General features: G+C 43.0%; 1 protein-coding gene across 2 annotated transcripts; it reads left to right on the top strand.

The window, feature by feature from the left end:
- Positions 1 to 79,290: 79,290 nt before the first annotated feature.
- MAN2A1 (mannosidase alpha class 2A member 1) lies at positions 79,291 to 254,765 on the top strand. 2 transcript variants are annotated; one of them, XM_054178004.1, is made up of 22 exons: positions 79,291 to 79,742; positions 102,908 to 103,168; positions 121,108 to 121,252; positions 126,446 to 126,617; positions 128,068 to 128,195; positions 131,803 to 131,976; positions 134,688 to 134,874; positions 149,330 to 149,507; positions 150,814 to 151,016; positions 159,843 to 160,028; positions 160,570 to 160,684; positions 166,844 to 166,911; positions 189,977 to 190,142; positions 192,906 to 193,136; positions 193,249 to 193,371; positions 194,870 to 194,984; positions 205,394 to 205,527; positions 206,179 to 206,320; positions 227,336 to 227,469; positions 242,094 to 242,288; positions 250,722 to 250,832; positions 251,757 to 254,765. In XM_054178004.1, exons 1-22 carry the CDS (start codon positions 79,608 to 79,610, stop codon positions 251,907 to 251,909), a joined length of 3,456 nt encoding a protein of 1,151 aa, XP_054033979.1. In that variant the 5' UTR covers positions 79,291 to 79,607; the 3' UTR covers positions 251,910 to 254,765. The 2 variants fall into 2 exon arrangements, with proteins under 2 accessions (XP_054033979.1, XP_054033980.1); XM_054178005.1 differs by lacking the exon at positions 79,291 to 79,742 and adding an exon at positions 84,436 to 84,459 and having other exon boundaries at positions 251,757 to 254,764.
- Positions 254,766 to 288,358: the final 33,593 nt, after the last annotated feature.

The raw sequence follows: 288,358 nt of genomic DNA, 5'->3' as shown, positions 1-288,358 counted from the left end.
TGAGCAAGGCAATAGCAAGGCACAGTCAATTAGAAATCAGCCTGTATATAAATCTTGCCCGAGACTTGATTGGGCCAATAGGGCAACTGAAGCCAGCACATAGGTAGCCAATGAGAAGGGTTTCTACCAGGCTGTGGCCAGTGCACAGGCGCTTAACATAGATACAGAGCTGCTTACCAGATACGCATGGTCTTGTCCCCTTTGTTCCTCTTCCCACGTTACTCTGACTTTCTGCAGGAAGGAGGGGGAAGATGGGGACCGTGTCTAGACACTTTAGGGTCTGTCTGGGTTCAAGCTGGGGTAGTTTGGCTCTACCATGACAGTCTGGCAAAGTTAATATTGTGGGGAAATTTCAACCTGCCACATTACACCAACTGAGATTTTTTTTTTAAACAAAGAAGTTTGCAAAACTCTCTACCATTTACTAACCAGTGCTGTGTGTTTGGGTGATTGTGATTCTTATTTAAACTCTAACGATGAAGATTCCAGTCACCAAGATCAAGGTGCCTTGATGGATTGTCAGAAGGGGACTTAACTTACAACAATCAAAAAGACCTCTCAAGTTCTACAGACTGGCACTTCTTGGAAAAAAATTTCTTTAGAGCATCATCAAATCCATGAAATCACAAAAGATAGCTTCCAAGGACTGTTGTTATCCTTGACCTCAGCAGAAATCAGATCCACAAGGAAGCTTTACCTAAGTTTACCTAAGTTTCAGTTCCAACCAAAGGACTGAGGGAACAGACCTGGGAGGGGTGGGATATGGACTTGATCTCCTGGATTCCACGAAGACCATGGGTAAAACTATTTTTTTTTCTATTTGTTATGTGGTTTGGCATTGTACTCTTTTTGCCCTGTATAATTCCTGGTTTTATACAATTGATTCAACATGTAGCATCCAGTATGCAATTTGTATCTACTGATGGTGTGAAACAGGTTCATGCCATTAGCCATTCAAAACCTATGTCTATTGTAAAAATTGTATAAAACTTCTTTATCTTCTTGAAACATTTTTCTTTCTTTCTTCTCTCTCTCTTGTCTTTGTTGAAGCTATGGAGTGGTGAGATAATCCTCTCTTGAACATGATGTGGTGATGGGCCAGGTGGAGCTATGGTGAATGAACCAGGAACAGTATAAAAGCCCTGAGCCATACCAGCTTGTGAAATGGGTAAAACATCACTGGGGACATCTCAGGATAGAGGCAGCAGTACATCCCTCCACCCTACCTCCCAACTGAAGAAGAACCATGGACTATCTCTCCTGCTCTTTCTCCATTCTCTCTCTCTCTCTCCATTCTCTTGCTTGCTTTCTATCTCTCTTCTTTCTTTCTCTGTTTTGTTTGCTCCATTCTCTGTCTCTTTAATAAATATATGACCTCAATTGTGCCATAATTGCACTCATAGGAATGTTCAAAAAGAACTGAATCTGCTTCCCAACCTTTGGATCAAGACAACATCCTAGAGACTCCTACTGACAGTTTCAGTGCTGATGGCTACCTGAGGTCTTATGTAAAAGAAAATCTGCAGGACACACAAAGCTTTTCTTGGTAGGTGGAAAGATGTTATGCACTAGTTTAGTTTTGGGGTTTTTTTATAACAATTAGTACAAGTCAGTTCAAGAGTGCTATTCAATTATGTTAAATTTGTACAAATTAACCTTTACTTCTCATTCTGCCAAGTGCTTGGTTCTCCATGAGAAGACTATCTCAGTCCCTCATTTTGGCTGGAGAGCTGACTGGGACCGGCACCGGTGTGCTTGAGCTGAGATCTTTCTCTTTTGGTTTCTTTTCGGGGCTTTGTGGGTCAGAAGGACCCCTGGCAGATGGTGAGGTCCAGCAGGGGTTTTAGTTCAGGAGTTTTAGTTCAGTTTGTGTTCTCAGTCAGTCGGTCTCTGTCTGTTTGGGGTCTGAGTCTGAACAGCTGCTGTTTCTCTCTCTGAGCTTGGTGCTGACCTCCAACTAACGAGATAAGAAACTATTTTCTTTTTTTTTTTACTCCATAGCATATGCTTTTAACTAACAGAATTTCTTCCGTAATAATTACTTCTCTCTCTCTAACCCTTTTTGGGAAAAAAGGGAGGAAAGGGGAGAGAGGGGTTTTGGGGGGACCCTCATCCAGTGGAGGAGGCAAGTTTTCTGTGTTAGATTCTTTGCTGTATATTTTTATATATACTGTAAATACTGTATATTGTGTATATATTAATTGTATTTCATCCTGTTTGTAAAATATAGCTCTTTTCCATTTTTGCTTCTTCTACTGAGTTAGCTGTAGTTTTTGTGTGTGTGTGAGAACTGAACTTTCTCTCACCATTACAAGGAGGAATATATATATATTTTTAACAACTAACAATAAAACCCCTGAACCATGGTACAAGCTTGGCCAAAGACTATTAGAAAATCAATTGGTGACCAGACAGAGTTGGTGCACAATCACACAGGTGTCCAGACTGCTAGCTGCAGAGAGTGCTGGAGCCTGGCACTTGGAATGGAGGGGGAAGGAGACAACACCTGTGTCAGGTGTGACCAGGTGAATTTTCTCCTCAACCTGGTGGCTTAAGGATGAAGTGGCTGAGCTAAAGGATGAAGTATCTAGGCTCAGGACTATATGGGAATGTGAAAGGGAGTTAGATATGTGGGAACAGGCTTTGCAAACCTCCCCTGTTGAGGGAGGTATCCCTGGAAACAAGGAGGGATGGATACAGGTCCCTGTTAAGGGGAAGCAAGGGGAATCCATCCCAGCCTTCTCCCCCTCCCCCATTGCCCTTGCATAATCAGTATGAGGCCCTGCAGGCTGAGGGCAATGTGCATGAGAGGGCTGAAGAGGAACCATCTAAGGAGATGCCTAAGGCAAAGCAGTCCCCACCAACTATAAGGACCAGCATTGTGAAGAAAAAGAGAAGGGTTATAGTTGTTGGTGACTCTCTCCTGAAGGGAACAGAGGGAGTTCAGGAGGCCAGTTATCCTGGACTCATCCTTCCTTATGGTTGAAAATTGAGGCAAAGAAGGTATTTAGAACCTCAGCCTTTTCTTCATCTTTAGTTACAATGTTTCCCTCCAGGTCCAATAATGGGTGGAGGTTCTTCTTGCCCCTCTTTTTCGCATTAACGTATTTATAAAAATGCTTTTTATTATCTTTCACAGAAGTGGCCAGCTTGAATTCCAATTGGGCTTTTGCCTCTCTAATTTTTCTGCTACATGTTCTGACATCATCCTTAGAGGTATCATGAGTTGCCTCCCCGCTTTCCAAAGGCAATACATCCTCTTTTTTTCCCTTAATTTGTTCAAGAGCTGCTTGCGCATCCAGGCTGGTCACCTTCCCCAGCAGCTTATCTTTCAACACGTAGGAACTGCCAGTTCCTGTGCCTTCAAGAGCTCCTCTTTGAAGTAGGTCCAACCGTCCTAGACTTCTTTGTTTTTAAGGGCTGCTGCCCAGGGTACTTTTTGAATAAGCTGCTTGAACAATTTGAAGTTTGCCCTCCAGAAGTCCAAAGTGAGGGTTCTGTTACTGCTCCTCCCTATTTCCTTGCATATTCAAAACTTCACTATCTCATGGTCGCTGAACCCTAGACAGCCTCCTACCATCACATCTCCCACCAGTCCTTCTTTATTTGAGAACAGCAGGTCAAGCAGAGCCTAACCCTTGGTAGGCTCACTCAACAGCTGCATCAGGAAGCTGTCCTCCATACACTCTAGGATCCTTCTGGACTGCCTCGTCTCTGCTGAATTAAGTTCCCAGCAGATGTCTGGCAGATTAAAATCACCCGCAAGGACAAGATCTGATGATCTTGAGACAGCCTCCAGTTGCCTTTAGAATACTTCATCTGCCTCCTCATCCTGGTTAGGTGGTCTATAACAGACTCCAATCAGGATGTCAGTTTTGTTAGGCCTCCTTCTGATTTTACCCCACAGGCACTCAATCCTTTCATCCACAACCTCAAGTTCTGCAGCATCAAGAGATTCCCTAATATACAGGGCCACCCCTCCTCTTCTCCCTCACCTGTCTCTCCTGAAGAGCTTGTAATGCCCCAATGCAATGCTCCAATTATGTGAATCATCCCACCATCTTTATGTATTAGCAATTATATTATAGTCCTCCTGGTGGACCCAGACTTCCAGTTCTTCTTGTTTGTTACTCATATTGCATGCATTGGTGTACATGCATTTCAGCTGGGCTGTTGATTTCTCAATTTACCCTAATTTATGTTCCACTCTCTCCTCTCCAGAGAGCCTGGTTTCCTTACCCACCCCCTTCAGACCTAGTTTAAAGCCCTCCCAATGAGCCCTGCCCACTCCAATGCTAGTACCTTCTTGCCCTTTCTAGATAATTTCATCCCATCAAGGTCTAGCAGGTCAGGTGCATTAAAAGTTGCCCCTTGATCAAACAACCCAAAATTCTGCTGCTGGCACCATCCCTTGAGCCAACTGTTGTTGGCATAGGTTCTCCTGTTCCTCTCAGTGTACACCCCTGCCACTGAGGGAACTGAGCAGAACACCACTTGCGCTCCTGCCCCAGCAACCAACTGTCCAAGGGCCTTGAATTTCTTTTTCATCATCCTGGTGCCCTTCTTATCAATTTCATCACTCCCAGCTTGTATTACCAGCAATTGGTAATAGCCAGAGGGCTGGATTAGCTTAGGGAGTCTCCTTGAGATGTCCCTTATCTGGGCCCCAGGCAGGCAGCACACTTCCCAGTGGAATGGGTCGGAACAACATATGGGCCACTCTCTTCCCCTCAGGAGAGAGTCACCAACAACTATAACCCTTCTCTTTTTCTTTACGGTGCTGGTCCTTATAGTTGGTCTCTTCTCTCAGGCAATCAGCACCAGAATGAGAGGACACAGTCTCAAGGTGCGCCAGAGAAAGTTTAGGCTCAAGGTGAAGAGAAAGTTCTTCACAGAGAGAGTTGTTAGCCATTGGAATGTGCTGCCCAGGGAGGTGGTGAAGTCACCATCCCTGGACGTGTTCAAGAGGGATTGGACATGGCACTTGGTGCCATGGTCTAGTAGGCATGAGGTCTTGGGTGACAGGGGTGACAGGTTGGACTTGATGATCTTTGAGGTCTTTTCCAACCTTGTTGATTCTACGATTCTATGATTCATAGGTCTTGCCTTTCTGACCTCAAAAGCACTGGAGGCAAGGATCAGTTCTGGGGAGTTAACATGGCAGTTGCCCTCTTTTTGTTTATGCCTTGACATCTACAACTAGGATGTAGGCTTGAGACAGGAGACTGGTTAAACAGGCAGGATACTTAGTCTGATTCATTATGACTGCTCCTTTAGTCTGTTTGAACTCAGCCCATAGAGCACATAGAACTTCAGGCAGACAGCTGCAGTTATTTACTCCATTTCACCTCATGCTGAGGAAAATCAGACTTGCTGAAGAAAGTTTTAATTTACATCACTGTAAGAAAAGGCAATAATCTCTTGTACTGTCATACCTTCTTAGTCTTCCTCAAAATTGCAAGCATTGTCATGTCCCAATAAGCCTGTGTCTTTTTGATAGGCTTTGTAGATCTGTATTAGAGAAATCTTTCTGCTGTTGATTTATCTTTAGTCTCATTCAGAAGAGTGTATCTAATCCCCCGAAGAGTCCAGCTGTGTATATGCTTCTAATTGCTGAAACTTGCAAAATACATACCTATGTTTCCTTATTGCATACTTGTAGATCCATAATTATACTTTTGAAAAAATTTTTCCTCATGCTAGCTATTATGATTACTTTTATTTGTTTACAATTGCTTTCAAAAGCTCCATCATGAATTCATTACTGTAGGCACAGTACAGCCTGTGGTATTTTTGCTTTGTTGGACTGAACTACATTGGATGGGAAACATCACTAAAGTCACTAGCTCTGCTTGTGTGTTTACAACTCATTGTGAAGAGAGCCACTAATCTGAGCGTACCATGGATATAAAAAGCAAGGTATGTAGATTTTTTAAAATATATTATTAAAATTACATAAAGATGCTATCTCTGATTTGCTTTCATAAATTGGCTGAAATGGTACTGCTGCTGCAGAAATTGTAAACACAAATTAAGGCTTTTGGCTTAACACAAATTAAAACTTTGGCTTTTGATAAGAAGATGGCTGGAGGGGAGTTGTTGTTCATATTCTTGAGCAGATACCAGAAATAAACCATTCTTAACTGTCAGGTAGAACTATGATTAAAGGTCTTGGTCAGTCTTGAGGTCTGTCAAGAAAAGATATATGTACAAAAGCACACCAATAACAGTTTCTGTAAAATAAATAGCTGAGGATGTCACATGCTAAGTAGGCATTTGGACACAAATGCCTACAAGATACATATTGATTTGTGTATTCAGGGCTATAATTCTTGTCCAGTTTTGGCATATATATCCAGATGTCTACCTGATAAAATTGTTTATTTAGGATTATTTCAGAAACAGAAATATTTTCCCATAAAAACATACATGTAGAGGTTGCTGAACTCTCTGCTTTCTACTTGTCTGTTTTGTGGAAATGTCTCATAATTACAAGATACAGTCTGGTGGCTTTCTAAAATTAACCTTGTAGTGCTGTAAAAAAGGGAAAGAAAAGTGCTGCTGGAGACAGAGGGACTGGTTCTAGGATTAAGTTTATGGCAGAGCAATATGATCCTTCTGATACAACCTGCAGTCCTATGGAGATAACATAAATGTTGTCATATCCATATGATGGACTGTGGTGGGTTAACGCCCTTTTCTGAAAACAAAAACCAAAGCAGGGTGGAGGGCTTGTGGGTACTTTACCCTCCCTGCAGGGCGTTTTCCCCTAGGAAGCTGAGTCTGTTCCACTCCCCCCTCCCTGCCCAGCTAGGGTATAAAACGCAGGACATTTTAGCTGTTGGTCTCCTTTTGGCTCCTGCCTTTGCTGGATGAGAGCTGCTGCAGCTGCCCTCCTGCTCCTCAGCCATGTGGCCAGACCTGAGCCTTCTCCCTGCCACCTCTGCACCTCCTCAGAGAAAGACTGGTTTTGTATTATTCTTTCTTGTCCCCCTCCCACCCATCCTTGTTCCTTGTCCCTTGTGAACCTTTCCTGTTATTGTGTTATATATATATTTTTTTTTTTTAAAGAAAATTCTTCACCTCTTTACTTCCAAGCTGACTCTAGATTATTGTTTAGTGAATTTGCTCCTTACCCCTTTTTTTCCCTCTCTGTTTGGGGGGAGGAGGGGGGAGTGGGGGAGAGATTCTCAGCCTTTCCCCCATCTGGGCTTATAACTCCCAGCTAAGGCTCAAACCACTACAATTTTTGGTGCCTAACATGGGGCTAGCTGTTGTGCCCACTCTGCAGATCTATTGCAAAAGATGGAGAGTTTAAATTTAGTTTGGTTTGGGTTTGGTAGTTGGGGCTCAAGTTTTGTTGCTGGGGTGATCATGTGAGTTCTTGTGGATTGCGGGGGGACACCTGGTGCACTCGGGGTACCGCTTGAGAACACGGAACCTGCCCTTCCACGGTGGAGAGTTGTGACCGTTTGACGCTGTGCCTTTAAGGAAGGGGCACACTGGCTAAATGTTTAAAAAATGTTTATAAAATATTTTGGTATTCTAAATGAATTGGTGGACATGTCATCTAAATGAATTCATTGGTGGTTGGACGAAATGCAAATTTAAGTTATCGGGCAGCTGGGACTTTCAGTCTTCCTTTCTTCGCTGTCCCTTTCGGCTGGGCTGCTTCTGGGCTTCTTGCCAAGAGATAAGAACTAACTAACTTCCTGTGCTTAGGCCTCTGCTGTGCTAACTCCCCTTTTTTCTCTTTTTCTACCTTTTTGGGGGAGAAAGGAGTTAGGGGGGTGAAGGGGGCACAGGGGGAAGCCCCCTCTGTTGGGGGGCTGGTTTCTGACTGTGTTTAATTGCTGTATATTTACAGTATCACAGTATCACAGTATCACAGTAACTAAGGTTGGAAGAGACCCCAAGGATCATCAAGTCCAACCTGTTCCAACAGACCTCACAACTAGATCATGGCACCAAGTGCCACGTCCAATCTCCCCATGAACACCTCCAGGGACGGTGACTCCACCACCTCCCTGGGCAGCCCATTCCAATGACGAATGACTCGCTCAGTGAAGAACTTTTTCCTCACCTCGAGTCTAAACCTCCCCTGGCACAACTTGAGACTGTGTCCCCTTGTTCTGGTGCTGGTTGCCTGGGAGAAGAGACCAACCCCTTCCTGTCTACAACCACCTTTCAGGTAGTTGTAGAGGGCAATGAGGTCACCTCTGATCCTTCTCTTCTCCAGGCTAAACAATCCCAGCTCCCTCAGCCTCTCCTCATAGGGCTTGTGCTCAAGGCCTCTCACCAGCCTTGTTGCCCTTCTCTGGACACGTTCAAGTGTCTCGATGTCCTTCCTAAACTGAGGGGCCCAGAACTGGACACAGTACTCAAGGTGTGGCCTAACCAATGCAGAGTACAGGGGCACAATGACCTCCCTGCTCCTGCTGGCCACACTATTCCTAATACAGGCCAGGATGCCATTGGCCTTCTTGGCCATATCATTTGATGATATGTTTGGGTGCAGGGATTATGGTATGAAATAAGCGGTGGCTCCTGTCATAGTTTGGGCTTGGTGCCCTCTGCTACAGGGGTGTTTCCTGTGTCCAGAAGTCCAACCCAGTGGGTGGGCACAGGAAATTATGTATTTCTACCATAACCCCTTGCACCATTATAAATTTTGCAGCGGGGTCTGGCACTTCCTCTTTCCTTTCCTCTCCAAGACTCGGTACCTGGGGGAGAGATCTCCTGGCCATGGACCTGATTTAGGCCCAGGGCCATGGGGGGATGGGCAGTCTCAGATCTGGCCAGCTGAGACCAGCCTAGCAGTAGGGGGGGGAAGGAGGAGCCCTGGGGGTTTTGGGTGCACCCTCAGGTGGGGTTGGGGTCTTTCTGGGTCTATTTTGGTCTCTTTCTTGTCACTATGTTTCTTTTTTTTTACACATTCACTGTTCTCTATTTAAACTTTCCACCACTTTTGCAATCTGTTTGTTTGAGTCATTGTTTCTGCCCGTGGTGGGGAGGGGGTTTGCCCCAACCTATTACATGGACATAAAGCGTAATGCATATTGGAGAATATGGTTAAATCCTTTTTACACACCTTTCATATGTCCTACTGGAACTCAAATAATATCAAGGAAAACATAGGTAAGAGACAAACTGTAAAACAGGTTGTTACAAAGTTGTAGATACGGAAAACTGTTTCCATGGGGTTTTTTCTTGCATTCCTTAATCAGGTTAGGACTGACCCTTACAAGCATGGTCCCTTGCAGATTTCACATACAGTCTACTGCAACACTATACTGGCATACAAAAATCTGATACAAGTACCTATTAAGAAGTAACTGTCATCTCTATGATTATAACTAGTTAGAACTACATGAAACACTTGTCTTAACACAGAAACTCCACCATGGAACAACAAATACATGACAGACTGTGACAGGTTGAGGCAGACCCCCTCCCTACCACGGGCAAGAATAATGACTCAGACAAGCAGATTGCAAAAGTGATGGAAAGTTTAAATGGAAAGCGGTGAATGTTCACAGAGAGCCAGAAGCGCAGTGACAAAAGAAATCCCAAAGCAGACCCAGAAACATCCCATCTTCACCTGAGGGTACACCCAAGACCCCCAAGGCTCCCTCTTCTCTCCCCTCTCACTCCACTGCTAGGCTAGTCTCAGCTGGCCAGACTGCTCATTCCCCCAGCCTTGGGCCTAGCCAGGCCCAAGGCTGGGAGAAACATCCCCCAAATTACCGGGTGGCAGCAAGGGAAGAAAAGAGAAAATGCCAGACCCCACGCTGGATCTTCTAGTGGTGCAGGGGGATGAAAATACCTGGTTTCCTGTGTCCACCCCTCTGGGCTGGACTTTTGGACACAGGAAATACACCTTGTATGAACACAGCAGAGTGCACCCAGCCCAAACTGCTACACAGTCAATTCCTGTATTGGGTTGGACTGAGCTGGAGTTAATTCTCCTCACAGAGTATTTCTAGTGCTGTGTTTTGAAGCAGTAGTTGATAACACAGCAGTGTTTTGGCTACTGTTGAATAAGTATCCAGGCTGTGTCCTCTCAACATTTCCCTGCCCCAGGAGTACATCAAGGGGTGGACAAGATCTGGGGAGGGGACATGGCTGAGCCAACTGACATACAGACTGTCCAAAGAGATATTTCTTACCATATGAACTCAGCTCAGATGTAAGAATGAAGTGAAAGAAGGAAGTGGGGAGATTCGTCCATGGCATCTATCCTCCCAAGTAACCACCAAGCTTAGAGAGCCCTGCTTCCCGAGACTGACCATCATCCTGCTGATGAGTAGAGACTAATATCTCTCTCTCTCTGCTTTTTTGCTTCTGCACAGTCTATTGCTGTTTGCTTATTATTGTTATTAAAATTGCTCCTATCCTATTACTGGCTTTTGTTATATTTTTTTACCCTCTCCCCATGTCCACTTAAGAGGGGGAGTGATAGAGCAGCTTTGATAAGCATCTGTCCTCCAGACCAGGGCCAAACCATCACAATTCCATAAGCAGAGAGGAAGAAAATGGTAACCCTGTTCCTATGCAAGTCTGAAGACTTCCACATCTCAAAGGTTATGCATTGCTACACTCAAATGGTAGCTAGTCAGTCAACTGTGAGTCTTATATTAACCAGTGAAGAGAAACTAGGCATATATGAGATACTTAATGTTTGGATCCTGCAACTTAAAAGGGCTATTGCCTCTCACCAAATATCTCTGTATTTCATTCACTGTAATGGAAATTTCAATTTTCTCCCACAAAGGCTTAATCTAGATTTGTGAAGAATGTATTTTCTACACAAAGAGACTTCTCCATTACATTTCTTCATGAAATGAATTGTTAAGCAGCATGCCACTTTCTGATGTACTTTTCCAGTAAACTTTTACAACAAATATGCTAAGAATAGGCTTGAGTCTTGCTATTGTTCATCTGTGAACCAACTGGAGGATACAAAAGCTGCAGTTCCCATGTTTGGGATATTTCTGATCCTGAAAGAGCAAATTTCTTTCAGCATGTTTACTTAGAAGAAATGATAGTGAACTGAAATTACTCAGGACAAAAGCCTCACTGAAATTCAAGTGAAACCACAGCAATGAGATCATATTTACATTTCAAATCAAGAAGGAGTCTACTAAGGACTATCAAAGCTTTGTGCTCTGTAGGTGGAAATATTTTATGCATGCAGATGGTCTATGATATTTGGCTTGCTATAACAGTGAAAACAGGTAGTTGCATAATGGTATCTTACTTAAACATGTTTCTTTTTGATCATTTACAGATATTTTCCTTGTTTTCTTTCACTTGTTTTCATTTGTTTTTCTTTCACTGTGCCAGGGGTGGTTTGGGCTGGATGTTAGGAAGAAGTTCTTCACAGAAAGAGTTATTGGCCATTGGAATGGGCTGTCCAGGGAGGTGATGGAGTCACCATCACTGGAGGTGTTTAAGAGGTGACTGGATGAGGCACTTGGTGCCATGGTTTAGATAGTGTTGGGTTGGACTTGATGATCTCGGAGGTCTTTTCCACCCTGGTTAATTCTATTCTATTCTATTGTTATGCATCAGTTGAAAAGTACATTTGAACAAATGGTCACTTAAGTCAAATAGTAAATTCTGCTCTACTCAATAAAGCATTTAGTACTCATGAAGTATTTTCTGAGGCTGTTTAAAAATTAAAAAGCTATCCCAGAGGTAGCTTATTACAGTTTCCTAAAAGGTATGTGGTTTCCTAAACCATAGTATAAATCATTCTGAAAACCAGTAAGTTTCAAGCTCTAGTTAGGCATATATACAAACTCCTTCCTGTAGCAGCTACCTATAATCCTGAAAATACTGTCCAGGGAGGGTATCTCCTGATGGTCACATATCCTTCCAGATTTACTGAATATTTAGCACACAAGTACAAATGCTAGTTATCCTAAACCAGGATTTTTGTTGCTTTCTCTCTCAGTAAGAGAGCACACAACAGTGAGATTAACTCAATTAGGAACTGCCTCAGCTAGATTTACTGGAGCCTTTGTGAAGTAATTGAGGAAAGAAGTGCATCATACTCCTAACTGACACAATTAAACAAATAATAGAATTGTTGCAAGATGGCTTTCAAGTCTCTGATCCTCGTTAGTGAGATTTTTAAATGAGTTCCTAGTGCCATTGTGTCTGCTAAAAAGGTTTTCCCCATTTCTTCTTATGCATGAATTACAGTGCACTCTGCAGCTCCAGTGCACAGTTGATATATAAGTTCAGAATTAGAAACTGAGAGCTTTTATTTTCTTTGCATGTTGCAGTCCCTGAAGATTGGAAGAAAAGGAATATCACACCCATTTTTTTTAAAGGGTAGAAAGGAGGACTCTGGGAACTACCACCCTGTCAGACTCACCGCCATGCCGGGGGAGATCATGGAACAGATCCTCCTAGATGCCATACTGAGGCACATGTTGGATAGGGAGGTAATTCAAGACATCCAGCATGGCTTTAGTAAGGGCAGGTCCTGCCTGACTAACCTTGTGGCTTTCTAGGAGAAAGTGATTATGTTAGTAGATAAGGGACGACATATGGATGTGATCTATCTGGACTTCTGCAAAGCCTTTGATGTGGTCGACCACAGCACCCTGCTTGCCAAGTTGGAGAGATATGGATTCAATGGTGTGACAGTTTTAACCTGTGTCTTTAAGAAAAGGACAGCTACAGAATTCTCTGGCTGAATGTTTAGGTGTAAAAAGGAAAACAAAGATAATTCTAAAATAATTTCATTGGTAGATCAGTAGAATGTATCTTTAAGAACTTAGAGTCTGTGTCCAGTTCTTCTTTCTGTTCCTGGCCAGCCTGCATGCAATGGACCTTGGACTGAAACTTATGAGATAAGAAAACTAACTTTCTTAACTGCTTTGAACTAACAATTTTCCCTTAATATCCATTTGTCTTTTTAATCCTTTTTCTGTCCAGTTAGCTTGGACAAGAAAGTCGGGGAAGAGAGGGGATTTCTCCTTGGGAGGGTTTCTCTGTGTTGTGTTCTTTCCTGTGAATTTTGTATATATTGTATATACTGTATATTTTGTATATATTCATTGCTTTTCATTATTGCTTGTAAAATACAGCTTTCCATTTGCTTCTCCTACTGAGTTTAGCTGTGCTTTGTGTGGTGGGAGGATTAAACCTTCACACTACCACAGATGGGTGGACTGTTCAGTGGATAATGAATTGGCTGGATGATTGCATACAGAGGGTGATGCTCAATGGCTTGAAATCTAGATGGAGAGCAGTGACAGGTGGTGTCCCTCAGGGGTCTGGACTGGGAAATTTGCTGTTTAATATTTTTATCAATGACATAGACAGTGGCATCAAGTGCACCATCAGCAACACCTCTCTGAATGGTAATGTCAATACACTAGAGGGACGACGCGTCATCCAGAGGGACCTGGACAAGCTGGAGAGCTGAGCCCAGGTGACCTCCATGAGGTTCAACAATAGCAAAGGCAAGGTTCTCCACCTGGGTCAGAACAATCCTCACTATCAACAGACTGGGGGATGAAGTGGCAGAAAGCAGCCCTATGGAGAAGGATTTGGGGGTGCTCATGGACAAGAAGCTGGACATGAGCAGGCAGTGCATGCTTGCAAATCACACCCTGGGCTGCATCGGAAGATGCATTGCCAGCAGATCCAGAGGCTATGCCTTTAAAATTTTGTTACAGACTTCAAGCAGAAAATTAGAAAAATTTAAATAAATCACTATTGGATGCAAAAAAGAAAACAGAGATAATTCTGAACAATTTCATTGGAGAGATATCTACCATAAGTCTGGTTGTACCAAAATAATTCCTGGGCTTCGCTTCTCTTCTCTCTTTTCCTCTCCTCTCCTCTCCTCTCTGAACCGAACTGAACCTCTCCTCTCCGAACCTCTCCTCTCCTCTCCGAACCTCTCCTCTCCTCTCCTCTCCGAACCTCTGCTCTCCTCTCCGAACCTCTCCTATCCTCTCCTCTCCGAACCTCTCCTCTCCTCTCCTCTCCGAACCTCTCCTCTCCGAACCGAACCTCTCCGAACCTCTCCTCTCCGAACCTCTCCGAACCTCTCCAAACCTCTCCTCTCTGAACCTCTCCTCCTCTCCCCAAACCTCTCCTCTTCTCACTTTGTTGCTCTGGAGAGAATACTAACCTGCTTCTGCTTGACCTTGGCTGCATTGTTTTGGTTAAGTCTAACAGCTACTTTCTCTGCTCCTTTCTCCCTTTTGTACAGGGAGTGGAGGGGCAGAGAGACAGCTTTCCTGGTCTCTTGACCAAGGGGGTTCTCATGTTCTTTATTAATTGTAGATATCTGTAAATATTGTAAATACTGTATATTTTGTATATATTCATTGCATTCCATTGTAGATTGTAGTTTTGTCTGTAAATACAGCTTTCATTTGCTTCCAAATGAGCTGGTCCGGCAAAGTTAATGTTAGGGGGGTAATTTCAACCCACCACAATTATCAATATATTAAATATTTGATTGTGTTTCCATTACATGTGCAACAGACCCATATTACAAGACTAAAAGCTGTTATAAAGCACATTATTCTAAATATGTTCAGCTGAGACGGCAGTACAGGAAGTCCTTAAATCTTACTGACACAAGTTCAGTTATCCATAACATTACATTAAATTAATGTTTAAATCCAGAAAGGTTATTTAGGTGGACAAGTGATGAGCAAGTACTTTAATTTCATTAAATCTGTACATTTAATTGAGAAAGATAACAGTGAGTATTAGTCTCAACTACATAATTGTGGTTTAGCTGATTTTGCTTTTTACAAAGGGTTGGTGAAGTAATAAAATGCTGTATGCAATATAAAGTATGACATACAACATAAAAGTGCATTGATTTCACAGGTTTACTTCACTATTTATGTTCTGAATTTCAATACTGTAATGCATTAAAAATAGAAACTGAAAAGTAGATAATTGCTTTATGTTACAATGTAACACCTTATATTCAGAAACAAGTACAACAATTAATATTTTCTTTGTAAAACCAGTGGGTAAGAGAGCATGACTGAAAACATTGTGGGTTTTATCTTGGTCTTTTGTCTAACTTTATTTACTTTCAGTTTTTCAGTTTCCTGGACCAATTTTCTGGATTAAAGGAGAAGTCTGCAAAGGGGAAATCTGATTTGACAATTTTGTCTTGAACTTTCTAAGGAAACTTATTTTTATGTTACATTTTAACTTGTAGTTCTTGATACCAGTATAGCAAACTGTTCTCAAATACTTTGCTTATAATTTATAGAACTATTTTGTAAACTTTCAAGATCTGAATACAGCATAATACCCATATGAGGAATGCTGAAAAAGATGTAAAAGCAATTCTCTATGTGAAAATTATTCAAGTATGGTTATTAAAAAGTAAGTCAAGACTCTTTACTAAGTGTGTCTGGTTACACGCATCCCTGGAGGGAGGCTGAAAAGAACCCAGCCCCCAGGTGGACAAAAGAAACCTGATCCATGGGGGCAGAGGAAGATTTGGGGTTCCCCCTCCCAGGGGGAGGATTTCCCTGGATCAAAGGTCTATTCCACTCCTGCTTCCTGTTCAGCAAAGCCTGTTTAAGGGGAGACATTTTCTTGGTTCTCTCTCTTTCCCCTGCACCTTGCCTGCTTGTCAGAGATCTTTTGCTGCTCCTGCTTCCTGAGTTACTACGTGGTCTGCTTCCCTGCTATTTTCAGACTTCTAAAAACTGCATCCAAACAGAATTTACATTACATCAAGGAATCTAATGACAGGTGGGCCTGGTTTTACATATTATTCTATTTACCCTTTTCCTTATACCTTCAAAACTTTCCCTGTTACTCAAATGCTATATGTATTTTGTTAAAAATTACCTTTTTACTTCCAAACCAATTCCAGGCCACTTCTTCTGTGAAAAGATTAAACCAACACAGTAAGAAATAAAATTTTTACTGTCTCATTAAAAATCAGTTATGAAACATGCACCTGCTCCCAAATAGATAAAAATTGTGGCATACTGAGGCTGTGGCATGCTGAAGCATGGACCCTCATGGCATATCTGAAGGAGAGGCTCAGAAAAGGCCAGGATCCATTTTATTGTGAGAACACATGGCTTATATATCTTTCTACCGCAGCACAGAGCAAGCATGATTCTAGCAGTACTTTTCCAATGTATCAAAAAAAAAAATTATCTAAATGGTCATTGGCTGAACATTTAGAAACTTCTTACACCACTGAAGAAAACGCCAGGTGTCCGTTATCTGTCTCCCTTCTACCCTAGAGCTTCCCAAGGCCTCTTCGTAATGAGAGTGTCTGTTTCTTTATCAGAGGACTGTATTTCAAGCTCAAAAGCGGTTAACTATTTTCTTTAATCCCCCCAAAAAAGTAATAATGAAAGAATCACAGTTAGACCCAAGCAGAGAGAAAATATGGAGTCTTAAGTTGAGATACTCATATAAATATCAGTGTTCAGTTCATTCACCCATTTGCCCTCCTTAAAATGTATTTGAACTTTGATAATGTACAGATCTGTGTACACAGATCTTATTTAAGGGTACAATAGCTAGTTAACAATGTAGTAGTTGATTATTGGTTTACTCTTTTTTTAAGAAACAAAAAGGCTAGATTTTCCTCTTCATTATATCTACACCTATATTTATATATCTGTATCTATCATCCATATCAATCTATAACATCTATATCTATGTCTGTATCTACATCTATACCCAACAAAGCAAGCTGCATATTTGATGGATTAATCAGATATTTTTATTAATGAATGTTGTTCACACTTCAATATACAGCAGCTACAGTAAAGAAAACTAAATTCTCATTCAGATTTCTATTTAGTGTAGCTGAATTTCAGTGCAAAATAAACAAACTAAATTTTAATTGAGTTAGACAAGTTATTCCATGCTTATTTTTCATTAGTAATTAAATATTTTTAAATTAGGCTTATTTTCAGCCTCTATTTTCTCTGTTCACTCATGACTTTGATCAGTATATGAAGGCAAAACCTGAAGCAGAGTTTACACACATTAATCAAATTAAATTACTAGATTTTAATCCAAAAAATACCACTATATATATATAAAAATGTATTATGTAAGTATTATTATATATGTATATATATATATATTTATATATAAAATAAGCAAATGATCCTGATTTCTTTATACATAGTAATCTAATAATGTTTTATAAAAGATGCATTGTGTGGTATGTTAAATACATAGAATTATAGAATACAAGGGATTGAAAGGGACCTCATTCTTACTCTGAATATCATAGAGCAAAAGATACTAAGGTGATTAACTAATTTACTGACTTGGTTACTTTTTCAGCCCTAGAAACTAGAAGAGGTCCTTTCTGAAATGGGCTGATGACCCTCTGTGAAGTGCAGCTTGGTTAGCCAACCATATATCACTTACGGAGGTTGCATGTGGTTCTAGCACTGCTGAAACTGCCCTCATGAGGTCCTTAAGGATTTTTAAAAACATGAACAGTGTAATACAAATTTACATGCATGTGTTTAGTCATGAAGTAGCCTCATGAAACTGCTAAAACAAAACTCATATACAAGAGGAAAAGTCACCATATGTACTCTTTAAAATAATAGTCTCAAGAGTACATGGTCAATCAAAATACCACATGAACATCTACTTGATAGTCTTGATTAGAAAAGTTACTCCTGTTCCATGCTATATAACCTTTATCAGATTCTTTTCTTTTCAAAGCAATATTTCTGACAACACTAACCAGTGGTAGGAAAACACCTACTGGCAGCCCCTGTTAAGCTGTGCCTAAGCTATCATCTATGCCACCAACAACATGGAATCAATCCATCTCATAGCATGTAAATAAAGTCATTATAATAATCTTGATAGGTGATTGACATCCCTTAATGCTTAATGAGGGAAACTCAATAGGAGAAGCAACACCTCAGCTGGTCCTGATGGCAAAACCTTGTTTGCAATATTACTGTAGAAAAGCCACATTGATCACAGAGCACTGCCACTGGGGATTATTTGCAGGATCAACAAAGACAAAATATATTATGTTTATTTCAAAGTTACATGAAAATGAGATTTCTTAAGAAAAAAACAGATGAAAAAAATCTTTGTGTTGTGAAATTATTAGTATTCAGGTGGAGATAGTATAAAAATATTATCAATTTATTATTTATTTTTTAAACGGAAAATTATTTATGAGTATATTTATAGGTATGAGTATTTGGTTATGGGTCCTGTATTTCACAAAGGAAACATGACACTTCAAGCAAAATTCAAACCTTACAAACAATGGTTCAAACTGGAAAAGAGGTACTGGCAAAATGCTGACTTTGCCCACAAGGGGAACTGTAGGTCTGCTCAGGGGAGTGGCTAGGAAGCAGAACCTTCAGAGACTTACAAAATTACATTAGCTAGTTTACTCATGGGTTGTTGATTTTGTCTATGATCTTTCTGGACACTGCTATTATAATCCAAGAAATATGGTACTCATTTGCACAAGTAAAGAAAGCAAAGATCAAAGCTCCTTCTCAGCAAGAAGGGGACTACTCATAGCTTACATTGCAGAGGTTTGTTCTGTGGTTCTCCAGTGCTTGGGTGAACAGCTCTCAGGTTCTTTGTCCCTCAGGTTGGGCTGCAGCAGCTCTCTGCTCAGACTGTAGCCAACATGAGGCTGGCAAGCAGCTTTGGCTCTCATGTCAACAACTGGTAACAGCTTTTCTGCACTCAAGCAACTTTCTTGGGCAGCAAGGCAGCTGATGCAGCTTGCATGGGGTTCTCCAGTGCTATGCACAGAAGTGCTTTGCAGTTGCAGTTCATAGGTTGCTTGATGGCTTGGCAAGGCTTATGGCATTCTAGGAGAGACAGCTTCTCTTGGGCTTGCACTGCAGCAGATTCTGGCCGCTGAGAGACATTTGTCCCCAAAGCAGCTCTTGGCTTGGCAACGCAGCTTGCTGCCTAGGAAATACCTTTTTTGGCTGTGACTTGCCAGCAGTACAGATCTTATTGCTTTCTGGATAGACAAGGCAAGTTGCTTACTATCTTGGTGTGAGAAATTGTGTTGCCTTTAATATTTGGCTTTCGCAAGGACCGTGGGGTTCAGTCGTTGGGCTGATTGGTTGGTGATGGTCTGTATTGTGCGGGGCACTGGGAGAGAAAGGTGAGGCGCCAACAGGTCTAAAGACTGGCCAGGTTAAAAGTGCAGGTTTTGTCTCAGTCCTGATGGAGAGGGGTGGGAGCGTGCTGGGGAAAAGATGAATATGTACGTTTTAATATATTAATATGTATGTCTGCCATCTATATAAGTTCAACTCGTGTTGTTAAGGTGCGCCTCTAGCAAACTCGCTATGCACCCAGCGCTGTGTTGCCTTTATTTTATAATAAACTGGTTATAAATTTCAGCAGTGAGTTCGTTTCTCACATTGGCTAGTGTTAACAATTTGGCAAAGATAATTAATGGCCAATGGCAAAAGAGATCTAAAGAGTGAAACATGATAGCTCAAGCTATAGAATAAAGTTTGTCCAAACATGGCCAGATGCACATGCTATCTATAGCCATGTCACAAGGTCAGGCACACATGCACGGCATGCTCTTCATTTACCTCAAGCACAGGACATGTCTAGGCAATACTGGGCATGTCCAGGTTTGCAGACTTACAGGTGTCTAGCTCCTAGTCTTGTGCTGAAAAGCCCAGCTCCACTGGAAGGGGGGGGCAAAAGGGGCCCTAGCTTAGGGCATGTTTGCGCTTGTCCCTCCAAAACAGTAAGTGACACAGACAATTAAAAACCACCCTGATGGAGGCACAGAGCAAACATTTACCCTTTATAAGAACCAACCAACCAACAAACAACCAAACTCCCTTCAGGAATTCGGCAATAAAGCCTATATGCTTGAACAGTAGATGTAATGAAATACTGAAATGCAGAAAAAGAAAAATGCAGAAAGAGTCATGAGATCTTTAGAGTTCAGTATAGGAATGTTAAGTCTAAAAACAATTTGAGAAACATGACAGGCTGAGGGCTGGTAAATGAGATTACAGTACGTATTGGTAGAATGAAATAAATGGAACAATAACAGATTTCTCAGACCAGATATTATCAACCTCTCATGTTCCATAGGGACACTAGGATGTGCCAGCCATGTCTTGTAATATCTTACTAAAAATGCCTGTGTACCAGATGACTGGAAAGTTATTAATATGATACAAATTTTCTAAAATGCTCCATTAGGCAGTTGTGGGGCCATAAATCTGAACTGTGTGGTCCATATGAGATACATGAGTAGAAATATTTTTAAAAAAGAAAATTAATTGGCACATGGATTTATCCAACATATTGAGAAAGAGTCAGCTTAACTTTCTAGAAGGAAGCCACACCTCACACAACATGGGGATTCTCTGAAGGAGAACCCAAGGTTTATAGAGATGATATAGTTCTGGCACTACAAGCATTTAAAGGAAGAAATCTGTCATAAAACAAGAAGGTGGGATTGCATGCAGTTAGAAGGCAGAAAACCAATAGTCAGAATATGTACTCAGCTTTCACAAATACAAAATCAATGTTTGGAAGTTCTCCTTCATGCAATATGAACATAGCCATACAGAATATTTTGCAGAACAGAAATTTGCATGAGTTCAAAAGAGATTGGAAAAATCTATAATACATGTACTTGTGGATTGAATTAAATCTTTCTTGTTTTCAGAAAGGAAAATAAAAGAGTCTGAAACAAAAATTACTCTCTTCATGTGGATAGGACATCTGAGTTTTGCATCTGTAACATGGGGCTATATAGCTCAGGGAAATGTGGAGTCTGAAGATCACTTACCTACTGTTTATACAGCACTGAGAGGATTTTAAATGCTCAGTTAGGAAAAAAAAAAAATAACAGGGTAAAAAAAGCTTATAATTATCTCTTACTAATAAGTTCATGAATTCTTTATAGGCTTCAAACAGTGCTCATCTTTACCTAACAGTCAAACTCAGGATACAACTGGGGAAAAGTCTTGTCTTTTTTCAGTCATCAAAGACATCAATTAGATTTTTACAAGCCTGTGGAATATTCAACTTTTCAAAATATTGTCTTTTTTTTTTGAGAATTCATACAAAACTACTTTTTAAGATCACTGATAATCCATACTCTTCACAGGAAGCAGAGAGGAAAAGTAAGAACTTATAAAAAAAACAAGTTAGAGGTCCAGACAACTGTCAGATTGTAGCCAAGCAGGATGAATCTGGTTAGACTGAATTCACTCCTGCTATCTCACTTCATGCAGTGAAGTATATAGGGGTCAGGGCTCAGTCTTACTGAATAGAGGAGAAATTTGCTATTGTAAATTGTGAGATGGATTCCATCTACAAAAGGCTCACAACTTTATTAAAAAAGGTGGGTTAGGCAATGTTGTCTACTCTTCCTGGACCAGCCAAGGATGATGTGGTCAAACTAGGCATCTTTACCTGTGTTGTAAAACCACCAAGTTGTTGTGGGACAGGAAGACAACTCGATTTACCACGCTTCAAGACCAAGGTCATTTACAATCAGCAGGGAATCGTCTCTTCGCACCACTGGGCTCGTGATCACTACGTCACCCCCGGCTGATTTAAACATGGTTTGCTGCCGCGCGCGAGGGTCCGTTCGTCGGGCAGCCCATATTAGCATGGTTTCGCTACTTTTTTTTTTTTTTTTTCCCCTCCCCTTTTTCTTTTTCTTTTTCTAGTGGGTGCTGTGGTCAGGGACAATCATGGTTGTAACTCGTAGCAAAAACTCCCTAAAAAAGTCAGTGTCAACCCAGACTGAGGAAGAACATAAGCAGGTAGCTGTCCAGGTATCTGGCTGCAGAGAGTGCTGGAGCCTGGCTCTTGAGATGCAGAGTAGTAGGGGTAACGCTTGCATAAGGTGTGAGCAGATTGACTACCTACTTAATCTGGTGACCAGAACGGCCTGGATGGGCAAGCAGCTCCTGGAGGAGTTAAGGGAAAAAAAGAGGCTGTATCACCTTTGGAAGGAGGGGAAGGCTTCTCGAGGTATGTTTAAGGAAGTGGTTAGATTATGTAGGAATAAAATTAGAGAGGCAAAGGCCCAGTTGGAACTGAAGCTGGCCACCTCTGTTAAAGATAATAAAAATCAATTTTACAAATATATCAATGCTAAAAAGAAGGGCAAGAAGAACCTCCACTCCTTACTGGACCTGGAGGGGAACATGGTGACCGAAGATGAGGAAAAGGCTGAGGTCCTGAACGCCTTCTTTGCCTCAATGTTTAACAGCAAGGTAGGAGTCCAGGATGAGTGGCCTCCTGAGCTGGGTAATAGGGTCGGGGAGCAGTGTAATGCCCCAGAAATCCATGAGGAATTAGTCCGGGACCTGCTGAGCCACTTGGACACCCACAAGTCCATGGGACCGGATGGGATCCATCCTAGGGTGCTAAGAGAGCTGGCAGATGAGCTGGCCAAGCCACTCTCCATCATTTTCCTCCAGTCCTGGCTCACTGGAGAGGTCCCAGATGACTGGAAACTGGCCAATGTGGTCCCCATCCACAAGAAGGGACGGATGGAGGAACCTGGAAACTACAGACCAGTCAGCCTGACCTCAGTGCCAGGCAAAGTGATGGAACAGATTATCCTGGTGGCAATAACTGCGCGCCTGAAGGATGGCCAAGGGCTCAGGTCCAGCCAACATGGATTTAGGAAGGGCAGGTCCTGCCTCTCCAACCTGATCTCCTTCTATGATCAGGTGACCCGTCTGGTGGATGTGGGGAGGCCTGTGGATGTAGTCTATCTGGATTTTAGCAAGGCCTTTGACACCGTCCCCCACAGTAAACTGCTGGCTAAGCTGTCAGCTCGTGGTTTGGACCGCAACACTCTGTGCTGGGTTAGGAACTAGCTGGAGGGCTGAGCCCAGAGAGTGGTGGTGAATGGTGCCACATCCAGCTGGCGGCCAGTCACCAGTGGCGTCCCCCAGGGATCAGTGCTGGGCCCCATCCTCTTTAACATCTTCATTGATGATCTGGATGAGGGGGTTGAGTCAGTCATCAGCAAGTTTGCAGATGACACCAAGTTGGGAACAGATGTTAGTCAGTTAGAGGGTAGAAAGGCTCTGCAGAAGGACCTTGACTGACTGGACAGATGGGCACAGTCCAGTGGGATGGCATTTAATAAGTCCAAGTGCCGGGTGCTGCACTTTGGCCACGGCAACCCCTTGCAGAGCTACAGGCTGGGGTCAGAGTGGCTGGAGAGCTGCCAAACAGAGAGGGACCTGGGGGTGCTGATTGACACCTGCCTAAACATGAGCCAGCAGTGTGCCCAGGTGGCCAAGAAGGCCAATGGCATCCTGGCCTGTATTAGGAATAGTGTGGCCAGCAGGAGCAGGGAGGTCATTGTGCCCCTGTACTCTGCACTGGTTAGGCCACACCTTGAGTAGTGTGTCCAGTTCTGGGCCCCTCAGTTTAGGAAGGACATCGAGACACTTGAACGTGTCCAGAGAAGGGCAACAAGACTGGTGAGAGGCCTTGAGTACAAGCCCTATGAGGAGAGGCTGAGGGAGCTGGGATTGTTTAGCCTGGAGAAGAGAGGGATCAGAGGTGACCTCATTGCCCTCTACAACTACCTGAAAGGTGGTTGTAGACAGGAGGGGGTTGGTCTCTTCTCCCAGGCAACCAGCACCAGAACAAGGGGACACAGTCTCAAGCTGTGCCAGGGGAGGTTTAGACTCGAGGTGAGGAAAAAGTTCTTCACTGAGTGAGTTATTCGTCATTGGAATGGGCTGCCCAGGGAGGTGGTGGAGTCGCCGTCCCTGGAGGTGTTCAAGGAGAGATTGGACGTGGCACTTGGTGCCATGGTCTAGTTGTCAGGTCTGTTGGAACAGGTTGGGCTTGATGATCCTTGGGGTCTCTTCCAACGTTAGTTACTGTGATACTGTGATACTGTGAAAGGATGAGGTTGCTAGTATTAAAAGTGTAAGGGAATGTAGGGAAGAGATGAACCAGAAGAGGAAAGAGATAAACCAGAGGGGGAAAGATATGAACAAGAGTAAGCAGGCTCTGCAGGCTCCCACAGCAGAGGCTGGTTACCCAAAAAGCAGAGGGGAATGGACACAGGTTCCTCTCAAAAGACACAAGGTTAAACCTCCTTGCCTTCCCACACCTTCCCCGCCGCTCTTGAAAAACAGGTATGGGGCACTGGAGATGGAGGGTGAGGTGGTCCTGTTGCCAGAGAACACATCATCTGGGGTTCTCCCTGAGGCTAAAGAGCCTAACGGTAAACAATCTCAGGTTAAATGGCCTAAGGCAAAACAGCCTAAGGTTAAACAACCCTCCCCTGGCATCACGACCAGCTCCCTCAAAAAAAAGAGGAGGGTAATTGTTATTGGCGATTCACTTCTGGGGGGAATGGAGGGCCCCATTTGTCGGCCAGACCCATCTCATAGGGAACTCTGTTGTCTCCCTGGAGCCCAAATTAATGATGTTTCCAGAAGGCTGCCCAGGCTGGTACAGCCTTCTGACTATTATCCTTTGCTACTTATGCAGTTAGGGAATGATGATGTAATCAGAACTCCCAGGGCTATCAAAAATGGTTTCAGGGCCCTGGGAGATCTGGTTGAGGGGTCAGGTGCTCAAATAATTTTTTCCTCAATACCCTTAGTTGCAGGAGGGAATACCACAAGGAACAGGACAGCAGCCATAATCAACAAGTGGCTTAGAGGCTGGTGCAGACAAAAGAATTTTGGGTTTTTTGATCTTGGTAAACTTTCTACTGCACCAGGCCAGCTGGCAACAGATGGAGTACATCTATCCCAAAGAAGGGGAAAGGTCACAGTATATGAGAATGGCCTGTCCCCCAAAGGTAAAAAGATTCTGGGGAGGGAACTGGCAGCTCTCATTGACAGGGCTTTAAACTAGTTTCAAAGGGGGAAGGGGCTGAAACTGGTCCCCTCAGGCAAGAGTCTGGGGGCAGTAAGCTAGAGTCAGAGGCCAAACCAGCAGCCCAGCTGAGGTACATGTACACTAATTCATGAAGCATGGGAAACAAACAAGAGGAGCTGGAAGCCTTGTTGCAGCAGGAAAGTTATGATGTAGTTGCCATCACAGAGACGTGGTGGGATAGCTCACATGACTGGAGTGCTGCAATTGATGGCTACAGGCTTTTCAGGAGAGATAGGCAAGGAAGAAGGGGTGGAGGGGTGGCCCTGTACATCAGGGAGGCACTAGATGCCATTGAGCTAGAGATTAGGGACGATCAGGTTGAATGCTTGTGGGCAAGAATTAGAGGGAAGACCGGTAGGGCAGACATCCTGGTTGGAGTCTGTTATAGACCACCCAACCAGGAGGATGATGTCGATGAAGCATTCTATAGACAGCTTAAGGCTGTCTCAAGATCTCCTGACCTTGTCCTCATGGGCAACTTCAACCTGCCTGACATCTGCTGGGATCTCAACACAGCAGAGAGGAGACAGTCTAGGAGGCTCTTAGACTGCATGGAGGACAGCTTCTTATCCCAGGTGCTGTGTGAGCCTACCAGAGGCAAGGCTATGCTTGACCTCCTCTTCACCAACAGGGAAGGGCTGGTGGGTGATGTGGTGGTCGGAGGCTGTTTAGGGGCCAGCGACCATGAGATAATTGAATTTTCGGTATTTGGTCAAACTAAGAGGGGCGGCAAGAAGACCTCCACTCTGGACTTCCGGAGGGCGGACTTCAGGTTGCTCAAGGAAATAATTCAGAGGGTTCCTTGGGAGAAAGCCCTTAAAAATAAAGGGGTCCAGGAGGGCTGGACCTGCTTCAAGAAAGAACTGATGAAGGCTCAGGAGCAGGCTGTGCCAATGTGCCGGAAGAGGAGCCGCCGGGGCAGATGGCCAGCCTGGTTGTGTAATGAACTGTTAATAGAACTAAGGGAAAAAAAGAGGGTGTATCATCTTTGGAAGAAAGGGGAGACAACCCATGGAATGTTTAAAGATGTTGCTAGGGCATGTAGGAGGAAAATTTGGGAGGCAAAAGCACATTTGGAACTTAAACTGGCCTCTGATGTGAAGGACAACAAAAAGTCCTTCTATAAATATATTAATAGCAAGAGGAAGGGCAGGGACAACCTCCACTCCTTGGTTGACATGGAGGGAAATGTTGTATCACAGGATGAGGAAAAGGCAGAGGTACTTAACACCTTCTTTACCTCAGTTTTTACTAGCTGGAAAGAACGTCTACCAGACAGCTGGCCTGCAGAGCTGGCAGAAGGAGCCAGGGAGCTGCATAGTTTCCCTGTGTTGCATGCACAAGTGATAGGAGCTCTCCTCAGCAGCTAAACCCCCACAAGTCCATGGGACCAGATGGGATCTATCCTAGGGTGCTGAGAGAGCTGGCAGATGAGCTGGCCAAGCCATTCTCCATGATTTTTCATCAGTCCTGGCTCACTGGAGAGATCCCAGATGACTGGAAGCTGGCCAACGTGGTACCCATCCACAAGAAGGGCCGGTTGGATGAGCCAGGGAATTACAGGCCTGTCAGCCTGACCTCAGTGCCAGGAAAGATCATGGAACAGGTCATCTTGAGTGCAATCACACAACACTTAGAGGATGGCCAAGGGATCAGGCCCAGCCAGCATGGGTTTAGAAAGGGCAGGTCCTGCCTGACCAACGTGATCTCCTTCTATGATCAGGTGACCCGCCCTGTGGATGTGGGGAGGCTTGTGGATGTAGTCTACCTGGACCTCAGCAAGGCCTTTGACACCGTCCCCCACAGCAAACTCCTGGCCAAGCTGTCAGCCGATGGCTTGGATGGGAGCACACTGCGTTGGGTTAGGAACTGGCTGGAGGGCCGAGCCCAGAGAGTGGTGGTGAATGGTGCCACATCCAGCTGGCAGCCAGTCATTAGTGGTGTGCCCCAGGGATCAGTACTGGGCCCCATGCTCTTTAACATCTTTATTGATGATCTGGACGAGGACATTGAGTCCATCATCAGTAAATTTGCTGACGACACCAAGCTGGGGGCAGGAGTTGATCTGCTGGAGGATAGAGAGGCTCTGCAGAGGGACCTCGACAGGCTGGACAGATGGGCAGAGTCCAACGGCATGAGATTTAACACATCCAAGTGCCGGGTTCTGCACATTGGCCACAGCAACGCCATGCAGAGCTACAAGCTGGGGTCAGAGTGGCTGGAGAGCAGTCAGGCGGAGAGGGACCTGGGGGTGCTGGTCGACGGTAGACTGAACATGAGCCTGCAGTGTGCCCAGGCAGCTCAGAGGGCCAATGGCATCCTGGCCTGCATCAGGAACAGTGTGGCCGGCAGGAGCAGGGAGGTCATTCTGCCCCTGTACACTGCACTGGTTAGGCCGCACCTCGAGTACTGTGTCCATTTCTGGGCCCCTCAGTTTAGGAAGGATGTTGACTTGCTGGAACGAGTCCAGAGAAGAGCAACAAAGTTGGTGAAGGTTTTGGAACATAAGCCCTACGAGGAGAGGCTGAGGGAGCTGGGGTTGCTTAGCCTGGAGAAGAGGAGACTCAGGGGTGACCTTATTACTCTCTACAACTACCTGAAGGGAGGTTGTAGACAGACGGATGTTGATCTCTTCTCCCAGGCGGCCAGTACCAGAACAAGAGGACACAGTCTCAGGCTGCACCAGGGGAGGTTTAGGTTGGATGTTAGGAAAAAGTTCTACACAGAGAGAGTGATTGCCCATTGGAATGGGCTGCCTGGGGAGGTGGTGGAGTCACCATCACTGGAGGTTTTTAGGAGAAGACTTGATGGGGTGCTTGGTGCCATGGGTTAGTTGTTTGGGTGGTGTTGGATTGGTTGATGGTTTGGACGCGATGATCTTGAAGGTCTCTTCCAACCTGGTTTATTCTATGTATTCTATGTATTTGCAAAGCTGGCCTACCAAAGAGATGAAAGAGGGAGTCTGATGAAGATGGCCTTGTTTTGGCTAAAACTGATAACATAAAGCTCAAATAACAACAAAAAAAAAGCAGTTTCAATGCATAAAATCATAGAATCATAGAATCAGTCAGGGTTGGAAGGGACCACAAGGATCACCTAGTTCCAACGCCCCTGCCATGGGCAGAGACACCCCACACTAGATCAGGCTGGCCAGAGCCTCATCCAGCCTGGTCTTAAACACCTTCAGGGACAGGGCCCCAACCACCTCCCTGGACAACCCATTCCAGGGCTTCATCACTCTCATGGGGAAGAACTTCCTCCTCACGTCCAGCCTGAATCTCCCTACCTCCAGCTTCATTCCATTCCCCCTAGTCCTATCACTACCTGATATCCTGAGAAGTCCCTCCCCAGCCTTCTTGTAGGCCCCCTTCAGATACTGGAAAGCCACAATTAGGTGTCCTGGTTGGACATGACTAGGAGATGGGGGAGATAGACAAAGGAAAACATGTACCAATAAAAGGCCAGCTAAACCTGTTTGGCCGATATCCTGACCACTCACTGCTGTGCTGATGCCCAGAAGGTGATTGGCGAAGTTTCAAATTACTTTTCTGCCAGTGGTCAGTCTAAACAATTTCATTGGTCGTTCCCACTGTCCCTACCTACTATCCAGCGAAACCACAGCCAAGGGAACGGGCTTGGCAGAATCAGCGGGGAAAGAAGACCCTGTTGAGCTTGACTCTAGTCTGGCGCTGTGAAGAGACATGAGAGGTGGACTGTGGCAGTTTGACACTGTGCCTTTAAGAAAGGGGCACACTGGCTAAATGTTTATAAAATATTTTGGTATTCTAAACGAATTTCATTGGCCATGTATTGTGGGAGGTGAGATTGGACCCAGGGGAGCTGGGAACTTTCTCTCAGTCTTCCTTTCTTCGCTGTCCCTTTTGGCTGGATCTGCTTCTGGGCTTCTTGCCAAGAGATAAGAACTAACTCACTCCCTGTGACAGGCCTGTCCGCTTCTTCCCCTGTCCTGCTAACCATCCTCGTCTCTTCTTCTACCTCTTTGGGGGAGAAGGGAGGTAGGGGGTGAAGGGGGGCACAGGGGGAAGTCCCCTCTGTGGGGGGTCTGGTTTCTGGTTGAGTTCATTTGCTGTATATTCCTGTATATATTGTAAAATACCTGTATTTGTTGTGTTACATATAATCTCTTTCCTTGTAAAATACACTCTCATTTCTCCGACTGGGTTTAGCCGTGGTCTCTTTCTCAGTGGGGGAGGGAAAGCAGAGCCTTTCCTTTCAAACCCTCCACTACCTTTGCAATCAGTTTGTCTGAGTCGTTATTTCTGCAAGTGGTGGGGAGAGGGTCTGCCCCAACCCATTACAGTCAGTTTTGTTTCAAAACAGCAGTTAAATAGAGGGGTTCTTGAGTAACCCGCCCCCTTTTTTCCTTCCTTTGGCTCTGGCTCATCTCCTTCTAGTGAGGGGTGTGCTACTCGCCCATCCTCCTCCACCAGCATCCACCATGTGAACTCCAGTTTCGCTTTCAGTGTTGGGCAATGTGCTTGAATCCTATTTTTTTTCTTTTTACTTTTCCTTGGCTTTACAAAATTATACCGAGAACAGAGTTCTGGATTACAAACTTCTCTAACCGCTGCTCTCAACATCACATCTTGGACTGATTCGGAATCTCCGGACTGAATATTGCTTCGTAAGTGATTCTGATTATTGAATTCATAAAGCATATTGGACATTATTTTCCCTCCTACCCTCTGCCTTTGCTCCACCAGGGAGCAAAGGAGACCAAGTTTGTTACTGGATCAAGAATTGCAGCTCCTTGCTCTCCCTTCAACTGTGAGTTTGATATCAGGAGTGTAGTTACTCTAGATCCAATTAAAGTGCTCACACCATTATAATTACCAGCATTTTGTGTAAGTGATTCCCCACCGGATACCCGAACCTAAACAAATTGTAAATAAGTTTATTAACATTTGGCGCAGAAAATAGTTATTAATAAATTAATCCCTTCTGTTAATTGATCATCCCACTTATCAAGCATTAGTAGCTTTATTTTTTGAATTAATTCAATTCATTAGGTCACCTTGGAGCCTTCTTTTCTCCAGACTGAACAGCCCCAACTCTTTCAGCCTGTCCTCACAGGAGAGGTGCTCCAGCCCTCTGACCATCCTCGTGGCCCTTCTCTGGACACCTTCCAGCACGTCCATATCCCTCTTGTAATAAGGGCTCCAGAACTGGATGCAGTATTCCAGGTGGGGTCTCACCAGAGCTGAGTAGAGGGGGAGAATCACCTCCCTCGACCTGATGGCCACACTTCTCTTGATGCAGTCCAGGATCTGATTGGCCTTCTGTGCTGCAAGTGCACATTGAGAGCTCATGTTGAGCTTCTCGTCCACCAGCACCCCCAAGTCTCTCTCCTCAGGGCTGCTTTACAGCCAGTCACTGCTGGATTTATGCCTGGGATTGCCTCGACCCAGATGCAGGACCCTGCACTTGGTCTTGTTGAAACTCGTGAGGTTGGCTTGTGCCCACCTCTCTAGCCTGTCAAGGTCCCTCTGGATGGCATCCCTTCCCTCCAGCGTGTCTGCTGCCCCACACAGCTTGGTGTCATCATCAAACTTGCTGAGGGTGCACTCAATGCCACTGTCCATGTCACCCACAAAGATGTTGAACAAGCCTGGTCCCAGGACTGATCCCTGAAGGACTCCGATTGTCAATGGCCTCCACTGGGACATGGACCCATTGGCAGCCACTCCTCAAGCCAGTTCTTTATCCATCCAGTGGTCCATCCATCAAACCCATGTTTCACCAGTTTGGAGACCAGGATGTGGTGTGGGGTGGTGTCAAAGGCTTTGCTCAGGTCCAGGTAAATGGCATCAGTTGCTCGCCCTCATTTATTAATGTTATCACCTGTTCATAGAAGGCCACCATGTTTGTCAGGCAGGATTTTCCCTTGGTGAAGCCATGCTGACTGTACCAAATCACCTCTTCACTATTCTTTTGAGCCTCTTTTGAGGGACAGGGTGTCTGAACAAAAACTTTTGCCTAAAAAATTTTGCTTAATTCTGCCCCTGTACTCAGCACTGGTTAGGCTACACCCTGAGTACTGTGTCCAGTTCTGGGCCCCTCAGTTAAGGAAAGATGTTGACTTGCTGGAACATGTCCAGAGAAGGGCAACAAAGCTGGTGAGGGGTTTGGAGCACAAGCCCTATGAGGAACGGCTGAGGGAGCTGGGGTTGCTTAGCCTGGAGAAGAGGAGACTCAGGGGAGACCTTATTGCTTTCTACAGCTGCCTGAAGGGAGGTTGTAGCCAGGAGGGGATTGGTCTTTTCTCCCAGGTAACCAGTACCAGAACAAGAGGACTCTGTCTCAAGCTGCACCAGGGGAGGTTTAGGCTGGATGTTAGGATGAAGTTCTTCATGGAAAAAGTTATTGGCCATTGGCTGTCCAGGGAGGTGGTGCAGTCACCATCACTGGAGATGTTTAGGAAGAGACTTGATGGGGTGTTTGGTGCCATGGTTTAGTTGATTACATAGTGTTGGATGATAGGTTGGACTCGATTATCTTGAAGGTCTCTTCCAACCTGGTTAATTCTATTCTATTCTATTCTATTCTATTCTATTCTATTCTATTCTATTCTATTCTATTCTATTTTTTTTTCTTAGTGAAGATTTTTTCAGTGTACAATTATTTTTTTCTTCAAAAGAAGTTGCACTCAATATGACATCTACAACTTAACCAGCCTATTCACTTAGGGAATGAAACATTACATCTGTTTCTCTGGACATCTGACCCCTGCCCAGAAACTTTCTTTTTCCATAGAAACATAGCTCAACTTAGGAACCATTATTCAAGGTGTTCCCTGCAAACGGCAGCACACCATGGAATAGGAAAAGATATCTATCTTTAATAACATTTATCTTGTCCAGTTTCCACTCCCTTCCCCTTTCAACTCCACCATGCAGGAAGAAGAATCGTACTGAGGAGGTAGAAACAGTATTTTTATTTTGAAAATCAAAGCTTTTGATGTCATTACACAAAACTTACAGAATCACATGTCCTTTTATGAAAAAATGGGATTCTTCCTTCAGCCAGGAAAGGATATTAATTTATTATTGCTTTACTAAACTAGGTTAAAGGTCATGAAAGATATCAATGAGAAAAAGAAAATCATAAACAGGACAGTACCATATATCTTTTTTAATTAACAAACACAAGGTATCACCTAAGCAACCTTTTAAAGTACTGTAGGACATAAAAGGAACATTTCACTTGTAAGTGAAATTCATTCATTTTATTCTATCTAATTTGTTGGGGTTTGTTTTTTGTTTTTCTAATATTATTGCAGTTTTCTTTGTGGACACAGATGGACTTCAAGAAAGTATGCAATTTCGAACATAACTAAGTTTGGTGATAATGTGAAATAGGACTGGACCAGTAAATAGAGAAGACAGCCAAATATTTGAAATTGTTATATGGGGTAAGCCTTAGAGGCTGGTAATGTATTAGCATGATGCCATGGATTGAATTGAACCTGCTGCTGTTATTCATACCATGCTGCAGTCATGCCAGATTCAAAAATTAAAGTGCTAACTGGAGCAAAGTATTATGATGCTTGAACTTCAGATTGCAACATGGCAAGATTCTGGGTTTTGTGTGTGATGAAAAAGTTATTAATTTATTAATATGTAATGCCGTGGTGTGGCTCAGTTGGTAGCACATAAGACCCTTAATGGGAAGCTTGTGAGTTCAAGCCTGCAGTGGGCACTATTGTCCTCCCTACTCTAGTCATGGGGTCTGTGGTGACAGGTTAGACTCGATGATCTTTGAGGTCTCTGCCAACCTTGGTGATACTGAATACTAATATGAATTATTTACATATTAATTGTATTAATTATTACAATTGCTAATAATCAACTAATGACTATTTTATGTTCATATTCTAGTGCATGATTGTGAAATACATTCCATAAGTGGTTTAATATTTATAATTTGGACCTAACTAGAATATTTACAGAATTAATTTCTATTAATATAATGAAGGGTGCAATTCCAACACTTGTCCACCGGGAGGCGACTCGACAGGACGTAGTGGCTTCTTAACTGTATACAGAGGTATTACAATGTGTCAGAGATTGAACTAGAAATGTTACGCTGCTAGATGCGGGTGCTTTGAACAGAATGTTAGTGAGTGGAAAGCACATGGAAGGTACAATGTGTCCTTTGTTTGTAGCAGGCTGCAGTCGCCGGGGCTGACTCCCAGGCTGGTCCAGACAGCAAAGGTGGAGGCAACCTCCTGCCTCCCGTGGCAGCGGAGAGTGGATGGAACGTAGGCTAGCTGGTAGGCAGGTTCCCTTCGCAGGACTTGGGCGGCTCCCTCCAGACAGCAGTGAGCGGTCCTGTGGGGTCAGCCCGGCAGGGCCGGTAGGGCTAGTCTGGAATGGGGTCAGCCCTTGTGGCAACAACCTTCGGGGCTGATGAGGACGGCCCTGGGGAAGAAGCGCAGCCACGGGTGCTTTCTCTAGAATGGCAAAGTGAGATCTGGTCTATGACTAGGACTCCTAAGGGTCACTATATGAATAATAACAACTAGTGGACTTAGTGGATTTCTTTCAACCCCACTGCCAAATATATTTATCTTGCAGAATCAGGAGCAGCTCAGAAATTCTGATGAACAAACTAAAAATATTCCTTCTATTTGCTAGACAGAGCTTTCAAAGCATCTCAAGGTATTCACTAGAAGAATCATAGAATCATAGAATTATAGAATCAGCAAGGTTGGAAAAGACCTCAATGATCATCAAGTCCAACCTGTCACCCAGTCACCCAACACCTCATGACTACTAGACCATGGCACCTAGTGCCACATCCAGTCCCCTCTTGAACACCTCCAGGGATGGTCACTGAGCCAAACTGAGCCAAAAGTTAAAAATGAAATTTAATTAATTTTTTAAAAAATATCTGAATTCAACCCTTACATATTTTGGTTAAATCAAGAAATAAAATTAAAGACATTCTAGTATATTTTTGTTTATTCAAAGGAAATGAAATATTTTTAAAAGAGTAAAGGAAGAATTTTTTTTAAAGAAATGTAGAAGTAAAACGAAATAACTCTTTTCTAGAAGGGAAAAAAAAAGAACAGAAGTTTTTCTTTGTTATCTTTGTGCTTTCTTTGTGCATTGTTGTGTTTGTGTGGCCAGACTACACCATTCTTCATATCATTGCATGATAATTAGGCCAAGACAAAAAAGTTTAATTTCAGCTATTGCTCCCTCCCTGCTGCAGAACATAATGGGTTATGTTAACGGACAAGTTACATCTAGGAAGGGTTAAAGAGACATTTTATAAAGTCCAAGCAAGTCCCATGTCCCAGCTGATACTACACCTGAAGCATAATTTCTCATAGAGATTTAATTAATTTATCTGGCTGCTTCAAAATTAGTGATTAAGGTAAGAATGTATCTGCCACATTCTACGTGTCGTGTTTCTGATGCTGGCCAGAAAACTGGAAATGAATGGCTTTTGGTGAATGCATATAGTGCTACTGCCTTCTCTGACTTGATCCTAAACTGACCCAGCACACCTGCTTTTAGTGAGGGAATTGGCCATAACTCTGTAGGGCAAGAATCCACTAAGCATTTAACTTTACTGCTTCAGACAGAAAATTCACAAAAATTGCTTTTCACTCTCAGAGCAGAGAGCAACATTTATAGTCCTAACAATTTGCCTGAAACTGTGCCATGATTAAGAGACAGGGCTCAGCCTGATTCAGGCCAGGTGTCCACTTTATTACGCAAAATCTTTTCTTTATAAAAGCTAACACAACACAGAATCAGTTTGTGATTGGTCACAGAAAATGCATCACACGGGTACCTATATCTTACCAGGGTTTTAACAAACATCAATGTAAAAGTAAGAAACCAGGGACTCTTATAACAATCTGATATGTGTGAAATCTTACACTTTCAGGTCATAATAACCATTCGTAATCAGGTATCTGCACTCCTCCAACTACACTGCTGCACCATGTTCCCATAGTTCACAAGCCATCTAGGCTAACACTGTCTCCTCTTATCAGCATAGCAGTGCTTGGAGCTTGGCTTTCCAAGTTTTAACCCTTCAAAACTGTGGTAGTCTTTGCAGCCCAAGCTGTGGGAGTTTCTGCACCCACGAAAGTGCCTGATGCCCTTGGCTGGGGGTGCTCTTGGCTGCCCTATGGCCTGCACTGCTCCCTGCCTGCCCTGGAGGGAGTATCCTCAGGCTTTCACAGTTTTAGGTATCTGGAGTGGGCTTCATGAATTGTCTACAAAAATATAACAAATAGGAAAATGTGTATATAATGGAACTGCAAGTATGTTCAGTGAGGAATGCATTGAGACGTAATTATTTGACCTTAAAGCACTGGCAACTTTATGTTTCCAAGGAAGTAAGAACAATGCTGAGAAAGTACCTTTACAGAATCATTAGAAGCGTTACTAAATGGCGGGGGGGAGGCATGGTGTACAACAGAGAGACATTTTTACATTAAAGCACTTTTAAAAAATTTAAAAATTTATACATTTCCAAGGGATAGCATAAGGTTTACTGTAACATTGAAAGAATTCAAACTGAATGTTTGGTACCACTTTCCCACAAACTAATGATTAAAAAACTTCAGTAAACAGAAACATCAGATATCATAGCAATATCATAGTATCATAGTATCAGTCAGGGTTGGAAGGGACCACAAGGATCACCTAGTTCCAACCCCCCTGCCATGGGCAGGGACACCCCACACTAGATCAGGCTGGCCAGAGCCTCATCCAGCCTGCTCTTAAACACCTTCAGGGACGGGGCCCCAACCACCTCCCTGGACAACCCATTCCAGGGCTTCACCACTCTCATGGTGAAGAACTTCCTTCTCACGTCCAGCCTGAATCTCCCTACCTCCAGCTTCATTCCATTCCCCCTAGTCCTATCACTACCTGATATCCTAAGAAGTTGTTGCAGTCTATAACAAGGATATTTTAATATTAAATAAGTGGAACGATTAATAAAAATTAATAATTTTATTAATCATAAAACCCCCATGAAAAATATTAAATAAAACCTATTTACATGTTTGGGATGTTCAGTCGTGGAAGAGATACCTCATCAGCAGGAACAAATAACTATTTAAACATTATATACAAAAATCCAGAAACAACAAACAGCACTTTAAACTGTAAAGAAAAGGAACCTCGGCAATGAAGCCAGCGACTGCCCACAAAGTGGGAGGAACTCCAGAATTCCCTAGGGCAACAGACCTTCAATGAATGCTTATAAAAATCAGGTATTGTAATTACTCACTGATCCTGATACCTCGTGGCACACATTAGGATTTAAACAAAACCAAAATGACGTCAACCACGTGGAAGCTGCAGGAGAACAGTTTCACTTTCTGTTGGTGCCTGCAGCTTATTGCTGAGGCAGGATTTTCTCCCGAAGGATTTGTAGCTGAAAGCTTTGTAGAGAGGAGGTTCCTCGGCTGTAATCCTTTTGCAGCAGCGCTTGCTCCTTGCTCCAGTCAAACGGAACTATCCCGGGGACTCAGCTCCTCTGGGGTTTCGCCTCTCGGCCCGGCAAGACACATGTCTGTTCTCTGGGCTTTACAACGCTGAAAACAGTGTTGGGTCTGGGTAAACTGAAACACCATTCGGCTTCCAAGTGAAGCTTATGGTTCCTTCCAGAGCGTGGACAATTGCAAGACAAAGGCTCTGGCTCTTTGGGCTGGTACTTATAGATTTCCCGAGACAATAATGGCCAATAGCAACACAGATCTAGAGATAAAACCCTGATATTGCAACCTATAGAAAGCCTTCTTTTCAACTGTGGCCAAAAGCACGGCCACCTGGCTCATTCTGGCTCTGAAACACGTTCAAGCAAGCCTAAAGAACCAGGTCTACTAGATTCTGCCTCATTGTCTGGTTCAGAGCAACTTTCAGGCTTTTTTGCCCATTCAGGACACAAGTCCCTCCCCAGCCTTCTTTTAGGTCCCCTTTCTGTCGGCGACAAAGACTGGAGTCAATATGGATGACCAATATGATCTAGTATTGTTCCAGTATTGTACAAATATAGTGCAAGTATAGTATAGTACAGTGATAATTTAGAGCTAATATAGAGAGTGCATATTAAGGGAACTTCTACAACTTATACAGTCTCAGAGAGCATCGTTGGCATAGCTTCGTTAGTTCCCCATGAGTGACCACACATCGTACTATTATAGATTATTGGTCAAACTGCTAATAACATCTGAGGTTGTTGATGCAGGTGTGTTATCCCCAGATAACGTGCTGTGTTAATAGCTACTAGTGCCTTGCTTTAGTTACATGGTGCAGGCACAGCACTGTTTTGCTAAGCTGCTAGTTACTTCTGTGCTTATGCTGAGCACGGCCTACCACCATGTCAGGCTCCAGGCCTACACTGCCAGATTGCTCACACTGCTCATCGCTGACACTGCCACACCCTTCAGATACTGGAAGGCCACAATTAGGTCACCTCAGAGCCTTCTCTTCTCCACACTGAACAGCCCCAACTCCTTCAATCTGTCCTCACAGGAGAGGTGCTCCAGCCCTCTGATCATCCTTGTGGCCCTTCTCTGGACACCTTCCAGCATGTCCATATCCCTCTTGTAATAGGGGCTCCAGAAGTGGAGGCAGTACTCCAGGTGGGGTCTCACCAGAGCTGAGTAGAGGGGGAGAATCACCTCCCTCGACCTGATGGCCACACTTCTCTTGATGCAGTCCAGGATCTGATTGGCCTTCTGTGCTGCAAGTGCACATTGAGAGCTCATGTTGAGCTTCTCGTCCACCAGCACCCCCAAGTCTCTCTCCTCAGGGCTGCTTTCCAGCCAGTCACTGCCCAGCATGTATTTGTGCCTGGGATTGCCTGTGGGGACTTCCCCAGACTGCCATGACTTTTGGAATATAATATAGAACGTTTTAACAACCTCATCTGCCAGTTCTCTCAGTACCCGTGGGTGTATCCCATCGGGTCCCATGAACTTGAACACTTTCAGGTTCTTCAGGTGATCACGAACTTGATCTTCACTTATGATGGGCAGTTCTTCCTTGCGGTCCCTAGTATTGTCTTCCATGACATCAGGAGTGTGGCTAGAGGCCCTTACAGTGAAGACTGAGGTAAAGAAGTTACTGAGTACCTCAGCCTTTTCCACATCACTTGTGACCATTCCACCATTTTCCATTCTGAGGGGGCCCACACCTTCCCTAGTCTTCTTCTTCCCATTAACATACCTGTAGAAGTTCTTAGTGTACCTTCTAACCTCCCTGGCTAGATTCAATTCAAATTATGCTTTGGCTTTCCTAACCAGGTCTCTTGCTGCTCAGGTAGCTTCCTTATATATCCCTTGTTCTAGCTGTCCTTCCCTCCACTTCTTGTAGAGTTTCTTTTTAAGTAATAGTGTGTCCAGTAGTTCCTTGCTCATCCAGGCAGGCCTCCTAGCATTCTTTCCTGCTTTTCTCTTTGTTGGTATACATAGCTCCTGGACATAGAGGAGGTGGTCCTTGAATAACGAACCAGCTGTCCTGGGTTCCTCTTCCCTCTAGGGCTTTGTCCCACGACACTTTGGCTAACAGATCCTTGAAGCGATCAAAGTCTGCACGCCTAAAGTCTAGGGTCGTAAGTTTAGAATACTTCCTCCTGATTCAACTGTTTCATTGTCACTGCAGCCAAGGCTGTCTCTGAGACTCACATTGGTTACCAACCCTTGTTGGTGAGAACAAGGTCCAGCATAGCACCTTTTCTTGTTGGTTCCTGTACCATTTGGAGGAGGAAGTTGTCTTCTATGCAGTTCTGGAACATCCTGGATTGATGGTGCCTTGCTGTGTTGTCCCTCCAGCAGATGTCAGGATGGTTGAAATCACCCATGAGGACCAGGGCCTGTGACTTGGAAGCTTCTTCTATTTGCCTGTGGAGGGTCTCATCCCTTATCCCTCATCCTTTCAGGGAGGTGATTCTCCCCTTGTATGCTGCACTGGTTAGGCCACACCTTGAGTATTGTGTCCAGTTCTGGGTTCCTCAGTTTAGGAAAGATGTTGACTTGCTGGAATGTATCCAGAGAAGGGCAACAAAGTTGGTGAGGGGCTTGGAACACAAGCCCTATGAGGAGAGGCTGAGGGAGCTATGTTTGCTTAGCCTGGAGAAGAGGAGCCTCAGGGGTGACCTTATTGCTCTCTACAACTACCTTAAGGGAGGCTGTAGACAGGCAGATGTTGGTCTCTTCTCCCAGACAGCCAGTACCAGAACAAGAGGACACAGTCTTAGGCTACGCCAAGGGAGGTTTAGGCTGGATGTTAGGAAGAAGTTCTATACAGAGAGAGAGATTGCCCATTGGAATGGGCTGCCTGGGGAGGTGGTGGAGTCACCATCATTGGAGGTGCTCAGGAGGAGATTTGATAGTGTGCTTGGCTGCATGGTTTAGTTGATTAGGTGGGTTGCATTAGCTGATAGGTTGGAGGCAATGATCTTGAAGGTCTCTTCCAACCTGGTCTATTCTATTCTATTCTATTCTATTCTATTCTATTCTATTCTATTCTATTCTATTCTATTCTATTCTATTCTATTCTATTCTATTCTATTCTAATCTGCTTGGTTCTGCTGGTCAGGTGGCCTGTAGGAGACCCCCACAGTAATATCTCCTTCTCCGGTCTTGCCTTTAATTTTGACCCATACACTCTCAACCAGCTCATTATCTCTCCCCAGGTGGGGCTCCACTGATTCCATCTGGTTATTGACATAGAGGGCAACACCTCCTTCTCTCCTTCCCTGTCTATCCTTCCTAAAGAGCTTATACCCATCTATTCCTACATTATACCCATCTATCCCTACATTCCAGTCATGGGAATCATCCCACCAAGTTTCAGTAATAGCCACTATGTCATGGCATCCCAGCAGCACAGTGGCCCTTAATTCATCCTATTTGTTGCCCAAGCTGCGTGCATTTGCATAGAGGCACTTCAGCTAGGCTGGCCCTGTCATCCTCTTGTGCCAATTCCCCTTGGTTTCCATGGAGTGTCTTGGTGCATCATTCATGGCTTGCCTCAGGACAGCAAGTTGAGAGCCCTTACCAGCTCTCCATCCCTCTGCCTCTGGTGAGCTACCCCTGTTTGTCACAGGCCAGCAGGAGACTACTAACCCCTTCCCCCTTCAAATCTAGTTTAAAGCCCTATCAATGAGACTTGCCAATTCCTTTCCTGGAATCTTTTTACCTTTGAGGGATAGGCCATTCTTGTATACTGTGACCTTTCCCCTCCTCTGAATTTGAAGATCAGTATGCTATTTGGCTGCTGAAATACAAAGTTTAATCCCAGTGGATATTCATTTTGAGGTGACTCATTTTACTCATTTACATTTTTATACTTCCCTAAAAATAATTTAGCCAGAGAATTCAAATAAATATTTGAAAATGCCAATTTATTTCAGAAGCAAATATTCAACGTATATGCTAATTTAAACCAGAAAATAAGCAGAAATGGTGCAAATTAATATTAGACTCAAAGAACAAAACTTCAATAATAAAGAATGAGTGATTTTTGATGGAATACTTGCAGGATATTTAGTCCCATGAACTGCTGCATACTGAGCCTCATCTTCATATATTTCCAATATTTGATAGTGTCATAGGTTGAGTTTTAGTCTGCTGCTAATTATACCATCCTGCCACATGCCAGCTTCAGAATGAAAGTGCTGTCTGGAGCGAAGTATTATGGGGCTTGAAGTTCAGATTGTAACATGAGAGGCTTCCAGTTCTGCTTGCTGCTTCTGGGTTCTGAGGTTTTGGGTGTTGGTTCTTTCCTGCAGGCATGGCAATGATATGGGTAGGAGTCAGGTAGCATGGTGTTTGGGTTTTAGTTTTTTGTTTTCTCTCTCATGCTGGGTTTTCCACACACACACATTTTACTGTGCTTTTCTGCAAGTAAGCTAGGCTAGGGTAATTGTGGTGCTATATGTTATATTTTCCTCTAAGTAGGCTAAGCTGACGTAATTACATATTATGATTATGTTATATTAAACTTCTATCTCTTTATATCAACCCTGAGTTTTGTGTGTTACTCTTACCTCATTTCTGTGTTGGAGGAACAGGCAGGGTAACCCATTGTTTTGATTTAAACTATTATAATAGTCCAGTTGAAACACATCCCTTAGAAATGTGCAGCAGCAGTGTCCATGATAAGAATGGGATGGTCCAAAGAAGATTATTACCCAGCAGAGGAGCTATTCTGGGCTGTGTCTCTTACATAATTATTAAGGCTGGAAAAGACCTTTAAGATCATTGACTCCAGCCATAATCTAACTACCATGACTATGTCCTAAAGGGCTACATCTACATGCTTCTTGAACACCTGCAGGGATGGCAACTCCACTACCTCCCTGGGCAGCCTGTTTCAATGCCTCACAACTCTCTCAGTAAATAATTTTTTTCCTAATGTTCAATCCCCTGGCACAACTTAAACCTATTTCCTCTCATCCAATTGCTAGTTACTTGAGAGAAGAGACCAACACCAGCCTCACTACAACCTCCTTCCAGGTAGTTGTAGAGAGCAATAAGATCTTCCCTTAGCCTTCTCTTTTCCTGACTAAACAACCCCAGCTGCCTCAGCTGGTCCTCATATGACAAAACTTCCAAACCCCTCACTGGGCTCTTAGCTCTTCTCTGGACACACTGCAGGACCTCAATGCCTTCCCTAATACTGTGGTGCCCAGAACTGAACACAGTGCTCAAGTTGTGGCTTGACCAGTGCTGAGTACAGGGGCAGAATCACTTCCCTACTCCTGCTGCATATACTGGTTTTGATAAAGGTCAGGATGCCATTGGCTTTCCCCAAATCTATAGCATTACTTGGGATTGTTGAGATCAAAATGCAGAACCCATGAACTTGGTCTTATTAAACCTCATTCTGTTGACCTCAGCCCACAGATTTAACCTGTCCAGAGGTTAATTTACTGCTTAATTTACTGTCATCTGCAAACTTTCTGATGGTGCCCTCATCCAAATAATTAATAAACTGGCCCAAATACCAAGCCCTGGGGGACACCACTTGTGACCAGCCACCAGGTGGATTTAACTCTGTTTTTCACAGCTGTCCAGCCATTTTTTAATCCAGCAAAGAGTCCATCTATCTATGCCATGGGCTGCAAGTTTCTCAAGGAGAATGCTGAGGAAGACAGTATCAAAAGCTTTACTATTGTAGTCCAGCTAGACAATGTATAAAGCCTTTTCCTCTCCCACTAGGTGGGTCACCTCATCATAGACAGAGATAAGGTTGGTCAGGCAGCACCTGCCTTTCATGAACCCATGCTGAATGGGCCTGATCCTTCTAATATCCTGCACTTGCCGTGTGAGGGCACCCAAGATGAACCACTTCATAATCTTACCCAGTACCAAGGTCAGGCTGACAGGCCTGTAGTCCTCCCTTTGGCCTTTTCTGTATATTAGTGTCATATTGGCAAGTCCCCAGCTTAAGCAGGACTGCTGATAGATAGTAAGCTCCTCTGCCAGCTCCTTCAGCACTTTTGGGTGAATCTCATCCAGCCTCATAGAATTCTGAGTGTCCAGGTGTCACTAGCTGCTTCCTCCTGAATTATGGGGAGTTGATGCTGCTTTTCTTTCCCATCAGTAGGCTGAATATTCTGAGGATAATGGCTTTGACTGTTCAAGACTGAGACCAAGAAGGCATTAAGTACCTGAGCCTTTTCCTTATCCTTGATAGCAATGTTCCCCCCTGTATCCAATAAAGGGTGGACATTCACCTTGGTTTTCTTTTTGTTGTTAATATATTTGTAAAAACCTTTTTAGTTATCCCTCATGGAAGCAGCCAGGTTGCGTTCTAACAGGGCTTTGCATTTTGGCTGCTGCCAAAACTTTTAGAAGAGAGGCAGAGAGCTGAGGGCAAAGGAAGTAGAGAAAGGATGGCTGGAGCCATGAGAGGTTCCCTATGTTCATTTGCCGAGACTGTTCAGTCACTCAAGCATCTAACTGGTGCTGCTAGGGGGTGTCTGGAAAGTAGAACGTCATTTTGAGAAAAGCCTAGGTATGCTAATTTATTAGCTGCATTTTACTTCAGTAAGCCATCTGAAGCTATGACATAGCACACAGGTGTTGCTCAGCAGATTCACGGAGGTTAGGCAGCACTTATTATATTGACTGCCTATGTGGATCCAGAGGATGAGGATGCACTAACCCAGCTATGGCTGCATTGCTCCAATATCTATTACTCTAGGCTGCTCCTGTTGCTGTCTTATCTGAGAGACTGCAATAATAAGCTAGCACCTCACTCAAGTTGTAGGGTGCCAGGGTAGCTACCATGAAGACTAGCAACTGAGAAAAGCCTTAACTGCAGTTACTGGAAGATGTCGTTACCAGAATGTGTGTGTCTGCTTCTCCTGCATCCCTATGTGAGGGGTTACCACATTGCTCTACAATACATGCCCTCCGTTGCTGGCATGTTGGGCAGTCATAGGCCTTCCCAGGCATGCCTAAGGTTGTCTGGAAGATGGGGCAGATTCTGGGAATATGGCAAGCAGCTTTGGGGTGAGAAAAGGAAGACTGAGAAAAAGACTTCATTTGTACATAGCCTCTTCAACCCTGAGCTAAGGAAAATGTGTTGAGCAGTGAAATGGAGTCACAGTGAAAACAAACTGTTGTATTGGATACATATCCATATGTCATATAAATCACATAAATTCTTGTGTTATGGATGGAGTATACAGTGTCATTTTCTAAGAGTGCTACCCTGTCATCTGTTAGGAGGGGGCAGAGTAAAGGAAGACTGGATCATTTAGCATGTGTGCACACACAAAGCCATATAAAAAGGCTTGCTAGGGTCATCCTTATTTGGAAGACGAGTATGCCTGGTTGTGTTTCCTTTAACTGTATCAGGTGAGATGTGGTGGCAGGACCCTGCAGTGTGGCCTAGCTGGCAGGTAAGGAGGTGTCTTTCAGAAGCTGGTATTTCTGTCTGCTGCAGTTACAGTGGTAGACAATGAACAGAAGAACTCCCAGAAAGACCCAGATTTCATTGATCAGAGGAGTCCCTGCATTGGAATTCACCATTGGGTCTGGTTGGCAGCAACAGATCCTCCACCAATTGCCAATGTGATCTCACTGGAAGGTGGTACCTTGGAGTATGAGAAAGACTCCTACAGTGCAGTCCTTTGATGTCCAGCCTTCTACTTATCATTTGGGAAACTCTGAAGTACCTCCCTCTGAGGATTCAGATCAGCAATAGTGATGGGCTGTCGTGAAGGGAGCCTATGCCCAGAATTATGCCCCAAATATTGCCAAAACTTGTCCCAACGTGTTTTGCTCACATCTCCCTTTCCCTCTCCTTTCTGGAGTAGGTGCTCAGCCCAGGGATGAGTAAACAAAGGGCCACGCATAACCATTCCAGGGTAAACAACCCAACCTGCCTTTTGTGAGGTAAACAAGATCATGCACCCACTGTATGGGATGCTTGTGCTTTGTCCAAGTTTGGGCATAATTCTAACCACATGATTTTCTATAGGCTAAAGGTGCTTACCAAGTTTGACTATTAGCCAAATCCAAGCCTTTGGCATACTATAAATATACCCCAAATTGTAAAGAAGTTACTCTTTGCTCTTTGCTTAAGCTCTTTTGCTACGAAGTGCTTCTGTGCGCTTCTGTTTCATCCATGCATACCAACTTTGTCTGCAGTATGGAGAGAAGCCTATTACCTGCAAAGTGCTGGTGTGCCTCAGTTTACCAAGAAGCCTGCAAAGAGTCCTTCACTTCGCTTCACTACAGCTTAGCATCGTATCCCTGTCTCACAGGTAGGAAGAAGTTGCTACCACGTCTTAAAGGGACTGAACCCCATTGGTAAGCTTTGCCATCACGTGGAGAACTAGCCTGAAAACCTTTTGGCAGTTCCAACGGCATCTGCTGTGAGCATAATCCACAGACCTGTGAGCCAAATCAGCCCTTTGTGTGCCCACTTGTAAAGCAAGAACCATGCTCAGCCACATCCCATGTGCCGGCCATTGAGTTGCAGAAGAAGCCACCATTGCTCCCTGTGATTCAGAGCACCATCTCTGCTGGGAACACCTGTGAGTGCCCCAGACAGCTACACAAAGGACTGCCTTGTAACCCTAGAAATGGGAAAGCAGTCACTGAGAGGAACTTGGCAGTGGTCATTTTGAGCTGAGCCAGGGGCAAAGGGATGCCACTCCACACTTGTGGTAGGTTGAGAGAGGGCCTAGCTCTCCCTCCCCCACAGAGAAAGAGACCACAGCTAACCCAGTCGGAGAAGCAAGCTATATTTACAAGCATATATAGAATGCAGGTTATATATAACACAATTTATACAGTATTTACAAAATATATACAGAAATATACAGCAAAGAAAAATAACACAACAAAATTCCCTCCTCGAGAGGAGGAGGGTTTTCTTCCCTGTAACCCTCTCTCTCCCCCCCTACCTCCCTTTTTTTCCAAAAAGGGATTAGAGAGAGAGAAAGGCAGTTATTAAGGAAAAGAGAGGTTATTAAGCTTCAAAAAGCACATGCAGGCATTAGTTTTGCTTATCTCAAGGTCAGCTCCGCTTAGTTTGCTGAGTAGCAGACAGGCTGAGAAGCAGAACAGGCAGGAATGGCAGAACAGGCTGAAACTCCGAAAAATTGCAACTGCCCTACAACTTAAAGTTGCATTCTGCCCATCTACTAATGAAATTTGTTTAGAATATAATGTTTTCATTTTGATACAAAAATGTTCAGCCAGAGTGTTCCCAACACTCTCTCTCTCTTTCTTAAAGGCACAGCCTCAAACAGTCACAGCACTGTGTCCCCCACACACACTCTGTAACAGACTCAGAAGGGGAACTGCTCTCCCACAGTGTCCTGAAACCCCAAGGTGTGGTAGGTTGAGAGAGGGCTTAGCTCTCCCTCCTCCACAGAGTAAGAAACCACAACTAGCCCAGCTGAAAGAGCAAGCTATATATTTACAAGCATATATGGAAAGCAGGTTATATAACACAATATATACAGGTATTTACAATATATACACAGAAATACACAGCAAAGAGAAATAACACAACAAAAATCCCTCCCCGAGGCAGGGGTCCACTCCTTGGAACCCCCTCTCTCCCCCCCCCTACCTCCCTTTTTCCTAAAAAAGGGGTTAGAGAGAGAGAAAGGTAAGTTACTAAGGAAAAGAGTTGTTAGTAAGCTTCAAAAGCCCATGCAGGATTAGTTTTTGCTTATCTGAAGGCCAACTCCAGCAGTTCGCAGAGAGAGCAGGCAGGGAGAACAGGCTGAAAACTCCAACTCCCCCAACTCCCCAAACTGAACTGAACTGAGGAAAAAAAAAAAATTCCAACTGCTTCACAATCTAAAGCTGCATTTTTTGTCTATCAACCAATGAAATTCGTTTAGAATATCAGAATGTTTTGGTTCTAGTACTGAAAACATTTAGCCAGTGTTTCAGCACTGTTTGTTCTTAAAGGCATAGCCTCAAATGGTCACACAAGGATAGCAGCACCAAGGGAGTCGCTCAAGAGATCCTGTCCAGGTGAACCTGCCTGATTGGCAGAAGTCCACACTCACCCCTGCGCAGCCGTGGGAGAAGACTTGTCTCTGCCCCCCCCAGAGCCAACCACTGTTGGATCCCCACAAGCCCCTTAGCTTTGGCAGTCAGCCAGCATAGCAGTAACTTTGCAACCAGCTTAGCATGTGAAACTGCATTTACCAGTGTTCACGTGTTTAACACCAGATTTGGTTCTGTTTAAAATCCTCACACTTTAGTCTGCATGGTATTATAACTTATAAAGCACCACCCTGGCAATGCCTGGAGCCATAATTTGTGACCATAATGTGACTTAAGTCTCTTTAAAGGTTCCTTTAAAATTATATGTGCCTGGTACCTAGCTGTTTAGCAGCTGCAAGCATCTTGTTGAGTCGCCATCTGGTGGACAAGAAGTGGAATTGCACCCATGGTTCTAATTGAATAACTTTTGTATTTTGCCAATTTGATTCAAACTGTACCAGTTTATGGGGTATGTCCACTAGACATACCCCATAGAATCTGCATACAAATATTGATAAAGTGCTATTAATTATTTTAATACTAATAAAAATTATATAATAATTTTTATTATTATATTAATAATTATAATTATATTAATAATTATATTATTAATATATTCTATTATATTAATAATATTATAATAATATATTATAATATAGTATATATTATATATTTTATATATATTATAATATAATATAATATAATATAATATAATATAATTATATTAATAATAATTATATTAATAATTTTTTTTATTATTAATTATATATAAAAATAATATATAGTTATAATTATTATTATTATTATTATTATTATTATTATTATTATTATTATTATTATTATTATTATTATTATTATTATTATTATTTAAAAAACCAACAACTTATTAATCCCATGGATGCACAGTCCTGATACTTGGACCTTGACATAGCCCATACTGAGTTTCTTTAGTATGTCTATGCATGCTCTGAAACTGCACTACTTCCATTCTTCTAGAAACTGCCCAGAAAACAGGGGGAATTAGACAAAGCTAAATAACCTTGTTCCTAGCCCAGCCACGATATTCCATAGTCTACAGCTCTTGACATATATGTATTTGTGAAAGTGACTGCTTAGCAGCGAACTATAAATACCAAGCTTCTAAAGCACAGCCTACATGTTGTTAAATGACAGAAGGAAAGTAGGAGACAGGAGACAGTGTACATAAAAAATGCAGAATGGTATGACCTCAACTAGATTCTGAAAGGAAAGATTCCTTGGAAGTTGCTGAACTATGCCAATTAATTATTTAGAAAGTGTGTTAATGCCAAATATGTGCCAGAAAAAAAAAACAGTAAGAATTTATTGCTGTAGACTATAGCATGCAGTTTCTGGGAAATGTTCCTAAAAAATAGTGGGCATATCTGGATGAAAAAGCAAGATAAATCCAATTTGATACTGAATGGTATCAAGGGATGTGAAACAGCTCCGTGAATAAACCAAAGGCTAGTAATGCAAGAGCCACAAACCAATAGGTTATTTCAGCATACTTATATTCTTACTAGATGTTTAGCCAGATATGGCGACGACGGAGGTTCTTGGAATCAATACGGCTGACCAATATGATCGGGTTTTGATCCTTTATTGTTCCAGTATTGCAGGCCTATGGCTCAGGCCTATGGTGAAAGCATGGCACAGTAAAGCATGGAAGGAGAGGAGACAGGACAGGCAGAAAAAGAAGTGCGTAGCAAGGAAACTGCTACAATTTATATAACCTTGGTGTGCCTTGTTGGCATGGACTCATTGGTCCCCTATGAGTGACCACACATCACACTATTATAGATTATTGGTCCAACTATGGATGACACGCGAGGTTTGTTGATGCGGGTGCATGTTCTGTTGTCCCGAGATAACTCACTATGTTTCTAGCTACCAGCATCTTGTTTTAGTTACAGTGCTGCAGGCACAGCACTGTTTTGACATACTGGTAGCTGGCTCTGCACTTACGCTGAGCATGGCCTACCACCATATCAGGCTCTTAGGCCTGCATTGCCAGATTGCTCACACCGCTCGTAACTGGTGTTCCCACATAGATATATGAATATATAGATTAGATTAAGGCCATTGTTATGGTTTAGAGCTGGTCAGATTGCTCTAATGCCCCAGGGTGAAAGAAAACCACTTCACACACAGGATTGGAGTATTAGAAAGTTTAAGTGGAAAATCTATTCACACGCTACAAGACAAGTTTGGAATGCATAGTGGTGAGCATAGCAAAACATATAAAATACAAATGAATGTGTGATCTGGGTTTAACATAGAAGTTCATTAAGCCAAAAAACTTCACACAAAAACTCCACCAAATCAGACCAAAACCCTAGTATTCCTTTTCTCCCCACCTGGGGTTTAACACACACCTCAGGGCTCTTTCTTTCCCCACCATTGCTAGGCTGGATTGAGGATGGCCATGCCTGAAAATGCCCCCCTTGACCCCTGGCATTAGGCCTAAATAGGCCAAGATTGTGCAGTAAAAAATTGGTCAGATAAGACTGGAACCATCCTACCTCCACACCAGATAAGGTAGCTCACTGTGTTCAGGGAGAAGAAAGGGACAAAAGATACCGCGATTGAGAGATGGAGACGAAGCTTGATGCAAGCAAAGTGTCTACTTTATTGTACAGTCATTTCTTTATATAGGCTAACATGTTCAGAAGGCTACTTGTGATTGGTAATTAGATGTGTCCGTGCAACAGTTACAGAATCGTGGCTGGCTGCCAAGGAAATGCCAGGGAACACACATCGCTGGGCAAGGCTCAGACAGGTGTCAAAGGCAAACTATCACAAGTCTCTTATCTAAGGCCAGAGAAAGAACGAAAGACTTTCTTGCAATATTTACCCACACTCATTAACATGTAGTTGTGTGCCATCCTGAATCACAATGGCCATTGGTAATTAGCTAAATGCTTTTTTCTCTTCTACGTAATTGCAGTTTGCTCACAGGGTTTGTGGCCCACAAGAGCAAAAAACCTTTCCTTCTATCAGCTGACCATTGATTCAGATTCTACTCCCTAAATTCAGTGCAACATTTCCCCTTTCTGTTGCACGACAAGAACGATCAAGCAAGCGTTGTAAGCATTGCAATATACAAGGTAACAGAAGTAATAAAAAGTAAAATAACAAAAGCATAAATGACTGTTTTAAGAAAGCTACATTATCACATAAAAGAGATGATGGGACTGGCCAGTTATCCAAAGGCTATCCCATAAGGCAAGTAGAAAAAGGATTATCAGGAGAGGCAGTAGCCAGACATAAAGCAAAACACGGCAAACCTGATCTTCAGCACTGTCTTTTACAATCTGCTCTAAAGGTATGTTACATCTTTACTTTTCTAAGATGGTCAAAAATCATCAATTGTTTGGTAGCAAGATTTCTTTAGTCTGTAAAGGTAGATCTGGCCAGGCTCTAGCTTCCCAGACAGAAAACTTTCAGGCAAACAGCAAGAGCAAAAGAGCTTCATTGCTTTGCCCAATATAAAATTACACATAATAGCGGTTTTTTTTCTGCTCATCCTAGTAATACTGATCTGTTGGTGCTTTGTTTTTGCTAAGGGGAGGTACTGAGTCCTAGTGATACTCACTTTAGCCTAATGCTGTTTCTTTTTCTTTCAAATTTCTCCTAGCTAAAACTTCCATAATTCTTATATCCTCTATAAATTTTGTTAAATCACATGTAAAATCACATATAAAATGAAAATTTGAGAATACAACATGCTTCAACCATTCTTTCTTGCAACATAATACCTGAATTCTCCTCTTTTGTTTTTATAACCTAAAATGAAAATGCATTTTGTGCTATAATGAATTTTGATTTTTAACTCTAGGTGTATAGAATTATATCAAACTGGTGGGATAACATATAAGTCCATATAAACATTTTCTCTAATCATACAATCATGAAGCAATTATGATATACAGCCCTAAGTTTTAAACAATCCTTTAAACTTAACCTTTATTATCAATCTGCAAATGTGTTACTCTCTATTCCCATTCTTGAATATGCTTATGCATTGAGACTGAATGATCTAACAGATTCATACAACACAATTAAAACCATCATATAGAACATAAACCCTTTTGCTAGTTATGGCCTTGATTTCAACATGGGTCACAGCATCGTGGCTGAACCATAGAGGGTTATAGCGCATGCGCGGGGCTGGAGTTGCGCATTCTCATACCCAAAACATGAGGTGTCACCTCTCAAGCTGGAAGAGATGGCCACCGCCAGAGAGGAGGAGACCACCCCGGATCCATTTCCAGAGCTTTCTGAGATGCCAGCCAGGCCACCAATGGTAATGTTTCTCTACAGTATTTAACAAAAGCCCAGAAAATATTTCCTAACTTGGCTGTAACACTGTAATGTTTTCTCACCATTAGGCTGTTAGGCTACTGTCATCCTCCAGGGAAGAGAGGCTCAGACGAGCAGTTTTTCGCCTTCCACAACAGTCAAAGAGGTTAGTTTTCTTAAGGCTTTGGTTGATTCAAGGATATTCCCTTTTTTATAATTGATAACTTCTTTTCTCAGAAGGAGAGCTGGCCCCACCTATCGTACCATGCTGCACCCAGATGTTGAGGTGGTTGGTCGAAGGCGGCTTAGGGTATTAGTTTATTCACTGTTTGGTATCTCAATCTGTGCTGTTACCCTTATTTTTGTTACTGCCATTCTTTGTTATCTCAATAATTGTTGTAAGTAAGTTGTTTCCACAGTTCCTGTTAACTACTAGTTATTGTTAATTGTTGACACACGTTATAATAAAGTTTATGTTTTTCTACAAAGTTTAACTCTATAACAAATAAAATCAAAAGGTAACAAAACTGTATTATTCTAACCTAACATCCTTTGCACACATAAAACAAGCAAGATAAAATTAACAATATAGTGAAAGCAATCAATAAAATCAACAACCCAATATTGATAAGAGACTGCATCCACCCTGGCAACAACACATCCCATCAAAGTCTCCAATTTACTTTGACTTTCCCTTTAACTATTTGACATTATTACTTACCTATGACATACTGTTAACATATAAATCCATGTGAACATTTTCTCAAACCACACAGTGAATAAGCAATCATAATATTCAGTCTTAATTCAGATGGTTTTTGGTACATTCTTTGCATTGTTGCTTTTGGTCTCAGGTTATTATTACAGTCATTGTGGTTGATGTTATGTATTTCTGGTGATTTCCAGCTTCATGGGAAATGCTGTTTTTTCCTCTTCTTGATTCTTGTGCTGTTGTTGAGATGGTTGCAGTACTGCATTGCTGGTATCACCAAAACCCTGGTTATAAACTATGCCTCTTTTTTCTTCCCCCCCTCCCCCCTTTTTTTTCTTTTTTTTTTTTTCTATGTATATAATCCTTAAAGCTATTATGAAGACAAAGTAAGACCCAAAAAAACACATTCTATAATGTACCTATAACAAACCCTTAACTTATGCTAATACCAAAAATCCTTACAAACTTAAACAACTATGTTAAAATTAATCCATCAAATCCATGTCTAAAATAAGAAAGTTGTTACATTAACTAAAGAACACTTTCTAAAATTAAAATCTGTTTACTACAATCCTTAACTAACTATATTACATGGAGCTCCTTTGAAATGCCTAGGTAGACACAAAAAACAAAGACAAGAAGGTTCGAACCAAAAGACAGACTTAAAATTTGAACTCATTACTAAATACCTATACCTTACTATAATTGCTAAATACTTATAATTACTAAATACTTACTATTCATTATGCTTACTGGTAAAACTTAACATCAAAATCTATAAAACACATTACAATCAGTAATAATGCAATTTGTACTGTTGCTTTAAATCAGAACACATCTTTCATTAACGAGAGTTTTATCAGAAAGACAAGGGGGCGGGGGGCGGGGAAGGGTGGCTGTCTCAGCAAAGCCACGGTAGGTTCAGAGACAGAGGTAGAAGGTGGCGTTGCCGCCGAATTCACAGCCAAAGGTAGCTTTCCCTCGAAGGCAGGGCTGTGTCATTAGGTAGTAACAGCAGTGATTTGAGCTTAATTGCTGTTTTGTCTCCTGCTGTCCTTTTTGTTCTCTTTCTGGGGCTTGTTTAGGCGGAGATAAAGTCACTGCCTTGTCACCTTGTCCAATCTTCATTTCCTTTCTTAACATAGTCTCAAAACTGAGTTGTGATCTTTTAACTTAGAATGTCCCTTTTGTCCACAATCAAAACTCGTTGGAGAACTTTCAGGAGAACTTTCAAGACTCAGCGGTGGGGGTTCCAGTAGCAGGCGGGTAGCAGGCTGCTGTTGCTGTTAGGCCTGGCATCTGCAGCTCCAAGGTTGCAGGAGGGCCTAGCAAAGTGCTGTTAATTACTGATGAAGTTGCCTTAGGCTCTTCTTGCGCTTTAAGCATCTCAAAACCGATCCGCCACCACGAGAGCATGCATTGTGCCTCAACCTTCCCTGTCGTAGCAGCATCCCATAACTGATCCCCCACCTGATCCCAAATTTTACACGTAAACACACTAGATGGTGTAACTGTCGGGATTTTCGCTTGTACCCACTTCAGCAGCACCTTAAGATCATGGCCATAAATAACTTTGCCATGCTTTTTAAGGAGTTCCTGCATGAGTTCATAAACATCTCTTTCTGAGGAAGATGCTTGATTCCCCAGTTTTCGTTTCCCATGGCTCACCTCTCGTCCAGCGGGAGGGATTGCTCTGGCCAGCCGGCTTTTCCTGCTTCCTTTCAGCAGCTGATTCCAAGTTCCATGGGATGTCGCTGCTTAGCAATTCTTCACCATCACGTCGGAGGTCACCATTTTACCGTGATTGAGAGATGGAGACGAAGCTTGATGCAAGCAAAGTGTCTACTTTATTGTACAAAGTCATTTCTTTATATAGGCTAACATGTTCAAAAGGCTACTTGTAATTGGTAATTAGATGTGTCCGTGCGACAGTTACAGAATCGTGGTTGGCTGCCGAGGAAATGCCAGGGAACACACATCGCCGGGCAAGGCTCAGACAGGTGTTAGACCAAAGGCAAACTATCACGAGTCTCTTATCTAAGGCCAGAGAAAGAACGAAAGACTTTCTTTCAATGTTTACCCGCACTCATTAACAGGTAGTTGTGTGCCATCCTGAGTCACAATGGCCATTGGTAATTAGCTAAATGCTTTTTTCTCTTCTACGTAATTGCAGTTTGCTCACAGGGTTTGTGGCCCACAAGAGCAAAAACCTATCCTTCTATCAGCTGACCATTGCTTCAGATTCTACTCCCTAAATTCAGTGCAACAAAAAGAGAAAAACAATAACTTTGCAGTCAGATTTACATAGATGCAGGATTTATGGGAGGAAATACAAAGACTACACCTTCTAGTACAGCTCCTGGACACTCTGCACCTTCTGGAGGTCTGGTTTGTGATTCCATTTTAAAGTCAAACAGCTCAAACTGGGACATTCCACACCTTATTTCATAACACAACAACTGCATCATACACACCATCAAATTAGAAACAGTTTCTAGTAGCAGTCCAAGTATCATCCTGGCATCCATCAGAACAGTTTCTTACTTAGGATCAGGAAAAAAGTCTTTCTCAGACCCGGTGAGACAGAACAGGACTTCTCTAGGGCAAAACAGTTTGCTCTCATGTGAGTTCTTGCAGACTCACTGGACATCCTGGTCATCTGGAGAAAAAAAAAAAAATCACACATTTTAACTAATGACAGGAACTCTATCTGCATCATTGACATCATACATCAAAACAATAGGTATCATGGATCAGGCATTGCCCATTCACACTCAAGCTGAGATCACTTTGCAGTTTGTACACCAGCCGAACCCAGGTCTCTCGCATAACAGGGGAGTATCTTATGACTAAATGTTGAATGCACAGACAACTGCTCACTGCAAGATCCCTCTGGAGCTCCACCTTTGCTCAGGGATCAGTTTTATCAGGCCATGATCAGTTCCAGTGGCGTGTTTCCACCCTTGTGGAAATTGAGTCAAAGCCATTAAATTCATCACACTGTGGCTTCATTCTGGTGCTTAACTTTCAGCACATGCAGGAGTAGAGATCCCTCTGCCAGGTCAGGAAAACAGACAAGATTCAGTACTTAAACCTGTCAAGCCACCACTTCCATACAGTTCAGGAACTCAGTTCTCCCTTTCTTACATCTGACTAGAGGTACACCACCTCTAATACACAGGGTCATTGACACATCCCTCTGCTGGACAAGCAGTATCACCCAGGGAAACTTGTGGCAACTACCCTCTGAGTCACACCACCCCTTGGGACTTCTGGAGCTTCAGACTCTCCAAATCCTGGGACTGACCACCCCTGCTGGGGCGGTGTAAGCTGTGGACCCACCACAGCTTTCAGACTTCTCTGCAGCTGTGGTGCTGCCCATGCTGCCTCATCTGTCATCTGACACTTCTAGTTTTTTGTAGTTGGAGATGTATAAAACATGCCACACTTGCTAGCTGGTGCAGGATTGGACTCACAAAAATGCTAGCTATTTTTATTTTCATCACAGGAATACCCGGGAAAAGAGAACGTATCTCTCCACCACTTTGCGTGGGCTCTCTACCAGAGTTTACAACCATGTGCACGTGCACCGTGTGTGCAGCTGACGCCTACACAGGCACACTGCATACACTGAAAGAAGTAAAGCTCTAAAGCCCTGACACCTCTGGCTATGTGACTAGCCCTTTGCCAAAAAAGGGAGTGGCTGCACCAAGAGCAGGCACTGCCCAGTGGATGTAAACCACTTGTAAATTTCAATCTGCCAAGAAGAAAGGCAGAGCTGCTGCAGAACAGAACAGAAACCACCACCACTCCTCAGGTCACAGAAGCTGCTTTGCTGCTAGAGCCACCTCTCATCTTTCCAGCCATGGCCAGCACCACCATCGGACAAGTGGAATTCATGCTGAAAAAGAGGGGGTGATTTTCCCGAGTGCCGCATTTTCAAACTTGTATTAACTAATGAAGAAGGAATTGTTGAGGACATTAAGGTTGGGAACAGCCTTGGTGACAGTGATCACAACCTGGTGGAGTTTAGTATTATACAGGGTAGAAGCAGACCAACAAATAGAATTACAACCCTGGACTTCTGCAGAGCCAACTTTGTACTCTTCAGAGACATACTTGCAGAAATCCCATGGGCTAAGACACTGGAGGGCAAAGGAGCCCAGGAAAGTCAGTTAATCTCTAAAGACCACTTCCTCCAAGCCCAAGCTAGATGTATTCCCTTGAGTAGAAAACTGGGTAGACATGCTAGGAGACCTGCATGACTGGGCAAGGAGCTCCTGAAGAAAATCTCAGGGAAGAAAGAAACTTACAATTGATGGAAGAAGGGAATTGTGACTTGGGAGAACTATAGAGAAGTTGTCAGGGCATGTAGGAAGGCAACAAGGAAGGCCAAAGCCCTCTTGGAACTGAAACTGGAAAGGGAAGTAAAAGAATAAGAAGGGCTTCTTCAAATATATCAGTAGGAAAAGGAAGAATAGGAATGGTGTGGGACCACTGCTGAATGATGAGGCAGCCCTGGTAGCTGAGGATGCAGAGAAAGCAGAGTTGCTGAATGCCTTTTTTGCTTCAGTCTTTACACCTAAGACTGAATTGCCCTATGCACTCCAGACCCTGGTTGAAGGAGACGAAGCCTGGAGGAGGGAATGCTCCCCACTGGTCAGTGAAGACTGAGTTAAGGATCACTTACACAAATTGAATATTCACAAGTCCATGAGTCCTGATGAGACTCATTTTTGCCAAATCCTGGCAGACAGGAGAAGTGCCTGAGGACTGGAGGACAACCAATGTCACTCCAGTCTTCAAAAAGGGCAAGAAAGAGATTCCTGGGAGCTATCAACCAGTCAGCCTCACCTCCATCCCTGGAAAAATGATGGACCAGCTCCTTCTGGAGGGCTTCTCAAGGCACTTGGAAGAGAAGAGGGTTATCAGGAGTAGTCAGCATGGATTCATCAAAGGGAAATCCTGCTTGACTAACCTGATAGCGTTCTATGATGCCATAACTGAATGGGTAAATTCAGGGAGATCAGTAGATGTGGTCTACCTTGACCTTAGCAAGGCCTTTGACACTGTCTCCCATGACATCCTAGTGAGAAAGCTCAGGAAGTGTGGAATTGTGGTGGTTTGAAAGGAAAGGCTCTGCCTTCCCTCCCCCACTGAGAAAGAGACCACGGCTAAACCCAGTCGGAGAAATGAGATTATATTTTACAAGGAAACAGATTATATGTAACACAACAAATACAGGTATTTTACAATGTATACAGGAATATACAGCAAATAAACTCAACCAGAAACCAGACCCCCCACAGAGGGGGCTTCCCCCTGTGCCCCCTTCACCCCCCTACCTCCCTTCTCCCCCAATAGAGGTAGAAAAGAGATGTGGACGGTTAACAGGGCAGGAAAGGAAGAAAGGCCTGGCACAGGGAGTTAGTATCTTATCTTAGTTGGCCAGAATCCCAGAAGCAGATCCAGCCGAGAGGGACAGCGAAGGAAGGAAGACTGAGAGAAAGTTCCAGCCGCGCTGGGTCTAACAATCTCACCTCCCACAATTCTACCAATGAAACTCGTTTAGAATACCAAAATATTTTACAAACATTTAGCCAGTGTGCCCCTTTCTTAAAGGCACAGTGTCAAACGGCCACAGGAATGGAAGAGCAGTGAGGTGGAACTGGCTACAAAAGAGTTCAAAGAGTAGTGATCAATGGTGCCAAGTCCAGCCGGAGAGCTGTAACTAGTGGAGTCCCCCAGGGATCAGTGCTGGGACTGGTGTTGTTCAACATTTTCATCAATGTCACTGATGAGGGAACAGTGTCTGCTCAGCAAGTTTGATGATGACACCAAATTGGGAGGCTTGGCTGATACAGCTGAAGGCTGTGCAGCCATCCAGTGAGACTTTGTGACAGTTTCAGGCTATGCCTTTAAAAGTTAGCTGCAGATTTTCAAGCAGAAGAGTGGAGAAATATAAACAAATTTGCAGTTGGGTGTAAAAAGGAAAACAAGGGATTGTTCTAAATAGATTTCATTGTTCAGATGTGTGGGATGTATTCTAACAATCTCACATTCTTCTTCATTCCTTTCTTCCCTCACTGGTATGCTGCTTTCTGCTCTGCTGGGCTAGGAGGATTTTAACGCTACTACCTGACCTTGCAGATAAGACTAACAGAACTGTGGCCATTTGACACTGTGCCTTTAAGAAAGGGGCACACTGGCTAAATGTTTATAAAATATTTTGGTATTCTAAACGAATTTCATTGGTAGGATTGTGGGAGGTGAGATTGTTAGTCCCAGCGCGGCTGGAACTTTCTCTCAGTCTTCCTTTCTTCGCTGTCTGTTTCAGCTGGACTGCTTCTGGGCTTCTCGCCAAGAGATAAGAACTAACTAACTCCCTGTGCTTAGGCCTCTGCTGTGCTAACTCCCCTCTTATCTCTTTTCTACCTCTTTTGGGGGAGAAGGGAGGTAGGGGGGTGAAGGGGGCACAGGGGGAAGCCCCCTCTGTGGGGGGTCTGGTTTCTGGTTGAGTTCATTTGCTGTATATTCCTGTATATATTGTAAAATACCTGTATTTATTGTGTTACATATAATCTGTTTCCTTGTAAAATATACTCTCATTTCTCTGACTGGGTTTTAGCCGTGGTCTCTTTCTCAGTGGGGGAGGGAAAGCAGAGCCTTTCCTCTCAACCACCACAAGAACTCTCTAACATTTCTTTCTCTTTTCTTCTAATTAAACAGAGAAAGGGGCAGCGGGGAAGTTAGAGGGGGAAGCGATGCAGTTTCCCCCATTCAGGGGGGTTTCCTTGCTGTTTTCCGATTGTAAATACCTGTGTAACATTGTAAATACTGTATATTTGTACATATTCATTGCATTCTATTGTAGAGTGTAGTTTTGATTGTAAATATAGCTTCCATTTGCTTTCCCAACTGAGTGAGCTCAGCTTCTGTGGGGTAGATTTTAAACCATTACAGACTTGGACAGACTGGAGAGTTGGGCAGAGAGGAACCAAATGAGGTTCAACAATGGTCAGTGCAGAGTCCTGCATCTGGGGAGGAATAATAAACTGCACCAGTACAGGCTGGGACGTGATCTGCTGGAGAGCAGACCTGTGGAGAGAGACCTGGGAGTCCTGGTGGATAACAAGTTATCCATGGGACAGCAATGTGCCCTGGTGGCCAAGAAGGCAAATGGGATCCTGGGGTGTATTAAGAAGAGTGTTTCCAGCAGATCTAGGGAGGTTCTCCTCCCCCTCTACTCTGCCCTGGTGAGACCTCATCTTGAGTACTGCGTTCGGTTTTGGGCTTGTGGTGGTTTAGGCTGGGTACTGGCCCAGATGCCACTGCACAGACCACACCTGGGAGGTCCCAAGGGGTGGGCCCAGTCCAGGGGGGTGGTCACAGGAAACCAGGTATTCCATTCTCATAATGCCCTGCTCCCCTATAAAACATCCATGTGGGGTCTTCACTTCCTCTTTTGTCCCCTACTGCTGCCTAGGTAAAATGGCGTGAGGCTGTGTTGGGGGGGGAGAAAGAGCCCTGGGGTGGGGGGTTGGGTGTACCCCCAGGTGCGGATGGAACGTTCTTGGGTATGTTCTGGGATCTCTCTCTTTTGTCACAGTGCTTGTGGTTCTCTGTAAAACTAGTTGTTTTTATTGTTTTCCCATTTAAACTTTCCATCGCTTTTGCAATCCATTTGTCTGAGTCGTTATTTCTGCCCGTGGTGGGGAGGGGGTTTGCCCCAACCCACTACAGGACTCCCCAGTTTAAGAGGGATCTGCTGGAAAGGGTTCAGCAGCAGGCAACAAGGATGAAGCACATGCCTTATGAGAGGCTGAGGGACCTGGGGCTTTTTAGTCTGGAGAAGAGAAGACTTAGAGTGGATTTAATAAATGTTTATAAATATCTGAGGGCTGGGTGTCAGAAGGGAGGGGACAGGCTCTTCTCATTTGCTCCCCGTGATAGGACAAGGAGCAATGGATGTAAGATGCAGCACAGGAGGTTCCACTTCAACACAAGGGGGAAATTCTTTACTGTAAGGGTTACAGACCACTGGAACAGGCTCCCCAGAGAGATTGTGGGATCTCCTTCGGTGGAGACTTTCAAGGCCCTTCTGGATGCGTTTCTCTGCAACCTGAGCTGGATTATATGGTCCTGCCCTGTCAGGGGCATTGGACTTAATGATTTTTTGGGTCCCTTCTAACCCCTTTGTGGTGGTTTGAGTCTTAACTGGGATTTAAAAGCTCAGATGGGGGGGCAAGACTGAGAATCCTTCTCCCACTTCCCCCTCCCCCTCCTCTGAAAAAAAAAAAAAAAAAAGAAAGAAAGGGGGATAAGAAAAAAAAGGAGGAGGTAAATCTACCAAGAAATAATGTGGAGTCAGTTTGGAGGTAGAGAGGTAAAAATTTTCTTTAAATTATATATATATATATGTATTTATAACAATAACAGGAAGGGTTCACAAGAATAAGGAACAAGGATAGATAGGGAGAATGTATATACAAAACCAACAGTCCTTTGAAGATGAAGCAGGGAGAAAAGATCAGGCCTGACCACATGGCAGAGAATTAGCAGCAACTCTCTTAGTCCTTTCGTCCCAGCGAGGCAGAAGTAAAAGAGCAAATGGCTGCAGTGTCTTCCTTTCTATAGGCTTGCTGGACAGGGAGGGAGAGTGGAACAGACTAACTCAGTTTCCCAGGGGGAAAACCCCATCACAGTCCACCCCTCTGTTCCACTTCCACTCTCTTGTCCTAGTCCCATCATCAAATCGTGACATGTGGTATTTGAATCCTTGATGCAAGTCCCTCTTTATCCTGGCTGTCTCTCTTTCAGTGCAGTCTCTCCCTCTCCGGTGCTGGTCAATATAGGTAGTGCTTGAATGGGGCAGGAATGTGGAGAAGAATCAGGAACCAGGAAAACAATCTGTCTTTGAAAGGGAAAGGAAAAAATCAGGAACAGTCCATTGCTGTAGGGAAACAGGAACAGTCTTTTGCTGCGGGGCATCAGGAACAGGTGCAGGTAAGATGATGCAGGAGCTCTCTGGATTGGTGTGTGGTGTGTTCATGTTGAGTCCCGGATGCTAGGCTGGTATTAAACTAGGAGAGAAAACACTTAGAACAACTTATAACTATCATACACTGACTATATTACATTGGTCTGTGCTGCCCCCTCTGAGTTCATCCCCTCTCAGCCAGAGTAACATTCTGCTGTGGGATACACTGAATATCCCCGGTTTCCAACATGACCCAGTAGGTGTGACCAGACCCCCCAGCCAAGATCACCCCTCGGGTTGGTTTGCCCCCACCAGCAGCAGGGAAAACCCACACTGACTTCCCCAGCAGGTTCTTCTCAGCAATCACAGGAACTCCATCTCCATCCACTGTTTGCAGCAGGGCAGACTGGGCAGGACCAGCTTGGTTCACAGATCCTCTGCTGTTTACTAACCAAGTGGCTTGAGCTAGGTGTTTTTCCCAGTTCTTAAAGGTTCCACCCCCCATGGCTTTTAGGGTGGTCTTTAGCAAGCCATTGTAGCGCTTGACCTTTCCCGCAGCTGGTGCATGGTATGGGATGTGTTAAATCCACTCAATCCCATGTTCCTTTGCCCAGTCCCTTATGAGATGGTTCTTTAAGTGGGTTCCATTGTCTGATTCAATTCTCGCGGGGGTGCTGTGTCTCTACAGGACGTCTCTCTAGGCCCAGGATGGTGTTGAGAGCAGTGGCATGAGGTACTGGGTAGGTTTCCAGCCACCCTGCACTTGCCTCCACCATGGTCCATACGTACTGCTTGCTGCTGTGAGACTGAGGAAGGGTGATGCAGTCGATCTGCCAGGCCTCTCCATACTTATTTTTCTACCATCTCCCCCCATACCACAGAGGCTTCATGTGCTTAGCCTGCTTGATGGCAGCACAGATGTCACATTCATGGATAACCTGTGAGATGGCCTCCATAGAGATGTCCAGTGGTCTGTCCTGAGCCCACCCGTATGTGGCATCTCTCCCTTGGTGGCCAGAAGTGTCATGGGCCCAGTGATCTAAGAATAGCTCAGCCTTGTGTTCCCAGTCCAAGTCTATTTGGGAGATTTTAGCAGCCAGATCTGCTTGGCGGTTGTGCTTGTGCTCCTCTGTGGCTCTGCTCTTGGGGATGTGTGCATCGATGTGTCGTACCTTTATTGGCAGCCTGGACAGGCTGCCAGCAATGTCTTGCCACAGGTCAGTGACCCAAACAGGCTTCATTTTTCTTTGCCACCCATTGTTCCTCCATTCCTTCAGCCACCCCACAAGGCATTGCATACCATCCAGGAGTTAGTGTAGAGGTAAAGCACTGGCCATTTCTCTCATTCTGCCACATCCAAGGACAGCTGGACAGCTTTTACCTCTGTGTACTGACTGGATTTGCCTTCTCCATCCCTTGCTTCCACCACTTGCCTTGTTGCTCTGGTGGCATTCCCAAGTCAGCACCCTCTGGCCAGTTGATGATCACTTCCACTATGCCAGAGCATTCAAAGCTCCCCATCTGAGCTCGCTGAGTTATCAGGGCCATCCACTTACTCCAGGTAGCATCTGTGGCATGATGTGGGGTTGAGCCTCTCCCTTTGAGCATCCAGGTCAGGACTGGAAGCCTTGGAGAAATAGTGGTGACTCAGTCCCAATTAACTCAGAGGCAGCCTGGACACCCTCATAGGCAGCTAGGATTTCCTTCTGTGTTGCGGTGTAGTTGGCCTCAGAGCCTTTGTACCCCTTACTCCAGAAACCTAGGAGCCTGCCCTTGGTTTCACCAGGAGCCTTCTGCCACAAGCTCCATTTAGGACCATTCTCACAGGCTGCAGTGTACAGCACATTCTTGATCTCTGGTCCAGTTTGAACAGGTCCCAGAGCTGTAGCATGGACCACCTCTTGTTTTATCTGGTTGAATGCTACCTGCTGCTCAGGTCCCCATATGAAATCATTTTTCTTCTGTGTTACATGGAAGGGAGGTCTTACAATTTGACTGTATTCAGGAATGTGCATTTTCCAGAAGCTCACAAGCCCCATGAAGGACTATGTCTCTTTCTTATTTGTGGGTTGCACCATAGTGGCTACTCTGTTCACCACCTCCTGAGGGATGTGGAGATGGCCATCTTGCCATTGAACACCCAGGAACTGGATCTCCCTGGCAGGTCCTTTTACCTTTCTTCTCTTTATGGCAAAGCCAGCTTCCAACAGGATATCAATTATCCTCTTACCCTTCTGGTAAACTTCCTCTGCTGTCTCACCCCATACAATGATGTCATCAATAAACTGCAGATGCTCAGGAGCTCCACCTTTCTTTAAGGCAGTCTGGATCACCTCATGGCAGACAAGTTATGAACCAAGCCCTGAGGCAACCGATTCCATTGGTACTGTACTCCCCTCCAAGTGAAAGCAAACTGTGGCCTGCATTCTTCTGCAATAGGAATGGAGAAAAAGGCATTAGCAATGTCAGTTGTGGCATACCACTTGGCCACCTTAATTTCCAGCTCATACTGGAGCTCCAACATGTCTGGCACGGCAGCACTGATCGGAGGAGTCACTTCATTCAGGCCATAGTAGTCCACACTCAGTCTCCATTCCCCATTTGCCTTCCACACTGGCACATATCAGGCTGTTGAAGGGTGAGTGAGCCTTGCTGATCACCTTCTGGCCCTCCAGTTGTCAAATCAGTTGGTGTATGGGGTGCAGAGAGTCTCTGTTGGTCCTGTATTGCCTGTGATGTACTATGCAAGAGTCACTAGGTAACTTCAAATCCTGCACCTTATGGCTGCCCACTACGGAGGGGTCATCCAACAGCATGGTAGACAGATGTCCTTTGCCTGCAGTGTCTACAGCTGCTACCCCAAATGCCCACTTGTGCCCACTAGGGTCCTTGAAACAACCCTCCTGCAGAAATTCGATGCTGAGAATACAAGGTGCATCTGGACCAGTCCCTATGTCGTGCTTTCCCCATTCATTCCCAGTCAGGCTTATCTCAGTCTGCAGTACAGTCAAATCTTGTGAGCCCCCTGTGACTCCCTGAATGCTTATGGGCTCAAGCCCTTTGTACCTCAATGGTATCCGGGTGTATTGGGCCCCTGTGTCCACCACAGGTTGGTATTTCAGGGCTTCTGAAGTGCCAGGCCATTTCACATAGACATCCCAGTACACTCTGTGTCCCTAGCCTCCACCTGGCTGGAGGTAGGGCACCTCTAATGCTGGCAGCGATGCCTGCACTTGTCACAGAGTCCTGTGTTGCTAGGAAAAGGGTCTCTTGAACGAGAGGGAACACTGGGAAACTGGGGCAGCCCTTCTGGATGAGTTATCCCCATTGTGGCCACCTTGCAGTTCCCAGAGGGCAGAGGTGGGTTGACCATGCCAGGTGTCCATGTCCTCTCCATAGTCACAGAGGATCCTCCACAGAGACCCCCTTGACATCCCCCAATTGCCTGGGGGTGATCTCCTAGGGGAAGGTCGCCTGTTCCTGACTGCTGAAACATGGACCCATTCTGAAGGAGCAGGGGAAAAAATAGGTACTGTTCCCCTTTTTCAGTTCAGACATGGAGAGGAGGCCTTAATCTCTTTGATGATGTCTTTAGTCATAGTTTCTATGGCTGAGATTAGGGGTTACTGATTTACGCTGTCCTCATTTTCCCTTAAATTACTGGCAAACTCACAGACAGTTTTAGGACTTCCATCCTAGTCAGGAGTATCCCTCCTAATGTGTGAGCATGCTTTTGAGGGGCACCCTCGGTGAGTTTCTTTACAGAGGGCTATCTCATGGGCACCACATCTGGGTCCAAAGGGAGCTGGCCATCTCCATAAATTATTTCCAGCAGGGCCATCTGTCTCAGATACCAAATGCCCTGTTCCACAGTTCCATCTAATTGGGGCCCAAGGCAGGCTGTCTTTTGAGTGGTACCAGCTCTTTATGGCATTGAGGATGCAGGCCCAGAGAGTGTGTGTTCCATCGAGTTTGGCTATTTCTTTGTCCAGGCTGGCATCATGAGTCAGGGAGCCTAAAATCATTGCCTTCCTCTTAACAAAGGTCCCCTGTGTCCATGCCCTCATCCCAACATGTCAGGGCCCAGCTTAGTATTGGCTCAGCCTCTTTCCATGCATAATCCAGATGAGTTTGCCTTAATTCCTTTCTGGGTAGAGATGTGACAGTTACTATTACCTGATCCGAATCATCTTCATCCATCACTTGGTTCTGCAAGGTGCTAGACTCTGACAACATGCCTTTCTCACCATCCGTGCTTGGCGATTTTTGCCTTCTTTTCCTGCATGTGGTGACAGGTGCTAGAGAAACTGCATGGTCAGGAGCACCAGGGGTTAAGTGTGGAACTGCTGGTGGTGAGGCAAACCCTTGTGCCTGGGGCTCAGGCTGAGATCTGAGGCACTCACTACAACCCAACCCCTTCCTCTTTGTGTATACCCAGTGCTTACAATGCTCACAGCACACACAAGCCGGGTTGTTAAAGCTTGCAAAAGACTGCCTTATCACTCTGCAAAGAGTTCTTAATGGGGTAGTGCTATGCCCACCCAGCATGGTCACAGCAAATGCCCGTATAAAGATTATGTTTAAGCATATAGAGCATATTGTAATGTAAGGGAATTTTCCTTCAGAGACATTTTTATCTACACTGTTGGTTTTGTAGCTTGCTTTAGAACGATTATGTATGTTACAGAAATTACCACTGCCAGTAAAATTCAAAGAATTCCAGAGCTGCATGCCCAACTGCATTGGTGAAGTTTTTATCCAGTTGAGCAGCATCTCGATCATTAATCACACCACATGGTAAGTTATTAATTTGTAGATATGTGTCCAAAAGATTCAGCCAAACACCCATGCAAAAGCATGGAACATCAGATTCTTCAAAATTAACATCTCTACTTCCAATTCTTTTCTTTCAAACAAAGTATTACTTTCCAAATAGAATATTAATTTCCAAGCCCCACGTTGGAGTACCAAAAATACTGAGGTGGTTTGAGCCTTAACTGGTACTTAATAGCTCAGATGGGGGCCGAGGCTGAGAATCCCTCCCCTGCTCCCCTCTCCTCTCTCCCGATCAAGAGAAAAAAAAAAAGGGAAAAAAAGGGAAGAGCAAATCTACCAAGAAATAATTTGGAGTTGGTTTGGAAGTAGAGAGGTAAAAATTTTCTTTAAACAATATATGCATATATAACAATAACAGGAAGGGTTCACAAGGGTAAGGAACAAGGATGGATGGGGAAAATATGATACAAAACCAGTCCTCTGGAGAGGTGTGGATGCAGCAGGGAGGAGGACCAGGCCTGACCATATGGCAGAGAAGCAGGAAGCCAACACCAGTCCTCTCATCCAGGCAAGGAGAGGCAAAAGAGCTGGTAACGCCTGAGTAAGACCCAATAGGGTTGGGGATGCAAAACTCCATGGTGGTGCTCATATATGGTAGTAACAGTAATGCTAGATGAGGTTGAGCTATGTGTGAAATGTGTAGTTCTTACTGGACGTTGTTCCTGTCTTGGAAGAAGGGGCACAGCCCTTTGACTATTCTCATCTCTGTTTAGTCTTCTGTGGATTTTGTTTGTTTGTTTTTCTGTCTTTTCTTTCTCTCTGTGTATTCTGCCCCAGTGGTCCCTGCTCTCTATTGCGATATTTAGCATGATTCGGTTGGAGGATGGAGTAGTCATGGATCATAGAGTCATAGAATTGTTAGGGTTGGAAAGGACCTCAAGGATCATGTAGTTCCAAGCCCTCTGCCATGGACAGGGACCCCTCATACTAGATCAGGTTGCCCAGAGCCACATCCAGCCTGACCTTAAAATCCTCCAGGGAGTCTCACCACTCACATGGTGAAGAACCTCTTCCTAACATCCAATCTGAACCTACTCACTTCTAATTTTGCTCCATTCCCCCTAGTCCTATCACTACCTGACACCCTAAAAGTTCCCTCACCAGCTTTCTTGCAGGCCCCATTCAAATACTGGAAGGCCACAATTAGGTCTCCTTGAAGCCTTATCTTCTCTAGACTGAACAGCCCCAAATCCCTCAGTCTGTCCTCATAGGAGAGGTGCTCCAGCCCTCTGATCATCCTTGTGGCCCTTCTCTGGACACATTCCAGCACCTCCACATCCTTCCTGTAATAGGGGCTCCAGAACTGGACACAGTAGTTCAGGTGGGGTCTCACCAGAGCAGTGTAGATGGGGAGAATTACCTCCCTCTACCTGCTGGCTCAGCTTCTCTTGATGCATCCCTGGATGTGATTGGCTTTCTGGGCTGCAAGTGCACACTGGTGGCTCACCAGCACCCTCAAGTACTTTTCTTCAGGGCCGCCCTCAAACCAGTCGCTTCTCAGCCTATATCAGTACCTGGGATTGCCCCAACCCAGATGCAGGACCTTGCATGTGGTCTTGTTGAACCTCATGAGGTTGTCATGGGTCCAGCTTGTCAAGGTCCCTCTGGATGGCATCCTTCCCTCCAGCATGTCTGCTGCACCACACTCAATGCCACTGTCCATGTCATCAACAATGTTGAACAAGATTGGTCCCGGTACTGATCCCTGAGGGACTCTACTTGTCACTTGCCTCCACCTGGACATGGACCCATTGACAGCAACCCTTCGGGTGCAGCCGTCAAGCCAGTTCTGTATCCAGTGAATGGTCCATCCATCAAACCCACACTGCACCAGTTTGGAGATCAGGATGTGGTGTGAGACAGTGTCAAAGGCTTTGCTCAGGTCCAGGTAAATGACACCAATTGCTTGGGTTTCATCTATTAACATTGTGACCTTGCCATAGAAGGTTTGTCAGGCAGGATTTGCCCTTGGTGAAACCCTGCTGATTGTGCCCAATCACTTCCTCATTAATCTTTTGCCTCAGCAGTGCCTCCAGGAGGATCTGCTCCATGATCTTACCAGGCACAGAGGTGAGACTGACTGGCCTATAGTTCCCTGGGTCATTGCTCTTTCCCTTCTTGAAAAAAAGGAGTTATGTTTATCCTTTTCCAGTCAGTGGAGACTTCCCTGGACTACCAGGACTTTTGGAATATGATGGAGAGCAGCCTAGACAACCTCATCTGCCAGTTCCCTCAGCACCTATGGGTGTATCCCATCAGGTCCCACAGACTTGAACACTTTCAGGTTCTTCAGATGCTCACAAACCTGACCTTCACTCACAATGGGCAGTTCCTTCTTCCAGTTCCTGCCATTATCTTCCATTATTCTGGGAGTACGGCTGGAGCCTTTGCCAGTGAAGAATGAGGTAAAGACATCATTGAGAACCTCACCTTCTCCATGTCACTCATCACCAGCTTACCTGTTTCCTTTCCGACATGTTTAGTATGCATGCTATTGGAGTCATTGTCACATTTAGAGATGTAAACTTTAGCATAATTTTTCAGTTAATTAGTCAAAGGTCTTTGCTCTGGCATTATAGCCTGCAAAATCTGTTTTGAAGCTGTGTGGGATTGCTGTTTTACCCTTGCTTCAGTAGTTTTAATTGCAACAGGGCTGCCTTTGACTGCTGGCAGATTCCCCCACCCTGTAGACAGAAAGAATTAAAATCCTCTGGTGAGGAAGGAACTCAATCTGTCAGTTCAGTATGTAGAAGAACTTGGGGACAAAAAAAAATGTATGATTCATGCCCCTCTCAGACAGGCTGTGGGACCAGAGAGGAAACTGGTGTATATGCACACATAGTACTTTAAAAACTGTAATTGTGACTCATAAACCTAACTGGGGAGATATACAGGCTCTGCCAGAATTTGTTTACTCCTGAGGAAAGATAAAAAATCTGGGATAAAGCAACAGAGAAAGTATCTCAGAAGCATGTACCCAACCTTAAATTTTACCTCTCCAGGGGGCATATGAAATGGAATCCTGATAAAGCTGGTGAATAGGAGAGTTTAAAGGAATACCAAGATGTAATCTGTATGGAATTTAACACATCCTAGGAAAAGGAAATGAAATAGTAAAATAAAATAAAATAAAATAAAATAAAATAAAATAAAATAAAATAAAATAAAATAAAATGCTGCTTAAGTTGTTTTAAGTAAGGCAAGGAGATTGTGTGAGGTAGCTTGAAAATAGATAGATTTGAATGCAGAGGATGCCAGCAGCACAAAACTGTTTAATATGTTGTTAATTGGTCAGTTGGCATCAGAAAGTAAAAAGAAACTGCAATATGTAGATGGGGCAGACCAGACGATGACTCACAATTAGATGTCACTTACATATAAGATAAAATAATAGAAAAATATTATTACACTGACAGGGACTGAAGGAATTATTTGAGGTCTCTCTAGCTGATTCTTGAGTTCCAGTTAAGCTGTGGAATGACTGATTGATAATAAATAGCTTTAAGAGACCAAGAGGGAAAAATAGAGTAAATGCTGTTGATGCCACAGGGGTAGAGACACTAGGACAGCCCATTAACTCTGATGGGAAGAGACTTACTAAACAAATTAGGAGCACAAATATCTTCTAGTTGGGATAAGGTTTAAGTACATATTCCAACTAATAATGTCTGGAGAGCACAAGTGTATATGTTAAAGGCATCATCTCAGAAAGGGAATATTGAAAAGGAAGCTTGTAGGGAGATGCCTCCTGAAATAATGAATGTGGTGATTCCTTCTGTATGGCCAAACCAGTTGAACCAGTAAAAGTGGAACTAGAATTAAAGGTGAAATCAGTAAGACACAAGAATATCCTTTAAAATGGGAAGCTTGTGTGGGATTGGAGCCCACAATCAACAATTTATGGAAATATGGATTATTACGAGAATACCAGTCAGAAAATAATACTCCAATTTTGCGCGTCGAGAAGGCACATTCTCAGGCATATAGACTGGTACAAGATCTAGAGCTATAAATCAGATTGTAATGAATGTACACCCAGTAGTAACATTGACGATAATTGATTCTAATCTCTATTTTAAAGTGTTAGCACTAGAAGATGGTTTCTTTTGTATTCCATTGAAGGAACAAAGTTTGGTTTTGAACAAATCCTCAGGGATTTAAAAAACAGCCTTAAAATCTTTGGTAATGTATTCACTAAATACTTGGACCAGTGGCAAGGTAAGAAAGCTATTACTGCCTTGTTGCAACACATAAATGGTGCTCTACTGAGATCAGACTTTGTTGAAGAATGTAACAAAATTACCACCAGCTTGCTGAACTTTCGGGGTTTAGCTGGGTATATTTTGGGTTTGAAATATGCCAAGGAGAAAGAAGGCTAGAAGTGGAAAGAAAAGAAGAAGTATGTAAAATATCCCCTAGCACTAAATCAAAGAGAACTAAGGGGATTTCTAGGGAAAACTGGGTGGTGTTGCCTATGGATACCTAATTTTAGACTAATGTCTAAAACTTTATATGATATATTAATGGAAGCAGCCTTGTAGTAAAAGGAGAATGAAATGTTTGATATGCTGTGGTCACTCTAGAGAACAAAATCAAGGTGAGACCATTACCAGCAAACACATTCACTCAGAAAGCAGAATTGATTGCTCTGACACAAGCCTTGGAGTAGTCAGAAGAGGACTAATATCTACACAGAACTCCAACTGGACCATGTAAAGAATTTATGGGAGCTGAAGCTTTAATGAAGACAATCAGAAGATATGCATTAAAAGTCGGGATTATGTCAGTTGCTAAAAATGTTAAATCTGTAATCCAGAATTCAAAAGAAACCTCCTGGAGAGGTAAAAAAGGGCTTCATACCAGGGGAATACTGGCATGCAAATATTGGCCATTATTCATATTTTTTCAGTATTGTCTGAAGTGTCTCCCTGTCACACCAAAATAGTATCAGAAGTATCAAAAGTCTAGTTGAAAGAAATAATACCCAGTTCTGGAGTTACACTGGGAATGTCAGGAGAAAGAAGACCTCTTTTTTATAGCAAATGTTGTGCGAAATTTATCAAAAAAAAAGGGAATCGAGTGCGACCTACATACCCCATGGAGACCGCAATCTACTGGGGTGTGTGAGAGACTAAAGCTTGTCTCTCCTGGTGTGACTCAACAAAGATAAAATCACCTTTGCTGCTTGCCCAGACAATAACTGATGTGCATTGGGCAGAGCCACTGGAAGGACTCTTGGGAAGGTACAAAGATAACATTGCTCACTGGACCACAGCTGGTCTTGACAACAATGGACCGAGGCCACCTTCGGGAATATGCGTAAAACAAGATAATCTCCATCCTTCAGGTACCCTGGAAAGGGAGTATGGTGAGACAATGGATTCACCACCTGGCCCCTGGTTTCCTGAGGGACAATACTTGGACACATACCTAAGGACTAAAAATTGTATAAAAGACTTGAGCAACTACTGGCTGAAGAGAAGAAAAACACAGAAGGAAAACACGATGAAGAAAAACACAGGAGAAAGACAATGCTGCTGAGAAGGAAACCACGAGAGAAGGAAAAGCCTGGGGTAATGCTGCTCTGAAGAAAAATGGAAAGGAAAATGACAGAGACATCACCATGGAGCCTGGAAGCAGCAGAACCCTCTCTCTGTGTCCTAAGTTCCACCTGCTGCAAATCATGTTGCTGAAGAGGCTGCCCAGAGGACTGCATCTCTTCTACAGCCAAAGCCTCAGCACCCTTTCTCTACAGACCCAACATCTTCTGTAGCACCTTTCCTCCACAGATTCAAACTGTCTTGGGGAGTGAGGGGTGTGGTAAAATAATTCCTTTCCTCTTCTCTCTCTCTCTTCTCTCTCTCACTCTCTACTCTCTCTCTCTCCCCTTCTGAGCCCTCCACTTTATTTATGTAATAAATAGTCTAGCTGTTGATATTTTAGCCTCGTTTGTGCCTCTGATTTCACAACATGGGAATATTCAAAAGAACCGAGTCTCTTTCCCTCTCTGGACCGAGACAGGGAGAAAACAAATAATCAGAGCCTAAAGAGACAAATTAGTAAAATTTGACAGGAAACTTCACTTCAGTAGATGATGGCTCTTCCCTTCACCTTATGAAGAATAATAATTTGACTAAATTCCAAACAGAAAGGAAGCCCCTATGAAATCCTATATAGAAGGCCCTATCAAATAACTGGTTTTCCAAGGGATAGTCATATGGTTTGATCAAAATAATAAACAGACAAAAAAAATAGATTTTTGTTTAATTTAAGCACAAATTAATTAGTTGAAAAGGAAAAATGTATATATCTGCAAAGTGATTACAGTGGAGTCTCCTCCTCTGGAGACTTTCAAGACCTGTCTGGATGCATTCCTAAGTGACCTGTACTAGATTATATGGTCCTGCGCTGGCGGGGAGGTTGGACTGGAAGATGCCCAGAGGTGCAGCAGATGCTGGAGGGAAGGGATGCCATCCAGAGGGACCTTGACAAGCTGGAGAGGTGGACCCATGACAACCTCATGAGGTTCAACAAGACCACATGCAAGGTCCTGCATCTGGGTTGGGGCAATCCCAGGTACTGATATAGGCTGAGAAGCGACTGGTTTGAAGGCGGCCCTGAAGAAAAGTACTTGAGGGTGCTGGTGAGCCACCAGTGTGCACTTGCAGCCCAGAAAGCCAATCACTTCCAGGGATGCATCAAGAGAAGCGGAGCCAGCAGGTAGAGGGAGGTAATTCTCCCCATCTACTCTGCTCTGGTGAGACCCCACCTGAAGTACTGTGTCCAGTTCTGGAGCCCTTATTACAGGAAGGATGTGGAGGTGCTGGAATGTGTCCAGAGAAGGGCCACAAGGATGATCAGAGGGCTGGAGCACCTCTCCTATGAGGACAGACTGAGGGACTTGGGGCTGTTCAGTCTAGAGAAGATAAGGCTTCAAGGAGACCTAATTGGGGGGGGGGGGGAAGAAAGAGCCCTGGGGGGGTTGGGTGTACCCCCAGGTGGGGATGGGATGTTTCTGGGTCTGTTTTGGGGTTTCTTTTGTCACTGTGTCTCTGGTTTTCTGCACACACTCACTGTTTTCTGTTTAAACTTTCCATCACTTTTGCAATCCGTTTGTCTGAGTCGTTATTTCTGCCCATGGTGGGGAGGGGGTTTGCCCCAACCCATTACATTTTGGCACCCAACGTGGGGCTAGTTGCTGTGGTGAACGGCAGATCAGATTGCAAAAGATGGAGAGTTTAAATTTAGTTCTGGGTGTCGGTTTGGAAGTTGGGGCTCAAATTTTCTTGTCGGGGTGACTGTGTGAACTCCTATGGACTGCAGAAGGACACCTGGTGCATGGCTGATGGCATGGAAGTCCCTCCTGTTGCTTGGGAACAGCGAGGGGTGGCTCCTTCTGTGACTTTCTGCTCAGGGTAGCTTAAGAACGCGCGGATAGCCTAAGAAGGCAAGACCCATCTTTTCCTCCTTGTTCTCTGCGGAGCGACAAGCAGCAGGGAGCGGAGGAGGGGCAGCAGCAAGCAGAGCGAGGTTGGCCCACTGCTGCTGCGGGGAACGGCCACCCGCGGTGAGTGGACAAGCGATGGTTTCTGAAACCCGAGGGCGAGAGGGGACTTCAGCTGAAAAGCCGTTCTCAAAGGCTCTGAGAATGAGATCGTGGCTTTGGCTGAAACAACCATTTGGATGCCCGAAGGGGTGGACGTGACTTTGACTCTGCATCGCGGCAACAGAGACGGCAGGGGCCGGGCCGGGCTGTGTTCAAGCAGCAGCGGCAGTGGCACCGCCCAGGCCGGGCTGCGTTCAGGCAGTGGCGGCAGCTGTAAATCTTTCCCTGGTGTTTTCAGACATGTTCCGAAAATGGCGCCGAGCACCTGGCTCTGCCATCTCTTCTCACAGCGAGTTGCGCTGCAGCTGCTCCCTCTTCTGGGGGAGGGCTGTGAACCGGATGCGGTGATGCCTCGGTATGCGAACGCCCAGTGCGGGGGCGATGACCTGTGATGTGCATTTGTGTAGCCTCGGACCACAGCTGGAAGCGGTCGGCTTCCATCCCTGGAGGGATGGAAAAAAAGCGGTTGTGGAGCCTGATTGCTCCGACTGGCTTGCCCCAGGGGTGGAAAAAAGCCACTGAGTAACTGTAAATGCAAATAAAGGCTCGGCTGAGAAGTTGGGCTCTTTCTCCCTGCCCCCCAACCCAGCCTTGGGCCTGGGCAGGCCCAAGGGAGGCAGCTCACGCCATTTTACCTAGGCAGCAGCAGGGGACGAAAGAGGAAGTGAAGGCCCCATGCTGATGTGTTATAGGGGAGCAGGGCATTATAGGAAATGGAATACCTGGCTTCCTGTGACCACCCCCCCTGGGCTGGGCCCACCCCTTGGGACCTCCCAGGTGTGGTCTGTGCAGTGGCATCTGGGCCAGCACCCAGTCTAAACCACCACACCAGTCTACCAGGTGCCCTTGCAAAATAGGTATGGTGTCCTGCAGGAAGAACCAACTAATAACACGGAAGATGGTTCACCCAGCAGTGACACCAAGGCTCAGTCACCTCAGACCACACATCAAAATCAATTCTGTAAATAAAATGATGGGTCATTGTTGTAGGAAGTTCCCTCCTGAGGGGTGTAGAAGACTGAGTATGCAGTCTGCAGCTGCTTCATCTGCTGCATTCCTGGGGCCTGGGTAAAGGACGTGACAAAAAAACTTGCCACCCTGGTGATGCCTTCAGATTATTATGAAACTTTTGGGTTTTCAGGTGGGGAGTGATGGTGTGGCCACAAGAAATCCAAACCAATTAAGAGACATCTCTCCAGCTGCAGCAACTGAGGGAGTTAACAGGAGGAGTCTACAGATAATTCTTGGCTCCAAGCCAGGTATTACTAGGCTTTGGCTATTTCTATCATGGGTTGATATACACAACACCAGGCCTGCTGGCAACAGATGGGATACACCTGCCTCAAAAGTGGAAAAGGATGTTGGGGCAAGAATTAGCAAGGCTCATTGAAAGAGCTTTAAAGCAGATTGGAAAGGAAAGGGGATATAATGGCCTGCTAGGGATAAGCTTGGGGAAAGCATGCCAGTGTCTGTAGAATGGTGTACTAGTGAATACTCTTGTTCTACCATCTCAGGAGGTAGAGACTGGAGACAACATGGGGCAGTAACTATGCAAGGGCTACTGATGGGTTAGAATCCACAGAAACACCAGAGAATTATCAGGTCAGAATTAATACTTCCTCCCACAAAAAGGTGTTAGGAACATTAGCCCAGCTGAAGTGCATCTACACTAATGCACATAGCAGGAGCAATAAACAGGAGGCTGAAAGCCATCCTGCATCAGGATAACTACAATATAGCATCACAGAAACATGGTGCAATGTCTCACACTACTGGGGTGCCACAATAAATGGCTACAAGGTCTTTAGAAGGGATAGACAAGGAAGGAGAGGTGATGGGGTGGCCCTATATGTTAGAGACTGTGACAGGTGTTTAAAATTTAATTATAGTGCTGATGTGGTTGAATATCTATGGGTCAGAATCAGGGGGAAGACCAAAATAGCTGATATTAAGGTAGGACCACCCAGTCAGGGTGGAGAGGCAGATGAAACCTTCTATAAGCAGCTGGGAGAAGTCTTGCGATTGCTTACTGTTGCTCTTGTGGGGGACTTCAGCTTCCCAGATGTCTGTTGAAAATAACACCACAGAGAGAGAACACTCCCAAAGGTTCCTAGAGTGTGTTGAAGATAATTTTCCTGTGCATCTGGCAAGTGAACCTGCTAGGGAAGGTGCCCTGCTGGACCAGTTTGGTTTTTTTTTAACGGAGAAGGACTGGTAGGTGGTGTAATAGTGGGAGGTCACTGAAGGCATAGAGATTGAATTCTCTGTTCTTAGAGAAGTAAGGAGGAGGGAGAGTGGAACTGCCATCTTAGAATGCCTAAGGGCGGACTTTGGTTTGTTTAAGAGACTGCTTGACAGAGACCCTTGGGAGGTAATCCTGAAGTACAAAGGAGTCCAGGAGGGCTGGACACTTAGTGAGAGTGAAGTCTTACAGGCACAAGAATGGGCTGTCCCCATGTGCGCTGTAAGATGAGCCTGCAGCAAAGAAGATTGGCCTGGCTGAACAGGGAGCTCTGGCTGCAACTCACGGGAAAAGGGAGAGATTACAGCCTTTAGAAGAAGGGGCAGGCCACACAGTGACTACAAGGGTGTTGTGAGGCTATGTAGGGAGAAAATTAGAAAGTCCAAAGCCTAGGTAGAAATAATCTGGAGTTGAACACGTTATTCCAGCATGCTGGCCACACTTCTGATGCATTCTAGGATGTGACTGGCTTTATGGGCTATGAGTGCACATTGCTACCTCATAGTCTTAATTTTTCATCCCCTAACAGCCCCAAGTCTTAGCACTTGGCCTTATTGAACTTCATAAGGTTCACATGATTTTATTTCTTCATCTTGTCCAGTTCCTTCTGAATCCAGTCTCTCTAGCATGTTGATTGAACCACAGAAATTGGTGTCATTGACAAACCCACAGTCCATGCCACCAGCAAAGACATTAAATAACTCTGGTCCCAGTATCAGTCTCTGAAGAATGCTGCTTGGCACTGGTCTCCACTCTGATATTGAGCAACAACTCTTTGAGTGCAACAATTCAGCCAATTCCTTATTCACCAACTGGTCTGTCTGTCAAATCATCATCTCCTCACTTTAGCCACAAGGATGTCACGCAGGACAGTATCAAATGCTTTCCACAAGACCAGGTAGATAGTGTGAGTTGCTCTTCCTGATCCCAGGAAAGTTGCATTTTTGGACTCACAAAGGTATCTGAACTCCACTAACAAAACCACAAGTGGAGCCCTCCAATGTTTTGGAATTTCATCCCTGAGCAATTGTAAAATCCTGACAAGCTGATGTAATGTTTGGAAGAAGTCTGTTGTCAGCCTGGAAGAGACACAGAAATTACTGCAGTGTTGGGGCTTGGCCTATGCCTATTCAGCACTTCACAGCACTGCTCAGAGTGTTTAGGGAAAAGAGAAGGTCTCTGGGCTTACAGACAGACCAGCAGGCATGGCAGATGCAGCAGAGAACCAGCCTGTGCCAGTAGCTGCCCCTGCATGGAAAAAGAAGCACACATGGAAAGGAGCTCATCCTGCAAAAGATAAGGATGAACCAGGGCCTTCACAGAACAAGAGCAAGGGCTGCTCATTCAGTTTTTGTCTCCGGTTTTGGAAGATGGCTAAGGACAAACAGTGGATGAAACAAACAAAAGGCCTCAGCAATGTGGGTAAAATCTCTCTTCCTCTGTACAGGCATGTGTTTCAGCTGTGAAGGAACTGTGCCAGGAGGTCCATCAACTCAAAAAGCACATGTTCTATTCCCCACCTGTAGTCTCATGTTTCAGCCATGAGGAGCAGGTGCTACCCTGTCTGAGGGAGAGAATCTGGGAGGCACATACCATGGTGTAACCTGTGGTTTTACTTGTGTGACCATGGGCAGGACATGAAGTGGGACAGAAAATCCACTCCAGTCCTAAGCTGCACAAGTATATGAATTACAAAGGTATTCTCCCTTGAAGAATGGTGCTTCAGTTTCCAGTGGAAAGTCACCCAAAACCGAGCAGACAAACTGATACTGCTTCTGATCCTTCTGAAGGGACTCCTAAAGCATCTTCACAAGATGCAAGTGATTCCATTCTGAATTAGAGGGGCCCTGCCTTCAAACGGAGGGACATCTGGGTTTATGGGACTATACAGAACTGACGGCATGGCAAGTTGAAGGGGTGGAACCCATTGGTACTTCTTGTGCGACAGGGATCTTCACTCTTGGATGTGTTGGAAGCTGAGCACTGGTATGTTAGCCATCATTTGCTTTCACTTGGAGTGGGAGGAGTCACTGGACTCAACTGCCCCAGGGGAGGAAACACAGCCCCACCATTTGGACTGGTTATAGACTGAATCAGTCTGATCTGGAACAGGGTTGAGCTCCAGAGCATCTGCAGTGTGAAGCCTTCTGTGTCCTGCAAAGTGATTTCAAGTGAGAATGGACAGTGGATGTATGATGTATATTGTTTGATGCTAATTGATGCTGGGCATGACACAGATGGTATAGAGTAAGGTGTGGAGAATATCATGGGTTAAGTTGAATCTGCTGATACTCAATTCTGTGCTGCTGTTATGCCAGCTTCAATGTGCTGGCTGGAGCAAAGTATTATGGGGCTTGAAGTTCAGATAGTAATATGAGAGGCTTCTGTGGCAGTGCACCCAAAACCCCTCCTCCCTTCACTTCCCTGCCCCTCACCCCCAACTCTCAAAGATGGGATGGGGGGAAACAGAGCAACTGAGATTAAGGGAGCCAGAGGAGTGATACCCCCACCTCCCAGGCCTGTGGACTGGAGGCAAAAAGAGGAATCCCCACATTGTAAGTAATTGATATATTCCTAAAGTCTCCAGGAAATTTCTGCCTTTTGTTAGTGAGGCAATTTACTGCTTTTGGATCTAGCTTTTCCAAATACTATTCTCAAACCCTACTGTAAAGATATTCTCAACCTTTATAATCTTCTGTAACTTTTGTATATATAGTTACATGGGAGGAGAAGCCTAATTAACAAATAATTTATCAACCTTTATTTGCAACAGCTTCCCATTCCAGTTGCTGCTTTTGCGTTCTGGGTTTTTGGGTGTTGTCTTTTTCCCATGGGAATGGCAGCAAGATGAGCAGGAGCTGCATAGTTTGCTGTATGCTTTTCTGCTTTATGCTGCACTTTTTCTGCATATAGGCTAATCTAAGGTAATTGTGCATCATGTTACCGCATTTAAACTAAACTCTTTAACTCAACTCTTTATCTCAATTGGAGGGGTTTTTTTTGGCATATATTACTTTCCCTGACACAACCATCCTCTCATTGGGTCGTCTAGGTATGTCTCAATGACAGTTCTTAAAAAACAAGCACCTACACAGTAGTAAAATGTATCTAGTCCTCAGTGGCAGTCAACACATTTTAAGCAAATAATTCCCCCAAATACTGGTCAGAAGCACTCATCAGACATGAAGGTTTTCAAACCTGAGCAGATTAACTGTGAAAATGAGAAGGAGCTGCAGAGGAATTGGGCAGTCTGAATGGCAGGCACTCAACCAGCCTGTTACAGCCGGGACCAATGCCCGTGGGCGCATTTCAAGATTTTCATGAAGCTTTCTACGTAGCTGTAGAAAACCGTGACTTGAGCTTGACGGTGGCCCTTGAATGCATCTAATATTGTCGTTACCAGAGGAACAGAACTGGGCCGGAGAACTGTAATGGGTCTGTTAAGTAATGCACCGATACCGGGGATCGCTGTGCGCCGACATTCGACTCCAGCTTCCTCTTACCGGCAACTGAGAGCACGGCAAGACTCGGGAAGGACGGCAGAGGCCTAAGACAGCTTGCTCACTCCCCTCTCCCAGCTCGCCGCTACCCATAGCGAAAGGTGCAACAAACCATTTGCCGTTAGCGGCGCCACCATCCCCCCACCGCTGGGTGGGAGGCAGCTCGGAGCCGACCGTGCAGTGGCCAACAAAGGAGGACGGAGAACGAGTTGTGTCATTCTCCTCCTCACGGCGGATGCGAGGAAGGGATGGCAGGCATTGCCTTCCCGCCACCCGCCGCTGAAAGGCGGCCTTATCCCCAGGTGCCGCTGGGCGCTCCCCCGGCAGTGCTGGGGTGGTACGGGCCGGTGGGGGCGGTGCTCTGCCCGTGACACGGGCGGCACTTCCCACCCTCCCGGGTGCGCGGGGGCGGAGCGCGGCGTTCTGGTGGCGGCGAGCGACGCTGGGTGGTGGGTGGGAGCTCTTTCGGTGCGGACCGTGTGCACGGTGGCCCGCGGTGCTACGTTGCCGGCAGCGCTGTAGCCAACGGGCGGGGAAGGGGGTGTCAGACTCCGTCGCCGCTTGCCGGCAGCGAAGAGGAACGCAGCGGTCAGTGAGGAAGCTGGAAGAGGAGGAGGAAGGAGGAGGAAGGAGGGAGGGGAGCGAGACCAGCGGCACCAGCGGCTGTCGGTCGGCCCCGCAGCGCTGCCGCCGCCACTTCGCTGTTCGGCGCTAGCCTGCCTGGGAACCTGATCCGCTCCCGGAAACTCAGCTTGGCTCTCGCGGCGGCAGGCTCTCCTCCCCGGCGCAGCGTGCTGGGGGTGGGGGGGCAAGTTCCAACACTTCTCCGAAGACTTGGGTCTGCCCAGCGCCGAGGGCGGAGGCGTCTGTGGTCCCCGCCGCCCGAGGCGGCGAGAGAACTTTACACTCCGAGCGCGGGGAGGCGAGTAGGGCCCGGGAGCAGCGGCCGCGGTGAGGCCAGGAGACAGCGGATATGAAGCTGAGCCGTCAGTTCACAGTATTTGGTAGTGCGGTCTTCTGCGTGGTGATTTTCTCCTTGTACCTGATGCTGGACCGCGGCCACTTCGACCATCCGAAGAGCCCTCGGCGGGAGGGCACCTTCCCCAAGGTGAGAGGGGTAGCAGGCGGGGCGCGGCGGGCGGGCTATCGTCTGGGCTGCCGGGGAGGCGCTGGAGGGCCGGGCGGCGGTGCTGCTGCTGGGCCCTCTCTATAGGGGGTGTCTGAACGCCGAGAGGGCGGGCAGGGCAGCTCGCCCGCTTCGGGCCGACCAAGGTGGCGGCTGAGCGTGCCGCCTGAGCGGCACGCCTGTGGGCGCCGCTGCTGTCGGTGCGGGGCTGCCGGCAGCAGCGGGCTCTGCCCACCCAGCCGAGACGGCGGCTGGGAGGGGCGGCTCACTGGGAGCTCGCCCCAGGCCGGTAGGTCCATGGCCTGCGTTGCGGCTTCACCCCGGAGGCCGTCCTCCATCGGAGCAGGGGCAACAGCAGAAGGGGTAGTACAGGGCTTCCTCCGCACTGTGTAAAGTGGTGCAAAGGATAGGTAGGCGCTAACAAGGGAAACAGACAACCGGAGGGTAGACCTCAGTTATGGCATCAACAGGTACGTTTAGAGAAATGCTGACACTCCTGCTCCCCCCCTCCCCTTTCCCCCCCTCCCCCCCTCCCCTTTGCCCCCCCTCCCCTTTGCCCCCCCCTCCCCCCCTCCCCTTTGCCCCCCCCTTTGCCCCCCCCTCCCCTTTGCCCCCCTCCCCTTTCCTCCCTCCCCCCTCCCCTTTCCTCCCTCCCCCCTCCCCTTTCCTCCCTCCCCCTCCCCTTTCCTCCCTCCCTCCCTCCCTCCCCTTTCCTCCCTCCCTCCCTCCCTCCCCTTTCCTCCCTCCCTCCCTCCCTCCCCTTTCCTCCCTCCCTCCCTCCTCCCCTTTCCTCCCTCCCTCCCTCCCTCCCCTTTCCTCCCTCCCTCCCTCCCTCCCCTTTCCTCCCTCCCTCCCTCCTCCCTCCCCTTTCCTCCCTCCCTCCCTCCCTCCCCTTTCCTCCCTCCCTCCCTCCCTCCCTCCCCTTTCCTCCCTCCCTCCCTCCCTCTCTCCCCTTTCCTCCCTCCCTCCCTGCCCTTTCCTCCCTCCTTTCCCTCCCCTTTCCTCCCTCCTTTCCCTCCCCTTTCCTCCCTCCTTTCCCTCCCCTTTCCTCCCTCCTTTCCCTCCCCTTTCCTCCCTCCCTCCCTCCCTCCCCTTTCCTCCCTCCCTCCCTCCCTCCCTCCCCTTTCCTCCCTCCCTCCCTCCCTCCCCTTTCCTCCCTCCCTCCTTCCCTCCCCTTTCCTCCCTCCCTCCCTCCCTCCCCTTTCCTCCCTCCCTCCCTCCCTCCCCTTTCCTCCCTCCCTCCCTCCCTCCCTCCCCTTTCCTCCCTCCCTCCCTCCCTCCCCTTTCCTCCCTCCCTCCCTCCCTCCCTCCCCTTTCCTCCCTCCCTCCCTCCCTCCCCTTTCCTCCCTCCCTCCCTCCCTCCCCTTTCCTCCCTCCCTCCCTCCCTCCCTCCCCTTTCCTCCCTCCCTCCCTCCCTCCCCTTTCCTCCCTCCCTCCCTCCCTCCCCTTTCCTCCCTCCCCTTTCCTCCCTCCCTCCCTCCCTCCCCTTTCCTCCCTCCTTCCTCTCTGTGCCTTGCTTTGGAGACAACTGGCTGATGCTGCATTATGTGGTTAAAGGAAGTAGTCTTTAGTTACTCACTTTTTGTGCTATCTCTGTGCAAGAGAAATTTCAAAGCTGTGTATTGTGGTAGTGTTCTAATAAAAACTGTGCAACCATGACAAGAAAATAGTGAGCATACTGTATGCCATGCAGGATGCTACTGTATATTCTACTTCATTTTCTTATAAAATACATATTAAAAAATGTAGAAAGTAAAGTTATAGTTTATTTATGCTTGTAACTTTTTTGGTACATGGCTGTTTTTTAGTATGTCACAGGCTTCAAGTGAATAGATGAATTAAAAAATCTTACTTAAAAAGATAAATTCTCTCTGATAGAATCACCTTTTTTTAATGCAAAAATAATAGTTGATACCATTTTGTTAACAGCAAAAATGAAAACCGTGACAAATAGAGTTCAGATCTGTTCTGCCTTTATTTCTTCAGGCTGCAGTTCAGAGGTCAGCCACTAGTTTTTGCAGGAACTATGAAACAAGCTTAGGAGAAGAAAGCAAGACAAGGCCGGCTACAGCAGCTGTGTCTGTTCAAGATATAACTCCAGCAGGAGAGTAATGCCACGTGTGACACTTGTAACAGTTAAGTAGAAGTGTTGCTTTAGTCGTATGATCAGCATCTTAAATGAGGAAATCTCTTCATGTGTTTGTATCACCAATTGAGTTTAATCCAGATGATGTATAGAACAGAAAAGCTCATATGTGTGTGGTGGTTTTTTTTGAATGTCAGATTTTGGATTGAAATAGTTGAGTGAGCGTGGAAGATTTATTAGACTGTTTTGTCTTCTACTGCCAAGTGTCTGGCAGTTGAAATTTCTGTCTTTGTCCTACAGTGTACTACTAGTCTGTAGCGTAATGTGGTCTTCTCTCTTGTGACCAAGGTTTTAGTACCTTTAATTTGTTACTACACCACCTCCTTCTGCATCGTCAAATCAGACACAGACAAACATTTCTTCTTCTGTCCTACTCCCCTTGCTGTTCTGGAACAATCTGTCAGTGTTACTCCTTGTGCCTTTTCAGAATTTTAAGTTTGAGGGCTGCTGATTCTCACTGTAGAATTATCTGTTTATCACTGTTTTGGACCTTCCTTTGGATAAACAATTACCTTTCCCTTTCTTACTGCATTATACTTTGAAAAAGTTACAGACAGAATTGATTCGATGTTCGATTTCCTTTTCCTGCCTGTAAGGTAGAAATTTTTTCACATTGCAAGTGAGAAACCTCTGCCACCTAGCACATGCTTTCAGAGCCATGTAACATCAGTTTGAAGTAAATGCAAAAGGTGAAGAGTGGAATTGAAGCCACCAAAGATATTTGAAAAGAATAGCTTTATTCCTACCTCTGTGGACAAAAAGTTGTTTGTGTCAGTGTGGTGTTGCCAGAGCTCAGTGCTCTGTGAGTGAAACTTCAAGGTGTTTTCATTTGTGAAAAAGCAGTAGATTATCTTGTCTGTAGATTGAAAAACACATCCTCTTTCCTAATGGACAAAGATCAGATTTTTAATTTTTGCTTTTAGAAAGGAACTGAGACTGTTTAATTTCTGCCAGGATTTGACTTGGAAATTTTTAGCTGGCAGTGACTGCCTCCAGTTACCTGAAGTGTTATGGTACCTAATACCAGTGTAATCAAAAGTTACCCTTCTGGATATTGCTTTCCACACTGGGATGCCCACTAGTTGTTCAAGGATGCCAGCAGATATGCCTTGCAGAAATAATTTTTGGATGACGTCTTCCAAGGTGGGTGAATGTCCACATGGAGATGCTTTTACATGCTCTGTAGCCAATTTTAGACGTCTTCCACTGCTGTGCTGACAGCACTTGCATGTTCAGGCTTGGGAGGCAGTGATGACAACATTTCTTTTCTGGTGTTTGTTTTGAAAAAGCTGGCATCAGCAGTCAGTTTTACAGTGAGTGTTATCTGCCTATTTATGCTAAGGTAGCAACTATGGTAAGGTTGAGCTAAAGTAATATATAACCTTGTTGTCATTGGTGTATTTAAATCATATCAGACAACCTGCCATAGAACTGGAGTTCCTGTTAATTTTGGGAAGACAAGGTACCTGTAATGCATGGAAATGAAGACTTACTGGACCTTTCTCTGTGATTTGTGCATCTATCTTTACAGATCCTACTTGGTTCTCTGATGTATGTTATTCGTACAATACCCAGATCACAAGCTCTGTCTTTCTGAGCCTCATCCTAGCCTTAGGACTTGAGATGTGTCTCTGGATATGTGTGTCCTGTCTCAGGCTATGAATAATGTTGCAACATAGTGCAAAAATGACTTTGAGGTGGAGCAGTAGCTTTAGGTTAACTTAAAAAGTTATTGTTGTACCAGGTGTCAAGTACAGATCATTACATATAGTGGAAAAATAGCTGAGTATATTGATTTTGTCTCAGAGAAATCTTGTGTGGCTGTGCAGTGGAGATGAATTCAGAGTGATGGTTAGTCCTGTGCCATCTCTTGTGCAGCCATTGCATTTGTAGGCTGCGTTAATAACTACTTATTAAAAACTGTATTCATATAAAGTCTAAAGTAAAATAAGTCCTTAGGCAATTTATCTTGGAGAACCTGTGACTGTGTACTTATGAATACCAAATACTGATAAGCCCATATGAATGTATTTTGGACTCAAAGAGAAAAAAATAAACCATTAGCCTAACATGGCTTGTTTTCTCAACTAGCTTTAACTTGGCTTAGAACAGATCCATAACTATTTGTTTACAGAAAACTGTAGATTTTTTTTTTATTCTAAATGTTGCTGTTTACATACCTCAGCATACAAGGCACACATTAAAAATTAGTTTGTGTCTTACTTCAGGTAGTCTTCACCCAAGGGTTTATTTTCAGTGACTTATGCCTGAGCAAGATGAAACAGCAACACTGCACAGTGTCCTCTCAGTACCACTTGGCCAAATACGTTATCACAGGAGGGTGGAGCAATAATAGGAAGAAGGACCAAATTCTTGTCAGAAACACAAGTGGTTCTCTGAATCTGTTTGCAAGGCCCTTGTTAACTACACTGAGGCAGTACTTCTGCTGTAAGGAAGCACTACCTTCAGTCAGTCTCTATTCCCTATTAAGTGGCTGTGACTACAGTGTATCCATGACCCAGTTCTGTGCAGCACAAACTTCCTCCAGTGTGGGTGAGTCTGTTTTGAAATAGCTCCTGATATGCTGTAAACACCTATTCCACCTAGTTTTTCTAGGTTCCTTTCCACAGTGAAGTAGCTGAAATCAATGTCTTTCATGGACTCTAAATACATGTTTTGTTGCTGTTCTTAGTAATCAGTGTATTTTAATGAGCTCATTTGCAAGCTTTCACACCTATGCTGTTATACAAGGACCCTGGCTTACGTATGCAGAAGTATTGGAAGCAGCATGATTTCAGGAAATTATTTAGGAAGTGTTTGTTTTACTGTGAGATATTAATAGTGGCAATTAAGGTTGTACACAATCTTGAAGTTGTAGTTTTTCTAGTTCTGACCGCTGAAAATTTGTGGACACTGTGACTTTTAGTAGTATTCTTAATGAGTTGCCCATTTGAGAATATCGAATATTGAATGAAGAAGTCTACAGGAGGAGTAATAAGTTTTCTGAATTTGAAACACCTTGAGTTATGTAAAAAAACAAACAAACAAAACCTTATTAATAACACTTAGTAAGTTCATGATCTAAAAGCCTTTGAGTGTCATGGACATGATCTTGAGTTTAAGATAACCAAGGATTTAATCTGCTGAATTTCTAGTATGTTGTAAAGATGGTGGAGCCTTCTTTGTGAACATAATTACAGGTCAGTAAAAATTCTTTATACTACTTAAGGTGTCATTTGTCTTTTTGTTTCAGGTTTTGTGTAAGGTTTTGCTTAGGCAGTAGTCAAGCAGAAGCTAATAGCCTTCTTCAGTTACAGTTTTTTAAATCTTGTGCACAATGTCAAGTGAACTGCATCTGTCCTAAAAGTGTAAAATACGTATATATATTTATATATACACACCTGTAAATGAGCACTTTGTTCTGCTACCCAGAGTCAGTGCCTAACTTACGCTGTATAAACGAAATGGAGAAAGTTTCCTATTTTGGTCTTGCCCTTTTATCTGTCTGAAGAAGTAGTTTAGTTATTTTAAGTTCTGGCTTGTTAAAATAAAAAAAAATGTTATTAAAAGGCTTATATGCTTAATGGCGCATAAACTGTTTCAGTTTTGTACTGCTGGCCATTGAAATAAAAACTTGGTGTAGTGCAGAGGGGGTAGAATCAAAAAGGAAACGAACCTGAAACATATCAGCCAATAGTGAATATCTTTCATATTACAGACTTTAAGTAGGGAATAGTTCTTTCTGCTATGTACAGTGTGTGGATAGGAGAAACTGTCTGTTGGGAGAAACTGTCCTCTACTTCAGAATAAAGTGGCTTGACTTCCCTGCTTGTGCTGGGTGGCAGCATGCTGCTTTCTGAAGGGAGTTCTTACTCAGATCATATTGGTGTCAGGAGAAAATGGAGGACAAGCAGAGGGCAGTGGGAAAGCAAACTGATTTGGAGTTTTGGGGGCATGAAAACTGTTGAAACTACTTACTAAAGACTAAGTAACTCTTTGTGTAGCTGGCTCATGGGGTAGTGGCTAGGTTGCTCAGTGCAGCTAGCAGGGGTGGACAGGTTTTGTTCCAAATGCGAGCAGGGTTTGCTGATCTGTGCTGTTCTTAAATGGTTAAATTTTGTTGGTTAAGTCCAGCTATGTATAACCATGGTGATAGTGAACAGATGCACTGCTCATGTGATGCTGTTTTTCTACTAATGCAGCTGTACCTACTTTTAGTACTGTTTGGTTTATTTGCCACTTCGCACTACTTGTAGAAATAGTTCTTTTGCTGTGGAGTGACAGCAGGGTTGACTTTCTTGCTTTTTAATTAGAACTTTATTCACACAGTCTTAATATATGAAGGCAGAAATAAAATAAATCATCATAAACTTCTTAACTGGTTGTGTGGGCCAGGTGATTCATGTAATTTTACATTGCATTTCCTTATGTTAAAACAAGTGTGTAGATTAACAGAGCACCATTTAATGATGTTCCTTTGGACTACATCTGTATGCAGTGTACCTCTGATTTTCTGTGCAATTAGGGCTCAAAGTGTTGGATCAGCAGTGGGGTTTTTTTGGAGAATACTTGATGCTGGAAAGTTAGAGGGAGATCTGGTGATGTTTGTGAATTGTTCAGCTAGCCAAATTTTCCTGTCCAGTATGTACAAAGCATGTAGGCTACAAAATGTCAGGCACAGCTGTTTAGGGTAAAATTGATATATCACTGTTGTGGTAGTTTCAGGCCCAGCTGCAGCAGAGCTTCATGTGGCAGCTTGCACAACTGCCCGACTTCCCACCCCTCACTCCTTCTCCAGCTAGGATGGGAAACAGAAACTGAGTGTAAAACGTAATACTCCTGGGCTGAGGTAAGAAGAGTTTAATAGAACGATACAGAGGAAAAATGAACAGCAGGAATGTCATCAAAAGTAAAGAAGTTATAAGAAGTTATAAAGAAGTTAAACCTCAGTAATATAAAATGCAACATGCTCACCCTAAGCCCATGATGGCCAGCACCTGCCATTTGTTTAGCGGACATGTTGAGCATGATGTTTATGGAACAGAATACCCCATTGGATGGTTCCTAACTCAGGACATGTACTAAAAAATGCAATAAATAACATCTACCCCTTCTCCCACCAAATATGTGAAAAACATTCAAACTTATTTTAAAACAAAATATTATTGGAATGTATTTTAGTAACAGGACTTATATATTTTATTTTTTAATTAGACCTCCTTAGTGGTGTTGTAACATGCCTCTAATCTTTTTTATTAGTATATCAACATCTGTTACTAACAATCAAGATAAAACACTTTTAGAATGACTTCACTGTTTTGTACTTCACGTTTGAGGTTGGGCAGTGTAAGCCTTCCTCTAAAAATGTTGAAATTTAATTTAGTTTATTTTTCTTCAAGAGTTAGAATTTTTTCTAAATTTAACTCGTATTTCAAAATGGTTTTGAGTATTACATTCTAGGCATTGCCTAGTATTAAGTTTAAGTTAACAAAAAAAGGAGTGCAATGAAAATAGACAAAAATTAGCTTTTTGCATAATTTAGAAAAACGTGAAAATTTCAACTTGAGAATGAATTACTGACATTTTTATGCAGAATTAAAACTGGGGTCCATTTCTAGTTTGTGATGCTGTTATTTAATAAAGTTAGCTTCATGGCTGAAGCATTTTGCAACAGAAGTTAAAGTCTTTAAAATCTCAAAAAGATTTGATTGCCTGTCGTTTTTAACTTGGGTACTGCGTGAGGTCATAGTTACACATTCTTAACTGTAGCATTTTATTTTGTGTTTTGCATTCAATTTGAGTTGGTACATGGTGTATTTAAATATTTAGAAGACAGATGTGATGCATCTCATAATCTTCAGAGAAGAAATAAGGATTGTCTTTATTAATGTTCTGTTAAGTTTCGTGATGGGAGGCCTTTGTAAGGATTTAGTTTTCCAGATAACATATTATGTATCTCCAAAGCTAAAGTAACGTAATTATAGAAATATCTGCTGTTCAAAGTCTTAAGTAGGCTTGAACCCTTTAGTTTAGAAGTAAATTTTTGCTGAAGTATATAGCAATGAATAATTTATTGTTGTTCAATGATAATTGAGAACAAATGGCAATTTCCTATGAGACTCCATTCCTGGAGACATTCAAGTTCAGGCTTGATGTGGCTCAGAGCAGCCTGATGTAGTTGGGGATGTATGATATAGGAAGGAAGGAAGGAAGTTAGTTTAGAAAGAGAAGTGTTTTGTCACATAATAAATAGTAACTTGGTTGTGGTGGTGAGAGACAGTTCAGTTCTCCCCCACACAAAAAGAAACCACAGCTAACTCAGTCGGAGGAGCAAAATGGAGAAGACCTATATTTACAAGCAGGCTGAGATGCAGGTGAATACATACATAATACACAGTATTTACAATATATACAGAAATATATAGCAAAGAACGTAACACAGAAACAGTATCACAGTATAACTGAGGTTGGAAGAGACCCCAAGGATCATCAAGTCCAGCCTGTCTTGACAGACCTCACGACTAGACCATGGCACCAAGTGCCACGTCCAATCTCCTCCTGAACACCTCCAGGGACGGTGACTCCACCACCTCCCTGGGCAGTCTATTCCAATGACAAATGACTCGCTCGGTGAAGAACTTTCTCCTCATTTTGAGTCTAAACCTCCCCTGGTGCAGCTTGAGACTGTGTCCCCTTGTTCTGGTGCTGGTTGCCTGGGAGAAGAGACCAACCCCTTCCTGGCTACAACCACCTTTCAGGTAGTTGTAGAGGGCTATGAGGTCACCTCTGATCCCTCTCTTCTCCAGGCTAAACAATCCCAGCTCCCTCAGCCTCTCCTCATAGGGCTTGTGCTCGAGACCTCTCACCAGCCTTGTTGCCCTTCTCTGGACACGTTCAAGTGTCTCGATGTCCTTCTTAAACTGAGGGGCCCAGAACTGGACACAGGACTCAAGGTGTGGCCTAATCAATGCACAGTACAGGGGCACAATGACCTCCCTGCTCCTGCTGGCCACACTATTCCTGATACAGGCCAGGATGCCATTGGCCTTCTTGGCCACCTGGGCACACTGCTGGCTCATGTTTAGACAGCTGTCAGTCAGCACCCCCAGGTCCCTCTCTGTTTGGGAGCTCTCCAGCCACTCCGACCCCAGCCTGTAGCTCTGCATGGGGTTGTTGTGGCCAATGTGCAGCACCCGGCACTTGGACTTGTTAAATGCCATGCCATTGGACTCTGCCCATCTGTCCAGTTAGTCGAGGTCCCTCTGCAGGGCCTTTCTACCCTCTAACTGACCAATATCTGTTCCTAACTAGATGTCATCTGCAAACTTGCTGATGACTGACTCAATCCCCTCACCCAGATCATCAGTGAAGATGTTAAAGAGGATGGGGCCCAGCACTGATCCCTGGGGGACGCCACTGGTGACTGGCCACCAGCTGGATGTGGCACCATTCACCACCACTCTCTGGGCTCGGCCCTCCAGCCAGTTCCTAACCCAGCACAGAGTGTTGCTGTCCAAGCCACGAGCTGACAGCTTAGCCAGCAGTTTACTGTGGGGGACGATGTCAAAGGCCTTGCTCAAGTCCAGGTAGACCACATCCACAGCCTTCCCCACAGTCGGGTCACCTGATCATAGAAGGATATCAGGTTGGTGAGGCAGGACCTGCTCTTCCTAAATCCATGATGGCTGGACCTGAGCCCTTGGCCATCCTTCAGGTGCGCAGTTATTGTCACCAAGATAATCTGTTCCATAGTTTTCCCTGGCACTGAGGTCAGGCTAACAGGCCTGTAGTTTCCAGGTTCCTCCATCTGACCCCTCTTGTGGATGGGGATCACACTGGCCAGTTTCCAGTCATGTGGGACCTCTCCAGTGAGCCAGGACTGTTGAAAAAAGATGAAGAGCGGCTTGGCCAGTTCATCTGCCAGCTCTCTCAGCACCCTAGGATGGATCCCATCTGGTCCCATGGACTTGTGAGTGTCCAAGTGGCTCAGCAGGTCCCGAACTAATTCCTCATGGATTTCCAGGGCATCACACTGCTCCCTGACCCCAGTCACCGAGCTCAGGAGGCCACACATCCTGGACTCCTACCTTGCTGTTAAATATTGAGGCAAAGAAGGTGTTCAGGACCTCAGCCTTTTCCTCATCTTCAGTCACTGTGTTCCCCTCCAGGTCCAGTAAGGAGTGGAGGTTCTTCTTGCCCTTCTTTTTAGTGTTGATATATTTGTAAAAATGCTTTTTATTGTCTTTAACAGAGGTGGACAGCTTCAGTTCTAACTGGGCCTTAGCCTCTCTAATTTTATTCCTACATAATCTAACCACTTCCTTGAACATACCTCGAGAAGCCTTCCCCTCCTTCCAAAGGTGATACAGCCTCTTTTTTCCCCTTAAATCCTCCAGGAGCTGCTTGCTCATCCAGGCCGGTCGCCTTCCCCGCCGGCTCAGCTTTCGGCACATGGGAACTGCCAGTTCCTGTGCCTTCAAGAGCTCCTGTTTGAAGTAGGTCCAACCCTCCTGGACCCCTCAGTTCATGAGGGTTGGTACCCAGGGAACTTCACAAATAAGTTTCTTAAACAGGCTGAAGTTTGCCCTCCGGAAGTCCAAGGTGAAGGTTCTGTTGGTACTCCTCCCTTATCTCCCTGCATACTGAAAACTTCACTATCTCGTGGTCACTGCACCCTAGGCAGCCTCCCACGATCACATCTCCCACCAGCCCTTCTCTATTGGAGAACAGCAGGTCAAGCAGAGCCTGTCCCCTGGTAGGCTCGCTTAACAGCTGCATCAGGAAGCAGTCCTCTGTTCGCTCCAGGAGTCTTCTGGACTGCCTCCTCTCTGCTGAATTAAGTTCCCAGCAGATATCTGGCAGGTTGAAGTCCCCCACGAGGACAAGATCTGATGATCTTGAAACAGCCTCCAGTTGTTTGTAGAATAATTCATCAGCCTCCTCATCCTGGTTGGGTGGTCTATAACAGACTCCAATCAGGATGTCAGATTTGTTGGGCTGCCCTCTGATTTTAACCCACAGGCTCTCAATTCCCTCATCTTCCACCTCATGTTCTGTTGCAGAAAGTATCTCCCTAATATACAAAGCCACCCCTCCTCCTCTTCTCCCTCGCCTATCCCTCCTAAAGAGCCTGTAACCCCCCAGTGTAGCACTCCAATTGTGCGTGTTGTCCCACCAAGTTTCTGAGATGGCAACTACATCGTAGTCGCCCTGGTGGACCCTTCCCTCCTCCTAGGAGGGTCCCCCCAAAGTACCCCCTTCTACCCCTTCCTCCCTTTTTTTTTACCAAAAAGGGTTAGAGAGATAAAAGGTAATTATTAAGGAGGAAATTCTGTTAGCTCAAAGCATAGGCAAGAATTAGTTTCTTACCTCGTTAGTTGAAGGTTAGCACCTGCCAGCACAGACAGAAGACAGCTGTTCAGAGAGACTGAGACAGACTGAACTGAGATTCAAACTGAACTAAAGCTAAAATTTAAAGTTGCATTCTACCAATCTACCAATGAAATTCACTTAGAATCATCTTTGTTTTCATTATTATGCCTAAACATTCAGCCAGAGGTTTCCAGTAACTGCCCCTTTCTTAAAGTCACAGCCTCAAACAGTCACAGTCCACCCCTTTCTAAACAATTTCATTGGCTGTTTGTACTGTCCATCCAATCTAAAACAATATTTACAGTTTTTAAGTAAAGTTCATAGTCCATTCTGGCTATCCTCAGATGTAGATGATTCAGAAGTCCAAGAAAATCAGGAAACAAGAAAATGGAAAACAGTTTGTCTCTTTGCAGACGAAGTGAAGAAAAGGGAAACAGGAACACAGGGACTCTCATTTGACTCGGGGCTCTCAGGGTTTGTGCACCATAGATTCCTCATGGATTCTTCCTTTGGGCGCGATGTAGCTGTACAACAGTCTGAAATTAAACTCTTTCAGCTAAAGTTAGATTTCTTTGTGGAATACACTGAATTTCACCATTCTCCTGCATCACCCAATAAGTGTGACCAGGACCTTCAGCTGAAACCACCCCTCGGACAGGTTTAGCCTCTCCTGAGGGCGAAAATACCCAAACAGTTTTACCTAACAGGTTCTTTTCTCTAACAACAGGAAGTCTATCACCTTCTACTTTCTGTAGCATACCTGAATGAGCTGATCCAGCTCGATTCACTGAACCTCTACTATTTACCAGCCAGGTTGCTTGTCCTAAATGTATTCCCAGTTTTTCAAAGATCCACCCCCCCATGGCTTTAAGAGTGGTCTTCAACAAACCGTTGTAGCGTTCAATCTTCCTGCAGCTGGTGCATAGTATGGAATGTGGAGAATCCACTCAATACCGTGCTCTTTTGCCCAGCTCTTTACAAGATTGTTTTTGAAATGAGTTCTGTTGTCTGACTCAATCCTCTCTGGAGGATTCTCCAGACCGAGAATGGTGTTGCATGCAGTTGCATGTGGAACTGCATGAATTTCCAACCATCCAGTGTTTGCCTCTACCATAGTAAGCACGTATTGCTTACCAGAACGAGAACATGGTAGAGTGATGTAGTCAATCTGCCAAGCTTCACCAAACATGTACTTGGACCATCTGTCACCATACAGTAAGGGCTTAATTTGCTTTGCCTGGTTAATAGCAGCACAAATGTCACAGTCATGGATGACTTGTGTGATAGCATCCATGGAAATGTCTATGGATCTGTCATGAGCCCACTCATTGGTTGCATCTCTGCCTTGATGTCCTGATGAATCGTGAGCCCACCGAGCTAAGAATATCTCACCTTGGTGTTTCCAGTCGAGATCAAGATCAGAGTCCTTGCCTACTTGAGAAACTCTTGCAGCTAAATCTGCCTGATGGTTGTGTTGCTGTTCCTCAGTAGCTTTGCTCTTAGGAATGTGAGCATCAATGTGTCTCACCTTCACTGGAATTCTCCCGATTCGATCAGCAATGTCCTGCCATAGGTCAGCTGCCCAAATAGGCTTTCCTTTTCTCTGCCAGCCATTCTTTTTCCAGTCCTTTAGCCAACCCCACAGAGCATTGGCTACCATCCCTGAGTTGGTGTAGAGATAAAGCTTTGGCCATCTCTCACGTTCAGCTACATCGAGAGCTAGTTGGACTGCTTTTACCTCTGCGAAAATCTCTGACTGGATTCTCCTTCTCCATCCTTTGCTTCTGCAACTCGGCGTGTTGGACTCCACACTGCAGACTTCCACCTTCACTTGCTCCTGACAAGATGACAGGAACCGTCTGTGAACAAAGCATATTTCTTTTCATCATCAGAAAGGTCATTATAAGGAGGAGCTTCCTCAGCATGAGTTACTCTCTCCTCTGGAGGTTTAGTACAGTTGGTATCTTCAGGCCAACTTGAGATCACCTCCACCAGACCAGGTCTTTCAAGATTTCCCATTCGAGCTCTCTGTGTTATCAGAGCCATCTACTTAGACCAGGTGGAAACTGTAGCATGATGTGGTGTGGAACCTTTGCCTTTGAACATCCAATTCAAAACTGGCAATCTGGGAGCTAAGAGAAGTTGTGATTCAGTTCCAATTACTTCAGAAGCTGCTTTCACTCCTTCATAGGCATCTAGAATCTCTCTCTCTGTTGGAGTATAATTAGCCTGTGAACCTCTGTAAGCTTCACTCCAGAAACCAAGAGGTTGTCCATGTGTCTCACCTGGAGCACTTTGCCACAAGCACCAGGTAGGACCTTTGTCACTTGCAGCCGTGTACAAAATGTTCTTTATGTCTGGACCATCTCGGACAGGTCCCAGACCCACTGCTTGAACTACCTCTTGTTTTATCTGGTCAAAGTGTGCTTGTTGTTCAGGTCCCCAGTGGAAACTGTTCCTCTTTCGAGTCACATCATACAGAGGTTTCACAATGTGACTGTATCCAGGAATGTGCAGTCTCCAAAATCCCACTATCCCCAAGAAACGTAGAGTTTCTCGCTTGTTCGTGGGATTTGCCATGGTAGAGACTCTATTTACCACATCCACTGGAATGTGTTGGCGTCCATCCTTCCACCACACTCCCAGAAACTGGATCTCTCTGGTAGGTCCTTTCACCTTAGAATACGTAGAATACATGGAATAAACCAGGTTGGAAGAGACCTTCAAGATCATCGTGTCCAACCCATCAACCAATCCAACCCACCTAAAAACTAACCCATGGCACCAAGCACCCCATCAAGTCTTCTCCTGAAAACCTCCAGTGATGGCGACTCCACCACCTCCCCCAGCAGCCCATTCCAATGGGCAATCACTCTGTGTAGAACTTTTTCCTAACATCCAACCTAAACCTCCCCTGGCACAGCCTGAGACTGTGTCCTCTTGTTCTGGTACTGGTTGCCTGGGAGAAGAGACCAATATCTGCCTGTCCACAACCTCCCTTCAGGTAGTTATAGAGAGTAATAAGGTCACCCCTGAGCCTCCTCTTCTCCAGGCTAAGCAACCCCAACTCCCTCAGCCTCTCTTCATAGGGCTTGTGCTCCAAGCCCCTCACCAACCTTGTCACCCTTCTCTGGACTCGTTCCAGCAAGTCAACATCCTTCCTAAACTGAGGGGCCCAGAACTGGACACAGTACTCAAGGTGCGGCCTGCCCAGCGCAGTGTACAGGGGCAGAATGACCTCCCTGCTCCTGCTGGCCACACTGTTCCTGATGCAGGCCAGGATGCCATTGGCCGCCTGGACACACTGCAGGCTCATGTTCAGCATACCATCCACCAGTACCCCAGGTCCCTCTCTGCCTGGCTGTTCTCCAGCCACTCTGACCCCAGCCTGTAGCTCTGCATGGGGTTGCTGTGGCCAATGTGCAGAACCCGGCACTTGGATGTGTTAAATCTCATGCCGTTGGACTCTGCCCATCTGTCCAGCCTGTCGAGGTCCCTCTGCAGAGCCTCTCTACCCTCCAGCAGATCAACTCCTGCCCCCAGCTTGGTGTCATCCATAAATTTACTGATGATGGACTCAATGCCCTCATCCAGATCATCAATAAAGATGTTAAAGAGCATGGGGCCCAGTACTGATCCCTGGGGCACACCACCTTGTCTCGCTTGATGACAAAAGCTGCATTCAGAAGAATGTCAATTGTTTTGTTACCTTTCCCGAAGACTTCTTCAGCAGTTTTACCCCAGATGATGATACCATTGATGAACTGGATGTGTTCTGGAGCACCACCTTTCCTCAGAGCATCATGGATCACCTTATGACAGATGCTGGAGCTGTGGATCCAGCCCATTGACAATCTGTTGAAAGTGTACTGGATTCCTCTTCTTGTGAAAGCAAACTGGGGCCTGCATTCCTCTGCTATGGGAATAGAGAAAAATGCATTAGCGATGTCTATGGTAGCATACCATTTGGCCTCTTTGGATTCCAGCTCATACTGGAGTTCCATCATGTCTGGTACTGCTGCACTCATAGGTGGTGTTACTTCGTTCAGAGCACAGAAGTCGACTGTCAGACACCAGTCTCCGTTCTGCTTTCGCACAGGCCACACTGGACTGTTGAAAGGTGACTCAGTTTTGCTGATGACTTTCTGACTCTCCAACTGACAAATCAGATTCTGAATGGGCAACAAAGAGTCATGGTTGGTTCTGTATTGTCTGTGATGCACAGTCTGAGAAGCAACTGGCAATTTAATGTCCTTTATCTTCCGTTGTCCCACAACTGCAGATTCATCAGAGAGCGCAGGTCTGACAGACAGCTTCAGTTTTTGTCCATCAGTTTCTACAGAAGCTACTACAAAAGCCCATTTGTAACCTTTAGGGTCTTTGAAACGCCCTTCTCTCAGAAAATCAATTCCCAAAATACAAGGTGCATCAGGTCCGGTCACAACTGTATGCTTCTTCCACTGTTTTCCAGTTAAACTTGCATCAGCCTCCACCTTACTTAACTCTTGAGATCCACCAGTGACTCCCAGAATAGTTATAGGCTCTGATCCCTGATAATTTGATGGCATGGTGCACTGAGCTCCTGTGTCAACCAAGGCCCTGTACTTCCGAAAGTGTGAAGTGCCAGGCCACTGGATGTACACATCCCAATAGATTCTGTTATCTCTGTTATCTTTTTCCTCCCCCTGGCGGGAGGCAGGGCACCCCTAGTTATGGGGAATATGCCTACATGTGCAGTGAGCACAGTGTGCAGTGTTAGAACTGGAGCCACTGTTGGAGCTATTAGAGTTTTCCTGGGGAACTGTGGAGGTAACAGCTACGCTTCTGGTATTGCTACCTTGGGTTCTGCCACTTTGCAGTTCCCTCAGTCTCCTGAAAAGATTAGGAGTTGGTTGACCATCCCATCCCATCCCATTCTGCCCCTGTACACTGCACTGGTTAGGCCGCACCTCGAGTACTGTGTCCAGTTCTGGGCCCCTCAGTTTAGGAAGGATGTTGACTTGCTGGAACGAGTCCAGAGAAGAGCAACAAAGTTGGTGAGGGGTTTGGAACATAAGCCCTACGAGGAGAGGCTGAGGGAGCTGGGGTTGCTTAGCCTGGAGAAGAGGAGACTGAGGGGTGACCTTATTACTCTCTACAACTACCTGAAGGGAGGTTGTAGACAGACGGATGTTGGTCTCTTCTCCCAGGCAAGCAGTACCAGAACAAGAGGACACAGTCTCAGGCTGCGCCAGGGGAGATACAGGCTGGATGTTAGAAAAAAGTTCTATACAGAAAGAGTGATTGCACATTGGAATGGGCTGCCTGGGGAGGTGGTGGAGTCGCCATCACTGGAGGTTTTTAGGAGAAGACTTGACGGGGTACTTGGTGCTGTGGTTTAGTTGCTTGGGCGGAGTTGGATTGGTTGATGGGTTGGACGCGATGATCTTGAAGGTCTCTTCCAACCTGGTTTATTCTATGTATTCTATGTATTCTATGTATCTGTTCATGTTCTCACCAAACTGATCATGCATTAGGGCAGACATCCTGGTTGGAGTATGTTATAGACCACCCAACCAGAAGGATGATGTCGACGAAGCATTCTATAGACAGCTTAAGGCTGTCTCAAGATCTCCTGACTTTGTCCTTATGGGCAACTTCAACCTGCCTGACATCTGCTGGGATCTCAACACAGCAGAGAGGAGACAGTCTAGGAGGTTCTTAGACTGCGTGGAGGACAGCTTCTTATCCCAGGTGCTGCGTGAGCCTACCAGGGGCAAGGCTATGCTTGACCTCCTCTTCACCAACAGGGAAGGGCTGGTGGGTGATGTGGTGGTCGGAGGCTGTTTAGGGGCCAGCGACCATGAGATAATTGAATTTTCGGTATTTGGTCAAACTAAGAGGGGCAGCAAGAAGACCTCCACTCAGGACTTCCGGAGGGTGGACTTCGGGTTGCTCAAGGAAATAATTCAGAGGTTTCCTTGGGAGAAAGCCCTTAAAAATAAAGGGGTCCAGGAGGGCTGGACCTGCTTCAAGAAAGAACTGATGAAGGCTCAGGAACAGGCTGTGCCAATGTGCCAGAAGAGGAGCTGCTGGGGCAGACGGCCAGCCTGGTTGTGTAATGAACTTCTACGAGAACTAAGGGAAAAAAAGAGGGTGTATCATCTTTGGAAGAAAAGTGAGGCAACTCATGGAATGTTTAAAGAGGTTGCTAGGTCATGTAGGAGGAAAATTAGAGAGGCAAAAGCACATTTGGAACTCAAACTGGCCTCTGATGTGAAGGACAACAAAAAGTCCTTCTATAAATATATTAATAGCAAGAGGAAGGGCAGGGACAACCTCCACTCCTTGGTTGACATGGAGGGAAATGTTGTATCACAGGATGAGGAAAAGGCAGAGGTACTTAACACCTTCATTACCTCAATTTTTACTAGCGGGAAAGAACGTCTACCAGACAGCTGGCCTGCAGAGCTGGCAGAAGGAGCTAGGGAGTTGCATAGTTTCCCTGTGTTCCAAGAGCAAGTGATAGGAGCTCTCCTCAGCAGCTTAGACCCCCACAAGTCCATGGGACCAGATGGGATCCATCCTAGGGTGCTGAGAGAGCTGGCAGATGAGCTGGCCAAGCCACTCTGCATGATTTTTCATCAGTCCTGGCTCACTGGAGAGATCCCAGCTGACTGGAAGCTGGCCAACATGGTACCCATCCACAAGAAGGGCCGGTTGGATGAGCCAGGGAATTACAGGCCTGTCAGCCTGACCTCAGTGCCAGGCAAGATTATGGAACAGGTCATCTTGAGTGCAATCACACAACACTTAGAGGATGGCCAAGGGATCAGGCCCAGCCAGCATGGGTTTAGGAAGGGCAGGTCCTGCCTGACCAACCTGATCTCCTTCTATGATCAGGTGACCCGCCTGGTGGATGTGGGGAGGCCTGTGGATGTAGTCTACCTGGACCTCAGCAAGGCCTTTGGCACCGTTCCCCATAGCAAACTCCTGGCCAAGCTGTCAGCCCATGGCTTGGATGGGAGCACACTGCGATGGGTTAGGAACTGGCTGGAGGGCCGAGCCCAGAGAGTGGTAGTGAATGGTGCCACATCCAGCTGGCAGCCAGTCACTAGTGGTGTGCCCCAAGGATCAGTGCTGGGCCCCATGCTCTTTAACATCTTTATTGATGATCTGGATGAGGACATTGAGTCCATCATCAGTAAATTTGCTGACAACACCAAGCTGGGGGCAGGAGTTGATCGGCTGGAGGGTAGAGAGGCTCTGCAGAGGGACCTCGACAGGCTGGACAGATGGGCAGAGTCCAACGGCATGAGATTTAACACATCCAAGTGCCGGGTTCTGCACATTGGCCACAACAACCCCATGCAGAGTTACAAGCTGGGGTCAGAGTGGCTAGAGAGCAGTCAGGCTGAGAGGGACCTGGGGGTGCTGGTTGATGGTAGACTAAACATGAGCCTGCAGTGTGCCCAGGCAGCTAAGAGGGCCAATGGCATCCTGGCCTGCATCAGGAACAGTGTGGCCAGCAGGAGCAGGGAGGTCATTGTGCCCCTGTACACTGCACTGGTTAGGCCGCACCTCGAGTACTGTGTCCAGTTCTGGGCCCCTCAGTTTAGGAAGGATGTTGACTTGCTGGAACGAGTCCAGAGAAGAGCAACAAAGTTGGTGAGGGGTTTGGAACATAAGCCCTACGAGGAGAGGCTGAGGGAGCTGGGGTTGCTTAGCCTGGAGAAGAGGAGACTGAGGGGTGACCTTATTACTCTCTACAACTACCTGAAGGGAGGTTGTAGAGAGACGGATGTTGGTCTCTTCTCCCAGGTGGCCAGTACCAGAACAAGAGGACACAGTCTCAGGCTGCGCCAGGGGAGGTTCAGGCTAGATGTTAGGAAAAAGTTCTATACAGAAAGAGTGATTACCCATTGGAATGGGCTGCCTGGGGAGGTGGTGGAGTTGCTATCAGTGGAGGTTTTCAGGAGGAGACTTGATGGGGTGCTTGGTGCCGTGGGTTAGTTGTTTGGGTGGTGTTGGATTGGTTGATGGGTTGGATGCAGTGATCTTGAAGGTCTCTTCCAACCTGGTTTATTCTATGTATTGTATGCAGAGTTATCCAAATAGTCCTACATGATTGCCTTGGTGGTCTGTTTTGGTTTGATCTGTTTTGGAATGAGCTCTTTGGAGGATGTCTGTTCCTCACAGCTGAAACTTGGATCCACCTGGAGGAAGAACTGGAATTATCTCTTTGTGTCAATTGGTATATGGAATCTTTCAGCTCTTTCATGCAATTCTCAGTTTTTCCAGACAGAGTTTCAATGGCTGAAAACAAAGAAACAGGTATCATAGTATAGTCTCAGTCAGGGTTGGAAGGGACCACAAGGATCATCTAGTTCCAACCCCCTTGCCATGGGCAGTGACACCCCACACTAGATCAGGCTGGCCAGAGCCTCATCCAGCCTGGTCTTAAACAACTTCAGGGACGGGGCCCCAACCACCTCCCTGGACAACCCATTCCAGGGCTTCATCACTCTCATGGTGAAGAACTTCCTCCTCACGTCCAGCCTGAATCTCCCTACCTCCAGCTTCATTCCATTGCCCCTAGTCCTATCACTACCTGATATCCTGAGAAGTCCCTCCCCAGCCTTCTTGTAGGCCCCCTTCAGATACTGGAAGGCCACAATTAGGTCACCTCAGAGCCTTCTCTTCTCCAGACTGAACAGCCCCAACTCCTTCAATCTGTGCTCATAGGAGAGGTGCTCCAGCCCTCTGATCATCCTCGTGGCCCTTCTCTGGACACCTTCCAGCACGTCCATATCCCTCTTGTAATAGGGGCTCAAGAACTGGATGCAGTATTCCAGGTGGGGTCTCACCAGAGCTGAGTAGAATCACCTCTCTTGACCTGCTGGCCACACTTCTCTTGATGCAGCCCAGGATCTGATTGGCTTTCTGGGCTGCAAGTGCACACTGAGAGCTCATGTTGAGCTTCTCATCCACCAGCACCCCCAAGTCTCTCTCCTCAGGGCTGCTTTCCAGCCAGTCACTGCCCAGCCTGTATTTGTGCGTGGGATTGCCTCGACCCAGATGCAGGACCCTGCACTTGGTCTTGTTGAACCTCATGAGGTTGGCTTGTGCCCACCTCTCCAGCCTGTCAAGGTCCCTCTGGATGGCATCCCTTCCCTCCAGCGTGTCTGCTGCCCCACACAGCTTGGTGTCATCAGCAAACTTGCTGAGGGTGCACTCAATGCCACTGTCCATGTCACCGACAAAGATGCTGAACAAGCCTGGTCCCAGGACTGATCCCTGAGGGACTCCGCTTGTCACTGGCCTCTACTGGGACATGGGCCCATTGGCAGCCACTCTTTGGGTGCAGCCCTCAAGCCAGTTCTTTATCCGTCTAGTGGTCCACCCATCAAACCCATGTGTCACCAGTTTGGAGACCAGGATGTTGTGCAGGACAGTGTTGAAGGCTTTGCTCAGGTCCAGGTAAACAACATCAGTTGCTCGCCCCTCATCTGTTAGTGTTGTGACCTGTTCATAGAAGGCCACCAGGTTGGCCAGGCAGGATTTTCCCTTGGTGAAGCCATGCTGACTGTTCCAAATCACCTCTTCACTCTTCTGAGTCAGTGGTGCCTCCAGGAGGATCTGCTCCATGATCTTTCCAGACACAGAGGTGAGACTTACAGGCCTGGAGTTCCCTGGTTCTTCCTTCTTACCCTTTTTGAAAATGGGGGTAATGTTTCCCCTTTTTTGCAGTCTGTGGGGACTTCCCCAGACTGCCATGACTTTTGGAATATAATAGAGAGGGGTTTAGCAACCTCATCTGCCAGTTCTCTCAGTACCTGTGGGTGTATCCCATCAGGTCCCATGGACTTGAACACTTTCAGGTTCTTAAGGTGATCATGAACCTGATCTTTAGTGTACGATGGGCAGTTCTTCCTCCCCATCCCTAGTATTGTCTTCCATGACATCAGGAGTGTGGCTGGAGGCCCACAGTAACTGTCCCTTTCTTAAAGACACAGCCTAAAACGGTCACAGTGGTAGAACTTCTTGTTGTCGATACTTGGAAGTTTAAAGTGCAGTAAGTTAAACGAAAGGTCTGTCCCAGCAGTATGAAATAAAACATGAACTCCAAACTGGAAGTTTTTATCTGACTGCTAAAGGTTGGCAATATATGCCACTGGAAGGATCACTCTGAACATGTATTTTATGCTTTGTTTAATGATAGTATTCTTTGATATGTGGTGGGGCTTATTGGTGTGTGGTTTTATGGTTTGGGGTTTGTGTTGTGGGTTGTTTTTTTATTTCCCTGGTCTGTTGGCTAGTGCTTCAGAAACTACAATTGGCTAGAAGACATGGGGCAGATTGGAGGGGTAATCTGGCCACAGTTGGCAGGTTATTAAGCAATACAAAACAGGTGTATTAGTAAGAATAGGTAAAATACTTCTAGGACATATATGAATTTAGAATATAAATGTTAAACAGTTGTCTGATTATGCAATTGTAGTGTAGGGGATATAGTAGCAGGAGACGCTGTGAACTGTGTTTTGGCTGCTTACACACTTGGTAACTTTGACCTGTTGTAGGTGCGTAATAATTTGTATAGATGGCAGCTGTATTTTGTCATGTTGGGAAACTAAAAAATAGAACCTGTGTTGGGCAGCATGTAAAACCCCAGTTGGTATTATTTTATATGTTGCTATTTGACTTTTCTGAGATGAGAAGCCATTCTCTTAAGATGTCACAGACGTTGAAGGGGAAAATACTAGCTTTATACACAACCATGTACTCAGCATGTTTATGTAGCATTTGCAAGATTTCCATCTGAGTGTTTCTTTTGGGCCACCAGAGGGCATGGGACTACAATGTTCTTTCTGGTATCCAGTCATCTGCATATTGATTTCCTGTTGCTTTCAATTAATTTGTTTTATCAGTTTCTAGTATTTGTTTTTAAACAAATACTGTTTCTAGTATATGTTTCTTTTTTGTGAGTTTTGTCTCTAAACTGTTTAGCTTCTAGGATGATGACCCTCCTTCTCTATTAGCTTAATGTGGATCTATTGTCAAAGTGTATTTTTGTCTTTTGGGATGCAATAACTATTTTCCTGTATTACACTTTAAAACCTGTTACCGATTTCTGAATATGTCAATCTAAGAAAAAGAAAAACAACAACAAAGCAAAGCAGTGCATCAGCACTTTAAACAGCGAAGAAAATTAAGGGGCAAATTACCAAGAGTTTAGAAAAACACTGCAGTTTATTTTCTGCAGAATTACAATGTACTCCATTTCCATAAAGATATGAAAAGATACAAAGGTCTGATTTTTGTAGATCTGCAAAAAGAAAAAGCTTGAAGTTGGAATAATTGGTGCTTGAAACAGTATGATTTTTAAGGATATCTTTGTGTTAGTGATGAAATCTTGTGCTGTCAATACAAGTTCATAGCAGAAAATGTAAGTTTTGCTCTTTTCCTGTATTCTTGAAAGAAGGTTCAATTGTTGGTTTGATTTCTCATTAGTTTGTTTCTACATCAAGTGTTTAAATTTTATTTGCCTGTGTGAGATCATATACTATTGTGAAGTTGATACTTTTTTTAAATTGCCAACATCTATTCTGAGAAATAATGAAACTTCACTACTTTCTGTTTTTTTCAACAGGGGCAGCTTTCAATATTGCAAGAAAAAATAGATCATTTAGAACGCCTTTTGGCAGAAAATAATGAGATTATTTCCAATATACGAGATTCTGTGATCAATCTGAGTGAATCAGTAAAGGATGGCCAAAAAAATCCAGAAGCTGTAAACTTCAGTCAAGGATCTGTCTCTGAGATGTTTCCTTCTGCTTCGGTTTTGCTTGCAATTGATTCTGAAGATTGTTTGTTTGCTTCAAAACATGGAAGTCATGGTTCAGGTGTACAGGTAAGCTGTATGTCTTTCTGTCTTATTCTGCTTATTCCCATGTGCTGAAAGATGAGCTGGTGGGGAAGGCGACTGGCCTGGATGAGCAAGCAGCTCCTGAAGGAATTAAAGGGAAAAAAGAGGGTGTATTGCCTTTGGAAGGAGGGGGAGGCTCCTTGTAATGTGTTTAAGGATGTTAGATTATGCAGGAGAAAAATTAGAGAGGCAAAGGCCCAGTTAGAACTTAAGCTGGCCACCTTCGTGAAAGATAATAAAAAGCATTTTTACAAATATATTACTGCTAAAATGAGGGGCAGGAAGACCCTCCACTACTTATTGGACCTGGAGAGGAACACTGTAACTAAAGCTGAGGAAAAGGCTGAGGTCCTGAATACCTTCTTTGCCTCCATCTTCAACAGTGAGGCAGGAGGAGTTCAGGACAAGTGGCCTTCTGAGCTGGGTGATTGGGGTCAGGGAGCAGTGTATTGCCCCGGAAATCCATGAGGAATTAGTTCGGGACCTGCTGAGCCACTTGGACACTCACAGGTCCATGGGACCAGATGGGATCCATCCTAGGGTGCTGAGAGGGCTGGCAGATGAGCTGGCAAAGCCACTTTCCATCATTTTCCACCAGTCCTGGCTCACCAGAGAGGTCCCACATGACTGGAAACCAGCAAATATGATCCCCATCCACAAGAAGGGACGGATGGAGGAACCTGGAAACTACAGGCCAGTCAGCCTGACCTCAGTGCCAGGGAAAATGATGGAGCAGATTATCTTGGTGGCAATAACTGCACACCTGAAGGATGAGCAAGGGCTCAGGTCCAGCCAACATGGATCTAGGAAGGGCAGATCCTGCCTCTCCAACCTGATCTCCTTCTATGATCAGGTGACCCGCCTGGTGGACGTGGGGAAGGCTGTGGATGTGGTCTACCTGGACTTGAGCAAGGCCTTTGACACCATCCCCCACAGCAAACTGCTGGCTAAGCTGTCAGCTTGTGTCTTGGACAGCAACACTCTGTGCTGGGTTAGGAACTGGCTGGAGGGCTGAGCCCAGGGAGTGGTGGCGAATGGTGCCACATCCAGCTGGCGGCCAGTCACTAGTGGTGTCCCCTAGGGATCAGTGCTGGGCCCCATCCTCTTTAATATTTTCATTGATGATCTGGGTGAAGGGATTGAGTCAGTCATCAGCAAATTTGCAGATGACACCAAGTTGGGAGCAGATGTTGATCTGTTAGAGGACAGAAGGGCTCTGCAGAGGGACCTCAACTGACTGGACAGATGGGCAGAGTCCAACAGGATGGTATTCAATCAATCCATGTGCTGGATGCTGCACTTTGGCCCCAACAACTCCATGCAGAGCTACAGGCTGGGGTCGGAGTGGCTGGAGAGAGCCAAAGAGAGAGGGACCTGGGGGTGATGATTGACACCCACCTAAACATGAGCCAGCAGTGTGCCCAGGTGGCCAAGAAGGCCAAGGACATCCTGGCCTATATCAAGAATAGTGTGGCCAGCAGGAGCAGGGAGGTCATTGTGCCCCTGTGCACTGCACTGGTTAGGCTGCACCTTGAGTACTGTGTCCAGTTCTGGGCCCCTCAGTTTAAGAAGGACATCGAAACACTTGAACATGACCGGAGAAGGGCAACAAGGCTGGTGAGAGGCCTTGAGCACAAGCCCTATGAGGAGAGGCTGAGGGAGCTGGGATTGTTTAGCCTGGAAAAGAGGAGGCTCAAGGGAGACCTTATTGTTGTCTACAACTACCTGAAGGGTGGTTGTAGCCAGGAGGGAGTTGGTCTCTTCTCTCAAGCAACCAGCACCAGAACGAGGACACAGTCTCAAGCTGTGCCGGGGAAGTTTAGGCTCAAGGTGAGAAGTAAGTTCTTCACAGAGAGAGTTGTTAGCCATTGGAATGCCCAGGGAGGTGGTGGAGTCACCATCCCTGGAGGTGTTCAAGAGGGGACTGGATGTGGCACTTGGTGCCATGGTTTAGTCATGAGGTCTGTGGTGTCAGGATGGACTTGATGATCTTTGAGGTCTCTTCCAACCTTGGTGATTCTGCTGGAGTCCTAGCTGTCATTACTTTTTAATTTTGAAAACTTTGGATTATTAGTAAAAGCTTGGTACTAAAAGCCTAATCTAAGGCAGAATAGAATTGTTCAACTGACTGTTGCGTTTAACAGGTGTTACAAAATATTTAATCTTTTTTTGACTGTATAGAAATCAAATAGTGATTATGAAAGGCCAACACTTCAGACGTTAAAATGTCCTGAAAAGCCAACAGATTTTACATTTTAGGCATATATGTGTAGGTGGGTCTTGATGGGGAGGTAAACAATATACTGGAAGTAATATTTTTCTTAAATCTCTTGTACTGTCTTAGGTTTTTAATGCCATTTCTGTATTCCAGCAGTCTTGTGTGTCTCCCAAACAGGGAAAATTTAAGTCAGGCACTTCAAGAAGAATTTATTTTTTATTCTGGCAATGCTTGTGAGTTCATAGACTCATGTATTCAGTTTTAATGGAGTGTTTGGGGAGTACTGAGAATACTGTGTGAAGTTTGTGATCTGTACTGGTTTTTGGGAGACTTGTAGGAGTGGTATAAATATTCTAGTACTCCAAAGACTGAACTTTCAAGTCCAGCTGTCTCATTCTAGAAGTGAAAGAATATCTGTTGTGGGAGAAAGATGATGGACTTAGAATGAATAGGTACATATATTAGAATAATTGTAGCTTCTGATTTATTTATAATGCCTTAAGGTCTTTAGGGATGGACACTGCCTTAACATGTCTTACAAAGGAAGCAAGTTTTTTTTAAAGGCAGTTTCTGACTGTTTGTGTTTCTAATATATATTAGGACTCCTGTGCAGGAAGGTAAAGAACATTGTGGTGGGTTGAAATTACAGAATCACAGAATCAACCCAGTTGGAAAGAGACCTCCAAGTTCAAGTCCAACCGATCACCCAATACTATTTCATTAACTAGACCATGGCACTAAGTGCCCCAACCCATTACACTCATCCACTTTCTCAAATACCTCCAAGGGTGTTGATCCCACCACCTCCCTGGGCAGCTCATTGCAATGGACAATCACTCTTTCTGTGAAGAACTTCTAAGATAAAGCCTAAACTTACACAGCTTGAGACTGTGTCCTCTTGTTCTGTTGCTGGTTGTCTGGGACAAGACACCAGTGTAAGAGGATAGAGTGTACCCTCAGCAAGTTCGATGATGATTGGAAACTGGGAGGGTTGGCTGGTACACTGGAAGGCTGTGCTGCCATCCAATGAGATCTGGACATGCTGGAGAACTGCGAGAGGGGGAATCTCCTGAAGTTCAATAAGGACAAGTGTAGAGTCCTGCATCTAGGGAGGAATAACACCAGGCATCAGTACAAACTAGGAATTGTCCTGCTGGAAAGCAGCTCCATGGAGAAAGACATCAGGGTCCTAGCAAACAATCAGTTATCCTGGGTGCCTTAAGAACCGTGTGTCCAGCTGGTCTAGGGAGGTTCGTCTTCTCCTCTACTCTGCCCTAGAATATTCTACCTGGAATACTGTATCCAGTTTTGGGCTGCCCAGTTCAAGAGAAAGGGATCTACTAGAGAGAGTACAATGGAGAACTCTGAGGGTGATTAAGGAACTCCAACATCTCTTCTCTGAAGAAAGAGCGTTTGGAGCAGTTAAGTCTTGAGAAGGCTGAGAATTCGTACCCTCCTTTGCATCTCCATCATCTATTGGTGGTTTTGCTGATTCAGCAAGACCTTTGAGACAAACTTTTTATTTTCCTCCTCCTCACTTTGATCACTATTGAGCACCTTGATCACCTTCCTTGGCTTTCTTACTTTGATTTCTTGTCTGCATTTGAGGATAAGTATCAAAGGGGTCATCTAAGACTGGTTTGTTTGTCTTTGCCTTTGCATTACATGGTATAAGAGTTGGAACTGGATCGGAAGTATCCTTTTCCACAGTAGCAACCAGCTTTACATACACTGGTGCTCCTTGGAAAACACAGCTAGATTGGCAGAAGCAGTTCACATAGGAACAGCGCACCAGATGCTCTTTGGGACCCTGCCACTGGCACCATTTGAGTTGGTGACTGTCCCACTTCACTGGCTTTTTGCTGGCACTGCTGTGGCTTGTCCCTGCCTGCACTGGGGGTTTATCCTGATGTCGTGTATCATGCACCAGGGGTACCCATATTGTGTCTTTATTTAATATTTCTGGGTCAGTGGGAAAAGGAGGATTTGGTCTTTTTCTCTTCCTTTCCAAAGGGATTTTTGGTGTGCATCTTTTTGCATGCCACTTCTGTCTTCTCCCTGCTCCCCCACTGTGATCTGAACCTACTTCTTTGTTGACTCTTAGCAGACAAGGTAAACACTTGTCTAGTTTTATGTTTTCCTCTCCACAAAGCTATAGCCAACCCTAATGTAGCAACTCCACAGCTCCATTTTGGCTTCCTTAATCTGAGCATCAATTAATCAATTGAACAATGCTCCATGACTGGATAAGCACCAATTAATTACAATATGGTAGGTTGAAATTATCCCCCAACATAAAATTGCTTGACCAGCTCAGATAGAAAGCCAGTGAAGTTGTATTTACAAGTAAACTGCAATCTAAATATGAAATGCAGTGAATATGTACAAAATATACAATATTTACATATATTTACAATTTATAAACAGCACAAGAATCCCCCTGGACAAACCAGGGGGCTACTAGTAGCTTCCCTCTCTCTGTACCAGACGAGAAAGAGCGGAGAGTTGCTGTTAGTTACTTAACCACAAGAAGAATGCATTCCAGTTCAGCAAAGCCAGCAGAAGCACAAGTTAGTATCTGCCAGAGTGGGGAAGCTGAAAATAAAAAAAGTTAGTTTAGCAAACTTTACCAGACTATTTTTTATGTTAGTAGTCTGTCCAATGGGATTATTTAGACCTTATCATTATTTTCCTTTTTATATTCAGTGATGATTTATTTACATTCTATCCCTTTCTGTTCAAGATTTGTGGAAATTTTTCTAGGCACAGGCTAGAAAAGCTACCCCAAAAGCCTAAATGGTTCCCATGTTTTGTTTTCCATTTGCAGAATGTCAGAACATATGCCTACTCTCAGCTAATGTACCTACCTACCTAATGGTAGGCTGTAGCAGATAACTGTTTTTTGATAGTTTTGTTTACTTTTTAGGTTTTGTGTATGTACTTAAACAGGAAAGTTCTTAATTCTGTTCCCCTACTCACACTTTCTTTCCTTGTCTGGCACAGGAAGGGAGAGCTCTGACATTCTTTGTATTACTGTGTTAAGTCACTTTAGTGCTACTTTAATACTGCTTCTTTATACAGTTTGTATGCTGTGTGACCCACATTTCAAGATGTAATCTGAGACCCTGACTTTTCAGAATTCCTCTAATATGACATTAATCACTGTAGAGTATGAAGGTAAAAGAGGCTTCACTGAATAAACTGAGGTCATTTAAGTCTTCCATAATTGAGGAAACTTCATGAGAATACATTAAAATATGGGTTAAAATCTTTGTAATATTTCAGGAAGAAATATTACCAGGACTTGTGACTCAGAGGTGTATTTTCTTGATATAAATTGGACAAAACAAGTGACTAATAACACAAAACCCCAAAGATTCTTGGGTAGTACATCTAAAGGATTTTTTTTATGTAAATCAAGAAATTGTATGCTTGTGTTTGTAATTAGGTAGCAAATTGTAATAGAACTGGCCACTGAATTAACACTGAACTGAGAATTGATATAATTTAAATTAAGTAGAAGATTAATGTATATATTTTTCAAAACATAAAAATGGAACTAGGTAATAACCAGAAAAACTAAGAATTCTGGATTAAATACATGTTTCACCTGATGCTTTTCAGTTCAAAAAGTATCTGGAATTTGTGCTAAAAAAAGACAGAATTCTCAACAGCCATTATGCCGAGATGGAAGGTCTTTTAAGTAATATGGTGAGGTGAGTCTCATTCAGCTACTGAAGCATCTAATATTGTGCTTAACTAGTGTTACTCTTTCTAAAAATGAATCATGGATCACTCCTTAAAAAGATGACCTAAAGATAGGCTAACTGTGCTTATATTTCCTCTGTGCAGTAGTTTATTGTTCACAGTAGTAGATATTGTCAGTTTGCCCAAGACTTGCATTATTTCATCTGTTTGAATATACAATAAGCCCAAACAGAATAAAAGACTAATTAAGTTTTCAAGTATTTTTATTGAAGAACGTGTAACGTGACTGTCTTCATTGAGTGCTTCAGAAAATAGGCAGCATCCTTTCTAAATTTTTATATGCCTACTGTTGTTAAAAAGTCCTTGCTTACTCTATCAGTATTTTTATACGTAGAAATTAAATTAAAATATGCTCAAGAGGTACTCACCTCTAACTTTCTGACTAGCTGCTTGGAACTTACTCTTCACTTGCAGTCATGTAACCTAGTCAAGTGAAGATGTAATATGCAATTAAAACTTACTGTGTTGTCGTCTCCCTAACATGCTGCATGGCAACAGGCTGAAGGCCCTTACTAGCCCCCATCCCTCCCATACTGCTTATGTTGTCTATCACATGAAGGACTGGTAATATCATTATCCCCCTTCTCTTTTGCATCTACTTGATAATTCCCAGGTTCTCCAGTGAGTCCTAACTCCTTGATAGCTCTTGCATCTTCCCCAACACGTGGCTCATGCCCTATGTCCCCTGAAGTACCAGTGGGGCTGGCATACCACCTCTCGAGCATTCCGGGCTTGTTCCCTCCAAGCCTGGTTTTTCCCCTTCCCCACTTCGAATCTAGTTAAAAGCTCGATTAATGAGCCCACCCAACCCCTGCAATACAAACCTTCTTCCCCTTTGAGAGACATGCACCCCGTCTGCTGCCAGCAGACCTGGCATCATGTGAGGTGACCCACGGTCAAAAAATCCAAAGTCCCATTGGAGGTACCAGGCTCAAAGCCAAGAATTGATCTGGTGAGTCCTTCTCAGTCTTTCTAGGTTGGTCCCTGCAACTGGGAGGATAGAAGAGAACACTACTTGCACTCGCATTTCCTTGACCAGTTGACCCAAGGCCCTGAAGTCTCTTTTGATAGCCCTCAGCTTTCTTCTTTCAAGGGTGTCATTACTTATCTGGAAGGTTAATAATGGGTAATGATCTGTGGGCTGTACCAGGGTAGGAAGCCTTCTTACCACAAGAAGACTAGTGATCAGCTTTAGTTTTCCCTGAAAAATACTCCTCTACAAGTAAATACTGATATCAGTGCTGTGGTTTATATCTTACTTTGTACATACTCATTTTTATTCATCTCTCAATTACGGTAGGCAAGCAAGTATAGCTGTTTTTCTCACAACAGGATGGACTGCACACTTACTTTAGGATATTTGTGAATGCTTAATTTTAAAGTCGTTAAAAGATACAGTGATGATAATCCATTTTCTTCTGTGTTCCAATGTTTTTTTCAACATACGTAAAACTCTGTGACACTTCAAGTATAACTTGCCTGCATTTTAAAATCCATCCCTGGCTAGGAAAAAAGGAATATTTCATTGCAAAATTTTGCAGTTCAGCATTGAAATGGGCTGCACAAGAAGGTGGTGGAGTCACTGTCCCTAGAGATGTTCAAAAAAGGATTGGACGTGGCACTTGAGATGTTGGGTGATCGGTTGGACTTGATGATCTCTGAGGTCTTTTCCAACCTTATTGATTCTATGTTTCTATGTTTCTAATCCTTTGCATGAATCATACTGAGGATGGTGAAATGTGAAAGACAAAAATGAGTTAAGATGTATTCTGGATGTTTTGGTATAAGTGCAGTGATTTCAGCCTCATTTGGCTTCAGTTTATTCCAGTGAAAGTTTCTGATATTTTTTTCTTGGCTGTTTTTAACTGCTTCTGGTTAACATTTGAAATGCAGAATGACTGAACCATGAGGTTGGGAGGGACCTCTGGAGGTGATCTGGTCCAACTCCCTGCTCAAGCAGGATCATCTAGATTGGCCAGGACCATGTCCAGATCTCCATGGATGGAGACTATACAGCCTCTGGGTAACACATGCTCAGTGGTGAGTTGAAATTACCTCCCAAAATAAAATTGCCAGACCGGCTCTGTTGGAAGCAAATGAAGCTGTATTTACGTCTACCAGACAGCTGGCCTGCAGAGCTGGCAGAGGGAGCCAGGGAGCTGCATGGTTTCCCTGTGTTCCATGAGCAAGTGATAGGAGCTCTCCTCAGCAGCTTGGACCCCCACAAGTCCATGGGACCAGATGGGATCCATCCTAGGGTGCTGAGAGAGCTGGCAGATGAGCTGGCCAAGCCACTCTCCATTATTTTTCATCAGTCCTGGCTCACTGGAGAGATCCCAGATGACTGGAAGCTGGCCAACGTGGTACCCATCCACAAGAAGGGCCGGTTGGATGAGCCAGGGAATTACAGGCCTGTCAGCCTGACCTCAGTGCCAGGAAAGATTATGGAGCAGGTCATCCTGAGTGCAATCACACAACACTTAGAGGATGGCCAAGGGATCAGGCCCAGCCAGCATGGGTTTAGGAAGGGCAGGTCCTGCCTGACCAACGTGATCTCCTTCTATGATCAGGTGACCCGCCTGGTGGATGTGGGGAGGCCTGTGGATGTAGTCTACCTGGACCTCAGCAAGGCCTTTGACACCGTTCCCCATAGCAAACTCCTGGCCAAGCTGTCAGCCCATGGCTTGGATGGGAGCACACTGCGATGGGTTAGGAACTGGCTGGAGGGCCGAGCCCAGAGAGTGGTGGTGAATGGTGCCACATCCAGCTGGCAGCCAGTCACCAGTGGTGTGCCCCAGGGATCAGTACTGGGCCCCATGCTCTTTAACATCTTTATTGATGATGTGAATGAGGACATTGAGTCCATCATCAGTAAATTTGCTGACAACACCAAGCTGGGGGCAGGAGTTGATCTGCTGGAGGGTAGAGAGGCTCTGCAGAGGGATCTTGCCAGGCTGGGCAGATGGGCAGAGTCCAACGGCATGAGATTTAACACATCCAAGTGCCGGGTTCTGCACATTGGCCACAGCAACCCCATGCAGAGCTACAGGCTGGGGTCAGAGTGGCTGGAGAGCAGTCAGGCTGAGAGGGACCTGGGGGTGCTGGTCGACGGTAGACTAAACATGAGCCTGCAGTGTGCCCAGGCAGCTAAGAGGGCCAATGGCATCCTGGCCTGCATCAGGAACAGTGTGGCCAGCAGGAGCAGGGAGGTCATTCTGCCCCTGTACACTGCACTGGTTAGGCCGCACCTCGAGTACTGTGTCCATTTCTGGGCCCCTCAGTTTAGGAAGGATGTTGACTTGCTGGAACGAGTCCAGAGAAGAGCAACAAAGTTGGTGAGGGGTTTGGAACATAAGCCCTACGAGGAGAGGCTGAGGGAGCTGGGGTTGCTTAGCCTGGAGAAGAGGAGACTCAGGGGTGACCTTATTACTCTCTACAACTACCTGAAGGGAGGTTGTAGACAGACGGATGTTGGTCTCTTCTCCCAGGCAAGCAGTACCAGAACAAGAGGACATAGTCTCAGGCTGCGCCAGGGGAGATTCAGGCTGGATGTTAGAAAAAAGTTCTATACAGAAAGAGTGATTGCCCATTGGAATGGGCTGCCTGGGGAGGTGGTGGAGTCGCCATCACTGGAGGTTTTTAGGAGAAGACTTGACGGGGTGCTTGGTGCTGTGGGTTAGTTGCTTGGGCGGTGTTCGATTGGTTGATGGGTTGGACGCGATGATCTTGAAGGTCTCTTCCAACCTGGTTTATTCTATGTATTCTATGTATTACAAGCATACTAAAATCTACAAATATTAAATGCAACATATATGTACAAAATATAAAATATTTGCATGCATTTACAATTTATAAACAGCACAAGAACCCTCCTGAACAAAACCAGGGGGTTACCAACAACTTCCTACTCTTCCTCCCCTTCCCCCTGTACACAGGACAAGAGAAAGAAGAGCTAAGAGTAACTGTTAGTATTTAACCACAACAAGGAAATGCAGCCAAAGTCAGCAAGCCAGCAGAAGCACCAGTTAGTATCTGCTAGAGGGAAAGAAGTCAAAAAGAGTTAATTTACAAAACTATATGCTAGATTTCAGACCAGTGGGATTATTTAGACATTACCATTTTCATTTTTATATCCAGTGGTAATTTATTTGCATTCTACTACTTTCTACGCATCTGTGGAAAATTTTCTAGGCACAGCCTAGAACTGCCACAACATTGAAAATGTATTTTTTATGTTCAGGAGGAATCTTCTGTGGTTTAATTTCTGCCTATTGCCTCATGTCTAACTGGGTACCACTGGAAAGAATCTTGGGTTGTCCTTCTCTGCACTCTCCCTTCAGTTATTTTTATACATTGATAAGATCTTTTCAAGGCTTCTCTAGGCAAGACAATTCTAGTCTCTCAGCCTTTTCTCATGGCAGGCCTGCTTCAATCCCGTAACTTACTGTCCCTTTGCTGGACTCTTACAAGTGTGTCCATATCTCCCCTGTACTAAGGAACTTGGAACTGGACTCCAGATGTGGTCTTCCACTGCTGAATAGAGGGGAAAATTATCTCCCTTGACCAGATGGAAACACTCCTTAATGCAGCCTATGATGTCATTGCTGTTTCATGTTCAATTTGGCATCCACTGAGCCTCCCAGGTAATTTTCTGGAAAGCTGGGCTAGTTGCAACATATAATGGTGCTTGGGGCATTCCTCTCCAGGTTTCAGAACTTTGCACTTGGCCTCAATGAATTTAATGATACTCCTGTTAGCCCGTTTCCCCTGCCTGTTGATCCCTGGATAGGGATGGCCCTCTGGTTTGTCAGTTGCTCCCAGTTTGGTGTCATCTACAGATTTATTGAAGGTGTACTCTGCCTCATCACTGAAATCATTAACCAAGATATTAAACATAATTGGACCCAGTAGTGACCCCAGAGTATACCCCTGATTACTGCCCTCTAGCTAGATATGATGCCACTAATCACCACCCTCTGGGCTGACTGTTCAGCTGGTTTTTGGTCCATCTCACTGTGGACATAACCCACCATATGTGCTAGCAGCTTTGAGGCAGTGCCAAAAGTCTTGCAGAAATTGAGGTAGAAAATATGTATGGCTGTCCTCTAATCTACCAGACTAGTCATTTCATGGTAGAATTTTTTTAAAGTTAGTCAAGCACTACTTGCCTTTGGTGAGTCCATGCTGACTACTTCTGTTAACTTTCTTGTCTTTCATGTGCCTGGAAATAGTTTCCTGGATTAACTGGTCCATCACCTTCCCATGGGTTAAGGTGAGGCTGGTAGTTTCCTGGATCCTCCTTCTTGTTGAAGATAAGGGTTGTATTACTTTCCTTCAGTCCTTGTGCATTTCTCCTAATCATCACAATCATTCCAAGGTTCTTGAGAATGGCCTTGCAGTGACATCAGACAGCTCCCTTGGTACCTGTGGGTGCATCCCACTATGGCCCATGGACTCATGTATGTGCAGTTTATTTAATATTACCCGACCTGTCCCTTTTCCATCAAGTGCACATCTTCCTTGTTCCATACTTTTCCCCTGGCCTGTGGGACCTGTCTTTCATTGAGTTGTCTTGCTAGTAAAGACCAAGGCAAAAAAGATACTCTATACCTCAGGTTTTTTTCCACATCTTATGTCACCAGACCCACTTTCTTATTCAGCAGCAAGTCTTTGCCTTCCTTTTGTCCCTGTCTGCTTATAGAAGCCCGTGCTGCCTTTGATATTGCTGTCAGGGTTCATTTCCATTTGGGCTATAGTTTTCTCAACTTATCTCTGGATGCTTTGACAATGTTTCTGTATTCCTCCACGTTACCTGTCATTGCTTCTAGTCTCTGTAGGCTTGTTTTTTGTGTTTGAGTTTTGTCAGGTTCCTTCATCCATGCTGGCCTCCTGGCGTTTTTGCCTGACTTCCTACTTGCTGAGATGAAATGCTTTTGAGCGAAGATGATGTGATTTTTGATGATTAACTAGCTTTCTTGGGTCTCTTTTCCTGCCAGGCTTTTATTCTCTTGGACTCTTAAAAAAAAAAAAAAAAAAAAAAAGACCAAAGTCTGCTCTCCTAAAGTCTATTGATTTGAGCTTGCTTTTTTGCCCTGGTCCTTCCTCTTAGGGTCCCTAATTCCACCATTTCATTGTCACTGCAGCCACAGCTGCCTTTGACCTCTCCCACCTTAATAAACGCCTTGTTGGCAAGTAAGAGGTCCAGCAGAGCATCCTTCTGTACTGGCTGCTCTATCACTTGAGTTAGGAATTTGTCATTAATGCACTCCAGGAAATTCCTGAATTGCTTGTGTCCTATTGTGTTGTCCCTACTGTACAAGACAGCGTAGTTTAAGATCCTCATGAGGACCAGGCCCAGCAAATGTGAAGTTCCTATCTGTCAGTGGAGAGTCTTATGCACCTCATGTTTCAGGTTAGGTGGCCTATTGCAGACAAAGTCACCCATTCTGCTCTGCTTCTTGTCCTTTCCTATAGGCTCACAATTGGCTTCTTATCCATCCACAGGCAGAGCTTCATCCTTTCATACTTCATCGTTCCTGTAAGTCACAGGGCTGCTCGTAACTCTCTCCACCAGCCTTTATTCCTAGCTAAAAGCTCTTCATAGCAGGTCAGCCATCTTCCTGGCAAAGATACTTTTGCCCTACTCAGTGAGTTGGATCTCATCTCTCCAAAGCAGATAGTGACCTGCAAACAGGGTCCCTTGGTTGTAGAGTCCTTAAACCTGTTTCCAGCTTCTGCTCTGAGGTCAGTTATTGACCTGTACTCTCAGTGTCCTCTCACACCCCTAACCCTCATGGGTGGGATTGGAGAGGACACCACCTGGGTCTCTATGATGTCAATTACTACCCTCAAAACTCTGCAGTAACATCTGAAGTAATTCAGATTGCTTCTAGCAGTATTTTGGTACCTCTGTGGAGAAAAAAAGGGATAGTAGTCAGTGAGTAGGACAAGCTTTGACAGGTCCTTGTTGCAGCAGGAAAATTATGATGTAGTTGCCATCACAGAGACGTGGTGGGATGACTCACATGACTGGAGCGCTGCAATTGATGGCTACATGCTCTTCAGGAGAGACAGGCAAGGAAGAAGGGGTGGAGGGGTGGCCCTGTACATCAGGGAGGCACTGGATGCCATTGAGATGGAGATTAGGACGATCAGGTTGAATGCTTGTGGGCAAGAATTAGAGGGAAGACCGGCAGGGCAGACATCCTGGTTGGAGTCTGTTATAGACCACCCAACCAGGAGGAAGATGTTGATGAAGCATTCTATAGGCAGCTTAAGGCTGTCTCAAGATTGCCTGACCTTGTTCTCTTGGGCAACTTCAACCTGCCTGATATCTGCTGGGATCTCAGCACAGAGGAGACAGTCTAGGAGGTTCTTAGAGTGTATGGAGGACAGTTTCTTATCCCAGGTGCTGTGTGAGCCTACCAGGGGTAAGGCTATACTTGACCTCCTCTTCACCAATAGGGAAGGGCTGGTGGGTGATATGGTGGTCAGAGGGTGTTTAGGGGCCAGCGACCACGAGATGATTGAATTTTCAGTTTTCAGTCAAGCTAAGAGGGGCAGCAAGAAGACCTCCACTCTGGACTTCTGGAGGGCAGAATGAGCCAGGGAGCTGCATAGTTTCCCTGTGTTCCATGAGCAGGTTGGTTGGAGCTCTCCTCAGCTGCTTGGATACCCACAAGTCCATGGGACCAGATGGGATGCATCCTAGGGTGCTGAGGGAGCTGGCAGATGAGCTGGCCAAGCCACTATCCATCATTTTTCAGTACTGCTGTGTCACTGGAGAGGTCCCAGACGACTGGAAGCTGGCCAACATTATGCCCATCCACAAGAAGGGCTGGTTGGATGAGCCAGGGAATTATAGGCCTGTCAGCCTGACCTCAGTGCCAGGCAAGATTATGGAACAGGTCATCCTGAGTGCAATCACACAGCACTTCCAGGATGGCCAAGGGATCAGGCCCAGCCAGCATGGATTTAGGACAGGTCCTGCCTGACCAACCTGATCTCCTTCTATGATCAGGTGACCCAGCTGGTGGATGTGGGGAGGCTTGTGGATGTAGTCTACCTGGACCTCAGCAAGGCCTTTGACACCGTTCCCCATAGCAAACTCCTGGCCAAGCTGTCAGCCCATGGCTTGGATGGGAGCACACTGCGATGGGTTAGGAACTGGCTGGAGGGCCGAGCCCAGAGAGTGGTGGTGACTGGTGCCACATCCAGCTGGCAGCCAGTCAGTAGTGGTGTCCCCCAGGGATCAGTGCTGGGCCCCATGCTCTTTAACATCTTTATTGATGATGTGAATGAGGACATTGAGTCCATCATCAGTAAATTTGCTGACAACACCAAGCTGGGGGCAGGAGTTGATCTGCTGGAGGGTAGAGAGGCTCTGCAGAGGGATCTTGCCAGGTTGGACAGATGGGCAGAGTCCAACGGCATGAGATTTAACACATCCAAGTGACGGGTTTTGCACATTGGCCACAACAACCCCATGCAGAGCTACAGGCTGGGGTCAGAGTGGCTGGAGAACAGCCAGGTAGAGAGGGACCTGGGGGTACTGGTGGATGGTAGGCTGAACATGAGCCTGCAGTGTGCCCAGGCAGCTAAGAGGGCCAATGGCATCCTGGCCTGCATCAGGAACAGTGTGGCCAGCAGGAGCAGGGAGGTCATTGTGCCCCTGTACACTGCACTGGTTAGGCCGCACCTCGAGTACTGTGTCCTGTTCTGGGCCCCTCAGTTTAGGAAGGATGTTGACTTGCTGGATGTTGACGAGTCTAGAGAAGGGCAATGATGTTGATGAGGGGTTTGGAACACAAGCCCTATGAGGAGAGATTGAGGGGGCTGGGGTTGCTTAGCCTGGAGAAGAGGAGACTCAGGGGTGAACTTATTGCTCTCTACAACTACCTGAAAGGAGGTTCTAGACAGGCGGATGTTGGTCTCTTCTCCCAGGCAGCCAGTACCAGAACAAGAGGACACAGTCTCAGGCTGCGTCAGGGGAGGTTTAGGTTGGATGTTAGGAAGAAGTTCTATACAGAGAGAGTGATTGCCCATTGGAATGGGCTGCCTGGGGAGGTGGTGGAGTCGCCATCATTGGAGGTTTTCAGGAGGAGACTTGATGGGGTGCTTGGTGCCATATGTTAGTTGTTTATGTGGGTTGGATTGTTTGGACGGAATGATCTTGAAGGTCTCTTCCAACCTGGTTTATTCTTTGTATTATTCTGTGTCCTCTACAACATCTGAATATGGGCCTCTGGCAAATGAGAAAACTCTCTAAAAGAAGGTTGGGTCATTGAGCCAGTTATTTCAGATAACTGTTGATTAAGATTCCAAGAATTGCAGATTCCAGCTTCTGAACTCATAACCATGGGAATGTAGTTTGAGATAGCTGGAAGGTAATAATAGATGTTAGGGGGAAGATTATGTATGTAGACTGTAAAAACTAGTATCTGGCAGACTACAGAAAGTTGGTTGTAAAATTCAGTCTCCATCTGTGAAAAAAGTCACGGGAGTGTGGACAGTTTCATGAATTGTTACTTTTTAAACAAATACGTTTTCATGGTTGAAATGTCAAAAGAGTTTATTAGTCTTAAGGCCACTCATTGGTAACTGGCAGATTTACAGAGTATGCACTTAATTTTCTTCAAAGGATTCATTTCACAGAAAAATCACAGTGCCTCAAAATGAAATTTTGGAAAAAAAAACTAAACATGCTGTTAGGCAAACTTCCTTGTAACTCTTGGTTCTTTCAAGCTGAACATACAAAATCACAAGTATTGGAGCTGTGTTTTCCATTAAACAGTATTGTCTGAAGGTGGAAACAGTCCTGATGGAGTACATAGAATACACAGAATAAACCAGGTTGGAAGAGACCTTCAAGATCATTCCGTCCAACATGGAGCTACAACTCAACTAACGTTTAAGTTTTTGAAGCTCAAATCCTTGCCTAAGAGCCTTGCATTGACAAGTGAAATGGGAGAGGTGGGCCCATGCCAGCCTCATGAAGGACAACAACATCAAGTGCTGTGTCCTGCGTCTGGGCTGGGGCATTTCCAGGCACTGATACAGGATGGGCTGTGTCTGGCTTGAGAGCAGCCCTGAAGAAAAGGACTTGGGGGTGCTGGTGGATGAGAAGCTCAATGAGAGCTGTCAGTGTGCACCTGCAGCCCAGAAAGCCAACCATATAAGAGAAGTGTGGCTAGCAGGTTGAGGGAGGTGATTCTCCCTCTCTACACTGCTCTTGTGAGACTCCCACCTGGAGTACTGTGTCCAGTTCTGGAGCCCCTGTTGCAAGAAAGATAGTGGCATACTGGAATGTGTCCAGAGAAGGGCCACAAGGATGATCAGAGGGCTGGGGCACCTCTCCTATGGTGGACAGGCTGAGAGAGCTGGAGTTGTTCAGTTTGGAGAAGAGAAGGTTCTGGGGAGACCTTATTGTGTCCTTCCAGTATTGGTAGGGGCGTTTTAGTGAGTTCTTTGGGGTTCAGAAATCAGCATGCATACCACAGGTGCTGTCCAGGCACGGCTTTCTTTTATTGAAAAGGCCGATGAGGTTATGCAAAACTGTAGCAAGGCACAAACTGTAAGTAAAGTGCAAACCTACTCACCCTAGCCAGCTAATGAGCAACACAACAGTCCTGGAGATCGCAAAACGGTGAAGCTGGCTAGCACCCATCCAAGTGGGTGTCCCCACAACAGTGGGTGCAGTGGCTCTGGCCCTGCTGTTAGGGATCCCCATCTTACATAAAGCCTGTGTCCCGGAACATTGGGACATTGGAGGAGACTGGACTGAGGAGAACAAAGCTCCTCCCTATTGCACAACATAACTCACATTCCCTACTGCCCATGCATACAATCCACTCGGGTTGTCTTGACCCCTGACCAGCAATAGCCTTCCTCCCCTTCATCTTCTTCTAGGGCTTTTTGACCTCCACAGGGCTTTTGGAGGTTTTATGTGGTCTCCCAAGTTGATAGAGAATTCCTAGCTCCTACTTTGTTTCTACAAATGGAACTTGCAAACGTTGTTTTTCATAGTTTCTGCCTTTCTCATTGGCCAGATGGGTACTTCTGGTCAAACAGAAATTAACCCATTCCTCTCAGAAGTGGGCCTACAAGACAGCTGGTGAGGGGCTTTTTACTGTGTTGGGTAGTGATAGGACTAGGGAGAATGGATCCAGGCTAGAGGAGGGTAGATTTAGATTAGACATTATGAAGAATTTCTTTACCATGAGGCTGGTGAGACACTGGAACAGGTTGCCCCAAAAAGTGATGGAAGCCCTGGGGGTCCCTGGAAGTTTTTAAGGCTAGGATGGACATGGCTCTTGGCAAAATGATCTAGTGGAAGGTGTCCCTGCCCATGGCAGTGGATTTGGAACTAGATGATCCTTGGGGTCCCTTCCAACACTCATATTTCTGTGAAATATGTCCTCTTTTGTGTAATTAGGGTACTGGGCAACTGTGAATATGTAAGGACCTTTGTTATAGCAACTGGCAACAGTTCTGAACATTTTGCTGTGATAGTTCCCTATAAGTCTGACTTCTGCCCCAGTCTGTCTCATGTTGTCATCCCTTCTTTCTTGTTGCTTAGTTTGTTGTCTTCATCTTCCGCATTTCCTTGTTTAGTCTTCTGTGCTATTCTTTGTAATAGTCCTCCTGCCCCAATGCTGTTGTAAGCTATCATAACTTTTGTGACTTAAATTTCTTATTCCTTCTGTTTAATCAATTTCAGTTTTCTCAGAATAGCACCTGCCAGCTGCTTCTCTTCCTGCCAGCTGTGTCTTTTGGTGTCCTACTGTGACTGGAAACTTGCTCTCATTTATCAGTTTTATATTCTTTTGACACTATCTCTCCCTGTTTAATGACCAAGTGGATCCATTTTTGGTGAAGGCAGCTTTTAATAGCAGAATTGTTTTTGTGAATTCATGTAATCTTCCTTTTACTCTTTCAGATGTTGGATGTCTATGATATTCTTCCTTTTGATAACCCAGATGGTGGTGTGTGGAAACAAGGATTTGATATTACATACAATGAAAATGAATGGGACAGTGAACCACTACAAGTTTTTGTTGTACCTCATTCACACAATGACCCAGGTAAATTTTTTATTGTATTGATTTTTGGTGTCTGGAGGCTTTTAATTAAGAAATATATTGCCATTTCTGTTAAGGTTTGGGTTTTTTAAAGTACACTATTTAAAATGGTACATTTAAGTCTATCAAGATAGTTAAGCACTTGTACAATTCAAGTGCCATTGATTTGAAGTGACAACTGTTATGACAGACATTTTACAGGGTCTTACTAACTGGATTAGAACTTCAGAGTTGATACTGGGAACGTAATACAGATTTTCTCTGTTCACCCTGCTGTAACCCAATCAGTTTATGCATTGCTGCATTAAATAGGATCTGTTCTTATTTTGCCTTTTTAAACTGCAACAGATAATTGACTCTTAGCCTGTGCTAGAGACATCTGCTTTTTGGAAGATGTGACAATAACAAATCTGAGTTTTTTGACTCCTAACACTTTCTGTACTGTTTTGTGCACACCTCTGCCCCAAACCTACAGTGAGAAAATGAAGTCTGGATCTAAAGTGAAACCTATGTATGCTTATATAACTTCACTTCTTTTGCCCAAGTGGGTGTTTACTGTACAAAAAAAAAGGAGGGGTCACTTTTTATTGAGATGACTGTAAAACACACACAAAAAAGCAGTGAATTGTACTGCTATAATATACACCTGGTACATGCATGCTGACTATGAAAGCTGGTAAAGCTGCTTGTTATTTTTGGAAAGCAATGATTTCACTGATTTTAAACACTACTAGTGTTACCTCTGACAATTTGTTGTTCATAGTACTTTGGGTTTTGGTTGGATGGGGTTTTGTTGGGTTTTTTTGTAGGTTCTTTGTCTCACAGTACTAGTAATTTTGTTTTAATCTTTTAAAAAAGAAAAATTTCTTTGTAATCTATATGCTTTCTGTAACTGTATTCCAAAACAGAATATATTAGGTTGATTTCATCTGATGCCTGGTGTGTTTCATCAGGACTTCATGAAGAACTAACTAGTTTCTGATGCCATTCTGGAATGAGTCTATGAAACTAACCTTTACCTTTCTAACCTCTAGCCTTTTTCTTTCTTCTTTACATCTATATTCTCATTCTTCCTGTAATCCCTGGTGGTAGATAATGACAACCAACATCTTTCATCTGACAGACTTTGCCTTTTCATGCCTTTATGTAGTGTTTAGTTCATCCTGTAGCAAGGCATGCTCCTACCTTGGTTGTGGTGTAACTTTCACTTCCTGACCTTGGACTTTGCAGAACCACAGAATGATTCAGGTTGGAAAAGACCCTTGGGATCATCAAGTCCAACCATTAACCCTGTTCTACAAAGTTCACCCCTAAACCATGTCCCTAAGCACTGCATCTAAATGACCTCTAAGCACATCCAGGGTTGGTGACCCAACCACCTCCCTGAGAACCCATTCCAATGTCTGACTACTCCTTCCATGAAAATCTTCTTCCTGAAGTCCAGTCTTGATCTATGCTGTTGCAGTTTGAGGCTATTGCCTCTCGTTCTATTGTTAACTACTTCTGAGAGAATACCAGCACCAACCTCTCTACAGAATACAGATGTCATCAGATTTACAGAATACAGAATTAACCAGATTGGAAGAGTCTTTGGATCATAATGTCCAATCTAATCAACTAAACCATGGCACTAAGTGCCTCATCCAATCTCTTTTTAAACACTTCAGTGCTGGTGACTTCACTACCTCCTTGGGCAGTCCATTTCTTCCTAGCAGTGTCTTCCTACAATGTCCCTTCAGGTCCTTGTAGACAGCAATAAGGTCTCCACTTAGCCTTCTTTTCTTGAAACTAAACATCCCATCTCCCTCAGTCACTCCTCATAAAATTTATTCTCCAGGCCCTTCACCAGCTTTGTTGCCCTCCTCTTCACTCGCTTCAGCCCCTTGACATCTCTCATGTATTGAGGTGCTTGAAACTGGGCACAATACTTGAGGTGTGGCCTCACCAGTGTGAAGTACACTTCACAAATCCTGCTGGACACTGTTCTGAATACAAGCCAAGATACCATTTGCTTTCTTGGCCCCGTGGGCACACTGCTGGTACATCTTCTGCCAGTTCAGTTAGAACCCCCTAGGTGCCTTTCTGCCAGGCAGTTTTCCAGCCACACTTCCGCAAGCCTGTCACATTGCATGAGGTTGTTACAGCCCAGGTGCAGGACCTGGCACTTGGCCTTGTAGAAGCTCATACCGTTAACATTGGCCCATAGATCCAATCTATCCAAGTCTATTTGTAGAGCCTCCCTACCCTCGTGCAGATCAACACTCCCACCTAACTTGGTGTCATCTACAAAGTTAGTGGTTATACACTCTATGTCCTTAGTGTGGTTACAGACGATAGTACTTTAGTCAGGCCTCTTTATTGTCCCAGCCCATAGTCAATGGAGTTCCAGGGCTGTAATTTAAAGACCAAATGATGGTATTTAACACAATTTGGAAGCATAAGGGGAAGGGGATAATAAAGACAGCCAGCGCTCAACGAAAAAAAGGCACCCGATCTCCTTCTATCTTCCACAAAAATAGAAAACATAGGTAAATAAAACACGGATTTTCACTCATTTAAGAAACTGCATAAAACAAAGGAAAGAAACAAAAATGTGTCTGAAAGCAGCATTAAAGAAAGCAGAAATATGGGCTGTTACAGACTTTTGCTAAAACCAACACCACAAGGCTGTGCAGCCTGATCTGGTGGAGTGTGTCCCTGGCCATGGCAGTGGGTTTGGAACTAGATGATCCTTAGGGTCCCTTGCAACCTTGACAAGCCTGTAATTCTGTGAATGTTTCAATCCAAGGATGTTCCAGGTGGCTTTCTGTCTTTTTCTGGTTTATACTATGGCAACGACAAAAGTGAAAAATGGTGTTAGGCTGCTTTTAGTTTTAATTCAAAGACTGGCCATACTTGAGAGACATTGTTTGTCAAGCTTTGTTTCACAGTCTTGGCCAGTGAGCTATTCATCTTTACTGAAAATATTTTTCTTTGCATGAAATTAGCACTGAAATTTTGTCAGGAATACCTGTAAAACATCAACTTGTGTACTTATTCTCTTCAGTTTTGACATAGAATGAAGATGCAGCATTTCTAAATTAAAAAATGTATACATATACTTTATACTTTAAATACAGGGTTTTTTCCCGTTGCTGAATCTACAAATGAGCTAATGCTAAATTCTTTCATGTGTAATCACACTTACCAAAATGTAAGTTAAAGCTTATTTCTAGTATTTACATTATTGTATGCCTGCGTGTGATCAGTTAAACACATATACTATATTTAAACTCTTCAGAGCCACTGCTTAGAACTTGTGTTTGTTTATCTTCTTTTACTGCTTCTCAGAAAAAAACTAATGATTGTGGCATCATGTGTTAAGTGGAGCATGGATGTAATTAAGAACTGAGACACTGTCTTTCAGCTTATGATTATTTTGCTTCCTTAGCTATCAAAACAGTTACTTGTGGGTTTTGTTCCATAAACTATAATTTTTTTTGCATTTGTATAACTGCTTTCCAGAAGATTTCAGAACAGCCTAATCATGTATCTTCTTGCAAGAAAACTGGTGTTGTGCTGGAATGACAGTGCTTCCGCAGAACATAACTGAACATAACATAACCAGAGCAAAATCACTAGTGTCATATTTGTCTGGAATATAATTCTCATGCTGTGAGGAAACTTTCACAAAATCTTAAAATTTGGATGCATGCTATAGGACCAATTTGTAACATCACTTGCATTCTTCAGTAGTTACTTTATGTTCAACTGTTGAGTCTCTTTTGAAAGGACTTGAATGAAAATGCTCATACATGACAAGAGCTAGTAAGAAGAGAAGGAATATTGTGTATAAAGTAGACAGGTTTATCTGCTTATTTTCAATTATGGAAAGAACATACCCCTTCCATATTCTGGGAAGTTGCATGCAGTTTCCCATGCAAGGTTTTAGAAGGAGATTAAAGAATTTTATGAAAGTTCTGTGTGGTCTGAATATGTGGTTAAAGTTGTCTTTTCCTTTACACCTCACTGCTATATTTTCTAATGAGTGATGCACCTATATAACATATATATATATATATATATATATATATAACATATTTCTGTTCTCATTTATTTCTAGCAAATCCCTTATAAATGAGTCTGAATATGTACTGCAAGGTGTTCCATCCTCTGTTTTATTTCTTTACCCTTAGCATCTGGGGTATGCCATTGGTACCTCTTATTTTCTTCTTAAGCTGTAGGTGTTACATGTCAGTAGTAGGGATTTTTGTCCAGTTGTTTTACCTACAGTGAAATGGTGAGGTGCTTTATGACATAAAAGAGAGCAAATACATAGGAAGGTTTAAGGTGTCTTGGAGGAGAGTGTTATTAGAAATGGGCTTTAGGCTGGGAAGATGATCTTTTAGGGGATCACAGGATCACAAGATGTTAGGGGTTGGAAGGGACCTCTGGAGATCTTCCAGTCCAACCCCCTGACAGAGCAGGACTATGCATTCAGATGGGTCTTGAAAGTCTCCAGAGGAGACTCTGCAACCTCTCTGGGGAGCCTGTTTCAGTGCTCTGTGACCTTCATAGTAAAGAAGTTCTTCCTCATGGTGAGGTGGAACTTTCTGTGCTGTAGTTTCCACCCATTGCCGCTTGTCCTGTCACAGGGCACAAGTGAGAAGGGGCTGTCCCTTCGTTTCTGACACCAAATCCTCATCTATTTATATACATTTATTAGATCCCTTTTCAGTCTTCTCCTCTCCAGTCTTAAAAGCCCCAGGTCTCTCAGCTTTTCCTCATAAGAAATGTGCTCCAGTCCTTTAATTGTCCTTGTAGCCTTCTGTTGGACTCTCTCAACTAGATCCCTCAGTTCTCTCGATGGGTGAGGTGAGGAAATCTTGTGAAGTTATCAAGGAAGATCAATTTGCAGATATGTACACTTTTCTTTTTCAACTACTTAATTTGTGCTTAAATAAAATATTAAAATCTATAGCTTTTAAAATCTGTGTATTATTTTTCTCAAAGCAGAAAGCCTATTGCTCCATATATTTATGCATTTAGTTGAGTAAAACCATCTAAACGTGATAAAAATAAATTGCTGGAGAGTTTATTGCTTATAGCTCTCCACAGCATGTGAAGAAAATGCTTCAAAACTTTTTGCAAGGAGTAGGAAGAAGACATGTCTTTAATAAAGACTATTGAAAATAACTTTAATACTTTTTTCCTTAGGTTGGCTAAAGACTTTTGATGATTACTTCAGAGACCAGACACAACATATCTTAAATAATATGGTTATAAAATTGCAAGAAGACAACCGAAGGAAGTTTATATGGTCTGAAATTTCTTACTTTTCAAAATGGTGGGATGGAATCGATAGCCAAAAAAAGGATGCTGTTAAAAGGTTTGAACACTGAATTATTTCTTACTTGTGGCATTTTCTGACAATTTGTATCTGACTATACTCTAAACTTGAGATCTCACTTGTTTACAGTGCTGAAGTGCTAGAATGATTGACTACTCAAATTCTAGTTTTTTTAGGCTTGCTTTGTTTTTGGGTTTGGTGGGGTTTTTTTGTGTGTGGTGTTTTGGGTTTTTTTGTTACAAAATAAAAATAAAAATTTTTGTTTGTCCATGAAGATGTTGTTGAATTGTGTTCAACGACAATGGAGTTGTGATTATAAACTTTATTTGAAAATAATTTGAAATATTGATAACGGAATACAAATAATCACTCATACTATCTATTTATATATGGTGATTTTTTTCTTCTAACAGCAGTTCTGAAATGATTTTTTTTTTTTTGCTTTTAAATGTGTGGGTTTTTATAAAAATGCTACTGCTTAAATGGTCAAGGGATACGTACTCTGCACCTTTGCTCTTTTTAAAATCACAAGTCGAAGCGTAACACAGTAGTAAAGAGTTTGCTTAGACATTGAGATAGTGTGCTGCCTGGATAAACTTAAACCTCCAAACTAGATACTTACTCGGGGGGGGGTTGGTTGCTTGTTTTTCCTTTGCCTTAAGTCAGGATCCAACAGCTCTTAGCTCATCTAAGTGATTTCCCCTCCTTCTCATAATCTGCTTCAAGATGCATGGGTTGTAGTATACATTAAGGCTGTGAGAGCCTCATAGCTGCAAAGGTAATGTAAGGTAAGTAATGCTGGAAATCTTGAGAATAGCATAGAAACCTATCTGTTTAAGAGTGTGTGTACAAGGTGTGAGTATTAGTAGTATAGTGATGTGTTTTTTTGAAACACTGAACAGTGGATGATAGTCACTAGGGAACTGTATACTTCCAAGGAATCAGGTAGTGCTTAAAATGCTGTAAGTTACAGAAGCTGCACTGGAGATTATTTTTGATATGTGTTTTTCTTTACCTTTATGGATCTTGTCTATAATGTGACGGAGTTTTGGTAAGCTTGTTGCATTTCTTTGTTGAATTCTTAAACATTGATTTCCTAATGTACAAAGTAAGTGCTTAAATTAGTTAACTGTAGAGGCCACACGATGCTGCAAACATGATTATGTTCACTGACACCATAACAGGCTGGATCATCCTGTGATGTGTTTTCAAGAAGGCATTGTAATGAGTGAGATGATCTGAAGCCTTTATTGGTATAATAAACTTTGAAGCTCTCTCAGCTCTCTAAAACAATTAAAAGAAAAAAAAGTGGTAGATCAAAGATTTGGAGATACTTGTAGTGCTTGAAGTGTGCAGTGTCTAGGTATCTCACTCGGTTTGCCTTTGGTACTGTCGTGCATACGTTTTTCATGATCTATGCAGAAAATAGCCTTTCTAATTTAAAAAAGTATTCTAGCAAGATTCTAAACACAGTGTACCTGTTTTTCAGGTTAATAAAAGATGGACAATTTGAAATAGTAACAGGAGGATGGGTCATGCCTGATGAAGCCTCTCCTCATTATTTTGCTTTAATTGATCAACTGATAGAAGGACATCAATGGCTAGAAAAGAACCTTGGTATGTAGTTTGATCTAATTTTTAACTGTGTTGATACAGGAAGTCAATTAAAAAAATGTGACTTTTGAGGGTTTTTTTTCCCATTTCTAAAGTACCTAAAAGGTTCTCTTTACGCTGCTTCCCCGAAACATTAAATCAGACCACTTACTGGAAGCTGCTGTAATGAGTCTAGTATTTGCAGTTACTGTTGTGGATGGAAGTTCCTGGATGAGGTGTATTTGAACAATTATGTGTTATAATCACTGAATCACAGCATGGCAGGGGTTGGAAGTGACCTCTGAAGATCATCTAGTCTGATCTCCTTGCTAGATGAATCACCTAGAGTAAATCATTCAGGAACCTGTCCCAACAGTGTTTGAATGCCTCTAGAAATGGAGACTACACAACTCCTCTGGGCAGCTTGTGCCAGTGCTCTGTATCTGTGGAACTCCTGAGTTCCAGTGTGTCTCCATTGCCCCTCATTCTGTCACTGGACCCTACTGCGATAAGCATTAATGATACTGCCCTTCAGTCTCCTGTAGACTAAACAGCCTCACCTCTCTCAGCCTTTGCTTCTAAGGCAGATGTTCCAAGTCCTCTTATCATCTTAGTGGTCCTCTGCTGGACTCTCTCCAGTAGTTCCTTGTTCTTCTTTATCTGGGGAACCCAGAAATGGATGCAGTATTTGAGATGAGGCCTCACCAGGGCAGAGTAGAAGGCAAAGAAAACCTCCCTCAGCCTGCTGGTCACACTCTTCTTAACACATCCCAGGATGCCATTTCCCTTTGTGGCTATGAGGACACATTATTGGCTCACAGTCAGCCTGTTGTGCACCAGGACTCCCAGATCTTTTTCCCCAGAGCTGGTCTTCAGCAGGTCAGCCCACAATCTGTACTAATACATGGTGATGTTCTTCTCCAGACTCAGTAATCTACCCCCGCCCTTGCTGAATTTCACTAGGTTTCTCTTCATCCAGCTCTCTGGCCTGTCCAGGTCTCACTGAATGGCAGTACAGCTTTCTGTTGTGTCAGCCACTCTTTTCTGTTTTGTATAATCAGCAAACTTGCTTGAGGGTACACTTTGTCCATTTTTTCAGGTCACTGTTGTAGGTGTTGAGCAGGACTGCACCCAGTACTGACCACTGGGGAACACCACTGGCTGCAGGTTTCCAACTATGCCCTACACCATTGATCACAACCCTCTGTGGTCTGCCATTCAGCCAGTTCTTACTTCATTGTACTGTGCAGTCATCCAGTCTACATTTGTCAAGCTTGGCTGTAGGGATGCTGTGGGAGATGATGTTAAAAGCCTTGCTGAAGATAAATCCACTGTCTTCCCAATCCAGTTATGCCATTACAAAAGGCTGTCAGATTGGTCAAGCCTGACCTTGCCTTGTTAAATCCATGCTGACTACTCCTGATGATCCTGTCTTCCTTCGTGTGCTTTGAGAGGGCATGAAGAATACTGTTCCGTAACTTTTCCAAGAATGGAGATTATGCTGACCAGCCTGTAGTTTTCTGGGTCCTCTTTCTTGCCTGTTTCAAAGACAGGTGATGCTGGCTGTCCTCCAGTCCTCAAGCAACTTTCCTGTTCTCCAGGATTTTTCAAGGATGATGGAGAGTGGTCTCGCAATGACTTCTGCTGGCTTCCTTCACACTCACAGGTGGACCCCATTGTGGCCCATGGATTTGTGGATGTCTAACCCAATTCTCTTGAACCAAGGCAAAGTCTTCCTTTGTCTTGGCTTTGTCTGTGGTCTCAAAGGTCTGGGACTCCTGAGCACCAGGCCTTAGCAGTAAAGACAGAGGCAAAGGAGGAATGCAGTAACTCCACCTTCTCTATATCCTTCATCACCAGGGCACCCACTTCATTCGGCAGTAGGCCCACATTGCCTCCAGTCTTTTTTGTGTCCAATGTACTTGAAGTCATTCTTGAACTCCCTTGCCAGGTTTAATTTCCAGGAGGCCTTAGCTTTCTTCATTGCATCTCTAACATGCTCTTGACAGTGTTTTCATGTTTCACTCAAGTGGTCAGCTCCTTCTTCCATGTTCTACAAACTTCCTTCTTCCACTTGAATTTATTCAGTAGCTCCGTGCTCAGCAATGCAGGTGACCTGGCTACCTGACTTGATTCTGTATTCTTTGGGATGCTCTCTTCTTGAGCATGGAGGAAATGCTGCTTGAGTATTAACCAACTGGCTTGGGGCCCCTCTAGCTGCAATCTTTTTCATTGAAGAGACCAAAGTTAGCCCTTCTATAATCCAGGGTTGTGATCCTGCTTGTTGCTCTAGGCCCACTGCACAAGATTCTGAATTCCACCCTCTCATGGCTGGTACAGGCAAAGCTGCCCCTAACTTTCACAATGCTCAGCTAGTTCCTCCTTGTTTGTCAGTACAAGGTCCAGTTGCACTCTTCTCCTTGTTGACTCCTCCACCACTTGTGCCAAGAAGTTACTGTCACTAGGAACCCCCTAGAAGTTCATGCTGAATTGTAGATCTTACATTGCTGGTACCACAATTTCCAATTGTCATTTCTGTTTTTTTGAAAATCATGAAAAAGGGCTTACTCAGAAATTGATACTACTTTCAGGAGTTTGGATCTATTTTGCAGTCTCTATATTCACTAGCTTTAGTAAGTGTGTGTTGGAAAGCTTTCAAAAAAAAGTAAACACATGAATAGTTAGAGACCCTGCACCCATTATAATGCTCTTCATATTAAAAAAACAAAACAAAAAACACCAGACCAAATCATTTGCTTTTGGAAGCTTGAGAAATTACTGATTAGTAAAATTGCTGAACTATTTTAGGAGTTTTGAAAGGTGCTTTTTGTTTTTCTGTAACTGGAGATAGTGTTCCATAAGTAGAGATAACCCATTTTATACAGAAAATACTTGTACAGTGACTTGAGTAATAACATTACTTCATCCAATTAATTGAAATTGTTTTGAAAAGCTGTTTCACTGTGGTTTTCTGATTGTGATTTCTGTAAACACAGTTTGACATAATTAAGAGGGAATGTTATGTTTTTGATAAGATATTAAGTACGTGCCTAAGGAACTATGCTGAAGAATCAGTTCAATGAGATTTAGATATAGAATCTTTATTTGATAGCATGAAGTTTACTGAAAGGATAGTGTTATTCAATGTAATTCTGATCATTTTTCAACCAAATAGTTCGATAGACAACAAAGGTTAACGTTATTTAAATCACAGTGGAAATTCAGCAAGCTACAACAGCTGTCCACTTCCATCTGATAATTTTCTTTCAGCTTTCTTTTCCACTTCTAAGATCTGTAAACTACTTAAAATACATCTTGTTTTTCACTTCATGATTTCATGTTAAGATGTCTTAAACACAAATAACGTATCAATGTAGAGTACTCATTTCAGGGGTTTTATGTAGTTAGAATGCCTTGCATCAAAGATATTTTGTTGTTGTTGTTAATTATTTTTCTGTTTAATTCTGGCTTGTTAATTCCAGGGTGTGCTCTGCAGGAAGCTTAATATTCAGTTGTGTATTTTAATTGATCTTCCTGGAACTTTTCTCTGAAACGTCTCTGTTTTGAATTACATTGGCATAGTTTTCTTTGAGTGAAAAATAAAATTTTTTTCTTGGCTCATTGTAAACAGGATTGAAACCAAAGTCTGCTTGGGCAATTGATCCTTTTGGGCATTCACCAACAATGGCCTACCTTCTGAAACGCACAGGATTTTCCAATATGCTTATACAAAGAGTTCATTACTCTGTTAAAAAACATTTTGCAACACAGAAGACACTAGAATTTTTTTGGAGACAGAACTGGGGTATGTGTTTTTCTTTTGTGTCAAATTACTTGTTATTTTAAACTGGTAAATGATGAAGAAAACTTGGCTAAATATAACTCTTTGGAGAACAGGATGTTCACAGAAGTTAGTCTACAGTCGAAAATTTTAGAGTAGCTGTTCTGTTAAAGTCTTTCATGTATGTTAAATTTCAAGGTTGTATTATTGTTTTTTTAATGAAAGGGAATATGAGTAGATCTGTGTTAGAAAATGAGTAAAATTTAAAAACTGTTATTGCCATTATTCATGTGATCTTCTCATTTCTTCGCTTGCATTTGTGCTTTCAGTTTCTCTTACTTCCTTTCTTCCACATTTCTTACAAGTGTGTAACAAAAAAAAACAATCATCTTTTTTCTCTTTGTTTTCTTTTTCCTATGTGGAAATAAAATAGAGGAGAAGGAATGCTTCTCTTAGGAAAAAAAAAATGGTCAAGAGTAAATATTTGAAGATGGAGACACTTGTTGGTGTTTATGTTCTTACTAAGGAAAAATCTGTGAGACAACCAGTTTTACTCAGGTTGTAAGACAGATTAGTTACATTAGATTTCTGTGGACTTAAAATTTGTAGGTTATCTTTAGTTAGAAAAACAGACTAAATGCATTTTACCATTTTAATTTGGAATTAAATTCTCATGTAAGACCTAATTCTTAGGATAAATAGAATTACTTTTTTGATACTTTTGATACTATATAAAGGTTTTCTTCTATAATGTAGCAACTACATATAGCAAACTGTGTCTATAAATGAATGTATTTTTCCATATGAATGTAATACGCTAGCATGTCATGCTTTATCAATACAGGGTCAAGCAAATGTGTTTAGTAGTTACTATTTAATGGTGGTGGTGACTTTCAAGTTTTTTAGTTCCTCTGTGTTTGTAATTGGAAATTGTGGAAAGGCAGGAATTCAAAGAAAGTAATCTGCTGTACAAGCAAGCTTTACTCAAGGAAAATATGCCACTGAAAGAATGTGCCATATACTTACACTTGAAACTTTTTTTTTTCTTTGAACATTGGTATACACTACTCAGTGTACAGAATACTTAATTGACAGGTGTTTTTTTCTAAATCGTTGCACACGAGTCGTGTATGGGCTGGTGTTTGTGCTTCAAATGAAGGCTCTTCAATAGAGATCACTTCTCAAAGAGCACTGCACAGTCATCTGGCATAATATGTAGATGGGGTACCTAAGATAAAGACAAATGTATGTATGTATGGAATAAAACCTTTCTTGTAATAAGTGGTAGTAGTAAAAGAGAAGCTTTTAAACAAAAAGTTTGTTTAGGAATTGTAAACACATAGGCTGTTAAGGTTTTGAAGAGTATTTTCATATGTACTGTTGACATACATAGGAGCCAGGCTCTGTGGCACATTGTAGCAGTTTGGGCCAGGTGCCCCCTGCTGTGTTCACATGAGAGAAACCTCTTGTGTCCCAAAGGAGTCCAGCCCAGTGGGTGGACACAGGAAGTCAGGTATTTCATCCCATAATACCCTGCTGCCCTATAAGATCTCAGCAGGGGGTCCTGGCACTTCCTCTTTTCTTCCCTTCCTGCCACCTGGTAACTGGGGGGAGATGTCTCCTGGCCTTTCAGGCCTAGCTAGGCAATTTCAGATGTGGCCAGCTGAGATTAGCCTAACAGTGGAGGAGGAGGGGAAGAAAGAGCCCTGGGGGTTTTTGGGTGTACCCTCAGGTGGAGATGGGATATTTCTGGGTGTGCTTTTGGATCTCTTTTGTCTGTTCTCTGTAAACATTTACTGCTTTTCCATTTAAACTTTCCACCACTTTTGCAATCTGTTTGTCCGAGTCTCATTTTTGCCCGTGGTGGGGAGGGGGTCTGCCTCAACCCATCACACACATATACAGCACTTGTCTCCTTTTTTCAGCCTAAAACTACTTTAAGTCATTAGTGCTGGAAACAGGTAATTAGCATTAGAGATTTTACCAGATGAGGAAATTTAGGTTCTTATCTGTTCTATGAGGACTAACATTCTCTTTGCAGAGAGTTTTTGAAGATCTTTTGAGACTTGAACAAAATGCATGCATGTGTCTACTCCTGGTGGGTTAAACTTTAGGGAATGGATTGACAAGATGGAAAAGTTTGGATTGTAAATATAGCCTCAAAAGTGCATAGAATTCTATGTAAATCTGTGTACTAACACAAAATCTATCTGCAAGTACATAGCATTGTACAATGTGTTGAAATCATGCAAAAGCAAACTAATTCAAGTGTCATCCTCATGATGTAATAACAGGTAGGTTGGGGGGTGGATTTTGATTTTTTTTTTTAAAGGGTGTTTTGGGGTTTTTTTTTTTTGTTTTTTTTTTAGTTTTTAGGGTTTTTTTGTTTCTCAAAACCCAAACCTTTGTTTGGGTTTTGATAAACTCAAAGTATAAAAGATGTGTTTTGTTCACCTCTGCAATTCTGGAAGTAGAGAGACTTACATGGGTTCCTATCTTTCCTAATCAGCTGGTGGTTGACTGGAACATTCCTCCAGTGTTGGCTGTCTCTCTGAATTCAGCCTTGCTATGTGTAAGGTATATACAAAGGTAGACTCCAGGTATGGATTTTTAAAGTAAGGAATTGTCTTGATCTGATGCTTTTAATAAATTTCTTAGATTAAGAATATGGGACTGATTTAGTTTGGGCAAATCTGAGAGCTCATTTTAAAAGTGTACTATGTATTTAATTCCAGATTTGGGATCCAGTACAGATATCCTTTGCCATATGATGCCTTTCTATAGCTATGATATTCCTCATACTTGTGGTCCTGATCCAAAAATCTGCTGCCAGTTTGATTTTAAACGTCTTCCTGGAGGAAGAGTAAGCTGTCCATGGAGAGTTCCACCAGAAGCCATTCATGCTGGAAACATTCAACACAGGTTCAATTTTTCACATATTCTGCAAGGGAGTAACTTCTAAAACAATAATTATGCTGTTCAAAAATTATATGTAACATAGCTTTGTGTTGTAGTATTAGGCTTAGCTGGCTGAGCCCCACACAGGTGCTCACACAACTGCCACCCACCTCCACATCCCACTGGTGGGGAGGAAAGTCAGGAGGAAAAAAGGCAAAACCCTGTGGATTGAGATAAAAAAGTTTAACAGCAGCACAAAGAGTTAAATATAATCACTGAGAACAATAACACTAACAAAATAGTATATAAAGTGAATAATACATAAGTGATAGTGAAATTTAAACACAGCTTATGATTAAGCGAGTGTAACTAGGACTACGAATCCTACACAGAACATAGTCATCTGCTTGGTTATGGCCATGATACTGGTTTATTTATTCATATTTTATGAATTGACAGTGGTCTGTCTTATACCAGTGGAAGGTTTTGGGGATAGCATGGTGTATGCTGTAACTACAAGTGGTAAGATATTTTCCATGGCATTATCCTTGCAAAGTTTGTTATTCCTTGGTCTAGGTTTCCTGAAGTCAGCACTTAATGTGAGTCTTAGTCATGTGTCCGACATAACTGAAATTGTTAACCTCTATTTTATTTTTCAAGTAGAAACACTGAGTTGTTTTGCAACAGGTAAGAATCAAGATTAGTTTTACAATTAAAAAAAAAAAGGTGGGAGGGGAAAAATTGAAAACAAGAAAAAGAAGAAAACAAAGAAATGGAATATGGAACTGCTAAAGTTATTTCTAGAAAAATATTATAGTTTATGGTCCTGTTACTATCTTCAGTCTGTCAAAACATCCTCAAGTTCAAGAGTTAGAAATTTGGATAGGTGTTTACAGTTGTTGCAAATCACTTGGTATAGCAAACATATTAAGCATAGCATGGTGGCTTTTTGGTTCTAGTCTTGATGCTGAAGTTATGATATGATGACGATGCATTGCTTGTATGGATGTCAAGTCTGCATATCTTTTTTCTTAGATTTTGAAAACTTCACTTTGTTAGGAAAACTTCAATTACAAAGTTTTATTTGAGGTAAACTGAGGATAAATCCAAATACAGTTGCCATCTTCAGAGGTAGAAATTGAAATTATAATAAGAGAGTAATTTTCTTTAAACATAGAAAAATGAAAGCTAAAGTATCTGGAGTTTGCAGATGGCACCAAATTGGTTAGGAGTGTTGAACTTCTTGACAGTACAAAGTCTCTGCAGAGGAATCTGTACAGGCTGAATAAAAGACCTGAGGTCAATTGTATGAGGTTCTACAAGGCCAAGTACTGGGTCCTGCACTAGTGTCACAATTTAATGCAACAAAAACTACATTTTGGGGCAGAGTGGGTGAAGAACTGCCTGGCAGAAAAAGGCTTGCTTTACAAGTTGACAGCTGGCTGAACATGAGCCAGCAGTGTGCTCAGGCGGCCAAGAAGGCCAACAGCATATTGGCCTGTATTTGGAGTAGTGCGCTCAGCAGGATGTGATTGCGACCCTGTACTTGCCACTGGTGAGGCCGCACCTCGAATACTGTGCTCAGTTTTGGGTCCCTTACTACAGGAAGGATACTGAATTGTTGAAGCATGTCCAGAAAAGGGCAGGGAAGCTTGTGAAGGGTCTGGGCTGTTGCCCAGCAGCTGAGAGAACTGGAATTGTTTCATCTGGAGAAGGCTGAAGGGAGACCTTACTGTTCTCTACAACTATGTGAGAGGAGGTTGCAGTGAGGAGGGTGATGGTATTAAGTGATAGAATGACAGGAAATTACCTCAAATTGTGGCAGGGAGGTTTAGATTGCATGTTAGGAAAAAAGTCTCAATTGATTGAGTGGCCAAGCATTGAAACAAGCTGCTGTAGGAGGTGGTGGAGTCACCATCCCTGGAGTTGTTCAGAAAACATGTAGACATGACACTTCATGATTTAATGGCCTAGATGTTAATAGGTTGATGGTTAGACTCCATGATCTTAGAGGTATTTTTCAACTGAAACAATACTATGGTGTTGCCTTTTTTACAAGCTGATTGCTTGTGGTAGGCAAGACGACCTGGTCTGGGGGAGGGTATGGGGGATGCGGCAGCCAGCCCCAGGCTGCTCGGACCATCAGCACACTGACACCAATGTGGTGGATGGCAAATGGCGTTTATTACTGGTTGTTATCACCTTTTATAACCCTGGGGTTACAATGTCACATCTGTCTGCTTACATCATGGCCTGAATACCATAGGCTACAGAAAACCCAGCCCGAGAACTTCCGATCGCCTGTCCCTAGCTACCCACATTTCCCCCCTCCTTATGCTTAACTAAATTAACAAAAAGAAATGTAACAAGCCTAAAAACTCTATTCCAGTGTTAAATCCTTCCAGTGTTAGTACCTTATCATAGTCTTAAAAAATATGTCCTAAATCTACATAAGAATATAAAAAACTCTATACCTAAATAAAAAGGTCATAAAAATATAGTTTCACACAAGAAATATAAGGCACACTAGGCTAGTAGTGTTCAGTGCATAGCTAAAAATAGCCAAAAGTGCTAACCAGTGCTCTTCTATGACAGTGCATAGCTAAAAATAGCTAAAAAGTGCTAATCAGTGCTTTTCTACAACAACTGGTGGGTTTCTACTAACATAATGTTGACCTTCTCCGAATGGCTCTTGACAAAAGACATGAGCCTGTTCAATATGCAAGGTCCAAAAATCAATGCCATCATGATCATTACAATTGGCCCTACAAGGGTAGATACCAGGGTGGTTAACCACGGAGAATGATTAATCCATGAGTCAAACCACCCTTGTTGGGCTTCCCTATCTTTCTTCCTCTTTTCTAAACCATCTCTGAGTTGGGACATGGAATCTCTAGCAACTCCAGTGTGATCTGCATACACACAGCACTCCTCTCCTAATGCAGCACACACTCCCCCTTGTTGTAAATACGTAAGATCCAATCCTCTGCGGTTCTGTAAAACTACCTCCAACATCGATCTCAAGGACTTTTCAAGGGCACTTATCGATTGTTCAATTCTAGCCAAATCTTCATCTACTGCTGCTCTAAGAGCATGAAATTCTTTACTTTGCTGTACCAATGAGGTTACTCCAGTAGCTACTCCTGTTCCCCCTAGAGCTATTAACATTGATATTGTTAGTGCGGTAAAGGGTTCTCTTTTAGACAGGTGGTGGTCCAAAACGACTTGCATATCATAGACTCTGCAGAGTGATAAAATATTTTGGGGACTACTGCTACTTGTACACAAAATTCTAAAGTTTCATCAAAATAATCTAAGGCTAAACAAGGTGTAACTCCAACAGTGGAACAGACCCACTTACTGTTTTCAGCTGGTAATAACCATTTTGCAGGTCTTCTGAGCTTATCAGAACCACTTCCATCATTTATACACAGTTTTTTCTTCTCCTCAGGAACCTTACCTACACATACCCCTCTCCCTCTCACATGCGTTAACATTATTCCTTGCCTCTCTATCTTCCATTTACATTGCGCTGGGTTGATATCGTCCGTGTACCGGACAGGTGTTGCTATTCCCACAGCTTCATAAAAAGGTGGCCTTATCCCATAGCACAGCCAACAATGTTCTGTAAGATTTGGATTTGTTCCATTTAACACGAAATAACTAACCTGTATTAATTTCCACAAAGATTCCTCCCCAAAGCTCTTGTCCAAGGCTGGGACACTTGGAACTACTGTTATATCTCTTACATGGTCTGGGGTACTTATGGTTAGGCTTTTGGTGTTACTTTTACATTCTACCATCAAAACTTGGTTAGGACCTACTAGCACAGGATCATTTTCAATCGGCTCCTTCTTAATAGTAATCAATCCACCTCTGTCCTTCCCTGTTTCAACATACCGAAATCCCCAACTTCTCCCTACAAGCCAACTGGGGTTCTGAAATTGGATGACATTCAAGCTCCATGTCTTACAATACCGCACTGCCTTGAGCCTGTGCCTGAGGGGTAACCATAGTAGGATCTGTACCCATTAGCCGCTGCAGGTTAGAGCCATGGAGCAGGTGGTCTGGCCCAGTTATTCTGGCTAGCTGCCTTGCACAGTTATCCTCCCACTCTTGCTTAAAAACGATCGTCCCTGCCCCATTAAAAATCATTCTGCAGACTTGCTTTATATCAAATGGAAGCATGTCATCTCCCCAAAAACTCCATCTATGAGAGTGGAGACCCTTTGTCTGCAATTGCTTTAACAATCGCCTGCACATCCTTGGGATTTACTGGTGAGTAGGCCCTTTGACCCCTGTCAACCACCTGGACCGGGAATGCTAGGTTATCAGCAGGAGTCCAGTCGGCACATGCAATTTTTATTTTTCTCCAATCGGTGAGGGGAAATTTTTCTTTGATATTTTGTTTTTTCACTCTACCTGTCTCTGTTTCCTCTTCTTCTGAGCTATATTCTGATGAGTACCACTTGTACCAACAGGGGTCTGATACGTTCCACGAGTCAGAGCTTGACTGACTAGTTATGCTCCCGTTCCGCCCGCTACCACTGGTATCTGATCCAGAGCTTAACCAACTGCTTGCTTCCAGGTCTCTGTGGCGTTTGGTTATGCTGCGGCCCCGCCTACTCCCCTTGTGGGTGGGCTGTTCCCTCCCCCTTGGGCCGTCCCGCCCCCTGCTCAGGCTCTGGTCCTGTCCATGCTCCTTGCGAGCGGGTCGGTCCTTCCCCCTTGGCTTGCCCCGCCTCCTGCTTTGTGGGATGGTGGCTCTCCGCCCCTCGTTCACGCCCCGGTTCCACCCACTTCCCTCGCGGACGGGCCGCTCCTCCCATTTTGGCTCGCCCCCACCGCTTTCCCCCTTCTCGTTCTCCTCCCCCTCCCACTTGTGCGCGCTTGATAGCTGTAATGCCTCTTCTCTTTTCTCGCCCCAGGCATCCCCGCCCTGCCCTTCTCTTTGTCTGTCGGCGCCATCTTCGGGTGCATAGGGCGGTGGCCTCCCCCCAGCTTCCACTCTCCCAACTTCCTCAGCTAGCTCACCCCAGGAAGGCACGGCGCGCCCCTGATTGTCCTTATAAGGGCTGGCGCTTGGGTGTTTTGGGGACAGAGGGGTTGTGCCACTCTCCCGCGGCTGTTCAAGCTCTGCAAAGACATCACCATCTGGGAGACTGAGTCTGCGTAGCTGCCCCGACTCCCACCTTTGGAGTATCTCTCAAATACTCCCTTGCTGCTTTCCAGGTTTCCTGGTTTTGCCTGGCTTTCTGTAAAGCCTCCTCAACCCTCCCCCATGACTTAAGATTTTTCCCACATCTGGAAGACTTTGCTTCGTCAGCAAGCGCCTTAGTGCATTTGTCCCACGCCTGTGGGCGGAGGATATCTACTGGCTGGCTAATGACCCCAATTTGTAAAAGCCTCGTCACAGCGAGAGTAAAATCTTTAGATTTACAATGAATACCCCACTGCCTATGCAATTCTGATATGACCTGCGTAAGAGATTCCATTGTCGTTGGTTCCAGGGAATTCGACTCTTCGCAAGATGACCGTCACAGGGGTTCCCCTCCCCCTGTTGGTCCTTGAGAACTTGTATTCTCGAGTTCTTGCTGGTCCTGGGGGCGTCCCCCCTGCAGCAGTGGACTTCTTCTGTCAAATGCAAGGGTTTTCCCAGGTAGTCGGCACCACTTGTTTCCTTTTTACAAGCTGATTGCTTGTGGTAGGCAAGACGACCTGGTCCGGGGGAGGGTATGGGGGATGCGGCAGCCAGCCCCAGGCTGCTCGGACCATCAGCGCACTGACACCAATGTGGTGGATGGCAAATGGCGTTTATTACTGGTTGTTATCACCTTTTATAACCCTGGGGTTACAATGTCACATCTGTCTGCTTACATCATGGCCTGAATACCATAGGCTACAGAAAACCTTTATCTTTCCGTCCAGCCCGAGAACTTCCGATCACCGGTCCCTAGCTACCCACACTATGGTAACAGTAGAACTAATAGAAAGTAAATAGGAGCTCATGTGTCTTGAAATCTAAATTGTAGAAATAAAAATTTGTAGTATGTACCCCAATTAGCTGAGGCTGTTATTTTTAGAACAGCTTGTTTTAACAAATACCCAGAGCATACACGCTATAAATATAAAAGTGGAGAGCCTGATAGGAAATGCTTTTAAATTTTTTAGGGGGTTAATTAAATCTTGATATCACCAAGTCCAGTGAAGATGCTGAAAATGTGGAATGACACATCCGCTGTGGGTGTCACAGTACATTAGAGGTTGGAAGGGACCTCAAGAGATCATTGAGTCCAAACCCCCTGCCAAAGCAGGATCACTTAGGCTAGCTCGCACAGGAGTGCATGCAGGTGGGATTTGAAAGTCTCCAGAGAAGGAGACTCCATGACCCCCTGGGCAGCCTGTTCCAGTGCTCTGTCACCCTCACTGTAAAGAAGTTTCTCCTCGTGTTGTGGTGAAATCTTCTGTGTTCAAACTTGAACCCATTGTTTCTTAGTAGTGCACACCACCAGAAAGACCTTGACCCCCTCCACTTGACACCCACCCCTCAGATGTATACACATTGATGAGATCCCTTCTCAGTCTTCTCTTCTCAAGACTAAACAGCCCCAGGGATCTCAGTCTCTTGAGAGGAGATACTCAAGTCCCCTAATCATCCTTGCAGCTGTCTGTTGGATTCTCTCCAGCAGGTCTCTGTCTCTCTTGAACTGGGGAGCCCAAAAGTGTATAGAGTATTCCAGGTGTGGTCTCACCAGGGCAGAATAGAGGGGGAGAAGAACCTCCCTAGACCTGCTGGACACACTTTTCTTCATGCACCCCATGATACCGTTGTCCCTCTTGGCCACAAGAGCACAATGTTGTCCCATGCAGAACTTGCGGTCCACTAGGTCTCCAAGGTCTTTCTCCATGGAGCTGCTTTCCAGCAGAGTAGCCCCTAACCTGTATTGGTGCCTGTGGTTATTCCTCCCCAGATGCAGGACCCTGTGCTTGTTCTTATTGAACTTCATGGGGTTTGCCTGCACCCAACTCTCCAGCCTGTCTAGCTCACGTTGGATGGCTGCACAGCCTGACGGGGTGTCAGCCACATCCCCCCGTGTCTAGTAGCATCAGTGAACATGCTGAGGGTACTCTCAATCCCCTCATCTAGGTCATTGATAAAGATATTGAACCAAACTGGATACAGTACTGATCCCTGGGGAACACCACTGCCCACAGACCTCCAAGTTCACTCTGTGCCACTGACCACAACCCTCTGAACTCTGTTGTCAAACCAGTTTTCAATCCACCTCACTGACCAGCTGTCTATGCCACATCTCCTGAGCTTTTCTGTGAGGATGTTATTGGAAACAGTATCACAATCCTTATTGAAGTCAAAGTATATGACATCTGCCAAGAGGGCCAATGGCATCCTGGCCTGCATCAAGAACAGTGTGGCCAGAAGGAGCAGGGAGGTCATTCTGCCCCTGTACACTGCACTGGTTAGGCCACACCTCAAGTACTGTGTCCAGTTCTGGGCCCCTCAGTTTAGGAAGGATGTTGACTTGCTGGAACGAGTCCAGAGAAGGGCAACAAAGTTGTTGAGGGGTTTGGAACACAAGCCCTATGAGGAGAGACTGAGGGAGCTGGAGTTGCTTAGCCTGGAGAAGAGGAGACTCAGGGGTGACCTTATTACATCACGTCCAACCCATCAACCAATCCAACCCACCTAAACAACTAACCCACGGCACCAAGCACCCCATCAAGTCTCCTCCTGAAAACCTCCAATGACGGCGACTCCACCACCTCCCCCGGCAGCCCATTCCAATGGGCAATCACTCTCTCTGTATAGAACTTCTTCCTAACATCCAACCTAAACCTCCCCTGGTACAGCTTGAGACTGTGTCCTCTTGTTCTGGTACTGGCTGCCTGGGAGAAGAGACGAACATCCATCTGTCTACAAGCTCCCTTCAGGTAGTTGTAGAGAGCAATAAGGTCACCCCTGAGTCTCCTCCAGGCTAAGCAACCCCAGCTCCCTCAGTCTCTCCTCATAGGGCTTGTGTTCCAAATCCCTCACCAACTTCATTACCCTTCTCTGGACTCTTTCCAGCAAGTCAACATCCTTCCTAAACTGAGGGGCCCAGAACTGGACACAATACTCGAGGTGTGGCCTAACCAGTGCAGTGTACAGGGGCAGAATGACCTCCCTGCTCTCCAGCCACTCTGACCCCAGCCTGTAGCTCTGCATGGGGTGGTTGTGGCCAATGTGCAGAACCTGGCACTTGGATCTGTTAAATCTCATGCCGTTGGACTCTGCCCATCTGTCCAGCCTGTCGAGGTCCCTCTGCAGAGCCTCTCTACCCTCCAGCAGATCAACTCCTGCCCCCAGCTTGGTGTCGTCCGTAAATTTACTGATGATGGACTCAATGCCCAGATTATCAATAAAGATGTTAAAGAGCACAGGGCCCAGCACTGATCCCTGGGGCACACCACTAGTGACTGGCCGCCAGCTAGATGTGGCACCATTCACCACCACTCTCTGGGCTCGGCCCTCCAGCCAGTTCCTAACCCAATGCAGAGACCAACCTCTTCCTGGCTACAGCCACCTTTCAGGTAGTTGTAGAGGGCAATGAGGTCACCCCTGAGCCTCCTTTTCTCCAGGCTAAACAATCCCAGCTCCCTCAGCCTCTCCTCATAGGGCTTGTGCTCAAGGCCTCTCACCAGCCTTGTTGCCCTTCTCTGGACACGTTCAAGTATTGAAGAAATACTGAGATGGAAACCGAAGAGTAGTAGCTGTTGGATTATTTATTTCCTTGTGACTTCAGTTGTGATTTGGTAGGAAGGAGTGGAAAAGCTGCCCAACTGAAAGCCTTCATTTATTTAATTACACATCTTAACATCTTTAGTTATAAAGATAGCTGTTATATTTGACCTGTTTTGCAACTGCATCTTATCCATATGTTTGGATTCTGAAGTTGTAGCTTTTCACACTAGAAAACTAGCTGGTTTTTGTTTTGTTTTGTTTTTAAGTTGAATAGGAATCTGTTGTTTTACTAAAAGTAGCAGCTTGTTTTGATGTATATCTGTGTCCCTCCGATGCATGGGAATAGGAAAGAATATGTGCTGTAAGCTATGTGCTTCAGAGAAGGACTAGAAAATGGGGATTCCCCGTTCAAGAACCTGGTTTTACTCAAGTACGTTTTCTCTTTATGGTTGATCACAAGTCCACTGGTGTTCAGAATGACATTGCTTTGGCAGTTAATGTTTGTGATTGCCAACCTCAAGAATCTAGGATCACTCAGGAAGCACTTACCCTGTCTACATAGCTGTCTTCTCCACAAAATTACCTGAATGGAAAATTGACAGTTCACTAAATGGGTTGTTTCCTAGTAGAGGCAATTGAGCAAAGAGAAAGTTCCATAGTTATCCATGTCTGTATGGACTGAGTAGTAATTACTATGAAGTCATGAATAATGTCAATCCTGTCACATACAATTTGCTATATATGCTGTAAGATTTACTGTGATTGACGCTGCCCCTTGTATTTTGACATAGGAAGAGGCAAAACTGTCCTCATTAATTGGTTTTGTGTGCTTCAGGCAAACATTTGGACTTCTTTGTTTTATTAAAAGAAGACACTTGTTACATGAATCATAGTATCATAGAATTGTTAGCGTTGGAAGGGACATCAGGGATCGTCTAGTTCCAACCCCCCTGCCACGGGCAGGGACACCTTACACTAGATCAGATTGTCCAGAGCCATATCCAGCCTGGCCTTAAAAACCTCCAGGGATGGGGATTCTACTCCCTCTGTGGGCAGCCTGTTGCAGTGTCTCACCACCCTTATGGTGAAGAAATTCTTCCTAACGTCCAATCTGAATCTACCCATTTCTATTTATTTTTTTAATTCCCCCTAGTCTTATCACTACCTGACACCCTAGAAAGTCCCTCACCAGCTTTCTTCTAGGCCCCATTCACATACTGGAAGGCCACAATTAGGTCTCCTTGGAGCCTTCTCTTCTCCAGACTGAAGAGCCCCAACTCCCTCAGTCTGTCCTCATAGGAGAGGTGCTCCAGCCCTCTGATCATCCTCATGGCCCTTCTCTGGACATGTTCCAGCACCTCCAGATCCTTCCTGTAAGAGGGCCTCCAGAACTGGACACAGTGTTCCAGGTGGATTCTCACCAGAGTGCAGTAGAGGGGGAGAATCACCTCTCTCAACCTGCTGGCTCTGCTTCTCTTGATGCAGCCCAGGATGTGATTGGCTTTCTGGGCTGCAAGTGCACACTGGTGGCTCATGCTGAGCTTCTCATCCACCAGCACCAAGTCCTTTTCTTCAGGGCTGCTCTCAAGCCAGTCGCTGTCCAGTCTATACCTGTTGTGAAAGTTCTTAGGCATTCAATCTGAAAGCTTACTCACAATATGTTACTGACGATGCTGATATACTTAAGTGTTGCCAACTAAAATTGAATGTTAACATCTGCATAATGTATCTGTATAGATAATGTATCTGTGTAGAATTCCAAAACCTTTTGAATGTACGAAAGTGAAAATTTGGTCTTTGGGTTTTTTTGGGTGGTGGTGTGTTTGTTTTTTTTTTAACCATTAAAATGGAGTTTCTGGTGATATTATTAAGTAGTGCTACAAAAAGTTTGCCGTGACTGATCTCTTTGGTGTTCAAATTTTCATTCAGGTAGGCAGGATAAACATATATCAACATATATCTAACTATTTTGCTGGGGAGCCAGAAGAAGAATGTGTTGTTGAGATTTAGGAATCTGTTTGTTTGTTGTTTTTTTTAATCCAGAAACACTTTTTATCCTCAACAAATTATCTAGGAGTTTCAGGTGACACTTTCTCACTTCCTGTATGAAATTGTGATATAGGTAGTTATTTGAGAGAATCTTAAGAGGATGTATCTGACATGAGATATTTAATTTTACTTTGTGGGGTTTAGGGTTTTGGTGGTGTTTCTGGTTTGGTTTTGGTTTGGCTTTGTGATCATTGTTGGTTGTTTGGATAGGGTTGTTTTTTGCTATTGAAACTAGTTTGCAATAGAGGATGATCTTGCTGTCCACTTAAAACATTCAATATTTCTACAGCTATGAGTACTTTGAAAAAAAGGGACAACAGCAACACTGATGAATTTTGCAGTAGGAAGGAGGACTTTGAAGTGAAATGTCAAAGTCAAATAAGCTGTTAACTGTAACATTTCCTGAAGTCCTGTGTTTTTCAAGAGGCTCTTAAATAAACTGTTTCTGACCATAGGCTGCATATGGAAAATTTGAGTTAGGCTGGGCTCTTAAAAGGTAGAATTACAAAGTCTTGTGTTGTCCCAGTTGTTCGGTTATTTGTGTGGGAGGAAGTCTTCATGTTTAATTTCACCTTCTGTTAAAAGTCATGGACAATATTGATTCAAGCATCTGAACTAAAACTATAGACAGAGTGGGAAACCACTAGTTGGGTCTTAACTAAAGCGTAAGTATGCCTTCTTTCTTCTTCCAGAACAGTCAGACCTTGTGTTTACTTGATAAATAAGCCTTGACTTTTGGTTGAAGAAATACACATTGCCAAGACATTTGCTAGATTAAATTCTTACATCAATATTTATATATGCCTGATATCTGCTGGGATCTCAACACAGCAGAGAGGAGACAGTCTAGGAGGTTCTTAGACTGCATGGAGGACAGCTTCTTATCCCAGGTGCTGTGTGAGCCTACCAGGGGTCAGGCTATGCTAGACCTGCTGTTCACCAACAGGGAAGGGCTCGTGCGTGATGTGGTGGTTGGAGGGTGTTTAGGGGCCAGTGACCACGAGATAATTGACTTTTCGGTATTTGGTCAAGCTAAGAGGGGTAGCAAGAAGACCTCCACTCTGGACTTACGGAGGGCAAACTTCAGGTTACTCAAGGAACTAATTCAGAGGGTTCCTTGGGATAAAGCCCTTAAAAATAAAGGGGTCCAGGAGGGCTGGACCTGCTTCAAGGAAGAATTGTTGAAGGCGCAGGAACAGGCTGTGCCAGTGTGCCAGAAGATGAGCTGCCGGGGCGGACGGCCAGCCTGGATGGGTAATGAGCTTCTAAAAGAACTAAGGGAAAAAAAGAGGGTGTATCATCTTTGGAAGAAAGGTGAGGCAACCCACGGAATGTTTAAGGATGTTGCCAAATCATGCAGGAAGAAAATTAGGCAAAAGCATAATTGGAACTTAAACTGGCCTCTGCTGTGAAGGACAACAAAAAGTCCTTCTATAAATATATTAATAGCAAGAGAAAGGGCAAGGACAACCTCCACTCCTTGGTTGACATGGAGGGAAATGTTATATCAAGGGATGAGGAAGAGGCAGAGGTACTTAACACCTTCTTTGCCTCAATTTTTACTAGCAGGACAGAATGTCTTCCAGATGGCTGGCCTGCAGAGCTGGCAGAAGGAGCCAGGGAGCTGCATAGTTTCCCTGTGTTCCATGAGCAGGTAATTGGACCACTCCTCAGCAGCTTGGATCCCCACAAGTCCATGGGACCAGATGGGATCCATCCTAGGGTGCTGAGAGAGCTGGCAGATGAGCTGGCCAAGCCGCTATCCATCATTTTCCACCAGTCCTGGCTCACTGGAGAGGTCCCAGAAGACTGGAAGCTGGCCAACGTTGTGCCCATCCACAAGAAGGGTCGGTGGGATGAGCCAGGGAATTATAGGCCTGTCAGCCTGACCTCAGTGCCAGGCAAGATTATGGAACAGGTCATCCTGAGTGCAATCACACAGCACTTCCAGGATGGCCAAGGGATCAGGCCCAGCCAGCATGGATTTAGGAAGGGCAGGTCCTGCCTGACCAACCCGATCTCCTTCTATGATCAGGTGACCCACCTGGTGGATGTGGGGAGGCTCAGCGCTGGGACCCATGCTCTTTAACATCTTTATTGATGATCTGGATGAGGGCATTGAGTCCATCATCAGTAAATTTGCTGATGACACCAAGCTGGGGGCAGGAGTTGATCTGCTGGAGGGTAGAGAGGCTCTGCAGAGGGACCTTGACAGGCTGGACAGATGGGCAGTGTCCAATGGCATGAGATTTAACACATCCAAGTGCCGGGTTCTGCACATTGGCCGCAACAACCCCATGCAGAGCTACAGGCTGGGGTCAGAGTGGCTGGAGAGCAGCCAGGCAGAGAGGGACCTGGAGGTACTGGTTGACGGTAGGCTGAACATGAGCCTGCAGTGTGCCCAGGCAGCCAAGAGGGCCAATGGCATCCTGGCCTGCATCAAGAACAGTGTGGCCAGCAGGAGCAGGGAGGTCATTCTGTCCCTGTATACTGCACTGGTTAGGCCACACCTCGAATACTGTGTCCAGTTCTGGGCCCCTCAGTTTAGGAAGGATGTTGACTTGCTGGAATGAGTCCAGAGAAGGGCAATGAAGTTGGTGAGGGGTTAGTTGTTTAGGTGGGTTGGATTGGTTGATGGGTTGGACGCGATGATCTTGAAGGTCTCTTCCAACCTGGTCTATTCTATTCTACTCTATTCTATTCATATAACAGAACTACAGGACTGTGCATTGAAAGTGGATTTCACTGGAGCTTTTAATAAAAGGACTTGTAGGATCAAAAAGCTCACTTCAATCTGGATTTTGCTGCTATTTTATCTTTAAAACTTTCTCATCTGTATTTCTGTTTTCTTAAATACATTATTATAGTTAGACTTTGTACTAAAACTATTTCTGTAACTATAATTAGGATCAGCATTTGAATGTTTCAGTAGCAGTTGTTTAGAAGAGGAAGGGTGTGGAGAGGAATGTTTTCAGTAATCCAGACATCAGATTTGTAACTTTTCTTACATTGCTGCTTGATAACAGAACTGATACCTGTCAAAGAGTTAGCAGATGCCAAAGGGTAATTTTACTACCTTTTTTTTTCCTGTGTGTACATGTGTGGTTTCTCTGTGTGCATGTGTGGTTTCTCTGTGTGCATGTGTGGCCTTGGACTTGAATTTTCAGGGCATGTGCTTGAGGATGGAATAATGACTTTCCAAGGCTGGAGCTCTTCAAAGATGAATTTATGGGCAGATTTTATGCCAAGGAGCTGGAGATATGAAGCACAATATCCAAGGGAATTAGCGGAGTGGATAAGAATAGCTTGCTTATTATGGTAAATAAGGGCTGGAGAGAATTAGGATTATTACCCAAATATAAAGCAGTTGAACATCATTTAAATTGAAGATTAGTTTTGGCACAGAAACAAATTGATGTGGACTGCCCTCTTGTTTGAGATGGAGATTGATGAATTTATTGGAGGATTTAATTAGTATAATGTTTGCAGCAATAGTAGGTTGAATGTAGTGTCCCAATGGGGGCAATTGAATCTGGCTCTTTTGTTGCAAAATAAGATAGTAGGGATTTGTATATTTTGTTTAGGGTCACTATAATGCACAACTTGATGTGACCTTTATTCTTCTGTTTTCTAAATTATTGTGGTTTTTTGTTTGCTTGTTTTGTTTGTTTTGGTGTGTTTTTCCTCAAGGGCTTGGATGATTTTAGATCAATACAGAAAGAAGTCAAAGCTCTTCCGTACTAAAGTTCTGTTGGCTCCGCTAGGGGATGATTTCCGCTATGCTGAGAGTTCAGAATGGGATCAGCAGTACCAGAATTATCAGAAGCTGTTTGATTATATGAATTCCCATCCTGACTGGCATGTTAAGGCAAGTATAGTACTTTTTCTGATTTGTGGAGAAAACAGTGTTTCTCAGTATTTTGAGTTTCTGTGGAGCTTTATATATTATTTAACAGCAGCTTGGTTTGCCTTTATCACCTGCATTTCCTCTGAAATAAAAACTTGGCTGTTCGTAGTGGCTGCTTGAAAACCATAAATAGTACCTAAACTAGATTGTGTTGGAGAACAGCTATTAGTTTGATTGTTCTCCTAGTTCTATTTATTTTGATGGTTTTCAGGCATTCTTACTTAAGTCTCACAGATTTTGTTATTTACAGCAATTAATAGAATTACTTGCTTATTAGAAGTTCAAAAAAATCTTACTGCTTTGCTTAGGTGCTCTTGGTTTTGTGTCCCAGAACAAACAGTCATAAGAAGCACCATTGCTGGCAGATATTTTCAAATACAATAAGATGTAAAAGATTGACCAAGGTACTAAAGGAATGAATATATTAACACAATTGATGAGAGACCACTTATTATCATTCATTATGTTTCAATGTTAATATACATATTCATACATGATAATGAGTAAGCTGAGTATTATTAGAGTTTTCTTGCGCTATAGACATTCCCTGTACTCAGATAACTTTTCATTGTCTTTCAGCATGAGAATCAGAAATTTGGGTTTGCAGCCTTGGTTTTCCTTGAATATCATATGAGAGCACTATTGCTGTTGATAATTTAGTTCCCCTACAATGAGGAGGAACACATTTAACTAGGTTGGATTGCTCAAGGCCCTGCCCAGCCTGACCTCAAATATTTCTAGTGGTGAGACATCTACCACCTCTCTGGGCAATCTGTTCCAGTGTTTTGCTGCCATCACTATATATTTTTTTTCTTTAAATCTGGTCAGAATCTACCCTCTTTCAGTTTAAAACCATTACCCCATCTCCCACTGCTACAGCCCCTACTAAAAACTTTGCTCTCATCTTTCTTATAAGCCACCTTTCAGTACTGAAAGGCTTCAATAAAGACCTAGAACAACCTTCTTGCCAGTGAACAGCTCCCAACTCTTTCAGCCTGCTCTCATAGGAGAGATATTCCCTCTCTCATGATTTTTGTGGCCCTCTGTATCTCCTCCAACAGGTCCATGTCTTTTTCGTATTGTGTTGAAGTCAAGATGAAATGCTTTTAGAAGAGCTATTCAGCTTTTCTGAAAAGCACCAAGGAAACTTTGAAGTTCTTTAGGGTAGTATTTCTGCTAAAATTCTGCTGGAATATTGGCATTTTCAAAGAATGTATATAGAACTAAGCATATTCATCCTCTTACAGTAATTTTCGTTTTCATCCAGGCCCAGTTTGGAACTTTATCAGATTACTTTGAAGCTCTACGTAAAGAAAATAATTTGGGTGAAAAGCACAGCAATTCCTTTTTTCCTGTTTTAAGTGGGGACTTCTTCACCTATGCAGACAGAGATCATCATTACTGGAGTGGATACTTTACATCACGACCCTTCTATAAACGACTGGATAGAGTTCTGGAATCCTACTTACGGTAAACATAGCCAAATTCATAACATATTTTGGCACATGGGAGAGATGAATGTGTAAGTACTCTGAATGTGTTGGACAGATAGAAAAGTGATTTTGAAATGCACAGTTTAAATTTACTTTCAATAAGGATAGACTGAATGGCCCCCAAATGTAGTTCTTGCTGGAAAAATTAGTTGATGTATCTCTTATTTTACTAAATTCACATTTTTCTGTCTGAACAAAGGAATTGTTCTAAAATATTATTCAAATGATCAGCACGTCCGTATTCCATGAAAAATAGCAGGTAATATACTTTTATTTCTGTATCATGTTTGAGTAGCTATCAGATCAGTCATTATGGCTAAACTGTGAATGCTTTTAGAGCAAAATACAAGGGTGAAAATCTTGGAAAAATGATTAGAGGCAGTTGAGAAGCAGTCACGATTATAGCATGCCAAGTAATCTCAGATTGTAAAGTACTGTTCTGCTGAAAATTCCTTGCATCTTTAAAATACTGCAATTATCAGACATCTCTAATGTTATGATTCTCTTAGATTTCACTTTTTACTTTTTGTATTGACATTATAAACACTAATAACTCCTGTTCTCTTTAGCTGGTTAATCATAAGAATCTTTGATTTCTAGGGCAAATAGCCTTGTTTAATACTGTTATTAGAAAAGACAAAGATGTATGTGAAACAGGACAGTTGATGTCCTTATAAATTGAATTCTCTGCTTAATTTGTTTTCATGCTTTTCCGGAAGTCCTTTTCTGTCTATTAAAATGTAGCAGGGATTTAATTATTTCTAGCTTTGTTGTAGTTATTTTCTCAAAATTTTACATGTTTGTCATTTTTTTTCTTTTATTACTTACATTGCATAAAGCTTCATACGAACTGCTTTCAAATTTATTTGTAGTATTTACAACTTCACATTGTTACGATTCCTTCATACAAGAATTTCAGTTATCTTTAACTTCAGAAAATTTGCTAGGCTTACATGAAGAGATTCCCTAGAAGAAAACTAATTCTTATGAATTAAAATTAGTTTTTATAAAATGTATCTGGGAAGTTTCTCACACTTAATTATCCTCTGTGAATAATGTGTAAGAACAAAATGTATAGATGTGTTCTTGTCAGATTACAGAATCACAGAATTGTCAGGGCTGGAAGGGACCTCAGGTATCATCTATTTCCAACCCCCCTGCCATGGCAGTGACACCTTCCACAAGATCAAGTTGCCCAGAGCCACATCCAGCCTGGCCTTAAAAAATATCCAGGGGTGGGGTTTCCACCCCCCACCTACGCAACCTATTCCAGTGTCTTACCACCCTTACGGTGAAGAACTTCTTTCTAACATCTAATCTATATCTATCCTCTACTAGCTTAGATCCATTCCCCCTGGTCCTATCACTACCTGACACCCTAAAAAGTCCCTTGCCAGCTTTCTTGTAGGCCCCCTTCAGATGTTGGAAAGCCACAATAACATCTCTTCGGAGCCTTCTCTTCTCCAAACTGAGCAACCCCAACAGTCTCATCCTGTCCTCACAGGAGAGGTTCTCCAGCCCTCTGTCATCCTTCTAGCCATTTGTGGTTTTGCAGTTTTGCTTTCAGAAACCTGAAGAATCTTCAAAGATAGTATATTAGCTGTGAGAACAATAGAATTAAGAATTTTGTATTTTTGTCGTCATTAAGTCAGAGGAACTACATTATAATCATAACTAATTAACTCTTGGCCAACCTTATGATTAAATTTCCCATAGATCTTTTCAAGCTAACCTACATCTGCCTAGTGTGCATATATATGTATTATGCAGGGAAATGAACCACCAACAGGAGAATGTCATGGATTAAGTTGAATATTTGCTGCTGTTATTCATCCTGTATGCTTGTGTATTCTTTATGAAGGATGAGTGCTTCACTGATAATTTCATATCCATGAAAAGGTTTTCAACCTAAGGGCCTGCTATCATGGCTGACCATTTCATACAATCATAGAATGGTAGGTGTTGGAAGGGGTTTCTGGAGATTGAGTCCCTCTGCTAAAACAGGATCACCTAGAGGCAGGGTACACAGGAACACATCTGGGCGGGTCGTGAAAGCCTTTAGGACTGATTCCACAACTTCTCTGGACAGCCTGTTTCAGTGCTCCATAACCCTCATAATAAAGATTTTTTCCTCATGTTGAGGTGGAACTTCCTGTTTCCAATTTGTATCCATTGCCCCATGTCCTATCACAGGGTACCAGTGAAAAGAGTCTGGTCCTTTGCCTCTTAGCCTTCTCCAGGCTAAACAGCTGCAGGTCTCTTAGCCTTTCCTCATAAGAGAGGTGTTCTGTTCCTGTAATCATCTTTGTAGCTCTCCATTGGACTCTTTCTACTAATTTCCTTGTCCCTCTTGAACTGGGGTCCCAGAACTGGATACAATATTTGCTATATGGTGTGGCCGTTTGACGCTCAAACTACAACAATATGGTCTCGCTAGGGCAAAGCAGAGGGACAGGAGATCCTCCCTTGATGGGCTGGCCACACTCTTCTTAATGCACTCCAGAATACTGTTGCTATCTCATGGAACACACATTGTCTGCCCAGACTACAAGATCCTTCTCCGTGCAACTGTTTCCAGTAGGTCAAACCCTAATCTGGACTTAATAATTCCCAGGTGCAAGACTCTACACTTACCCTTTTTGAATTTCATTAGGTTCCCCTTTTCCCAACTCTCCAGTCAGTCCTTATTTTCCTGGACGAGTTCTGGTGTGTCAGCCACTCCTCACAGATTAATTTAATCATCAAACTTTCTGAGGGTGCATTCTCTCCCTTCAGCCAGGTTGTTGAATGAGACTGGACTCAATACTGAACCATGGGGAACACCACTAGGTACAACTGGACTCTGTCCTGTTTGTCACAACTGTCTGAGCTCTATTGTTTAGCCAGTTCTCAATCCATCTCACTGTTCACTTTTCTAATCTATACTTCCCAAGTTGACCATGTTATGGGAGACAGGATGTTATGGGAGACAGTGTCAAGATGCACAGCAATTCACTGCTCTCCTCTCCTTATCTGTCTACCTAGCTAGTCACACCATCACAGAAGGCTATCAGATTGGGCTGCATGATTTCTCCTTCGTGAATCTGTGTTGACTACTCCTGTTAATCTTCTTTTCTTCTACGTACTTAGAGACGAACCTTCAGAAGGAGCTGCTCCACCACCCTTCCATCAGTGGAGGTGATGCTTAACTGATCTGTAGTCTCCTGGTCTTTCTTCTTGCCATTTTTGAAGACTGGAGTGCCATTGGCTTTCCTCTAGTTCTCAGGCACCTCTACCATTCTCTGTGACCATTCAAAGATGATGTAAAGTGGTAGAGCAACAAGATCAGCCAACTTCTTCAACACTCACAGATGTATCCCATCAAGGCCCATGGATATGTGCATGTTCAGTTTACCCAGATGCTCCCTAATCAGTGGGCCCTCTGGAAAGTCTTCCATTCTCCAGACTTTTATATCCAGGGTCTGGGATTCCTGGGGCCTGGTCTTAGCAGTAAAGACTGAAGCAAAGAAGGCATTTCATAATGCTGCCTTCTCCACATCTTCTGTCACCAGGGCTCATTCAGCAGTGGGCCCATGAACTTTCAATTCCAGTTGCTCTTGCACATACAAAACAACTCCACTGCCTTGCATTTTTGACCTGTCTTTCCTTAAAAAGTACACAGCTGTCCATGACAACATTCTAATCATGGGAGCCGTCTACCCATGTCTCAGTAACTGCATTGAGATTATGGCCCTGTGACCAAGCAGAGATCTCCCGACTCAATCCTCATGATTATTCCCTGTGCTCTGTGCATTGGTCTGTGGGCATTTCATAGAGTAAGTTGAGCACATTGATTTTGCCCATGAGTGGTAGGCTGCCTGATTCTCAAAAATGCTAGTACACTGCCTCACAAGTGCCAGGCTACTAGAGTCAGGGGCCTCACTAGCAAGACCATTTACATATCCTTCTCCCTTCAAATTTAGTTTAAAGCTCTGTCCTGGTGATGTCCTGGACTCCAAGGAGACAGTGTACTTCCTTATGAGGAATGTCTGTCTGGCAAATTGGACCCTTTCATCCCCTCAGAAGGGAGTCACCTGTGACTATAACCCTTCTTTTCTTCCTTGTGGATGTTTTTATGATATGGGAGGTAGGTCTTTGTGACAGTGAGCACACCTTTGGTGTTGTGGTGGTTTGGCCCTGGCTGGGGGCCAAATGCCTACCCAAACTGCTCTGTCATTCCCCTTCTTAGGTGGAGAGGAGATAATAAAACAGAAGCCAGTTATAGATAGAAGCAATTTAATAATAATAATAATAAGCACAACCAGTAGACCACATGGAAGCAAAACCAGAGAGGGAGTTGTTAATCTCTACTTCCCATCAGCAGGACGGTGGTCAGTCTCAGGAAGCAGGGCTTTGTTCATGTGATGGTTCTCCTGGAGGACAGACACTGTGGACAAATCTCCCCCACTTCCTTCTTTCACTTCATTCTTATATCTGAGCTGATGTCAAATCAATTGGAATACCCCTTTGGCCAGGATAGGTCAGCTGGCTTGGCTGTATCCCCTTAGCATACTCTCAGGGTGGAGAAATGTTGGAAAAGTGCAGCCTGGGTGCTCAGCTCAGCAGTAGCCAAAACACTGGTATGTTATCGACATTCAGCTACGTACTGCAAAGCACAACACTAGAAAGATGCTTTGAGGAGAATTAACTCCACCTCAGCCCAAAACCAATACAATATCCACCCCTTGTTCTGTACCATTTGCATCATGCTCAGGTTCCACCATCTTGTTTGTTTCTCATACTTAAATCCCTTCTTGTTTGCACTCACAACTTAGGCTGCATTCTTAAACCATCTCAATACCCAACAGATTTATATCAGTATCCCAGTCCTTTAATAGAAAGATACTCTCCTGCTCCTCCAGATGTTACTTGGGATTGTTCAAGACTGGAGAAGCAGGATATTCTGTTGTTTGGTATCAGTGCCATCTTGGTTTCTGTCACTGTGTTGCTCTTGTGAAACTTGATCAGTCTGGGTCCTTCTTACTGCATAACTTCCTGCAACATGCATCTCATATTCCAAGTAATTTCCCCCCAGTGTTAAATCTCCTTGATTCAACAATTTAATCTCCTTGATTAACCAATTTACAAATCTCCTTGATTTAACACACCTTGATTTAAGTTTCCTTATCCTTTCTCATTACCCTCCAAGTACATCCAGGCCCTTGACAAAAGACAATGCCATGAAGGGGTTTGCCTTTCCCCATGGGAGGAGCAACCCACACTGCTATTCCCAGCCACTTTTGCATGTGAACTACAGGGACCCTATGTCCCCCACAGTGTGTAAGTGTTCTGTTTGGGCAGAACCAGGACAGTTAGCAGATCCTCTGGAGTAAACCAGCCAAGTGGCTTCTGCAAAATTTGCATCCCAGTGCTTCCATGCCCCATTATCTAATGCTCTCAACATGGTCTTTAACAGTCCATTGTACCTTGAAATTTTCCCAGAGGCTAATAGGTGATAAAGACTGTGATACACCCACTCAATGCTGTGTTTCTTCGCCCAGGAGCTGATAGCATTATTCCTGAAGTGAGTCCCATCATCAGATTTGATTCATTCAGGGGTACCATGTTGCCTCAGGAGCTGCCTTTCAAGGCCTAAGATGGTGTTATGGGCAGTGGCATGGTTTACAGGGTGTTTCCAACCAACCTGTAGCTGCCTTTGCCATGGTGAGGATGTAGCGCTTGCCCTGGCATGTTCATAGCAGTGGTCCAATATAGTGAATCTGACAGCCCTCACCATAAAAAGCCAGCCACTGCCCTCTGTTCCAGGGAGGCTTATCTCTGGTGGCTTGCTTAATTGCAACATATGTTTCATAGTGACCTGTGTGATGGCCTCCATGGTCAGGTCTACCTCTTGATCACAAGCCTATCTGTACATAGCATCCCTTCCTAGATGTCCTGATGTTTCATGGGCCCATCAAGCTACAAACAGCTCACCTTTATACACCCAGTCCAGATCCACTTGAGCTACATCAATTCTGGCAGTCTTGTCTACTTGCTCATTGTTTTGGTGTTCTTCATTAGCACAGCTCTTAGGTATATAAGCATCACCATGGCATACCTTCAGAGTCATGTTTTCTACTTGAGCAGCAATGTCCTGCCACAATGAAGCAGCCCAAATGGGCTTACCCCTGAGTTGCAAATTGATCATCTTCCACTGTTATAGCTACCCCCACAGAGCATGAGCCACTATCCAGGAATATGTATAAAGTACTGGTCAACTTTCTCTCTCAGCAATTTCTAGGGCCAGTTGGATGGCTTTCCTTCCACATACTGACTCGATTCATATTCTTCTTCAGTGGCCTCAAGAAGTTGTTGTGCAGGACTCCATACAGCAGCTTTCCACTTCCAATCGTTTCCTACCACATGACAGGATCCATCGGTAAACAAAGCATAATGCCTTTCATCTTTGGATAACTCATTGTATGGTGATGCCCCTTGGGCATGAACCTCTTCCTCAGGCAATACTCTGAAATCTCTGCCTTCTGGCAAGTCCATAATCTCCCCAGAATTCCTGGGTGGTTGTGATTCCCCAGTCAAGCTTACTACATAATCAGTGCTACCCACTTACTACATGTAGCACTGGTCACATGATGAGTAAAAGTGATGTTCCCTGTGAATGTCCAGTGCAGCAGAGGCAACCTGGGTGCTAGTATCGAACATACCAAGGTATGTCACTTTCCAGGTTGAGTGAGGGTGGCCTGTCCACCCATTTGGTCATAGCCGGTTGGTAGTCAGCATTACCAATTAGATGGTGTTCATCGGTACATGATGATACATACGATCATCATGAGATTCCACTGTTAAACAAAGGCTGCTCCTGTTCCATCATCCGGTGTTTGTTTTGCAAACCAGATAGGGTCTGTGCACACTGTCATATGGTTTCAAAGAAGTCTTATGCCAGGATTGTCTTATTTGGGATTTTTTCTCTCTTTCCTGCCTTTGCCTGCAAACATATGAACTATGTCTACCAATGAGAGCAGTGCACAGGATGACAATTGCTGTGCGACTCCATACTGACAGGATTGTGAGAGCCCTAATTCTGTCAGTATTTTGTAGTTTCCCTTATACCACTTCTCTTGTGTGCCTGATGGAAACCCTGCAAATTTAACTTCTCTGACATTAGTTAACAATTTCATCCCTAAGATGTTGATATCTGTTGACCTTTAGTTCTGCATTTTTCAGTGTTGTTGGATTACCTTCATACCTCACTGTGACATCTACTACATAAGCTACATTTTCCTTTACAAACACTAACTGTGGCTTATGCAAATTCAAATTCTTGTCTTTAGTTAGGGGTTCATCACAAGCCAAGCCGCCTTCTTAGCCTCTTCACTAAGCATCATACAAATACAATTATGTCTGCCTATTCTTGCATCCTGAAAAATGGATTAAAAATGAAGTTCTGGAAACATGTTATTTTGCTTCCTTTGCTTTTTATAACATTAATGTGTTTCTGCTTTCTTTGTTTCTTATAACATTAATGTGTATGTTCTTGATATCTTCAAACCCTTGAAAAATATTCATTAAGCTCAAAGTTTGAAAAGGAATCTGACACTTTTCAGGGTTGTGAAGACAGTCAAGTAACATTCTAGGAAAAAGAGGTAGGAAAAAAGTTAACACGTGTCTTTTTTGGTCATATATTCATAGTGACTGGCAGGGTGGAGTTTTTTGTGAAATAAATGTGGTGGGGTTTTTTTGTAAAGTTTTGGTTCTTACAAAGCAAGTGAGAACCTAATGGTAATATTTTAGTACAAGGCCTTTGCATAAGTAGGAGAAAAGTGCTGTGTTTTCTGTTCAGTCTAAGGGGTTTTGAAACCCATGCTTGTCATTTGGGTCACTGAATAGTGAGAAGGTGCATAAACTGCTGTCATGGATTGAGTTGAATCTGCTATTGTTACACCATGCTGCGGTCGTGCCAGCTTCAAAAATGAAAGTGCTAACTGGAGCAATGGGGCTCCATTTTATGGGGCTTGAAGTTCAGATTGGAATGTTGGAGGCTTCCTGTTCTGGTTGCTGTTTCTGGGTTCTTAGGTGTTGGCTCTTTTTAGCAGGCATGGCGGTGGAACGGGTGGGAGTAAGGTAGCTGGTTTTGGTTTTCTGGTTTATGCTGATTTTTCCTCTATTTCACTGTGCTGCTTCTGCAAATAGGCCAAACTAAGGTAACGTGTTGTATTATTAGATTATTAGCTAAAATAATTAGACATTGTGATTATGGTATCTTATGTTACATAGAACTCATCTCTATCTCAACCCTGAGTTTTGTGTAGTACTTTTTGCCTGACTCACTTTCATGTTGGGAGAGCAGGAAGGTCAGCGCTTGTGCTGAACTATTACAACTGCCTATGTCTGCTTAAAGTACAAGTGGCAGTAGAGGCCTTACCTTTAGTGTACAGATTAATGTATTCCTATATGATAATTTTAAGAAGTTGCTTTTAGAAATGGGACTTTTTTTGTCTTGTGTCCTTTTAACATCAGGGCTGTATACTTCCCCCATTTGTGATAATAGTACGTTGCTTTGAACTGCCATACTTTAAAGCTATGTTTTCTATCGTTGATGCCTGCAAGCTTACAGGGTATAATGGTGAAATACAACAGTGATGTTTAATTGTTTGAAGCTAGGAACAGACCAAGAACTACAGGATTAGGGTTTAAAGTAGTCATGGAACTAGATATGAGGAAAGATGTGAACATCATTGTATTTTTCAGGTAAAATGTGTGTTGCTTTTAAAACAGTATAAATATTTTACTTTCTCTGCAATTCCAGGGCAGCTGAAATCCTCTACTCCTTTGCTTTGGCAGAGTCCAGTAAAAACGAAATGATGAGTGTATTTCCATCAGTGCATAACTATAAATTGCTGATAGAAGCTAGGAGGAACCTTGGACTTTTTCAGCATCATGATGCTATTACAGGAACATCTAAAGATTGGGTAGTTGTGGATTATGGCACTAGGTAATTATAAATATATAAACTTAAATCTTGATTTCTCCTTTTTTCCTTTTTTTTTAAACAGAGGCATCTATTTCAGAGATGTTTTCAGATTTGCTATAGCTAGCAACATACTTAGTACTAAAAAGTGTAGTGGTGCTCTGCAGGAAATGTGGAATTAATTACCCATACACTTGAATGATGAAATATCTTTTAATCCTCTGATGTAAGAATTTGATGTCCAAACAAAATTTCTGAGGTTTCAAAAGAAACTAGGTAGGTGTGGTACTGAGAGTACTTTAATAACAGGGCTTTCTGATGTATTGTTGTAGAAGACATTTGATCTGTGCTGTAGCATGTGCTAAGCAAGTTAAGAGGCCTGCTAGTTTAAGCACATACTCAGTTGGAAAATCCAGCATTGTCTGTAACCTACCGTTCTTCTTTGAGGGAAATGTTTCAATCACTTTTGCTAAGTCGTACTTTGGAGTTCTTTAATCTTTCTAAATGTTGATTTTATCACATAGAGTAAAAAAACCATGAAAACTAACTTTAAAATTTTTAACAGGCTCTTTCATTCAATACTGAATTTGAAGAAAGTGATAATTGACTCTGCTCATATTCTTATCCTAAAGGATAAAGGTGCTTATAGTTACGACACATCAGCTCCATTCCTGAAGATGGTAAGCTATCTTTCTTATTTTTCTTCAAAACCAAAATGAGAAGTTTCTTTTCAATACAGTTTGAGTGGCCCAGGGAAAGTCAGAGTTAATGCAGAACTCTCCCACACATCTGATGAATGGGCTTGTTTTGTTCTGCTTAGTGAATCACATAGTAAAACCAGATATAGTAATGTTTTTGTGTGCATAAATTTGCTGTCATTTCAATGACATGCATATGATAAGTGAATATATAATGATATGCAGTGCCATAATTTCTTTGCTTGTTACTTAACAAATGCAGGAAGCAGAAAATTTCTGTCCTGAACATAAGCCTAAGACAAATTTGCAGGACTAGATCTAGACAAGACCTTGTACTGGTTTTTTTTTAGCTGAAATTATTGAAAACAGGAATCTACCAGCAATGGATCTCCACATAAAATTTTGAAACCCATTTCCCAGTGAAGAATAATACTTGCTTTCTGTCTTAGTTTTTTAATTTTCTGAACAGAAGCTCTCTGCTCTGATAACTAAGTATTATTAGGAGGTCTACCTAAGTCTGTACACCTAGAATGGACTGGAAATGAGGTGCTTCAGTTTCTTTCTGCATAAACAAAGCAGGATTAAGACAGTTTTTGTTACATTATTACCTTACACTTCTAGCAAAATTGACATGGCATATATGCTGCTGGCTTAGATGAACCACATGTCATACTTTGAATTACTCATCCACTCACATGAAAAAAGAAGTTAAAAAACTTATTTATACACTTGATGACTTTGATATTGATACCAATATACATGTGCATATTGCATATATGTGCCTGTGGATGTGTGCTATGTGTGCCACAAATAAAGTATTTTTCTCCTGCTTGAAAAGGATATTAAAATGAATCTGCAGTTGATAAAGTAAGAATATTTTGAAATCATTCATGCAGGGAAGTTTTCGCTTCTGCTCTGAATTGTATTGGAGGATGTTGTGTGTTAAATTTTACTACATTATTGCTCTTCTTTATGACACTGGATTAATACCACTGGGCTGTAAAAATACCAATTGTTTTTTAAAGTATGTATTGCCTGGGAGTGTACTAAATCAAATCCACTGTTATCATTGAGAAGGCAGAAATTTTAAAATGTCAAGGAGTTTATTAAATCTATGTAAAACAAGAAGCCTTTTGCAAACCTTGTTCAAGTACAGAGTTCAAAGGCAGTTGTATAAAAATACCATTATGGTTACTTTTTGGTGATTAATGGAAGCTGACATTAAGAATTGCTCAGAGATGGCCATTCATAATGAATTCTGAGAGAGCTAAGAGACATATGATGAAGATTTTATTATTGAAAATAGCCATTGTCTTGAGGCATGACAAGGGAAAAACACATGGTAAAAGGAACAGAGCAAGAGGCTGCAGCAGCATTCCAGTAAACAGTAGATATAACTAGACAAAGATTGCCCTTCTTGAAGCCATTAAAAAGGAGAGATGATGGGAGAATTTCAGAATGACACTGCTTTGCGCTTTCTGCTATTCACAATTATTACATGTATATAAATATATATGTAAAAGTTTAACGATTTCTTAGCTAATATGTACATTGTATGTAAGTTTTACAGACTCTACGTTTGAAAACAAAACATTGATCACTTGGAAGGCAATACACTAGAAAATAGACAAAACTTAGAGATCCCGGAATGATCTAACGAATAGCATAAGATCCAATCTATGAAAGTAAAATTATACAAACATTGCACTGTTCTGAGGAACTTGGAAGCTATGCAAGAGTGTAGAGTTTTAGCCAGTATATTTATAGCAAGACAAAGTGTTGTGGTTTAGGCCTAGCTGGCTACTGTGCACCATGCAGCCACTCAATGGGAAGGAGAATCAGGAGAAAAAGACAAAACCTTGTGGGTTTGACATAAGGAGAGTTCAATAGAATAGAATAGAATAAACCAGGTTGGAAGAGACCTTCAAGATCATTGTGTCCCACTTATCAACTAAACCATGGTACCAAGCACCCTATCAAGTCCCCTCCTGAACACCTCCAATGATGGTGACTCCACCACATCCTCGGGCAGCCCATTCCAATGGGCAATCACTCTCTGTGTAGAACTTCTTCCTAACATCCAGCCTAAACCTCCCCTGGTGCAGCTTGAGACTGTGTCCTCTTGTTCTGGTGCTGGCTGCCTGGGAGAAGAAACCAACATCTGCCTGTCTACAACCTCCCTTAAGGGACTTGTAGAGAGCAATAAGGTCTCCCCTGAGTCTTCTTTTCCCCAGGCTAAGCAACCCCAGCTCCCTCAGCCTCTCCTCTTAGGGCTTGTGTTCCAAACCCCTCACCAACTCTGTTGCCCTTCTCTGGACTCATTCCAGCAAGTCAACATCCTTCCTAAACTGAGGGGCCCAGAACTGGACGCAGTATTCAGGGTGTGGCCTAACCAGTGCAGTGTACAGTGGGGGAATGACCTCCCTGCTCCTGCTGGCCACACTGTTCCTGATGCAGGCCAGGATGCCATTGGCCCTCTTGGCTGCCTGGGCACACTGCAGGCTCATGTTCAGCCTACCATCCACCAGTACCCCCAGGTCCCTCTCTGCCTGGCTGCTCTCCAGCCACTCTGACCCCAGCCTGTAGCACTGCATGGGGTTGCTGTGGCCAATGTGCAGGACCCGGCACCTGGATGTGTTAAATCTCATGCCATTAGATTCTGCCCATCTGTCCAGTCTGGCAAGGTCCCTCTGCAAAGCCTCTCTGTTCTCCAGCAGATCAACTCCTGCCCCCAGCTTGGTGTCATCCACAAATTTACTGATGATGGACTCAATGCCCTCATCCAGATCATCAATAAAGATGTTAAAGAGCATGGGGCCCAGCGCTGATCCTTGGGGCACACCACTAGTGACTGGCACCCAGCTGGATGTGGCACCATTCACCACCACTCTCTGGGCTCGGCCCTCCAGCCAGTTCCTAACCCATCGCAGTGTGCTCCCATCCAAGCCATGGGCTGACAGCTTGGCCAGGAGTTGGCTGCGGGGGAGAGTGTCAAAGGCCTTGCTGAGGTCCAGGCAGACTGCATCCACAGCCTGCCCCACATCCACCAGGCGGGTCACCTGATCATAGGCGATCAAGTTGGTCAGGCAGGACCTGCCCTTCCTAAATCCATGCTGGCTGGACCTGATCCCTTGTTCATCCTGTAAGTGCTGTGTGATTGCACCCAAGATGACCTGTTCCATAATATTGCCTGGCACTGAGGTCAGGCTCACAGGCCTATAATTCCCTGGCTCATCCAACCGGCCCTTCTTGTGGATGGGCACCATGTTGGCCAGCTTCCAGTCTTCTGGATCTCTTCAGTGAGCCAGGACTGCTGAAAAATCATGGAGAGTGGCTTGACCAGCACATCTGCCAGCTCTCTCAGCACCCTAGGATGGATCCTGTCTGGTTCCATGGACTTGTGGCATTCCAAGTGGCTGAGGAGATCTGTTCGGGGGCCAGATTTAGCCAGATATGGCAATGACAGAGGTTCTTGGAATCAATACAGCTGACCAATATGATTGGGTATTGATCCTTTATTGTTCCAGTATTACAGGCCTATGGCTCAGGCCTATGGTGAAAGCATGGCACAGTAAAGCATGGAAGGAGAGGAGACAGGACAGGCAGAAAAAGAAGTGCGTAGCAAGGAAACTGCTACAATTTATATAACCTTGGTATGCCTTGTTGGCATGGACTCATTGGTCCCCTATGAGTGACCACACATCACACTATTGTAGATTATTGGTCCAACTATGGATGACACATGAGGTTTGTTGATGCACGTGCATGTCCTGTTGTCCCAAGATAACTTACTATGTTTCTAGCTACCAGCGTCTTGTTTTAGTTACAGTGCTGCAGGCACAGCACTGTTTTGGCATACTGGTAGCTGGCTCTGCACTTATGCTGAGCATGGCCTACCACCATGTCAGGCTTTTAGGCCTGAACTGCCAGATTGCTCACACCGCTCGTAACTGGTGTTCCCACAGAGATCTCTAAGTACCTCCTCCTGGAACAGAAGGAAACTATGCTGCTCCCTGACTCCTTCTGCCAGCTCTGCAGGCCAGCTGTCTGGAAGACATTCTGTCCTGCTAGTTAGAATTGAGGCAAAGAAGGTGTTAAGTACCTCTGCCTTTTCCTCATCTTTTATTAGAACATTCCCCTCCATATCCACCAAGGAGTGGGGGTTGTCCTTGCCCCTCCTCTTGCTATTAATATATTTATAGAAGGATTTTTTGTTTTCCTTCACAGGAGTGGCCAGTGTAAGCTCTAAATATGCTTCTGCCTCTCTAATTTTCTTCCTTCATGGCCTAGCTACATCCTTAAACATTTTATGGTTTGCCTCACCTTTCTTCCAAAGATGATACACCCTCTTTTTTTCTCTTAGTTCTTTTAGAAGTTCATTACCCATCCAGGCTGGCCGTCTGCCCCAGTAGCTCATCTTCTGACACATTGGCACAGCCTGTTCCTGCACCTTCAAGAGTTCTTCCTTGAAGTAGGTCCAGTGCTCCTGGACCCCTTTTGTTTTTAAGAGCTGTTTCGCAAGGAACCTTCTGAGTTAGTTCCTTGAGTAGCCTGAAGTCCGCCCTCTGGAAGTCCAGAGTGGAGGTCTTCTTGCTGTCCCTCTTAGATTGACCAAGTACTGAAAATTCAATTATCTCGTGGTCGCTGGCCCCTAAACACCCTCCAACCACCACATCACCCACCAGCCCTTCCCTGTTGGTGAAGAGGAGGTCAAGTATAGCCTTACCCCTGGTAGGCTCACACAGCACCTGGGATAAGAAGCTGTCCTCCATGCACTCTAAGAACCTCCTAGATATCCTCCTCTTTGCTATGTTGAGATCCCAGCAGATATTAGGTAAGTTGAAGTTGCCCATGAGAACAAGGGCAGGCGATCTTGAGACAGCCTTAAGCTGCCTATAGAATGCTTCATCAACATCTTCCTCCTGGTTGCGTGGTCTATAACATACTCCAACCAGGATGTCTGCCCTGCCGGTCTTCCCTCTAATTCCTACCCACAAGCACTCAACCCGATCATCCCTGATCTCCAGCTCAGTGGCATCTAGTGCCTCCCTGATGTACAGGGCCACCCCTCCACCCCTTCTCCCTTGCCTGTCTCTCCTGAAGGGCCTGTAGCCATCAATTGCAGTGCTCCAGTCATGCAAGTCGTCCCACCACGTCTCTGTGATGGCAACTACATCATAACTTCCCTGCTGCAACAAGGCTTCCAGCTCCTCTTGTTTGTTGCCCATACTTTGTGCATTAGTGTACATGCATTTCAGCTGGGCTGCTGATTTCACCTCTGACTCCAGCTTACCACCCCCAGACTCCTGCCTGGAGGGACTGGTTTCAGCCCCTTCCCTCTTCAAATCTAATTTAAAGCCCTATCTATGAGACCTGCGAATTCCCTTCCTAGAATCTTTTTCCCTTTGAGGGCTAGGCCATTCTTGTATACTGTGATCTTTCCCCTGCTCTGGGACAGATGTACTCCATCTGTTGGCATATGACTTGGTACAGTAGAAAGTTCTCCAATAATATAATACAGAGTCAGAAGAAAAAGCAATAATAACGATAATAATAAATGAAATAATATATAAAGCAAGTACTACAAAGAGCAAAACTACCAAAGCAACAACCTGGTCATAGTACCGCCCCCTCCCTCCCCCCACCAAACCCTTGCCCTGGCCATCCCTCCCATTATATACTGGGCATGACATACCAGTATGGTATGAAATAACACATTGGCTCATTCAGTTGGCTATCCTGGTTGTGACTCTTCCAGCTTCTTTTGAAAATTAACCCTATCCTAGCAGAACCCACAATGGAAATTTAATTAAAAAAAAAAAACAAACCAACATCTAGAGGAAGTTGGTAATTGTTATTTATATAAAAATTAACATATGGGGGGTGACAGTTCAATATTCATGTTTAATAAGAGACATTTAATGAAAACAAAGGTTCCTTGATGAATTTACCAAAGTGAGTCTTTTCTCAATCTAAGATGCTTAATTATGTTGTCCTTCACAACATGTGTGCCAAAATAGGCTTTAGTTTATGGAATAGCTGTTGTAGTTTTGTGCTTCATAAACTTCACATAGCAAAAAAGTCTCATGTATTGCACAGTTAAGTGTATTCAAAACTAATTTCAAAGATGTTCTCTTGTAGGATGATGTTCAGTCTTCACAAGATTCGTTGCCACGCAAGACAGTAATACAGCTGACATCACAACCAAGGTAATTAATCTATTTAGTGTCTGAGATTGTTTTAACAATGTATGTGCTTGCATTACCTAGTAGATTTTTGTGCTATTTAATTTCTTGTAACTTTCACTCAAAAAAGGTTAAGATAGGTAAAAAGATTGTACTATTATACTAATACTGTTATGTTTAGTTGAAAGAGGACACAGCACTTTAAATTCATAGAAGTTTCTCACCTGTCACTAATTCAGCTGAATCAAGTAAATACTCTTATGAATGTGTGCTTTTACATCATTGTAATCCTTAATAAATTCTGCTTGGGAGCAACAGTAGAAAATTCTAATTAGATGTAATTACAGCTGGCTCAGTTCAAACTGTGAACAAAAGATTAATTTTTATAAATATAGTGGTTTTACCCCACCTGGCAACTAAGCACCACATAGGCGCTGGATTACTTCTTCCTGTACTGGGATGGTACAGAGAATCAGAAAAAAACACTGCACTGTACTGCCTGCTGGGAAAAAACAAACTAACTGTATTCCAGCTGAAATCAAGACAATAAAGCCTAAAATCAGAAAATATAAACATTGGATTTTCTTTAAAATTTAAGGTGGTATACCAGGACACTTTTTTCTCTCAACTCCAACTTTTTGTGGTATTAAAAGGGCTTACTTCTTCATTTATGTGTAGTTCTAGAGTATTCAGTTGAGACTGACACCCTACCATTCCCATGAAATAGCTTAAATGTTCACTAAGTCAACTAATTCAAATAAAATGAATAAGACACATGGATATGAGAGCTGCTGTGTTTATAAAACAAATAACATAAGCTTTTTCTTAAAGAACAGAATGTTTAAGATTAGTTTTAAAAGTACCGAATGCTGATTATTTAATTCCTCTGTAGTTCTAGGAAGTGTCAAACTTACATAATCTATGAAAGTGCCAGACTACTCAGTATAGTAACTGCTACTCTTAAAAGATTCTGATCATATTATTTGAAAAAGTGAGCAAATTTCTTTTCTTGTGAGCTTTCAAGGGGGAATCTGTCTTCAGTCATCTAAAGTTAAATGTATACATTCTCTGTGTGTGCAGCTTTAATGTGTGTCTATACATCACTCATGTCAACATTCATACTATTTTTATTTTTTGTAGTAGTTAGCTAGATGCCTAGCTAGTAATTTAACAAAAATATTTTTAACTTACTAAGAATACTGCTCAGGTATCTCTTTATATTGTGTATAAATACTGTAGGCAAGTTACAATGTATGCTGTGCCCTTTGAGGATAGCTTTAATGCTTTTGCTTTCCTTGCCAAAGTTAGCTGTTGAAATTGCCCACGTCCCTGCCATTCTCTGATTTGCCTTTTGTTTGCATCCACTGTTCCACTGCTCTGCATAATATGTTAATTTTTTCTTTTTTGATATTTATGATGTTTTAGGCATTTGCTTTGTTTTTTCTTCTTAGGTCTACGTTAAGTAAGTATACATGCTGAGCTTTTTTATTTTAAAATTAATATTATCCTAACTTTCAAGAAGATAACACTGGTAGATATTTTCAAATTTTAACATGCCTTGTACTGTGAAGATAGTGTACAGTCATACAAAATACATTTTATGTTCTAAAAACTGTGTCATCAGAACTACATGAAATAAAGATAAAAATAATGTGAGGAAGAAGGAGAGGAGAAAGGTTGCAAAGGAATATTGATTATTACTGTCTAAACCCCTGTTTTTTCTTGTAATGACTTCTTGTTTGGAAGTACTTTCAAAGCAGTGCTTAAGTACACACTACTTCATATTTCCTTTGTTGTTAAAAAGTTCATTTTAACATCTGTATGTTCAGCTATTTTCTCATAAAAATGAGTTTAGTCTTTGCAAACTTCTAACTTTATCTCTGGTTATAATCTCAGTCAAGTCCACTAACATTTTTACTGTTGTGAAAATTGATATGTAAGCTAAGACAGTAACTTTTGCTTAAATCTAGTATGTGAATATTGTAACTGTGCATCTGAATTTTCTAGGTAACCAACAGAGATGTAAAATGTTAATTTCAGTAGAATCATGAACTCAATAAATTTATCTTTAAGGATTATTGTGCATAAAATTCAGAATTTGAAGCTTCTGAGACAGAAACTGTTTTCATTTGAATTTTGAGACCTTAGCAGACTGAAAAGCAGTTCTTGTCAGGACTTCATTGTTTAATTTTCCTTTCTTAGTGATAGTCTTTATTGTTCATGTCTGCAGCGAACATCTCTAGATTTCTTTCTGTTAATGTGTTCTATTCTACCATTATGTGGTACAGACAGCACAACTGTCAAGGTGTTACTATACTTTAATTGGCTGAAAATTTTCTGGGTTTGCATTTCCTTGCCAAGATTTTGTTATTCTTTAAAAAATGTGGTTCATATCACCTATAAATTTAGGGGAACACTACTGATGGGAAGCTAATCAGAGAGTGGTTTTTAAAAATCTGTTTGATAATGCAAACATCTTCCTTTTTTTTTTTTCTTATTACCGAGTTGGTATTGTCTAGCTAGTGCAGCTTGATTAACATGGATGAAAATAGATTTTAAAAAACCTTGTCTTTCAGTACTGACTGTTCTAGTATGACGTAGTAAAGTATCTTTCAAGCTGTTTCTAAGTAGGTGTCAGTTCTAATGTATTCGATACAATTTTTTGCTCCCATCTGTACACCTCTCTTCTGTAGTAGTCTGTCACCATCGTTTTATGAATCTGTACTTTTAAAAAAAGGTAAAATGTTCATTTCAATGAAACAGGTATGTAGAATATGTTCAATCTTACTGTGACTCTGCTATCTTAGTACGACTGGTCAGGCTTTTGAGTACTGAAGTTATGGCATGCTTAATTTCACTAGACCCCTTTTAACTGGTAATTGAAGTTGCATACTTTTTAAAAAATGATACTTCCAGCTGAGAACCAAAGCTTTTATGAGGTAATACTCAACTAGACGTGGAACTACTTTTATTTGTTCTGAAATTCACAATTACTGCTGTGTGTGTTGGACACAAAGCCTATGTGAAATGTATTTCTGTGAGAGCCTTGTTCATTGATTTAATCATTGGTGCCTGGTAATAGTCCACCAGATGCCATAGTTCCCAAATGGCTTGCGCTGACTGGATTTGCCTGGGATGTGGGTTTGAACTGCTTGCCATCCAGGTTAAGCAGTCAGCTGTTGATGAAAGTTATATATCCAGCGTGAGCAGCAAAACGTCCTGTTTATCTTTGTTTCCTGGAGACAGAGTTGCAGGGAAATGTGATACATGACTAAATAACTGTATTGGCTGTCTGTAACAACTTGGATTCTACAGTAGTATTGTTTGGTATAGCATGGTGAACTTAGGAGTGAATAAGATCAAACAGCATCAGTCATGCCTTCTTGTATGTGTGTTGGGTTTTTGGTTTGGCCACTTCTGAACCTCCATGCATATGGCTGGGGAGTTTCATTACTCGGCTCCATTGCACTCTACGAACAGTGTCTCATTTGAACTGAATACACTGTGATACTGAAAGATTTTTTTTAAAACATTGATTTATTTGTAGTGCTAAACCAACAATAGTTAAAATTTGCAAACAAATTACTTGTCAGCTAGTCATAGAGGAATGTTATGTTATCCTGATTGTCAGGCTAGTTTAAAATTTTAGCAGATGCATTTTCCACTAGCTGAAACATTCAGGTTGCCTACAGGATTAATTCTTAGTAGGGTATACTGTAATCAATAGTTTTCTTCAAAGATCTGTTGAAGCACCAAGCAGTTTAGTGACAAACACCTTGTAAAAGAAAGTTGAATTTTTCCAAATAGCCTGTGTAGTGGTTTGAAAGGAAAGGCTCTGCTTTCCCTCCCCCACTGAGAAAGAGACCACGGCTAAACCCAGTCAGAGAAATGAGATTATATATTACAAGGAAACAGATTACATGTAACACAACAAATACAGGTATTTTACAATATATACAGGAATATAGAGCAAATAAACTCAACCAGAAACCAGACCCCCCACAGAGGGGGCTTCCCCCTCTGCCCCCTTCACCCCCCTACCTCCCTTCTCCCCCAAAGAGGTAGAAGAAAGAGATGTGGACGGTTAACAGGGCAGGAAAGGAAGAAAGGCCTGGCACAGGGAGTTTGTTAGTTCTTATCTCTTGGCAAGAAGCCCAGAAGCAGATCCAGCCGAAAGGGACAGCGAAGGAAGGAAGACTGAGAGAAAGTTCCCAGCTTCCCTGGGTCCAATCTCACCTCCCACAATTCTACCAATGAAATTCGTTTAGAATACCAAAATATTTTACAAACATTTAGCCAGTGTGCCCCTTCCTTAAAGGCACAGCGTCAAACAGCCACAGCCTGTTACTTTGTATTGTCTGTTAGCCTTACTCCAATATCTTATCAGCGGATTTTGGCATAAGGTTGTGATTAATAAACTTTTGTCATAAATTGTATTTATCCTGTTACATTCAAAATTTGTGACCTTTTTGAGAAAGGGAATTGGATTTTATCTCAAAGATTTTGAAAGCTGGTCACCTTTTCAAAAATGCGTTTGGCAGGTATGCCCACTGCTTTCTCAACACAGTACTGTAATTTAGAAATTAATGTTAAGTTTAGTGTGTGATAAAGGATAAAATGCAGTGTTGAAAATTTTTTTGCAGAGAGGTATGTATGTTACTCTATTTGTTTGGAAGATGACAGCAAGCATAATTTGCCTGAGAAGGAAACTTCATTGGTGTCATGCTGAAAGGGAAAGATGTCCTGGTGAAGCAATCAATTAAAGCTTCACACTGAAGGAGCTGTATCTTTCTGAACTTAGAAAGTGACTGGATTGGGGTAATGTTTCAATGTTTTCATTTGATGGAATTAATATAAATAATTCTTCAGTGCAGCTGGACATTGAAAGGATGTTCTGACCACATCTGACATTTTGATAGTATATTTTCATTACCTTTTATTCTTGCATGAGTTCTGAGGCATTTGTATTCTTTGTAATATAGCAAAAAGAAAGAATACAGTAATATTTAAAAGGATACCAAAACTTAGTGGTTAGTGGTAGTTCATACATTGTTAATATGCAGAGTTGTTCCTCAGGGAGAAGAACCCAAAACAACATAAATGCAACTGAACAAAACCGTTCTCCCACCCCCAACAAAGCGAAATAAAACAAAACAGCAACAAACAAAAAAAGAAAAGCACAGAGGAAAAAAGCAAAACTAACCAAAACCAAGCCAAGACTTTTCATTTTTTTATTGGATGAAATATTAATAGCACAATGCACAACTTTGTTACTTTGTTGTTATTGTGAAACCTCTGTATTAATAACTTTAATATGTGGATATGATGAATGGTCATTCAGTGAAGCCTTCAGGCTGTTTTCTTATGCTAAGAAAAAATGGTTAATTAAGCACTTGCATTATCCACACAGTAGTGGAAGTAGTTAAAAAAAAGTAGAAAACAATTTGAAATAGTGTGTGAAGAAATGCACATTTGGTTTTAATACCTGGACTCCTTAGGCTCAATATAATGATTTTTTAAAACTGCTTTATAGTGTTATCTTGGTATTCAGCTTCCTGACCAATTTACTAGCTTTCAGGTGACCTGTAGTGGCCATGAACATGTTCTGTTTCTAATAAACTCATGGCCATTTTTAATAAATTGCATGGATTTTAAAAAACTTTTGCCTCTTGACTTTCATGATAGAGGAGCTGTTGCAAAGACAACTAAATGCTTGGGTGACTCACTAACTCAGGCATCTGAATCCTGAAACATTGGTTAATGTGAACCTGAAACAAATACTTCAGTAAAAATATTTATTGCAAAAGCAGTAACTTCCAAACCAAATGTGGAATGCATCTATTCTGTTTCTTAGGTGGAAGTTAGGTATGCAGCTACCTTTATGACCAAATTCTGGCATTGTCTAATGGGAGAGAAAGTGGGGTGTGGAAGGGTTCACAGCACATTGATCTTTTACTTACCACTCTTTCTGTAAGATTATAGCAGTTTCCCAGATTTCCATTTTTACCGTGAGAGTTTTCTGCATGTGTTAATTTCACTAAAATTTTATCTGGGAACTCTGAAACCAAATCAGCAAATAAGCTAAGGGGTGAACATCTGTTTTGATGGTAGGAATGTTTCTTTAAAAATTAAACCTGTGTTTAATTTTTGAGTTGTTACAAATGTTCATTAATAATAAGGGAAAAAAAGCCAAAAACAAAACATAGCTTTGATTTGCAATTAATCACACTCCAACAGTTTCTGTGGAATTAGTATTTTTTTCAAAACTTGATTTTGACCATCATACTTCTGAATGCAAGTTGTTCAAAAGTTGTTAAATTTCAATATTACTTTGTGAGTGCAGGAAATTTTTCCAGTTTTTGGTCTGTCTCATTACTGATCAATCAGTGACTGTTGTAAATATTTCTCATATTCTCTAAATTCCACAAATTTTAAGATTTTTTATTCAAATCACAGAAATTCAACGGTTTTTGTTGGTACAAGTACAGTCAGATTGTGAATCTGGGGCTACCTTTGCTATAAAAATGTGTAATATTAAATATAATATTAAAATAAAAGATCCTATGATTAGATGTTAAAAGAAACTTACGGATTCCTTTGAAAACACTGTTTGTAATAGAAGTGTCATATGAAATGCAGAAAAATGCATTAACTTCACATACTTTGAGGGGAGGGAAAAGTACCTGACTGTTTTTCAAAAGACAGAGTCGTCATTACGAAAGAATGTGCTAGTGAAAAATTAATACAGCTGGAGGATCTGCATTGTATGCATGTAGTTGTTAAAGCTGTATTGGAAGCAGAAGATAACACAATTTCAATATATTTGTACTTTTTTTTTTTTTTTTTTTTTTCTAGGCACTGTTCCCATCAGCCTTTTTTACTGGAATTGCTTTGAGGCAGTATTGTAGTTAGTCCAAGGTTCTCAAGGCACACACTGAAGTGTTATGACATACTTTTCTGCTCTTCTGAACCAGGTTTTTCTGCTCTTCTGAACCAGGTTTTTTTTCCCTTCTAAATGCAGATTTTTAAAGCCTGCACTACAAGAGGAACAAGGAAAGGATTTTAGTGAATGTACTTCCTGATCCTGAAAGTGTCAGGGGGCTTCAAGCCCATCTTGGACTTCAGAACACCTCACAACTTTGTGGTAAAATTAAAATTTAAAATAGCACCTTTAGCCTTAATCCATTTATCCTTAATTGGAGAGTAGCTGTGTGCTCCAAATTAGGTTATGTGTACCACTACAATCCACTCATATCATAAAATTGGTGTGTATCTGGCATATGTAGTAGGTACATAACATTCTAAAGTCTTGTCTTAGGTTGTTGGGGTTTTTGTGTTCTCAAAATTAATACTTCTTCTGTTGTCTGTGTTTATTGTGAATGCTTTTTTCTTGATCGTGTTTTATGGATTGTTCTTGAAAAAGCTGCACAAAGGTCCTGTTTCCTGTGAGAGCAGAGGAATAGAATATGTGCCTATTGTCTGCCTGTTTTGCCATTTTGCATGACCAATGGATATACCCGCATAGAATATAGAAAGACAGTTGATAGGGATGTGTGTGTATGTGTGAGTTCTCTCACCTTTATTAATAAATCTGAAGTTTGACTTTGGGGTTCTCATTAGGAAGGACATTCTTGGTGTCATTCAGAATTCTGAAATACTAAAATAGAATAATAGAAATATTTTTTAAGCACAGTAGTATGATTTTTAATTTATTTGTTAATCAGAACTGTCAGCCATTACTAGGTTTGGAAAAAAATAATGTAATTTTAACATCATAGCTCCATTTATAAACTACACGCTTACATCTTCACGCTGTTATAATCATCGCATAATTCTATCCTTTGTTAGTTGAAACTCTAATGAATTTTTATGAGTTTATTTGTAATATCCCTTTTTTATTTCTTGGTGTCACCAGTTTGATTTAATAATGAAAAGCAGATCTGTGAATAGCAAGATTGTTTCCACCTTTGCTTTTGTTGTGAAAGCAACACAAATTTATATTTTGTGATTGTAGTTCCTACTAGTTCTTCTGGAAAAGGTATCTTATTTAGGCAAAAATCCTAATATTTATTAATATACTGTAACATTTGATTATATTCAGAATCAGTATTCTTTATAATACATGTTTTAATTGGATGATAAGACTGGCTGATTAGGTGGAAATTGTGTAGTTTTTTGTTTGTGTTGGTTTTGTAACTTATGTAACAGTATTGGCAGTCCTGAATTACAACTTTTAAATTTACAAGAAGCTTATCTGGATTTAATGCAGAGGACCATATTAGCATTATTTATCTTACCCAGTGAAGTAAGCTGAAAAATCCCCTTAAGCTTTACCCAGTTAATGAAAGCCCCTTGGGAAGGTATAGACTCTTCATTTGGAGAGAACTTTTACTGTATAGAGACTTGTTTGCCTAACTTGAATTGTTAAACCGACCATATTAGCTCTCCCCAAAATTTCATGTTTACATCTTAGCTGTATATCTGAAACTGCATCTCTTAAATTATAGTATTTTCATCACAAAGGACTGTTCTATTTAATTAAATGTCTAGTAATGTATCATTGTGAAGGCTAAGAGCTTCAGCACTGTATCTCAGTGGAGGTGTGCATTAAAGCTCCAGGCACTCTGAAGTAGATCTAATGTCCTTTCCTTGGAACTGGAAAGCAAAAAAATCAGGCTGACATTATGTTTTAATTCTGCACTTCCATTTTAATTTCTAGTCATTTTGTTGTAAAGACATTTTTTTGTTAATAACTGCTTCCTTCACTCTCATTAATAGACAGACTTGCAGGTTGCCTAGCAGTAGATTTAAATGTCCATTGATAAATGTTGGCTAGCACATATTATTCAATTTATATCCTTGGGTATCCATCTCATGACAGTGAAGATTTTTGTGCAAAATGAGGCCAAAACCAAGCAAGAAATTATTTTGTTTGTAAAATCAGAATTTCTTTGCTCTTTGTATCAGTCATGCTAGTAGACTAGTATGAAATCTGTAGTCATCCTGGGAACAATTATTCTATATATGATTAGAATTTAAAGCTACCTCAGTAAAGAATGGAATGAAGCAGGCAAGTGGAAGTGTCACTTAGCACATTGGAAAATAATGAGGGGACTAACTAAATGGATATTAGTGAAACAGGAAAACAGTAGACATTACAGAACATCAGACTTAGAGTTACATGTACGGTGTCAAAGGCAATTTTGCTTTTGGCTGGTTAAAATTGAAGTGTTTTGTATAAAACAGCTGAAATAGTGCACTGTGCTCAGAGTGGCGAAGACTTCATCAAAAATATGGTACTGAAAAAATCACAGAATAGTAGGGGTTGGAAAGGACTTGGGGAGATCATGTAGTCAAACCCTTGTGCTAAATTAGCAGATTCACCTAGAGCAAGTCACACAGCAATGTGTCCAGGTAGGTTTTGAAAGTCCTCAGAGAAGTAGACTCTACAACCTCTCTGAACAGTCTGTTGCGGTGCTCCGTCACCCTCACCATAAAGAAGTGTCTCCTCATTGAGGAACATCCTGTGTTTGTTTGTATCCATTGCCCTTGTTGTGCCACTGGCACCTCTCAAAATAGACTGGTCCCATCTTCTTGATACCCACTCTTCAGATATCTGTAAACATTGATCAGATGCCTCTCATCCCATTCCAGGCTAAACAGCCCCAGTTCTCTCAGCCTTTCTTCCTAAGGGACAAGTTCTATTCTGTTAATCATCCTCATAGCCCTTTGTTGGACTCCCTACAGTCACTCAGAACTGGATTCAGTGCTCTAGATGAGGCCTCACTAGGGCAGAGTAGAGGGGCAGGAGAATCTCCCTTGATGGGTTGGCCACACTTCTCAATATGCCCCAGAATGTGATTGGTCACAAGGTCATACTGCTCTCTCATGGTCAATTTACTGTCCACCAGGACTCCAAGGTCCTTTTCTCTGGAGCTGTTTCTTGGAAGGTCAACCCCTAACCTGTATTGGTTATTCTTGCACAGGTGTAGGACTGTATACTTGTTGGATTTTAAGTTCCTCTCTGCTGAGCTCTCCAGCCTGTCCAGATTTCACTTGCTGGCAGCACAGCCTTCTGGTGTGTCAGCCAATCCTTCCAGATCAATGTCATCAGCAAACTTGTCTGAGGGTACATTCTATCCCTTCATTGAGAGTGTTCTTTATGTTGAATGAGAGTGGACCCAGTACTGAACCATGGGGAACACCTCTAGACTCTGTCCTATTGGTCACAACTCTCTGAGCTCTATTATTTAGCCAGTTCTCAATCCATCTTAATGTTCATTCTTCTAACGCACATTACCTGAGCTCCTTGTTATGGGAGACAGTGTCAAAACCCTTGCTGAAGTCAAGGTGCACAGCCTCCACTGCTCTAACCCAGCTAATCACACCATCACAGAAGGCAGATTGGGCTGCGTGATTTTTTAATCATCTCTTCCATGTGCTTAGAGATGACCTTCAGAAGGAGCTGCTCTACCACCCTTCTGGCAGTGGAGGTGGTGTTAACTGGCCTGTAGTTTCCTGGGCCTTCCTTCTTGCCCTTTTTGAAGACTGGACTGCCACTGGCTGGCCTCCAGTTCTCAGACACTTCTTCCATTCTCCACAACCATTCAAAAATGATGTAGAGTGGTAGAGCAGTAAGATCAACCAGCTTCTTCAGCACTCATGGATGTATCCCATCAAGGCCCATGGATTTGTGCATGTTCAGTTTGCCCAGATGCTAAACTAGTCCTGACTGACCACTGGGAGAGTGTGCTGGGTTGAGGCAGACCCCCTCCCCAAAACAACCATCCTCTGCTACCAAGAATGTGCTGGGTTGAGGCAGCCCCTCTCCCCAACACGGGCAGGAATAAAACACTCAGACAAATGGATTGCAAAAGTGATGAAAGTTTAAATAGAAAGCGGTGAATGTTTACAGAAAACCCAAAGCGCAGTGACAAAGATCCAAAAACAAACCCAGAGGTATCCCATTCCCACCTGAGGGTACACCCAAGACCCCCAGGGCTCCTTCTTCCCCCTCCCACTGCTGGGCTAGTCTCAGCTGGCCAGGCCTGAGACTGCCCATCCCCCTGTGGCCTTGGGCCTAGCCAGGCCCAAAGCCAGCAGACATCTCCCCCAGTTACCGGCTGACGGAGGAGGAAGAGAAGAGAAAGTGCTAGACCCCGCACTGGATCTTATAGTGGTGCAAAGAATTATGGTAGGAAATACACACAATTTCCTGTGTCCATCCCTCTGGGCTGGACTTCTGGACACAGGAAGTGAACACATCAGGGGGCACCCAGCAACAGAGAGTCTGCCAATCTCCAGAATTTCTGTCTTGCTTCCAGGGATGGGGAGTCTTGTGGGCTGGTCTTAGCAGTAGAGACTGAAGCAAAGAAGTCATTTAGTAATGCTGCCTTCTCTGCATCCTCTGTCACCAGGGCTTTCACCTCATTCAGCAGTGGGCCCACATTTTCCCTGGTCTTCCTTTTACCAATGATGTATTTGAAGAAGCCTTTTTTGTTCTCTTTTACTTCCTTTGCCAGATTTAATTCCAAGAGGGCCTTGGCCTCCCTTATTGCATGCTTATGCTTCCTGACAGTGTTACTATAGTCCTCTCAAGTGACTTGTGCCTTTTTCCATATATGACAAAATTCTATCTTCCATATGAGTTTTTTGCAGCTCCTTGCTCATCAGTGCAGGTCTTCTGCCTTCTCTAGCTAACTTTTACACTGACTTTGAGCTTGGAGGAAGTAGTGCTTGAATATTAACCAACTATCTTGGACTCCCCTACCTTCTAGAGTCTAACCAATGGGATTCCTCCAAGTAGTTCCCTGAAGAGGACAGGGCTAGCCCTCCTAAAGTCCAGAGTTGGAATTCTGATTTTTACCCTCCTTCTTCTAGTATGATACTGAACTCCACCATCTCATGGTCACTTAGAGCCAATATATCCCTGACCACACTTTCTTTGTTAATATAAGTTCCAGCAGCATACTTCTCCTCATTGGATCCTCAGCTGCCTGTGTCAGAAAGTTATCATCAGGGCACTGCAAGCACCTTCTGGACTGTGTGTGTCTTACTGTTTGGCCTTTCGAGCAATACCAGGGTGACTGAAGTCACCCATGAGCACCAGGGCATACAATCTTGAGGCTACTTCTAGGTGTCTTTAGATGTCTTTAGGTGTCGTTAATTTCCTCTTTCTTGTCTGGCGGTTTGTGGTAAACACCCACAAGAGTATTACCCATATTGGCCTGCCCCTTAATTCTTACCCATAAGCCTTTAACTTGTTCTTCATTCCCTTCTAGGCTGAGCTTGATATATTCCAGTTGATACTGCACACAAAGAGCAACTCCACCTTGCCTTTCTGATTGTGGAGAAGAGGTTATTAATTATGAATTATGAAATACATATATTGTTTTTAAATTAATTATTAACCTTATCAATAACCAAGTAATCACTATTTTAAAATACAGATTCTAGTGCACGATTGTGAAATACATCCCATAACTGGTTTCCAATGTACAATTTGAACCCAATTAGGACAGAATTAATTTCAATTAAAGAATGAAGGATACAATTCTGCCACTTGCCACCAGGTGGCAACTTGACAAGATGCTGGTGTCTGCTTAACTATATACAGAGAAAGCATTACAATGTATCAGGCAATTTGAGTAGAAGCTTACGCTAGATGATGTCATGTGGCTAGGTGGGGGTGCTTTAAACTGCATGTTAGTGAGTGGAATGCATGTGAAAGATACACTGTGTCTCTTGTTTGTAGTGAGGTTAGTTGCTAGGCTTCTGTCATTAGGGGCTGGTTTGTTCCAGGAGCGGACTCCTGGGGCTGATGCTGCAGCTTGGAGGCTGGTGGGTCCACAGCGGCTTCCCTCGGAGGGTGACAGTGGGGCCAACCTTCTCCCATGGAGGGGTGGAGAGGGGATGAACATACACATTTGACAGCTGGCAGACTCTCTTAGCAGGTGTAATGGGTTGGGGCAGACCCCCTCCCCACCACGTGCAGAAATAACAACTCAGACAAACTGATTGCAAAAGTAGTGGAGAGTTTAAATAGAGAACAGTGAGTGTGCACAAAAGGAAACATAGTGACAAGAAAGGAACCAAAGTAAACCCAGAAAGACTCCAAACCCCACCTGAGGGTGCATCCAAAACCCCCAGGGCTCCTTCTTCCCCCTCCCTCTGCTGGGCTAGTCTCAGCTGGCCAGGCCTGAGATTGCCCATCCCCCTGTGGCCTTGGGCGCAATCAGGCCCATGGCCGGGAGATCTCTCCCCCAGTTACCAAGTCTCGGAGAGGGAAGGAAAGAGGAAGTGCCAGACCCCACCGCAAAATTTATAGTGGTGCAAGGGATTATGGTAGAAATACCTAATTTCCTGAGTCCACCCACTGGGATGGACTTCTGGACACAGGAAACACCCCTGTAGCAGAGGGCACCCAGCCCAAACTACGACAGCAGGACTTGGGTGGCTTTCTTGGAGTGGTGGGGAGCTTTGGTGACAACAGAGATTGGAATCAATACAGCTGATCAGTATGATCTAGTATCATTCCTTTATTTTCCAGTATTGCAGGCCTATGGCACAGGCCTATGGTGAGAGTATAGCACAGTAAAGTAAAGCATGGAAGGAGAAGGGATAGGAAAGGCAGAAGTGCCTAGCAAGGGAACTGCTACAACTTATATAAACTTGGAATGCCTTGTTGGCATGGACTCATTGGTTCCCTTATGAGTGACCACACATCACACTATCATAGATTATTGGTCCAACTACTGATGACACGTGAGGTTTGTTGATGCAGGTACATGTCCTGTTGTCCCAAGATAACTTGCTGTGTTTATAGCTACCAGTGCCTTGCTTTAGTTACATGCTGCAAGACAGCACTGTTTTGGCATACTGATAGGTGGCTCTGCATGCTAAGCATGGCCTACCACCATGTCAGGCTCTAGGCCTGCACTGCCAGATTGCTCACACTGCTTGTCGCTGGCATTGCCACAGGGAGTGGTCCTGCAGGGTCAGGCTGGTAGGGCTGGTCCCTGGACGGAGTCAGCACACACAACACCGTGGGTGATGGTTCCCGGTGGGTGGGCTCGGATGTTTCTGATCTGGTGTCGTGGCTGGTGGAGTCTGACCCAGTGGAGTCAGCCTAGTGTGACGATTGGCTTCAGGGCCAGCCAGAGTGGCTCCAGGGAAGAGGTGCAGCTGCGCGGAGCGGCGGTTTCCCCTTGCTTAGCTCAGAGGAGCTGGCAGGACTTTTGCAGAGTGGTTCCATCTTTGAGTTACCCTGGGGTTTGGAGGGCTGTGGAGTAGTGGAAGTGGCAGTTCCTCGCTCTCCTGCGAACAGCGGGGTGGTGTCACACAGGGGTGGTTGGGTGCTGTTTCTGCTCTGTGTGAGCCGATACGCAGTTATGTCTCGTCAGTCTGCTGCTTAAGGCTGTGGCAGATGTTTGGGCTGCCGAACACGGGCTAGTCCTGTCTCCCCATCAACTGGGCAGACTTATCCTCAGGAGTCCAGTCCTCTTGAAGACATGGCATGCTCTTCTTCCAACGCTGTAACTTCTATGGTTTTCAGTGAGGGACCCTCCTTTGCAGACTGTCAGGGCTGGCTTCTCTTTGTATTGCAGAGCCCCCTAGTATGCATACATGTGGGGTGAGAAGACTTGCTAGCCATGAGCCTAATAGCAAAGGCTATAGCACAAAGGTGGAGAGCTGGGTAGCAAAGAAAGAGTGACTTGTTTACAAGTTGGGGTAACACTTGTAAGTTTCTTGAGGCTGGATTTGGTCTGTGGGTAATCTCACAAACAACCAGCGTTAGCCTATAGAATCATAAAATCAACAAGGTTGGAAAAGACCTCAAAGACCATCAAGTCCAACCTGTCACCCAAGACCTCATGCCTACTAGACAATGGCACCAAGTGCCGTGTCCAGTCCCCTCTTGAACACCTCCAGGGACAGCGACTCTGCCACCAAACTGGGCAACGAGAGAGTATGAAGCTAGAATTAAGCCCTTACTAGTCAGTAGCACAAGTATCCCATGCAAGGGGTACATGTAGTTGTTTACCCCTTAGAAGGCAGGTGGGTTTGTTTGTATCACCTGGCTGGCACCCTGGGTTTTTGTCCCACTCAGCTCTGGGCTGACTACTGACTCCAGAAAGGAAGGTGTAAGGGGGCATGTGGCCAGGCACATTGGGACAAGTTTCCCATATCTGGGGCATAATTCTGAGCATATGGTGCCTTCACCACACTGATCTGTCTGTCCTAAAAAGTACATAGCTGTCCGTGACAGCTTTCTAGTTGCGTGGCCTATCTCAGTGTGTCTTGGTGACTGCAATAAAATCACATGCCTGTGATGATACCCAGATCTTTGTTTCTTCCTGCGTATTTTCCATGCTGCATGCATTGGTATACAAGCATGATAGAGAATCAAGAAAAAAGGCAGCCTTGGGAGGTGCAAGGGGAACCATGCTAGTCATACACAGCTTTGAGTTGGTTTGCTTTCTGGCTCTCATCATGGAAGAAAGCTAAGGAGCATTTGTTGCTGCTTTGGTTAGCCTGACTTATTCCCCAGTTACATGCAATGACATAAGCATTGTCAGTCCTCTCAGTTTTTCAGTTTAAAGCCTTCCTGACCTGGCCAGTCTACTGCCAAAGGCCCCCTTGCCTATTCAAAACAAGTGTATTTCATTCCTCCTTAGCAGGTTATAGTCACCAAGCACATCCCATTGTCATAAAGCTCAACACCTTCACAATGGCACCAGCCATGTAGCCAGGACTTAATATTCATTTTTCATGTATATCTGACTGCCCCTTTTCCTCTAACTGGTAAGATAGACAAAAAAATAACTTGGGCATCAATATTTTTCACTAGCTCTCGCAGGACACTACAGTCTCCCTTGCTCCTGCTCAGGTTCTGGCTTACGTTGTCTTTCATGCAGTCATGGAAGAGCAACAATGAGTAGTAGTCAGTGTTCTTAAAAAGCAGTATTAAAGATCTTAGCACCATGGAGGAAGCAAAGCCTTCATAGCTGTCAGGACAGCAGCTAGGCATCTCAAAGGCCTTTACAGAGTCTCCTATGAGTACCCATCATAGCTTTTTACAATAACCACTGTGTGTTGTTGCTGGAGTTTCTCCATGTAGTGATTGTGCTTCAGTGGATATGTTCAAGAACAGTGATTGCAGTATTTGTCAAAGGTTGACCTACTGAATTCTCCTTCTGGTTAAGAGGTCAAATTGAGGCAATCTTCTAGTCCACTGTGTTTCTTACTAGAATCTAGATTTGCCTTTTGCATCTCCAGTTTAGTCTGGGGAGTCAAAGCAAAACCCAGCATGGCCTAGGGGCTAGTCTGAGCTGTATATACTGTCTTTTATTCGACCAACTGGAATAAACAAGAAAAGTCAACTGGTTTAGGGTGTGCAAGACATTCCAGTGACCTGTAATGTTACCTCATGTTTGTATGAGAGATAGTTTCTCTAATAAGACAACTCTCCTTACAAATCCTGCCTCTAATACATAAGCACACCAATTTGTGCTCATTTTGATGCACAATCAAAGGGACTTCCATGTTTAGGACTTTTTTTTTTTTCCTCTGATGTGTTATTTTGGCACTTGGCAGATCTGCTATAAAAGAAACTTTCTGTATTGCATTTGGTGAAAAGGCTCTGAGTACTGAATATTTTAATTATTTTACACACTAAATGTTTCCAGAGTAAAACTGTGTTTTACTTTAGGTAAGTAGGTTTCTGTTGAGGGGAGAGGCAATGAGCAGAGTGATAACTGCTTATGTTAGTAGCAACAGATCAGTTCTTTATAGGAATGCAAAGGTCATGATATTTCCTAATACTGGAAAATCCTGTCTTTTCCCTCTCCCTCTCTCCTCCCCATATATGTACATATGTATCTAGTTAAATGTATAAAAGAAATATCCTGTAAATTAGTGTGGTTTGACATGGAAATGTATTTTCCCATCTGGAAAAAAAAATACATCCAGTGCAGAATTATTCCATGTTAGGAATATTACTGTTTTTTCTTTCTTTCTTGAATATATCTAGGAAGAAAATTGCTTTTGGAATATTGGACAAGTATCCATGCATATCTCTTAAAATTATATTCAGTAATTCCTCAAAAGTTTATGAACTTTTTAACTCAAAATTGACAGAAAATTTGATTTCCGCATTAATTGTTTCCTTGCTTTTTGGTAATATTTGCCACTATTAAAAGGACATTGTGAGACAAATGTCAGAGTTGTAGAAAAAAGCACTGATCTGCTCTCAAGGAGGGTGTCATGATTATAAGCCTGCAAAGTCAGCTTTTTATTAGTCTTATTCTAAAGGAGTGTTAAAAACATGACTTGACATATTAGAAGATGTCTAATTTTTGTAGAACCAGAGGAACACCATGAATAGGTAATTTCAGACGATACCCTGAATCCCTTTGGGGTTTTTTGTTGTTGGTTTATTTTGGTTTGGTTTTAAATTAAGTTCATAGAAGTCATTTATACAGCATCTTCAAGGTATGTGTACAGCATCTATATATTTGTTTTCAGAACAATTTGCTCATGGACTCTTTGCATCTTTAGAAATTCATAGCAGAAATGCCTGCAAACTTGACTGGGTACAGAAGAAAGTGGGTTTCAGGACTTGTACTTAAAATGTCACTTCAGTGATACTTTTGCCTTGATACTTACACGAGACACTGTAAGAGATTTGAACAGAACTGTGTAACAATCTGAACCTGTTTGTTTTGTTTTGCTTACTGCTTTGAGTAAATGTTAGGCAGAATTTTTCATCTTAATGAAAAAAGAATTGTTGTGGTTCAGTTTTCTTCATAGTTTTCCCCCATGGCCTTCTGGAGCAAGGAGAGAGCTTTTTGTGCAAAGGAGAAATTTTTGTGATCGGGTTATTTCTAGTTTTATTCTGGATTTTAAAAAGTAAGTGTTGCCATGTATTTTCTTGGACTTCTTGGAAGTATTTTCTTCAGGGGAGATTGCATATGTTTGCAATGTAGCAAATAAATAATCTTTTAAGTCGATTGTTTTGGTTCTCTTTGATTTCTTTATCATCATCCCCAAAGACACAGAGCACCTGGAGCCTGTGTGATGTCTGTTCACAGATTTTTTTTTTTAAGATTCTGTCTTTCTAGGGCTTGTTGCTTTTTGGTTGTTTGGGTTTGTTTGCTTTTGTTGTGGTTGCTTGTTTTTTTTAATTGTTTTGTTTTCAAGCTTCCAAAATACAACAGAACTCTCATAATTCAGGTTTTTTAAAATAGTGGTTTTGGTAGCTACTATGGCAAGAGCTGCTTTACACACTTTAAATACTAATCTCTGGTTCATCTCCACCTCATACATATCAGTGTTTACTAATAACTGATGTTGGTGTGTACTAATTCTCCTCAAATATTTCAAAGTATTTTTTTTCTTGCATAGTTTCGGGTGTAGAACATTATTGATTCTCTTCTGCTCCCCCATTTGATGTCTGGATAGATTTTATTGTTTTATTGTAGAGAATTTTAATTTTGTTTAGAATTCTAAAACCCTAGTCTGTAAAATCCATAAAATGTGAAGATCTCTGAATACCTTTCTAGGGAAATTCTGTTTTCTAACCTACCAGTCCTTGTGATTTTTAACATATGTAGACATTACTTCAATTCCTTTTCTTCAAGGTTTCAAGCCTTTTAGTTAATAGTCATGGTTTTTCCCTCCCTTTCACCACTTGTATATTTTTTCAATTTTGAATGTACTTGTAGCAATTTGGCTTTTTTTCACTGATTATTCTTAGCCTTTGTAATAGAAGAGGGAAGAAAACCAATCAGTTTCAAAGGTGCTGTTGCATTACTTTGCATTATAATTATGCATATGTGCCAGAGAACTGGTTCTGATGAGTTATAATACAAATGTTTGTCAGATTTTTGTAAAATTGATCAGTCTAAGAGCCCCAAGGAATTGGTGATCCTTTGACATTCACTAGTTGAGGTTTCTTACATTACTTTTGAAGGCAGCATTGAATGAACAATAAAAGAAAATATTAATTGGCTTGCAGGTATTACTAGTAAATGTGTGTATGTATCAATATGTAAGTATGCTGATATGTTTATGCACATCAGTGAAACAAAGGATAACGGTCTGAAATACTGTAATTTTTCAGTTTAAGAAACAAAATTTGCAGGAGATTTTAGAAAATCATAAAGTTGTTACAGATCTGAATCAGTTTTGTTTACATTATGCCTGTGAATTTACACCCATTTACATTTTATAATTTAATGAAGTATTTTAAGTAAGAGTGGAGGGTGGATCTTTTCAACTGTGGCTGAAAATGTTTCACAGCAAATTAAATCTTTACTACAGGAAAGTCTAACAAAAATACTATTTGATGCCTGAATGCAATACATGGGTTTATTAATGGCATATGGTAGGTTACAGGGGGCAAATTATCATGTTTGTGTGAAGGAAAGATAATCATTCTGGGTTTCAGAGACCCAGATGTAGATGGAGTAAAAAAAAACTGAGGTGCATCTTCCCAAAAGTGTCTGAAGAGCAGGTGGCAGGATTTGCTTTTTGGAAACTGCAAACATTTGCACATCAGGGATGCATCCAATTTAGGATTAAATGCTTATATCTGCACCTGTTTCTCTTTTTTTTTTTCAGGGGCTAGTGCACAGATGGGATATATGGTCTTTGTATAAGTTTGCTGTGTTTTTTACTGTAGAAAGACACATGATTACTGGGTTGTTGGTTGACCATCCTATGGTTCTAAGTAAGGTGATTTAATTGCATTAGTCACTGCTTTCATGTTTCTCAAGAATTTTTTCTTGCCTGATATAATTACTTCAGTCCTGCTGAAATAAAATTCAAAAACAAATTACTAGCATCTAGGTAAAATTCCTGCATTTCAATTGCTAGTAATCTTCCCTGGCATTGCTAGCTTCATGACTGCTTTATTCTTCTGCATACAGTTAGTGACTTGTAATAGATTGGGTAAAGAAGGTATAGAACAAGAGCAGCTTTGCTTTATATGAATATTAAAAATGTTGTTAAATTGTTAAATATAGTCCAGTGAAATGATGATGTGACAGTTGCTAAGGTTATTTGACCTGGGTAAATTTGTCATGTGGCTAAAGATGTGAAACACATATCAATAGGAAAGTGACAGAGTTTCTCAAAACATTTTTACATTAATATGTTCTTTGCTTGGCAGATAAGTTAATGAGGACAAATATCATTACTAGAAATTAATTGTATGCATAAACTTAGCATTTCACTTGGAGGTGTAAGAACTCAGGAATTTCACGGAAAGAAAGAATAATTACAACTTTTTAATGTTCTGTTGATGAGTAAAAATGATGGATCATTTCTCATATCTATATTGTTTCTGACACAGTTCTTAAACTCTTCTTTCACAGTATACAGGAGTTCTTTAAAAAGTGTACCACTAATTTTATTTTCTGTCTTCCTACTTTTAAAGGGTCTTGACAGAGACCTGTTTTGTTTTAGTTTGATTTTGATTCGTCAACTGTTACCAAAAAAGCATGTTAGCATTCACATTAAAATCTTACCCAAAACAATTATGTCTTCTGTTAAACAGACGTGCTTTGTACTTCTTAGCTTTTTACTGCTGCTTCTGAGCCCTGAAATTTGTTTACGTGTTGGATTGGTTGCTGGGTTGGACGTGATGATCTTGAAGGTCTCTTCCAACCTGGTTTATTCTATGTATTCTATGTATTCTATGTAAATTCTTCTATAGGAGAATCCTTTAAGAGAAACCTTTCTGTCTGAAAGAAGCAACTGTCCTGTTTGTGTCTTGACCTTGTAAGATAAGAGGAAAGGAAAGTTATTTTAGTGTAGCTGGAAGTCTTGTTGTCTTTAACCATATATTATGCCAATTGTGTTAGAATGAGCTAATCGGTACAGCTCTGAGTTTTGTGTCTCTTACGGGTTACATCAGTCTGTTAGACATGCTACGTTACAGAATAAGGTTGTTGTAGATTTCTTGTTACTTGTCCATAGACCTAGTTGTGAAGATGTTGATGGGATGTGTTGTTACCAGGGTGAATACAATCTCTTATCAAACTTGGATTGTTGATTTTATTGATTGCTTTTGCTATATCGTTAATTTTACCTTGCTTGCTTTTATGTGTGCAAAGAATGTTAGGAAGGTCGATCGAAAGTGTGGTTCTATTAGAAAAAGAGGGAGAAGGGTTGTTTTTGGATAGCTTTGGGACAGCTATATTTTGCCATTGAGTTAGGAATGCACACCTTATCAGTAAATGAGAGAAAGAAAGAGGGAAATGTAGGGGAAGATTTGCCCTTGCTTGAGTTAGAGAAGGCCATGTTTAATCTTTGACTAAGAAAAGAATGTAAACATCTTGTAGCTGAGGAGAAAGTCTTGGCAAAAATTGGATGTGTTGAAATACTGTTTTTCTATTTTAAACTGTTGTATGGCTTAACTACATGCATGCCAATAGAAAATCACCAATTAAGATGTGGCACGCATGCCTTCTGAAAGAGTATATAACCTTGCTGTATAATACAATAAATGTCTTTGCCTGGTAACATCTTGGCCTGGAAACTGTCCTTGTAGTGACTCTAGGGTGATTGAACACCAACCCCATATTACTGCATTCTTCATTTCATTATTTCCACAGCATAATTTCAACAGTTTTGTCCAAAGTCTGCCAGATTTTACAGTGTCAAGGGAATCCTCACTCTCTTCTGACATGTATGTAAAAGAGAAGGGCTACCCTCAGCATGTTTAGAGCTAATGCTGGAAAAAAAGAAAATGTTAAAGGATTTAGCTATGTGAGTAACTTCTTAGCAGAGCCTTGCTTGTACCATAGTGGCAGACTAACAAATCATGAAGCAGAGAGTATCTAAATGGGTAACGAACCTGGAAGATGTAATAATGTGAGATTATGGAAAGAGGTTCCAGATACAAGTGATGCTTAAGAGCTAAGTGACAATTAAATTTTGAGTTTGCGTGGAAGGATACAATTCTAGATTAAGTGGTTTGGTCTGTGGTGTGGAATTTGAAGGTTAAGATGTGAAAAGAAGAAAAAGAAAACCACTGACAAACTCCTTAGGAATCTGCATAGAAAATGGAGGACAGAATGAGAAGGATCAACTTAGAAGAAATGATGAAGCAATGATAAATAAGAGGTGGATATCATGGAGGCTGGTAAAAGATAAGATTTTATGAAGAAGTAAACTATTTTACAGTGGAAACAGAGCTTGAAGATAGAATATTGATTCTATTATATGTATCAGAAATAAATAGAAATTTCAGCAAGAATTTTTTTCATTGTTAAAGACAATTTTTTAACAGATACAATGAAGAGAGGACATTTGAGGGAGCAGATATAAATAAAGCATTATTTGAGCTTGGCAATGAAAGAAGTACAGTAATGATCCTACAGATGCATGATTCACTTTCATAGAACTTCCAACAAATAAACCGAAATAATAATGTATGTAAAAATAATTGAAAATACATGTATAGACAGGCTGATAAAGTTGCTTTATTCAGTTTTAGGATTGATTCTTTTGGTTAGTAACATAATCTCCGTTCAAATGGAAGAATAGACATAAGATTTAATAAAAATTAGTTAATTCATATGTACTTAGTAACACGAATGCAATATATATGAAGACAATTGCCATGGGGAATTTTGGCAAAATATAATTGAAATAATTCAGAACTTCCCCTTTATAGCAGAGATAAACTAGTTGCTTTGAAGAGTGTATATATTATGTACAGCAGATTTTGTTCATTACTTCATTGTTTCTAAACTACATTGAAGGGAAAGAAACAATAAAGAAGAACAGTTAGTCCGTTAATAGCAATTTTTTAGGAGGTAATATGGGACATTTTTTGTTGTAAGGGTCTTTCAAAAATGCTTGGAAAAATAACAGCATTAAGAAAAGAAGACATGCCACGAGTGAATGTCAAATATTCATTGATTCCTGGTTATGTTTTGCATATATATTTGTTGTGGTATGTACCTGTTGTTCTAATGTTGTTTTAATATTCTGTATGTAAAATTTATGTGCAGTAATATTAAGCCTAGAAGAGGGAGCTTGTTTACCCAAAGTTAATTTGGCAATTTTTTTTTTGCAGGTACCTCTTGGTATATAATCCTATGGAACAAGAAAGATTTTCAGTGGTTTCAGTTAATGTAAATTCACCCAAAGTTAAATTATTATCTCCCCTGGGAAAATCTGTTGCTGTCCAAATTAGTGCTGTTTGGGATGGAGCAACTACAGTATCACATGAAGCATATCAGGTACACTACTTTTAAGTAAAAGTTAAAACATTAAAATGGTTTTTGACAAATACTGTAACTTCACAGCGGAAGCAAAAGGATTGCATGCTTAGATATTGGCATTTCTGTCTTCTGCAGATAATGCCATGAATTCAGTCAGATTCTAAGGAAGAAGGAAACATGTTTTGCATTGATGTTGCTTAAACTGTTAAATTATTTTTTGTGATACAGTGTATTACATCTAAAGTATTAGTTTCAGCTTCATGAACAGAAAATACTGGGTATGTGTCCTTCCCTCAACTTTTAAGGCTGCTTTTTCCTTCACGTGGTAGTCTGCACACACAATCTCTATATGGTCAAACAGGTTCAGAGTGCAACAGCTCACACATTTAGATACTGTATCTGGAGTACTACAATTCAGCTCTGGGGCCTATGACATATGAAAGAGTGATTCCAGAGGGGGGCCATGACAATGAGGGCTAGAGCACCTTCTCTTATGAGATCAGGCTGAGAGAACTGAAGTTGTTGGAGAGGACTCCAGGGAAACCTTTAGCATCCATCCAGTATCCTAAAGGGGGCCTACAGGAAAGATGGAGAGGGACTTTTTGTGAGGGTCTATAGTGATAGGACGAGAGGTAATGACTTTAAACTGAAAGAGGATAGATTTAGAGTAGATAAATCAGGAAGAAGTTTTTCATCATGAGGAGGATAGTGAGGCACTGGAACACCTGACAAGTTGTGGATGCTCACCCCTGCAAGTGCTCCCTGGAAGGCTGAGTTTCATGGGGCTTCAAGCATCCTGGGTTAGTGGAGGGTGTCCCTACCCATGGCATGAAAGTTGGAACCAGTTGGTCTTTAAGGTCCTTACCAACTCAAAATATTCTACTTTTTTTTTTTTTTTTTTTCATGTTCCAGATACAGAGGCTGGATAGTTATCTTCGTTGCTCTTGTACTCAAGCTAGACAGATGGCTTTGAATCTACTTCTTGGTTTTGTCTTCAAGCAGTTTCTGAGCATTTTTGAATTGCATGTCATTAGAGAAAATTATCCTCAATGATGCATCAGAAACTGTATTTTATGAAATTACTAGTGATAAAAAATAGTATTGTATTAATATATGTTGTAGTTTATAAATTTATTGGCCAGAAATATTATAAAATATGAATATTATTTATTAAATATCAAAATTGTTTTCCCACGCCAATTTATTCAGGTTCATTTGCCTGGTCGATAACAGGTTAATTACACACAGTAGAAGGCTAATAAACAGTAGCATAACAGTCTAGAACAATCAGAACTTGGAATACAGAGGAACAAACTAGAATCTCCCTGTGCATGTGGAACTAAATAGCAATACTGCCTCAGGTGGCATAGACGAGCCACCGTTGAGTTCACAAAGGAGCTCACTAAGAGGTAACAAGCTATAAACCTCAGAAATTGCCAGGTAAAATAGTGTATTTTACTGATGAACTGCCAAGCTGCTAACTACCAAACCCTTTGCTGAACGAAGAGGTATTTGAGTTCATAGTTATAGTCCAAAGGGCAGTATCCACAGGTTTAGAGGAAATGAGAGGGCCAGCTGCTGCAGTGAAGGCCCAACTTTAGCACTACGCCTGCTAACACAGGCTAATTGCTCTAAAGACAGGAGCAAGAAGGGTGCTTGTCGCTGCCTTGAATCCCATTAACGAATGGGGGAGAGGGGTGAGAGAGTAACTAGCATGCAAGCTTTGAGTGTGATGAGCCACAAGTGAGCAGTATAGGAGGTCTTCCCCTATAAATTCCCTTTTCAAAAACTGAACACCCAATGGCTCATTAACCATTCAAATCCCACTAATCAATTCGAAATGTTTATGTGTTGAGTAAACTGCACATGCCTTCTCTCATGGCATCTGAGTCGTGCAGTTGCCTCTCTGAAACGTGAGGCTTGGGGATCAGGTTCAGCTTCCACTCCCCTCCAGGCAGCCTTAACGGTCCCTGCCTATTAGGCTTCTCAACCTCAATCTGGACCCTGTAACGGAGAGGGAGGAGAAAGGTGCAGTGGCTCAAAACAGATTTAGTTGTCTTGCTAATGCCTTTTCCAGGACAATATAATAGAACTGTATTAATTCCAGTCTTACTTTCTTATTTGTGTTGGCTTGGGAGCCAAGTTGAACTTGTTTCAGGATAATTCAAAGATAATTCAGTAAGTGTGTCTCAGTTTTCCTCCAAAAGGTTAGTTACTGATAACTGTTGTGAGTTAACCTGGGTAAGCACCTTAGACCCTCACAGCCACTTGGTCACTGTCCCGAATGGGATGGGGTAGAGAATTGGAAGAGTAATAGTAAGAAAGCTTGAAGAATGTGGTAAAGACACTGTAATAGGTAAAACAGAAACTGTGCTTGTAAACAAAGTGAAATAAGGAATTATTCACCACTTCTCACCAGCCGATGTTCAACTATTTCTACGTAAGCAGGGCTTCATCACATGTAGCAGTTACTTGGAAAGACAAACACCATGCCTCAGAAAGTCTCCTATTCTTCCCTAGCTGTATATTGCTAAGTGTATGTCATACAGTTCAGACTGTCCCTTTGGTCAGATGAGTCACCTGTCTCAGCTGTGTCCCGTCCCAGCTTCTTGCTAGCAGGGCAGTGTGAGAAGCAGAAAGGATAGCTAAAGCATTCCTGTGATGTTAACGTTATTTATATAAAAAAAATAGTACCACATGAACATAAATACAGTGAAAAGTTGCTACATAAACTTTTTTTTTTTTTTTTTTAATAATGACTTTTATTTCTGCTCCCAACAGATCTCATTTGTGGCACATCTACCACCTCTGGGGCTTGGAGTTTACCAGCTTTTGGAGGTTCAGAGTTCAGAATCAGTTTTAGCGGATTATACTATATACATGAAGAATAGTAGGCAGGAGAAACTAGATGGACTTTTCAAGATAAAAGAGATGGAGAATTCTGTGGACAATATAATCTTAGAAAATTCTTACATGAAATTATGGTTTTCTGGATTGTCTGGATTACTGGAGGTTTGTTGCATTATATTTTGAAACACTATGTTTTACTTCTTGAAGAACTTCTGCTCTTATTTGTGGAAATCTAAATATATCAACTATTTCAAACATGATTCTCTGTCCTTAGAAAATAAATACCAAAGAAGATGGTAAAAATCATCAAATGAAGGTGGAGTTTGCCTGGTATGGAACTACAAGTAACCGGGATAAAAGCGGAGCTTACCTCTTTTTACCAGATGGAGATGCCAAGGTAAATCTTCTACTTGCAGAGAGACTCCTGAAGTAACTTGAAGAATTCTGCAAATGCACATTGGAAGACTTCGTTTTCCCAAACACTGAAAGACAATAGTATGTCTAGAAATAATGATACCAGTTATTGAAACAATTTGCAGAACTTCATATTTTGTAAATCCAGATTTGGGTAAAAAAAAACAGCCTTAATTTGGAAATGTAAAAGTATAGAGAATATTTATAATTAGCAAAAAACTTCACTGAGATGCTGCCCTTGCAGAAAAATCCAATGAAGTGTGAACATTCACTATCAGTAGAATAAGATTGCTCCCTATGGTAAAAATGTATAGGGCATACTGATTCACTTCTGCATTTCTTCACTATTCTGATTCTTAAGATTTCTTTGTTGTGAATGAGCAGCTTCCAGTTCAGAGTGTAGTACTTCTTTAGCAGATATTAGCATATGTAGTTTAATATAATAATTAAGATACTGAGGCCCAACTGATGAATGTAAAGATGGAGTGGCAAGCAAATGTTCTGATATAGTTGACTATCGGTATATATATGAATAGCATAGTTTTTCAAGTATTTTCAAGTAGCATAGTTTTTCAAGTATTTTATTAGGCTTGTTGAGTGAATATGTTATTTATTGCCACTGCCCTATAGTAGTAGTTGCATATGTTGTATTTTCATTTTTGGCTTTGTACATGGTTATCACTTAAGCTATTTTTGGCTTTGTAGCCATCCATTTATTTCTGTGTAATGCATGCAGTTCAGTTTGGGATCAATTGTTTGGTTGCTGGGTTGGGTTTTTTAAACCATTGTTTATCAAAGATTCAAAATACTGTGACTACATGTAAAAATAATTTTCATCATCTCTTTGGTTTGACTGTGAATATGCAAAATGCCGGCTAGTCTTTGAGAGATACTAAGAAGCCAATATCCCTCTTGAGGTTTCTTAATGATTCTTGGCTTCTCCCAACATTCTAGGGGTTTCCCCTGGCAACTGTGTCTGCTTCTAATGAAGAAAGGGCTTCCTTTTCCTCTTTCAAAAGGATTGACAGACTGATCCACAGGGCAGTGTAGAGACACCTTTCCTCATGCAGCATGTACCACTGATAGAGTGAACTGTGACCAAACCAAAGAGACAGTTAAACCATCTACTACAGATTATGAAATTACAGTGTTTCATTACTGATTATCAAGTATAATTTTACTAGCAAACGAACGTAATCCAGATGTTTGAAATATTAATACATTACTTTGTTTTGTCTGTAGGCCTTGTTAAATGCATACTGATGCTATATGTAATGAAGGTTATCGTAATTTTAGGTATAGCCAAGTTGAGGCTTTGAAGTGAAGTTGCTGAATTTCAGATTAGGACTAAATTCTTGGATTTTGGACTATAGAACAGTTTAAAAAAAAAAGGATTAATATTTATTGAATATTGTTATTGGCATTATTTCTGTGCAAAACTGTCAAAATAATAATTTTAACTTCCCATTTTGTTTTTGTAGCCTTATATTTTTACAGATCCACCTGTCATTAGAGTTACTCATGGAAGAATTTTCTCAGAAGTTGTATGTTTTTTTCACCATGTGACACATACCATGCGACTGTACAAGGTCCAGGGTAAGAGATGTGAAATTCTTCCTCTCTCAGCATTTATTTTTTATCACTACTTTATTGGATCCTACCTGTCTTTTTCATGGTCAAATGCACTTCTGAACTAATATAGAATTTGCCACACTGAAGACTTTACTGGGCCCAGTGCAACATGATCTCTTTCTGAGCATCGTGCTACTCATTAGCTGTCATATTTGAATTTAGCAGATTTCTTGAAGATACTTCCTAGTGTTTGGAAATTTTATAGTATGAACTGCCTAAAAAAGCCATCCTGAACTGTACTGGGTCTGAATGCTGTAGGTAGCTGTAAATAATGAAAATCGGAGAAAAATATTTTAGAAACACCTTGAAAAAATACTGTTTCTTTCATAGCATCAAACTTACTGATGATGGTACAGCAATATGTTCTCAAAAATTGCAAAGAATGTAAAGTTGTTTGTTAGCAGCATTAGTGGTGAAGTCTGATTTGCTTACTCCAGAACCATAGGCATGCTTTAGTTAATTGCAAGCTTCCTCTTTATCTTTTATATGCTGACAGAATCATCTGTTCTGATATTGATGCTAGCACTGAATACTGATTTACTGACTATTAGGGCATAACTTCATATCAGTTTTGCTTAGGTTTTCTTCAGTAAAACTTTATTTTGTGTTTTGCTACTGTTCAACAACTGATTTCCAAGACAATAAGTATGAAGACTCTACCTTTCCATGATTAAGTTGACCAGTGAAGAGCAAAAGTGGGAGGAAATCATGGTGCAGTTGTATTAACTTAGAATCACAGAGTCATAAAGGTTGGAAAAGATCTGTAAGATCAAGTCCAACTCTCAGCATAATACAAGTTGGAAAAGAGCTCTAAGATCATCAGGTCCTACTGTTGATCTTATACCATCATGACCACTAAACCATGTCTGAGAGTGCCACCTCCATATTTTTCTAATTCACCTAGGGATGATGACTCTACCACCTTCTTGGGCAGACTGTTCCAATGTTCAACCACTCATTTTTCCTAATGTCCAATCTAAATCTCCCATGGGCCAACTTTAGGCCATTTCCTCGTGTCTCATTGGTAGCTGTTTGAGAAGAAGAAACCAACAGTTGCTTCACTACAGTCTCCTTTCAGGTAGTTGCACAGAGCAAAAAAGTCTCCCCTCAGCCTTCTCCTGACTAAATAATCCCAACTGCCTCAGCTGTTCCTCAAAAGACATTACTCTAAACCCCATGTGAGTGTTGTCGCCCCTCACTCAACACACTCTGGCACCACAGCGTACTTCTTGTAGTGAGGGGCCCAAGGGTGAACACAGTATTCAAGGTGCAGTCTCACTAGTGCTGAGGGCATGATCACTTCCCCATTCCTGCTGGTCACTCTGTTCCTGATACAGGCCAAGATGCTGTTGTCCTTCTTGGGCACACTGCTGGCTCATGTTCAGCTGGCTGTCAACTGGCACTGCCAGGTCTTTTCCATAGGACGGTTTTCCAGTCATTCTGCCCTGAGTCTGTAGCATTGCATGTTGTTGTCATACAAGTGCAGGACTGACAGGCCTCGTTAAACCTCATATGGTTAATGTCAGCCCATTGATCCCAGCCTGTCCAGGTTGCTCTCCATAGCCTTCCTACACTTGAGCAGAACAACACTCTGCTCAGGTCAGTGTCATCTGCAAATGTACCTAGGGTGTATTTGATTCTCTCATCTAGATAGTTGATAAAGATACTAAACAAGTTTGGCCGCAAAACTGAACCCTGAGGAACACCATTTACAACCGACCACCAACTGGATTTATGTTCATTTACTGCAACTTGAGGGACTCAGCCTTCCAGCTGGATTTTAACCCAGCAAAGAGTACACCTGTCTAAGCTATCCTATCAGAATACTGTGTGAGGAGGTGGCAAAGGCCTTATTGTCTAAGTAGACAACATCCACAGCCTTTCCCTCATCCACTAGACAAGTTGTCTGGTCATAGAATAAGATCAGGTTCATTAAGCAGGACATGACCTTCATGAACCCATGCTGACTGGGCCTGATTCCCTGCTTGTCTTGTACATTTCTGTTGAAACTTGAATTAGAATACATAGAATAGAATACATAGAATAAACCAGGTTGGAAGAGACCTTCAAGATCATCGTGTCCAACCCATCAACCAATCCAACCCACCTAAACAACTAAACCGTGGCACCAAGCACCCCATCAAGTCTCCTCCTGAACACCTTCAATGACGGCGACTCCACCACCTCCCCAGGCAGCAATGGGCAATCACTCTCTCTGTATAGAACTTCTTCCTCACATCCAACCTAAACCTTCCCTGGTGCAGCCTGAGACTGTGTCCTCTTGTTCTGGTACTGGCTGCCTGGGAGAAGAGACCAACATCCGCCTGTCTACAACCTCCTTTCAGGTAGCTGTAGACAGCAATAGGGTCACCCCTGAGTCTCCTCTTCTCCAGGCTAAGCAACCCCAGCTCCCTCAGTCTCTCCTCATAGGGCTTGTGTTCCAAACCCCTCACCAACTTCGTTGCCCTTTTCTGGACTCATTCCAGCAAGTCAACATCCTTCCTAAACTGAGGGGCTCAGAACTGGACACAATACTCGAGGTGCGGCCTAACCAGTGCAGTGCACAGGGACAGAATGACCTCCCTGCTCCTGCTGGACGCACTGTTTTTGATGCAGGCCAGGATGCTATTGGCCCTCTTGGCTGCCTGGGCACACTGCAGGCTCATGTTCAGCCTACCATTGACCAGCACCCCCAGGTCCCTCTCTGCCTGGCCCCTCTCCATCCACTCTGACCCCAGCCTGTAGCTCTGCATGGGGTTGTTGTGGCCAATGTGCAGAACCTGGCACTTGGATCTGTTAAATCTCATGCCGTTAGGCTCTGCCCATCTGTTCAGCCTGTCAAGGTCCCTCTGCAGAGCCTCTCTACCCTCCAGCAGATCAACTCCTGCCCCCAGCTTGGTGTCGTCAGCAAATTTACTGATGATGGACTCGATGCCCTCATCCAGATCATCAATAAAGATGTTAAAGAGCATGGGGCCCAGCACTGATCCCTGGGGCACACCACTAGTGACTGGCTGCCAGCTGGATGTGGCACCATTCACCACCACTCTCTGGGCTCGGCCCTCCAGCCAGTTCCTAACCCATCGCAGTGTGCTCCCATCCAAGCCATGGGTTGACAGCTTGGCCAAGAGTTGGCTGCGGGGGACAGTGTCAAAGGCCTTGCTGAGGTCCAGGTAGACTACATCCACAGGCCTCCCCACATCCACCAGGCGGGTCACCTGATCATAGAAGGAGATCACATTGGTCAGGCAGGACATGCCCTTCCTAAATCCATGCTGGCTGGGCCTGATCCCTTGGCCATCCTCCAAGTTCTGTGTGACTGCACTCAAGATGACCTGTTCCATAATCTTGCCTGGCACTGAGGTCAGACTGACAGGCCTGTAATTCCCTGGCTCATCCAACCGGCCCTTCTTGTGGATGGGCACCACGTTGGCCAGCTTCCAGTCTTCTGGGACCTCTCCAGTGAGCCAGGACTGCTGAAAAATGATGGAGAGTGGCTTGGCCAGCTCATCTGCCAGCTCTCTCAGCACCCTAAGATGGATCCCATCTGGTCCCATGGACTTGTGGAGATCCAAGTGGCTGAGGAGAGCTCCAATCACCTGCTCATGGAACACAGGGAAACTGCAGCTTCCTGGCTCCTTCTGCCAGCTCTACAGGCCAGCTGTCTGGAAGACATTCTGTCCTGCTAGTAAAAGTTGAGGCAAAGAAGGTGTTAAGTACCTCTGCCTTTTCCTCATCCTTTGATACAACATTCCCCTCCCTGTCCACTAAGGAGTGAATGTTGTCCTTGCCCTTCCTCTTGCTACTAATATATTTACAGAAGGACTTTTAGTTGTCCTTCACAGCAGAGGCCAGTTTAAGCTCCAAATGTGCTATTGCCTCCCTAATTTTCTTCCTGCATGATTTGGCTACATCCTTAAACATTGCATGGGTTGCCTTACCTTTCTTCCAAAGATGATACACCCTCTTTTTATCCCTTAGCTCTATTAAAAGTGCAGTAGAAAGTACTCCAAGATCAAAAAACCCAAATTTCTTTTGACTGCACCAGCCTCTAAGCCACTTGTTAACTATAGCTGCTGACCTGTTCCTTATGGTATTCCCTCCTGCAGCTAAGGGTATTGATGAAAAAATTATTTGAGCACCTGACCCCTCAACGAGATCTCCCAGGGCCCTGAAGTCATTTTTGATAGCCCTAGGAGTTCTGGTTGCAACATCATCATTCCCTAACTGCATAATCAGTAAGGGATAGTAGTCAGAGGGCTGCACCAGGCTAGGCAGCCTTCTGGTAACATCATTAACTTGGGCTTCTGGGAGACAACAGAGTTCCCTATGAGATGGGTCTGGCCAACATATGGGGCCCTCTGTTCCCTTCAGAAGGGAATCACCAATAACAATTACCCTCCTCTTTTTTTTGAGGGAGCAGGTCCTGATGCCAGGGGAAGGCTGTTTAACCTTAGGCTGCTTTGTCTTAGGCTGTTTAACCTTAGGCTTTTAGCCTCAGGGAGAACCCCAGATGGTGTGTCCACCGGCATCAGGATCACCTCACCCTTGATCTCCAGTGCCCCATACGTGTTTTTCAAGAGCAGCAGGGTAGGTGAGGGGAGGCAAGGAGGTTTTAGTTTGTGTCTTTTGAGTGGAACCTGCATCCATTCCCCTCTGCTTTTTGGGGGAGCCTGCAGAGCCTGCTTACTCTGTTTCATCTGGCCTGCAGAGCTGGCAGAAGGAGTTAGGGAGCAGCATAGTCTTCCTCTGTTCCAGAATGGGGTAGTTGGTGATCTGCTTAGCCACTTGAATCCCCACAAGTCCATGGGACCAGATGGGATCCATCCTAGGGTGCTGAGAGAGCTGGCAGATGTGCTGGCCAAGCCGCTCTCCATCATTTTTCAGCAGTCCTGGCTCACTGGAGACATCCCAGAGGACTGGAAGCTGGCCATCGTGGTGCCCATCCACAAGAAGGGCCGGTTGGATGAGCCAGGGAATTATAGACCTGTCAGCCTGACCTCAGTGCCAGGCAAGATTATGGAACAGGTCATCTTGAGTGCAGTCACACAGAACTTGGAGGATGGCCAAGGGATCAGGTCCAGCCAGCATAGGTTTAGGAAGGGCAGGTCCTGCCTGACCAACCTGATCTCCTTCTATGATCAGGTGACCCGCCTGGTGGATGCGGGGCAGGCTGTGGATGTAGTCTACCTGGACCTCAGCAAGGCCTTTGACACCGTTCCCCATAGCAAACTCTTGGCCAAGCTGTCAGCCCATGGCTTGGATGGGAGCACACTGCGATGGGTTAGGAACTGGCTGGAGGGCCGAGCCCAGAGAGTGGTGGTGAATGGTGCCACATCCAGCTGGCAGCCAGTCACTAGTGGTGTGCCCCAGGGATCAGTGCTGGGCCCCATGCTCTTTAACATCTTTATTGATGATCTGGATGAGGGCATCGAGTCCATCATCATTAAATTTGCTGACGACACCAAGCTGGGAGCAGGAGTTGATCTGCTGGAGGGTAGAGAGACTCTGCAGAGGGACCTCGACAGGCTGGGCAGATGGGCAGAGTCCAACGGCATGAGATTTAACACATCCAAGTGCCGGGTTCTGCACATTGGCCACAACAACCCCATGCAGAGCTACAGGCTGGGGTCAGAGTGGCTGGAGAGCAGTCAGGTGGAAAGGGACCTGGGGGTGCTGGTTGATGGTAGACTGAACATGAGCCTGCTGTGTGCCCAGGCAGCCAGGACGGCCAATGGCATCCTGGTCTGCATCAGGAACAGTGTGTCCAGCAGGAGCAGGGAGGTCATTCTGCCCCTGTACACTGCACTGGTTAGGCCACACCTTGAGTACTGTGTCCAGTTCTGGGCCCCTCAGTTTAGGAAGGATGTTGACTTGCTGGAGCATGTCCAGAAAAGGGCAACAAGGTTGGTGAGGGGTTTGGAGCACAAGCCCTATGAGGAGAGATTGAGAGAGCTGGGGTTGCTTAGTCTGGAGAAGAGGAGACTCAGGGGTGACCTTACTGCTCTCTACAACTACCTGTAGGGTGGTTGTAGTGAGGTGGATGTTGGTCTCTTCTCCCAGGCAACCAGTACCAGAACAAGAGGGCACAGTCTGAGGGTGCGTCCAGGGAGGTTTAGGCTGGAGGTTAGGAGGAAGTTTTACACAGAGAGAGTGATTGCCCACTGGAATGGGCTGCCTGAGGAGGTGGTGGGGTCGCTGTCGCTGGGGGTGTTCAGGACGAGGCTTGACAGGATGCTTGGTTCCATGGTTTAGTTGATTGGGTGGTGTTGGATGATAGGTTGGACACGATGACCTTGAAGGTCTCTTCCAACCTGGTTTATTCTATTCTATTCTATTCTATTCTATTCTATTCTATTCTATTCTATTCTATTCTATTCTATTCTATTCTATTCTATTCTATTCTATTTCCTCCTCTGGTTCAAAAGGGAAGACATTGCTTCCCAGAGAACACTGCTGCCCACTGCAGGCTTGAACTCAAGGCTTTCCCATTAAGAGCCTTATGCTCTACCAGCTGAGCCGCATGGTCCCCCCCATGCTCAAGTATATATTTTTGTAATTGAAGCAGAACTCACATTCTCAGTTATTCATGTGTTTGTATTTACTCAGTGGAATGTTTCTGAAATACACAAGCATTAGCTAGTATTTTCAGTGTTTGAAACAATGTATACACACATTAGCATACTGTAGGTGTCACAATTTTCTAAGTATTTTTAAAAATCTTACTGGTGTTTTTTGGTTGTGTGTTGGATTTGTTTTCTTTTCTTTTGGTGAAAAAGAAATGTCAGAGATACAGGTACTTTGGAAGTTTCCATTACTGTTTTCCATATTCCTTTTACATTTCAAAAATAACATTGCCAGTTCATCTGATACAGTAATTCCCTATCAAATGCTGGATCATATTTCTTATGAATACAAACTAAGATATTGTGTGGCAGTTTGTTGTTGAAGATCCTGAGGAAAGATATTAATATTTAGAATTGTGGTTTTTTAATATATATGGCTAACATTGAAAATGAGCTTAGATAAGATGTGCTGGGTTGCCAAAAATATGAAGTTAGTTTGTTGTGTGTATTTTGGTATATTAAACTTCTTAGCAAGGAGGAAACTTAGATTAAGAAGATATTTATTGTAGTAAAGGGGAAGGGAAAAACGTGAAAATTCTTTTTGCTTAGGATGAGGTTGATTGGGGTTTTTTAAAATGAATTTTTTCATAATACTCCTTTTTCTTATATTTGAGTGCTTCCCAGAAGTAGTATACTTCAGTTATCAGTGAAAATGACTTGCTGATTCTGAACACATAATTTGTATATACAATTGCTTCAATTAAAAGGAGATTTCTTGATATTTTACTAGATGTGTACAGCACCAATGCATGTATATGTGTATACATAGATTTCAAATTTTTGTAAGTAAATATTTGATACTCCTGTTGTGACCTGAATGCTTGCCAGGGAATTGAAAGCATGATTGTATGACTCATCTAATTGCTTGATAGCACTTCCAAATCCTTCAGCTTCTTTACTGATTTTGGTAAAGAAACTGCTTTTTCCACTTTCGGTTTTACAATTCTGTTGATATTTAGCAGAAAATATTTAGACTTGACAGCTCTGTTAAGTAATTTATCAGTGAGGGAACATTAACTTTTTCTCCTGCCATTGGCATCTAGTTTTGATATCAGCATGACTTTCACAGGATCATGGGATGTTAGAGGTTAGAAGGGACCTCTGGAGAGTTTTTGAGTCCAACACATCTGCCAGAGCACAGTGTAGGTCACACAGGAATGTGTCCAAATGGGTCTTGAAAGTGTCCAGAGAAGCAGACTCCACAGCCTCTCAGGGGAGCCTGTTCCAGTGCTCTATGACCCTTTACAGTAAAAGTTCTTCCTCATGTTGAGGTGAAACTTCCTATGCTGTAGTTCACATCTATTTCCCCTTCTCCTGTCACAGGGTGCATTTGAGAAGAAGGTATCTCTTCCTTTCTCACACCCAGACCTCATATGTTTATATACAGCTATTAGACATCCCCCCAACCTGGCTCAGGCCTCTCCTCTTGTGGTGGGTTTAGAGGCAGACCCCCTCCCCACAACAACCATCCCCTGCTACCAAGAATGTGCTGGGTTGAGGCAGCCCCCTCTCTCCCCACCACGGGCAGGAATAAAACACTCAGACAAACGGATTGCAAAAGTGATGAAAGTTTAAATAGAAAGCAGTGAATGTTACAGAGAACCCAAAGCGCAGTGACAAAGAAAGATCCCAAAGCAAACCCAGAGGCATCCCATCCCACCTGAGGGTACACCCGAGACCCTCAGGGCTCCTTCTTCCCCCTCCCTCTGCTGGGCTAGTCTCAGCTGGCCAGGCCTGAGACTGCCCATCCCCCCGTGGCCTTGGGCCTAGCCAGGCCCAAAGCCAGGAGACATCTCCCCCAGTTACCGGCTGGCGGAGGAGGAAGAAAAGAGAACGTGCTAGACTCCGCACTGGATCTTATAGTGGTGCAAAGAATTATGGTAGGAAATACACAATTTCCTGTGTCCATCCCTCTGGGCTGGACTTCTGGACACAGGAAGTGAACACACCAGGGGGGCACCCAGCTCAAACTGCAACACCTCTCCAGTCTGAAAAGCCACAGGTCTCTCAGCCTTTCCTCTTAAGTCATGTGCTCCAGTCCCCTAATCATCCTTATGGTCCTCCATTGAAGCCACAAGTATATCCCTGCCCCTCTTGACCTGGGAAGCCAAAAATTAGCTGTTAATTTTTTGATCATAATCTTCTTACTTAATTTAATGCAAAATGAATTACAATGATGTAGTGGAAAAGAGTTGAGAATAATTCATAGTCGGGTCATTTTAAAATTGTAAACTACAATATTGAATCCTTGTTCAATGTATTTGTGCTTTACTAGTCCTGCTTTAAAATAGTTTAAAAATTTGCAACTAAGTGGGGCAGGTTTGCAGGTTTTCCAGACTACGTCTGGAAAATAACAATGTGAAACTTTAAATTTTTTATTTTTTATTTACCACTGTAGTTAACATTTAACAATTGCCAGTACTGCTGCAAGTGGCATACAGACTTTATTTTTTTCTTTTTAATAAGGAAACATACAGAGCTTGATATCCTCTTCATGTGACAAAATTGCAATCTTGAATGCATTTTACATATTGAATCACAGCATGGCAACTGAGGCAGGTGACCATTTTGAGCATTCTATGGTTTTAAGGTTCAGAGTGGATTTTATGTAACTTGACAGAGTAAAGATGTCCTTAAGGAAATAGTCCTGCAAATGTAACTGTTAAAAAAACTTGAAACTATGTAGAAGGGAAAAAAGAGGTTGTGCTAAACTCTGTCCATGTGCTTAGGAATCTAAGAATTTTATTTCAAGATACATTGTCCTTCTGCAGAAGATTCAGTTCAGGAGCCCATATTGATAAGCATGCTTCTGGATCTTGTAACTGAGATTTTTAAATATTGTCTTTAAGTTTTAAAGGACTAATTTGGTTAATCAATCTGTCACCTTTTACTGTCTTCTGTTTACAATCTGTCAGACAAGCACAATATAATTTCATCTCACCTAGTCCCATAAGACTACAGAGAGAGTAGAAGTGGTCATGCTGAATGATGGCATGATTCCACTCCAAACTGTCTCCAAATGTTTGGAAAGGTTAGGTTATTTATTATGAAAGTATTTAATTTTTAGTGCAAAGCACTGCAGAAAAAATAATTAACATCTGTTTGTGTCTTTGGATACTTAATCCTTATTTTAATAAGTAAGCATCTTTTCCCTGTCTTAATTGTGGTCATATCTATGTGTGGTTTCTTGATTGGTTGTCAATAAGGAAAATTCACCTTGTTTTGGTTAAAACAGCTGACCAGTTTCCTGCTTAGTGGAACAGTGTCTGTCAATAAGTTGGTGATTTCATTCTTGTCTGTGAATGACAACAGCTGCATAAAAGTCAAGGAGAAAAGTGAATGGCTAGGTCTTGCTCGCATATTTGCTGATGAAGACAGCACTTAACATTTATGTGCTATTTCCTACAGATTTACCAGAACCCACACTGATTCTTATCACTAATTACTTGTGTTCAGTGAGTACTGAATTAAAAATGTTGATTGATAATATGTTACGTAACTTACCTGGCTTCAAATATCTGGTTAGATAAAAAGGAAAAGGAAGATTAGAAAAGCGAAGTTAGATCATTGTGTTCTGGAGGCATAGTCCCAGCATTGCCACATAGATATATGGAAGTTGCTCTTGTGGCAATTGCTTTTAAAAATTGAGAGTTTGTTGGGTGTTTTTTTTTTATTTAGTTGGTTAGGGGGTTTTTTGGTTGGTTTATTGGGAAGTTTTGTTTGTTTGTTTGTTTTTTATAAATGTAGGTTTGGAAGGCCAGTCTGTTGAAGTTTCCAATATTGTGGATATTAGAGGAGAATATAATCGTGAGCTTGCAATGAGGATTTCATCTGACATAAACAGTCAAAACAAATTCTATACTGATCTTAATGGATATCAGGTAATTATGGTCTGTTAATTACAAATGTTTGCTGCTGTATTAGAAATAAGTGATTAATTTTTGGAGGGTAATAATTGCTCTGTTGATAATGTACCTGATGAAATATAGTGACTATTTTCTTAACCTGGACTCTGCAGCACACAAGAAAGAAATAAAATTTTCTTTCCTCCCTGCTACAAATAGTTTTGAAAATACACTGAAAGCCATACTTGCTGAGTAAGAGACTACTTTTTTTCCAGCTAGTGTGTAATGAATATTTAAACATGAAAATAATTTTAATATTACTATTAATTTATATAGCATTTGAGAATTCCACTCGCACTTTAAGAAGTTCCCATTATAAGCCAACACATCCTTTTCTGTTAACTTGAATCTATTCTCTGCTTGCTGTCTAGAGGAGAATGTAATTTCTCTCATTCTGTAATTGTGATTATTGGGTTTTTTGGTACATTCCCTTTACAGATCTTTCACTTTTTTTTAAGGTGTTCTTTGATCTAAAAGTACATCAAAGGTATAATTTCAAAAATCCAATCTCCAAAAAGCCAAATAATGCAAGTTTTGCCTATAAAGCACATGGGATAACTGAGAAAGTCCTTAAAATACAACGCATGAAAAGAATGCATTTTATTGAAATTCCTGTTCATATTGCAGATCCAGCCCAGACTGACAATGAGCAAATTGCCTGTTCAAGCAAATATCTATCCTATGACTACAATGGCTTATATCCAGGATGTTGGCGTTCGTTTGACACTTCATTCAGCTCAGTCTCTAGGTGTTGCAAGCATGAAAAATGGTAAGTTTAAGATTATATTATCCTTCATGATTGTCTGAAATCGTTCACTCAGAGATCACCATGCATTCTAACATTTGAAGAAAGGAAATAAATTTCTCCAGTTAGGGCAAGTTTTAGAATATGTCTATAGGGAGAGAGATGGAAGTTGCTCTACAGGATCCAGTCATTCTCATTCTGTCTCAAAGTACAAACAGAGGAGAGATATCACAAAAAAGGCAAAATGAGCAAGAAATTGTCAGAACCATATACTCCTCACCCAAGAAATGTGATGGAAAAGAAGGATGAAACAGCAAAATTCATTGGTTTGTTCTGTTCTGTACTGCTCTGGTAGCAGAGGTGTTAAAATCGATTATGATTTTTGTTATGTTTGTTTGTTTTGGGGTAGAATGCACTAGTCTTAACGTGTACAGATTACAGCCTAACATCACTATCAAGGAAAACAATAGCAGATTTTGAAGAGTAGAGTAATGAAATAAATTACAAAAATTTCCCTGTGTAAGAATCAACATTTCTTTCTTCTGAAGTGAAATCATACCTAGTAAATTTAATGGAGCACTTTGAAAATGCTAATGAATACGTTGAGAAGAAAAATCCATTTATATTAGGAACTCCAAAAGGGATGCAGTCCTGTCCCCTGAAGCAGAAGAGGCTATGATGAGTGGTCTGGAGGGATGGAAACAGAGGTTAGTTGTACTCTGTACTGCTACCAGAATGAGGAAGTATGCAGAAAAAGCTAGCAAGTAGTTGTCAAAATAAGGCATATAATGAGTAACATAAGATGTATTATTCTTTGCTGTAGTGTGTTGTGAGTTTAAAATTACAGTTTTGAAAAATAATGCAGTGAATACTTGGGAGGGAAAAGGGGAAAGCCCACCAGAAATTACCAAAACCTACTTCCCAGTTTCTTTCCAGAAAAACATCATATTAATGTCTCTGCTGACAAAAGATGAATACTGTACTCAATTGATTAAAATATTAGCAAACATTTTAAGGCAGAAAGTTAACACAGGCTGATGCTTTAACAGAGTTGTAGTGGAAAACACCTGACGCAAGACCCAAAGCACATTTTTCATGCCTTTCATTGCTGGAAACCAAATTCCCTTTGGCTTGATTTTGTGAATAAACGACACCACCATGTTTGCAGGTACTTATTGCATAGGTGCTCAACACTAAATTAGCCTTCGGATGCTTGATTGCCTTTTAACATGTCCATATTTGTTCTTTCGCAATCCTAATCTCTGCACTACAGAATAATGCAACATCTAGCCGTTTTGGCTAGAGAGCTGATTTGGGACCGCCACCAGGACCGGTGTGCTTGAGCTGAGACATTTCTGGTTTGGTTTCTTTTCTGGGATTTTTGGGCCAAGAGGTCCCCTGCAGACAGTAAGGACCGGCAGGGTCATCCTCTTGTGTACCTACTTGTGATCACGATATCAGCGGTAGGAAATTTAAAACCCGGCAGGATTGAGCCATGCAACACCATTTTGGCTAGAGAGCTGACTTCTTGCCTGATTGCGCATGCTGGGTCAGCCGACAGAGTACAGAAGCCTCTGTGGTAACTCGGACAAAATATAGTAGTTAGGTGGAATATATATTTTTAACAAGAAACAATAAAACCCCTAAACATAATTGCACCTACCTGAAAGGATCTAGCCATGGTAACAACTTGGCCAAAGGCTATTAGAAGGATGGTAGATACCCAGACAGAGCTGGTGCACAAACACAGAGGTGTCCAGGCTGCTAGCTGCAGAAAGTGCTGGAGCCTGGCACTTGGAATGGAGGGTATCACAGTATCACCAAGGTTGGAAGAGACCTCAAAGATCATCAAATCCAACCTGTTACCACAGACCTCATGACTAGACCATGGCACCAAGTGCCACGTCCAGTCCCCTCTTGAACACCTCCAAGGACGGTGACTCCACCACTTCCCTAGGCAGCCCATTCCAATGACAAATGACTCTCTCAGTAAAGAACTTTCTCCTCACCTCGAGCCTAAACTTCCCCTGGTGCAGCTTGAGACTGTGTCCTCTTGTTCTGGTGATGGTTGCTAGAGAGAAGAGACCGACCCCTTCCTGGCTACAACCACCTTTCAGGTAGTTGTAGAGGGCAATGAGGTCACCCCTGAGCCTTCTCTTCTCCAGGCTAAACAATCCCAGCTCCCTCAGCCTCTCCTCATAGGGCTTGTGCTCAAGGCCTCTCACCAGCCTTGTTGCCCTTCTCTGGACACGTTCAAGTGTCTCGATGTCCTTCCTAAACTGAGGGGCCCAGAACTGGACACAGTACTCAAGGTGTGGCCTAACCAGTGCAGAGTACAGGGGCACAATGACTTCCCTGCTCCTGCTGGCCACACTATTCCTAATGCAGGCCGGGATGCCACTGGCCTTCTTGGCCACCTGGGCACACTGCTGGCTCATGTTTAGGTGGGTGTCAATCAGCACCCCCAGGTCCCTCTCTGTTTGGCAGCTCTCCAGCCACTCTGACCCCAGCCTGTAGCTCTGCATGGGGTTGTTGTGGCCAAAGTGCAGCACCCAGCACTTGGATTTGTTGAATGCCATCCTGTTGGACTCTGCCCATCTGTCCAGTCAGTAGAGGTCCCTCTGCAGAGCCCTTCTACCCTCTTAAACTGATCAACATCTGCTCCCAACTTGGTGTCATCTGCAAATTTGCTGATGACTGTCTCAATCCCCTCATCCAGATCATCAATGAAGGTATTAAAGAGCATGGGGCCCAGCACTGATCCCTGGGGGACACCACTGGTGACTGGTGACTGGCCGCCAGCTGGATGTGGCACCATTCACCACCACTCTCTGGGCTCGGCCCTCCAGCCAGTTCCTAACCCAGCACAGAGTGTTGCTGTCCAAGTCATGAGCTGACAATCTAGCCAGCAGTTTGCTGTGGGGGATGGTGTTAAAGGCCTTGCTGAAGTCCAGTTAGACCACACCTGTCTAAGTGTCCAGGAGAAAACACCTGTGTGAGGTGTGACCAGGTGAATTTTCTACTCAATCCTTGTGGCTGAGCTAAAGGATGAAGTAGCAAGACTTAAAACTATAAGGGAATGTGAAAGGGAGTTAGATATGTGGGAGCAGACTTTACAGACCTCCCCTGTTGAGGGAGGTGTCCCCAGAAATGGGGGGATGGATACAGGTCCCTGTTAGGGGATGCACGGGAAATCCATCCTGGCTCTCTTCCCCTCTCCTGTTACCCTTGCAGAATAGAATAGAATAGAATAGAATAGAATAGAATAGAATAGAATAGAATAGAATAGAATAGAATAGAATTAACCAGGTTGGAAGAGACCTTCGAGATCATTGTGTCCAACCTATCATCCGACACCACCTAATCAACTAAACCATACAACCAAGCATCCTGTCAAGCCTCGCCCTGAACACCCCCAGCGACGGCGACCCCACCACCTCCTCAGGCAGCCCATTCCAGTGGGCAATCACTCTCTCTGTGTAAAACTTCCTCCTAACCTCCAGCCTAAACCTCCCCTGATGCAGCCTGAGACTGTGTCCTCTTGTTCTGGTACTGCTTGCCTGGGAGAAGAGACCAACCTCCGCCTCACTACAACCCCCCTTCAGGTAGTTGTAGAGAGCAATAAGGTCACCCCTGAGTCTCCTCTTCTCCAGACTAAGCAACCCCAGCTCCCTCAATCTCTCCTCATAGGGCTTGTGCTCCAAGCCCCTCACCAACCTTGTTGCCCTTTTCTGGACACTCTCCAGCAAGTCAACATCCTTCCTAAACTGAGGGGCCCAGAACTGGACACAGTACTCGAGGTGCGGCCTAACCAGTGCAGTGTACAGGGGCAGAATGACCTCCCTGCTCCTGCTGGCCACACAGTTCCTGATGCAGGCCAGGATGCCACTGGCCCTCCTGGCTGGCTGGGCACACTGCAGGCTCATGTTCAGTCTACCATCAACCAGCACCCCCAGGTCCCTCTCAGCCTGACTGTTCTCCAGCCACTCTGACCCCAGCTTGTAGCACTGCATGGGGTTGTTGTGGCCAATGTGCAGAACCCGGCACTTGGATGTGTTAAATCTCATGCCGTTGGACTCTGCCCATCTGCCCAGCCTGTCGAGGTCCCTCTGCAGAGCCTCTCTACCCTCCAGCAGATCAACTCCTGCCCCCAGCTTGGTGTCATCAGCAAATTTACTGATGATGGACTCGATGCCCTCATCCAGATCATCAATAAAGATGTTAAAGTACTAGTATGGGGCCCAGCACTGATCCCTGGGGCACACCACTAGTGACTGGCCGCCAGCTGGATGTGGCACCATTCACCATCACTCTCTGGGCTCGGCCCTCCAGCCAGTTCCTAACCCATCGCAGTGTGCTCCCGTCCAAGCCATGGGCTGACAGCTTGGCCAGGAGTTTGCTGTGGGGGACGGTGTCAAAGGCCTTGCTGAGGTCCAGGTAGACTACATCCACAGCCTGCCCCGCATCCACCAGGCGGGTCACCTGATCATAGAAGGAGATCAGGTTGGTCAGGCAGGACCTGCCCTTCCTAAACCCATGCTGGCTGGACCTGATCCCTTGGCCATCCTCCAAGTTCTGTGTGACTGCACTCAAGATGACCTGTTCCATAATCTTGCCTGGCACTGAGGTCAGGCTGACAGGTCTATAATTCCCTGGCTCATCCAACCGGCCCTTCTTGTGGATGGGCACCATGTTGGCCAGCTTCCAGTCCTCTGGGATGTCTCCAGTGAGCCAGGACTGCTGAAAAATGATGGAGAGCGGCTTGGCCAGCACATCTGCCAGCTCTTTCAGCACCCTGGGATGGATCCCATCTGGTCCCATGGACTTGTGGGGATCCAAGTGGCTAAGCAGATCACCAACTACCCCATTCTGGAACAGAGGAAGACTATGCTGCTCCCTAACTCCTTCTGCCAGCTCTGCAGGCCAGCTGTCTGGAAGACATTCTGTCCTGCTAGAAAAAATTGAGGCGAAGGAGTTATTAAGTAACTCTGCCTTCTCCTCACCCTTTGTTACAACATTCCCCTCCGTGTCCACCAAGGAGTGGAGGTTGTCCCTGCCCTTCTTCTTGCTATTAATGTATTTATTAAAGGACTTTTTGTTGTCCTTCACAGCAGAGGCCAGTCTAAGCTCCAAATGTGCCCTTCAAGTTGAGGGCAAAGTGGATTAGATGGCAGAAGAGGAACCATCTAAGGGCATGCCTAAAGCAAAGCAGTCCCCACCAACCATCAGGACTAGTGCCATAAAGAAAAAGGGGAGGGTAATTGTTGTTGGGGACTCTTTCCTGAGGGGAACAGAGGGACCCATATGTCGTCCCGACCCATCCCACAGGGTAGTCTGCTGCTTACCTGGGGCCCAGGTAAGGGACATCACCAGGAGACTACCCAAGCTAATCCAACCCTCTAACTATTACCCATTGCTGATACTCCAAGCTGGCAGTGACGATACTGCTAAGAAGGGCACCAGGACAATCAAAAAGGAATTCAAGGCCCTTGGACAATTGATTGATGAGTCTGGAGCTCAAGTGGTGTTCTGCTCAGTTCCCTCAGTGGCAGGGGTGTACACTGAGAGGAACAGGAAAATCCATGCCATCAACAAATGGCTCAGGGGATGGTGCCAGCAGCAGAATTTTGGGTTCTTTGATCATGGGGCAACTTTTACTGCACCTGACCTGATGGACCTAGATGGGCTGAATTTATCTAGAAAGGGCAAGAGGGCTCTAGCACTGGAGTTGGCAGGCTCATTGGGAGGGCTTTAAACTAGGTGTGAAGGGGTTGGGTGAGGAAACCAGTCTCTCCAGAGAGGAGAGAGAGACATAAACTAGAGTTATATGAGAAATCAGCAACCCAGCTGAAGTGCATGTGCACCAATGCATGCAATATGAGTAACAAACAGGAAGAACTGTTAGTCTTGGTCCACCAGGAAAACTATGATATAATTGCCATTACAGAAACATGGTGGAACAGTTCACATGATTGGAGTACAGCACTGGGGGGTTATAAGCTCTTTAGGAGAGACAGGTGAGGGAGAAGAGGAGGAGGGGTGGTCCTGGCTGTTAGCAAATCTCTTGATACCACAGAACTTGAGGTTGAGGGTGAAAGGATTTAGTGCCTGTGGGTTAAAATCAGAGGGAGGCCTAACAAAACTGACATCCTGTTTGGAGTCTGTTCTAGATGATCCAACCAGGATGAGGAGGCAGGTGAAATATTCTATAAGCAACTAGAGGCTGTCTCAAGATCATCAGATCCTTGTGGGTGACTTTAATCTGCCAGATATCTGCTGGGAACTTAACTCAGCAGAGCAGAGGCAGTCCAGAAGGTTCTTAGAATGTATAGAGGACAGCTTCCTGATGCAGCTGTTAAGTGAGCCTACCAGGGGTCAGGCTCTGCTTGACCTGCTGTTCTCAAATAGAGAAGGACTGGTGGGAGATGTGATGGTAGGAGGCTGTCTAGGGTGCAGTGACCATGAGATAGTGGAGTTTTGAATATGCAGGGAAATAAGGAGGAGCAATAACAGAACCCTTACCTTTGACTTCTGGAGGGCAAACTTCAACTTGTTTAAACATCTTATTTGGAAAGTACCCTGGGTAGCAGCCCTTAAGAACAAAGGGGTCTAGGATGGTTGGACCTACTTCAAACAGGAGCTCTTGAAGGCACAGGAACTGGCAGTTCCCACATGCCAAAAGGTGAGCCAGTGTGGAAGGCAACTGGCCTGGAGGGGCAAGCAGCCCTTGAAGGAATTAAGGGGAAAAAAGAGGGTTTCTCACCTTTGGAAAGGGGTGAAGGCAATTAGTGATATGTTTAAGGATGTTGCTAGATCATGTAGGAGAAAAATTAGAGAGGCAGAAGCCCAGTTAGAATGTAAGCTGGCCACTGCTGTGAAGGGCAATAAAATGCATTTTTATAAATATATTAATAATAAAAAGAGGGGCAAGAAGAACCTCCACTTTTTATTGGACCTGGAGGGAAACACAGTAACTGAAGATGAGGAAAAGGCTGAGGTATTAAATACCTTCTTTGCCTCCATTTTCAATAGTAAGGGAGGACTTCAAGATAACTGGTTAGGCCGCACCTTGAATAGTGTGTGCAGTTCTGGGCCTCTAATTTATAAGGACATTGAGACACTTGAACATGTCCAGAGAAGGGCAATGAGGCTGGTGAGAGGTCTCGAGCACAAGCCCTATGAGGAGAGGCTAAGGGAGCTGGGATTGTTTAGCCTGGAGCAGAGGATGCTCAGGGGAGATCTTATTGTTGTCTACAACTACCTGAAGGGTGGTTGTAGCCAGGAGGGAGTTAGTCTCTTGTTTCAAGCAACCAGCACCAGAACAAGAGGACACAGTCTCAAGCTACACCAGGGGAAGTTTAGGCTCAAGGTGAGTAGATAGTTCTTCACAGAAAGAGTTGCTAGATATTGCAATGGGCTGCCCAGGGAAGTGGTGGAGTCACCGTCCCTGGAGGTGACACTTGAAGCCATGGTTTAGTTAGTTGTGAGGTGTTGGGTGTCAGGTTGGACTTGATGATCTTTGAGGTCTTTTCCAACCTTATTGATTCTATGATTCTATGATCTAAGTCCACAGAGACCCTACCCCCCAGTATCTGTCCTCAGGAAGTTTAAGGGTAACACTTTTTGGTGTACTGTGGTTACATATCTGGGAGAAACTTGTTTCTGAGCACTGGTTTGAAGCCATTCAGAGGATATTAGAGGCTTTTCTCCTACTGCAGTTAAATAAAAGAGCAAAAGATCAATCCCATACGTACTCAGAAGATGAGTTTCTAAAATATGTCACTCATTGGCAAACTCTATTATATCACTCTAGGTTAAGGGATAGTAAGCAATATCAAATATTTACTCTCTGATCAGTTACAAAAAAAAAAAGAGTCTATTCATCTGACTTGTTACCATTAGGTATTATTTCATTATTGACTGTGCTTACTACCATTGTCCTGAGGGCTGTTTGAGTCAGAGAATCATAGAGTCATAGAATGGTCTGGGTTGGAAGAGACCTCCAATAGTCATCTATTCCAAGCCCTCTGCAGTAAGCAGGGGCATCCTCAGCTAGATCAGCTTGCCCAGAGCCCTGTTGAGCCTTACTTTGAATATCTCTGGGGAGGGGCCCCAACCCCCTCCCCGAGTAACCTGTTGCAGTGTTCCACATCCCTAATGGTAAAGAACGTGTTTGTAACGTCCAATCTAAATCTACTCTTCTCTAGTTGGACACAGTACTCCAGGTGAGGTCTCACTGGAGCAGAGTAAAGTAGCAGAATCATCTTACTTGATCTGCTGGCCATATATCTTTTGATTCAGTGCAGGCCTTCAGGGTGTCAAGCACACACTGTCTGCTCATGTTCAGCTTCTCGTCCGTCAACACCCCCAAGTCTTGTTCCACAGGGCTGCTTTCTGTCACCTCATCCCCCAGTCTGTATTGATAGTGAGAATTGTTCTGTCCATGTGCAGATCCCTGCATTACCTCTTGTTGAATCTCATGAGGTTCACCTGAGCCCACCTCCCCAGCTTATCCAGGTCCCTCTGGATGACATCCCATGCTTCTGGTGTCTTGACAGCACCAGTCAGCTTGGTGTTATCTGCAAACCTGCAGATGGTGCACTCAATCTTGCTGTCTCCATTGTTGATAAATACATTAAATGATGCAGCTCCTAGTAGAGACCCCTGAGGGACATCACTTGTCACTGCTCTCCACCTGGACTTCAAGCCATTCACCACCACCCTCTCAGTGTGACCATCCAGCCAATTCCTTATCCACCAAACAATACACCCATCAAATCCATATCTCTCCAACTTGGCAAGTAGGATGTTGTGGGGAACCATGTCAAAGGCCTTGCAGAAGTCCAGATATATCACATCCATAGGTCATCCCTTATGTACCAACATAGTCACTTTATCATAGAAATTCACTAGGTTGGTCAGTCAGGATTTGCCCCTAGTAAACCCATGCTGGCTGTCTTGAGTCACCTCCCTGTCCTCCCATGTGCCTTAGCATGCAGGAGGATCTGTTCTATGGTCTTCCCAGGAATGGAGGTGAGGCTGACAGGTCAGTAGTTCCCAGGGTCTTCCTTTTCTACCTTTTCTAAAAATGTGTGTAATAGTTCCATTCTTTCAGTTACCAGGGCCTTCACCTGACTGCCAGGACTTTTCAAATATCATGGAGAGTGGCTTGGCAACTACATCAGCTAATTCCCTGAGGACTCTGGGATGCATTTCATCAGATTCCCTGGACTCGTGTATCATCAGGTTCCTCAGATGATCACACACTTTGTCTTTGCTTACAGTAGGAGGGACTTTGTCTCCCTGGTCCATCAAGATGAGATCCATGAAGAGAGGGGTTGGCAGTGAAGACTGAGGCAAAAAATGTTGTTGAGAATCTCAAGCTTCTCATCCATTATTACTAGTTCACCACTGTTGCTTATTTGGGGCATACACTTTCTTTAGCCTTCATTTTCTGGTTTATGTACCTGTAGAAACCTTTCTTCTTTTTCTTCACATCCTTTGCCAAGTTCAGTTCAAGCTGTGCCTTGGCCTTCCAGACCTCAGAGCAAGGCAGTGTCCCTATACTCTTCCCAGCATGCATATCCCTTCTTCCATTTACTGTGTAGCCCCAGCTTCTCCTTTACTTTGACTAGCAGGTCACAACTCAGCCATGGTGGTCTCTTGGCATCCTTGCCCAATTTCTTATATGTGGGGACTGAGGTCTCTTGTGCTCTGTAGAGAACATCCTGAAAGATCTGCCAACTCTGTTCCACTTCTTTGTCCCTGAGGGCTGTTTCCTACGGGGTCCTATTTTCTAACTCCTTGAAGAACTGCTTTCCTAAAATTTAGAGTCCTAGCTGTGCTTCTAATGGGTTTCTTACCTCTTTGGAACATTGAACTGCACTGGCTCATGATCACTGCAGCCTAGGCTGCCTTCAACTTTAACATCCCTGATGACTTGACTTGCATTTGTGACCAACAGGTCCTATAATGCATCCTCTTGCGGAGGGCTTTTAATTTCTTGTCTTAAGAAGCTGTCATCTTGGCACTCCAGGAGCTTCCTGGGTTGCCTACAGCTAGCCATGCTACTTTTCCAACAGATGTTGGGGTGATTAAAATCCCCTAGAAGGATGAAAGCCTGTGATCACAATGTCTCCTCGAGCTGCAGTAAGAACACTCCTTCAATAGACTCTGCTTGTTCGGGTGGCCTGTAGTAAACTCCTTCCACAAGCTTCTGTTTGTTGTCCTGATCCCTAAGTGCTACCCATAAGCTTTTGACCTGCTTGTGGCTATACTTCAGTGACAACTCTTGACACTCTATTCACTTCTTTACATAGAGGGCAACACCTTCTTTCTTTCCTCTCCCTTCTAAAGAGCTTGTAGCCATCAATAGCTGCACTCTAGTAATAGGATTCATCCCACCAAGTTTCCGTACTTGCCACTGTGTTGTAGCTTTCCTGCAGCAGAGCAGCTTCCACTTTCTCCTGTTTGTTGCCTATGCTGTGTGCATTGGTGTAGAGGCACTTCAGCTGGGCTGCAGGCCATGTTACCTTCTTACAGGGGCACCTATTGTTGCCCCAAGGCATTTCATGGGAGCTACCCTCCTGTCTGCTATTGCCTCAGAGGCCCATTTCTCACCTCTTTTAAACCTTGCCTTTGCTGCAGTGTTCACAGCATGCTTCGGGGCAACAGGTTAAAAAGACCTTACTGTGTGGTGTGTCTTTGCCAGTTGTCACAGACAATTCTGATATTACTGTCGCCATCTCCCACCTCAAGTGAAACAGCAGACTGAACACTGTCCTTAGGCTCATCTCTAGTGTGCCTGGTTTTAAGTCCCTCCACCTTTGAGCCTTGTTTAAAGCCCTTTCAATGAGCCCTGCCAACTCATGTGCCAGGATCTTTTTTTCCCCTCTTGAGACAGATGTGCTCCATCTGCTTCTAGCAGACCTGGTGCCATATGAAGTTCCTCAAGATCAAAAACCCAAAACTCTGATGGTGGCACCAGACTCTGAGTCAGTTATCAATCATGCGTGGTTTCCTGTTCCTTTCAGTATTCCTTCCTGCCACTGAGAGTATTGATTTAAAAAAACACCTGTGCCCCTGATCCTTCAACCAGTTTCCCTAGTGCCTTGAAGTCCATTTTGATTGGTTCTGGACTTCTGATTGTGACCTCATGACTTCCCACTGGCATAACTAGTAAGGAATAGTAATCAGAGGGCTGTGCCAGACAAGGTAAGCCTTATGGTAACATCTCTGACCCCAGCCCTAGGGAGGCAGCAGATATCCCCATGTAAGGGATCCAGCTGATACATGGGGCCCTATGTTCCCCTCAGAAGGGAATCACAAATAACAATTACCCACCTTTTCTTTTTTTAAGGGTAAAAGTCTTAATATGAGCAGGAGACTGATTTCCTTTTGGCAACCCCCCAGATGGTATCTCTGCTATATTCTCATTTGCCTCATCTTCAACTTCTAGTGCCCCATACTTGTGCAAGGGCAGCTGGGAGGGTGAGGGGGGCCATGAGGAGTTTCCTTCAGAACAGGGACCTCTATCCATTCCCCTGTTTCTTGGGTCACCTCCCTTTGCTGGAGGTCTGCAGAGCCTTGTTCGATGAGCCTAACTGCCTTTCACATTCCCCTGTAGTCCTTAGTCTTGTCACTTCTTCCTTCAGCTCAGCCACCAGGCTGAGCAGATCACTCACCTGTTCACACCTAACATGTTTTCTCCACCACCTTTCATTGGAAGTGCCAGTCTCTATGATACTTTCTGCAGCCAGACACCTACATGTTTGCATGCAACCTCTGTCTGGGTACCCACAGTTTTTTAACAACAGTCTTCGTCTGAGTTGTAACCATGGCTGGATCTCTATGGGCAACTGACCATGGGCTTGACCCACACTTGTCCCTGCCTCCTTTGCAAGAGAAACTGGAACTCAGCTGAGAGCTGCCTGCTTCTCTGAACTTCCTGGTTACAGAAAGTCCACCTGGTCACCAGATGAAAAAAAATATGCTAATTTCCGGGTCTGTCACTGGGAACTGTTTGTAGTGGTGATCACTTGGCTGTTCTGACTCATTGGTCCCCTATGAGTGACCACACGTCATACTATTATAGATTATTGGTCCAACTACTGATGACACGCAAGGTTTGTTGATGCAGGTGCATGTCCTGTTGTCCCAAGATAACTTGCTATGTTTCTAGCTACCAGCGTCTTGTTTTAGTTACAGTGCTGCAAGACAGCACTGTTTTCGCATACTGATAGCTGGCTCTGTGCTTACACTGAGCATGGCCTACCACCATGTCAGGCTCTAGGCCTGCACTGCCAGATTGCTCACACTGCTCGTAGCTGGCATTCCCACAAATCCCCCTTCTTGTTTTTGTGAGCAATCTGGTCAAGGGAGTTATTCTCATCCCATACAGGACACTACTTGCATACACAGAAGCAAGCAAGGTAAAGCTGAGCTGTATAACAAAAGCAAAAGTTCTGTAGCGCAGTGTGTCTAACAGACTGATGTAACCCGTACAAGGCACAAAGCTTAAGTTGAACTAGTTACAACGTTCTAACAGAGCTGGCATAATACATGGTCAGAGATAACAAACATTGTAAAGAAGAACTTAGATCTTAATAGTTCCAATCTTTACATTTCACTCCTCTTAATGACAAAGAAGACTTGATTATGCCTGAACACATTGCATACAGAGATTAAGGCACAAATGTAATCCTTAGCACTGTCTTTTACAATCTGCCTTAGGGTTATGTTGCATCTTTATTTTCTCTAGGATGGTCAAAAATCATTAATTGTTTAATGGTAGCAAGATTTATTTAATCTGTAAAGTGAGATCTGGCCAGGCTCTAGCTTCACAGACAGAAAACTTGCAGGCAAACAGCAAGAGCAAAAAGAGCTTCATTGCTTTGCCCAATATAAAATTACACATAATAACATGTTGTGGTAGGTTGAGAGAGGGCCTAGCTCTCCCTCCCCCACAGAGTAAGAAACCATGGCTAAACTCAGTTGGAGAAGCAGACTACATTTACAAGCATATATAGGAAGCAGATTATATATAGCACAATATATACAGGTATTTACAATATATATACAGTAATATACAGCAAAGGAAAATAACACAACAAAAATCCCTCCTCAAGAGGAGGGTTCCCCTCCCTTAACCCCCTCTCTCCCCCCCTACCTCCCTTTTTTCCCAAAAAAGGGGCTAGAGAGAGAGAAAAAGACAAGTTATTAAGGAAAAGAATTGTTATAAAGCTTCAAAAGCACATGCAGGATTGGTTTGCTTATCTCAAGGTCAGCTCCGCTTAGTTTTCTGAGAAGCAGGCAGGGACAGAAGCAGTTCAGGCTGGCACGGAGGACAGGCTGAAACCCAAACTCCCAAACTGAGAAAAAATTCCAACTGCCCTACAATTTAAAGTTGCATTTTGCCCATCCACCAATGAAATTCGTTTAGAATATCAGAGTGTTTTTGTTCTAGTACCGAAAACATTCAGCCAGTGTCCCAGCACTGTCTGTTTCTTAAAGGCACAGCCTCAAACGGTCACACGTGGTTTTGCTCATCCTAATAATTCTAATATCTTAACGTTCACACGACAGTTAAGCAGTCACGACACTCGGTTATAAGTTAGATGCTTTCTGTTGACATCTTGGATCATCGTGACAGTTGTTGAGGTCAGTGCTAAGCAGGTTTGCTGATTGTCATTTTCATGACAGTTGTGCTGTGTGTCTTGTGATGAGAGGGTTACAGCACTTCTAGGGTTGATGTTTCTAGGGTTACAGCATTACTAGGGTTACCATGAGCTAATTTTTTTTGCTATGGGGGTATTCTCTCTTCCCCCTTTTTTTTTGTTTTGTTTTGTTTTTGTTTTGGTTTTGTTTTTTAGTAAGCAAAACGTAAAGATGAAACTTCATCCCCTAGGATGTCTGCATTCAGAGGCACATTTAGTTAACAAGAGAGAAGACAAAGTTATCAAACAACCGTAATACTCAGTCCTAATTCACATGGTGCCATGGTACTTTCTTCTGAGAGATTTTTGTGATCCCAGATGATTGATGTTCAGCTTCATGGGAAATGCTGTTTCCTCATGGTCTTGATTCTTGTGCCGTTGTTTATTGCGATGATCGCAGGTAGCAGGAAAGAAGGCTCGAGGTGACCTAGTTGTGGCCATCCAGTATCTGAAGAGAGCCTACAAGAACGCTGGGGAGGGACATCCTAGCATGTCAGGAAATGACAGGACTAGGGAGAATGGAACAAGGCTGGGGATGGGAAGAGTCAGGCTGGATGTGAGGAAGAAATTCTTCACCCTGAGCATGGTGAAGCCCTGGAATGGGTTGTCCAGGGAGGTGGCCAAGGCCCCATGCCTGGAAGTATTCGAGACCAGGCTGGACGAGGCTCTAGCCTGCCTGACCCAGTATGAGGAGTCCCTGCCCATGGCAGTGTGGTTGGAACTAAATGATCCTTGTGGTCCTTTCCAACTCTGACTCATTCTACGAGTCTATGATTCCACATATTTTGTAACTAATTATTTGTGTGTTTTTAATGTGAGCTATTGTCAAATGTTTAATTAATTTTGTTTCATTTTTTAATATTTTTAAATCTATTTTTAATAAAACTGTTTAATTCGGTTTAGATTTCATTATGTATATTATTTTTGTTTTCCAAGTTTAATTTGAATATGTCTTTTCCACTACTTTTACATGGTTTTAATTGTTTTGTTCAATTTTTAACTTTTTTTATTTCATTTTTTTAACAATTATTTTTATATATCTTCTGTTTAATTCTAATTTGATCCATTTTATTTTGTATTGTATTTTTAATGTATTTCTTTCACTATGTATTATTTTTTCTTGCTATTTTATTTCATTTTTAGTTATTATTTTCTATTCTGCATTTATTAATTATTTTTATATGTTTAATATTTTTATTTTTAATCTAATTCCCTTGTTTAATCTTTAATTAATTTTGTATTTTGTTTTTTTATTATTTTTATACCATTTTAATGTATTTGTATTTTTTCCATTGTATTTTATTTTTCGTCTATACATACTGTTTAATTATTTTTTGTTAATTTGTGTTGTTAATTGTAACCTAATTTTGACATTTTTTTACTGACTCTAACTTTTATAGTTTTTCTAATTAATTTTTGTTATTTTTTTATTTTATTTTAAATTTTTGTTGTTTAAATTTTTATTATTATTTTTAACTTACTAGTCATTTTTAAATTTATTTCTTTTTTACCTTCTTTATTATTTTTTTATTTTGTTGTAATTTTTTAGCTGTATTTTAATTTGTTATTCTAATAAATTTTTTATTTTTAACTTTTTTATGTATTTTTTATCTAGTATTTAATCTTTTATTTTGTTTGATCTTATATTCTTTAATGATTTTTTTATTTTGCATGTTTAGTTCATTTAATCTATTTTCTATTTTAATTTTTATTTTTGCTTTTTTATTAGATTTTGTAACATGCTTTTCTATTCCTTTTTATTATTGTAGATTTTAACTTTCTTGATGTCTTCTTTTTGTAGAGTTTTTGTTTTAATCTAGTAGTCTTGATAATCCTTATTTTTATTTATTGCTAATAATTCTTATGTTTTTGTTTACAGCTATTTTTGTCAGTAATCCTTATGATTTTTAAGTTTGTCATATTTTGTTTTTAATATTTTTACTTTTATTGTTGCCCTTCTTGTTTATTATTCTGTTATTTAGGACTCCATTTTTTGTATCCAGAGTTTTTGTACTTTTGTTATATTTTGTATGTTTAAGCTTTCTCTTTGCACTTGTTACTTTTTTGTTTGGTTGGTTTTTTTTGTAGTCTGTGTTTAAGAAGGAGATATAAAGATGTTACATTAGCTAAAGAATACCTTTTAAAATGAATACCTATTCACTACAAACCTTAACATTATTACAATATTACATGGAGCTCCTTTGAAATGCCAAGGCATACAACTGAGAAGGTTCGAACCAAAAGAAATTTACAAGGTGAACTCATTACTAAGTACTTACACCTTACTACAATTGCTCTCTATTAACTACCTATAAGTACCAAATGCTTACCATTCATTATGCTTGCCAGGAAAACTTAGCAAAACTCTAAGTAACAAATCTCTTGAGGACATTCCAATCAGAGATGAAGAAATGAAGAAATAGCACTGGAACTTTAAATCAGAGCAGAGCTTTTGTCGGCAAGAGTCCTACCAGAAAATTCTCCTTTGTCTGGAGGTGGGGGTAGGGGTGGGGGTGGCTAGCAAGGTGTGCCCTAGTTGCTATTCCTTTTCTGTATTAGGGTCTTAACAACTTGCAACCTATTTTGTCTGAGCAACCATTGTCCCACCCATACTGAATTATCTGTTTTCCATTTTAATTTGCTGACCAGTAGCTGCTACAAAAAAGGAATAAAAATAAATTTAATTTTTTGCTCTTAACTGACTTAAGGCATGTCAGCCCATTAGAGCAACACATACGGTCTTACAGTGACTGATTGGCAGTTGTTAAAGCTAATTGCACTGGCTCTTTGCTAACCTACATTGTTTGGATACCTTTTAACCTCATGACTTCAGCATTTGCCATGAGCAATGGCTGGTGACCATTCCATTTATGACGAGACATGATGATGACATCGTCTCCAGTATCCACAATCATTGAAATTGTATAATTTGTCCACAAGGGTGTCTGACAGATACAATCTGTTCCAGTTTTCCCTTTTAGATTTTTAGGGCCAATGAGATAGCAGGCATATCGGTGGAACCCGAGCCTTCTTGCTCTCGGAATCCTGTTAGAAGTTTAGGCACTCGGGACTCAAATGATATTAGCTGAACAATTTCTGTCCCAACAAGAGTGCTAACAGAAGAGATAATGGTATAAAGCATAATTTTCATAGCCCAGTCATAATGAGAATCTATTGAACCAGGAATTGTAAGGATGCCCTGTCTAGAGGTAGACGATTTGCCAATTAACAGAGCACAGGGTCTGTGACCCAAAGGACCGTATCAATTGAACTCGACAATGCTTTGTGGATTCAAAAGTGGTATGCGGGTGTTGGTAGTTCTGCTAGACGCTGTCAGAGGATGGCTGTGAGGAGGAGGCGCGCTCCAAGCATCCTGGTTTGGGGTCGTCGCGGGGTATCTTCACGCTGCGGGAACAATCTCCCTGCCTACGACAATCTAGAGTAAAACGATTAGGTCTGTGACAGTGGACACTTTCGAGTCTGTCCAGCAGTCAGGCAATTTTGATTTAAAGTACCTAGGTTTCCCAGAAGCACGATGATTTCCACCCAGGTTGTTTCCCTTGTGCAGTGGTCGTGCTGGTGGTTTCAGGGCTGCTTCTATGGCCATGGTGAGATACATTGCTGTTTGTTGATGCTTCCTTCGTTGTTGCGTCCAGCAGTCATGAGACAGTGGCACCTGTTGATACAATGCTGAAAACCTGTTCATTTTTTTCATTGGCATTGTCAAATGCCAAAATATCCAGCATTTTTGCCTTCATATCATGAGTCAGATCTGAGTGAGTTATGTAAGGTATCAACAAAGGAGCCAAATGGCCCTGATAGACCCTGCTGAGCAGTGAGAAGCACAGGGTCAGAGTTATTGTCCTGGATTCTTGACCACTCTTCGATCACTAAGTCCTGACTTAACTACAAAGCCTTATCAGGAAGCTGCAGTTGCTGATATGATCCAACAAAAAGGCTCGCCCCATTCAGGTGGGTAGCTGTGACAACTTGTACAAAGATCTGCTGGTTGCCGGGGCGTGGCTCCCGAGGCATTTGCAAGTGAATTGCCACTGAATTGAGAAGTTGCAAGGCATAGTGTTGTTTGTGACCCTCTGCTTGCTGACATGGGTTGAAAGTCAGAGAATATTATCTCAGGATGTAGCTTTTTTTGCAATCAGAATATCATCCATAGACTTACAGGTGAGAAAGTCACAATAAGGCTATCTAAATGAGAACAAATGCTAAGCCAGAGGATTCTGGCATGCCTAGGGCTATGCATTGATACCGGTAGGTGGAGCCTGCCTTAGCGATGACTCAGTAGGTGTAGGCTTTGTTGAAACCTCTGGATGTAAGTGAAGTGTAAAGAAACAATCCCTCAAATGAATAATAATGAGGTCCCAATTGGAGGGCACTGGGAGTTGGGAGGCCAGGTTGTAAGTCACCCATCTCCTCCAGGATCAAGTTGATTGGTCTCAGACCATGGTGTTTATTACACAGATTGGTCTCAGACCATGGTGTTATTAAACACCATTTGCTAACAGAGTGACAAAAGGGACTAACAAATGTGTTGAAGCTATGGCTTGTCTAGCTTCCATTAGCAGTTGTCAGTCTGCTGTTGTCAGTCCAGAGATTGTTACATCCATTGTTGACCGATCGCCTTATTGGAACGCAATTGGAACCGCCGTCGTAATGCGTTCTCTGTTGAGAACGTCTGGCATGTAGGAGGCGGGGGGGGGGGGTGTAGCACAGCTGAAACCGCTTGGGGGGAAGGGGCCGCTGGCGCGGGACATTCCTGCTGGGGCCACTGGCATCGGCGCTGGTATCAGTGGGAACCGGTCTGGGTCACATTGGTCGGTGCCGCCTTGTTCAGAGTCTCCAGTACTGGTGGGGGCTGTGGAGGCTTGCAGGAGTCGTTGCCAAGAGGACTGCTGGGACGGGGGGAGGGTAGGCCCCGCCGGGACGGGCCCCGCCGAGATAGGCACCACTGGAATGGGCGCCGCCGCTGCTAGTAGGAGCCACGGCCGGAGTGGCCGGGACGCGGTGGTAAGAACGGTGCAGTCACGAGCCTGCAAGCACTGCATTTTTACTTTTTTTCCTAAGAGGTGTTGTAAAGTTGGCAATGTCCGGTCTCCCGGTACCAGTCCTCCCATCTTCCAAGTCCAAGCCATCACTGGCGGCATCAGAGGAAGATGTTGATGAAGGGGATCGAAAACGCTGAATCACAAGCTTCACTGCCTTTTTACGGCTTTTTCTCTGCTTGGGGCAGGCGGCAGTGGAGACGTCTAATAAAGACAGTGTGGTTACCAAGATGGCGGACGTGGCGTGTTCTGCAATTTGTGCTGTGTAGCGACCTCCATCTTGATTTCTCGTGCCTTATCAGTTTGATCTGGATTCGCTTCTGCCGCTATTGACGTGGCAGGAGCAGGTTTTTCCACGCAAAAGGACAGTAGTAGGAGCGCCACTATTCATGTAGCGGAAGGAGTAGCAAGCAATTGAAATTGTGCGGATGCTGGTGGGCAGTATGCAAGGAGAGAGGAAGGGGGCGGAGGGCTGGGGGTGCCTTGCGAATTTCCCTTGTTCATCTCAGTTAGAAACAAACGCCGCTGCAGCTGAATCAAGAGTAAACTGCTCTGCTTTTTTCGATTGCAATGTACATGACAGTCCGTCACACGGTGCTATTGCAAAGAGCTTCTTTTTAAGTATTTAAGTGCCTCATTCCAGAGCTGGGCTGCAATCTCATCCCACGCTTTGGAAGGGAAAGCGCAGTTGCTGTGGGGTAGATTCCGGGCCCAGGCTAATAGCCCTTTTAAGATCCCAGAATTGCCAGTAATGCCTCTCGCAGAGAATAAGTTGGAGGGCGTTTTGCACAGCCTCTTCTGTTTCGCGGAGTGCTTCCCCTTGCCCCCCCCAGGCAGCTTGCCGGATCCAGGCAAGATTCACTTCCTTTTCAAGCGCGCTGCTAATTTTTCAGCACCAGGGCAGTGCTGGTTCAACCGGACGTACCTCTGTATGCTGAGTCATGCAGCATCGTACTCCGAGGATCCCAATCCACGTTGGGCGCCAGATTTCAGGACGGAGGTTATTGGAATCAATACAGCTGACCAATATGATCGTATATTGATCCTTTATTGTTCCAGTATTGCAGGCCTATGGCTCAGGCCTATGGTGAGAGCATGGCACAGCAGAGTAAAGTATGGAAGGAGAAGAGATAGGACAGGCAGAAGAGGAAGAAGTGCATAGCAAGGGAATCTACAACTTCTCTAAACTCAGGGTGCCTTGTTGGCATGGACTCATTGGTTCCCTTTGAGTGACCACACATCACACTATTATAGATTATTGGTCCAACGACTGATGACACACAAGGTTTGTTGATGCAGGTGCATGTCCTGTTGTCCCAAGATAACTTGCTATGTTTCTAGCTACCAGCGTCTTGTTTTAGTTACAGTGCTGCAGGCACAGCACTGTTTTCGCATACTGATAGCTGGCTCTGTGCTTACGCTGAGCACGGCCTACCACCATGTCAGGCTCTAGGCCTACACTGCCAGATTGCTCACACTGCTTGTGGCTGGCATTCCCACACCTTAGAATGTGCATTTCTTAGGGTCTTTCAGTTTCAGTTCTGAAAAAAGTACACTTGTTTGAAGATCCAGTGTGCAAAAACTGTAACAGCTTTAATTACATGCCCTGAACTGGTTTTCCTCTTGAGATAAAAACTTGAAAAGATAAGAAGTTCGTCTTCTTTAAAGCTATTTAAGATTTAACAGATTTAAAAGATGTAGTCTCAATGGCTATGCTGCATTTAAACATAAACTCAGAACTTTGTACTTGGTGTTCATCTGGTGCAAAATTCTTTCCTAATTCCACAAATGAAAATACCCTTAGAAGGAATGATTGTTAGTATTTGTATGCTCATATTGCCCTCCTACATTTTGCTCCCTCCTCCAACAATGCCATGGCAGGAAGAGGAAAAATGTGTTTGGGAGATGCACGCTTTTATGAAGTGTACAATGAAGGTAATTCCTCTACAGAAGGTCTCTCCATACAGCCAGAGATACTTGGGAGGATTCTTCTCTTTGCTTGCTGTGCCAAGTAGGATTGTTACAAATAATAGTTAAGAATACTAACTTTTCATGCATGACTTCTATTTAGACTCTTATGGTAAAAATTTGCAAAACCATCTCTGGAGGGCTTGTGAAATTTTCTTAGGTTATAAACAGCCACAGCCTAGTGGTATTAACTGTTATCTTAATCAGTCACAACAATACTGATCTGCTATTCTTTATAAAACATACAAGCTTTACATATTCTCATTACCGGTATAATCTTCATATTGCTCCTGCAGGTCAGTTGGAAGTGATCATGGATCGTCGACTTATGCAGGATGACAACCGTGGCCTTGGACAGGGTGTTCAAGATAACAAGATTACAGCTAATCTCTTTCGACTTCTGCTGGAAAGAAGACATGGAACAGATGTGGTAGGATTCACTGTCTAGAATTTTCTAATTAAGACATAAAAATTTATTTTGGTTGCAGCAGTAGTGAACTCAGTGCTCACACTTCAGCACACCTGGGGAACTCTTGTAGAATTCTCTTCTTTTTCTTTTTTTTTCTCTCTTTTTTTCCCTTTCCCTCAATTGAGCAAGCTTTTAAAACTGCTATTCAGCAAGACTTCTTAACAAATTTAACTGAATCAGGACAAAAGGTGATAAAGTGTTTTGGATGAATGGGTGGAAAGAGAACTCTTACTTTCTAAGAAAATTAAATTTAGAAGATGTTTTAAGTGGAAATACTTATATTCCAGACTTATAAACCTTACTTCATTACTGTTCTGGGAGGCCATTTTGTTGTATGTGACCATTTTTTTCTTACAGAGATCTTCTCAGTTTTTTTGTATTAGTCTCTTGAGTAACTCCTCAATTTTCTTTAACTTTACATTTTTCTCTCATCATTTCTTTCCTACCATTTTTGAGAAGGACAAAATAAGTGCATCTTCATACTGAGGCAGTAGAATCCTGGGGACAGCAATAAGTATATTTTAAATGATCACATTGCTAAAAATGACAGGTTGTATGCTAAACTGCTAATGAATATGCACATAAATTGGAATTAATTCTGGTTTATAATTGATATCATTAACCACTGTGAGAGGATGATAATATCAAGCTTGAAACTAATTTCCACCACATAATGATTTCCAGTGTTTTTGAATGTTTTACATGTAATTATGATTTTCTAGTTCCTCATACGGTGTAACACCCCAGCATATTATTTGAGCTAACTCAAAAGAAGCTAACCTGAGTTCTGCACAGTCTGCCATTGATAACAATGAAAATTGCACAGGCTAATTTACCTTTGTAAAAGGAAACCTGCAGAGAGACCTACACTGCCACAGAAAACTTCTTTAGTACACAGAGTAAATGGTGTTGTATTAAATTATGATGCAAAGCTAGTAAGTAGGAATTATTTGACATGGAAATTTGTTTACATTGGCAAATCACTTCAAAGAACAGGAGCACATCAAATCGGTGCCATGGTGTGTGCATTGGCAGTCTGTGTTTTAGTATTGTTCACAGAACTATAAAATAACTGACTAAAAAGTATCTCTGAAAGTCCACTCCCGGCTCAGAGCAAGTGTATTTTTGTATCAGAACAGACTTCAAAAATTGAAGGATTAGTCACCTAATCAGGCCATATGGAGATGTGAAGAGCACATTTGATGCATACCTCTAGAGGAGATTCTTAGTTAATTACTTCTAAAAGAAAACTAGTCCAGACACACCAAGACTCTGTGGCCAACTAGGACAGTGCCTGGTTAGGTGAGGTTGGCCATGTTTCATTTCAGAGCAGAATCACTGCTTCAAACCAAAGTATTCCTTTGGAAAATTATTTGAGATTACCTCAATTAGATCAGAGGCAGCCTAAACATCTCTGGGATTATCTGGTTAGGGCAATATTGACATATGCATACATCTACTGTGTGTTGGGGATACCAGTCCAACATCTCATTAGAATAACACTGTATTTCACTTTTCTTATTAAAATCTCCTCATTTCCTTCACTTTTTTGAAAGATTCTGTGCAAGTTGCTGCGGAGGGAAGGGAGACAGGGATCATTGCCTGCTAAAATAAAAAAATTTTCAGGAGTTTTGGGTACCTGTGTTCCAGAATCTACCTTCATTTCTCCTGGCCCTTCTTGATGAGATTATAATGGTTTTAAACAGTAACCCAGAGTAAACTTTTAAGGACAGTTGGGTTTTGTGCCCTCTTTTAGAGACTTGAATAGAAAGATGATCAAAACTGGGGGAGTGGGCACAAAGAAGTTCTATTAGCCCAACTGATATAGTGTGCACAACACCCAAGAGCCAAGCAATATGTTTCAAGGAAGCATCTGATTTGTGTTATATCTGAAAGTGTCTTTTGCTATTTTTCAGTTCTAGTGTTTTGGTTTCAATATTAATTGGAACATTAGTGAAAGTCACTGTTTCAGATGGGATGGTAGTAGTTCTTTTCGTTAAATGTACAAACAATTTTAGTTGTTTTTTTAGTGCATTGTTAGTCATAAGGTAGTTGTTATAGTAGTTTAAAAAACAGCCCTGTCAGAAAGATTACCAAAACGTTATATGCAGTTTACATATAAAATCAACTACAGTGTGACTCACATACTGACCCTAATTTTGTTGTCAAGCCCTATTTTGTTTTTGTCTTGAAGAACCGTGGAAGATAACAGGAGAGAATTTTCATCACTTGACATCTTTGCTGTTACAAGCTTTTCCTAAAGTTCCAAAATACTTCATTCTGTCTTTTCTCAAAAACAGTTCCGAAGAACAGGACGTTTTTTCCCTGCTCTTTGAGGAAAATACCCCTTGAAAGGAGAGTGTGTGAATTGTAACATGAGCAACTCTCATACATTAATTAAAATAAATATGCATCACTTTGGTGTAATTACTGTGGAAGGTTTTGATTGTGACAATATCAGCCAGAAGTTTCTTTCTCTGAAATACTTTTTGTTTCCCCAATTCTGCCCCAAACAGTGTATTTTAGTGGCAGGGTCAAACCACATGAATGTCGTGAAGTGTAAGATAGACCTGTCTGGTAGGTATGTAGAATTCTTAATAATCACTACCATACTCAGACATCTGTGTTCTACTAAATCCCTAATCTTAATGTTACCTGGATTTTGGCTCATGCTGATATTGCCTTTGTAAAAAACACTTCATGTTAATTTGGCTGGCTGAACACGTTTTTACCACTAAGCTGAGTGTTGCAAAAGGTGTACTCAGAACGGTGCTATTGTTCAACAAGACCAAGTGCAAGGTTCTGCATCTGTGTTGCGGCAATCCCAAGCACTGATACAGGCTGGGCATAGACTGGCTTGACAGCAGCCCTGAAGAAAAGGACTTGGGTGTGCTGGTAGATTAGAAGCTCAACATCAGCCAGCAGTGTGCACTTGCAGCCCAGAAAGCCATTCACATCCTGGGCTGCATCAAGAGAAGCGTAGGCAGCAGGTTGAGGGAAGTGATTCTCCCCATCTCCTCCACTCTGGTGAGACCCTACATGGAGTACTGTGTCCAGTTCTGGAGCCCCTCTTACAGGAAGGATCTGGAGGTGCTGGAACATGTCCAGAGGAGGGCCAGGAGGATTATCAAAGGGCTGGAGCGCCTCTCCTATGAGGACAGACTGAGGGAGTTGGGGCTATTCAGTCTGAAGAAGAGAAGGCTCTGAGGATACCTAAGTGTGGCCTTCCAGTATCTTAAGGGTACCTACAAGAAAGCTGGTGAGGGACTTTCTAGGGTGTCAGGTAATTACAGGACTAGGGGGAATGGAAAAAAAAAACAAACTAGAAATAGGTAGATTCAGATTGGATGTTAGGAAGAATTTCTTCCCCATGAGGGTCATGAGGCACTGGAACAGGTTGCCCAGGGACGTGTTGGAGGCCCAAACCCTGGAGGTTTTTAAGGCCAGGCTGGATGTGGCTCTGGACAACCTGATGTAGTGTGAGGTGTCCCTGCCCATGATGGGGGTTGGAAATAGATGATCCTTGAGGTCACTTCAAAACCTAACAATTCTATGATTCTATGAATAGGCTCATTTGTCTTTTTATAAATTTTGTTTAAAATAAGTATTGATACCTTTTTATCTTCTGGGCTTTAGTGTGTTGTATAAGAATATGATTTGAGAGAGGATTTATATGAAGTTGTAATATCTTTGCTTCATCAGTGATAGAGTGGGAGAAAAGGTGTCATGTCAGACACACACTTGATTCTTCAGATTTCATACCTTGTCTTTACTTGCTTAATTTATGTAACTCAATTTATATCCTTATTTCAAGCAGAGAAATATGTTTCAGTGGCTCAAATAGCTGCTGTGGTTTGAAGGTCATTCAGAGAATCAGTGATGAGGCGGTTAATAAAATTAAACTCCACTACATACAACTAGTCTTTTCTTATTAAATATCAGTGCCTACTTTTCTGAAAACATACACTTAGTGATATAATCATTTTTGTCTGATTATTGAGTTGCATTTGCACTTGCTTGTTCATATGCCTGTGTACATTTCACATAGTAGCTATGTACTATACTGCACATGTATCTACAAATGCTATCTGCTTTCAGGCCAGCAGTGTCCTCATTTTTATGTCAGGGCACCATACAGCTTTCAAATACTGTGTTTTCTTGACACTGTTTCAAAGGTGTGTTGCAGAAAATTTCTAATTTATTTAGAAAGGTTTATTTCGATAGGTTTGTCTCCATTCATGTGATACTATCCAAAACTGTAGGGACTGAATGTTCTCACCCAAAACAGGGCAACAGCCACTTGTTCTAGCTGGCTCATAGTGAAGTAGGTAGTTAGAGGACTGCCTATAATTTCTGGAGTTAGTTATGTCTATGTCTTCTTAGCAGTGTTGGGGTTTTGTATATTTATGTCTACATACAGCAGTTTCTATCAGACTTTGATTACTCTTCTTGTATTACAATGTGCAAATTTGGATTAATTTAAAGTGAGTGCATCTGGTTTTCACTTGGTGAGGTAATAACTATGCAGTCTTATGTGCAAAGCCTGCAACTAAGTTGAAAGCATTTACTGCTTCATGTCAATTTCATCACTTTGACTGGTATCAGTCCTAAACAAAATCTGAATTTCTCTTACAAGTTGGGAGCTTTAGGGCAATACTTGTTCAATTTTCTCAGTTCCTCTCAGTTGAGATATTTATTATTATTGTCTCCCTATGTTATGGTAGAGATATTTACTCATATTGTCTCCCTATGTTTTGTGAAACATATTTATTAATGTTGTGTAATGGGTTGGGGCAGACCCCCTCCCCACCACGGGCAGAAATAACAACTCAAACAAACAGATTGCAAAAGTGATGGAAAGTTTAAATAGAGAACAGTGAGTGTGTGCAAAAAGGAAACATAGTGACAAGAAAGAGACCAAAATAGACCCAGAAAGACCCCAACCCCACCTGAGGGTGCATCCAAAACCCCCAGGGCTCCTCCTTCCCCCCCCTACTGCTAGGCTGGTCTCAGCTGGCCAGATCTGAGACTGCCCATCCCCCTGTGGCCTTGGGCCTAATCAGGTCCATGGCTGGGAGATCCCTCCCCCAGTTACCAAGTCTCGGAGAGGAAAGGAAAGAGGAAGTGCCAGATCCCGCCGCAAAATTTATAGTGGTGCAAGGGATTATGGTAGAAATACCTAATTTCCTGTGTCCACCCACTGGGCTGGACTTCTGGACACAGGAAACACCCCTGTAGCACAGGGCACCCAGCCCAAACTACAACATCTTGTCTCCCTGTTTTTGTTTTTACTCCACAGATTAGATTTTCCAATCTAGAAACATTATTTAAAGAGTGTTGCCAGTTGTTTTTCTGAACCTGTGGCAGAGAAAGTTGATAGGAATTCTTTCCTCACACAACATAAATGACTGAAAGACCTTTTCATTCCAAGAACAGTCCAGGTGGTTTAGTGTCAGACTCTTTTGATCTGTGTCCCTTGGATTAGCAAGCCTAGAATACTGTCTCCTTCTTAATTTTGAGCACACTGACATCCAAATCCAGCATCCATGTTTCATCATGTTTGGTCAGATAGTTTGGATAATTTTTGAGTTATAAGAACAGTCTAAAAGAGGAATAAATAGTCAAGATTTGTGATTTTGTGTCTGCCTCAATTTCTTTTTTTTGTCTGTTCCTTATTTTTTCCTGTCTTTGTCTCAAAGAGACAAAAGAGTGATGAATAAAATTGTAACCGTGGACTTTTAAGAGGGCTAACTTTGCCTTTTTCAAAGCTCTACTTAGAAGTATCCAGTGGGCTAGGGCTCTAGAAGGAAGGAGGGGCCCAAGAAAGCTAGTTAATGCTCAAACATTACCTCCTCAAAGCTCAAGAAAAATCCATTCCTTTGAAAAAAAAAGGTCAAGTAAAGGAGGCAGGAGACAGGATAAGCAGGGAGCTCTTGGAAGAACTGAGGACACAGTCTCAGGCTGCGTCAGGGGAGGTTTAGGCTGGAGGTTAGGAGGAAGTTTTACACAGAGAGAGTGATTGCCCACTGGAATGGGCTGCCTGAGGAGGTGGTGGGGTCGCCGTCGCTGGGGGTGTTCAGGGTGAGGCTTGACAGGATGCTTGGTTGTATGGTTTAGTTGATTGGGTAGTGTTGGATGATAGGTTGGACATGATGATCTCGAAGGTCTCTTCCAACCTGGTTAATTCTATTCTATTCTATTCTATTCTATTCTATTCTATTCTATTCTATTCTATTCTATTCTAACTCAAAAAGAAAAAGGGGCTTATGGTACATGGAAAAAAGTTCTGGTCAGCTGGCAGGATTATAGAAATATAGCCAGAGAATGTAGAGATGCAACTAGAAAGGCTAGGGCCCTCCTGGTAGTAAGTCTTGCCAGGGAGGTGAACGAAAACAGGAAGAGCTTTTTATTGGGGCAACAGTGGAGTGCCCCTCTAAAAAGGTGACATGGCTGGCTGAAGTGTCTTTACACCATTGCATGCAGCATGGGCAACTAACAGGAGGAGTTGGGAGCTGTCCTGCTACGGGAAGGCTATGATATGGAGGCAATTACAGAAACTTGGTGGGATGAATCCTGCAACTGAAGTGTAGCTATCAATGGCTAAAAGCTGTTCAGAAGGGACAGGAGAGGATGACAGTGGAGGTGTTGCACTGTAAGTAAAGAAGTGGATGGAGTGTCAAGAGTTGGCGCTAAAGAATAACTATGAGCAGGTTGAAAGCTTATGGGTAGGTATTAGGGATTGGAAAAACAAGGGGAACCTTGTGGTAGAAGCCTACTACAGGCCGCCTGACCGAGTGGAGCCTATGGATGAAGCCTTCTTACTGCAGCCTGAGGAAACATCACGGTCACAGGCTCTCATCCTGCTGGGGGATTTTAACCACCCAAACAACTGTCAGAAAAGCAGCACGACTAGCTTCAGGTAATCCAGGAGGCTCCTGGAGTGCCTAGATCACAATTTCTTAAGACAAGAAATTAGCAACCGTATATGAGGGGATGTGTTATTGGACCTGTTGGTCACAAACGTAAGTGAAGTCATCAGGGATGTCAACATTGAAGGCAGCCTTGGCTGTAGTGGTCATGAGCCAGTGCAGTTCACTGCCTTAAGGAATATGAAGCTCATAGTAAGCGCAGGTAAGACTGTAAATTTTAGGAAAGCAAACTTTCAGCTCTTCAAGGAGTTAGTAAATAGGACCCCATGGGAAATGGTTCTCAGGACAAAGAAGCAGAAGAGAGCTGGCAGACCTTTCAGGATGCTCTCTATAGAGCACAAAAGATCTCAATCCCCACATATAAGAAATTGGACAAGGAGGGCAAGAGACCACCATGGTTGAGCTGTGACATGCTGTGTAGGAGAAGGGTTGGTTTTGGATAGCTTTGGAGCAGATATGTTTGGTCACTGATGTAGAAAAGAATGTAAACATCTTGTAACTGAAAGGAGAAACTTGGCAGAATTTTGTTGGATGTGTTAGAATATTGTAATGTTATTTTAACCTACTGTATGCCTTAATTACGCATGCACCAGTAGAAAATAATTAAGATGTGACACATAAGCTTTCTAAAAGAGTATATAACCATGATATGTAACATAATAAACATCTTTGCCTGCTAACATCTTGGCCTGGAAACTGTGTTTGTAGTGCCTTTAGGGTGATTGAACACCTCCACCCATACTACAACAATGCTGGTCAAACTAAAGGACAAGTTGGGGCAGGAAGAAAGAAAACATCACACCCGGTTTTTAAAAATGGGAGAAAGGAGGACCCTGGGAACTGCCGACCTGTCATCCTCACCTCTGTGCCTGGGAAGATCATGAAACAGGTCCTCCTAGATGCTATGTTGTGGCACATGAAGGACAGGGAGGTGATTCAGGACAGCCAGGTCCTGCCAGATTAACCTTGTGGCTTTCTATGACAAAGTGACTCTGTCAGTAGATAAGGGATAACCTATGGATGTGATATATCTGCAAGGCCTTTGACACAGTCCCTCACAACATCCTATTTGCCAAGTTGGAGAGATACGGATTTGATGGGTGGACTGTTCGATGGATAAGGAATTGGCTGGATGGTCACATTGAGAGGGTGATGGCGAATGACTTGAAGTCCAGGTGGAGAACAGTGACAAGTGATGTCTCTCAGGGATCTGGCCTGGGATCTGTAGTGTTTAATATTTTTATCAATTACATAGTGGGATTGAATGCACCATCAGGAAGTTTGCAGATGACAGCAAGCTGTGTGGTGTTGTCAATACACCAGAGGGACAACTTGTCATCCGGAGGATCTGGACAAACTGGAGATGTGGGCCCAAATGACCCTTCTGAGGTTCAACAAGAGCAAGTGCATGGTTCTGCACCTGAGTCAGAACAATCCTCACTATCAATACAGACTGGGGGACGAGGTGTTAGAAAGCAGCCCTGTGGAGAAGAATTTGGGGGTGCTGATGGATGAGAAATTGAACATGAGCAAGCAGTGTGTGCTTGCAGGCCAGAAGGCAAATCACATCCTGGGCTGCATCAAAAGATGCATTGATAGCAGATCCAGAGAGGTGATTCTACCTCTTTACTCTGCTCCAGTGAGACCTCCCCTGGAGTACTGTGTCCAAGTCTGGAGCCCTCAATATAGGAAGAACATGGACCTGATGGAGAGGCTCCAGAGAAGGGCTATGAAAATGATCAGGGGGTTAGAGCACCTCTGCCACAAGGAGGCTGAGGGAGCTGAGGTTGTTCAGCCTGGAGAATAGGAGGTGCTGAGGAGCCTTCTAGTACATGAAGGGGACCTACAGGAAGAATGGGGAGAGACTGTTCACAAGGGCCTATGGTGACAGAATTAGGGGTAATGTTGAAACAATCATAATTGCATTGACATAGTGGATAGCCTATTTTTAGATCAGTGAGGGCTTGCAGCCCTAGAGTTGTTGCCCTAGATAATGGCCAAGAAAGAATGAACAAAAGCTGTCTTGTGTAAAAGGCAGTGCAGATACATTCCCATGCTATGATGGTTTCTAACCTTCTGCCATTGCATTTCATAGAATAATAGAATCAACAAGGTTGGAAAAGACCTCAAAGATCATCAAGTCCAACCTGACACCCAGCACCTCATGACTAACTAAACCATGGCTTCAAGTGCCACGGCCAATCCCTTTTTGAAACCTCCAGGGACAGTGACTTCACTACTTCCCTGGGCAGCCCATTCCAATAGCCAGCGACTCTTTCTGTGAAGAACTTTCTGCTCACTTCAAACCTAAACTTCCCCTGGTGCAGCTGTGTCCTCTTGTTCTGGTGCTGGTTGCCTGGGAGAAGAGACCAACCCCCACCTAGCTACAACCTCCCTTCAGGTAGCTGTAGAGAGCAATAAGGTCTCCCCTGAGCCTCCTCTTCTCCAGGCTAAGCCATCCCAGCTCCCTTAGCCTCTCCTCATAGGACTTGTGCTTGAGACCTCTCACCAGCCTTGTTGCCCTTCTCTGGACACGTTCAAGTGTCTCGATGTCCTTCTTAAACTGGGGGGCCCAGAACTGGACACAGTACTCAAGGTGTGGCCTAACCAATGCAGAGTACAGGAGCACAATGACTTCCCTGCTCCTGCTGGCCACACTATTTCTGATGCAGGCCAGGATGCCATTGGCCTTTTTGGCCATCTGGGCACACTGCTGGCTCATGTTCAACCAGCTGTCAGTCAGCACCCCCAGGTACCTTTCTGTTTGGCAGCTCTCCAGCCACTCTGACCCCAGCCTGTAGCACTGCATGGGGATGTTGTGATCAAAGTGCAGGGTCCTGCATCTGGGGAGGAATAACAGCCGGCACCAGTACAGGTTAGGGGTTACTCTGCTGGAAAGCAGCTCCATGGAGAAAGACCTTGGTGTCCTGGTGGAGAGCAAGTTCTGCATGGGACAGCAGTGTGCCCTTTTGGCTGAGAGGGCTAGTGGAATCTTGGGGTGCATGAAGAAAAGTGCATCCAGCAGGTCTAGGGAGGTTTTTCTTCCCATCTACTTTACCCTGGTGAAACCACACCTGGAAGTTTTGGGCTCACCAGTTCAAGAGAGAAAGGGATCTGCTGGACGGAGTCCAGTGGAGAGCCACAAGGATGATTAGGAGCATCTCCTGTATGAAGAGAGACTGAGATCCCTGGGGCTGTTGCTCTTTAGTCTTGAAAAGACTGAGAGGGAATTTAATTAGTGTCTATAAATATCTGAGGGGTGGGTGCCAGGTGGAGGGAGCACTATCTCATTTTGGTTCTGTGCTATAATAAGGAACAACAGATACAAACTTGAACATAGAAGGTTTCACCTCAACATGAGGAGAAATGTCCTTACAGTGAGGGTGACAGAGCACTGGCTGCCCAGAGAGGTTGTGGAGTCTCCTTCTCTGGAGACTTTCAAAACCCGCCTAGATGCATTCCTGTGCAGACTACCCTAGGTGATCCTGCTTTTGGCAGGGAATTATTAGGTATATGAGATTTTAGACTACGTTGAAAAGAATTGTTTCTCAGTTATCAACTGCTTCAGTTTTACTTTCTTTGCAGTGTTCTCCATTTCTTTCTTCCATTCAATTAATATGCTGTAATTAGTATTTTTCTGTTCAAATTAAGGACCTTGGTTCCTCAGTTAAAGCTCTTACCAGAAACTCTTCAAGTTTTTTTCTTAATCTGTTGTATTCTCCATTTACTGTTAAAATAGCTCATTTCCAATGGAAGGACACTTTTAAACTTGTTAAAAATTGTAATCTAAGGTTATACTGGAGTGTGGGTGGTTTCTTTGTTCCTCAAATCTCCATTTTTAGAATTATTGACTTTTTATGACAAGAAAAGATTGTGTATGAGGATTTATTGCACAGTTGTTCAAGGGGCTGTATTTCACCACAGAAAGTTTTCAGTTAAATAACTGTATATAGAAGTGCTCTAAGATAGTTTTAAAAGGTTGTGTTTGCTTTCATTGGAGCTCATTAAGGCAGTACTCAGTTGTATCAGTGGCATTTGTCAGTCTTGCCAGTATGTAATGTTTGTAAGGCTTCCAGTGAAACTCCATTCACACTTTAAGTGTCATTGAACTTAAGGAATTATGCCCCTTTTGAGAAAGCAGTACTTAAATTAGACTGTGTGACTGCATCTTCAAAGTTAGCAACAGCAGGGTACTGCTGAAAGCTGTCCACATAAGGAATGTGCATACAGAGTAACTATAAATGTCCATATGTACAAAACCTTCCCATCTTTCTTTTTTTCCGGAGTCCTGTTTAATCTTTGGATCACCAAATTGAGAGGGGAAAGTCATATTCCAACCCTTTTGTGATTGTGATGTGCTTAGTGAGCGGTGGAATTTGAAGTATTCCTTCTGAATCTTTGGTGATAACATTGTCTTCACAGTTTATGAGACCCTTTTCTCCCACAGTCTTATGTCAGTTTTTGACACCTGCTGTACTCTCCATAGCTGTTACATACATTCGCTGAATGACTGCCCTTTTGCTGGTACAGTCATCCAAAACTGTCATTCCAGATGTGGGAATACAAGACTGAAGATAAAATCTTCATGTAAGCCTTGGTGCAGCATTTCAAAGTGGATAATGCTTAAGTATGTTTATACTTGTGATAAAACATCTAAGTCGAACCAACTCTGGTTCAGGCATTTTCCAGAGTTCTTTGTGGCTGTTTCTGTGCAATCAGTTATTTCCAAAATCTAGAAGCTGAGGAGCCATTCTTTGCATTTCTGCTGTGGGTTATCTGAGAATTTTATCCTATTTTTCATTAACAGAAAATTACTCTCTCCTACACACATTTCTAGTCAAAGCTTCCATTGTCTGTCTTTCTGTTTTTCCTGATTTCTCAACTGCAATACAAGTTACTAAGTCTTTATACAAAAGCCACCTTTCAATTTGTATTGCTTCAGTTAGCTTTAGAGGCCAGAAGATTGACCTGCCCTGTGCTGTCTTTTCCTAGAGTAAGTCTGAGGATTCATCTGTTGTTTTCACTCTGGGTGATTTTATATCAATATGCAAACTTGCCTCCCATTTTTTCTCGTACTTCTGATCTCTGGGATTTTGGCAGAGTTTTGACCCATGGATGTCATAGTTGTGTTTATGAACACATATTTTTTCTGTACATGGAACAGAAGCTTTCAGAAATAGCTTACGTCTCTTCATCTCAGGTGGCCTTGGTGGCATGTTCATTGTTTCTGAAATTATGAGGACAATTAAATGAGTTTGGTTTGCTTTCAGCAAGCACTGTATATCCATATTTACACTGAGAATGATTTTTCAGTCAATTCCCATAATAAACTTTGACCCTTCTCCAAGTAATTATTTTAAATGTCTTACAGTGAGAATTTGCATATACATAAAACATTTTATTCTTATGGAGGCTCACTGTTCATATGTCCAGCACTTTAGAGTCCCTTAAATCTAAGATAATCTGAAGTTCAGGGCAACTATGTTGGTTATGGGGCTGTATATAATGTTGCTGCAGAGCAATAAATAAATAGGCATACATTCAAGCACACCCCAAAACAGGAATTACTGCTATGGTTCTGTTATAAACTGAAAAATAATCCTTTCCTTTGCTTTAAGTATCCTCCCGTTGTATTTTATTTTCATGTTTTTAGCATATCATAACATGAGTTTTTAAGACATTCATTCTTAAGATTCTATGTTTCAAGTAATTTCTGCAATGGTTTTACTAAAAATCACAAACAAGCAGGCATTTATCTGATTAAGTATGTCCAGACAAAGAACAACAAAATATTCTACCTTGACTTCACTGATATGCTAAACAGAAGTAGCCTTTTTATAGTGCCTTTTTCTCCATTTTTTTCCCCCCCATGGCTTCTGTGGAGCTTTAACTAGCTGCTGTGAATATGTAGGACTTTGTTGTATTGAAGTAATTTGCAGTATGTTGTGGTGGTGAGAGAAAGTTCAGTTCTCACACACACACAAAGAAACCACAGCTAACTCAGTCGGAGAAGCAGAAATGGATAAGAGCTATATTTACAAGCAGGATGAACTGCAGATTAATATATACACAATATACAATATCTACAATATATACAGAAATACACAGCAAAGAACGTAATACAGAACAAAACTTTCCCTCCTCCAGCCAGGAGGGTGTGTCCCCCTGTACCCCTTCTCTCCCCTACCTCCCCTTTTTCCCAAAAAGGGTTAGAGAGAGAGAAAAGGTAATTATTAAGGAGAAAATTCTGTTAGCTCAAAGCGTATGCAAGAATTAGTTTCTTATCTGTTAGTTCAAGGTCAACTCCATCCCGCACAGCTGTTGCTCAGAGAGAGACTGAAACAGGCTGGAAAAGACAGACAGACTGAACTGACTGAGATTCAAACTGAACTAAAAGTTGCATTCTACCTATCTACCAATGAAATTCGTTTAGAATATCTTGTTTTCATTATTTCACCAAAATATTCAGCCAGAGTGTTCCAGCAACTGTCCCTTTCTTAAAGGCACAGCCTAAAACTGTCACATATGTAAAAGCACTGCAGATACAAAACACAGGAAAGTACAAAACTTGTAAAATCTTGGGAGTGTCCCTACATTTCCTGTTATCATGACAGTTACCTGTCTAGTTTCTTTCTCTAAACTATATTGTTTACACATCAAGGGCTAACAGAAAACTGAGAAACAGTGAAAAAAAGATGTATCATCTAATCATCATTTAGAAAGATATACCGATGAAGTATACCTAGAACTAGAAGAAAATTAGTGGATGATCAAAAGTTTTCAAAAATAATTAAATGGACCATCTATAAGTTAAAATTTTCTGTTCAATTAATAGAATCACATGTAAAATAAATAGGTTTCAAACTGTAGCCATGATGATATATTAATTTGGTTTTAGAATAGAATAGAATAAAATAGAATAGAACAGAATAAACCAGGTTGGAAGAGACCTTCAAGATCATCGCGTCCAACCTATCAATTAATCCAACACCACCTAATCAACTAAACCATGCAACCAAGCACCCCATCAAGTCTCCTCCTGAACACCTCCAATGACGGTGACTCCACCACCTCCCCCAGGCAGCCCATTCCAATGGCCAATCACTCTCTCTGTGTAGAACTTCTTCCTAACATCCAGCCTAAACCTCCCCTAGTGCAGCCTGAGACTGTGTCCTCTTCTTCTAGTGCTGGTTGCCTGGGAGAAGAGAACAACCTCCACCTGTCTACAGCCTCCCTTGAGGTAGTTGTAGAGAGCAATAAGGTCACCCTGAGTCTCCTCCAGGCTAAGCAACCCCAGCTCCCTCAGCCTTTCCTTATAGGGCTTGTGCTCCAAACCCCTCACCAGCTTTGTTGCCCTTCTCTGGATACGTTGCAGCAAGTCAACATCTTTCCTAAGCTGAGGGGCCCAGAACTGGACACAATAATCAAGATGCAACCAAACCAGTGCGGAGTACAGGGACACAATGACTTCCCTGTTCCTGCTGGTCAAACCATTCCTGATACAGTCCAGGATTCTCTGGACACATTCCAGCAAGTCAACATCCTTCCTAAACTGAGGAGCCCAGAACTGGACACAGGACTCAAGGTGTGAGTATTAAATATTAATTTATTTTATTTTAAGTATTAATTTATTTTTTAATTTAATTTATTTTGCAGAATGAAGAGAAGACAGCAGTCAGTTTTCCATCACTTCTTAGCCATATGACTTCTTCTTTTTTAAATTATCCTGTAATTCCAATGACAACATATTCTGATTCAGGTGTTCCAGAGATGCTAAATACCTTTTCTCCACTCATGTCATCCATGCCTTGTGACATGCACATAGTCAATCTGAGGACAATCCAGTCAAAGGTAAAATTAAACCACTGTTTTTATGAGCAGACATATGGTATTGCTTATTAGTATAAACAAATGCTTTTTTCTAGGAAACTGATTTGTGGAAGGCTTTTTTTTTTACATTGTTTTTTTGTGCTATGATACACTGCAGCGTGATGACCAGTTTTTGTTAATTGTGTAAGAACTAGAGGCCTGTGCTTGAGTAACACAGAATACAGGAATTGCTTTTTGCAGGTTTGGTACTAGAAGATCTTTAAGGTCCCTTCCAAGCCAAACCATTCTATGTATACTCCTTCACCTGTAACTGTTTTTTATTTTGTGTTTCAGTGGAATAACTCTTGATCCTGCAGGTCTTATGACTTTGAAGAGTTAAGAGGAAGCTCCTTATATTGATTTAGATCTTTGTATGAGGTTTGTGTTCCATGCTTAAGTGTAAAACCTGTTCATATACCTCAGCGAGCTCAGCAACACATTTGCTTCAGCATGTTCAGTCCAGGGGCAGACCTTCAAAAACATCCCCTCTCTGCCATTTTGAGGACTTAACTTTCTTCCCTTGTTCGTATCATGGGGACACGAAACCTGTGAAATGGAAGGCTAACTGGCCTTCTGTTTGCCTTTTTTAATTCAATGTGACTACTCATAAGAGAATTATATTTTTTTCATTCGGGCTCTATCAGCCCTTCTATTCCAGTCAGTATAAAGTTGTTGGAGGCTGTGATCTCTTCCCAGTCCACAACTGTATATTTCAATGATTATTTGATTTTTGAGCTTGCAGCAGTAATTACTGCATTTCAACAGAAAGCTATCAATAGTCATAGGGTAGGAATGGTATCATTACAGGTATAGAACTGTTCTTCCCCACAGCAGAAATGGTGTTATACCTTGTGATTAATTTCTTGCATGTCAAACTGGATTTTAAATCTCTGTTCAGTTTCTGTTTCCTTTCTCTGTTGTTTAAGAATTTGCATGATAAGTGCTGTAATTCTAATTGAAGCAATGCATTTTTTTCCCGGAAATGTAAACTTCTTCTCAATTGCTTTATCTACTAGAGATGATTTTCAGTAAATGTTAACATAAAAAGATGTCAAATTAAAACAAAATACTATCAAATATTTAAGAAATCAGAATGTATGAAAATGCATTAAAATATAAATGAGAAAAAATTAACAGAATTTCTAGTTTCCCTTTAAGCTCTGCTTCTCTCAGTGGGAAGAATGTTGCTAAATGCATGTGTTGTTAGATGGAATATGAAATTTAAAGACATTTTTAATAAAGTACCAGTTTTTAAGTTATTTGACACAGATTTGACACTATAAATAGACTGAGCCTCAAGATTTAAAAACTGAGTACATTTGTCCCTTTATGCTAAATATGACTACATATTTTTTATCATATTGCCTATTCTATCATGCATGCCTGTTAGCTTTACAGTAATAGATAAAAAAGTGTTTAAATGGTTTCTCTTTCTCATCAGAATTATATCAGCATTGTCCTAGGATTGTGCTTATGAGGAAGCATAGATTTTTATTTTTTTTCCATCTAGAAGCCAGATGGAAGATCCACATTTGATTTCTCAGATATCAAAATCAAATCAAACTTGGGCAGCTCTTCCAAGCAAGGTAGTCAGAGATCTGATAGTTTTGTCATAGAACAATGCTGTGCAGTTTTACAAGATTACAGATCTTGAGAATTGAGAAATTTGTTATAAATTTTCAAGCATGGTCATGTTTTGAAGCTGTATTTAATGTAAATTATGTTCATCCTTGATCAGATATTCCTTAGGCTTGCTTAATCTAACTTACCTAGTGATAATATAAGAAGAGGTAAGTTAAGGTAGCTGCAGAGGCTGTGGTAACTTAGTCTTATGCTTGCTTTCATAATAGCTTAGAACAGCTTAATATAACACATGGATGTCATATGCATGATCAAATCCCAGGAATTCTACAAGGTTTTTATACTTACCCAAAATTCATTTCCTGAAGGTGTCATCAATTGTTTATTAACTTTGTTTTAAATATTTTAAATCTTAATTAAAATAATCTATAATTTTTAAAACTAAGATATTAAATATTCATGTCATCATTTGAAATGCATTAATGCATTTCTTATGCAGATTACTTCAAGATAATTCCACTGTAAAAGAGAAAGTGTTAATACTCATTACTGTCTTGCCATTTTTAACACCAGTTAACCCCATAGGAAGTCAGGCTTCTGCAGTATGAATTTTAATATTTCACTAATACAGTGTTCAGGCACACAGTATTACTTTGTGTGCAAAAAATGTCTACTTTTAAGTGCAACACTGTCACATCAGTGACAGTGAAAACCAATCAGTCAAATTCTTTCTGTGGGAGACAGAAAATAATTTTGTCACATCATTATTATTACGAACAGAAAAAGAACTTTTTCGGCCATCCATGATACTAAGTACTGCAAACCTGTCTGAATATGCCAACTATAGACACTATTAATTAAACCCCCAGTTTTAGGTGGTTATAAGCTAATATTGTTCATTTAAATAATCTCAAGAGTTTTACTCAGGATTTGTATACTGCAGAGTTTTTACCAGTTGTGTTGCAATGTGCGTCATTTCAATTTCAAACACTGCTGAGTAAATTTTTACTGTTTTAAATTATGAGCTTACTCAGAAAAGACTAACACTAAGCTTACCAGTTTACCATTTTTTAATACCTGGATGAATAATTAACAATATGAGTTTGTCCTAATATGAATCTGTGTCATGCTGGATTTCAAAGAAGCTAGTTCAAGCTGTTCCAAGATCCTCTTTATTAGGATAAAATTGGTTTGGATCTAAAGATTTATGGATTAAGATCCCTCTCTTATTTGTTACACCTTCAAAAGCTAACACAACACAAAGTACTTAATGCTTGTTGGCTTAGGTATCTCTAACACAACAGATGTTTCTTAAAGTCCCTGAAATTAAGTCAGTGTTACTCACTGTGGAGTTTTTTTGAGAAAAACACCAGTACAAAAGCAAATAAATAAATTAGAGAAAGACAGTCTGAAGAGCTGACATGATCACACTTAGAAACATCTTTTAAATGCCCTTATGATATATGTAATAAATTGAAAGGCTGAAGAAAGTCAAACAGCAAAAAAAAGTAATGCGTCACAGAAAATAAATTACTAAGGTGACTGTAGCAATATTGTTATCATGAAAGCCATGATGTCATGTGCCTCTTCTGAAGATCACTTACATGAACATTCATCTATAACATGAAGAATTTATTTTCTGCTACTCTTGTTGTACAAGAGTGGATTTCTACATTTTAGTGTAAAATAAATTAGAATAGAATAGAATTAAACAGGTTGGAAAAGACCTTTGAGATCATCAAGTCCAATCTATCACCCAACACCATCTAATCAACTAAAGCATGGCACCAAGTGCCTCATTCAGTCTCCTCTTAAACACCTCCAGTGATGGTGACTCCACCACCTCCCTGAGCAGCCCATTCCAATGGGCAATCACTCTCTCTGTGTAGAACTTCTTCCTAACATCCAACCTAAACCTCCCTTTGCACAGCTTGAGACTGTGTCCTCTTGCTCTGATGCTGGTTGCCTGGGAGAAGAAACTAACCCCCACCTGGCTACAACCTCCCTTCAGGTAGCTGTAGAGAGCAATAAAGCCTCCCCTGAGCCTCCTCATCTCCAGGCTAAGCAACCCCAGCTCCCTCAGCCTCTCCTCATAGGGCTTGTGCTCCAAACCCTTCACCAGCTTTGTTGCCCTTCTCTGGATACGTTGCAGCAAGTCAACATCTTTCCTAAGCTGAGGGGCCCAGAACTGGACACAATAATCAAGGTGCAGCCAAACCAGTGCTGAGTACAGGGGCACAATGACTTCCCTGTTCCTGCTGGTCAAACCATTCCTGATACAGTCCAGGATGCCACTGGCCTTCTTGGCCACCTGGGCACACTGCTGGCTCATGTTCAGCCGACTATCAACCAGTACCCCCCAAGTCCCTTTCTGCCTGGCCACTATCCAGCCACTCTTACCCTAGCCTGTAGCACTGCATGGGGTTGTTGTGGCCAATGTGTAGAACCCTGCACTTAGATATGTTAAATCTCATGCCATTGGACTCTGTCCATCTGTCCAGCCTGTCAAAGTCCCTTTGCAGAGCTCTCCTACCCTCTAACAGAACAACACCAGCCCCCAGTTTGGTGTCATCTGCAGATTTAGTGATGATGGACTCAATACCCTCATTCAGATCATCAGTAAAGATACTGAACAGGATGGCGCCCAACACTGATCCCTGGGGGACGCAACTAGTGACTGGCTGCCAGCTGGATATGGCGCCATGGGCTGACAGCTTAGCCAGCAGTTTGCTGTGGGGGATGGTATCAAAGGCCTTGCTGAAGTCCATTAAAATGAAGTCTTGTGTAAATTAAAATTTCCCAGACCATTCAAGGCTATCACTTTGTTTTCTAAAGTACATACTTAAACAGAATTCTGATTTGAGGGATTTCTATAAAATGATTTAGAGCATTTGTCCAAAGTGAATGTAGCGATTTCATCCTAACTAGGCAGTTTGAGATTGTGGTTTTCTTCTGGGTTACTTTTTGATGCCTTTTGAGGCTCAAGGGCACTGTATGTTTTAGCTCTAAACGTAAAATTTATTTATATATGCATTTTAAATATATGCTTTTGTGTACACTTCAATCATCATAGAATGGTTTGGGCTGGAAGGGACTTTCATCGTTAAAATGGGCACTTTGTTAGTGTTAAACCTGATTTATGGGCAAGGACACCTCCTACTAGACCAGGCTGCTCAAGGCTCCATCTAGCCTGGCTTTGAACACTTGCACAGAAGAGGCTTCTTCAGGTAACCTGTTCCAGTGGCTTACCATCCTCACAGTAAAGATTTTTTTCCTGATATCTAATCTGTACCTACTTTTTTACAGTTTGAAACAATTATTACTTGTCCTATCACTACATTCCATGATAAAGGAGTCCCTTCACATCTTTCCTGTAGTTCCCTTTTAAGTACTAGATGGCTGCTATATTCTGTAGCACTTTGAACACCTAAACTCCCTCCGTTGTTTAGTTTTTCCACTGTTTAGTCTCACTAATGTTGAAAGAAACATGACTGTTCAGTCTAGGCTGAACAGGGAGGAAGGAAGCTGCATCCTGTAGTCTGAGGGGAGATTTCAAAGCCTTGGGATGATTGGTGAAAGATGCTGGGGCACAAGTTATTTTCTCTTCCCTACTTCCAGTACCTGGCCATGATATGGAAGGGAGTAGAACAATCCAGTCCATAAATACCTGGCCCTGAGACCAGCGCTACAGGCAGGACTTTGGGTTCTTTGATAATGGCTGGTTTTATAGGACACCCGGACCAATCATAGTATGTGAGAAAAGCTTATTTTGCAGGGGAAAAAGGATTCTAGGACAGGAACATCAGGGCTCATTCATAGAGCTTTAAACTAGAATGGAAGGGGGATGGGGTTGTTGCTGGGTTTGCACCAGTACAGTAATGTTCTAGTATTAATGAAATCCAGAAGGCCTCCCGCACCACCAGGGTGGAATTGGCTTGCTCAGCTCACTCCCTGAAATGCCTGTACACCAACACACACAACATGGGGAAGAAGCAGAAGGAGATAGAAATCCGTGTGCAGTTATGATCTGGTGGCAATTACAAAGATGTGGTGGGACAGTTCACATGACTGGAATGGAATGTGGTCATGGATGACTATGTCCTTTTTAGGAAAGACAGGTCAACAAAGCGAGGTTGCTTTCTACATGAGGGAGCAATGTACTGAGTTCTGTCCAGGGGTGAATGAGGGGTGAGTTGAGAGTTTGTGGGTGTGGGTTAAGGGGCAGGCTAGCATGACTCATACTCTTGTGGGTGTTTATTGCAGACCTCCTGATCAGGACGAGGAAGTTGATGAGGCCTTCCTCAGGCAGCTGACAGCATCCTTGCAATCACAGGCTCTGGTTCTCATGGGGGATTTTAACTACCCAGATATTTGTTGGAAGGCCTATTCAGCCATTCATCCCCAATCCAAGAGGTTCCTCCAGTGCATTGTTGATAAATTCTTGATTCAAATGGTGAATAAGCCAACAAGGAGAGGAGCACTACTGGACCTGATACTCACTAACAAGGAGGGTCTGATCAAAGTGATGAAGGTTGAGGGCAGCCTTGGCTTCAGTAATCATGAATGGTGGAGTTCAGTATACAGAATACCAAGAAGGATCACAACCTTGGACTTCAGCAGGACCAACTTTGGCCTTTTGAAGCAATTGCTAGAGGAAATCTCGTGGGACAGGGTACTAGAAGGCAAAGGGGCCCATGATAGTTGGTTAGTATCTGAGCTCAAGACCAGAGCATTCCAGTAAGTAGGAAATTGAGAAAGGGACCCAGGAGACCTGCATTGTTTTAAGTAGGGACCTGTTGATCAAACTCAAGTAGCGGAAGAGATTCTACAGCTCATGGAATGAGGGGCTGGCCACTTGGGAGAAGTATAAGACTGTGGTCAGATAATGTAGGGAGGCAACTAGGAAAGCTAAGGCCTCCTTGGAATTCAACCTTGCAAGGGAGGTCAAGGACAACAGAAAGGACTTCTTCAAATACATTGCAGGAAAAACTAACACTAGAGGCAATGTAGACCTACTGCTGAATGAAGTGGGTGCCTTGGTGACAAAAGATACAAAGGCAGCAAAGTTACTAAGTGCCTTTTTTGTCTCCATTTATACTGCTGGAGATTGTCCTTAGGAGCCCCAGACCCCTGAGGCCCCAGAGGAGGACATGATAAAGGAGTTTTCCTTGTTTGATGAGGACTGGGTTAGGGAACAGTTAAGTTATCATGTCATCCATAAATCCATGGATCCTGATGGCATGCACCCGTGAGTGCTGAGGGAGCTGGCAGAGGTCATTGCCAGACCACTCTTCACCATCTTTGGTAACTCATGGCAATCTGGAGAGGTTCCTGGGGACTGGAAAAAGGCAAACATCACTCCAGTCTTCCAAAAAGGGTAAGAAGGAGGACCCAGGTAACTAGACCAGTCAGCCTTACCTCTATACCCAGAAAGGTAATGAAACAACTTATCCTTGGCACTGTCCTTAGGCATATGAAGGACAAGAGGATCATTAGGAACAGTCAGCATGGTTTTACCAAGGGGAAGTCATATTTGATCAACTGATAGAGTTTTATGAGGACATAACCAAGTGGATAGATGGTAGAGCAGTGGATGTGATTTATCTTGGTTTCAGTAAAGCATTCAACTCCATTCCCACAGTATCCTTGCAGCTAAACTGAGGCAGTGTGGTCTGCATGATCCAGTAGTGAGGTGGACTGTGAACTGGTTGAAGGAAAGAAGTCAGAGAGTCAGACAGAGTCTAATTGGAGGCCTGTATTAGTAAATTGGGTCAGTACTGGGAGCAGTACTACTCAATACATTCATTAGTGACCTGGGTGTGGGAACTGAGTACAGTCAGTAAGTTTACTGATGACACAAAACTGTGGAGTGGCTGACACACCAGAAGGTTGTGCTGCCATTCAGTGAGGCTTAGGCTGGAGAGTTGGGCAAGGAGAAATTGAATGGAATTCAGCAAGGGCAAGGCTAGAGTCTTGCACCTGAAAAAGAACAACTTCAGTTATCAGTATAGGTTGAGGACTGACCTGTTGGAAAGCAGTGAAAGGGAAAAGGACCTGGGGGTCCTAGTGGATGAAAGGTTGACCATGAGCCAGCAATGTGCTCTAGTGGCCAAGAAGGCCAATGCCATTCTGAGGTGCATTAGAAGGGGTGTGGTTAGTAAGTTAAGAGAGGTTCTCCTTCTCTGCTCTGCCCTGGTGAAACCTCACCTGGAATATTGTGTCCAGTTCTTTGCCCCTCAGTTTGGGGAGATCAGGGAACTGCTTGAAAGAGTCCAGTGCAGAGCCACAAAAATGGTTAAGGGAGTGGAACATCTTCCTTACAAAGACTGAGGGAGTTGGGTCTGTTTAGTTGGAGAGGAGGAGATTAAGGGGTGATCTCATTCAGGTTTATAAATATTTAAAGGGTGGATGCTAAGAGGATGGAGGCTCTTCTCGGTGATGCCCAGTGACACAACAAGGGGCAATGGGTGGAAGCTCCATGGAAATATGGAAGAAGTTCCATGGAAACATGAGGAAAAAAGTTTTCATTGTGAGGGTGATGGAACACTGAAACAGGCTGCCCAGGGGGGTTGTAGAGATATTCTCTGGTGATATTCAAAATCTGCCTGAATGCATTCCTGTATGATCTGGTATAGGTCATCCTGCTCTGGCAGCGGGGGTTGGACTGGATGATCTTTCGAGTTCTCTTTCAACCCCTAATATTCTGTCATTCTGTGATTATTTAAGGCCTAAGTGGCTCTTTTACTGTAAGATTAATGGTAATTTCATGGCATCCTAAAATGTCTGTCTGGCTCTGCTATTTTCCAAGTGATTTTTTGTTTTGTTTATTTGCAGGTAGATACTGAGCCATCTGATGAAGCTGCTCTGATTCTTCACAGAAAGGGATTTGACTGTAGATTTTCAAATAGAGACATGGGTCTGTTCTGTTCCACTACTCAGGGAAAGGTAAACTGACTTTTTATTGGGAAGCTTACCTTATAAGTATAGTAGAAATACTGATATTTAAGTCAAGTTATAGGTTAAGTTTATGGATAGGTATTTCTCAATACTTGTATTTTCAGAATAATAGTTAATTTTATCTTGAAAGCTGCTTTCCGTTTGATACAGATGTGGTGTTGTGTAGGCATTACCATGTAAGCATCAAACTTCTAGCTCAGTTTTAATGTTTCCTGTACATGTTGTTTTCATATACAGATCAGTATTTTTCAGATAATTTTTAAATAGTGTTTTCGAACTTTGCTAAGTAGAAAAGTCAAGTTATATATTCTGAAGTGTTTATTTCTGAATATTACTCATGTATCCTTGACCATACCTTTCAATAATGTTCCTTATTACAAGATGTCCTTTGCCTACCCATGCTCACTTACATGGCCTACACCATTGGAAATACCTGAGTGTTTTGCAGTTGCTGTAGATCTGATGTGATTCATAAAATTATGAAATCCAATTCATACCATGTCATTCTGAGGGTTACAGGTGGACTGGGTGGTTACAAATATGTAGAAATTTTGTAGTCATTTTGTAATAAGTTTGGAATTTTCTTTAAGCAGAAGCATAAGTATTGTTTTGCTTAGAAACAAGAAGAGTTTTATACAAGTCTGATATTTTTTAATATTTTGGTTTAAATTATGTGATATGAAATGTGGCAAGTGAGCACTGCCAAAAGAAATTCCAATTTAGTGCATAGCGTTTGAGACAGGGTGCTTAAAACTATTCATAATCTTTGGTCTAAGAATTGCTGTGCTGATGTCTATGAGGAGATTTATCTTTTGAATCATTATTAGAGAGTAAGTTACATGTTTGTTTTAGCATATATACTATAGTTTCTAAATATATTTTGTTGTTTTGGGGTTTTGTTTGTTCTTCCAGATTAAGATGCATAAACTCTTTAACAAATTCAGAGTGGAAAGTCTTGAACCAGTATCTTTATCATTGATGCATTCACCTCTGGATGCCAGAAATATAAGTGAAATCAATATGAGTTCTATGGAGATAAATACATTCCGGATTCGGCTAAGATGAAATCTGTCTTTAACACTCAGATACAGAAGAGGAATCTGCAATTTTGTCTCTTCTCAGTTTCACGTGCAATAAGAAGCACATTATTATTATTCCAGCTTCTGGATACTGTGAGAAAAACGTTCATTCTCTCTTTTTTTTGACCAATAGAGTGAAAAGCCATGTTGCAAGCAACTTTTCTGATTTTTTCTGGGTTTTGTTCAGGGTTTTTGGGTTTTGTTTGTTTGTTTAGTTTCTGGTGGTGGTGGTTTGGGGTTTTTTCATAAAGTAGCAACAGCAGTACAAGTTAATGCAACAAGTGAAGAAATTTTTACAGATGTTAACCTCCCAGCAGTTCAAATCTCAGGTTAAATGCCAACTAATGATTCTTCTGGGGTTTTAATTTTCATAAACAGGGGATAGGAATTTAAACAGCCTTCTTCACTGATCCTTCATGAATATACGTGCAAATACGTCAGTGTAGAAAGTCCTGATACAGTTTGGAAATAAAATGGAATCAAATGTTCTTGTGTAGTAGCTAATGTCCAAATATTTACAATCATTTGTATAAATTACAATAATCTGAATTTGTTCCACAATTAATTTCAGTTTATTCACCACAAAGGGGATTATTAATTGTGGTAAAATGAAAGCCTAAAGTACTTGTGATAAGTGATGGTAGATTTTAATACTTCTGCCATTCGCATGAGTTATGTAAATAGGAAAACATGCACCTACAAAGTAATTTTACAACGGAAGTGTTTAAAAAAAAAAATCCCATTTTGTTACTTGACACACTGGGATATGTGCAATTATTCCATTATCATGTATGGTAAGAAATGTCCATAATTATCATGAATAAAATATTTTTTATAAAACTCATTTTGGTACCAATGTTCTCTGAAATGAGTTTTCTATTTCAAGACTACCATATCAAGATAAATGTGCCTTATTTTTTGATACATCTTGTTACAACTTTGGTGTCTGTGTTAATGTTTTTGGGGGAAAGGTAATTTATATAATACTTAAGCTGTGTATTTCCTATTTGATAATGCTGGCCATACTCTGATCTATGTCCTCCTGCACCAAGTTTGTGCTATCTTATTCTGAACATGTTGACAATTTGAATGTATTAAATTTATGACATTACATGAAACACAGACAAAATTATTCTAGAATCTGAATTCAGCTCTTTTCAAGGAAATTGCACCTCAATGCAGAGAGTTGATATAAAAAAGGCGTAGTTTGCAAACCCATCAAAACATATGCTTACATGTCACAGACTGTGATCACCTCTTAATTCAGAATCACGTGCCTATATTGTAAACAACTTTTATCAAATTTGAAACCTCACTTGCATTGCTAGTGTTCTCATTACTGAAGAATGGATTCTTATTTTTGACTGAGTTTTTACATATTAATTCATATTTAGAGATGAAGTGTGAAGAATTCAAGTGTGAAAAGTATTTCCCTAAGTAGAGCTGCTGTTTACAATTAAGATTATATGTAAACTTGCAGTTGACTATGATTCCATTTCCTAGTCTTCATTTATCTTCATAACTTTGAAGTCATGCATATGCTTTACTTTTCCATACATCACTGCTTATCTTTAATACTAATGCATGAAAAGTCATCAAAACTGGTAAAAAGGTATGCTATTTTCTAACTCTGATATTGACTACTATATTTAATTTTGTCATGGTTGTTCCACAATGTATCGAAATGGCTACAGGCTGTCTTAAAATAAAGCAAACCCTTGATTTCCTGCATTGTTACAGGTTGGATCTCTGTTGAGATTGCGTAGATTTCCCTACTTAATTCAATGTACTGTGTGTTTTGCAATTAATGGAGTATTTAGTAGGATCTGGTGCAAGTTGTATCAAGAATGTAAGAACCACTAACCACAAATGGAAGAATCAGATGGATCCAATAAATGGATGTTTTCATGCAATAAACATGTACTGTAACTTTTCCTAGCTGCAGTGTTTGAAAATACTATTTTTTGGGTTGAAATTCAAAGCTTGGTAGACTTAACCAGAAGAAATCTCATAACATTTATTTTATTACATCTTCAAAAGTAAAATGCTTCAGACAATTTTGTGTGTTCTGTGTGAAAGAGCTTCTGAAGTACTGTTACAGTTTTGTTAGGCTCATAAATAAAATTTTGATGCAATAAAATTTTAAAGTATTTTTCCTGTTGAAATTGCTTCCAAAAGACGTTTCACTCTTCTTGTCTTCAACTGTACAATGGTGATGCCTGAATCTTTCTTAACCAGCAGATTTGATTTTTGGACCTTTATTTTCCATCTTTTCTGTAATAACAGAATAGCCTTCAATTTGAGATCCTTTCTTGAAATCCTTCACTAAGGCAAAATTCTAGTCTAAATCTGGTAGTAAGTTTTACCTTAATTGGTTCGGTTTAATTGATTTGGTTGGAGTATTTTTCAACAACTCTTAATTGCAGAATCATAGAATGGTAGGGGTTGGAAGAGATGTCTGGAAATCATGTAGTTCAACTCCGCTGCTAGCACAGGTACACCTCGATCAAGTTCCACAGGAACATGTCCAGGTAGGTTTTGAAATTCTCCAGAAAAGGACACCCCGCAATCTCTCTGGGCAGCCTATGCCAGTGCTCCAGCACCCTCAAATTAAAGAACATGTTCCTTAAGTTCAAGTGAAACCTCTCCTATGTTCTAGTCTATACCCATTGCCCCTTGTCCTATATCTGGGCACCAATGAAAAGAGCCGAGCCCCATCCTCATGACCTCCACCCTTTAGATACTTACATGCATTGATAGGATTAAGTCTCAGTCTTCTCTTTTCCATGCTAAAAAGCTCTGGGTCTCTCAGCCTGCCCTTGTACGAGAGATGCTCCAGTCCCCAAATCATCTTCATGGCCCTGTTAGTCTCCCCAGTACTTCACAGCATCACAGAATTTTAGGGGTTGGAAGGGACCTCTGCAGGTTATTGATAATTGTCAAATCAGGATCACCTACAGCAGGCCACACAGGAACCCTTCAAGGTGGATTTTGAAAGTTTCCAGAGGGGGAAACTCCACAACCTCTCTGGGCAGCCTGTTCCAGTGCTCCCTCATCATAAAGAAGTGTTTCCTCATGTTGAGGTGGAACCTGCAGTGTTCTAGCTTGTACCCTGTACCCATTGTTACTTGTCACTGGGTGCCACTGAAAAGAGACTAGCACCTTCATCTTGACACCCTCCCCTCAGATATTTATAGATGATAGGATCTCCTTTCAGCTTGAAGGCCTTGAGAGGTCCTTAAGCCTCTCAAGCCTAAACAGCCACAGTTCTCTCAATCTTCAGCCTGCCCTGGTCTCCCTGAATGGCAACACAGCTTTCTGGTGTGTCAACCACGCCTCCCAGTTTTGTATCATTAGCAAACTTGCTGAGAGTATGTTCTTTCATCCAGGTTGTTGATGAGTACATTGAGCAAGACTGGACCTGGTACTGATCCCTGGGGAGTACCACTAGCCACAGACCTCCAAATAGACTGTGCACCATTGATCCCAAAACTGTGCTCTGTCATTCATACAGTTCTCAATCCACCTCATTGTCTACTCATCTTAACGCTTCCTAAGCAAGCATTAGATGTTATCAGAGACAGTGTCAAAAGCCTTGCTGAAGTCAAGATAGGAACATCCACACATCACTTCATCTGCCCAGCTGATCACACCATCATAGAAGGCTATCCGATGGGTGAAGCATGATTTCCCATTGGATGCTGTCTGTTTATAATCTTTCCTCCACATGCTTAGAATAAACTGTCCCATCACCTTTCCAGGGTTGGTGATGAGGCTCACTGACTTGCAGATTCCTGGGTCCTCTTCCTTGTCCTTTTTGGAGTGACACTGGCTTTCCTGCAGTCCACAGACATCTCTTCTTTCTCCATAGCCTTTCATAAAGATCCATGGAGGTTGGTTTAGCAATAAATATCAGCCAGCTCCTTCAGCAGTCACGGGTGCATTCCATAGAAGCCTATGGATCTTTGGGTGTCCGTCTTGTCTAGGTGATCTCTAACCCAGTTCTCCTTGACTAAGGGAGAGTCTTCATTCCTCCAGACTTCCACTTCTGGGGATTGAGTGGTAGAGACTAAAGCAAAGAAGGCATTCAATAACTGAATTCTCTGTATCCTCTCTCCCCAGGGCACCCACCTCATTCAGCAGCAGGCAAACATATTGGCTGGTGGTTCCTTTCCTGCTAATGTACTTAAAGAAGCCCTTCTTGGGTTTTTTTCATCCTTTGCCAGATTTCATTCCAGAGGGCCTTGTTTAATTCCTACATACTCTGGTAACATTCCTGTATACCTCCCAAATAAAAAAAGCCATTGTGAACTTCCTTCTTCCATTTGAGTTTTATGAGAAGCTCTTTGCTTATCCATGCATGTCTTCTGCATCCTTTGCTTATTTTGTACTCATGATCTTGAGATTGGAGGAGGTGGTGCTTGAATATTAACCTGCTTTCTTCACTGGCCCTTTCCTTCATGGAATTCCTCCACTTCTCTGAAGTGGTCGAAGTTGGCTCTCCTGAAATCCATGTCTGCAATCCTACTTGGTACCCTACTACTTTCTCACATGATCCTGAACCCCACCATCTCATGGTCATGTAATGAATCCTCACACTTCTTTTTTTGTTATAATGAATATTTAAACTGATTTCTTATTTTTATTTTACATTTACCATGTAATTTAATTGTATTATTTTAATTTTTGTCCCCTGTTTATATAGCTGCTGAATTTGTAACTACTGGTTAAGAGACCCAAGCATCCTTACCATCAAGTATGGTTTTAAAGACAATATTGTATAAGGAATGGTTTAAATCCTTGTAATTACTTTCTATATTACAGTTGTGCTGATTTTATTTTTTTTCTACATGATCTTCAAATTATTTTGTTTTCTTGCTTATATTGTCTGAAACAAACTGATTTCTGCTGAAATGTTTTGATATTTTCTCCTGGAAGGTTTTATATTTTATGGGGATATGTAAAATAAGATCTCTAATAAAAGATAATGTTGTTGTGATATGTGGTCAGTGTCATTAGTACCTTAGCCGTAGCTAACTGGAGGCAACAAACAAACAAAAATCAGAAGGCCTTCTTTGTAAAGGTTGATATAATAGAGCTTGTGGGAAAGAAGGCAGTTATCTATAGGGAGGAGAACTCCCTACACATCATGAAAGAAAGATAAAACCTCTTCCTACACACAGTTGCCAGACAGAAGTTAGATGTTAACTTAGATATGTAAGCATGTGTGATTGCACAGTGTGGGAAGGAAATGGGAAGCTCTTTTACAAAAGAAATCTTGTACTGACTTACCAGAATGTAATAGAAGGCATAAAATTCAAGAACTCTGTTTTTACATGACTTAATCTCATTTATCCTTTAAACATTTGAGAATAATGAAATTGAAGCTGTTCTTGTAAACTAAGTTAACAAACACACCATAAGAAAATAAAGTCACAATAACAGTGTCACTTTAGTAAGAAAATAATGTAATATGCTGTAATTATACATGACAAGTTGAACAGACATAAATACTTCAGGTTTGCCTCTCAAAATGCTGATGGACCTTTATTATAATGAATTGCAAAGACAGTAATTATAAATCTCAGTCAGTGCCTGAAGCTATTTGAAGTTGGACTGCATAGTCTTAGCTATAAATATAAAAGAATATATATCCACATACTGCACAAAATTCCATAATTTTAAAGCTAATGTTTCTAAGTGCAACAGGCAACCATGTGTATGGGTCCAATTTAAAGCACTCCTTTACCTGGAATCCCTTTAATATTACCTTGACAATCTGAACAGAATATATTCCACTAATTCCAGCTACCAATGAAGTCTGCGTTTTTTTTGTTAGGTTTGGTTTGGTTTGGGTTTGGTTTTTAATTTTGTTGGGGGGGGGGGGGGGAAATGTTTTGGGTTTTGTTGTTTTGGTGTTTGGGTGGGTTTTGGGTTTTGTTGGGTTTGGCTTCTTGTTGGGTTTTTGTTTTCTTTTGGGTTGTGTTGGGGTTTTTTACTTTTTTGGAATAAATTTTCTGTATCAGTTGTATACATGCCTAACTTATTTTAACAGAACCAATTATATCAATTATGATGAATTGTATATATGACAAAGTAAGAGAGATTTAATTTATTGTCCTATTTATTTTAGGATAAGTACTCTGTCATAAAATTAAGAATTTCCAGTAACAAAAATCAGCCAAAGGTATAAATTTAGTCATCTAAAAGAAGGAACATACAAAAAATGTTAATATATTGCATGGAATAAGCTCAATTCATCAAAGACCTATTGAGATTTTCAGTGTTCTTACTGATACAAAATTTCTTTGTCCCCAAACATTTCTGTAGATTATGATATTAAATTGAGGACTTGTCTGTCTTTTAATATAGATATTTTATGAACTAATAGGTATCTAAAGTCCATATTGCATGATTAGCTTTTGACTTGCAGGATTTCTGTGTAGTAGCAAAAATGCATTATTTACATTACTCCCCTTCCTGTAGGTAAATTATTTAATAACACTGATGGCAATGAGAAAATAATTGGGAAAAATATACTTAATATGTGTGAACTTGTACTACTTGAACTGCAAAGACAGGGCTATTTTTAATAATACACTTCAGAGCTTCAGGATCTCTGTATAACATATTCTTCCTGCTATACAATGCCTGTTAAAGGGAAGTTCTTTGATAGTCTTTAAAATTATTCATATTATGGGTATGATTAAACAGGAGGCTTCAATCCCAGCAGTGTCTGTCCTGCTTTACCGCCATGGACACTCCCTGTGTATCGCACGTATCCACCACAGAGGAAGGCATGTATTCCTTTCAAACAGCTAGTCTATTTTTATTTTAGCTGTTACTTAACTATTCCTTTTGTACTACTCCTTCCTTAGCATGCCAGCTAAATGTGTAGCCATTTGTAGGCTTCAGTATGTACATGTTTCCAGCTCTGCCCCGTACCTGTTACAGAACTTTATGCAGTCAGACTGCCTGCTGCATCAGCTCAACCATGAGATGTGCTGGATACTAGCAGCCATCTCTTCAAGAATTCCATGCTTTTAATCTACACCAATGAGCATGCATAAGGAGCAAATGCCCCACTTGCTTGCCACAACTGCCTCACATTGCTAGCCTGCTGTTCAGGAGCATATATTTTTCTCTATCTGAAAATCCACCTGAACAGATTATGGTGCCATTCTTTCCCCAGTTTCTGAAATGTATACTTTATTGTGCTTGTGATCAAGAATCCAGAAATACCTGAAGCTCTCAAGAGAGGTAAGGGAGTGCTGGCAAAACTTCTCTGCCTAATTGGTGTGATCTAACACAATCTCCATTTCAGGACCTGGTAGTCATGCTCTAGTTTGCCTGTAACCTACTTTACAGAAGTCCTGAATATACTCAGGCAATAGTAAATCAGAAACCTTTTTAGAATGTCCGCTCTTATGGCTTTGGCTACTGTAGACCCTCTAAGATAGACCTGTTCACATTGCTGATGTACAAAATCTGTAATTTCTTCAATTTGGGCTTCTTTTCTTTGAGTTCTGTGTTGGATATTTCCTAACTCTCTCCTTTCCAGAAGGTAAGCATGACTCTGTATATAACTAGCTTGCAAAAAAGGAAAGCTAGTTCAAGTAACTTCTGTGTACAAATCTCAGTAAGAAAGGGATGTAACCCAATTCTTTCTAAAGAAATGTGGTAGTGAGAGAAGTTCAGTTCTCACACACACACACAAACCACAGCTAACTCAGTTGGAGAAGCAAAATGGAAAAGAGCTGTATTTTACAAGCAGAATGAAATGCAGTGAATATATACACAATATACAGTATTTACAGTATATACAAAAATATACAGGAAAGAATGTAACACAGAAAACTGCCCCCCCACCTCAATAGAGGAGGGCCCCCCAAAAAAACCCTTTTCCCCCTTCCTCCTTTTTCCCCAATAAAGGTTAGAGAGAAAAGTAATTATTAGGGAAATTCTGTTAGTTCAAAGTGTATGCTAAGGGAAGAAAAGAATTAGTTTATCTCATTAATGCAAGGTCAGCGCCAAGCACAGAAGGAGAAACAGCTGTCCAGACCGAGACTGAAACAAACTGAGACTGAAAACTATAAATCCTAAAGTTACCTTCCCACTGATCTACCAATGAAATTCATTTAGAATTATCTTTGTTCTCCTTTTTACACCAAAACATTCAGCTAGAGTGTTTCAGTAGCTGTCCTTTCTTAAAGGCACAGCCTAAAACTGTCACAAGAAGTTAGACTTTTCACAGCTTTCTCTTTATGACTCAAATCTTCTTAAACCATAGGCTTTGTTCTGAAAGAACATCGTGAAAGCTGTGAGATCAAAATAATTTACTAGGTCTCATTTTTTTCAGTAAATATTAGCCTCAAGGCAGTTCCAAGGCCTTTGCTCCATGGGAACTGTCTTGTAGTACCACAAAAAATGAGCAATAGTATATTGCGTGCAAACCTCTATGATTTGCCTTATACAACATGCTATTGTAGGCCAAATACCTGAAACTGCAAGGTTCTGCCATCTTTATATAGTGAAATTAGGTAAGCTCTTTTTGAAACAAGGGCAGCTGGATGTTTTTTTAGAAAAGACAAGAAAAAAGGACCTGTAAGCACTGATAAAGTCATTTAGGCATATTGAGAAACCCAGGTGTAAAAGAATCAGTCAAGTCACCTGATTGTACTAGATCAGAAAGTATTCTGGAAAACTGAGAATATTAAAGTTTTGGCCAATGTTGAACTTAGAAAATAATTTCAAAGACTTCAGCAGTGAAATGCACTGATGAAAGAAAATGAGCAGTTCCAGATAAGAGTGAAGCTCAGGGTATTTATTATCCTGGTTAAAAGCTATCAGCAATACTGTACATGTACAGCAATTCTTAAAATAGAATGGTTTTGGTTGGAAAATACCTCTAAAGTCATTAAGTCCAACCATCAAACTAAGACCACCATGGCCATTAAACCATGTCCCAAAGTGCCATGTCCACACATTTCTTGAAAACCTCCAGAGATGGTGACTCTGTCACCTCCTCGGGCAACCTGTTCCAATGCCTGACCACTCTTTCCATAGAGCGATTATTCATAATGTCCAGTCCTAATTTTTCCTAATATCCAATCCCCTGGCAAAATTTCAGGCCATTTCTTCTCAAGTTCCACAAAGACCTGGGGAGGAGAAAGAAAATTGTCCCTATCCAATTAAAGGAAAAAAATAAAATTAAAAAAATACCCAAATAATAAAAGCCAAACATGCACACATTCCTTGGTGAATTGATTTAATTCAGCACAGTCATCAAATTAATAGATGTGAAGAGAAGCAGAAGCTGGAAAATTTTTAAAAAAATGCATGGAAATGACATTGTATAATTCTGTTCTGCTAGAGTCTGGAGTTTCTTTCATATGAGAAGGGTCTGAAAGACCTGGGACTGTTCAGCCTGGAGAAGAGAACGCTCAGGAGGAATCTTATCAAAGTATATAAATATCTGAGGAGAAGATGTAAAGGTCATTTCTGTGGTGTTCTATGTCAGTGCAGCTGGTGGTAGACACAAACTAAAACATAAATCATTCTTGTACACCAGGAAACACTTTTGATGGGTTGGACTCGATGATCTTGAAGGTCTTTACCGAACTGGTTAAATCAATTCAATTAAATTCTACTCTATTCTACTTTTTTTCACTGTGCTGATAAATAAGCACTAGAAGAAGTTGTGTGTAAAGGATATTCAATCTTCATCCTCAGCAATATTCAAAAGCTGCCTGGACATGGTCCTGGGCAATGTTTGAAGATGGGAGGGCGAAGATGATAGCTGAAAATGCAGAAAAGGAACAACCTTTTCCAGAAATACTGTTCTTTTTCTCCTGATTCACTGTTCAGCACTGAACCTTTAAAAAAAAAAAAAAAAAAAAAAAGGGAAGGAAAAAAAAAAAAGGGCAAATTGAAAAATTAATTGTACTTGCAGTCCATGCAAATAACAGAGACAAAATGTATTAGAGACAAAATATATTAGAGACAAAATGTATTGGAGACAAAGTGCATCTTAACTAATCCATCTTTCTGATCACTTGCAGCAGTTTTGCAAACAGAAGTTTACCTCTGTTCCCAGAGCTCTTTAATACCTGTGACAGTGAGAATTATTTAAAACAGTGACCATTCAAACAAAAATAAATTAAACAATCCAAGTTTAATGGAAGCAATTCAAAGAGATTGTGTCAAAAGATTGAATACAGCTGTTTCAAATGTGCCAGTTCTGAATGGGGCATTCTAATAAAGTTTCTTCATCCAGAGGAGGAATAAAGGCTTGCAGAACAAATGAAATTGTCTGTTTTGAGAGTGCCAAAATCATTCCCAATGCTTTTGCTAGTATCTTGGTGAATGAACACCAGTGACTTGGCTAGTAAACGTGAGAAAGAAAATACAGTCTCAAATGTAACTGTAAGGCAAACCTATTCAGATGGCTTTGGTACAGAGGTCTACAACTTGATTCACCTAACTAGAATCCAGATAGACAAAATACATTATGAATTTCCATTCATCAAAAACTGGGTCTTTGGAATGTGCCAAGACACTAATAACTGGGTTGAATTGGGTTTTAATATAACTAACAAATATGAAATTTGCTGATATGAAAAGTGTGTCAGTTTGTGGAGGTTCCTCTTTAAAGGTGTAGTGAATTGTGAATTGTGTCCTGTTAGTAGCTTTCATGATGAAGAGTAGCTTATATGTAAAACCTACATTTAAAAGATCCTGCAGATATTTATCACAAACGGGTGTTTTTGACAACTAGTAGCCAGGTCTTTTATTTTTAATATATAAAATACAAAATAGTAAATAATGCAAGTGCTAACCAAGAGGAAAAAACAAAAACAGGTTCCTTCCTAGATGAGGACTATATTTAAGTGTGGAGAACCACACTTAAATGGGTGTGTGTGAAACAGGCATTACTTAAGTAAACATCAGTAGCCAAAAAAAACTTAAAAAATTGATAAGTTATTCTTCTTTGTCAACATCTTTAAGGAGTCTTCCAGTAGTCCCTGTCATGTTCCCTGTGTTTCAGATGAAAACACAAAGAACAATAAATCCAGTCTCTTGGAATGTCATCTCTGTCATGTTTTTTCAGAATTCCATAATACAAAATCTAGAACAGCTCAGCTCAATTTTACACTGCAAACTGTAGTCAAAATGTGAGTTGTACTGGGCTTCCTAGGCACACTGCTTTCAAATCAGTACTGCCTATGTCATTAGGCACACAAAGTCTTGTGACTCATCACGTGTGAGGCCACACCTCGAGTACTGAGTTCAGTTCTGGGTTCATCACTACAGGAAGGACATCAACATTCTGGTGTTCAGAGAAGGGCTTGTGCTCCTCTGTGGCTCTGCTCTTGGGGATGTGTGCATCAATGTGCCATACCTTTATTGGCAGCCTGTCCAGGTGGGCAGTGATGTCTTGCCACAGGTCAGCTGCCCAAACAGGCTTCCCTTTTCTCTGCCCCCCAATTCCTACTCCATTCCTTCAGCCACGCCCACAAAGCATTGGCTACCATCCAGGAGTCAGAGTAGAGGTATGGCACTGGCCAGTTCTCTCGTTCTGCTATATCCAGGGCCAGCTGGACAGCTTTTACCTCTGCATACTCACTGGATTTGCCTTCTTCATCCCTTACTTCTGCCACTTGCCTTGTTGGGCTCCAGACAGCTGCCTTCCATCTCTGCTTGTTTCCTACAAGCTAGCAAGACACATCTGTAAACAGAGCATAGCCCTTCTCATTGTCAGGGAGATTGTTATATGGGGGAGCCTCCTCAGCAGGGGTCACTGTCTGCTCTGGTGGCATTCTGAAGTGAGCACCCTCTGGCCAGTTGATGATCACTTCCACTATGCCAGGGCATTCAAAGCTCCCCATCTGAGCTTGCTGAGTTATCAGAGCCGTCCACTTACTCCAGGTAGCATCTGTGGCATGATGTGGGGTTGAACCTCTCCCTTTGAACATCCAGGTCAGGACTGGAAGCCTTGGAGCTAGAAATAGAATATATAGAATACATAGAATAAACCAGGTTGGAAGAGACCTTCAAGATCACCGCGTCCAACCCATCAACCAATCCAACACCACCCAAACAACTAACCCATGGCACCAAGCACCCCATCAAGTCTCCTCCTGAAAACCTCCAGTGATGATGACTCCACCACCTCCCCAGGCAGCCCATTCCAATGGGCAATCACTCTTTCTGTATAGAACTTTTTCCTAACATCCAGCCTGAACCTCCACTGGTGCAGCCTGAGACTGTGTCCTCTTGTTCTGGTACTGGCTGCCTGGGAGAAGAGACCAACATCCACCTGTCTACAACCTCCCTTCAGGTAGTTGTAGAGAGCAATAAGGTCACCCCTGAGTCTCCTCTTCTCCAGGCTAAGCATCCCCAGCTCCCTCCATCTCTCCTCATAGGGCTTGTGTTCCAAACCCCTCACCAACTTCATTGCCCTTCTCTGGACTCGTTCCAGCAAGTCAACATCCTTCCTAAACTGAGGGGCCCAGAACTGGACACAGTACTCGAGGTGCAGCCTAACCAGTGCAGTGTACAGGGGCACAATGACCTCCTTGCTCCTGCTGGCCACACTGTTCCTGATGCAGGCCAGGATGCCATTGGCCCTCTTAGCTGCCTGGGCACACAGCAGGCTCATGTTCAGTCTACCGTCAACCAGCACCCCCAGGTCCCTCTCAGCCTGACTGCTCTCCAGCCACTCTGACCCCAGCCTGTAGCACTGCATGGGGTTGTTGTGGCCAATGTGCAGAACCCGGCACTTGGTTGTGTTAAATCTCATGCCGTTGGACTCTGCCCATCTGCCCAGCCTGTCGAGGTCCCTCTGCAGAGCCTCTCTACCCTCCAGCAGATCAACTCCTCAGTCCCAATTACCTCAGAGGCAGCTCAGACACCCTCATAGGCAGCTAGAATTTCCTTCTGTGTTGTGGTGTAGTTGGCCTCAGAGCATTTGTACCCCTTACTCCAGAAACCTAGGGGCCTGCCCTTGGTTTCACCAGAAGCCTTCTGCAACAACCTCCATGTAGGACCATTCTCACCAGCCACAGTGTACAGCATATTTTTGATCTCTGGTCCAGTTCAAACAGGTCCCAGAGCCATAGCATGGACCACCTCTTGTTTTATCTGATCAAATGATACCTGCTACTCAGGTCCCCACACAAAATAATTTTTCTTCCTTGTTACACGGAAGAGAGGCTTCACAATTTGACTGCACCAGGGAATGTGCATTTTCCAGAAGCCCACAAGCCCCAAAAAGGACTGTGTCTCTTTCTTGTTCGTGGGTTGCACCATAGTGGCTATCCTGTTCACCACCTCCTGAGGGATGTGGCAACAGCCATCTTGCCATCGAACACCCAGGAACTGGATCTCCCTGGCAGGCCCTTTTCCCTCACTTCTCTTTATGGCAAAGCCAGCCTCCAGCAGGATGTCAATTATCCTTTTACCCTTCTGGTAAACTTCTCTGCCATCTCACCCCATACAATGATGTCATCAATGAACTGCAGATGCTCAGGGGCTCCACCTTTCTCTAAGGCAGTCTGGATCACCTCATGGCAGATGGTTGAGCTATGGACCAAGCCCTGAGGCAACTGATTCCATTGGTACTGTACTCCCCTCCAGGTGAAAGCAAACTGTGACCTGCATTCTTCTGCAATGGGAACAGAGCAGAAGGCATTAACAATGTCAGTTATGGCATACCACTTGGCCGCCTTCAATTCCAGCTTGTACTGGAGCTCCAGCATGTCCAGCACGGCAGCGCTGATCGGAGGAGTCACTTCAGTCCATGGTAGTCAATTAAGGCCATGGTAGTCCACACTCAGTCTCCATTCCCCATTTGCCTTCCACACTGGCCATATTGGGCTGTTAAACGGTCGGTGAGCCTTGCTGTTCACCTTCTGGCTCTCCAATTGTCAAACCAGCTGGTGTATGGGGTGCAGAGAGTCTCTGCTGGTCCTGTATTGCCTGCGATGTACTATGTGAGAGGCAACAGGTAACTTCAAATCCCACACCTTATGACTGCCCGCTATGGAAGGGTAATCCGACAACTCAGGCATGGTAAACAGCTGTTCTTTGCCTGCAGTCTCTACAGCTGCCACTCCAAACACCCACTTGTGCCCCCTAGGGTCCTTGAAGTATCACTCCCACAGAAAGTCAATGCCAAGAATGCAAGGTGCATCTGGACCAGTCACATGTCATGCTTTCCCCATTCATTTCCGGTCAGGCTTATCTCAGCTTGCAGTACAGTCAGGTCTTGTGAGCCCCCTGTGACTCCCTGAATGCTTATGGGCTCAATCTCTTTGCACTTTGATGGTATCAGGGTGCATTGGGCCCCTATGTCCACCATAGCTTGGTACTTCAGGGCTTCTGAAGGACCAGGCCATTTCACATAGATGTCCCAGTATACTCTGCTGTCCCTGGCCTCCACCTGGCTGGAGGTAGGGCACCTCTAATGCTGGTGGCAATGCCCACACTTGTCACAGGGTCCTGTGTTACTAGGGGAAAGGTCTCTTGAGCAAGAGGGACCACTTCAAGAAACTGAGGCTGCCCTTGCCTGGACAACTTATCCCCGTTGTGGCCACCTTGCAGTTCCCACACTCTGTTCCAGAGCGCAGAGGTGGGTTGGCCATGCCAGGTGTCCATGTCCTCTCCATGGTCACAGAGGAACCTCCACAGAGACCCTCTTGACATCCCCCGATTGGCTTGGTGTGGTCTTCTAGGGGAAGATCGCCAGTTCCTGATTGCTGAAACCGTTACCCATTCCGAAGAAGTGGAAAAGGAGGTATCACTCCCCTTTTTCAGTTCAGACATGGAGGTCTTGATCTCTTTGACAATCTCTTTAGCCATAGTTTCTATGGCTAAGATCAGGGGTTTCTGATTTACGCTGTCCTCATATTCCTTTAAATCATTGGCAAACTCACAGACAGTTTTAGGACTTCCATCCTGTCCAGTCAGGAGTATCCCTCCTAATGTGTGACCACATTTCTGAGGAGCACCCCGGGTCAATTTCTTTACAAAGGGCTGTCTCATGGGCACCTCATCTGGGTCTGAAGAGAGCTGGCCATCCCCATAAATTATTTCCAGCATAGCCATCTGTCTCAGATACCAAATGCCCTCTTCCATAGCTGTCCATCTAACTGGGGCCCACGGCAGGTCATCTCTTGAGTGGTACCGGCTATTTATGGCATTGAGGATCCGGGCCCAGAGAGTGTGTGCTTCATCGAGTTTGGCTAACTCTTTGTCCAGACCAGCATCACAAGTCAGGGAGCCTAAAAGCTTTGCTTCCCTCTTATCCAGGTCCACTGTGTCCAACCCCTCATCCCAGCATCTGAGGGCCCAGCTTAGTATTGGCTCACCCTCTCTCCTTGCATAATCCAGACGAGTTTGCCTTAGTTCCTTTCTGGGTAGAGATGTTACAGTTATTTCCCAATCTGACTCATCTTCATACACCACTGGGTTCTGTGAAGCACTGAGCCCTGCTGATGTACCTTCCTCACCATCTGTGCTTGGAGATGATTTTTGACTTCTTTTCTTGTGTGTGGTGACCAGTGCTAGAGAGACACTTTTGGCAGAAGCATCAGGGGTTAAGTGTGGAACCGCTGGTGGTGGTGCAAACCCTTGTGCCTGGGGCTCAGGCTGAGATCTGGCACACTCATTACAACCCAACCCCTCCCACTTTGTGTTCACAGAGTGCTCACAATGCCCACAGCAGACACGCCCCCAGTCATTAAAGAGTACAAAGGAGTGTGTTATCACCCTTCAAACTGCTCTTAATGGGTTAGTTCTTCCCCCACCCAACATGGTCACAGCAAATGCCTCTATAAGGATTATAAGCCTAAGGTTAAACAGCCTAAGGTTAAACAGCCTTCCCATCATCAGGACTTGCTCCCTTAAAAAAAAGAGGAGGGTAATTGTTATTGGTGATTCTCTCCTGAGTGGAACAGAAGGCCCCATATGTCGGCCAGACCCTTCTCACAGGGAAGTTTGTTGCCACCAAGGAGATCAAGTTAGAGATGTTACCAGAAGGTTGCCTAGTCTGGTGCAGCCCTCTGACTACTGTCCCTTAATAGTTATGCAGTTAGGGAATGATGATGTTGCAACCAGAACTACCAGGGCTATCAAAAATTACTTCAAGGCTCAGGGAGATCTGGTCGAGGGGTCAGGGGCACAAATAATTTTTTCATCTATACCCTTAATTGCAGGAGGGAATACCATAAGGAACAGGTCAGCAGCTATAGTCAACAAGTGGCTTAGAGGCTGGTGCAGTCAAAAGAATTTTGGGTTTTTCGATTTTGGATAACTTTCTACTGCACCAGGTCAGCTGGCAACAGATGGAGTGCATCTGTCCCAGAGGAGGGGAAAGATAAGAGTGTAGGAGAATGGCCTATCACTCAAAGGGAAAAAGATTCTAGGAAGGTAATTGGCAGGTCCCATTGATAGGGCTTTAAACTCATTTGAAGGGGGAAGAGGCTGAAACCAGTCCCTCCAGGCAGGAGTCTGGGGGTGACAAGCTGGAGTCAGGGGTGAAACCAGCAGCCCAGCTGAAGTGCATGTACACTAATGCATGAAGCATGGGTAACAAACAATAGGAGCTGGAAGCCTTGTTGCAGCAGGAAAGTTATGATGTAGTTGCCATCACAGAGACGTGGTGGGACGACTCGCATGACTGGAGCGCTGCAATTGATGGCTACAGGCTCTTCAGGAGAGACAGGCAAGAAAGAAGGGGTGGAGGGGTGGCCCTGTACATCAGGGAGGCACTAGATGCCATTGAGCTGGAGATCAGGGACCATCAGGTTGAGTGCCTGTGGGTGAGAATTAGAGGGAAGGCCAACAGGGCAGACATCCTGGTTGGAGTCTGTTATAGACCACCCAAACAGGAAGAAGATGTTGATGAACTATTCTATAGGCAGCTTAAGGCTGTCTCAAGATTGCCTCACCTTGTTCTCATGGGCGACTTCAACCTGCCTGATATCTGCTGGGATCTCAACACAGCAGAGAGGAGGCAGTCTAGGAGGTTCTTAGAGTGCATGGAGGACAGCTTCTTATCCCAGGAGCCTACCAGGGCTGGTGGGTGATATAGTGGTCAGAGGGTGTTTAGGGACCAGTGACCATGAGATAATTGAATTTTCAGTACTCAGTCAATCTAAGAGGGGCAGCAAGAAGACCTCCATTCTGGACTTACGGAGGGTGGACTTCAGGTTACTCAAGGAACTAACTCAGGAGGTTCCTTGGGAAACAGCTCTTAAAAACAAGGAGGTCCAGGAGAGCTGGACCTACTTCAAGGAAGTACTTCAAGGAAGTACTCTTAAAGGCGCAGGAACAGGCTGAGCCAATGTGCTGGAATATGTGCCACTGGGGCAGACGGCCAGCCTGGATGGGTAATGAACTTCTAAAAGAACTAAGAGAAAAAAAGAGGGTGTATCATCTTTGGAAGAAAGGGGAGGCAACCCATAAAATGTTTAAGGATGTTGCTAGGTCTTGTAGGAAGAAATTAGGGAGGCAAAAGCACATTTGGAGCTTAGACTGGCCTCTGTGAAGGACAACAAAAAGTCCTTCTATAAATACATTAATAGCAAGAGGAAGGGCAAGGACAACCTCCACTCCTTGGTGGACACGGAGGGAAATGTTGTATCAAAGGATGAGGAAAAGGCAGAGGTACTTAACACCTTCTTTGCCTCAATTTTTAGTAGCAGGACAGAATGTCTTCCAGATAGCTGGCCTGCAGAGATGGCAGAAAGAGCCAGGGAGCAGCATGGTTCCCCTCTATTCCAGGATGGGGTAGTTTGAGATCTACTCAGCTGCTTGGATCCCCTTAAGTCCATGGAACCAGATGGGATCCATCCTAGGGTGCTGAAAGAGCTGGCAGATGAGCTGGCCAAGCTGCTCTCCATCATTTTTCAGCAGTCCTGGCTTACTGGAGACATCCCAGGTGACTGGAAGATGGCCACCATGGTGCCTATCCACAAGAATGGCCAGTGGGATGAGCCAGGGAATTATAGGCCTGTCAGCCTGACCTCAGTGCCAGGCAAGGTTATGGAACAACCTGACCAACCTGATCTCCTTCTATGATCAGGTGACATGCCGACACGCCTGGTGGATGTGGGGAGGCCTGTGAATGTAGTCTACCTGGACCTCAGCAAGGCCTTTGAAACTGTTCCCCACAGCACACTCCTGGCCAAGCTGTCAGCCCATGGCTTGGATGGGAGCACACTGCGATGGGTTAGGAAGTGGCTGGAGGGCCGAGCCCAGAGAGTGGTGGTGAATGGTGCCACATCCAGCTGGTGGCCAGTCACTAGTGGTGTGCCCCAGGGATCAGCGCTGGGCCCCGTGCTCCTCAACATCTTTCTTGATGATCTGGATGAGAGCATTGAGTCCATCATCAGTAAATTTGTGGATGACACCAGTCTAGGGGCAGGTGTTGATCTGCTGGAGGGTAGAGAGGCTCTGCAGAGGGACCTCGACAGGCTGGACAGATGGGCAGAATGCAACAGCATGAGATTTAACACATCCAAGTGCCGGGTCCTGCACATTGGCCACAACAACCCCATGCAGTGCTACAGGCTGGGGTCAGAGTGGCTGGAGAGCAGCCAGGCAGAAAGGGACCTGGGGGTGCTGGTTGATGGTAGGCTGAACATGAGCCTGCTGTGTGCCCAGATGGCCAGAAGGCCAATGGCATCCTGGCCTGCATCAGGAACAGTATGGCAAATAGGACTAGAGAGGTCATTGTGCCCCTGTACACTGCAATGGTTAGGCCGCACCTCGAGTACTGTGTCCAGTTCTGGGCCCCTCAGTTTAGGAAGGATGTTGACTTGCTGGAGCATGTCCAGAGAAGAGCAACAAAGTTGGTGAGGGGCTTGGAACACAAGCCCTATGAGAGAGGGCTGAGGGAGCTGGGGTTGCTTAGCCTGGAGAAGAGGAGACTCAGGGGTGAACTTATTGCTCTCTACAACTGCCTAAAGGGAGGTTGTAGACAGGCAGAGGTTGGTCTCTTCTCCCAGGCAGCCAGCACCAGAACAAGAGGACACAGTATCATGCCGCACCAGGGGAGGTTTAGGCTGGAGGTTAGGAAGAAGTTCTACACAGAGTGATTGCCCATTAGAATGGGTTGCCTGATGAGATGGTGGAGTTGCCATCACTGGAGGTGTTCAGGACGAGACTTGATAGGGTGCTTGGTGCTATGGTTTAGTTGATTAGGTGGTGTTGGATGATAGGTTGGACACGATGATCTTGAGGGTCTCTTCCAACCTGGTTTATTCTATTCTATTCTATTCTATTCTATTCTATTCTATTCTATTCTATTCTATTCTATTCTATTCTATTCTATTCTATTCTATTCTATATTTAGGCCTGTGGAGCATATTGCAATGTAAAGCAATTTTCCATCACGGACATTTTTATGTACACCATTGGTTTCATACCTTGCTCCAGGAAAATTTCCTGTGTCAGAGAAGTTACCATTGCCAGGAAAATTCAAAGAATTCAAGAGATACATGCCCAAGTTTATTGGTAAATTTTTTATCCAGTTGAACAGCATCTCTGTCTTTAACTACACCACATGGAAAGTAGGTTTGTAGATGTGCATCCAAAAGATCCAGCCAAACACCTATGCAAAAGCTTGGACCATCAGATTCTTCAAAATCGACATCTCTACTTCCAGGCCCTTTCCTTCAGAAAAGGTATTGCTTTCCAAACACAATATTAATTTCCAAGCCCCACGTTGGAGGTGACAAAAATTGTGGTGGTTTGAGCCTTAACTGGGAGTTAAGAGCTCAGATGGGGCAAGGCTGAGAATCTCTCCCTTGCTACCCCCTCCTCCCTCCCAACAGAGAGGAAAAAAAAAAAGGAAAGGGAAGGAGCAAATCCACCAAGCAATAATTTGGAGTCAGCCTGGAAGTAGAGAGGTAAAGAGTTTTCTTTGAAAAATATATATACATATATATATATATCTCAATAACAAGTAAGGTTCACAAGGGCAAGGAGCAAGGATGGATGGGAGGGGGGAAAAAACAAGAATACAAAACCAGTCTCTCTCTCTGAAGAGGCATGGAGGCAGCAGGGAGAAGGATCAGGCCCAACCACATGGCAAAAGAGCAGGAAGGCAGCTGAAGTAGCTCTTGTCCAGGAGAGGCAGGAGCCAAGAAGGAGACCTAATGACTGCGATACCTTCCCTTTTATACCTTAGCTGGGCAGGGAGCGGGGAGTGGAACAGATTCAGTTTCCCAGGGGAGAAAACACACTGCAGGGAGGGCAAAGCACTTGCAAGCCCTCCACCCTGTTTTTCAGAATGGGTGTTAACCCACCACACATACTTACATGTTTTAGCCATACAATCAATGAAGAAGATTTCTATAGGCAAAACCAGAACAAGAACTGACAATGCTCAAAAATGGATAATCTTTCAGCCAGCCATAAACAGAATTTTGTTGGAGTTTGTTCTTACTGCATAACAATGGCCTGCAGATTTTCCATATTTTCAGAATCTTTTTATGAATTAGATAAGGAATACCAGTTTATACTCCTTTTGCCTTCTGCACCTCCAATGTGGCCTACAATATTTAGAAGTGAATTTGGTCTGCATAGTGACCCTTGGTACTAACTAGAAACGTGGAGTAGTAGAAGCAGACACTGGCTTTGATAACATGCCATTGATTTCAGAAAGTGCAGTTACTCAGAAAAGACTTAGCTGAAAAGTCAGGTCACTGAACAGAATCCTGTTCTTAGGTGCACAGAAGCAGTGTATCATGCATATAGGCAGATACTTACAGGTTATTAATATTCTCATGCTCAGCTTTATCTTTTGGATATCATCACACATCAAAAGATCAAAGAGTTTCTATGAAGCAGATCTTTGAGCCAAAGAGGTATCTAAAAACCTTAACAGCTCCAAAAACCATGAAGCTGGTACCATGTGTAATACCTGTGAGCAAAGGAAAAAATTACTCAAGTCCCAGCATTTAAATTAAAACACTTTCAGACTTTCCTATATTTAATGTGTTAAATATTCATGATATAAAGCTTGGCAGTGCTTAATATATTGTGTTTAATGTATTCTGCAGGTATTGGTAGGTTATATTACAAGATCATTAGTTCTGTGCTCTTCCAAAAGCCTTTCCAAACTTATGTAATCCTCTTTAAAAATAAAAAGGAAAATAACATAGTTTAAAATCATCCAATTATTAGATTATTTAGTGAAGTGATTACAGTGATCTTGTTTTCAATTTATGATTTTGTATATTATTGTGTGCAAATACATATATTTTCTGGTTATTTTTATTTCATAAAATAATTCTGTTTAGGGCATACTAAACAGGATATATTCTCCATGTAAAATCCTGAGAGACAACAATTTGAAATGGATGATTTTTACAAAGAACACATTTAAACATTTTGATCTTTATGTATCTGTATACCATCCCACAGTCTTGAAAATTTTATCTTCAGATTACTACATGAATCTGTTTATCTGAATACCTTTTCTAAAATTTAGAGGCGCAATAATTAACAAGCAATACTTCGCCTTCATTTTAGACATAGATTATTTTCACCTATCTACTAGAATATAGGCAGCAGGATTCTTGTTGCCATGACAAAGGCTTTGGCTTCTCTTTTCTACTTGGAAAAATTTGCTTTCTTCCTCCAAGCCTAATATTCACCTTGGTCTTCTATATGTGATAAGAGATAAGGTAAGGTTAATAGAATATTATCAATAAACACATTAAACATGATTTTTTTATAAACATGTCTTTAAATACAGTTGAGAAAAAGTTGTGAATACAGAAATTTCTTTAAATGTAGGCTTACACATGTCCAAGCTTGCCTGACTACACACCTCTCCGCTTCCCGTAATAGAATTCAGTGGAGGATGTGAGAATTTAAATATAGCTTTCACTGCAGTTTAGGATGAAATGAGGTTTGTGTCTGAAACAATGGTTGAAAATTATGTCACACAGGCTCCTGACGTTGTACTAAAATCAAGGTCCTTATGCTGACACTTCAGACAACAGAGAGCTTTGCTGTTCCAGACCACTTTCTCCATTGCTCTCTGTTTAAACATTTGTGTTGAGCTGCACAATGAGCTAGTGCAGTGCCATCACCACTGTGACAGTTTCAGGCTATGCCTTTCAAAGTTAGCTGCAGATTTTTGAGCAGAAGAGTGAAGAAGTATAAACAATTCACAGTTGGGTGTAAAAAGGAAAATGAAAGATTATTCTAAATGAATTTCATTGGCTGGATGTGTGAAGGGGACCCTTAGCAGTCTTGTTTCCCACATTCATTTTTTTCCCTTCTCTCTGGCTGCTGCTTTCTGCTCTGCTCAGCTGGGACGATCTTACCACCACTGACCTTGAGATAAGAACACTAACGATGCTTTGAGCTAACAGCGTGCCTAACTTCTTTCTAAAGGCAACATCATTAACCTTCTGTTTGCATTCAATAAAAATAAAGGAATCTAGCTGCCAAATTACTTTAATATTACTGTACCTGGTTGCCTAGCTATAGATATACAGTCAAAAGCCATAGTTTGAAATAATAAAGCCAGAAAGGCCTTATGTAGTGTGATCATGGCCACTTTCATTATAACAGGTCATTTCTGTTTCTGGAGCATTTTCCATATCCGATGAGTGTGCTATAAGCACCTCCATCATTTGCTGTGTTTGAAAAATGATATGTTGGAATGTCAAGTTGTATTTTACTTTCATAACTGTGACAGTTTTAGGCTATGCCTTTAAGAAGAGACAGTTACTGGAGCACTCTGGCTGCATGTTTTGGTGTGAAAAGGAAAACAAAGATAATTCTAAACTAATTCCATTGGCAGATTGGTAGAATGCAACTTTAAATTTTAGTTCAATTCAGTTTGTGTTTCAGTCAGTTCTGTCTTTCAGTCTGCCTGAGCAGCTGCTGTCTTCTGTGCTGGCTGGAGCTGACCTTGAGCTAACAAGATAAGAAACTAATTCTTTTCTTCTCTTAGCATACACTTTGAACTAACAGAATTTCCCCTTAATAATTGCTTCTCTCTCTCTAACCCTTTTTGGGGAAAAAGGGGAGGAAGGGGCATAAGAGGGTTTGAGGGGGACCCTCCTCGCTGGAGGAGGGCAGGTTTTCTGTGTTACATTCTTTGCTGTATTTTTTTGTATATACTGTAAATACAGTATATTGTGTACATATTCATCACATTTCATCCTGCTTGTAAAATATAGCTCTTTTCCATTTTTGCTCCTTGTGGCCGTTTGACGCTGTGCCTTTAAGAAAGGGGCACACTGGCTAAATGTTTGTAAAATATTTTGGTATTCTAAATGAATTTCATTGGTTTAGGTGAGATTGTTAGACCCAGCACGGCTGGGACTTTCTCTCAGTCTTCCTTCCTTCGCTGTCCCTCTCGGCTGGATCTGCTTCTGGGATTCTGGCCAACTAAGATAAGACACTAACTCCCTGAGCCAGGCCTTTCTTCCTTTCCTGCCCTGTTAACCGTCCACATCTCTTTTCTACCTCTTTTGGGGGAGAAGGGAGGTAGGGGGGTGAAGGGGGCACAGGGGGAAGCCCCCTCTGTTGGAGGTCTGGTTTCTGGTTGAGTTCATTTGCTGTATATTCCTGTATATATTGTAAAATACCTGTATTTGTTGTGTTACATATAATCTGTTTCCTTGTAAAATATAATCTCATTTCTCCGACTGGGTTTAGCCGTGGTCTCTTTCTCAGTGGGGGAGGGAAAGCAGAGCCTTTCCTTTCAAACCACCACACTCCTCTGACTGAGTTAGCCGTGGTTTCTCTGTGTGTGTGGGAGAACTGAACTTTCTCTCACCACCACAATAACTTAAGTCCGATATCAGCTATTCTAAACTGTGGAATGGTAACATACTGCCCCTCAAAGACTTTAGGTGCTGACGGCATTATCCTTTAGCATGAAAATGTTTCTGAATTTAGCGCATATTTATTATCTCTCACGGATTCCATTCTTTCAAGATAAGGTAGCCCTCCAATGCTGACTTCCCTCAATGCAATTTGAAACCACCTGTGTGCTGACTTGGGCAACTGTTCTGGAGATTGCACTGTGGGTTTGGTAATTTCTCAGGTGGCTTAAGGGAAATATGTCCTTTCCCCACCCTGTCCTCAAGGATGTCTATTGTGTGTTATCTGTGAGAAGCCTCAGGTCAGTCTCCAGAGTTATCTCTGAGTTAGCTATTCACATCAGGCAGGAACAAGTATACAATGCAAGTATTTAGCTTTTTCAACCAGTCCTTTGTGAGTCTGGGATTCCTTAACTGCAGAGTCACAAGACTAGTGGTGGTGAATGGTGCCACATCCAGCTGGCAGCCAGTCACCAGTGGCGTCCCCCAGGGATCAGTGCTGGGCCCCATCCTCTTCAACATCTTCATTGACGATATGGATGAGGGGGTTGAGTCAGTCATCAGCAAGTTTGCAGATGACACCAAGTTGGGAACAGATGTTAGTCAGTTAGAGGGTAGAAAGGCTCTGCAGAGGGACCTTGACCAACTGGACAGATGGGCAGAGTCTAATGGGATGGCATTTAACAAGTCCAAGCGCCAGGTGCTGCACTTTGGCCACAGCAACCCCATGCAGAGCTACAGGCTGGGGTCAGAGTGGCTGGAGAGTTGCCAAACAGAGAGGGACCTGGGGGTGATGATTGACACCCACCTAAACATGAGCCAGCAGTGTGCCCAGGTGGCCAAGAGGGCCAATGGCATCCTGGCCTGTATTAGGAATAGTGTGGGCAGCAGGAGCAGGGAGGTCGTTGTGCCCCTGTACTCTGCATTGGTTAGGCCACACCTTGAGTACTGTGTCCAGTTCTGGGCCCCTCAGTTTAAGAAGGACATCGAGACACTTGAACATGTCCAGAGAAGGGCAACAAGGCTGGTGAGAGGCCTTGAGCACAAGCCCTATGAGGAGAGGCTGAGGGAGCTGGGATTGTTTAGCCTGGAGAAGAGAAGCATCAGGGGTGACCTCATTGCCCTCTACAACTACCTGAAAGGTGGTTGTAGCCAGGAAGGGGTTGGTCTCTTCTCCCAGGCAACCAGCACCAGAACAAGGGGTCACAGTCTCAAGCTGTGCCAGGGGAGGTTTAGACTCGAGGTGAGGAAAAAGTTCTTCAACGAGCGAGTCATTTGTCATTGGAATGGGCTGCCCAGGGAGGTGGTGGAGTCGCCATCCCTGGAGGTGTTCAAGGGGAGATTGGACATGGCACTTGGTGCCATGGTCTAGTTGTGGGGTCTGTTGGGACAGGTTGGACTTGATGATCCTTGGGGTCTCTTCCAACCTTGGTTATACTGTGATACTGTGATACTACCTGAAATGGCTTCGAAGTACATAAACAGCCTTGAATTTCCTCTCCAGGTTCCTGCTGGAATTTCTAATGATTCAACTATAGGTATAGCAGTCTTCAGTTTAAGGGATACAAAGGTAAGAAAATTGTAAAACCCCACGATTCAGTTTAGCTGTCCAGTAAAATTGATCTTCCTTATTCATTCTGCATTTGTAATATGTGCTTTTTAGCAAGTCTGATTCTGCTGATCTCCTTTATGAACACTAAAGGGAATCACATCATAAAAATAATGCATTTTTTTTTCAAGGATTACTTTCTAGCAAAAATATACAAACAACCAAAAACCCTCATAACATTATCTTTCTGGCAAATCATTCTGTTATACATTAGGTCTAGAATACAAATAAGCTGTTTTAAATACAATCAATAATGTTTATCTAATAAACATTAATATATGAATGTTAATTTATAGCAAGATAAACAAGATAATAGGAATACCAGACTTAGAAGTAATTCTCAGGAAATGTCTTTTCCAATCAGCCACAGGTAAGAATGAAAAAACCACACCAAACCAAACCAAAACAAAAAAACCCAACACCAAACCACCACCACCAGCAATAACAACCAAACCTCCAACATGTGCCAGAATATTCTACATTTTTAAAAGCAAAATAGCTTATGACTTTCCTGAAATAGAAGTTTATAGATATCTATTGCAAACCTTGGCATCATTTCCTTTGTAATATATATTAAGCTCTCAGATTGTGGAATGTTAATTTTTTATCAGCACAGGTCAGAATATTGCATGTTGTAGATGAGAAAACACATGCCTCTCCTCACCTCCCTCACAAGAGAAACTGGAACTGGCTGGGGGCTGTACTTCCCCTATGGCAACCCATAATTCCTAAGAAATGTTTTTTTAAAGCTGAAAGTCATAGCTAGTCTACCCAGGAGATTTTGGGAATATTTCACAATAGGAATACATCCAGAGATGATAACTCAGAGTGAAAAAAAAATTATGAAAAATTTCTTAGTTAAGAATAATTGTACTTCTTTTAGGGATGTTTCCAGTATGTACATTCATAACCTACTTTTCTTTCTTTCTCCCTCACAGTCCTGACTTCAGATACTTGCACCACTACCGCGATTGAGAAATGGAGACAAAGCTTGATGCAAGCAAAGTGTCTACTTTATTGTACAAAGTCTTGTCTTTATATAGGCTAACACAATCAAAAGCAACTTGTGATTGGTAATTAGATGTGTCTGTGTGACAGTTACAGACTCATGATTGGCTGCCGAGAAAATGCCAGGGAACACACATCACCAGGCAAGGCCCAGACAGGTGTTAGACAAAAGGCAAATGATCAAGCATCTCTTTTCTAAGTTCAGAGAGGAGACAAAAGACTCTCTTGCAATGTTTACCAGCTCTTATTCTCACGTCGTTGTGTGGCTTCCTGACTCACAATGGCCGTTGGTAATCAGCTAAATGCTTTTTTCTCTCTACACAGCTGCAGTTTGTTCACAGGGTTTGTGGCCCATAAGAGCTAAAACATTTCCTTCTATCAGCTGAGAATTGCTTGAGGTTCTACTCCCTAAATTCAGTGCATCACACATGAGGAACTGTCTGCATAAATTGAAAACCAGAGCAGGAGGGTTGAACTTCTCCAGGATGGATAAGAGTATAAAATACTCTGTTTAGCAATGACAGTACACTTGTATCATAGCACAAAAGGATATAAATGGATATAAACATTGGATTTGGTGGATTTTAACAGCAAGAAAAAGAGACATACAGACTTAAAAGATAAACTGTAGTATATACATCTTCAGATATTCTGAAATACATCTGTACAGTTAACTAGTTTTTTTATGGCTGTTAAAGCTATCACAAGAGGTAACATCTCCTGTGAAAATAAAATTTAAAATAACGAAAGTATTCTTTCTGATCTATTGTATTATCAGCCTTGTGTTTTCATAGGATTTTCTCTTAACTCTGCTAATAAGTTGTGAAGTTTTTTTTTTTTCTTTTTTTTTTCTTTCCCCACCCACTGCTTCTCTGCCTCTGTTCTGTTTACCATTAGACTAAACCTCTGTTCAAAAATAAACTACCCTGATAGTAGATTAATAGTATTAATAAATTATTACAGGGCAGTTCAATTTCTGTTAGATCCATGACTGATTATTTCTGAGTTTGTATTTTTAAACTCTAAAATAAGCAATACTACTTCTCAATGATTGATCTATAACCTAACAAAATGCTATTGTTAATGTTTTTGTAGGCATCTAGGTAGTAATGTGTTTTAAGAAAAAATTGAAAAGAGGGAACAATACTTTATTTATCATATCATAGTATCATAGTATCAGTCAGGGTTCGAAGGGACCAGAAAGATCATCTAGTTCCAACCCCCCTACCATGGGCAGGGACACCCCACACTAGATCAGGCTGGCCAGAGCCTCGTCCAGCCCAGTCTTAAACACCTCCAAGGACGGCGCCTCAACCACCTCCCTGGACAACCTATTCCAGGGCCTCACCACTCTCATGGTGAAGAACTTCCTCCTCACATCCAGCCTGAATCTCCCCACCTCCACCTTCATTCCATTTCCCCTAGTCCTATCACTACCTGAGATCCTGGGAAGTCCCTCCCCAGCCTTCTTGTAGGCCCCCTTCAGATACTGGAAGGCCACAATGAGGTCACCTCGGAGCCTTCTCTTCTCCAGACTGAACAGCCCCAACTCCTTCAATCTGTGCTCATAGGAGAGGTGCTCCAGCCCTCTGATCATCCTCATGGCCCTTCTCTGGACACCTTCCAGCACATCCATATCCCTCTTGTAATAAGGGCTCCAGAACTGGACACAGTACTCCAGGTGGGGTGTCACCAGAGCTGAGTCACCTCCCTTGACCTGCTGGCCACACTTCTCTTGATGCAGCCCAGGATCTGATTGGCTTTCCGGGCTGCAAGTGCACATTGAGAGCTCATGTTGAGCTTCTCGTCCACCAGCACCCCCAAGTCTCTCTCCTCAGGGCTGCTTTACAGCCAGTCACTGCCCAGCCTGGATTTGTGCCTGGGATTGCCTCGACCCAGATGCAGGACCCTGCACTTGGTCTTGTTGAACCTCATGAGGTTGGCTTGTGCCCACCTCTCCAGCCTGTCAAGGTCCCTCTGGATGGCATCCCTTCCCTCCAGCATGTCTGCTGCACCACACAGCTTGGTGTCATCAGCAAACTTGCTGAAGGTGCACTCAATGCCACTGTCCATGTCACCCACAAAGATGTTGAACAAGCCTGGTCCCAGGACTGATCCCTGAGGGACTCCGCTTGTCACTGGCCTCCACTGGGACATGGACCCATTGACAGCCACACTTTGGGTGCAGCCATCAAGCCAGTTCTTTATCCATCTAGTGGTCCACCCATCAAACCCATGTGTCACCAGTTTGGAAACCAGGATGTGGTGTGGGACAGTGTCGAAGGCTTTGCTCAGGTCCAGGTAAACAACATCAGTTGCTCGCCCCTCATCTATTAGTGTTGTGACCTGTTCATAGAAGGCCACCAGGTTGGCCAGGCAGGATTTTCCCATGGCGAAGCCATGCTGACTGCTCCCAATCACCTCTTCACTATTCTTCTGAGTCAGTAGTGCCTCCAGGAGGATCTGCTCCATGATCTTTCCAGGCACAGAGGTGAGACTGACTGGCCTGGAGTTCCCTGGTTTCTCCTTCTTACCCTTTTTGAAAATGGGAGTAATGTTTCCCCTTTTCCAGTCTGTGGGGACTTCCTCAGACTGTCATGACTTTTGAAATATAATAGAGAGGGGTTTAGCAACCTCATCTGCCAGTTCTCTCAGTACCCGTGGGTGTATCCCGTCGGGTCCCATGGACTTGAACACTTTCAGGTTCTTAAGGTGATCACGAACCTGATGTTCACTTATGATGGGCAGTTCTTCCTCCCTGTCCCTGGCATTGTCTTCCATAACATCAGGACTGTGGCTGGAGGCCCTTGCAGTGAAGACTGAGGTAAAGAAGTTACTGAGTACCTCAGCCTTTTCCACATCACTTGTGACCATTTCACCAGTTTCCTTTCTGAGGGGGCCCACACCTTCCCTAGTCTTCTTCTTCCCATTAATATACCTGTAGAAGTTCTTAGTGTTCCCTTTAACCTCCCTGGATAGATTCAATTCAAATTCTGCTTTGGCTTTCCTAACCAGGTCTCTTGCTGCTCAGGCAGCTTCCTTATATACCCCCTGTTCTAGCTGTCCTTCCCTCCACTTCCTATAGAGTTTCTTTTTAAGTAATAGTGTGTCCAGTAGCTCCTTGCTTATGCAGGCAGGCCTCCTAGCATTCTTTCCTGCTTTTCTCTTAGTTGGTATACATATCAAACCCCAAAGGGTCTTCCTACCTAATTCACGTCAAGATTTACATCATATGACAAACAAATAGAAAACAAAGTTATTATTTGTTACGATGATATGCCGCACTGTTTCTTAGAAGTAGAGGATTAGACTTGTTTATATATATTGTATAGCATATTATGGTCTAATTCTGTTAGTAGAAGCTTAAGAGAAGTTGTGAAAAGTATACCACAACCATCAGGCTCACTCGAGTGGCCATTGTTTTTGCCAAGAATACACAAAATAGATTCCAGACCAGAGGTATGAATTCTGCTATCAGAGCCATCAGTATGAAGAAAATAAAATGCCCCCCAAATACAGAGAAATAAGATTTGTTGTCATTGTTTAGAGGCAGAAAGGAAAGGTTTGTCTGCCTACAGAACCATTTTGCAAAACAAAAAATTTTTGGCTATTCACCATGTTAAACTTGCAGTAAACTTGAAAACAATAATCTGAAAAAATAACAAGTACATTTTCTTGGGTCCTCAGAGATCATCCAGATCTGAGCCTCTGAATTTAGAATGAAGAATTTAGCCTCTGAACAGAAAGAAGACAGTAGTACTTTCTGTGAGGCTAGAATACTTGAAAAGCACATAAAAGGTATGTAGCATTAGAACACGTTATTGAAGGCAGATTCATATGTTGTTCTTGATCTTTGTCAGACTCTTATAAGAAAAAGAAAACCTTATGAAACCATAAATACACAAAGATGATTGACTCAGAAGAAAAACTGTTCTAATAGAAACTTCACATTATGCTACACAAACACTTCATGATAAAATGAAAGTCAACAGAAAGTCAAAAACTTATTTTGTTCTGTGGGCATTATTAATTCTTCAGGAGCACAGAATCATAGAATCATTGAATGGTAGGGGTTGGAAGTGGCCTCTGGAGATCCTCAAGGCCAGCAACCCTGCAAAAGCAACATGTCTTAGGGCAGGCCACACAAGAATGCATCTAGTGGTCTATCACCCCACAAAAAAGAACTTTTTACTCATGTTGAGGTGGAACTTCCAGTGTTCCAGTTTGTGTCTCTTGCCTCTTGTCCTATCACAGGGCACTACTGAAAAGAGACTGGTCCCTCCCTCTTTACACCCAACCTTCAGCCATTTCTTAACATTAACATGATCCCCTCTAAGCCTTCTCTTCTTCAGACCAAACAGCCCCAGGTCTCTCACTCTTTCCTCATAAGACACATGTTCTGTTCTTTTAATCATCCTCATAGCCTTCCTTTGGACTGTCTCTGATATTTCCCTGTCTCTCTTGCACTGGGGAGCCCAGAACTGGACAGAAGACTCCAGATGTGTTCTCACTAGGGTAATGTAGAGAGGCAGGAGAACCTCTCATAGTAATTCACATTTTGCTTCATCAGAAGACTTATTAGGTAGCTTAATTTATTTAACTTTCAGCAATAGAAGGTGTTAAGACTGTAACATACAATTAATTCCCTATTCTTTGCCTTGGTATGAATGTCTTCCTCTAACCTGTCCATATATCATTTCTTCCCAAGTGGCCTGAAGTGCATTAGTGCTAACTCAGTAGGTATCTGGTATATGAAGAGGGATAACTAAGTAACTGAACATATTGATGTCAAGATGAGGACACAAAGAGGCTCTCAGGAAAGTAAATTACACAGAATACCCAGCAGCCTTCCCAGAATATTCACCAGTGTGATGGGTTAATGTCCATCCTGGAAACATGGAGGGGAGGCTTGTGAGAGCATTGCCCTCCCTGCAGGGGCTTTTCCCCCTGGGGAACTAAATTAGGCTGTTCCATTCCCCCTCCCTGCCCAGCAAGGCTATAAAAAGGAGGATACTGCAGCCATTAGGTCTCTTGGGCCCTGCCTTTGCTTGGATGAGGACTGCTTGTGTCACCCTGCTTCTATGCCACGTGGTCAGGCCTGATCCTTCCACCTGCTACCTTCACACCTCTTCAAAGAGATTGGTTTTTTATTCTTTTTTTTTTCTTCCATCCATCCTTGTTCCTTACCCTTTGTGGACCCTGCCTGTTACTGTTACATATATATATAGAATAGAATAGAATAGAATAGAATAGAATAGAATAGAATAGAATAGAATAGAATAGAATAGAATAGAATAGACCAGGTTTGAAGAGACCTTCGAGATTATTGTGTCCAAATTATCATCCAACACTATCTAATCATCTAAACCATGGCACCAAGTGCCCCATCAAGTCTCTTCTTAAACACCTTCAGTGATGGCACCTCCACCACCTCCCCAGGCAGCCCATTCTGATGGGCAATCACTCTCTCTATGAAGAATTTCTTCCGAACATCCAGCCTAAACCTCCCCTGGTGCAGCCTGAGACTGTGTGCTCTTGTTCTGGTGCTGCTTGTCTGGGAGAAGAGACCAAGCTCCACCTGTCTACAACCTCTCTTCAGGTAGCTGTAGAGAGCAATAAAGCCTCCCCTGAGCCTCCTTGTCTCCAGGCTAAGCAACCCCAGCTCCCTCAGCCTCTCCTCACAGGGCCTGTGCTCCAAACCCCTCACCAGCTTTGTTGCCCTTCTGTGGACATGCTCCAGCAAGTCAACATCTTTCCTAAACTGTGGGGGCCAGAACTGGACACAATAATCAAGGTGTGGCCAAACCAGTGCTGAGTACAGGGGCACAATGACCTCCCTGCTCCTGCTGGCTACACTGTTCCTGATGCAGGCCAGGATGCCATTGGCCTTCTTGGCTGCCTGGGCACACTGCTGGCTCATGTTCAGCCTACCATCGACGAGTAGCCCCAGGTCTCTTTCTGTTTAGCAGCTCTCCAGCCACTCTGACCCTAGCCTGTAGCACTGCGTGGGGTTGTTGTGTCCAATGTGTAGAACCCAGCACTTGGATGTGTTAAATCTCATGCCGTTGGACTCTGCCCATCTGTCCAGCCTGTCGAGGTCCCTCTGCAGAGCTCTGCTTCCCTCTAACAGATCAACACCTGCTCCCAGCTTGGTGTCATCTGCAAATTTAGTGATGATGGACTCAATACCCTTATCCAGATCATCAATAAAGATGTTAAAGAGCATGGGGCCCAGCACTAGTGATGGGCTGCCAGCTGGATGTGGCACCATTCACCATCACTCTCTGGGATCAGTCCTCCAGCCAGTTCCTAACCCAACGCAGAGTATTTAAAGAAAATTCTTTAACTGTCTACTTCCAAGATGACTCAGAATTATTTCTTGGTGGATGTGCTCCTTCCCTTTCCACCACAATCAGCCACCTCCAAACAGTTACCACATTTTTGCTGCTCCCTTTCAACACATCAGAGGGCTTGGGAAGACCAGTGGCACAGAGTGGGCCCAAAGTCAGACTTCTTTGGCAGCAGCACCTTATCATGTAATGAAAAGAAAGTCATATGGCCTCTTTAATATTGTAGGTGGAATGCAGCTATGCCCTGTTTGGTGGTTTGCGCCTTAACAGGACTTAAGAGCTCAGATGGGGGCAAGGCTGAGAATTCTTTCCCTACTCCTCCCTCCTTCCCAGTAGAGAGGGGAAAAAAAAAGGGAAGGAGCATATTCATCAAGAAATATTTTGGAGTCAGCTTGGAAATAGAGAGGTAAAGAATTTTCTTTAAACAATATATATATATGTAGCAATAACAGGTGAGGTTCACAAAGGCAAGGAATAAGGATGGATGGGAGGGAAAAATACCCAAGATTACAAAATCAGTCACTCTGAAGATGCACGGAGGCAGCAGGGAGAAGGATCAGGCCTGACCATGTGGCAGAGAAACAGGGAGACACCAGCAGCCCTTGTCCAAGCCCAAGAGCTAATGGCTGCAGTATCCTCCTTCTTATAGCCTCGCTGGGCAGGGCGGGGGAGTGGAACAGACTAATTTAGTTCCCGGAGGGAAAACACCCTCTGGGGAGGGAAAAGCTCTCACAAGCCCTCCCTCCCTGCTTCCCTGATAAAACAGGTCTACACACCACTAGCACATTGCATTAGCACACTCCTATTTTGTTTGCCAAGGCTATTGATGAAAATATTTATATATCATGACATCTAAATCAAATACTTGAAAAAACTTCTCAATTGTTTTTCTCCAGCCCAGTAGTTCTTTCATCAGAACTCCATGCCATTTCTGTTTCAGGCAGTTCCTCAACCATTTTTATAATTCTCATATTAGCTCCCAGTTCTCAATAGTGTGTATTTCAGGCTGTTTAATTTAATCATTTAGGTATGTTTAGATAACTACACTTATTTTTCTATTTCCAAATTATGATAAAAGCTTCTTTGTGATATGTTAACTCACAAGGCTTCTATGATGCTTGAACACATATCAAGGGCTTTAGCTAATTAATATGACCCATTAATAATTGCTAAGAAAAAAATACCTACTAAAGTAAAAAAACATATGTCATGCCCCTCTTATTTAAAGGAGAGGAAATGCACACAGAGATTATAGTTGCTGAAATTATCTGCTTGCCACAATAAAGTCAAGATTAGGGATTGGGAATTCAAAAGCTCAATACTCAGATCATTTGAATAATTTTGTGGGTAAACTTGAGAAAATAGAATTGAATGTCTTCTATCTTTCTGCTGGCATATGGTGTTCTAATGTTTCTGGGAGCACAAAACAAGGCTGGCACAGGCAAGAAACAGAGATTCATCTCCACTTTCATCCAGTGAAACAAACCCATGGCATCTGGTATTTTTCCCATACAGAAAATTATGTCTCTAGCAGGATTGAAGGGATCTGGATAGTGGACATTTGTAAAATTCGAGCAATATTTCTGAATTTGTGTTATTTCTCAGTCTCTGCCTTAACAGCTTTGTATAGCTCAACAAATGGTCTGTATTCAATGCATGTGGAGTTGAGGATTTGCAGTTTCTGTAGATGGTTTTGTAGTAAGGATTTTATATGGTTTATATTGTTATTTTCATATTTATCCATTCATTTTTCTTTACAACTTCATGACACTTAATAGGATTTTTCTGTTAGATAATCGTTTTATAAAAGATTTGTTGAAAATCAGTGAAAGGTAAATACCAAAGGTGTGACTATATTCCAAATGACAACATAGTTCTTACCAGTGTTTTATAAAGAAAAATTCCCTTCAAAAAATGTAAAGCTTGAAAGAGGGCATTAACAAAGGGTGAATTTGTCTTTATTCTCCCAAAAGGACTAAAGGCTAGATTAATTTCAAGTAATTAAGCAGCACAGATGTTTCTTTATTTGGTTATGTATTGGCTGATAGTCAACTGAATATGTGTGCCCAGGTGTCCAAGAAACCCAATGATATCTTCGCTTGTATTATAAACACTGGAGCTGGCAGGAACAGGAGGTGATCATCCCCTTGTACCCAGCACTGGGAAGGCAACACCTCAAGTATTCTATTTGGTTCTGCACCCCTCACTACAGGAAGGCTACTGGGATACTGGAGAGTGTCCAGAAAAGGGCAATGAAGCTCAAGGCTCATGACAGGCCTGGAGCACATGATCTATGAGGAGTGCCTGAGGGAGCTGGAAGTCTGGAGAAGAGGAGGCTGAAGAAAGACTGTATCACTCTCTACAGCTACCTGAAGTGAGGTTGGATAGGGGAGGATGAGAGCCTCTTCTCCTTGCTGGCAAGCAACAGAAATAGAAGAAAAGGATACAAGCTGCGCCAGAGGAATTTTAGGCAGGATGTTACAAAATCTTCACTGAAAGCATTGTCAAATGTTGGAATGGTCTGCCCAGGGCAGTAGTGGAGTCATCATCCCTGGGATTGTTCAAGTGGTGTGTGGACCTGACGTTCAGGTATATATTACAGATGGCAAAAACACGGACACTTTCATAAAGAAATAATCTTTTATTGTTGACTTTTGATCTCTTTTTGGATTTTTAACCTAAGCAATACTATGTTATAATGTATTGTGATGCAGGACATGGGAATGTAATTCCTACTGTGGGAGCATAATTCCTACCATTATACAGAAACAAAATATGTATTGATGGAGACAATTTTTTTTTTTTTTTTAATTTGAAGGAAACATTGTTGAGGTCTTGTGGTAGGTTGAGAGAGGGCTTAGCTCTCCCTCCTCCACAGAGTAAGAAACCACAGCTAACCCAGTCGAAGCACAAAGCTATATATTTACAAGCATATATGGAAAGCAGGTTATATATAACACAATATATACAGGTATTTACAATATATACACAGAAATATACAGCAAAGAGAAATAACACAACAAAAATCCCTCCCCCAGGAGGGATCCCCTCCCTGTAACCCCCTCTCTCCCCCCCCTACCTCCCATTTTTTCCCAAAAAGGGGTTAGAGAGAAAGAAAGGCAAGTTATTAAGGGAAAGAGTTGTTAGTAAGCTTCAAAAGCCCATGCAGGATTAATTTTGCTTATCTGAAGGCCAACTCCAGCAGTTCGCAGAGAAGCAGGCAGGGAGAACAGGCTGAAACCCAAACTCCCCCAACTCCCAAACCAAACTGAAATGAGAGAAAAAAAAACTTCCTACTGCTCTACAGTTTAAAGTTGCACCAATGAAATTCGTTTAGAATATCAGAATGTTTTTGTTCTAGTACCAAAAACATTCAGCCAGAGTGTCCCAGCACTGTTTGTTCTTAAAGGCACAGCCTCAAACGGTCACAGGTCTGTATGTAAAATTGACTTCCATGTGCTGCAGAGGAGCAACTAAACAGCTGCCATATGGATTTTGAAAATATCACCATTTGATAAATGTGCAACATAAGCACCAGGACTCCAATAAAATTAACTTTAATTTTCCCATCAGCAAGAGAAGAACAAGTTCAAGGTTAGTTATGCATTAA

This window comes from Dryobates pubescens, chromosome Z (genome assembly GCF_014839835.1).
Source record: "Dryobates pubescens isolate bDryPub1 chromosome Z, bDryPub1.pri, whole genome shotgun sequence".
Taxonomy (NCBI): Eukaryota; Metazoa; Chordata; class Aves; order Piciformes; family Picidae; genus Dryobates; species Dryobates pubescens.
Note: the sequence above shows the minus strand (reverse complement) of the source record. Positions and strands in the feature narration are given on the sequence as shown.

Bases quoted from the DNA above. Each gene is read 5' to 3' on its own strand.
- MAN2A1 (XM_054178004.1), top strand. From the start codon at position 79,608: ATGAAGCTGAGCCGTCAGTTCACAGTATTTGGTAGTGCGGTCTTCTGC. The intron at 160,685-166,843 runs GTAAGCTATCTT...GTTCTCTTGTAG, and splicing joins CAGCTCCATTCCTGAAGATG to GATGATGTTCAGTCTTCACA. The intron at 250,833-251,756 runs GTAAACTGACTT...TTGTTCTTCCAG, and splicing joins GTTCCACTACTCAGGGAAAG to ATTAAGATGCATAAACTCTT.